General features: G+C 41.3%; 1 protein-coding gene across 1 annotated transcript; it reads left to right on the forward strand.

The window, feature by feature from the left end:
* Nucleotides 1-22,021: 22,021 nt before the first annotated feature.
* LOC126191552 (protein bicaudal D) lies at nucleotides 22,022-152,584 on the forward strand. Its single transcript, XM_049932461.1, has 13 exons — nucleotides 22,022-22,425; nucleotides 23,184-23,324; nucleotides 32,399-32,623; nucleotides 32,707-32,844; nucleotides 32,953-33,052; nucleotides 41,420-41,604; nucleotides 56,299-56,475; nucleotides 72,137-72,310; nucleotides 84,345-84,564; nucleotides 88,817-89,059; nucleotides 89,295-89,552; nucleotides 113,944-114,110; nucleotides 147,756-152,584. Exons 1-13 carry the CDS (start codon nucleotides 22,204-22,206, stop codon nucleotides 147,903-147,905), a joined length of 2,400 nt encoding a protein of 799 aa, XP_049788418.1. The 5' UTR covers nucleotides 22,022-22,203; the 3' UTR covers nucleotides 147,906-152,584.
* Nucleotides 152,585-288,358: the final 135,774 nt, after the last annotated feature.

The raw sequence follows: 288,358 nt of genomic DNA on the forward strand, positions 1-288,358 counted from the left end.
TGTGTGTGTGTGTGTGTGTGTGTGTGCGCGTGTGCGCGCTTGGGCATGTGTGTGTGTGTGTGTGTGTGTGTGTGTGTGTGTGTGTGTGTGTCTAGAATCTTCATCATGTCGGTATTTGGTACTAAAAGAGGTGTTGTTGAAAGAATCATCTGTTTCTTTGTGTGTGTAACATGACAATTTCAAACTATGGAAAATCTAGGATGAATGTAACAATACCAGAGAAGGAAAGTTGCTACTCACCATATAGTGGAGATGCTGAGTCACGATAGGCACAACAAAAAGTGTGGCAGTGGCAGTGGCAGTGGCAGTGTGGTTTCAGCTGTGTGTGTGCATGCGCGTGTGCCAGGCACGGATAGGCAATTACCATGTGTTGTTTCAGATGTGATGTGAATACGGATTCATTATTATTCCATCTTTCATCTGTCTCATTGTTTTACTCACTTATTAGTACGTGAGAGTCTTACTTATTCTCTAGGTACCTATATCTTCTTCTGGGCATTTTGATGATAAAACACTGTGTGGGAAGTTAAGGTCTGGGTACATCATCAACTAGCTCATAATTATCTTCTAGTCCTCGTCAAGTTGCTTCCTTCTGCGAAATCATGGAACTTTATTAATTTCAATACAGGACGTAACAATCCAATTAAGGCTTTATATGCACAGATTAATTACATTTGTTGATTACACTTTTGTGCGCAGATACAACTCAATATAGACAGGTCATTAAACACAGCAGCTGTGACTAGATGGGACATCCAATTTAGAGTGGACAGTAAAAACATAATAGAAAAGAAAGACGCTACGGATATGCACTGCACCAGCGCTATTTGTATGTGCAAAGTTGTGTAGGAGAGGAATACTCTTAGACTTCTGAGTGAATGTATTGCTTGTCAGTAAATAAAACAGCTCATGTATGTATTTCAGTAGTTGCTATTTGTAAACATAAAGATACTACCACTTCGTCGTGTTATGCGAGATCAGTTGGTTTCCGCTACTGCATCCTGTTGAATATTGAGAGGAATAAATATTATTTTACCAGATCAAACTCGATCATTCAGCAACTTTTAGAATAAATTATTCTACTGAAATGCCCCAAGTCCTCCAACCAAAAGCAATATACAAGGCCCCTGATTATTCAGGAATTTATCAACTAACATTTTCTGTTCTGCGAGGCAGTTGATTTTTCAAGTAGCCTGTTAGCTTCATGGGGGTAATCTGTCATTTTATATGAGTGGGGGTGATAGATTCAGCATCAGGCTAATTGATATACCCACAGAGCAACTGATGGGCAAGGGGTCGTGGTCATGGTATACACGGCTTCTATCAATGCCAACATCAATAATTCAGGTCTAAATGCTGATGTTGCAAGCACAAGATAAGGTGGAGAGAGTGTATGAGGGGTAACTCAGTAATTTAAAAGAGATCATAATGTAATGAAATAAAATGATCGTATGGCATTAATAGCTGGGAGACCTCACCTGAAGTAGTTCAGCCACTGACTTGCTAGGCTTTGCAGGTTAGCCACATTGGGCAACTTGCATGTCGATGAGGATGAAATGATGATGATGACAGCACAAAACCCAGTCCCCAAGTGGAGAAAATCCATGATCTGGCCAGTAATCGAACCTGGACATGCTGAATGACAGTGAGAGGCACTCACCACTCAGCTAAAGCCATAGGCACATGGAACAAGTTACGTAATGTTGAAGTGGCACTCTGCAAGTTTTGTGATGTCACTTCCTGCTATTTCTCATTGAGGAGCCATTTTGTTACATTAAACACAAAATAAGTTCTGTGATATTTCAGCACCTATCACGTAAAGTAGAACCAAAAGGAAACAAGAATGCTCCCTATGTCACAAGGAGAAAGCAAGACGCCATACTGTATTTATTGTGTTCAGTAGAGGTCCATATTTGGTGGGTTTTATATTGTACATTAAACCCAATGAATATGTGCTGTTGCTAAACACCAGCCCACAGAATTGAGAATGAATTGTTATTTGTATGATTTGTTGTAATAAAATGGTGGGAAACACCATATGGTATTTGAACAATTTTCGTATTTAGTTATTTTCACGTTATAACTTGCGTCTTATGATAGAAAACCAATTTAAGACAACAACCTGTTGAATACAGTTTCATGAAAAAGTGTCATTTTTACTAGTATTTGTTATAATTAAATATAAATAACATTTTGGTAATTGAAGCTTTTAGAACACTGTAATACGAAATCTGAGAATAATTGAGGAAGAACATTGGCATAGTGTAGTTTGTTGAAGTACCACAATAGAGAACTGAAGTGTACATTGGTAGCGAGTTTGTATCCCACTGTATCCTAAATTTTTTCCACCTTCATAGTTTCTCAAAGATTTTTGGAGTTTCCTACAAAAATTAATGGAATTAATTTCTCTAATAGTTGACATTATGTGAATGTAAGTGCTCTCTCTTTCAGGGGTGAGTTCATGTGAATTTTTTAAGGTGATGTCCTTCCTGAGTGATCATGTATCTTTCATTTTTGTCTTATCACACATTCCAGGATGGTGACGTTGTTATTTATGTATACCACAGACAGAACAACATGGCTAGCATACAGTCAAGAAAGGTAATGTGCATTTTAATAGAAATAATTTAGAAATTCTATGCAGTCCATTTTCGTAAACAAACTGCATGGTTTTCAAGGCAAATAAAGCCATAGTGCTGAAAGCACAAAATCATGTTAAGCAGCTCATGGTGTGTGCTGACGGTGCTGTGTGTTGTGATGTGGGATATTGTCTGTGTGCACATCATTGTTGGCTGTCTCATCCCATGTGCTCGATGGCTTAAGGAGGCAGACCATAATGTAATAATCATGAGGATTGGAGTGCTGTTGCAGGGGAAGAAACTGAAGATAGTTTTATGATGGACTGTGGGCTCAATAGTGGGATGAGAGTGGAGAAACTCAGTTGAGTTCTGCAGTAAACATCAGCTGGTAATAGTGAACATGCTTTCAAAAATTACAAGAGGAACAAAGAGGGTACTTGAGGAATGGTAATATAAGTTGGAAGTTACCTAAGGCTGTAGATACTGTGATAAAAAAATACCACAGTATGCAGTTCAGTTGAAGAGGACTAAATATTTCTAAAAAGGGTAATCATAGAACTTGGGCAGATAAGTATAGGTACAAGGAAGGTAACTGTAAAGAAAAGAAAAGAAAAGAAGGAAGTACAAAATTTCACAGGGAAGAACAGGAATCTAGCACTGGCAGTATGTCACTTAGGAATGAAATAAATAGGTTGTTTAGGGAAGCTAAGGTGAAACGCCTGAAGAAAAAATTTGAAGAAATCGAAAATGGTATGCTGTGAGAAGGGCAGATACAGAAAAATGAAAACAACCTTCACTGAAATTAAAAGCAAAGGTTTCAACAGCAAGAGTGCAGGAGAAATTCTGCTTTTAAATATAAGGAGAGAGTGAAGAAAAGAACACATTATCCACTTAAGACAGGGGGAGGAGTCACATTCATTCTACCAATGACCTTGTGTCTAAGAGGGGCGGAAGTGTGGAAAAACAAAGGAGAAATTTAAGTTAGTTTGGAAGATATAGGGGATCCGATTACAGTTACAGTTTGACAGATCTTTGATTGACTTGCATTCAAATAAGGCAGATATCATAGGTAACACTGTGTCAGAATTTCTAAAACCATTGGGGGAAAGGGCAACCAAACAACTATTCAAGTTGGTGTGTTGAATCAATGAGTCTATAGACACACCAACTGACTTCTGGAAAAATATCATCCATGCAATTCCGAAGATAGCAACGCCAGATAAGTGTATCAACCACGGCCCAATCATCTTAACAGCTCATACATCCAAGTTGCTGGCAAGTATAATACAGAGATGAATGGAAAAGAAAGTTAAATATCCCTTTGGCAATGAGCAGTTTGGTTGTATGAAAGGTAAAGGCACCAGAGAGGCTGTTCTGGCATGGCACTTTATAATAGAAGCAGGGCTTTAGAAAAATGAAGACACTTTCATGGAATTTGTCGACCTAGAAATAACATTTGTCAATGTAAAATAGTGCAAGATGTTCAAAAAGCTGAAAAAGATAGAAGTAAGCTAAAGGTAACGACAGGTAATATACATCAAAGAAATAAGAACTGAAATTAAAGAAAAGTTCAAGACTGGGATTAAAATTGAGGGTGAAGGGACATTATTGATAAGACTGGCTGATGACATCACTATCTCCAGTGAATGTGAAGAAGAATTACAATCTGTTGCAAGGAATGAAAAGTCTACTGAGCACAGAATATGGATTGAGAATAAACCCAAGAAAGGTTAAAGTAATGAGGCATAGCAAAAATGAGATTACTAATAAAATTAACATACAAACTGGAGATCATGAAGTAGACGGAGTGAAGAAATTCTGCTACCTTGGAAGCAGAATAACATATGATGAGCAAAAAAAAGAGGAAGATGTAAAAAGCAGACTAGCATTGGTAAAGAGGGCATTCCTGGACAAAAGAAGTCTGCTTGTATAAAACATCAACTTTAATTTAAGGAAGAAATTTCTGCGAATGTACGTCTGGACCTGCGTTATTGAGTGGGGTGTTGTAGGAAGCCCCTTGGTAGGTTAGGGGTGCACTATGCAAAGGAAGCAGCACATCTCATTCACACGTGATTGCTGTCTCTGTCTAGAATGCAACTGTGTTGTGTTGCAAGAGAAGCAGCAATTTTATTTATTTATTGCCAAATTATAGACCTGTTACCTGATGTTTAAAACAGGTCGTACATCTTACAGTTTTTGTTTTTAATCTTTTTACAGTTTTCTTTCCTTTTGTTTTATCTACAACATTTAAAAGAATGATACTTTTCAGAATAACAATAATTTAAGGTTGAAATATAAATAATTTTTTTTAAGAAGAATATGAAAAGAAGATAGGATAGATGAGAGATTTGTTAGTACCATCACCGAGTGTGACTGACGGTGAATACCTCGGAATGGTTTCTTCGAGCCGTTGACCGCCAGACACACACACACACACACACACACACACACACACACACACACACACAAAAATGGTTATCAGTAAAGAAATAATGTTGCTTATCCTATTTATTGCTAAGCCTATGTATTAACTACTTTAGGTGCCCATCCATGTACAGCATTTGGTGTTTTCTTGGCTAGATTGCCAGCAATTTGCTTATTTACTGTCACATCTCAGCTACCTTCTCCTGTTCCTCTTCATTGTCACTATTTTTGTTGTCACTGTGGGTATCGCTGTCCATCCTCTGGAGATTTCTGTTACGCTGCACATAGGCACGTCTGTAATGTAGTGTCCGCATATACTCTTCATGTGTTGTTTTTGAAATACTGTTTGTCAGAGTGTTTAATTGTGCCCATTGTTCTTTGTCTCTTATTGCTGTGTACATATATATGTCTGTATCTGTGTAATCTAAGTGTAGTGTATGTCTATTGTTCGTGTATTGCTTGCAGACAGTGTGTTCTGGGGAACCTTCTTCCCCACATGTGCATGTAGGTGTCTGCCTCAGACTCACGCGGTTTAATTGTGTGGGATAAGGTCCGTGTCCGGTTAAGAAATGTACCATACCGCAGCTGGGATCGATATGTCTCATTCTCAACCGCTCCCTTATGTCAGGGAGGAAGTCGTGCAGTCTACGTCCCTTATCACTTACATCCCACTCACCTTTCCATGTATCCAAACGCCAACTTTTAAGGTGATGTATCGTCTCTATGGGCATACCGGTTATTGTGTGTACCTTATCTAGTCTCCCCACCTTTAATCAGTACCTTGCAGCTCTGTATTTGATCGTGATATCTATGGGGCATATTCCGAGCACAACACACAGTGCATCCGCTGAGGTGGTACCGAAGGCTCCAGATAGCCTAAGTAGGACACTTCTCTGCCCTCGTCTGACGGATGCTTTGTTGGTGACCACGTTCAGTCTATGTGCCCATGTGCTAGCTGCAAAGCTGAGTACTGATTCGAAGAGCGCACAGTGGTATGTACGTATGACTGGTAGAGGTAGTCTGTACTGTTTTGAATTTAGCCTCACCAGTTTGTGGAGTATTTTTTTCTGCTTTGTCTGTTGTTAGCCTTATGTGTTCATGGAGATTCAATTTTTCATCTATGTGTACCCCAAGATAGCGCATAATGCGTGCTCGTTTGATGTTTGTGTCCCCAATTTTAACCGAAGGATTCCTTTGGAGTGATCCTTTCAGTAAAGTGTATGTTGTTTTTGTTTTTAGCTATCCTGAGTTTGTTGTTGTGACACCACTGAGTAATTGTTTGTAGTAATCCACTGGCTTTCTCTTCTAACTGGGCTCTGTTGTTTGCAGTGACTACAACTAATAGGTCATCTGCGTAGGCGACAATTCCGTCTGACCTGTCATCCCCATCCAGAAGCTGTAGGAGGGGTTCGATTGTTATGTCCCAGAAGATGGGACAGCCTTTGGTAATTCTTTTAATTACTTTCCGGCTGTCCATCTGCCATTCGACTACTCGGTCTTCACAGTAGTCTAGAAAACTGTTGTACAGTGATTGCGGTACCTCCAGGTGTCTTAGCCTATGAAACAGTGCAGGCCACCAAAGGTTATCAAATGCTCTGGCATCTATTGATCTGCCAGATCTGAAGCCAAACTGGTGTTGGCTCATACCCCTGAGAGCTCTGTGTGTTTGCAGGCGCTTACACAGTAGCTTCTCCTAAATCTTTGCTAGGGTGTTTATTAGGCATATTGGCCTATAAGTCTTTGGACCTGAAGGAGCCCTTTCCGCTGATTTCTTAATAATGACTACTTTGGAGGTTTTCCATACTGTAGGTACCCTGCCCAGCTGTAAGGCATCGTTCAGCAACGTTGTTAGGAACGGGGTGATCTGCGGTGCTAGTTTTTCCAGTGTTTCCGAGTGGATGCCATCTGGTCCAGGTGCTTTTTTGTTTTTGAGCTCTGAGATTGCTAGCGCAACCTCTTCTTGCGCAAAAGGACAGGTGACAGTTGCAGTGTTGTATGGTGTGTGTAGGTTTTCTCTTAGTGTTGCATGATATTGTGTGTCTGTATCGATAACGTCGTCAGGGAGCAGTTCATACAGCAGAAACTCTGCTGTATTCCTCCATCCCCTCGTCATCGTGCCGTCATCCTGCCTTAGTGTTCCCAGAACTAGTGGGGTTTTTATCTTCTCTGCCAGTATTTTGTATGGTTCCCCCCCATATATTCTGCTCTGTTTGTGTTGTTACAAATAGCTCCCATTGTTGTTTATGCATGTTGTATAGGGTCTGTCTATACAAGTCTTGTGCATGCCTATATGCAACAAGTCTTACTCGTCTGTCCCTATCTGCTATTGCCCTTTGATATAATTTTCGTTTGCGTCTTGTTTGAGTCTCATAAGTTCGTTGGTCCATGGTACTGGTGAGCAATTTGTGTTCTTTGCTGTCGGTATTGAAGTGTTTTGTGCATGTTGTATCATCTGTGTTAACTTGTGTGCTCTATAATCGATACTTCCATTGATGTTTTCTAGATCGTGTCGTTGGATAATTTCCGTTAATTTGTTCCAGTCTGCTTTGTGCAACACCAAGTGTCTGGTGTGTGATTTGGTCATTGTGTTCTGAGTGTGAGTTAGTGTGTATGTTATGACATTATGATCACTACTGGTTACGTTGTCATGTACAGTCCAGTTTGTTACGTATGCCATTGCTGCATTATTTGCTAACGTGAAGTCGATATTACTGCTCGTACCATCGAACCCTGCATATGTTGGTATAGGTCCTTCCGTATTCATTACATGTAATTGTGTTTCTTGTATTAGATTGGTGATTATGCGTCCTCTGTCATATGTTCTGTCTGAGTTCCAGAGGGTCGATCTGGAATTAATGTCAGCACTTATCACTAATTTTTTGCCTCTGGCATACATTACTAGGTCTCTGATGTAGTCTGCATACGGCTGTATTTGATGGGTGTATTGGGCGTACATGGATGCAATAACCCATGTGACATTCCCGTTAGTTATCTCTATGGTAACCAAGTGTTGATTGCATAACTGTGTTACCTTAATTATTTTATAAGTTCTATTTAGAATTACTATTGCAGCCTTACAGTCATTGCTACCTGTAATTGTGGTAGCATGTTTTGGTAGACATATCAGTTGCCCGTTTCTATTATAAGGTTCTTGTAAGCACATGATGTCTGCCTGCAGGTCTTCTGCTATTTTAGGGATTTCCACGCTGACTGTCGTACTGTTTTTTGTATTATATTGTAAGATATTCATTTTTTGTCTATGTGTTCTGGGTGTTTTACGTGTACAAAACATTTATCGCCAGTCTGAGAGTAATCAAAATATGTTCGTCCATGTGCTCTTACATGATCTACATATATTTTGTCCAAGTCAAAATATTATGACCTGCGCAGGCAGACCTGGAGCTTGAGATTGTCTGTCTGCTCAGTTACTGGAAAACAGAGAGAATCTCCCTTTGGATGACACAATCTAAGTAGCATCCGCTGCGCTGTCTGCAGTATCTCTTTTTTTCTCTAGCCTACTTAAAAGTAAGTTAAGTTCTAAATTATCATAATTAGGTGCAGCTAGCTTGCTGTTGGTGCTGGTTTTTGTTGCGGTCTCTGAGGTGGTACTAGATGGATTGTGGCTTGGTGTTGGCCGCTGACTGGGGGACATTTTAAGACCTCTTTGGGATGTCACACGATTACTTTTCATTTTGTCACACGCTTCTTCAATGCTGTTTGCCTTCACACGTTTTTCACTGATGATGGTGGTGCTTGCTGGTGTGGTGTTGGTGATGGTGGTGATTTGTGTGGGACTGACTGTATGTGTTATGTTGTCTTTGTTTGTGTTTGGAGAGGAGTTTGTTGCTAGACGCACGTTGACATCATTGCAAATGTCACTTGTCTCTCCCTCAGATTTGTCCTCATCTAATTGGTCTCCTTTTATAAGTCTGGGTCCGGTAGTTTTGAGTTTTGTATTGGTCTGTGGCCTGAGTGTTTCGATGTGTTTTGATTCAGGGACTGCGTGCCTGTATGTTCCTTGTTCCTTTTTCCCAGGGTGAAGAGTGCCTCCTGAGACAAATTTGACTGATTTGATGTACTGTTCACATTTACGTGTGTTGTAGGGTTTTCCATGTGATGATGATTCTGGTTTGTGTTCATCCTGTGTATGTGTGGTGTGATGTACTTCGGCTGGGAGAAATTATGAGGGAGTATGTCGGTTTTGTTTGTACATTTTCTTGTGCACAATATATGTAAGCTCATCTTCCAACTCATCTATCTTCTGCGTTAATGTTATTTGGAAGTTTATCCAGTGGTGTAATTGTCTTTTAATTTGCTTTGCCACCTCGTAGTGGATGGAGCCACAGATTGTCATGTCATCTATATATTCTATCGCATTAATGCAGCTATCCTGTAACGTCGTTGAGTGTGTTAGGGGTGGGATGTGTTCATTATCGACGTAATTCTCTGGCAGAAGATTCATTTGTCTTCTCCAACAAATTGCTCTTTGGTAGCTTCTCTTTAATGTTGACAGTGATTTGTATTTATGTTTTTTGAGTGATTGGCTTTGGGCATTCGCGTCCAGGAGCCGGTCATGCAACTGTTTATATGGCTGACAATCACCTCCTTTTGTTTTATTGCAGACGCGGCCTCTGTATTTGCAGGGGATACAGACGCAAATCGCGGACCTGCACTCGCTGCGCTTGTGTCCTTGGTTGCCACACTTGGCACAAGTGACGTCGGCTTTTCTGCAGGTTTTAGTCTCTTTCCTAGGTCGCAACACTTAAAACACTGGTTTACTACTGTATAGTCTTTCACAGAAAGTGATTCGAAGTCTATGTAGACTCTCTGTCTTCTTGTAAGGACTCTGTACAGGTGTGGGCTGACCTCCAGTATCTGGTGACTGAAACCCTTTCCCTTAGGTCCTGTTTTGAATCTTCTTTTAACCTTTCTGTCGAAGTCTTCTTTCATGGTGTCACCGCTTAGATTCTGCTCATAAAGGCTTTCTAGAAACTCTTCGTCGGTAAATGTATCTATCACGTGATATACTGCCACGAGTGGCTTGCGTTTTCACGGTCCTTCACAGATAATGGTGTGCAGGTCTTTAGTCTTTTCTATTAGTTTTCAACAATCCTCCTGTGTTTCCGTTTCTACTATACCTGCAGTCTGTGTGGTTCTGATTGATTTTATATGTAGATTCTCTTTCCTGGGATTTATATTCTTGGTGATGGTCTGTCGAACAGCTTTGGCGTCTTGATTTTCTGTCGATTTTATATAGAGGATTGTGGCCTGTTTTGTTTTAGCCTGTTCTATTCTTCGAGCCTCTTTGGTTTTGGGCTCTATAGTTAAGGCGGCAGCATATGTCAGTGTCTGTGCTTGAGTCTGTGCGTGTTGTGTGACTTTTTTTAGTTAGTTCTCTTATTTGTTGCTGCAAGTCTTGGTTCGCTACACTCAATTCCCTATTTTCGTTCTCTAATTTCTCAGCCTTCTCTTGCAAAGTTTGTATTTGTAAGTCTTTGACTGGATTTGAGGCTCTCTGTAGTTCTAGTCTTAGCCACCTATTTTCATCATTTAGGCAGGACAGTTTAGCTTCAAGGCTAGTTATTTTGAATGCCAAGGGAAACATTTTGTCTCTAATGACGGTTAACAGAGCAGATGAAACATGCTTAGCTTTTAACTCTGCTCCTATTTCACTCAATATTTTGTCTATGGCTGCTATCTTTTGACTGGGGGACATAGGCGCAAGTTCTTCCTCCATGTGTTACATACCGGGTGTGACGTTGATGGCTCGAGCTAGTGTCTTACCCCATGCTTTCCTTCTTCTTCCGTCGGCCTCTGGTGTGATGGTGTCGCTGCTTCGTCGACTGGAATCCAGGGCTGAAGGTAGGCAGGCGGTTGTTTACCAACAGCAGGGAGCACAGCTGGTGGCCGCTACTGCTGACGTCGACGGCGGGGCGCGGGGCAGCCGGTGGCCGCTGCCGGCGTCGGATTCCGCTGTGGCTGGCAAGGTGTTGCAGCATGCGGCGCGGAGTGCTGACACGCGAGAAGCAGCAATCCAGAGTAAGGCGGGAAAGGGCCAGAAATAGCAGGGTACTGACAGGGTGGGTTTAGGGGGGGGGGGGGGGGGGGGTCAGTGCCGTCTGGCTGGGTGGCCGAGCATGCACGGTCAGGATGGTGGCAGGACAGGACTGCCTGGTGCAGCATCAAAAGGTTATGAGGTGTGTGTGGGGGGGGGGGGGGGGGGTGGCAGAGAGGAAATAGGTAGCAGAAGAGGAGAGGAGCAGAGGGGGGAAAATACTGTACAGTGCATTGGCAGAGAGCAGCACAGAATGAGGGTGAGGGAATGTGAATTGGGAGGAGGTGATGCAACAGTGGTGGCAGAAACTGTCGGGTGGAGGAGATAGGGAGTATGAGGTAGTGGATTTGAAGTCTGAAGGGAGTAGTAGTCTTCATTAGCAGCAACACCATGGGCATGAGGGAAATTGGTGTATAAGGAAGATCTGTCAACAATGATGAGTAGGCATTCAGGAGATAAATGGGTGGGGATGGTGGAGAGTCATTGAGGGAAGTGGTTGGTATATTTGATGTGGGAGGCTAGATGTCATGCAGTTGGTTGAAAGTGTTATTATTATTTCTCGTTCGATCTGCCAGATACATTTTACAAAGAACAGATAAGATTAATATAAATCACAATAAATGTTTGGAACTTACAATGTGGAAACAAATTATATCAGTTATTACATTACAATTATTTCAGGGAAACTACATTATTACATTAAATGGAACAAAAATCACATAAATTGAAGACAATTAATTACACAGTAACATTAAGATTAAGGAGCCATTTCCTGGCATTGTCCGTTAACTTGTGGAGGGACATCAGAGAGCCGTCTCTGAAACCATGAATGTTACAAACCGGAAGATGGTCCATTGTTTGTACCTTGCCGGAGTCACAACACAAATCGTCTGTATAGCCCCATTTGGTTGTTTGCTGTCTGCATTGTCCAACTCTCATGCGAAACCTGTTTAGAGCCGACCAGTGTTTCCTGTTGAGATTGAAGCCTTCAACCCTTTTGGTTGGGTCATGGATTAGGTGATGGTTTTCCATGATGCCTCTTCTCAGACCCTGCAATGCATTCTTCCATTCAGCATCGAGACCCTCTGTGCCCAATGTTCTGCTCCAGACGATATGTTTCCTGGACTTGAGTCTCGTGGGTCCTCCCATGTCGGCATGTATGGGTAGCCTAGGGTTTGCTTCAATTTTTTCTACTATGTCCTGGGTTGCTTTCTCTCTACATATGGAAACAGGAGCAATGTTTGCCAGCACCGGAAGCCACTCAATGGGGGTTGGCCTGAGAGTGCCGGTGACGGTTCTCAGAGTGGTATTTAGTTGTACATCCACTTTTTTGGCATGCGGGCTTCTGCTCCAGACTGGGGTACAGTATTCTGCAGCACTATACACCAGTGCCCTTGCAGCAGTTCGTAGAGTGGCAGCATCACAACCCCAAGTGGTGCCTGCCAGTCTGTTGAGCAGGTTATTTCTCGTCTTTAGCTTTTGGGCAGTATCAGTTAGGTGTTGTCTGAAAGTCATGCTATGATCTAGCTTAATACCGAGATATTTTGGGAAATTCCTGTGGCTGACAGCTTTACCATTTATAACCAGGCGCAGTTCCCTTCTCACTTCCTTGTTGTTTAGATGCATTACTGTGCTTACTGTTTTTGTTACATTGATTTTTAGATGCCCTGTGTCATAGTATTTTTTCAGTGTAGCTAGATCTTCATTTAGTGTTGATTCCAGGTTTTCAAACAAGTTACTTTGTGCTGTAATAGCTAAATCATTTGCGTAGGCAAATTTACGTGAGTGCAGATCAGGCAAATCTGCTATATAGATGTTGAAGAGCCAGGGAGCTAATACTGATCCTTGCAGAAGACCATTTTTTGGGGTATGGCACTTGCTGGTTTCACCATTTAATTTGACCCTGGACTTGCTTTCGCTCAGCATGTTGTTCATGAGCTTCAACATTGTTTTGCATTTGACTATCGTTGCCAGTTTTAACATGAGACCATTTAGCCATACAGTGTCGTTTGCTGATGTCAGGTCAATTAGGACTATCCCTGTTTTCTTCTTTTCCTGAAAGCCTCGTTCAATGTGTGTGGTAAGTGCCAGCACCTGGTTGCAGCAGCTTCTTCTTTGGCTAAAACCTGCTTGCTCCACTGGTAGTTGTTCCTCCATTACTGGTTTAAGTCTTTGCAACAGTATTCTTTCAAACAGTTTGTAGGTTATGTACAGTAATGAGAGTGGCCTGAAGTTCCCTGCGTCAGTTCCACTCTTCCCTGGTTTAAGTATGGCAATGATTTTGGCTGTTTTCCATTCTCTGGGGATTTCACAGGTTCCCATTATTCTCATGAATAATTTGCATAGCCATTTCACCGCTTTTGGTCCAAGATTGTTCAAAAATTCAGGGAGGATGTTGTCTGGTCCAGCTGCCTTCCCTGCCTGTGTGTGTTGGAGTGCCATCTTCACCTCTTCTTCTTGGACTGCTGCCTTGAACATGTTGGCTTTTTCTTCACATTCCTGCAGTGCCACAGCCATCTGAGCTTTTATGTTTTTTCTTTGCTCAGGAGTCACTGTTATCTTGGTGTTATCCCTGAGTTTCTTGCTGATTTTGTTTGGGTGGATACTGGCCTCTGCTGACTTCCTGTGGTTGGCTCCTCCCAGCTTTCTCATGAGACTCCAGCTTTTACGGCTTTAATGTGTGAAGTCCATTTGTTCCATCAGCTTGTGCCATCTTAGTTTTCGTTCCTCGTCCAGTAGGTCGGTAAGAGCCTGGGAAGTGCCCTCATCTTCAGTCCTGTTAAATTCTTCCAGTAGGTTGCTGCATTCTTCAGGCCAGCATGGGATGTGGTATTTTCTGGCTCCTCAGGGGATATTTTTATGAGCTGCGTGGATGAGTAACTTACAGAAGCATGCATAGTTTGCAGCAGTAGGTGGTATTCTCATTATCGTTTTCTCCACACTTTCTCGATATGCTTCCCAATTGGATTTTCTCAGATTCCAACATGGGATGGGAGGGCTCATTACAATTTGTAGCTGTAGGCCTATTATTATTAAGACTGGGCAGTTTTGGCTTCTAGGGAGGCGGTTTAATACTGTCAGAGATGCTAGCATTGCTGCTCCTGTATTTATGCTGGACACGAGTAGTTTTGGTCTTCCATGCACTCGAGTGAAAGACCAAAACTACTCCCGACTTATGTTTTGTGTCCAGCACAAATACAGTGTTGGTCAGTGAGGGCTGAAATTCTATCAGTGGGGCACAATAAACCAGCCACAGTGGGGCATTGAGAATTGTTGGGTTTGTGGATTTTAGGGAGCATGTAGAAGGTGGGTATGCAGGGTGTCATAGGGGAGAGGAGGAAAACAAATTCAAGGGAGAGGTTCTGGGAAGGGCCTAAGGCTTTAAGCAGGAACTGGTGGTTATGTTGGACTTCTGGGATGGGATCACTCTGGTGGAGGTTATAAGTGGAGTAATCAGACAATTCATAGAGACCTTCTGTCAGGTAGTCACTGCAATTCATAATGACAGTGATGGAACCTTTGTCTGCAAGTGGGATGACCAGGTGAGGATCTGTTTTGGGTCTGTAAATGGCTGCCTTTTCATGTGCTGAAAGGTTGGTCTCTTAGGAAGGGATTCCAAGTTGGAATCAAGGATTCCCCAAAGATGACCAAGGGCTGGTTAGGTAGGAAAGGAGGAGGATCACAGTTGATTGTTGCTTTGAATGTGGAGAGGCAGGGTGCAGTGTTGTGATTAGGGTGACTCTGTCTCTGTCAACATACCCAATAGTCTTTTCCCCTCTCAGCGCTTCTCTTCATCTGGACTGGTGGTAAAAAAAGTGTTTCCATTTGGGGCATTGGGAGAAGGAAAGTAGGTCTTTGACAAATCCAACATGGTTAAATTTGGGTGTAGGGCTCAAAGTGAGTCTTTTTGATAGGACTGAAACTTCTGTGGGGCTGAGGATTTTGTTGAAAAGGTTAACAACAGTGTTCTGGGATTGTTTTGGCTCTCAATTTAGTTACGAGCAAAGTGGAGCCTCCTGTGGCACAACATGCAGTGGAACATAACATGCCTGAATTGAGTGGCTGTTTCACAATCAGGTCCTTCTGGATCTTCCCCTCCACCATAAGATTTTCTGAACTGCACTGATGGGAGCTGTCCTTACAACACTTTCTATTCCACTGAGTTTATCCCAGCCTCAACCAACAATAATCCAGTATCTCCACACCCTCCACCCAACAGTTTCCACTCCCTCTGTCCTATCACTTCCTCCCAAATCGCATCCCCTCACCCTCATTCTGCACCTCTCTCTGTCAACATACCCGATAGTCTTTTCCCCTCTCAGCGCTTCTCTTCATCTGCTACCCCCTCAGCGACGGCCTTCTGACACTGTGCCGGGCAGCCTTGTTCTGCCATCTGCTAGTGCCTGCTTGCTCCACTAGACGGTGTTATTCTCTCACACACCCACACTCTGCTGTCATTTCTCCTCCTGTGCCCCACATCTGATTCCTACTTTCATTCAAAACAACAATTACAGTCTTGCTTCAGCAGCTAGAGATAGTGGTCATGTGAGTCAGATATCCCTGCTTGTGTGAATCTGTGTGTGTTTTCATTTGTTAAGAAGGCTTTGACTGTTACCTTTGCAGTGAGTAGCATTCTACCTTCTCATAATTCTTGGTTTTTCAAAATAATTTGCTATTGTTTTATTTGTAATTTCTTTTAGAGGATTGATCTGAAGTGTCTTTCATATTGTTTCATTTCTTATTCCGTATCATCTTGTCTTACCCAAGATCCCTAGTACGAACATCATCTCTTTTTCTTGTATTCTACTCAGGTCTTTCTTTGTCTAGTTCATCAACTTTTTCATTTGCCATCCACTCTCTGATGTCCTCTGCATTAGTATCCTCCCAGCCTGGTACATTTTGGAACAGTGGATCATCATAATCATTTGTAATTTTGACTTTGGTTTCATGCATGGATTCAGAGTTAAAATAGTCTAAAAGAATGTTCCAAGGCCTTGCAAGTAATATGTTAGGAGTCTCTTCCCACACTTTGGTCAACCACTTTATATTTAGCATGTACATTCTCTTCAGAATGGTTACACAGTCTTAATTATTATTAATCACTGATATCAACAAACTGAGAAGACAGCAGCAGTCTTCTTCTTTAGCATTTCAAGGATACCCTGGTCCATTGGCTGACAAAGAGCAGTCACATTTGGTGGTAAAAATAATGCTCCGATATCTGAGTTTGCCACTGGCAGGGTGCGAAAGCCTGTTATTATCAAGAAGTAGCAAGGCTTTCCTTGGTAAATTGTTGTCTTTCAAATATTTCTCTACAGCTGGAAAAAATTCAGTTTGGAACTGGGTTTTAAAGATTTGAATTTATCTGTGCTTTCTTTTGATGAGTGTAATATAGGGGTAGTGATTCCTGATTTTTCAAGTTTTTTAAAGCTGTAGGTTTTTGTGTTCTCTCTATTAATCTACACCTGAACTTGTTGTTGCCAGTTGTATTACTGCAAGCCAATATGGTAACTGGTTCGTCACTTTACTTGTATCTGCTGCTTCTTCTTTTGAATATATTGTTTTTGCAGGTAGCTTCTTTTAATTTAAACCACTCTCATTGCAACTGTACAACTGTTTCCCAGGAATTCCCTCCTCAGCGGTTTACTTCAAAATGTAGTCTTTAAATAATGGGACAGCCTCTTTTTTTAGCAGATAAAGCTTCTCTGTTAATGGTAATCTGGCGAATACAAATTCATTTTTTTCCACCAATCCAGCCATCCATCACTGGCAGTAAATTCTGAATCTTGTCCTTCTATTTGCCATTGAAACTGCAATGCTTTTTCCTGCAGTATCAACCCAGTAAGGGGGGAAACCTTCTTCACTTGAATGTTCATGACACAAAAATGGTTAGCATTTTTGCCTAGCAAGCAAGAAGACCCGGGTTCGAGTCCTGGCCGCAGCACAAATTTTAATTCATTTCGTCTTTCGATCATTATCGTAGACAAAAATGAAGCTTCCTCAACTTCTTTATACTTACCTTTCAACATTGTCTTCCTTACTTTTATTCCATTTCCACTAGCTTTGGCAATTTCTGCTCAATTTTTCCTCCAGTCTCCTACAATACTTTTTCCCAAGCCTGATTCCAAAGCAATAGTTTTGATTGCTGCCCCAGAATCCAGTCACATTAAAGCATGTAGTTTCTGATCCATAGTCACTACAAGACTTTTTTATTTATCTCCCATTCTGGACTCCTTAATTACAGTACAAAGGACTGCACGAAACTACAGTTTAACAGTGCATGCACTTTGGGCATCTGATATGCAACTGAAGAAACAAAGAATGTAATGTTGCCAACAGAGCTGCTTTCTATGTGTGCTTGTTGTTTGTGAATGCTGGAAGAGGCCTACTAAGTATCATCTGTTGAAGAGTGGTGCCAGTAATTTATTCAGATACATATTAAAATTGTGACTGAAAATGTGCTAGAAGCACAAAAGATGCATAAAGCATTTTGTTTAGGCTGGCACCTGCTTGCCAAACCTCTGGAAAAGTGCAGTACACACAGTAAATTGAAACTAATATTATCATGGGGAAGTATTATTATTATATTTAATAAGTAGGTTGGACAATCAGGAGCCAGGTAGTCAAGAGTTTACCATATCATTAAGGATTGCAAAAAGATGGAAATACACTGTTCCATGAGAAATATACAGTGTGAGCACAAAGTCTTGCCCTGATCATAAAAATTTATAACAGAATAACCATTTGACACAATAAGTTACATTATTTGATGCAGTTACATAGGTTAGTGTTACTAGTTGTTGTGACCAATAGGTGGCGCTAGTGCTCCACAACACTGATGTGGTTTGTTAGATCACATTAGTTGCTGGCAAAATGGCGCCAAAGCAGGAGAAAGCGCAATGTGTGCTTTGGTTTCACGAATGAAATCACCCATCAGTGTTTAGTGTAAATTATGGGCTTCTCATGGATGCAGCCCTCCTGGCGTTAAATCAATAAAGCAATGGTATGCAAAGTTTAAAGAAACAGGCAGTGTTGAAGATTGTCCTCCAACTGGCAGGCCTCATGTGAGTAATGCAACTGTTGATCATGTTAGGCTATCATTTCAAAGGAGTCCGTCTAAATCAACTCATCAAGCATCACGTGAAATTCAAATACTGCAAGGGCTTAAGTTGCATACTTACAAAGTGCAAATCGTGCAGGCCTTGAAACTGAATGGTTTGCTGACACATACGGAATTTGCAACTGAGATTCTCAACAGGATTGATGGTTGCACTAACGATTACATAAATCGCATATGCTTTACCGATGAATCCGCCTTCCATGTCAGTGGAATGGTAAATAGGCATAATGTCCATATGTGGGGTTCAGAGTTTCCACATGCTACTGTACAGTTAGAGTGAGACAGCGAAAAAGTGAATGTTTGGTGCGGCCTCATGCATAACAAGGTTTTTGGACTGTTTTTCTTCGCAGAAAAATCCATTACAGCCAACATTTACTTAGACGTTTTGCAACAGTTCATTGCCCCACAGTTAGAAGAATATCAACCATGGATAATTTTCCAGCAAGTTGGAGCTCCCCCCCCCCCCCCCCCCCACACACACACACACACACACACACACACACACACACACACCACCACCCCTCACCGGGCTTTGATAGTGAGTGATTTCCTGGATGAAACATTTCCGGATTGGTGGATTGGAAGGAATGGTCCAACACCATGGCCACCCCACTCTCCAGACATTACGCCCCTTTTCTCTGAGGCTATATGAAGAACTGAATCTTTGTCACACCAGTTGCTGACGCTGATGAACTGAAGACTAGGATACAAGCTGCTGTGGGTACTGTGACAGTACACGTTACGAAACACCTGGCGGGATCTGGGATACCGTCTCGACATTCTCCGAGATACCAATGGAGCACACGTTGAGATTTACTAATGTAACTGGTCTTAAAAAAACTAGTAACACTAACCTATGTAATGGCATCAAATGTAAATTATTATGTCAAATTGTTATTCTGTAATAAACTGTTATAATAAGGGCAAGACTTTGTGCTCACCTTGTACATTATTCTCTGCAAAGTAGCATTGACAACAGATTGCTCAACAATTTATATGACAAACCCAATGAGTGAAGTAGAAATATTTGACAAGAAGTTGAAGAAATCAGTCAAGTTTGCACACCCCAGTGTGGTTTTAAAATACAATCAGTTCAGGGGAGGTGTAGATCATGTGGATTAAGAGATAGCCCTTTACAGAATCCAGACATGTTCCAAAAAATTTTACTGTACATTTTAAAAATATATTTGATCTGAAAGTAGCGAATGCTTGGTTTCTTGACAGAAACGATGCACTATCAAGCAAAATTCATAGGAAAAGCACACTTGCATCAGCTGATTTCAAGGCTATATGTACAGCTCTGCTGTCCCAGGGGAAAAGTGGGGCAAGAAAACAATGAAGACCGAGAAATTATTCTATTGAGAGCTTATATACAATAATCTTCACATAAAACTTCTCATTGGTATATTTAATAAATTGTTTGTACAAATACATAAATAAAAATATTGTGAGTTTCCTGGAAAGTATGTTGCCACATGCACAGTGTTGCCGTATCACAACAAATCTAAAATACTGAATAAATCAGAATTCTGAATTGCAGCTGTTACATAGTACCTCTAAGTATTTTTTCCATTGAAACTGGTCTCCATAAAAAAGTCATGAATAGAAGGCTAATCATGAGAGATACATAGTAATAAAATAGTGAGCAGTTTTCTATCCTCTCCAAAATTTCTTTCTTCATATTTCCTTTTTCTGGTTAAATTCAAACAATGGAAAATCCAGGATGGAATGTAACAATATTATGAAAAGGAAAGTTTGCTACTAACCATATAGCAGAGATACTGACTTAGCATCTTTGCTATATGGTGATTAGCAACTTTCCCTTTCATAATATTGTTACTTTTTCTGGTTAGCTTACTTCATGGATACTACTTCTTTTATAATTTTTCCATTACAGCTCACATTCTTCATTTTCCAAGCTGATTCTCATTCCCTCACTTTTCGTTAAGCTTATTTCCATACCTTCTCCTTCTTTTTCCCTCTGTCAGGTATTTAGTTGTTCTCCCAATTTCTGGTGATTGTCTTCGCATATCATCACATTTTTGGTATAAGCTATGGTTTTCATAACATTGCATTGACCCCTGATGAACTTCCTTTATGGTGTCATCCATTACTAACTGAAAAGCACACACTTTAGTCTCAAATCCCTCTATCTCTAAAGCATTCTTATTTTTATCACATAGTTCAGGCATTTGTTGTACATGTTTCTGATACTGAGTTACATTCCTTTTGATTGTTACAGTCTACTCAGGCTCTGTCATATCTCTGCCCGTCTAACAATGTCATAAGCCATTTTTTATTTCTGTAAATGCAATTATGATGCCTTTCCCAAATTCCCATTTCTTTTCTTCCACCTGTCTAGCTGTAAATATCTGATCTATGGAAAAATGCTTAAATTTAGGTGGGCATGTGGGATAACTAATGAAAAGTTACTGAATCGAATTAAGGTGAAAGGAAATGTATGGCACAACTTGACTAAAAGAATGGATTGTTTGATAGGAGATTAGATATCATGTAATTACCAGTACTGTAATGGAGGGAATTGTTGGCGGTTAAAAACTGCAGAGGGAGACCGGGCTAGACTACAGTAAACAGATACAAATGGTCGTAGGTTGCAGCAGTAGTGCAGATATAAAGCAGCACAGGGCAGAGTAGTGGGAGAGCTAGCTACAGCAAAGTTGTCTTTCGACTGAAGACCAACATAAAATCAGAACCTTCTTGCAAAAAGATAAGTTCTGGGGATGAGAATTCTGAGATGTTTAAGCTTATTCACAGAGAAACCATTTACAATTTACTAGTGTGCCTGATTCTTGATTTCATATATCTTATTTGGTGTTTCACAAAGTTGAAATGATAGAAGCTTTGGATCTTCACAGAAAAGCTGAACATTATATGGTATGTATGTTTATCCTGGTTGAGCGCATTACAAATGGTATAAACTAAACACAAAAAATATGATAAGAATTAGCATATTCTTTACTAGAACCAAGCTTACTGTAAACCTCACGAAGGTGTACCATAAAAGTGGGATTGTTTTCACTTCTTGCATAATGAATATTTGCTCTAAACGGCATAAGTGGGCTCAAAACTCAAAAAATGTGGTACAATCTCGGACAACCGCCTATCTTTTTTCCATTCTCCAGCCGTTAATACGGACTGATTAACACATACGAGGTTGATGTACCGTCCGACGTTCAGTGCATAGTCGATAATAGATGTACAAAAGTAATGTTGAGCTGGCCACTCTTCTGAAGCAAATGTTTCGGTTCATGTAATTAATCCATCCCATACCGTAACGTTAATGTAAATAATTTGGTGTAAATCACTTCTAAGTATTTGGTGACCTTGAATTCAGAACAGGGCCTACTTCTCTGCTTGACAGGAACATAACGCTACTACCGTCTGCTCTCGAGGTGTGGTTATAATATAGACGAATGTAGACACTAGACAGGACCTACTGCGGTAGCTGTTCCGTCCGATCAGAGTTTGTGTGACAGTGTGGATAATAAAAAAAATCCGACTTCATGACAGGCAGGTTTATGAGGTAGCTGAGAACTATAAATTTTCGGGAATACTTTGAAACTTGAATACTGTATGCAAGGCTGTACACAGCCTACACGTCTGTAAATTAGGAATTGATTTTCACTAGTCATTTCCGTCATCATTTCAGATCTTTAGTGTTGGAAATTTGGCATCGTTTCCCTTAATTGCCAAATTATTGGAATAATTATTTTTGCTACGAATTTACGGGTGAGAAATGCTTTCGGGATGGAATCATCAGCTTCTAGTTCTATTTATGATTATGAACCGCGTAGTGAAACAGATAATGACAGATGGCTACCGCCGTCGCAAGTGAAGGGGACGGTGGCTAAAGATTGAATCGTAGTACACAAAACCCGTTCCTTTTCTCCCTCGTGGCATTAATTGTTGATGAATATGAGAGCATGGTTAAGCAGAGGACACTGTAAATTAAAACGAAATTCTATTAGATAGTTTTGGTTATTGTTCCATAGGAAACTGCAAATATGGCATCATCAGAATCCAGTTCTCAAGAAGCGACTGTGGAAGAACTGAAAGAAGAAATTGCTCGACTTAGCCGTGAACTGGATCAGGCGAGTAGCGAGAACATACAGTCTGCACAGTATGGACTGGTTCTTTTGGAGGAAAAAAGTGCGCTTCAACAAAAGTGCGACGAACTTGAAACACTATATGAAAATGCAAAACATGAACTTGAAATCACTCAAGAGGTTGGTTACTCTGAATGAAATTTGAGATTTAATGTAGGACAGTAATACTAGAAATGCTTTGTACTCTGGAGGTTATTCCAAATGTGGTTTATTTGCAGCAGTTATATTGGAGATGCTCACTTTGTTTTACCAGTATCCATTAGTGTATCAATCTTTATATTGCCTAACAGCAGACACAGAAAGCTTCCAGTTATTAGTTTTACGTCAGTAATATTTTTTTAGACGTGTAAGCTGTTGGCTATGACATAAAAGTCAGGCTTGAAGACATTAGACCGTATTTTACTGAGTTTTGCTGAGAGTTACTGTATATCTCACAATTTTAATAACCACACTGATGATAGTCAAATGCTAAGAATAACTGCACTCACCATGAAATCTCTTCTATCAATCTTTGGTTACTGTCACATCAGCTTTTTTCCTTTGATCTTTCTAAAAGCATTCTGCTGTGAGTCATTATTTCAAATAACGGTAAACGATATAGCTAAAGGCTTATTGTATTTAGAATATATTCATGTGTTACATTATTTTCAACATGTTTCAGTGTAACTGGCTGCATTTTCATTTACACTAATATTTCTGGATTCATTATGTGTTTTAAGCAGACGATACTTTTATTGCATATCAAGATATGTGCCTAAGTATAAGTAATAATTAGTCAGTATCAACCAAGATACAACCCAATTTGGGGTTTAATATTCATTAAAGTATTCATAATATTAACCAATATTTATACTCCAGTATTCTTTTTGTTCTCCAAGGCACTTGCAAAATTTCAAACAACTCATAAAGTAACAACAAAAAGTGGCATAGAGCAGGAAGAATCACTTCTTTATGAATCAGCCGCCCGTGAAACGTCGCTAAATTCTCAAATACTGGATCTGGAAAATGAGACAAAGCAGGTATGTTACATTATAAACTATTGTTATTGAATTAGAAGCCAGATAATAGTAGTTTAAGATGACACACATGAAAATGACAGATTGCAATGATCTTGAAAATTCAGATCTCATCCTCAGTGTATGTGTAGGCAGAAAGCTGTCAGAGGTTACTTAAAAAAAATAATAATCATATATCTCCAAATAATCCAAACTAGTATAGCTTTTAAGTTTTATTTGGGTTGGTTTGGCACATGTTGACATTCCTTAGACCCTTGTGCCACATATGGTAGGATTGTGTTTATTTTAGAGTCCATAAGAGGAATTAAGTTACATATTCTTCAAGGATACCCATACAGATTAACTCCAAGTCTGTGTTACCACAGTTACATGTATGTCCTCTTCACTGAATTCCTCACTTCATACAAAACGGGGATACATTGAACTTTTTCCCCATCCAAACTGTATCGTGTGTTTTCATCAGGGAGAAAAAAGCGTCATGCTGATGAACATGGGGAAAAAGGGGCAGAGTCACACAGGCTCCAAGTTAACATAGACCCACCTGTTGTGAGAACAAATAAAAACACAGACAGAATGTGCTACTATATTATACAGGAAAAAAATATTACCATTATGAACTAACTGTTGTGCCTCCAGCACACACATTGGCATACACCAATAAATCTATGATATTTATTTATTTTTCATCATTTATAATTTCAATAATACCGGATATGTTGGAGTATACATGTACAAATAACAAAACAAGAAAGGACCACAATAAAGAAGCTGTATCCACTTAAAACTGCAGAACTTATAGTAAAATATTTTCAGATCTTTATTTAGCAGCAATACATGTATGCATGCATTGCAGCCAACCCACACCTTTACTAAGAATGAAATTGTAAATCAAAAATAGACAAATACAATAGACAATACAAATACAAACAAAAACAAGTGCCATTTTCTAAAGTACTCATGCTTTTATCTTTCGCATTTAGTGTTAAATTTCATCATTTGTGTGTGCCCCCCCCCCCCCACCCCCCCCACACACACACACAAATAGCAAAGACAAGGAATGTTTGTGTACCTGGTTCAAATAACGAAGTAATCAATAATTGTGTTTACAGTGTAGCTACTGTAGCAACAGCCATTCAGAGAATGAGTTTGATCACAATTTCTGTTCTAGTGATCATTGTCATATTGCTCATTGTCTACCTCAAGTGCTCATTATTACAGCCAGCTGCAGGCAGAACTTCTGGCCAATAACATAAGAGTTGTATTTTTGTTTCATAGTTTGCATTATTTCTCAGAATGTCTGGAACTAGTTGTGAAGAACAGGCATAAAGCCATCACCATCCCAGTGGCTGAGCCCAATTATGTGTGTTAACATATTCAGAACAGAAAGAATGGCTGTTAACTGCTGCAGCCATGTTGTGCATGTGGGTCATTGTGAAGCAACATAGCTCCCTTCCAGGTTTGAGTGTCAATCTTTTTTTTTTTTATTTGAAAAAGGTGTAGTTTTTAGAACATATTTTGAGACCACCAGTGATTCTCTGTGTGACATTAATGTCATTTAGTGTTCGTTTATACTGAACAACTATTGAGAAAGACTCATGACTTTTAAGAAGTTGTATTCTGAAAAGTTTTCCCCCATTCCCTTCTTTAGCCTCATTATTTGACTCCCTTCAGTAGCCTCATTATTTGAGTAGATCTTTTTTGTAATATTTCATAATTCCCTTATTGCCAGTTACTCAAGAACTTCCACATGGTTTATTGAGTAAATAACATTTACTTCTTAGAATTGTTTATTTCATATCTGAAGCATTTTTATTTTCAAGCCCTTGCATGCCCTGTCTTTTCAAGTGATTAGTTTACTTTATCATTTATCTTGGAACTTTCATATTGAGCTGGCAACAACTATTCTTGCATTAGTTGCAATAATAGATATCTTAAATTAAAATATGCAATGATGCAACTCAACTTTAAAATGAATTTATGACTAAAGGCAAAAAGGCTCAAATTCCTATTGATCTCTTGGGAATCTCCTGCCCAGCAAAGTTTCTATCATCTGAGGGGAGCAGGGGGACAGAGTTGTTGACTGATTTTTTAGTTAATCAGTCACAATAATGTCTGTTGTGACATAAGTATTAAATAGACATATGGGTGTAGAAGACTGAAAAATTGGCTGTTATAAAATCTATAGTAGACATATCACCTGGTTACTGTTGACTGAGGGTGGGTCACACATACAGTTCTGCATGACAGGCTGCACATGTATTGGTTTTAGTCAGCTGATTGAATTACATTTTGTGCACACAACACAAGCCTCCAAATTTCAAATTAATAAAATCTAATTCCCTAAAATAAACATAAATAAAGATTCTATCACTGTTTAGATGATGCACAGTGATTACCAGACAGAAAGGCTCTGCTAGTTGTCGGACACAACCACCTAAAAATGTTGTAGAAATCCTGTTCCATAAATCGCGCGTGACCTCCATTGCCAGTTGACATCCCAAGGCCAGTCTCAGAACCTCTCGCACAAATCCATATTTGTCCTCACTCCCACCACTCCATGCAGACCATATTTTTATATAATTTTAAAAATTGCAAATGTAATAACCCAAGGCTGGGATTCTTACTTGTTGCCCTAGTTGACCAACAACTGCAACCCATTGTCTGCTCCCTAACTTCTTACATCAAGGTCAATAACCATTTCTTCAGTGACCTCTCCATAGTTGCAACATGTGACCACACTTTCTTCTGCCTGCCGTTGTTAATACCCCCACCTTTCATCTCTCATGCTTATTGCCTTGTTACTTCAAACATTGCCTCTTCCACCATCCTGTAAACTCCAAACATATCATTTATTTCACACCAATGCTAGCTAAAGATATGCTAACTAATCTGCAACACATGTATGATCTTTTATGTGACACACTTGTGTGGAAATCTGGTACATCCCTTGTCTGACACAAGTTCGCTGATGATACCATCATGTTCTGGAGAAACTGTGTCCTCACTACCCTGCAACTTTAACAGCTTATTCCTATCCATATTATCTGGTCCTCTTCAGATCAATAACCCACCATCCAAGAATGAAGCTCCTCAGATAATACCCTCATTTTGAAATTTGCCATCTTTTTCAGACTCAAGAGCATCTCTAATACTGTCTTACCATTAGCAAATGACACATCTGATTTATGGAGAAATCCAAAGTATAGTATGCTGAACCCATTCCAAGATAACAGCCCCTCCCCCCTCATCCCCACCCTCACTTGACTGTGTGTTTCACAGACAGATATCCCATACTATACTCTTCCACATCCTAGTACTGCGAAAGACGCCCACTACTTTGGCATAGAGAAAAACACCAGCTGAACCACCTCCCATGCCAGGAGTTGGCCTTCCTTTACGTTGATCTTCAAAATTAGAGGTACCTTCTAGAAAATTATTCCAATGTCCTCTAGAGCATTATGCAACTCCCCACCCATCGTATAAGAGATTCTCAGTCTGTCTGTGCACTGGTATTTCTTCCAAACCCTTGCCACATAGGTTATATCAGTGTGAACAACCCAAGTGCAAGACCTATTCCATTATATCCCGTGACATGTCTGTCCTACTCCATTAGATTTAGGATCACATGTGAAAGCAGCATTATGACTCTGCACTATCTTTTTTGTGTACATGTCTTTCATCTACCCCTGTTTTCTCCATTTATCCTACTCCGAGAAAACATCATCTTACTTCTCGTTACTTCAGTCTGGCCCTCATAATTTAGTTTGTTTTATGTATGTAGCATACCATTATCCATGTATGTACCAGACTGGGCTCACTCTGATACTGTATTCTTATCCCCTTCTTCTTGTAATTCAGCCCTCTCCTAGTCTTTGCACCTCCATTCCCTGGAATCCTCTCTTCACTGCTTTTCTTCCTTGTGGATCTTCTCTGTTACACCAAAGCAACCAGCCGTAAACCAAGCTGGGTTGCAGCATCAGTACTATGTACGTATTTAAGTGTGTGTATGCCTGTGTGCTTTGAAGGAGGATTAAGTTCATAAACTGTGTTGTCATGCTTCAGATCTGGTTTATATGTGTGTGTACTGCCCAGTGCTTACAAATTTGGTGATTGGTTAAGCTTACTCATTACAGTTTTTATTACATTTATCATTTGCTAATTGATGCACCCAAACATGTTAAAACGTCCTCTTCCAGGACATTGTGGTTGCGCTGGCCTCAGGTCGAATATGCCTCGTGGATTAATGACAAGGGCCAGTGTGCCAGGCAGCCTGGTTATGGTCTTTAGGCAGTTTTCCCAAATCCATCTATGTAAATTCTGGGGTTCCCATGTCCCACCTCCTGTCTCAGAGACATGATGCACAAATACATTGAAAAACGATGTCACATTTGGCGATACTGTTACACTAGATGCAGACAGGGGTGCTTAATTCCACCCTGGGATTGGGGGCGGGGGGGGGGGGGGGCAGAGTGAGTTGCTATTGGCTTTATCTTTCATTGTGGCAACCCCGTCATGATAATAGCCTGTAATGGTATAGCTGGCCCTCCATGGAATAAGAGAACAATTGGTAGCAGTCGTGTCTCAGCTTTGGATGGATTAAGGGCACCAGAAACGAAGGAAGGATTTGCTGCTTGAATAGTTTCCTTTATTAATTCCATTGTCTTATCACATTCATGATTTGCTTTGTTTTCCAGTGTATCACACCTTATACCAAACATTTCAAGTGCTCATTTTCTACACTAATACAGCCTTCAGTTTACTACTACAGTGATTTCCACACACACACACACACACACACACACACACACACACACACACACACACACACCTTGAAAAGGATGGATTGCTACTCAGCACATAGTGGAGTTACTGAGTGGCAGACAGGCACAATGAGAGAGACTACTGGATATGATTAAGCTTTCAGACGAAGTCATCAGATGGAGACAACAAACTTGCACACATTTCACACACACATGTTCTCTGTCATCTCTAGGCACAAAGGTCTGGCTGTGTCTGAGGTGGGCAGTTACTCTATGCTAGGTAGGAGGGGTACAGAGAAAGTGTGGGGTGGGAAGTGGGAAGGGGTAACAAGGTAGGGGCTGGGGAAGAGGTTAGTGCTGCCTATGGGAGTGTGCAGGGCCATGGTGGGTACAGGCTAGTGAGCTGCTAGATGCAGCATCAGGAAACTATGCTGGGAGGGGGGTGGGGGGTGTTTCCAAATAAGAGACGGGGAGAGAACCATGCAGTTGTGAGTAGGGCTGGAGTGAGAGTAAGGAAAGTGGCAGGAGAACAAGGAGGAGGAGTTCCCCACCTTTACAATCCAGAAAAGTACGTGTATATGGGAAGAATGGTTGGGGGAATGCTGTGAAGCAGCTATTGACGTCAAGCACATGGTTATGGGCAGCATTGTCAGCAACTGAGTGGTTCAGCTGGCTCTTGACCTAAGTTTGGTAGTGACCATTCATGCAGACAGACAGCTTGTTAATTGTCATACCCACATAGAATGTGGCAGAGTGGTTGCAGCTGAGTCGATGGGTCACATGGGTGCTTTTACAGCTGGCTGTGCCATTGTTGGGGTAGGAGATGCCTGTGACATGACTGGAATATGTAGTAATGGAAGGATGTGTGGGACAGATATTATATCTGCATCTAGTGCAGGGATATTGGGCAAGGAGTTGAGAGCAGGAGTGGAATAGGGAGTGACAAGGAAATTGTGAAGGTTGTGTGCACATGATGAGATAATAATGTGGAAGGGGTGGGGAGATATTTCTCATTTCAGAGCCTGACGAGACATAGTTGAAACCCTGGTGGACATTGTGATTGTTGCTACAGCCCTGAGTCATACTGAGTCATGAAAGGTGTGCACCTTTCTGGCCAGATAGTGGGTATGTGGGGGATAGTAGGTGACTGACTGGGTAGACAAGGATAGGAAATCTGTTTCTGGATAAGATGTGTGTGTGTGTGTGTGTGTGTGTGTGTGTGTGTGTGTGTGTGTGTGTGTGTGAGAGAGAGAGAGAGAGAGAGAGAGAGAGAGAGAGAGAGATCTGAGTCAGTTCAAATTTATTCTGTTTATTGAGAATTGAGGAAGACCTTTAGCTTACTGTTGAGTCCATGTGGAAAACTCTGTTGTTTGTTGTCTTCCAGCCCCACAGTTTACCATATTTATACAGGGGTAGTTGGTAGTTAACAAAATCAGACACTTTTATTGCAGCACAGAAGGAATCTACTCAACTTCTTCAGTGCTGCAAGTACCTCACACACAACTGAATAAAGTGTATTTTCTGTCGATTCTGCTTTTCTGATGTTAAACTTCAGAGTGTAACTAAATGTGTGGACTGATATATGCTGTTATTGTTTTTATAAATTATGTTAAGAACACCAACAGTAAGGAATGTGATCTGTGATTGTCTCTTTAATGTCTCTGTACATAAAGCAGTTTTACCAATGATTATTTTAACATGTCAAGAAACTGACTGACTGTGAAAGTGCACTGATCTTCATAAGTGTACTTGATATTTCATCTTACCCATCCCTGAGTCTTTACTTTTCAGTAATTTAGTAACTGATCTGATTTCCTCCTTTTTAGTTCGTGTGTGTGTGTGTGTGTGTGTGTGTTATGTGAAATAACTGCCTTAGAACACCAGGCTGCTATAATTTAGGAACACCAGAGTGTGATCTGTTTATTTGTTGCTCACTTCGGTTAGCTTATGCATTAAGCCCTTGCATAACAGCTGGTGACAATCTTTGTGGGTTTGGGAAAGCGTATCCTCTATAAACTACATCTTTGTGAACTACGATAGTCATAAACTGAGTAAAAGTCTTCCATAATAAGTAGAAAGTATCAGGATAATTTTTGATTTTCAGAGGTACTGTGTGTTGAGCTGTTTACTTTGAATATTTTGCGTTTCTATAAATACACATGGAACTTTACTTGGTAGATTGTAGACTTCTTTTATTTTATGTCATAGTATTTTCAGAATTTGACTACAGAATGAATTGCATACAGAACAACAAACTACTGTGAAAGCATTGGGGCAATGTGAATGTGAGTGGGAGGAAAGTTTGGAGTTATGGGCAGGGCAGGTCTCGGAGTATGAAAACTGTAGTGAAAAGTAACAGAGCAACACACCTGAAGTTGGCTGAATGCCCAGAATAAATTTATTTGTGGACTGAAATGTATTGTGGTCTTCAGTCCAAAGACTGGTTTGATGCGGCACCCCATCCTGTTGTGTCCTGTGCAATCCTCTTCATCTCCAAGTAACTGCTGCAACCTACATCCCCCTGAATTTGCTTACTGTACTCATCCCTTCATCTCCCTGTACAATTTTTACCCCCACGCTTCCCTGCCGTAATGCATTGGTGATCCCTTGATGCCTGAGAATGTTTCCTACCAACCGATCTCTTCTTCTGGTCAAGTTGTGCCACAAATTCCTCTTCTCCCCAATTCTGTTCAGTACCTTCTCATTAGTTACACAATCTACCCATCTAATCTTCTGCATTCCTGTGTAGCACCACATTTCAAAAGCTTCTGTTCTGTTCTTGGCTAAACTGTTTATTATCTATGTTTCACTTTTATACATGGCTACACTTCATACAAATACTTTCAGAAAGGACTTCCTGACACTGAAATCCATACTCAATGTTAACTAATTTCTCTTCTTCAGAAACACTTTTCTTGCCATTGTCAGTCTACATTTTATATCCTTCCTACTTCGACTGTCATCTGTTATTTTCCTTACCAAATAGCAAACATTATCTACTACTTTAAGTGCTTCATTCTCTAATCTAATTTCCTCGCCATCGCCCGACTTAATTTGACAACATTCCTCTTTACAAGGCACTGTTCATTCTGTTCATCTGGTCTTCCAGGTCCTTTGCTGTCTCTGACAGAATTACTATGTCATCAACAAACTTCATAGTTTTTATTTCTTCTCCCTGGACTTTAATTCCTACTCCAAATTTTTCTTTTGTTTCCCTTACTTGCTCAGTATACAGATTGAATAACATCGGGTATAGGCTACAACTCTTTCTTGTTCCCTTCTGAACCACTACTCCCCTTTTGTGCCTCACTACTCTTATAACTGCCATCTGGTTTTTGTACAAATTGTAAATTGCCTTTAACTCCCTGTATTTTACCTGTGCTATCTGTAAAATTTGAAAGACATTGTTCCAGTCAACATTGTCAAAAGCTTTTTCTGAGTCTACAAATATTAAATTATTATTCTGATGTAGAGTTAATAGAGTCACAGAGGATTGGGAGAATTTAAGAGTCTGACAGGTAAAGTCAAGATGAGTGAGATGAAATTTTCATTGACAGGAAAAGTCATCTCTCAACTTCTGAAGAGTTGGTGTGTTAGGCGAAATGAAGCTTCATATCAGAGCAAACATACACAGCTTCTTTCTGTTGAATGTTGACAGCTTAATGTGTGTGTTACATTTGCATACTTTTTTTCGTTTTGCAGAGCTGTGTTATGGCAAAGTAGTAAGAGATTTACAAAGAATTAGCAAATATGCTGATACATTATTTTAATACATTAACCACGACTCTCCTGTTGACTTAATGATGAATGGTGCTGATGACACTTCAAACAATAGGCAGTCACAAACATGAGGTGCTGCCTAAAGTTCTGTTGCAGAATAATCCTACATCTTCTTTGACATTTTAATGCAACAGATTGTGATATATATCCCATAAAGTGAATTAATGGTTGAAATTGTCAGACATTTCTTTTGAGGATGAACAGATCTAATAGAACTACCACTCCCTTCCCCATTCCTCCCAATTTCCATTTACTTACTGTATACATTTGAGCTTTAATTAATCAATTTTTTTTTCACAAGAAAGAATAAATGTTGTTTTGTTACTTAAAGAAGTCAAAACAGTATCAGTAAAATGGCAGAAGATATAGCTTGCCTTTTGTATCTCAGAACTGAGCAGTGACCTACGTTTGTACCTGCTTTTATATATTCCTGTTGAGAAGACAAAGGAATATCAGAATTCAGAAATATAAAAAAGATACATGAATTGCAGAAGTCAGATGACAAACCATGTATCACCATTTGATCTTTGTTGTTAGCTCCGTCAAGAACTTGAGCGAGTCGTGAATGAAAGAGACAGAATAATGCAGGAAAATAGTAACCTGGATAAAAATAAAGAACTTGCAGACCTAGAAAGAAGGAAATTGAGAGCTGAAGTGAGGGAGCTGAAGTCGCGGGAAACCAGTTTGCTGACAGATTATTCAGAACTCGAGGAGGAAAACATTAGCTTGCAAAAGCAAGTTTCAATGCTCAAATCATCACAGGTATGAAAAAATCTAATCATTATTTAATCCATCTTTTGATATAAGAAAAACAGCATATACGTAATGAAAATTTTCTTATTTAGGTGGAATTTGAAGGTGCCAAACATGAACTCCGTAGACTGCAGGAAGACTTAGAATTGCTTCACCAGCAAGTTGATGAGTTAACAAAACTGAAAGAAATTGCTGAGAAGCAAATGGAAGAGGCTTTGCAGTCTCTACAGGTTTGTTTTCATGATCTACTGCCGTAGCAACTGTGATGTGTTTTAATGGGTAAAAAAATAGCTGTTATGTTTTGAGCCATATATCATTGCACAACTGTTCTGTTTTAGGCAGAACGTGAAGCGAAATATGCATTGAAGAAGGAATTGGACAAACACATCAATAATGAATCCATGTATAACCTGAGTAATTTAGCATTTAGCATTAGAGGTAAGTAACTGCAGAAAAAAAATATGTTTCTTTTATAATATTTTTAAATATTGTGAACTGACTTTGAAAACAGTATCACAAAATTTTCTTCAAAAGACACCGAATGATCTTTTAGTGGTGTAATTTTATGTAATAATTGTGTAAATTCTACTGTTTTTACTAACAGTCCTTTGCTTTAATTTTTGGATGCTGGCTCTCATAAATATTTTGTTGTTCTCCCTTCACCCCTTTTTATCGGACATTGTTCAAAGAAATTATTCAGATAGTGAAGGGAGATGAAAGTTTAATAGTCATGGGTGACTGGAATTAGAGTGTAGGAAAAGGGAGAGAAGGAAACATAGTAGGTGAATATGGATGGGGGGTAAGAAATGAAAGAGAAAGCCGTCTGATAGAATTTTGCACAAAGCATAACTTAATCATAGCTAACACTTGGTTCAAGAATCATAAAAGAAGGTTGTATACATGGAAGAATCCCGGAGATACTAAAATGTATCAGACAGATTATATAATGGTAAGACAGAGATTTAGGAAACAGGTTTTAAATTGTAAGACATTTCCAGGGGCAGATGTGGACTCTGACACAAACTATTGGTTATGAACTGTAGATTAAAATTGAAGAAACTGCAAAAAGGTGGGAATTTAAGGAGATGGAACCTGGATAAACTGAAAGAACCAGAGGTTGTACAGAGTTTCAGGGAGAGCATAAGGGAACAATTGACAGCAGTGGGGGAAAGAAGTACAGTAGAAGAAGAATGGGTACCTCGAAGGGATGAAGCAGTGAAGGCAGCAGAGGATCGAGTAGGTAAAAAGACGAGGGGTAGTAGAAATCCTTGGGTAACAGAAGAAATATTGGATTTAATTGATGAAAGGAGAAAATATAAAAATGCAGTAAATGAAGCAGGCAAAAAGGAATACAAACGTCTCAAAAATGAGATCGACAGGAAGTGAAAAAGGCTAAGCAGGGATGGGTAGAGGACAAATGTAAGGATGTGGAGGCTTATCTCACTAGGGGTGAGATAAGATACTGCCTACAGGAAAATTAGAGAGACCTTTGGAGACAAGAGAACCACTTGTATGAATATCAAGAGCTCAGATTTAAACCCAGTTCTAACCAAAGAAGGGAAAGCAGAAAGCTGGAAGGAGTATATAGAGGGTCTATACAAGGGCGTTGTTCTTGAGGACAATATTATGGAAATGGAAGAGGATGTAGATGAAGATGAAATGAGAGATGATATACTGCGTGAAGAGTTTGACAGAGCACTGAAAGACCTGAGCCGATACAAGGCCCCGGGAGTAGACAACATTCCATTAGGACTACTGACAGTCTTGGGAGAGCCAGTCCTAACAAAACTCTACCATCTGGTGAGCAAGATGTATGAGACAGGCGAAATACCCTCAGACTTCAAGAAGAATATAATAATTCCAATCCCAAAGAAAGCAGGTGTTGACAGACATGAAAATTACCGAACTAGTCACAGCTGCAAAAAACTAACACGAATTCTTTACAGACGAATGGAAAAACTGGTAGAAGCCGACATCGGGGAAGATCAGTTTGGATTCCGTGGAAATATTGGAACACATGAGGCAATACTGACATTACGACTTATCTTGGAAGAAAGATTAAGGAAAGGCAAACCTACATTTCTAGCATTTGTAGACTTAGAGAAAGCTTTTGACAATGTTGACTGGAACACTCTCTTTCAAATTCTAAAGGTGGCAGGGGTAAAATACAGGGAGCGAAAGCCTATTTACAGTTTGTACAGAAACCAGATGGCAGTTATAAGAGTCGAGGGGCATGAAAGGGAAGCAGTGGTTGGGAAGGGAGTGAGACAGGGTTGTAGCCTATCCCCGATGTTATTCAATCTGTACATTGAGCATGCAGTAAAGGAAACAAAAGAAAAATTTGGAGTAGGTATTAAAATCCATGGAGAAGAAATAAAAACTTTGATGTTTGCCAATGACATTGTAATTCTGTCAGACAGCTAAGGACTTGGAAGAGCAGTTGAACGGAATGGACAGTGTCTTGAAAGGAGGATATAAGATGAACATCAACAAAAGCAAAACGAGGATAATGGAATGTAGTCGAATTAAGTCGGGTGATGCTGAGGGAATTAGATTAGGAAATGAGACACTTGAAGCAGTAAAGGAGTTTTGCTATTTGGGGAGCAAAATAACTGATGATGGTCGAAGTAGAGAAGATATAAAATGTAGACTGGCAATGGCAAGGAAAGCGTTTCTGAAGAAGAGAAATTTGTTAACATCGAGTATAGATTTAAGTGTCAGGAAGTCGTTTCTGAAAGTATTTGTATGGAATGTAGCCATGTATGGAAGTGAAACATGGACGATAAATAGTTTGGACAAGAAGAGAATAGAAGCTTTTGAAATGTTGTGCTACAGAAGAATGCTGAAGATTAGATGGGTAGATCACATAACTAATGAGGAGGTATTGAATAGAATTGGGGAGAAGAGGAGTTTGTGGCACAACTTGATGAGAAGAAGAGACCGGTTGGTAGGACATGTTCTGAGGCATCAAGGGATCACAAATTTAGCATTGGAGGACAGAGTGGAGGGTAAAAATTGTAGGGGGAGACCAAGAGATGAATACTCTAAGCAGAGTCAGAAGGATGTAGGTTGCAGTAGGTACTGGGAGATGAAGAAACTTGCACGGGATAGGGTAGCATGGAGAGCTGCATCAAACCAGTCTCAGGACTGAAGACCACAACAACAACATGTTCAAATCTGTTAACAAATTTCCTTTTACTAATTATTTCAAAATGTCTCTACTATAGCTTATGTATTCACTTGAAAATTAAAATTACAGATTGTTAGAATGACTAGCTAGTTTCCATCTTCAGAAGACAAAATTCAAAATACTGCCAATGGAAACAATTAAAGTGAAAAGAAACTTTACACAGCTCTCAGAACTGTAAGTTCCTTCCTTGAGGATGAAAGAGTGTTAAAAGGGGAAAGGTTGAAAAACAGGATTGTCGTTCATTCTGACCCCAGTTTGAGGAGACACAGCTAAGGACGAAAGGGGATGCAAGGATGAGATAAGCTTTTTGTCTCTGCCTGTCCTCTCACTAAAGTTGGGATCATCCTGGCTTGACTTCTGCTTTCCCCCCTTTGAATATCTATTGAATGACCACTAAGGAGAATGCTTATCTAATATCTTTTACATGCACAGAAATTTTTAACATCGTCATGTAATTCTTCACGACAGCAAAGTTTTAATACCTGTCTATAGATGAGTGAAATTTATATTTTTAATGGTTTTGCAATTTGTTTTCTAATAAGTGATATCTACATGTTTACGCATGGTGTCAAATCATTAGAGCATGGATTTTTACGTAATTACATATTCTTTTCCTTTGCTCCTACACATGTGAAAAGTGTAAATGTTTATGAATTGTGTTACCAGTGTTGTTATATTATCATATAATCATTACCTTCTTTTGCTACTGCCTTTGTCCGGCATTGTGCACAGGGTCGGCAGGGTTAAGTATGGAATTGGCATGGTTAATTTGAAGGGGTAACCGGTTTCCCTTTCTGCCGCCACCTCATACCCCCCTGGGATGGAATGAGTGTACCCCAGCAATCTGCGTCTAGTGTAAATCATGAAATAGTGCAAATGTGTTTCAAATATCTGAGAGTCATGTAACTGAGGCGGGACCAGCCTGGTATTCACCTAGAGGGATGTGGAAAACTGCCTAAAAACCACATTCAGGCTGGCCGGCACACCGGCCCTTATCGTTAATCCGCCAGGCGGATTTGATCCAGGACTGGTGCGCCTACCTGAGTCTAGGAAGCAGCACATTAATACTCTTGGCTAACCTGGTGGGTCATGTTATCATTACCTATTTCACTATAATTTTATGTCTTTATATACTTTAACTTTATGCTACATACAATTACACATTGTTGCCTTTTTTTTCTCCTTCATAATATTTTCCCACACTCTCAGTAGCCCGCTATCTTAGAAAAGTATCTGAATTTGATGTACCTCTAAATTCAGACAGGGAGTAAATTATCTTTAAAAATCACATTCTAGTCCAGTAAAATGTGGTTAATTGCACTGTGAGTTGCATTATGAAGGGTATGAATGTGTTTAATTTTTTAAGATTTGGAATTTCATTTTCCAAAAGCAAAGCAGATACAATAACAACACTGTGTGTAGCAATGTAGTTACCATTATTGTGCAGAGTTAAAGGGCTTCATATGCTATTGAGACTGGCATTGAGGCTAACAAAAGACTTGTAGCCCAAAGTTTTCAGACCACTAGTGCCTTCTATAAACCATAACTAGGGAATGAATGCGCGAAGAAAAGTTTTCCAAATAGACCTTCTTAAAAGCTCATGACCTTTTGTGTTTATGATGCCTCCTGCAGAATCAAAATTATCATCTAAATTAAATTCTTAGTTTGCAGTGGCCAACACTTTCACTGCTGATGATTCCACATCAAACATGCAATAAGCAGTTCCAGTGCTCTATGTGGTCCCAACTTCACCAGCATATACAAAGACATGCACAAACAAAGAATAAAGAAGTGCAGTCATTTAAGAAGTAAATATTAGTGATGAAGACACAAAAGAATTCATAATCCATAAACGAATTTTTCCATGCTATGTCCTCTCCCGTGGTGCTGCAAACATCCCATGATGCAAAGTGCAAGTGCCTGGATATCACACATTCTTACAAAAGTGCTGTGGACAGTAGATTCCTGATGACTTGACATTAAGGAAAACATTAGATTTTTGTTATGAGGATGATCTGAAAAACATGTGATACCATATAAGTAATCATCACATACGGTTAGCTGTCGACAAAACGACAAACCAATGTGGATGTTTAATTGGGAATTTGTTGGCAAGCTGGATGATGAAGCAGCCACAAATCCACTTTTGATTTCCTACAAAGTTTTGGAATGCAAAGATCATTCAACAGCAGCTCGTTTTGCACTGTGGCAATGCTGAACGTAAGGGTATTAAATAAGAAAAAAATGTTATTATGTATTTGGATGCTTTAGCCTACATGCTGAAGGCAGCGTGTGCCCTACTCTTATTCCCTCCGCACAGTCCACTTCACCTCTCTGGCCCATGCACTTCAACATATTGCTGAATAAGTATGCAACAGACATCAAGAAGTAAATAAACTAATTTCATATACCAGGACAGTATGTTTCAAAGCTTCACATTTTGTATCACTCTATAGAGAACTGCTGCCAAACCCAATGTTCCCACCTGAACCAGTTTTAATGAGGTGAGGTGTATGGATTGAAGCTGTCATTTTCTGTAATGAGCATTTTCAACGGTTACATCTGTGATATATTAATTTCTGAGAGAATCTACAATTACAGAACAAGAGGAACTAAATGCTTTCACTGAACATGAAATCAAAAGTGCTAAGGCATGCATCCATACCAAATGTTGTTTACTTGGCAGCAACATTAAAGAATTACAATCTATCACATTGTCTTTGCAGAAATTGTTGAAAAGGTCAAAAGCTGTAGTCAGGGAGCTGTAAGAATGTTCCTGACACTTCATGCATGTGGAGCATATTGTGTGGAGGGAACCACTAATGCCAGTATAGGCTCTAAAATTTGTAAATGTTGCCCTGCTGATGGTGCCAAGTTGCCATCCCTACAACTCAAGGTCACATACCCATTGTTTGTCATGGAAAGTGAGTTACTGATTCAGTTTGTATTAGTGGTGCAGTGTAAAGTGTTACATTGTTAATATCAAATGTATGTGATATGGCGTCTCCTTCAAGTCGCAGGAAAATAGGCAGAGGTGCTGCCATAAAGAGTCCATCTTGTGAGCTCGTATATATTGTGCAATGCTATTTTCAAGAAGAAAGGGATAACAGCTGGCCACTTATATCATTATTGTATGTTGTCAAATGATTAGCTGCAGTTCTGGAAATTGGCACGACCTCTGTGATGAAAATAATTAGGGACAAGTGTGCTGAAGATCTACAGGAACCAACAGCTACTCTTTTTGACTCCAGAAAAACCTGAATGTGTGCTGCTAAAACAGTGGAACGGGCTGATTTTCAGCAGAATGCAATTTGGTGATATGTATATGACTATTACACAAGGAAAAATATCCCTCCCAGAAAAAGCTGCTTCTCTCGGTACGAGATAACCAATTTTATTATTATTATTATTATTATTATTATTATAGGAAAAACCAGTCTTTCAGTAGTACTAAAGGGGCAGGGTTTTGATGGAAAACATTTTCTGAAAGAAGAGTTATGTTCAAACAAGAGGATATTGTTACCTGGAGATTCTGTTTCTTGAAGGAGTATCTTAAGTGCGAAGCTCAAAAAATGGTTTGGTTGGACAAAACATTGGTAAATGCTGATTATTCAAGCTAACTGCATAGACTGACGACTCTGAATGAGGAAAATGAACCAATTGGAAAGAGACAGGCAGTTCATTCCTTTATGTGCTGGAACAGTTGTTTGGTTTCTTCCAAATGCTTTGCTGCTGTTTACATCAAAGATATCTGGGGACTACCATGAGGAAATGATGACAATGAAATTTAAAGAGTGGTTTGTAGGCTCTTAGTTTCCAAAAATAAAACATAACACTATAATATTCAGTAATGCACCATGTTGCTCTCCTTTGTTCAATGAACCCCTACATGCAGCAGTAGGAAGAGTGACACTGTGGACTAGATAGAGATGAACAGCATAGACTCATTTGATAGGGAAACAAAAAATGCAGAACTGCTGGAATCTGTGACGGAGCATGAATCATGTAATGTTCACAATGTTGATAAAGCTCTGCAGAAGAAAATGGTCATGGAGTGATGTGCTTTCTGCTATATCATTGCTATTTCAGTGCAACAGAAATCATGCGGGCTTAGGTGAAATCATATGTTGCAGACAGAAATAATAGTTTTAAATGAAAAGATGTCAAAATTTTGTGCGTGAGGTGGGAGTATTACTTCCAAAAAAAACAGAAAAAAATTGTCATGCATTGTCACAAATATTGTCACAGTCCCTTTGAAGACTGTGGAGTCTGACATCTTCCACAAGACACAGTAAAAATACTGAAACATCATAATCTTTCTACTTTAACAATGTAAGAAAATAACAGTCATGTGTGCATGAGGAATGCTAGCTTTTGTGTGTGTGTGTGTGTGTGTGTGTGTGTGTGTGTGTGGGTGGGTGTGTGGGTGTGTGGGTGTGCGTGCGTGCGTGCGTGCGTGCATGCGTGTGTGTGTGTGTTTTACTGACGAAGGCTAGGCTGAAAGCTTTATGCGATTGTGTTTTAATTGTGCGATTTGATGCGTCTTCTTTACGGTAAGTAGCAGTCTGTATTTTTGTACATTGTTGAGATTCCTACCTGGACTTTCTATTGTTTAATCTTTACTTTATTTTGACATATTTTTCCAAGACTTTTTAATTATAAAGTATGTGTGTTTCTGCCTTCAGGGTTAGTGGTGGTTTTTCATGCTTCAGTAGTGTGGCATTACAATGGCTCTTTAAATTTTCGGGTATGATATTCCTGGTCGGGCGACTGACACTGCATAATGACAAACAGCTGCATGTTGCATTGACAATATAGCTGCCTGCTGTCAGAGACACTCTTTTAGCAGCCCAACTGTAACTGAGTGACATTAGAAGTGATGTTGGGCACTGGCTAGTGAATAAGTTTGACACTATTTTGGCAAGAAATTCAGGCTACTTGACTTCTGCATACTACCTGTAATATGCTCAGTTGGGGAGAAGAAGACACTTTGGCAGATATCTCTCCAGGAATGTTTCATCTCCTAAAATTTGTTCCATTAACATCCTGTGACGTGAAGATATTTTCCTCCTATAAAAACATTCTTTCTGATCAGTGGCATTCTTTGACTTCTGAGACTTTGTAGAATTATGTGGTTGTTCATTGCATTTCAAAATGAGAGGTGTGTTTAGGATACCATAGTAACTTCAGTGATAATGGACATTTTAGTAAACAGACATGAACAAAATTAATTTATATTATTACTGGTAGTGCAATATAACTTTCAAAATAAAACATTAAGTAATGTAAAATGTGCTTTCTTAAAGTACTTTTCCTGTTTGTGTCACATTTAAGTCCATATTAAGAGTGCATATAGAAGCAATATAGTCATCTATGGTGTGATCTAGAAGTTGATTTCATTTGAAATAATTGTTTTATGTTAAATATTTTTGAAAATATTTTGGTGATGATATGTATTTTACCAGTTTTCATTGCATAAATATGTACATTTTTGCATGTTGATATTACATGAAAATCTGGGCCCTACATATCAAATGTATAAAGTATTGTAATGAAGATATTTTTTAAAAATATTTTTACCTCACGAGTGCTTTATCATTTGAAATGTGACACAGGTATTACCGATGACCACACTGTTGGCAGTGATGGGGAGGATGATCTTCCCGTACTGAGGCGCATTGAGGCTGATCTGAAGAGTGATTCTGTTGCGGATATTAGTTCTCCTGATGACAGACAAGTGGACCTCTTCAGTGAGATTCATCTCAATGAACTCAAAAAGCTTGAGAAGCAACTGGAACAAGTAATCAGTTTTTCTTATTGCAGTTGTAGTACACTTCAGTCATTTTAGCCTCATTTAATTGCTGAATCACCTTGAATTGTTCTGCTGTATCTTTCTTGATGAACTTCCTTCCTGTTCCTTGGATAGTCCAGTTTCCTCTAATTTGTTGTTGAAAAACCTCAAAAAAACCTAGTGTCTGAGTTGCATTTTATTTGTGTCTTTCTGCTGCTTATTAAATATGTGTTTTTGTTATAAAAAAGTGAACTTTCTTGTGACATGTTGGGTGTCCAATCAAATTGAGGATGTGGCTCCCAGAAGACATCTGTGTTAAGTGGATTGAATGATTTTATTGGCTTCTCATTTATTAAAGATATGTGATTTATTTAGTGGTCAGTATGGGATGGAATGTTCTTCTATGGTAGTAAAATGGGGATAAAATTGTCTCTTGCTTATGAAATTAAAAGGATGTATGAGAATACAGTTTATGTCTGTTGTACGTCCATTATTAACTGATTGAATCACACTGTGTGACATTTAATAGCATTTGTCACTGTATGTATGATTAATTTGAGAAAGAAAACTGGGTGATGGAGAACTTAAACAACAATTGGAGATGAACAGATTGGAATGAAATGAAATTTATGAATGTATTTTCAGATGGTGAAAGTGTTTAAGAACCACAATTAACTGAACAATGAATGTAGAAGATATTGGATGCAGTAAAGGTGATTAGATGCTTTAGGTTACACAATACAAAGGATAGTCACAAAGTTTTAATTATCACCATGTTGGAACCATAGTTTTGACCACAAAACTAGGTGATGGTGTTAGTTCTTCTATATATTCACTCTTCAAAGTGACATATTTTCCCAATGATGGATGACTTTGCAGAGACCTTCAACAAGAGAAGACTGTGTCACTGGGTATCGTATTGGGAAAAATGGAGGTGAGAGAAATTTGATAGCTGAAAGAAGCAGCAAATTTAGGATTCCATCATCATTGGTGTTCTGCCAAAAGGCAGGTTTTCACATGGTGGTTCTCCAGGCTGTTTGGTCTTCTGCCATCTTCTTCAGGTCTGCATAATTTCATCTTCCCTTTGTGTCACGTATAATCTTGTATCTCCTTCTTCCTCTCTGTTTTCTCCCACAAACCAGTCCTTCCAAAGCATCTGCTAGCAAGCACTTCCTTCTTTATGAATGTCACAACCAGTTCTTTTTCCTTTCTCTTATAACCTTCAGCAGACATCTTCTCTCACTAACCCTTTCCAATACTCTTTCATTATTCATTCTTTCCATCCAGCTCTCAGTAGCCCTTTCCAATATTCTTTCATTACTCACTCTTTCCATCCAACTTATTCTCTCCATTCTCCTCCACATCCACATCTCAAATGCTTCTAACCTTTTTTCATCCTCTCATCCCAGCATCCATGCTTCTGCCCCATACAGTGCTACACTCCAGACAAAACATTTTCCAAGCCTTTTCCTTAGACCTTTATCTAATTTGCCACACAACAGTCTTCCCTTTCTGTTGAATGCCTCCTTCGCTATGGCAATTAGAGTTTTCACCTTCTGGTGATATCTCAAGTCTTCAGTTATTGTGCTTCCAAGATATTTAAATGCACTTACTTGGCTAATGGTAGCTTGTCCTATTTTAATACTGGACAGTCTGTGTCTTGAACTGATGACCATACTCTTTGTTTTTGCTGTGTTTATTTGCATCCCATATTCCACACGAGCTTCATTCAGATCTTTCAGCATGTTACTCACTGTCCACTCACTTTTTGCCACTAATACCATGTCATCAGCAAATTTTATACATTCTATTCTCTTTCTACCAATACATATTCCTCTTTTCCCATCTAAGCCTTTCGCAATAGTCTCTTCAAGGTATGTGTTAAACAACAGTGGGGAAAGGCAACAACCTTGTCTAACACCTCACCCAATGCTGCTTCCTTCTGACATTTCATTTCTAATCCTTATCCTTACTTACCTGTATCTGTCAGAAGCCTTTTCTAAATTTATAAAAACAGCAAAGATTTCTCTACCTTTTCCATATATCTTTCCCCTATAGTTCCCTTATAGTTCTTAACAGGCAATAGCATCTCTTGTTCCTTTTTCTCTTCTAAATCTGAACTGCTCCTCTCAATCCCTCTATCCAGCTTGCCATATAGCCTTCTGTTCAGCACTCTCAGCAACACTTTAGCTGCATGAGAAATTAGACTGATGGTCCTAAGCTCTTCACATTTCTTAGTGTTTCTCTTTTTCTCTATTGGTATCATAACTGTTGCAAGAAAGCCCTCAGGCCATTCCCCTTTGCCATATATCTCATTACAGAGGTAGACTATTTCTTTTTTTGCCTTGTTTCCCAGACTCTTCAACAGTTCTGCTGGCAAATCATCAATTCCTCATGCCTTCCTATTCTTCATCTCCTCCAGTGCCTTTTGTACTTCTGCTTCCAAGATGGCGAATCCCTTTCCATCTTCCAGCACATATTGCTCCTCTTCAACTTTAATTTCGCTTTGTATTTCATTCAATATATTCTTGCCATTTGTTCAAAACCTCCTGTGGTTCTTCTGCTAGAGTACCATTTGCTCTTTCTATTTCCATGTTACTACTCTTTCTTTTACATTCAAAAACAGTCTCACTAAGCCAGTCTATACATCATTTCATACTTCCCCTCTTTCTCAATTTTCTCTATTTCATCAAATTTCTGTTTCATCCATTTTTCCTTGCTTCTTCAGTTTCTCTTCTTAATTCATTATTCAGTTTCCTGTACCTCTTTTTGCCTTCTTCAGTTTCTACATTTTTCCACTTTCTTTGCTCTTCCATCTTTTTCAACATGTTTCCTGTTATCCATTCTTTCCTGGTACTTTGGGATACTCTAATTCCTAGTACTTCTTTGGCAGAGTCCATAAGTCCTATCCTCATTTTTATCCATTTGTCATTAACAATTTCAGCAACACTACCTCTTTCCATTTTTTCCATAAATCTGTTTTCCAAATCTCATGCCTTTCCTACCTCTTTGAGTCTTTCTGTGTGTAGTCTTCCTTTTGCTTTCTCTCTCCAGACTTTTTTTCAACTTCACTTGTATTTCTCCCACTACTAGGTTGTGGTCTGAGTTTGTATCTGCTCCTGGATAAGCTTTGACAGTCTTCAAACAGTTCCTAAACCTTTTTTGCATCAGGATGTAGTCCAGCTTGTATCTTTCCCTATTCAAATTTGATATCAATGTGTAACATCTCCTTTTGTGAAATTCCTAAACCAAATTCCAGTATTATTTTTGAGCAGATACAGGACATTTTGAAAATAATGCACAAAAGTCCAGTGCAGAGGAGAAAAATACTGGAAGTAGTAGAATTACTGTCAGTATAGGCTTAATATTAATTTAGTTTCACACAGTCTGCCATACAGTTTAATAGCACTATTGCATTTAAAATTTGATTGTAAATGTAAATTCAGATGTCTCACATTCTGCATTGAAAATGATGGTACAGACTCGCTGGTCCTTAGTAGTGCTTGTTAGTGATATGTGTTTCCTCTAGAAGTATATTTTCATTAAGGATCAGATCCTAGAAGCCCATATAAGGTAGGCAAACAAATGTGGTTTTTATCATTGTCAAAGCTATTGCTGTTTCTAACTTGAATCTGCTTATGCATCTGTCCAAAACACTTTAATTACTGAAAACACTTTTTCAAAAGATGTATTAGAACCTATAGCAGCCAGTGAAAATTCAACCAAACTTCTAATATGTTTTTAGCACACCTGCTCATTGTGAAAATTGCCTGCAATTTTTCATTGATGTTAACATTCCATATTCCAGTCCAGCACTTTACCTTCTCAGTATATACTGTGTGGTTATTATTAAACTTTCCATATTTAATGTGTTATAATGCAGAAACTAATTACAGGACAAGTACCAAACTTGGTAGCATTAATGTCCAGAGTATGGGGTGCATGATTTCCATGCATCACAGCAGCACTGAGCAGTTTCAACTACGGCCACCAGGTGCTGTGATCATTCATCGTGATTCATTGGCTCACACACCTGAGCAGTTGCAGTGCACTTATTGGACAAAAGGAGCAGGGCATTATTGGTATTACCAAAACAACAGTAATGCTGCAGCTGCACTTCAAGAATATCGCAGGCGGAAAGGATTACAGAAGTGTCCTTTTTCTCCACCTGCCATGCAGATCATGATGAAGTAATTCAAATCAGCTGGGCGTCACTCCGGAAAGAGGCTGATGATCAGTTGCACCACAAGTGGTTCATGAAATCGCTATTGCTATGGCAGACAACGCTGTGTGCAATACTCGATCGTCAGACAGTGCTCGTGCTGTGTCATAACATGTGAACATCACTCGGTCCACTATGCGTGTTCTGAGCCATTCTCAAATGGTATCTGTATAAGATTCATATTGTATGGCAGTTTGCACCACAGTACACACAATGACATATTGACTTCGCTCTCCACTTTCTCACAAGGATTGAAGTTGACAAGGGCTGGCCCTGGACCCTTCTATTGACAGACAAAGCTCATTTTCCTCTGACAGATGAGGTGAACACACAGAATTGCCGAGCGTGGGCATCTTCACCTTCAGTCAGTGTGCATGAAGTTCCTCTGTATGGTGAATGTGTCTCCATAAGGTGCGGCTTCATGGCTACATTGATCATTGGCCCATTCTTTTTTGAACAGGTTGGCACTCAAGGACCAAAGACGGGCAGTGTGACTGGCCAGCATTACTGCAATATGCTTCGCCAGCATGTCATACCCACCCTACAGGAGAGAGACACATTGAACTTGACAGTTTTCATGCAAGATGGGGCCCTACCGCACATCGCTCACGAAGTTCACCTGCTTCTCTGAAAGAAATTTGGAAACAATTCCTTTATCAGCCGATCATTTCCAAATGCTTGGCGGACTCGATCACCTGATCTCACTTCCTGTGATTTCTGGTTGTGGGGCTACCTGAAGGACAGGGTTTGCTAGCCCCCCAGGGGATCCACAACTCCTTTGTGGCTACGTGCGTAGCGAGCACGGGACCCCGAGGTAATGTGGCCCTCCTTCCTTTCCGGGCTGCATACCTTCCCTTTCCGCATCCTTCCCCATCCCCCATCTTCGCCCCCCCCCCCCCCTCATCTCTGGCTCTTTCCTTCCCTTTCTCCCCCTCTGGGAGTATGGTTTGTGCCTACGTCCGGAGACGGACGCTCGAAACTGTTCCAACTTCCTTGCTTTCTATTCGTGCAAGTCTTCATCCTTCCTCTGTCCTTTTCTTTTCCTTTCCTCTTCTCTTTGCCCATTTCTCCGCTGCAGCGTTTGAGACCCCTCTCCTTTCCCTTTCTCTTTTTTCCTCCCTGTGCGTGTCTGAAGGTTGGTCAGGAGCAGCTCCTGCCACCAGCGATCGGCCGGTTGACCGGCCACCAGCAGTGCGCCTCGGCGACACAGAAGACGGCCGAGGGCGTCAATTTTAGCAGATGACACGCAATCGGCCGATCGCGTTCTAGAGTTCATTCGTGCCAGTGAAATGACGTCAGTCATTTGAAGTTTTTTTTTTTTTTTTTTTGGGACAACCTACCCCCTTCTGTAGTGAATTTTTAAGCCTTCCTTCTGTTTTTAGTTTCTCCAATTTTATGACTTTCGTTCCCATTGCTGCTGGTTTCAGTTTTCGGTTTTTTACTGCTTACTAAGTCACAGACCGGGCACTAATGACCATAGCAGTTTTGTACCAAAAAAAAAAAAAAAAAAAAAAAAAGGTTTTGCTAGGGGAATATTCACACACATGCTGATCTGAAGCGCAACATATCAAGAGAGGTAACGTGCATACCTACGGACATGCTTCAGTCTGCTACACACAATGCATTCCTGTGCTTTCAGACTTTTCTAGACGCTGATGGGTGCCATATTGAGCCCATTTTGTATCAGTAATGGTACTGGTATGTAATGGTATGATGTACCATAGCAGCACATTAACAGTGTTTCATTTGAATTTATTCTGCATTATTTATTTTCCCCATCCTTGACATTATGCTACCAAGTTTGGTCCCCATGTGGTAATTAATTTCCATGTTGTTCTTGTTGTTGTGTTCTTCAGTCCAGAGACTGGTTTGATGGAGCTATCCATGCTACTCTATCCTGTGCAAGCTTCTTCATCCCCCAGTACATACTGTGACCTACATCCTTCTGATCTGTTTAATGTATTCATCTCTTGGTCTCCCTCTATGATTTTTACCATCCAATACTAAATTGGTGATCCCTTGATGCCTCAGAATATGCCCTACCAACCGATTCATTCTTCTAGTCAAGTTGTGCCACAAATTTCTCTTCTCCCCAATTCTATTCAATACCTCCTCAGTAGTTATGTGATCTACCCACCTAATCTTCAGGATTCTTCTGTAGCACCACATTTCGAAAGCTTCTATTCTCTTCTTGTTCAAACTATTTATCGTCCTTGTTTCTCTTCCATAAATGGCTACACTCCATACAAATACTTTCAGAAACGACTTCCTGAGACTTAAATCTATACTCGATGTTAACAAATTTCTCTTCTTCAGAAATGCTTTCCTTGCCATTGCCAGTCTACATTTTATATCTTCTCTACTTCGACCATCATCAGTTATTTTGTTCCGCAAATAGCAAAACTCGCTTACTACTTTAAGTGTCTCATTTCCTAATCTAATTCCCGCAGCAGCACCCGATTTAATTTGACTACATTTCATTATCCTCGTTTTTCTTTTGTTGATGTTCATCTTATATCCTCCTTTCAAGACACTGTCCATTAGGTTCAGCTGGTCTTCAAAGTCATTTGCTGTCTCTGACAGAATTACAATGTCATTGGTGAACCTCAAAGTTTTTATTTCTTCTCCATGGATTTTAATTCTTACTCTGAATTTTTCTTTTGTTTCCTTTACTGCTTGCTCAATATACAGATTGAATAACATTGGGGAGAGGCTACAACCCTGTCTCAATCCCTTCCCAATCACTGTTCCCTTTCATGCCCTTGACTCTTATAACTGCCATCTGGTTCCTGTACAAATTGTAAATACCATTTTGTTCCCTGCATTTGACCCCTGCCACCTTCAGAATATGAAAGAGAGTATCCCAGTCATCGTTGTCAAAAGCTTTCTCTAAGTCTACAAATGCTAGAAATGTAGGTTTGCTTTTCCTTAATCTATTTTCTAAGATACGTCGTAGGGTCAGTATTGCCTCACATGTTCCAACATTTCTACGGAATCCAAACTGATCTTCCCCAAGGTCGGCTTTTACCACTTTTTCCATTCGTCTGTAAAGAATTTGTGTTAGTATTTTGCAGCTGTGACTTATTAAACTGATAGTTCGGTAATTTTCATGTCTGTCAACACCTGCTTTCTTTAGGATTGGAGTTATTATATTCTTCTTGAAGTCCAAGGGTATTTCGCCTGTCTCATACATCTTGCTTACCAGATGGTAGATTTTTGTTAGGCCTGGCTCTCCCAAGGCTGTCAGTAGTTTTAATGGAATGTTGTCTACTCGCGGGGCCTTGTATCGACTTAGGCCTTTCAGTGCTCTGTCAAACTCTTCACGCAGTACCATATCTCTCATTTCATCTTCACCTACATCCTCTTCCATTTCCATATTTTGTCGTCAAGAACTTCGCCCTTGTACAGTCCCTCTATATACTCCTCCCACCTTTCCTCTTTCCCTTCTTTGCTTACATCTGGGTTTCCAACTGAGCTCTTGATATTCCTCAAGTGGTTCTCTTTCCTCCAAAGGTCTCTTTAATTTTCCTGTAGGCAGTATCTATCTTAACCCTAGTGATATGCGGCTCTACATCCTTATTTGTCCTCTAGCCATCCCTGCTTAGCTATTTTGCACTTCCTGTCGACCTCATTTTTGAGACGATTGTATTCCTTTTTGCCTGCTTCATTTGCTGCATTTTTATATTTTTTCCTTTCATCAATTAAATTCAGTATCTTTTCTGTTACCCGAGGATTTCTGTTAGCCCTCATCTTTTTACCTACTTGATCCTCTGCTTCCTTCACTATTTCATCCCTCAAAGCTACCCATTCTTCTTCTACTGTATTTCTTTCTCCTTGTCAATCGTTTCGTAATGCTTTCCCTGAAACTCTGTACAACCTCTGGTTTTTTCAGTTCATCCAGGTCCCATCTCCTGAAATTCCCACCTCTTTGCAGTTTCTTCAGTTTTAATCTACAGTTCATAACCAATAGATTGTGGTCAGAGTCCACATCTGCCCCTGGAAATGTCTTATAATTTAAAACCTGGTTCCTGAATCTCTGTTTTACCATTTCTATCTGACACCTCCAGTATCTCCAGGCTTCTTTCATGTATACAACCTTCTTTCAAGATTCTAGTACCAAGTGTGAGCTATGATTAAGTTATGCTCTGTGCAGAGTTTTACCAGGCGGCTTGCTCTTTCATTCCTTACTCCCATTCCATATTCACCTACTATGTTTCCTTTTCCTACTATTGAGTTCCAGTCACCCATGCCTATTAAATTTTCGTCTCCCTTCACTATCTGAATTTTTTCTTTTATCTCGTCATACATTTCATCAATCTCTTCATCATCTGCAGAGCTAGTTGGCATATAAACTTTTTACTACTGTGGTAGGTGTGGGCTTCGTACCATGTTATTGTGTGTTAAATAGAGAAAATGTAATTATAACCACCAGGTACTTACACAAAAGTTCCCATCAAATAGTTTTCCCTCATTCTTTGTGATGTACAGGATATCAGATTTTATAAAACTATACAATTCTTTAACAACTGATGGGTTTATTTAGGGCAATTCATTCTATTGGCTGAAGAGGTTCGAGAAATGGTTCACACCATTCATGAATATATCCACTTTGGACAGCATTATACACAATATGAGCAAAGCATCATATTCATATTATCTTATGTTTTCTCTTTTCGTGCCATTTAAAATGAACATTGTTTTTATATTTCTTTTTCATTCCTCCATAATTGATATTTGTGTTGTCTTCCATAATTGCTACTACCTTTTTCTTAAGAGTGATCTTTTCCAAGAAATATCAAGTCAGGTGCTGTGCACTTTTCATCATCAAACTTTACCAGCTCTAATACTTACTCTGATGCCTCTATCTGTACGGTAGAACCTATCCACCAGAGGAAACAGCTTGAAGTCCATGCTGGTGGAAGAATCTATCATCACTGAAATAAACTTGCTTCTTTCAGTTCCTTCATTATTTGTTCCATAATAAAAAGCAGTTGTATTCTTGATAGTTGATTTGGTTTTTGTCTATGAGCATGAGAGCTTCTTGTTGAACAGTGATGTAATTATTGTCAATGATGAGGTTCATGGACTTGAAACTCTGATTGTGTGTTACTGTTTGGTATGCAAATGTGGCTTCTTGCACCGAAAGTCACTTTCCCTGTCTGAAACTAGCATCACTGGTAGGTAATTTCTAGGGAGCAGAAAAATTTGCATTTTGTGATAAATGCAAAATAGATGCGAATTCTGTCTCACAATGCAAAAATGCAAAATTAATTAGTAGATTATATTCCATAGGGGATTTTATTCACAGGAACTATTTTATCTGAGATAGTTTGAAATAGCTTTATTTTATGCTTATTAACATCAAAAACGTTACCAATTTTCAGTTGCTAGGGATGGCTAGAGGACAAATGTAAGGATGTAGAGGCTTATCTCACTAGGGGTAAGATAGATACTGCCTACAGGAAAATTAAAGAGACCTTTGGAGATAAGAGAACCACTTGTATGAACATCAAGAGCTCAGATGGAAACCCAGTTCTAAGCAAAGAAGGGAAAGCAGAAAGGTGGAAGGAGTATGTAGAGGGTCTATACAAGGGCGATGTGCTTGAGGACAATATTATGGAAATGGAAGAGGATGTAGATGAAGATGAAATGGGAGATACGATACTGCGTGAAGAGTTTGACAGAGCACTGAAAGACCTGAGTCGAAACAAGGCCCCCGGAGTAGACAACATTCCATTGGAACTACTGACGGCCTTGGGAGAGCCAGTCCTGACAAAACTCTACCATCTGGTGAGCAAGATGTATGAAACAGGCGAAATACCCTCAGACTTCAAGAAGAATATAATAATTCCAATCCCAAAGAAAGCAGGTGTTGACAGATGTGAAAATTACCGAACAATCAGTTTAATAAGCCACAGCTGCAAAATACTAACACGAATTCTTTACAGACGAATGGAAAAACTAGTAGAAGCCGACCTCGGGGAAGATCAGTTTGGATTCCGTAGAAATACTGGAACACGTGAGGCAATACTGACCTTACGACTTATCTTAGAAGAAAGATTAAGGAAAGGCAAACCTACGTTTCTAGCATTTGTAGACTTAGAGAAAGCTTTTGACAATGTTGACTGGAATACTCTCTTTCAAATTCTAAAGGTGGCAGGGGTAAAATACAGGGAGCGAAAGGCTATTTACAATTTGTACAGAAACCAGATGGCAGTTATAAGAGTCGAGGGACATGAAAGGGAAGCAGTGGTTGGGAAGGGAGTGAGACAGCGTTGTAGCCTCTCCCGGATGCTATTCAATCTGTATATTGAGCAAGCAGTAAAGGAAACAAAAGAAAAGTTCGGTGTAGGTATTGAAATCCATGGAGAAGAAATAAAAACTTTGAGGTTCGCCGATGACATTGTAATTCTGTCAGAGACAGCAAATGACTTGGAAGACCAGCTGAACCTAATGGACAGTGTCTTGAAAGGAGGATATAAGATGAACATCAACAAAAGCAAAACGAGGATAATGGAATGTTGTCGAATTAAGTCGGGTGATGCTGAGGGAATTAGATTAGGAAATGAGACACTTAAAGTAGTAAATGAGTTTTGCTATTTGGGGAGCAAAGTAACTGATGATGGTCGAAGTAGAGAGGATATAAAATGTAGACTGGCAATGGCAAGGAAAGCGTTTCTGAAGAAGAGAAATTTGTTAACATCGAGTATAGATTTAAGTGTCAGGAAGTCATATCTGAAAGTATTTGTATGGAGTGTAGCCATGTATGGAAGTGAAACATGGACGGTAAATAGTTTGGACAAGAAGAGAATAGAAGCTTTCGAAATGTGGTGCTACAGAAGAATGCTGAAGATTAGATGGGTAGATCACATAACTAATGAGGAAGTATTGAATAGGATTGGGGAGAAGAGAAGTTTGTGGCACAACTTGACCAGAAGAAGGGATCGGTTGGTAGGACATGTTCTGAGGCATCAAGGGATCACCAATTTAATATTGGAGGGCAGCATGGAGGGTAAAAATCGTAGGGGTAGACCAAGAAATGAATACACTAAGCAGATTCAGAAGGATGTAGGTTGCAGTAGGTACTGGGAGATGAAGAAGCTTGCACAGGATAGAGTAGCATGGAGAGCTGCATCAAACCAGTCTCAGGACTGAAGACCACAACAACAACAGCATTTTACATCATCTGGCGTAGTCCAGTTTGAGAAGCAATTGTACACAAGAACCTATTGAAAAAATAAAAAGTCCAAAAATGCCATGATGTATTGATGAGCTCAATTCTCTGGCGCCATGCCAATTATGGGTGACTGAATGATCTGTTAATAGTAAGATACAAGTTGTGTAATGCTGCGTAGTACTCAGCTGTGGGACCTAGCACCTAACATTTTATCACAAGATAAGTATGTTTTGTTTGGTAGCTCAAGTTCAATTTTCGGTATGATTCCGACACTTTTAACATGATAAGTTAGGTGGCAGATGTTTTGAACAGTTCTACATTGTTAACAATATTCTGCCAATCTCAATGCTTTGTATTGTGCGTTGTTCATTGTTTTCATTTCTGACTCTGAAATGAGTGAAGTGACTATTCCTGGCTCATCATTGATTTCAATTATGACCCTTGCAGCACCAGGAGAGATCGGTGATCCCTGTGACATTGTGCCACTTATGGTTTTGCAGAACACAGGTGTAGGCTAAGGCCCTGCGAGAAGGAGGTGGGGGCTTCTTTCCTTGCACCACTTGTCTCCCCAGTGGTGGTCAAAATTCTGTTCGTTTATGCTTGCTACCGGCAGCCACTATATAGGGTCCGCACAATGTGCTGTAGTTATTGGTAAACAAGATATGTCATGTTTCTTGACTGCCCCAAAATTCTTCCCCCAAAGTTCAAATTAGAGTTGCTTTCATCTCTACTTATGTGCTTCATGTCTTGTCAGTTCTGTCTGTAGCATTGTCAGATATGGGTCACAGAGCAGTGAATGCCCACAAAAGGTGGAAATTAATATTCTGCAGATTTTTTAATCATCAAATGGGCAGGAAAAGACAAATAATGCTGAGAACAACTTAAATCACAGATGGGTTCAATTCACCAGTGCGAAAATGCTGCTGATTTTGAACAGAACAATATTATATTTGTTGAATACTTAAAAACAGCCAAACAAAGAAAACAAAGACCATTTCGGAAAAAAAGATGTTGAAGTTTTTCTGAAGGCAAACATTCCAGTCAAAAAGCTCCAAATCAGCACTGTTTTTAACAGTCAGGGTCAAAGGACTAAGGCGTTCTTTGTCGTCACTCACATAGTGTGACAACCCTTTAAAATTGTGCATCTAATCATTGTCAAACAAAAAGGTACATGTGCATTTTGACAAAAATAAATGCAAATTTTACCAAAAATAGATGCTACATTTTTTGGACCCTAGTAATTACCAATTTTTGACCTAGAAGAGTTAACCTGAGACACAGCTGTACGTTTGTTGGACTTCATGTGAGTCACTATGTTGGTGCCACCTCCATGCCCAATGCTGAATTTTGCACTGCAGCATTCTTACCATATCCATTAATTTGCAGCACCTTACCATTTAGTTTGCACTTGCATTGTTTTCTGAAAGATTATATTATTATTATTGAATTTGATTATATATTGAATTTATTATATTGATTATATTGATAACCAATACCACTTACTTTTTTCATGCGAATGAAGCTTAAGGCCATCAATCTAAAACTTCAGGTGAACAAAGCATTGTCAGGATAGGTGATTATTTTTGAAAGAAGCACAAAGTGACACTACAAGACAAAAATTTGGGGCATTTCACTGTCTCCAAAAAGGGACATTTGGTTAAAAATCGACACTGACCCATATCAATTCAGATGAATGGGAACCTTGAGCATGTGTGAGTATCCTATGCAGAATGACCCAGGACTTGACAACCTCCCCTTTTTGTAATTTGTTGGAACCGCACTATGACCTCAGCATCACTTTGCTCAACTGTGGTCAGATTTTTCACCTTTTTTTGGTATTGGTGAATCCACATGCTACTGTTACCTCTTTCTCTTGGGTCATAGTGATGTATCCAGCCATTGTAAGTCATTTGGTTTGTTTTGACACAGCTGCAACATTTCCACTGCTGCCTTAGTTCAGCCTTCTTTTTGAATGAGTATGAGCAGTCTTGAAACTCAGCTTGCAGTGACCTTTGCCATGTTCAAAATGTCAAGCAGAATGTTGATTACTGATCTGTGACTGATTTTCACTTTTTTCACTGTTGTATCAATTGGAATATGCCATTCTTTGAGCAGTAGGCCTCCATTTTTCTCTCTGTTACTGATTCTTCACAGAGATATGGTCTGCCTCTTCCTTCTTTGCCCATGTCATTTAATACGGTATGTGGTCATCCAAGGGCCATCAGGCCTGGTGGTCCAATGAAAAAGTGCATGCCTGGAAACTGAGAGATCACTGAATCAAATTCTGGTTGAACCACGGAGATTTTTCAGCTTGCCTTTAACCTAACTTTCATCTGTTAGTGATGTGAAGATTCACCAAGAATGACATTTTGTTCTATCTACATTAAACTGAAGTTGATTACTGGACTAGATCTTGGAATTCTTACATTCACATCCCAGTACATCTACTTTGTAATGGATTTCACTCCTCATAATAAATGTCAGTTTCAGCTGAACTGTGGTGTATACAGTCCCAACAAGACTCAAAAACAATTTTTGTATAGACTTTTCCTTCTTGTCCAGAATTAAGGGTGGAGTTGGACTCTCATGGAAAAGTACTGACAAGGCTTCCGTTTAGTATAATGCAAGAAATTGGTAATCTCAAACAGTTCAAAAGAAAATTAAAAACTTACCCCCTTAGCTACTCTTTCTACAAAGTATCTAAGTATCTGAACTTGAGGATTGAAAAGTTCGGCTAGCTACATGGCAAGCAGCAATGTTTGCTGAAGAAAAAGTGGCATGACAAGTAGTGACAAACTGTAAACAGGACTCATTATTTATGGTTGTAGGTCAGTAAAGGTTTTCTTAAAAAAAAACACCAGTCTAATTAAGTAAATTTAAGCTAGTAATAGGAGATAAATAGCATTAATTTGGTATGCCTTGTGAGGTATCAGCATTCTTCAAAGGAACAGGTTTCTTTAAGGTCTTTATAATTACATTAAGTGGGCATATACAGGAATAGGATTAAGCCGTATATTGGTAGTTTATTGTTAACACAGTTTACAGATTTTTTAGTGTTGTGTTACAGTGCACCAAGATTGCTGCAGGTTCTATTTCTGGATGGGATCAATGGATTTCAAGATCGCTGTGTGTGTGTGTGTGTGTGTGTGTGTGTGTGTGTGGTAGAGAGAGGGAGAGGGAGAGGGAGAGGGAGAGAGAGAGAGAGAAAGGAGGGGGGGGGGTGTTTATCCATTTTGCTTTGAATGTAAATAGTTTTGTTCTTACTATACTTGTTCACTAATCGTAAGATATGTCCTGTTTCTAGGCAGAGACAGAGAAACAACAACTGACACAAAACCTAAAGGACTCACAAGCCCATGTTGAGAAGAGAGATGGAGAGCTCAAAGCCTTTGTAGCAAGACTTGTACAACTTGCAGCACATGTGGATTCATTGCAGCATCTAAGACAGAAGGCTGAAGATCAATTTGGCATCAATGTTCAGGTCAGGCTTCTAGTGAAACACATAACCTCTTTCTTTCAGCTAAAATTTAATTTTGTATTTTTATTCTGGAAATGAACACAATGTAGCAGGGAGTATATACCCTGTTAAAACCGGGAAATCCAGGAAAACCCTTTAATTTTTTATCTGGGAGACAACCGGGAAAAACCTAGAAATTTTTTATAATTTCAGGTATTTTTCATTGTTTTAGTTTTGACATATTTGTTGTTTTACTGGTAAGAAGTTACTTTAGCCCACTACTGCAGAATAATACTACAGTGATGAAACATAAACAAGAGAAAAATACCATACTCAATTGTCTGCTGACAGCAAAATGTGTGAAAGGGTTTAGGATGAAGCAGTTGCCAGTGGGCTCATGCACATGCACAGAGCTTAAGTTGCATATGAGCAGTGCTTTCTCCCACGTCTTGCTACTTGAAATGTGGCTGTTGGATTTATAAGCAGTAGCTGCAAGCAGCCAGATGGTACCCAGCTCAGGCTGCCAGATTCACGTATGCGCAAAGCAGAGTTGTAGTGGGAAGTAGTCTTCACGTGACCTGTTTTTATGTTTTGTGATTTTGCTGTTCTCTCTTCATTTACAGCTCTCACATCAAATGAAAACAAGGCAGATTTCGGTGGCTGCAAGCTATCAAATGAATTAAAGCATATTCACAAATTTACGAAAGACTAAAATATGTCATTAGTTTCAGTTTCCTGATTTTATTTCATTTCCATGTTATTGGCAGTAATTGCATTGCTTTGATAAATGAATTAAGCTTTTATTAATGTTATCCCCAAAGGTAGTCAATTTATTTGAAATGAAGTGTTTCGTTCCATACTGTCAGCTGGTTTCAACTGTTCGCAGTATTTCAAGTACACATTTTCATCTTCTGGCACATATGGCATTATGTCATAATAAAGAACTGAACATGAGATAATACAGTAATGGCCCTCCAAGAAAATTGGCTTTCTGAAAACCTCACTTAAAAGCTTTAGCAGAATTTTACGTATCTGCCTTCCATGAAGCACAATGTTTGTGGATCATGAGACATGTTTCAACACTTGTCTACTACCTCCTCTAGGCGTGATGTTATTTCTTGATTTGTGTTGTTTATATCTTAAATTTACATAACACCACTCTTCAAGTAATTATGGACTGGCAGCACACAATGTTTTACCATTGTAGCTCCTCAGAAGGCTTTGTATTTGCTCTTGGAGCAGAATATAAACTTACAATTATGTAGTTTCCTGGTTTCACAAGTAACTTGTTAATTTTTATACAGTTAAAAAAAATTATGAAAAGCTTGTTGTCCTTAGTTCACATGTATATGAACAACAGTATTTTTGCAAGAAATTTGTATTCCTTCGTACTAGCTTTTTGTGGTGAGCTGTGTGGGTGTGAACATGATTGGAAATGCTACTTAACAGTAGTGCACGGTATATATATATATATATATATATATATAGTTATAATAGAAGGAAACATTCCATGTAGGAAAAATATACCTAAAAACAAAGATGATGTGACTTACCAAATGAAAGTGCTGGCAGGTCGACAGACACACAAACGAACACAAACATACACACAAAATTCAAGCTTTCGCAACAAACTGTTGCCTCATCAGGAAAGAGGGAAGTGCTCCATCGCAGCGAGGCCCTGGACATGCGGAATATTTGTGTATAAGGAAGTGGCATCTTTCCTGATGAGGCAACAGTTTGTTGCGAAAGCTTTATATATATATATATATATATATAAAAAGAAAGATGATGAGACTTACCCAACAAAAGCGCTGGCAGGTCGATAGACACACAAATAAACACAAACATACACACAAAACTCTAGCTTTCGCAACCAACGGTTGCCTCGTCAGGAAAGAGGGAAGGAGAAGGAAAGACAAAAGGATTGGGTTTTAAGGGAGAGGGTAAGGAGTCATTCCAATCCCGGGAGCGGAAAGACTTACCTTAGGGGGAAAAAAGGACAGGTTTACACTCGCACACACACACATATCCATCTACACATACACAGACACAGGCAGACATTTGTAAAGGCAAAGAGTTTGGGCAGAGATGTCAGTCGGGACGGAAATACAGAGGCAAAGATGATGTTGAAAGACAGGTGAGGTATGAGCGGCGGCAGATTGAAATTAGCGGAGATTGAGGCCTGGCGGATAGCGAGAAGAGAGGATATGCTGAAGGGCAAGTTCCCATCTCCGGAGTTCTGACAGGTTGGTGTTAGTGGGAAGTATCCAGATAACCCGGACGGTGTAACACTGTGCCAAGATGTGCTGGCCGTGCACCAAGGCATGTTTAGCCACAGGGTGATCCTCATTACCAACGAACACTGTCTGCCTGTGTCCATTCATGCGAATGGACAGTTTGTTGCTAGTCATTCCCACATAGAACGCTTCACGGTGTAGGCAGGTCAGTTGGTAAATCACGTGGGTGCTTTCACACGTGGCTCTGCCTTTGATCGTGTACACCTTCCGGGTTACAGGACTGGAATAGGTGGTGGTGGGAGGGTGCATGGGACAGGTTTTACACCGGGGGCGGTTACAGGGGTAGGAGCCAGAGGGTAGGGAAGGTGGTTTGGGGATTTCATAGGGATGAACTAAGAGGTTACGAAGGTTAGATGGACGGCGGAAAGACACTCTTGGTGGAGTGGGGAGGATTTCATGAAGGATGGATCTCATTTCAGGGCAGGATTTGAGGAAGTCGTATCCCTGCTGGAGAGCCACATTCAGAATCTGATCCAGTCCCGGAAAGTATCCTGTCACAAGTGGGGCACTTTTGGGGTTCTTCTGTGGAAGGTTCCGGGTTCGAGGAGATGAGGTAGTGGCTCTGGTTATTTGCTTCTGTACCAGGTCGAGAGGGTAGTTGCGGGATGCGAAAGCTGTTTTCAGGTTGTTGGTGTAATGGTTCAAGGATTCCGGACTGGAGCAGATTCGTTTGCCACGAAGACCTAGGCTGTAGGGAAGGGACCGTTTGATGTGGAATGGGTGGCAGCTGTCATAATGGAGGTACTGTTGCTTGTTGGTGGGTTTGATGTGGACGGACGTGTGAAGCTGGCCATTGGACAGGTGGAGGTCAACATCAAGGAAAGTGGCATGGGATTTAGAGTAGGACCAGGTGAATCTGATGGAACCAAAGGAGCTGAGGTTGGAGAGGAAATTCTGGAGTTCTTCTTCACTGTGAGTCCAGATCATGAAAATGTCATCAATAAATCTGTACCAAACTTTGGGTTGGCAGGCCTGGGTAACCAAGAAGGCTTCCTCTAAGCGACCCATGAATAGGTTGGCGTACGAGGGGGCCATCCTGGTACCCATGGCTGTTCCCTTTAATTGTTGGTATGTCTGGCCTTCAAAAGTGAAGAAGTTGTGGGTCAGGATGAAGCTGGCTAAGGTAATGAGGAAAGAGGTTTTAGGTAGGGCGGCAGGTGATCGGCGTGAAAGGAAGTGCTCCATCGCAGCGAGGCCCTGGACATGCGGAATATTTGTGTATAAGGAAGTGGCATCAATGGTTACAAGGATGGTTTCCGGGGGTAACAGACTGGGTAGGGATTCCAGGCGTTCGAGAATGTGGTTGGTGTCTTTGATGAAGGATGGGAGATTGCATGTAATGGGTTGAAGGTGTTGGTCTACGTAGGCAGAGATGCGTTCTGTGGGGGCTTGGTAACCAGCTACAATGGGACGGCCGGGATGATTGGGTTTGTGAATTTTGGGAAGAAGGTAGAAGGTGGGGGTGCGGGGTGTTGGTGGGGTCAGGAGGTTGATGGAGTCAGGTGAAAGGTTTTGTAGGGGGCCTAAGGTTCTGAGGATTCCTTGAAGCTCCGCCTGGACATCAGGAATGGGATTACCATGGCAAACTTTGTAAGTAGTGTTGTCTGAAAGCTGACGCAGTCCCTCAGCCACATACTCCCGACGATCAAGTACCACAGTCGTGGAACCCTTGTCCGCCGGAAGAATGACGATGGATTGGTCAGCCTTCAGATCACGGGTAGCCTGGGCTTCAGCAGTGGTGATGTTAATCCTACTCCCAACATCACCACTGCTGAAGCCCAGGCTATCCGTGATCTGAAGGCTGACCAATCCATCGTCATTCTTCCGGCGGACAAGGGTTCCACGACTGTGGTACTTGATCGTCGGGAGTATGTGGCTGAGGGACTGCGTCAGCTTTCAGACAACACTACTTACAAAGTTTGCCATGGTAATCCCATTCCTGATGTCCAGGCGGAGCTTCAAGGAATCCTCAGAACCTTAGGCCCCCTACAAAACCTTTCACCTGACTCCATCAACCTCCTGACCCCACCAACACCCCGCACCCCCACCTTCTACCTTCTTCCCAAAATTCACAAACCCAATCATCCCGGCCGTCCCATTGTAGCTGGTTACCAAGCCCCCACAGAACGCATCTCTGCCTACGTAGATCAACACCTTCAACCCATTACATGCAATCTCCCATCCTTCATCAAAGACACCAACCACTTTCTCGAACGCCTGGAATCCCTACCCAGTCTGTTACCCCCGGAAACCATCCTTGTAACCATTGATGCCACTTCCTTATACACAAATATTCCGCATGTCCAGGGCCTCGCTGCGATTGAGCACTTCCTTTCACGCCGATCACCTGCCGCCCTACCTAAAACCTCTTTCCTCATTACCTTAGCCAGCTTCATCCTGACCCACAACTTCTTCACTTTTGAAGGCCAGACATACCAACAATTAAAGGGAACAGCCATGGGTACCAGGATGGCCCCCTCGTACGCCAACCTATTCATGGGTCGCTTAGAGGAAGCCTTCTTGGTTACCCAGGCCTGCCAACCCAAAGTTTGGTACAGATTTATTGATGACATTTTCATGATCTGGACTCACAGTGAAGAAGAACTCCAGAATTTCCTCTCCAACCTCAGCTCCTTTGGTTCCATCAGATTCACCTGGTCCTACTCTAAATCCCATGCCACTTTCCTTGATGTTGACCTCCACCTGTCCAATGGCCAGCTTCACACGTCCGTCCACATCAAACCCACCAACAAGCAACAGTACCTCCATTATGACAGCTGCCACCCATTCCACATCAAACGGTCCCTTCCCTACAGCCTAGGTCTTCGTGGCAAACGAATCTGCTCCAGTCCGGAATCCTTGAACCATTACACCAACAACCTGATAACAGCTTTTGCATCCCGTAACTACCCTCCCGACCTGGTACAGAAGCAAATAACCAGAGCCACTTCCTCATCTCCTCAAACCCGGAACCTTCCACAGAAGAACCCCAAAAGTGCCCCACTTGTGACAGGATACTTTCCGGGACTGGATCAGATTCTGAATGTGGCTCTCCAGCAGGGATACGACTTCCTCAAATCCTGCCCTGAAATGAGATCCATCCTTCATGAAATCCTCCCCACTCCACCAAGAGTGTCTTTCCGCCGTCCACCTAACCTTCGTAACCTCTTAGTTCATCCCTATGAAATCCCCAAACCACCTTCCCTACCCTCTGGCTCCTACCCCTGTAACCGCCCCCGGTGTAAAACCTGTCCCATGCACCCTCCCACCACCACCTATTCCAGTCCTGTAACCCGGAAGGTGTACACGATCAAAGGCAGAGCCACGTGTGAAAGCACCCACGTGATTTACCAACTGACCTGCCTACACTGTGAAGCGTTCTATGTGGGAATGACCAGCAACAAACTGTCCATTCGCATGAATGGACACAGGCAGACAGTGTTCGTTGGTAATGAGGATCACCCTGTGGCTAAACATGCCTTGGTGCACGGCCAGCCCATCTTGGCACAGTGTTACACCGTCCGGGTTATCTGGATACTTCCCACTAACACCAACCTGTCAGAACTCCGGAGATGGGAACTTGCCCTTCAGCATATCTTCTCTTCTCGCTATCCGCCAGGCCTCAATCTCCGCTAATTTCAATCTGCCGCCGCTCATACCTCACCTGTCTTTCAACATCATCTTTGCCTCATCTCTGCCCAAACTCTTTGCCTTTACAAATGTCTGCCTGTGTCTGTGTATGTGTGGATGGATATGTGTGTGTGTGTGCGAGTGTAAACCTGTCCTTTTTTCCCCCTAAGGTAAGCCTTTCCGCTCCCGGGATTGGAATGACTCCTTACCCTCTCCCTTAAAACCCAATCCTTTTGTCTTTCCTTCTCCTTCCCTCTTTCCTGACGAGGCAACCGTTGGTTGTGAAAGCTAGAGTTTTGTGTGTATGTTTGTGTTTATTTGTGCGTCTATCGACCTGCCAGCGCTTTTGTTGGGTAAGTCTCATCATCTTTCTTTTTAAATATATTTTTCCCACGTGGAATGTTTCCCTCTATTATATATATATATATATATATATATATATATATATATATTTAAAAACAAAGATGATGTGACTTACCAAATGAAAGTGCTGGCAGGTCGACAGACACACAAACAAACACAAACATACACACAAAATCCAAGCTTTCGCAACCAACGGTTGCCTCGTCAGGAAAGAGGGAAGGAGAAGGAAAGACAAAAGGATATGGATTTTAAGGGAGAGGGTAAGGAGTCATTCCAGTCCCGGGAGCGGAAAGACTTACCTTAGGGGGAAAAAAGGACGGGTATACACTCGCACACACACACATATCCATCCACACATATACAGACACAAGCAGATATATAAAAAAACAAAGACGATTTGACTTACCAAACGAAAGCGCTGGCACATTGATACAAACACAAACATACACACAAAATTCTAGCTTTCACAACCAACGGTTGCCTCGTCAGAAAAGAGGGAAGGAGAGGGAAAGACGAAATGATTTGGGTTTTAAGGGAGAGAGTAAGGAGTCATTCCAATCCCGGGAGTGGAAAGACTTACCTTAGGGGGAAAAAAGGACAGGTATACACTAGCGCGCACACACACACACACACACACACACACACACACACACACACACACACACACATATCCATCCACACATATACAGGCACAAGCAGACATATACAGAGGCAATCCCATTCCTGATGTCCAGGCGGAGCTTCAAGGAATCCTCAGAACCTTAGGCCCCCTACAAAACCTTTCACCTGACTCCATCAACTTCCTGACACCACCGACACCCCGCACCCCTACCTTATACCTTCTTCCAAAAATTCACAAACCCAATCATCCCGGCCGCCCCATTGTAGCTGGTTACCAAGCCCCCACAGAACGTATCTCTGCCTACGTAGATCAACACCTTCAACCCATTACATGCAGTCTCCCATCGTACATCAAAGACACCAACGACTTTCTCGAACGCCTGGAATCCTTACCCAATCTGTTACCCCCGGAAACCATCCTTGTAACCATTGATGCCACTTCCTTATACACAAATATTCCGCATGTCCAGGGCCTCGCTGCGATGGAGCACTTCCTTTCACGCCAATCACCTGCCACCCTACCTAAAACCTCTTTCCTCATTACCTTAGCCAGCTTCATCCTGACCCACAACTTCTTCACTTTTGAAGACCAGACATACCAGCAATTAAAGGGAACAGCCATGGGTACCAGGATGGCCCCCTCGTACGCAAACCTATTCATGGGTCGCTTAGAGGAAGCTGTCTTGGTTACCCAGGCCTGCCAACCCAAAGTTTGGTACAGACTTATTGATGACATATTCATGATATGGACTCACAGTGAAGAAGAACTCCAGAATTTCCTCTCCAACCTCAACTCCTTTGGTTCCATCAGATTCACCTGGTCCTACTCGAAATCCCATGCCACTGTCCTTGATGTTGACCTCCACCTGTCCAATGGCCAGCTTCAAACGTCCGTCCACATCAAACCCACCAAGAAGCAACAGTACCTCCATTATGACAACTGCCACCCATTCCACATCAAACAGTCCCTTCCCTACAGCGTAGGTCTTCGTGGCAAACGAATCTGCTCTAGTCCGGAATCCCTGAACCATTACACCAACAACCTGACAACAGCTTTCGCATCCCGCAACTACCCTCCCGACCTGGTACAGAAGCAAATAACCATAGCCACTTCCTCATCTACTCAAACCCGGAACCTTCCACAGAAGAACCCCAAAAGTGCCCCACTTGTGACAGGATACTTTCCGGGACTGGATCAGGCTCTGAATGTGGCTCTCCAGCAGGGATAAGACTTCCTCAAATCCTGCCCTGAAATGAGCTCCATCCTTCATGAAATCCTCCCCACTCCACCTAGAGTGTCTTTCCGCCGTCCACCTAACCTTCGTAGCCTCTCAGTACATCCCTATGAAATCCCCAAACCACCTTCCTTACCCTCTGGCTCCTACCCTTGTAACCGTGCCCGGTGTAAAACCTGTCCCATGCACCCTCCCACCACCACCTACTCCAGTCCTGTAACCCGGAAGGTGTACACGATCAAAGGCAGAGCCACATGTGAAAGCACCCACGTGATTTACCAACTGACCTGCCTACACTGTGAAGCCTTTTATGTGGGAATGACCAGCAACGAACTGTCCATTCGCATGTGGCTAAACATGCCTTAGTGCACGGCCAGCACATCTTGGCACAGTGTTACACGGTCCGGGTTATCTGGATACTTCCCACTAACACCAACCTGTCAGAACTCCGGAGATGGGAACTTGCCCTTCAGCATATCCTCTCTTCTCGCTATCTGCCAGGCCTCAATCTCCGCTAATTTCTAATTTCAATTTGCCGCCGCTCATACCTCACCTGTCTTTCAACATCATCTTTGCCTCTGTACTTCTGCCTCGACTGACATCTCTGTCCAAACTATCTGCCTTTACAAATGTCTGCTTGTGTCTGTGTATATGCGGATGGATGTGTGTGTGTGTGTGTGTGTGTGTGTGTGTGTGCGCGAGTGTATACCTGTCCTTTTTTCCCCCTAAGGTAAGTCTTTCCGCTCCCGGGATTGGAATGACTTCTTACCCTCTCCCTTAAAACCCACATCCTTTCGTCTTTCCCTCTCCTTCCCTCTTTCCTGACGAAGCAACCGTTTGTTGCGAAAGCTAGAATTTTGTGTGTATGTTGTGTTTGTTTGTGTGTCTATCGACCTGCCAGCGCTTTTGTTTGGTAAGTCTCATCATCTTTCTTTTTAGATATATTTTTTCCACGTGGAATGTTTCCCTCTATTATATTCATATATATATATATATAAAAGTCGCCACATATTGTTAAAGTTGCCACATCACAAATATTAGGATACTTTGATTTGTAGAGCCTAGTTTTGAAATGGGAATGTTGTGCCAAGGACTGTTTTCTAATTTTGTATTCATTATTGGGACAGGTTATAACAAAACGGTTGCCTTAAGTATAATAATTCTGTATGTTCCTTCCAAACAACATGGTGCACAGTGTTACGTGATGCCCAACTACACATGAAATTCTAAACAGTAATGCTACGAAGGGTGTATGAGCAGAACAAACACCAAGCATGGGCCTCCTATATCATCTTCGCTGTGCATGCCCAATAATGCCTTCCTTCTTGCACTCTGAGGCAACTGCTCAAACAACACTATTTCTAACAGGCTGTGAGAAAATATTGTGGATGGTGATTTGAGGAGTGTTACTTTCAAAGTAAATTTCCTTTTATGCAAGATGATTTATGGTATGTGTTAGAACGTGGGATGACTTTCTTAAATCACACAGCATTCAACTCTCATTCAAAACTTAACATTTTGAGGACCAGCCAATTAGGAAAATTTTGGGCCCAGAAGACAGGCATGTATGTTGTCTTTTAAAATTTTATGGGTACATATGCACAAAAAAAGGGACCAATATCATATACGAAAGCTCAGCTTTCCTCGTAGCTACATTATATGTTTATGCTCTGAATATCTACTGTCACTGACTGGCGTGCGACGCGAGCTGTGATGTGGTTGAGAAAAGCACTTCCCAATCTTGACCTCAGTGCTTCAGAAACTGATGTGCTGTATTTGGTGGAAATCATATTTGTACTTTCATAATAAGAAAATATGCAGTGTACATGTCTCTGTGTATGAAAGATCTTTCTAAAACACAATTTTTTGCTGCGTTTTGTTTCCTAAAGTGTTGGAAAGTTCTATGCTAGTTTATAAAACCTTTACCATTCAAAGGATTGATAAGTTTTACAGCTCCAAGAGAAAGTATATTATCTCTTGACACAGAAAAACTGTATTTTTACCTGGAAAAAGTGTATTTTTAACAGTGAAAAATACTGGAATTTATTTCTTGTCTGAGTATACACTCTGTAATTTCCACTTACAAAATTTCTCCTCACATATTACATGGCAGTTATGAGTTCTGTAAACAGAGTTTGCTTTATATTCATGTGAAAATGGGGTTTACATTTACCTTGTGATGTTTCTTGCAGTTAACAGATGCAACTTTCATTATAGTGTATGAGATAGTTCTTTAGTTTGTAACTGTTATTGTCTTTTATGCTTACAAGGGAACCTCCCCATCGCACCCCCCTCAGATTTAGTTATAAGTTGGCACAGTGGATAGGGAGAAAACAGTAAGAAGTTGTGTGGAACTATGAAAAAATAAGCAAAATATACAAACTGAGTAGTTCATGCGAAGATACGCAACATCAAGGATAATCTCAGCTCAGGAGCGCCGTGGTTAGCGTGAGCAACTGCGGAACGAGAGGTCCTTGGTTTTAGTCTCCCCTCCAGCGAAAAGTTTATATTTATTTTGGCAAAGTTATGATCTGTCCATTCGTTCATTGACGTCTCTGTTCACTGTAATAAGTTTAGTGTCTGTGTTTTGCGACCGCACCGCAAAACCGCACGATTAGTAGACGAAAGGACATGCCTCTACAATGGTAACCGAAAACATTTGATCGCAAGGTCATAGTCAACCGATTCCTCCACAGGAAAACACGTCTGATATATTCTATACGACACTGGTGACGGCATGTGCGTCACATGACAGGAATATGTTGTCGACCCACCTAACTTGTACACTTGGCGAATGGGTAAAAACATTCTTCTACGTTGCCCGATTTAGGTTTTCTTGTGGATGTGATAATTACTCCAAAAAAAGTGATGAAAACATAAGAGTTTGTCACATAAACTGCAACAAATGAATCCAACAGTTTCGCAGTCGCTCACTTTTCCCTGTGCTCTGTCAAAACATATGTTTCAAATTTTTCCGTGTGTAGACCGTCAAATCCTGCCTATGTACAAGCAAATCTGAACATGTCCTGGAATTCTGGAGAGCGGAGTTGATTATGTGTGAGTGCCTGAACGTTGATAATTGTCTGAAAATAAAAAATTAAACTTTTCGCTCGAAGGGAGACGTGAACCTAGGACCTCTCGTTCCGCAGCTGCTCACGCTAACCACGGGACCACGGCGCTCCTGAGTTCAATTTATCGTTGATCTTGCATATCTTGCACATCGACTACTCGGTTTGTATATTTTGCTTATTTTTTCATAGTTCCACACAACTTCTTCCTGTTTTCTCGATTGATCTGTGTTCAGTTTTTCAAGGCCTATCCACTGTGCCAACTTATAACTAAATCTGAGGGGGGTGCGATGGGGAGGTTCCCTTGTTAGTATGCGAGTCAATCCATTATCACTATCAGTCACATGACGCATGCACTATTTAAATGTTCATGTAACTTTCATGAATGGCATGATTTTGTTTGTTTCTGTAAGTTTGTCAGTACATGCTACATTCCTGAGTAACAGTTAGTCTGAGGCGGTTTTCATTATTGCACTGTCACTGTCTCAGTAGCTGAATTCCTTTAAATCCTTCAGACACATCTTGTGCCACAAAGAGGTTTACTTTGCTCTTGACCACAGTTTTGCAGTGGCTGTTCATCCTGATGGACAACTAGTTGGTTGTCATAACAATGTAAAAAGGTGTGCAATGAGATTACAGCTGAGCTAGTAGATGACATGGCTGCCTTCACAAGCAGCCCGGCCACAGCCTCTATCAGTGACACACACACACACACACACACACACACACACACACACACACACACACACACACCAATCCCTCATGCACACATGACTGCCAACTCCAGCATTCGGGCCAGAATGCAACTATCATTTGGGATGCAATCAGCAGTCTGGAGAGATGCTGGGAAGAGGAAGGGAGAGGGAGAGTAGTGTACTAGTGGCAAGAGGAATGAACACTGTCTGGTGGAGTGTGCAGCAACAAGACTGCTAAGAGGCACAGCATCAGGGGGTTGTGGGGCTCGGGGGTAGGGAAGAAAGGAGCAAGAAAGGATAGGAGTGGGGAAAGACAGGTGGATGCATTGGCAGAGGATTGCAAATAAGCAGGGTGGGAGATGAAAATGGGGAGGAGATAATACAACAAGGGGTGGAACCTGTTGGGTGGAGGGTGCAGGACAGTATGTTACCATCGGTTGAGGCCAGTATAATTATGGGACCAAGAATGTGTTGTGAGGATAATTCCCAGTTGCACAGTTCAGAAAAGCTTGTGGTGGAGGGAAGGATCCAGATGGCTCAGACAATATCCAGATGGCTCAGACATTTCCCAAAATGTTGAACATTGGACATTGCAGCCAAGTAATTTTGATTCATATTTTGTGGAGAAAAACTAAATGATGAATATTTACTGTAGCATTTGAGTTTCTTCATAAATTTCTGACCTTAGAACTGTCTGATTCTGTCTTAGAAAATGGAGTGTTGTACCTTCAATACATACATACATAAAGACCAACAATCTACTGCAAAAATAGCTTTTGTGAATGATTTAAAAGGCTGAAATCAACTTAAGTTGAAAGGCGATAGTTTGTATATTGCAACATAGTAACTTTACTTTTAGGCTGTCTCACAATGTACGTGTTTGGTGTATTATGGGACAAAGTAGCATGTCACCCAGTGTGTCTGTTAGGCAATAACAATTCATATGTTAATGGATTCAGCGAGGAATCCAAAACAGAGATTGTTTTAACTGTACCAGTGTTTTTTTAAAAAACACACCATATTTCTTTAGAGTGGTGGCTCACCATCAGCTGTAAAAATAGTAGCCACATCAGTTTGCTCTGCATCATCATAACACCAGAGGTCTAAATTTTAATTAACTGTAATAACCACACAACTTTATCTACTTTTATTTTCCACTCTTGTGCAGGAACCTTTCATTGCAACAAAAGAATACACAAAAGAATGGGCATGTTCTTATTCAGTAACAGTTTAATGCATTACATTGTTATCAGTATTGCTTGACTGATTTGATTGTTCATTCAGTCTACAGTGAAAAGCAGTGTCAATGTCATTAAGATGTAACTGTGGATGACATGACAAGTGACCATCTGTTGAAATCTTTGGAGCCAGCCTGTGATAAAAATATCAAGTATCTTAAAATGATGCACTGCATCTAACACTGTATCTGAAATTTTGGCCTCAGAACTAACCATAGCAAATGCTGCATTGTAGCTGTGAATGTTATTGAAATAATTATTTGATTTCTCTTGAATTCTTGGATCATTTGAAGTGTGTCCTTGATAAAGTGCATTGAAAAATAAATTTATTGTTAATGCCGGCAGATCTACTTTTCCCTTAAAACAAGACAGTTGCATTATCTTTATGAATATCCACATTCCTATTACTTTCTCTACACAAAAATGGTGTCTGCCTAGCTTGGCATTTTTCATTCCAACCTGTTAGCATTCTCCTTCTAGACATAGCCTAAAACAAATATTGTTCCTGTATAATAAGGGAATAAGTTGTAGTTGTTCAAAATGAAAAAATTAAAAATTAGGAACTTGCTTCATATTTTATGATAATGGCAGCAAATGACCACAAAGTTACTCTTACAGAAAAGTCAGCAAAGTAACAATACCAATTTAAAACATTGTTTACAGAATTCATTACTAAGATAGCACTTCAGTTTTTGATGATCACATACTGGAGATTTCAATGCATGATAGAGAAGGTACATCAGAGTTACGAATTTGAAAGCTTGTACTTCCTATCATCACTTGTAATGGCTACGTACACATGTGACTCTTTCTTTGTGCACATTTATGGCAAAGTACTTTTAAGTAATTAATATGAAAAATTGGTACTTCAAATTTTCATGTTCACGTATTACTATTATGATGATCTCAGTAGCATTGTTGCTGGTTCCCATAACACTTGTTACAAATTGTGTGAGAGGAGCTAGATTAGGAGACATGTGAGACATTCAAATATAACTCTAGAATAGGTGTACTTGAAAAAAAAAAATTAAATTAAAATTTGAACTTAACATTACCTATTTACGTTTGGAAATTAAGAAGTTTACTAGTGAATCGAGTTGTTTCATAAATAATTCAAAATTACCATAAGGAGCCTTGTATGTTATAACTTTTATTATTAATTTTCCATGAAAATCTGTTTCTGCAGCACAAACAAATACACTGATTAGCCAAAGTCGTATGATTACTACCCATTGTGACATTGAATGCCATGTGATGGAATTTAGGGCATTTGATGCGGCAACAAATGTGTGTAAGTGGAGCAGACATGGACAGGGAACACTCTAATGAAGATATGTGCCGCAAATGGGGAAATCCATTGAAATAAGTGGCTTTGAGAAGAACAGAGTATTATTACGCAGAGCCTGCGAATTAGTATCTCAAAAGAGGTGAAGCTGGTCGAATGTTCTTGTGCTACTGTCGTGAGCTTCTACAGAAAGAGGTGGAAGGACAGTGAAACTACCACAAGGCGCCATATGGTTTGACGTCCACGACTCTTCAGAGAATGTGGGGATCAGAGGTTTGTCTGCTCTGTAAAGTAGGATAGATGGTGACTGATGATGCCATCTCTGCTGAAAGAGCACAATGCTGGTGCATGCACAAGTGTTTCAGAGCACACCAGTCATCATACATTGTTGAACATGTAGCTCTGCAGCAGAACACACCTACATTTTAACTTGTTGACCCAATGACATTGTCAGTTAAGAATGCAGTGGATACGGGACCATCCGGATTGGACCATCGATCATTGGAAATGTGTCGCCTCTTTGAGTGAATCACATTCTTGCAGCATTAGGTTGATGGTCATCTCCACAAACTCCATCATGGAGGTGAACAGCAGTGTGAAATGCGCAGTGCACAACTTACGCAGGCTGGTGGGAGCAGTATTATGCTATGGGAGGCATTCTGCTGCACTTGCATGGGACCTGTGGTAGTAATCGAAGACACGCTGACTGCAGAGAACCACCTGCATTCCTTCGTGCTTGATGTGTTCCCTGACAGTGGTGCCATCTTTCAGCAGTATAAATGTCCATGTCTCAGAGCCAGAACCATGATATAGTGGTTTGAGGAGCAAGATAGTGAACCCATGTTGATGTCTTGATGACCAAATTTGCCTGATGTAAATAATATGGAACCCATCTGGGTTGTTATCAGGCGCCATCACTGCATACGCAAATCAGCGGCCCATTACTTAAGCGAAATACATTACCTGTGCATAGACATCTAATGCCACATACCTCCATGAACCTGCAGACAAACTGCCGGATCCCTGACACACAGAATCAATTATGTATTTCATTCCAAAGATGTACACACACACTATGAAGCAGGTGATCATAACGTTTTTCACATCAGTGTATTAGCATAATCCATTCTTCCTTACCCTATAAAATTGTATTTTTAATACTGTTTTAAGTTACAGTAGCTGGAGATTAATATTAAGTTCATCAACATTGGAAAAGTTTGTGCCTCATTGTAGTGTTGTATTGATGTTCTCAGGATTCAGCAATTGACAAGTTGGTACTGATTGTTAATCAGTATCAGCAGTGGTTTTTATTAGCTTCCCATGAAATTGAACAGTTGCGCAGTGATTTGCAAGAGCTGGAGAAGGGTCTAAATTGCAGTGATGCTACACTGCAACTTAGAACAGAAGTTACGAATCTCAAAAATAAGGTAATTGTTCTGTCATATTCTGTGACTATGGCTTCTTCATCTCTGCGTAACCTATGTCTATTTGTAATTGCTTACTGTATACAAGCTTTGGTCTCCTTCTAACTTCTTAGCTCCCTCCCACCCCTCTTCCCTCCAATACCAACGTATTGTACCTTGGTCGGCCGGCGTGGCTGTGTGGTTCTAGGCGCTTCAGTCTGGAACCGCGAGGCCGCTATGGTCGCAGGTTCGAATCCTGCCTCGTGCATGGATGTGTGTGATGTTCTTAGGTTAGTTAGGTTTAAGTAGTTCTAAGTTCTAGGGGACTGATGGCCTCAGATGTTAAGTCTCATAGTGCTCAGAGCCATTTTTATTGTACCTTGATAACTCAGGATTTGTTCTATCAACCTATTCCTTCTTTTAGTCAAGATACACCGTAAATTGTTTTCTCCCCATTTCAGTACCCCATTTCAGTTACCCAATCTACCAGTGTAAACTTCAGTAACTTTAAAAAGTCTCTTATTGTCTATATTGCTGGAGCACTCTTCTTGGTATTGTCAATCAGCAATTTGTATTCTCTCTGTTTTGAACATCATAGAATCTCATTTCCTAATTTAATTTCTTCAGTATCACCTCATTTAATTCAACTACATGTATTACTGTAAGGGACAAACAACAGCATGGCCACAATGAACCAAACTTTATTCTTCTTCCACATACAAGTGAACAACAATTCAGAATGTAGGCACAAACTTAAAAAAGATCTGGTTACTGAAACAAGCAGTTTCTGACCATGAGTATAAACAAATTATGAGAGCATATAAAGATGGGGACTCTGATAGATGGCACAAAGATGGCGTGCTGTATGTACAAGTCATGTGGCCCACAGTAGATAGCCTCTGGTGGCCGGCCCACGCAGATGCCATTGGCAGAATATTTGAAGAGTAACGTGCCAGCGACCTGGTCCTGGGATGCCTATCCAAGTATTACGTACAGGGTTATAGCATCTCTCTGCTCATGGAGGAAGGATGCTCAGCTGATATGGGCATTGGGACAGTTGTTGAAACACCCATGGCCTCTGTGGCGGATGCCGCAGGTGAGGACATCAGCGGCGGAAGGAGATTTCGGGCCAGAACCAGTGTACAGGGGTGGAAGGGGTGCGGCCGTGAGCATGCGTAGTAGCCGCTGCCCCGTGAAGTACCATAAGAGAGGACTGGTGACAAGGGTGCTGGTTGCATCTCAACGTCTGGTTCCTCTGCATGGTGGAACTGTGCCAGCAGTGGAGGTGCTGGCCACTCGGTTGGTGTAGAAGGGCTGGAAGGCACCAACCCAGCTGCCAGTGGAATTGCCAGTGGAATTGCCAGTGGCAGCGAATCATTGCAGGGAGGCACAGCAGCAGGTGCCGGAGTATGGGGGAGGGGGTGGCTGCTGGATCCTTGAGCAGAGGCAGGACGCAGTGCGGTGACATCCACAGGGAGGGCAGGTCTGCCCCCGTAGCAAGTGTGCCCCATGAGGCTGAGACAGACGATGAGGGAGGAGACGAAGACAGCAGTGGCTGATGCGCGGCCCTAAGTGTTGTGCAAAGATCCAAGTGGTCGTGATGGCATACCAGCAGCCCATTATTGGTGCACACCATACAGAGCTGACAGCGTCAGCAGCTGTAAACTGTGGCCAGAATCCACTGTGGTTGGCAGCTGAACATGTCAGGTCCAGACTGTGGAGCCAGGAGCGAACTGCGACGAGGGCCACAGCAACAGACAGTGGTGGGGCTGCATGAGCAGATGCAAGGGGGTGCTTGGCTGGTGACCGTGGCGCATTTTCGCCAGACTCCGATCTCCTACCAGCATAAACCCGTGGGAATGCGAGAAGCATGTCAGTACTTAGTCTGTGGAGAAGTCTGCAACATACTTCGTGATTTTTAATGTTGAATGTGTGGAAGAGATTTTCTGGCTTACCATTAGATTGAGGGTGAAACGGAGGAGCAATCACATGGTGAATTCATTGATGAGTGAAAAATTGGTGGAACGCTTGAGGCACAAACTGTGGACCATTATCCAGCACAAGCATATAAGGCAATTCTTCAATAGAAAAAATTTCAGAGAGGACTTGAATCATAGCCGTGGCTGGCAGCAACAGACAGTAGATAAAGTCTGAAAATTTAGAGAAAGCATTGACAACCAACAACCCAGAAGAAGTTAGGAAGGGTCTCACAGATGTTGGGGTGCAAACCATGGGGGAGAGCATCACATGCGGTGCTGTCTATTGGGTAGCACACTGGGGACAGTCTGTGACAAGATGCATAATATCAGTCTCAATGACTAATCAAGACATGCCAATGGGCCAATAACTTGACATGCAAGACTCCCCGCCCCCGACGTCCTTCATGTGAGAGCTGTAGCACATCCCACCGTGGGGCAGCAGGTTCACAACCCTGTGCGACAGCCTGTCCATAGCTGAGAAAACAGCACCATTGAATACTGAAAGGAAGTGACAGAGGGCAAAATAGTTACAACTGGTATCAGAAGCCCTGCATGGAGGCCTGTCCAGCCAAACTTGCTGAACGGGGTGAACAACTTGACACAAGACTGGATAGGCAGCTGCAATCCGGGAGCCCATACTAGGATTCCCATCTGTCATCAATTGTATCTTACTGTGAGACGTAAACAACAGCATGGTCACAATGAACCAAAGTTTATTATTCTTCCACATACAAGCGAATAACAGTTGTAAACATGGACACAAATGTAGAAACAATCCAGATACTGATACAAGTAGTTGCTGACAATAAATATGAACACAGCATGAGAGCAAGTGTCTCCATTAACTCTTACAGTTTTTGCAGACACTTGCTCCATGGTAACTTCAGAATTTCAAAGAGTGCACTCCAACCAACATTGTCATGGTGTCACTATTGCTTCACATGTTTTGTCATTTCTCTGGAACTGATCCGACCACCAAGTTTAGCTTATAGTAGTAGTACCGTTCTTCTGTAAATAATTTGTGTTAATATTGCAACCATGATCTATGAGACTGATAATTTGGTAATATGCACATCTGTCAGCATCAGCATCAGCCATCTTTGGTACTGTGGTCATAAAATTCTCCTTTAATTTTGAAGCTGTTTTACTTGTCTTATGTATCCTACATACCAGATGGAACAGTTGTTGTTGATTTTACCAAGGAGCTTAATAATTCTGAGGAAATGTCATTTACAGCTTGTGCCTTGTTTTCACATAGTACCTTCCGTGTCCTATCAAATTGTTCTTGCAGTGTTGTATACTGCATCCCATCTTTATTCAATTGTACTGCATTTTCCATTATATTATCTTCAAGTTTCTATTCTTACTATAGCCCTTTTATAAATTTCTTCCATGCTTCAGCCTTTCCGTCTTTGCTTAGTACTGGCTTGCCATTTGAACTCTTAACATTCATGCAGCTGTTTTTCGTTTTGAGTGAATCATTTTTCACACTACAGCTCACCCCCCCCCCCTCCCCCAGACACAACACACACACACACACACACACACACACACACACACACACACACACACACACACCCCTTCTACCTTTACCTTTATGGGTACTTTGTGCTGGCTAAATGCACTCCACCAGGACTACAGTTCTGCAGCTTGACTGCAAGTGAGAAATTGTGTCGGATGGAATTGGCAAGGAGACGGAGAAAAGGATGTGGGTGCAGGTTGAGTGAAGCTAGTGTTTTGGGCCTTGGTGGAGATGGGTGTGGAACAGGGAGCTAGCAGACATTGGGCCAAGAGGATGATTATGGGAGCAGAGGACACATTGCAAGGACGACTCCCATCTGTTTAGTTTAGTGAAGCTAGGGTTAAGAGATGTGCTCATATGACACATGTTAGGAAGCAGCCATTGAAGTTGAACGTGTTGTGCTCAGTAGTTTATTCTACCACTGAGAAGCCAGTTTCGTTCTTGGCCACAGTTTGGCAGTGACTGTGAATTCAGTTGGACAGCTGGTTTGAAGTCATGCCCACATAAAATGGTATTCAGAAATTGCAACAGAAATGATATTGACATTACTGCTAGCAAGTGATATTGCCTTTAGTGTGAAAGGATAAATGTATCATGGGACCAGGAGAAGATGAGCTTGTGGGTTCGTTTGATATGTCTTGCGGCTGGATCTTCCACAGGGGCATGACTCATGTATCAAGTGGTTGGGAGTGGGCATAACTTAAGGAGCCAGTATATTGTGTAGACTGTCTGGGCAATGGAACATCACTTTAGGAGGGAGCCGAGTGATTGTGTGTAGGATGGTCCTTATTTCAGGGTACAATGATGGATAATTGAGGGGTATGGTTAAGTTGAAGGGCTTCATAGGCAGGCATTACCTCCCAGACCAAGTCCTCACACAGCCCTAATCCTCCGACCACTCCCAACGGTTAACTGCAAAGGAACAGCCCACTCTCATATCAGTATCATCATGGCCTGGAACAAATGAACCACATTCTATAATAGGGCTTTGACTATTTATCATTGTGCTCAGAAATGAGAAACATCTTACCCAAAATACTTTTCACTCCTCATAAACAGGTATGATATCAAATGTTGGTATGGCACTGAGAACGAAGTTCCTTAAAGTGTAAATCTAGAGTCAAAATATGGATTGTCGGAAATCTGGAAAAGAAGACATTGGAAGCATTTGATATGTGGTGCTATTCAAGAATGTTAAAAATTAAATAGACAGATAACATACAAAATGAAAAAGTTCTAACAGGTTACTGAGTCGCAGGTAGGCACAACAAAAAGACTGTCAAAAAGTGAGCTTTCAGCCAACAAGGCCTTTGTCAAAAATAGACAGCACACAAACATGCGTGCACACATACACACACTAACGATCACGATCACAGTATCTGGTTGCTGAAGCCAGAAGTCTGAGTCTGGCTTCAGCAGCCAGAGACTATGATCAAGTGTGTGTGAGTTGCATTTGTGTTTATTTTTGACGAAGGCCTTATTTTCGATGAAGGCCTTGTTGGCCGAAAGCTCACTTTCTGACGGTCTTTTTGTTGTGCCTATCTGCGACTCAGCATTTCCGCTATTTGGTGAGTGACAACTATCCTTTTCTTAATTGTTACATTCCATCCTCGATTTTCCATTTGTTAAAGTTCTAACAAGGATAGAAGCCTATGGAAGACACTTACGAGAAGAAGGGATAAGTTTGTGGGATATTTTAAGGCATTGGTGCAATAACCAGGTATGTCTCAATTTTGTTCAAAAATGAGATTTTACTTAAAATTGCCCCATTGTAGGATGCAAGAATCAGACTTGTGCATGAAATCAATTTGGAATAACATGGGGAATGGACTTGATGGGGCAAGAACCAGACATATCCAGGATTTTCCTTGTCATTACACCAAACTGTGGTCACATTTTGGCATGTGAAAGGAGAACAATATAATGCAGGTAGTTCTGTAGTGACGTCTCTTGTATAGAATGTCATGCTTTTTTTAAAAAAAAAAAAATAATGCAGGTAGTTCTGTAGTGACGTCTCTTGTATAGAATGTCATGCTTTTTGTTTTGTTTTAAAAAACACTTTTACTTGTTTTATATTCTTTTATTGAATTTATGTAATATAGCAACTTACAAACAGTTTCCAGCTCTAACAGTTACGTCTACCTGTATGATGAGACTTGTGAGAGAAAGGGGCCCAGTGAAATGATAAATTGTCTGTACAATTTCATTAATACAATCATAGCATGGTGCAGTGTCTGTACACAAAGATGTTCAAAGGACCTTTCAAGACAATAATTCATGCATTTTCTGTCACAGCTTTGTACCTTGTGAATGCAGCACTGAATTAGTTTAAAAAGAAAGCAAAATTACCTCATTAACCTTCCACAGCTATGACTATTATTAGGATAAGCATTTATTATAGTTCTTAGATGCCTCATAACATTCAGTAACCTGTAAAGTGCTGCTAATGATTGTTGTTTCTTTAGTAATTTGTTTATTCATGTGGCATCACATTCATAAAACAAAGATGTTTAGCACAAGAGAGAAAACAAGTCCAGTTTTTAAAAATTCCATAAATATTATAATAAATCTTTGTTAAGTTATACAATAGCTACTACAGTGTGTTAGTGGCCCAAATAAAGGTTGGGAAAAGACACAGTCAATTAAAATTTTTTTCCAGTTTGTTGACAGTTTTTTGTGTTTTACTCGAATTTATGTAAACATGTATTATCAGGTTAGTTCACCAATGCTTTCATTTACTATGGTGTCGAGGAACATTTAACGTGGTGGTGCTGGTGGTGCTGGTGCTGGTGCTGGGGGTAGGAGAATCATAGAGGCAGACCAAGACCAGAATATGCAAAACAGATAATAAAGAATGTTGGGTGTTGTAATAATTATCTAGAGGTGCAATTAGTAACTTAAGGTAGAAAAAGATGGAGGATAGCATCAAACCAGCCAAAAGGATTATGACTTGAAAATCACCAATTTACAGAGCAGAGTCACACGATGATGAAGTAGTGTACTTACAGTTTGGAGGACCAAAGCGGAAATCTTTGTGGTCATATGGGTTTAGGTCTCCGTGCTTCATTACATTATTTACTGTGAATTCAGGATGGTTCTTTTGTAAAAGACATAGTTATTTCTTTCCTGTCCTTGTCCATTCCTGGCTTGTACTCACTTTCTAGTGACCTCATTTTTAATGGGACATTACGTCCTGATCTACTTCACTTCCTTTCTTCATATTACTGAGTTTACCGCATAAAATTATGCTCTGTGTATACTACAGTTAGCCACACCAGGTCATATGAATAACATTTATCTCATTATTGAGTCTTTCAGAATTTTATTTACCTTTCCACCCAGAAACTTGTGGCCAATAACACAGACCATAAGATGGAATTTTACTACAAAAATTTTAAAATTCTGATGTATCTAGCTATCAGATTCTCGCTTCATACACTACAATAAGGTTTTTTAATTATGAATTCTATTAAATATCACCTCAGAAGCCATCATTGCAGCCTCGGCTGATTGTTTAACAGTCGTTGCTTACTTCTTCAATAATGCATAATAGTGTATCTTTATGGGACTGTTGGTGGTAGAAACTGAATTTGCCCCTTTTCGGCAAGATTTAAGTCGTCAAGCTCCCTATCTAGTAATTCTATGAACTTTGTGGAGTAATGTATTGGAATTTGAGGTCTATATTATGCACTTATGTGCATCTCAGTGACTCAGTGATAACGTGCCAAACTACAGATCCAAAGCTCATGGGCTTGATCCATGGTCAGTCTTAAGACTTTTTTTCTGTTTGGAGTCCACAATTTAACTAGCTCAGGAAGTCAGTCCAAAGGCTAAAGGAAGGCACAGGCATATCACCTCCAGTGGGATCATGCTACATGAAGATAATGATACTCAAATTAACCTTCAGATTGAAGACAACTTCATTATGTTGTATCTTCATTCCATTTTAACAGATATATAAATGCTGACATTGTTGATATATCCCGAAATTGATCAGACCTGTACAGTGTGTTTACAAAAAGTCTGGTGGAGGTAGTATTGTTTAAAACTAGAAGAAAAACTCCCATAATGTCATGTCCAGAAATCAATGACTGTTGAGATATGGGCCAGTCTGTCCTCTCATTGCAATCAGAATAATTGCCAATTTTGAGGATATAGAAATTAGTAAGCTAACATACTTTGCATACTTTTACTCTCTGATGTCATACAGAATAATATTTTGGGGTAACTCAACACTTAGACAAAAAGTATTCACTGCTCAAAAGAAAGTGGTTAGAATAATGTGTGGGGTTCATAGTTGCACATCTTGTAGGCATTTTTATAAAAGATTGGGATTTCTTACAACAGCCTCACAGTACATTTACTCACTAATGAAATTTGTTCTCAACAACATGGACCAGTTTAAAAACAACAGTGACATTCACGATTAGAATACCAGAAAAAAGAAAGACTTACACTATCCTTTACTCAACCTATCTTTGGCACAGAAAGGGGTAAAATATGCTGCTACAAAAATTTTTGACAAGTTACCAGATGAAATAAAATGTCTGACAGACAGCAGTAATAGCTTCAAAAATAAATTGAAATCATATCTCCTTGACAACTCCTTCTGTTCCATAGATGAATTCTTGAGCAGGAATAAATAAATCTATAAATATCGTATATGCATGTTGTGCCATTTAAGGGAATGGAGTAAATAATAGAAAAATTAATCTTTAACACTGTATATTAAAAAATCTTGTTTCATATTCGCATTTTTTGTGCACTTGACACAGTCCACATCATAATGGCTACTGTACCATGTTATTGATCAACGGAACATCCAACTAACTAACTAACTCTGTATGTTACACAGATGTAGACACTATAAGCAGTGTCGGGTGTGGTTACAGTACAGCCTTCAGGCTTCTCCTCAGTGGATCATGCACATGGCTCCATTCAGATTGCACGGCATGTATTGGTCATGTGCTCTTGTAATATCTGCATATTCTTGATGGATTGGGCATACATAAGTGCCTTTAAATGGCCACATAGCCAGAAGTTCATTGTATTCAGGTTCAGTGAACTGGAAGGCCATGCTATCAGACCACCTTGACGAATCAGTCATCCATGAAACATTGCAGTGAGGAACTGTGCATGATCTGTAGATAACAGGAAGGTGTCCCATCATGCATAAATTTTGCTTATAGTCTTTCTACAAGGATAAAGTTCTCCAGTAGTGCTGGTAATTCCTCGCACAGTGGTCTGCAACAGTAACGTGGTCTTACCATCGATTGTTTCACGTTACTTGTCACAAGAAGAATGGCTTGTATCTCAATAATTATTGAATTCTGGACATGTGCTTGTAGGAACATTGGTCATGGGGAAACAGCATTTGAAATTAAAATAAAAGTTTTTAAAGATCAAATGCACATTGTTAAAATTTATTGATCAGTTGATGTTTCACTTTAGTGTCTACCAACACTACATAGTGGGCTGCTCCTTGCCACACTTCTCCAGCCATCATCATGGAGTGCATCTCTGAAGATCATCATACTATGATCAAAACCGGTCAACTGATTAATAAATATTAAAAACTTACTTTCCATCTTAGACTGCTTTTACTTACAAAACTTTTATTTATAAATATATGAATTTTTTTCTAGTTTTAACCAGTATTACCCCCTGTAGGAATATGGGACACTTCTTTCAAACAGCTGTGTATTTTATTGTACATTTTAAGTATTTTCTTTTGAAGTCTTGGTTACTAGGCATTAGAGAGGAGTTCCTAGATAACAGGATGCAGCATGTCATTCTCAATGGATAGAAGTCTTCCGAAGTAAGAGTGATTTCAGGTGTGCCGCAGAGGAGTGTCATAGGACCGTTGCTATTCACAATATACATAAATGACCTGGTGGATGACATCGGAAGTTCACTGAGGCTTTTTGCAGATGATGCTGTGGTGTATCGAGAGGTTGTAACAATGGAAAATTGTACTGAAATGCAGGAGGAGCTGCAGCGAATTGACGCATAGTGCAGGGAATGGCAATTGAATCTCAATGTAGACAAGTGTAATGTGCTGCGAATACACAGAAAGATAGATCCTTTATCATTTAGCTACAAAATAGCAGGTCAGCAACTGGAAGCAGTTAATACCATAAATTATCTGGGAGTATGCATTAGGAGTGATTTAAAATGGAATGATCATATAATGTTGATCGTCGGTAAAGCAGATGCCAGACTGAGATTCATTGGAAGAATCCTAAGGAAATGCAATCCGAAATCAAAGGAAGTAGGTTACAGTATGCTTGTTCGCCCGCTGCTTGAATACTGCTCAGCAGTGTGGGATCCATACCAGATAGGGTTGATAGAAGATATAGAGAAGATCCAATGGAGAGCAGCGCACTTCCTTACAGGATCATTTAGTAATCGCGAAAGCGTTACGGAGATGATAGATAAACTCCAGTGGAAGACTCTGCAGGAGAGACGCTCAATAGCTCGGTACGGGCTTTTGTCAAAGTTTCGAGAACATACCTTCACCGAAGAGTCAAGCAGTATATTGCTCCCTCCTACGTATATCTCGCGAAGAGACCATGAGGATAAAATCAGAGAGATTAGAGCCCACACAGAGGCATACCGACAATCCTTCTTTCCACGAACAATACGAGACTGGAATAGAAGGGAGAACCGATAGAGGTACTCAAGGTACCCTCCGCCACACACCGTCAGGTGGATTGCGGAGTATGGATGTAGATGTAGATGTAGATGTAGATGTAGAGAGACATTTTCTGTAGCTCTTCGTCTTATTTACTGACTGCCATCTTGAAGTTGTAGCTTAGGTGGACCAGTATTCCAGAAGTAGTTTTCTATTTGTTGCTGTAATAAAATTAGGAAAAGGGTCCAACTATACTATGATGAGTATTAAATATTTCTGTCTTGTCTTTGCCTATTATCTAATTAATATTACAGCTTTTTTATGATGAGTAGATGTAAAAGTCTTCCGAACTATGTTACTAGGTATTTTTACAGCAAATATCCAATTTAACTCCCTCCAGTCTTCTCTTTTTTCTTTCTAGTATGGGCCTTTTAGAAACTACAAGAGTTCTGGGTACTCTGTTTGGTTTGATGAAGTTTCTTTCTGTTCCTGTCCCTCCCCTGCCTACCCCCTGTTCAGAACACCAAGTATAGAAGTAATTTTGCCTGTTTAATTGATTGTAGGAAGGAGAATTTTGGTAGGTTGGATTCCTGAGTTCATGCTATTGCAGTATTTTCATATTCAGTCACTTTTTGAGCTCAATTTTTTGTTTCATAAGGATTATATTATTATTCTCTAAGCATGATTTGTTGCGAGTAATCTTCATTTTATGAAATTTCTTCTGTTTGTTTGAAATGCATGCAATATTTTTTACGACTTTACTGTTTAATGTGCTACATAAACCTTTGAAAAGTCATTTCAGGGCATCAGACGTTGAATTTTCTGAAATTCTCATTTTCTAAGTATGTCAGGATCCTTTAACTTCTTGTTGCATAAAAGATGTAATCAGTTTCGAAGTAGTGATTTGCATCTTGACTGTAGATGTTAGTAATATAATTTTCTCTTGTAACACAAGGCTACTAGCATTTTGTTGTGATGTTTGTGATCAGTTGCAAAGGCTGGGGGAGGACCAGGAATTCTGTCTTTTGAGGGAGCTTTAGAAGTGGAATGAATGTGATAGTCTGCTCTATAAAGAAAAGATCCCAGTAGTAGTAATTCCGGTAACAGAAATAATGTGATCATAGGTAGCAGTCAATGGACATGTAAATACCAACTGGGACCGTGGGACTGGAAACAGAAGAAGAAAAATAGACTGTGGAAATGACTGGAGGAGTAAGAGGCTTTGAGATGTTGATAAATGAACACAAATATGGACCTCTTTTCTCAGCAACAGCACCAAAACTTGGAATCAACTAAGGAAACTAGGTTTAGACCGAATGTGTTATAAGCTGCATGTGTTATAAGCTGCAGCTAGACATTGTTAGAGAATGAATCAGTTGTGGCGTGTCAAAACTATCATCCTGGCATTTGTGTGAAGTGACTCATGGAAAACCTAAATCTGAATAGCTGGATAGGGATTTGAACCTTATTCCTTTGTTTCTTTGCCTGAGGTAAAATATATTGTAATGTACACATAGGCAGAACAAACTGCTGGCCACATCCAGAAATTGTAGTACATGATTCTCTTATTCAAAATAATGTAAGATATTGTTTAATTTCTTTTTTTTAGTATTGTGAATGTGTTTTACTTCAATTTGGATAAAGGGAAATCATAATTGCTATAATGCAATGTCATTTAATTACTCTCTCTTTTGGTTACATTTGGAGCGGAGCCTTTTGTTAGAAAAAGAACAAGAGCATAGTTGCAACTTGAAACTTTTTAAAATTAATATTGTGGGTGCAGAATGATTTTAGTGTTAGTGTTGGGACAGTTATTATTCCACTAAAAATACCTATAATAACGAATTAAAACCTGTTTGCAATGTTTGTATTAGATGTGTTATTTAATTCATATTCACAGATTGCTTTTCACTTTTGTTCAAGTTGTTAGATGCTGAGCAGCGAACCCAGGAACTTCAGACTGATGTACGGCTTCTTGGAGAGTTGGCATCTGAAGCTGGTTCCTCATTAGACTCAGCCCAGAATGATCTCCAAGCAGTATCAGATGAGCTTGCACAACTTTATCATCATGTTTGCACTGTCAATGGAGAGACACCAAGCAGAGTGTTGCTGGACCATGAGAAGAAAGGGGGTGCTTCAGCCAGTAAGTAGAATTCACTCAAAAAGTTTCTTCTATCTTGCACATTGTTTCAAGACTTAAATTCAAATGACAAATACTAAACTTGTGTAAAAAGCTGAATTAGGGGTATTTAATTAAGAAATTGGAATATTTCATTTCACTCAACATGTACGCCAGGCATATGTACTTGATAGAATATGCAAGAGGTCAAAGGTCATATCAAGGGAGATGATTGGTTGAGAGTGGTGGTACGTGGATCCCTTTTCGTACTTACCATCGTATCTTGGATACCATCAAAGAGGAAGCGGGATGGGATCATGGTTGGTAGTCATAATTTATAATTAAGATAGTTTATTGACATTATGCCTTTTAAGGAATTTGACAATTACAAATCGTGGACGAGCCACTAGATAAAACTTTGCAAATACAGTTAGAAACCCAACGTACTCAGTACTCAAATAAACAGTCCCTTAAGAGAAAGTTACAAAAAACTTACTGTGCCAGTCATTTATAGAAACCTTAAGCATAGCAATTTATTAATTACTTCACATAGCTACTTCATCAAACTCCTCAAAACCAGTTATTGCATTAAGATGGCCACACTTAACATTCTTCATTAAAATACCCTTATAGACTTACTATTTCAGTCCATTAAAGAAGCACGTGTTAAAAGGTCAATTACAAACTTAACGTTGCCGGGCATTAATACTCATCACTTTCTTTTCCCTTATAAGAAAACAGAATTACTGACAAACTTCAGAAATTAAAACTACCATATAGGATTTCCCTCAAAATACATATAATGAAAACAGCTACCAATAAAGGGTGACTTAATGACACTTCAACGCTAGTGCCAAGCTAAGATTCAATTACATAACATGATAGAATCATTACATAACAAAAACTACAGCAGAAACACTGATCTTTAAAAATGAATGTTCACATGCTCAGACCTGTTAATAAAACACTACTAGAAAGAACTGCGTAAGGAACTCAGCAGATGCTATGCAATTTAAAGTTTAGCCAGTTGCCAGTCACTAATATTTGAGGAAACAGGTTCATATAAGAACAGGTTACATACAATTTTTTTTTTATATCTACCAGCTTAACCCACCCACCTTGGTGGAAGGAAGATAAATACTAAACTGTGGAAGGCGGTATGTGAACAACTCCCGGTAGTGGCCAGGTTCTTAAACACTGCCAGGCCTAGACCTCAGATGACATTTCACTCCCTGCCAAGGCACTGGCACAATCAAAGGTTTTTGCGCAAATCGCAAAGACATTCCAATAACTCTGAAACATAGAAACACTCGACAGAACCTTTGATTCGATATATGGGTAAATGTATAAAGGAACACATTACGCTACTGACAAATTTGCAACTTTGACCTTAAGCATTTTACACATGGACAACTGTATTAATAGAGTGCAAGCTTTGAAAACGCCAACATAAAATCATTTGATTACTGGAAACACAGAGCACTAGTAAAACTTCTGAGAAAACTTTTAAATAACGGCCACCATTTAACTAGGCCAACTGAACTCTTCCACACCCTCTTAAAGTTCGACTATGACTGTGAAAGTCTCACCATAATAATAAAATTTAAATGCCTCTGAGCACGTCAGTCAACAAAACACAATTAAGATCACTTACTTCATATCACGTACACAATACAAAGGGGTGGGTTCCACAGCTTCACCACTTCTCTTCAAATTTTGTTCCCAGTGAAGTCACAGAACTTGTATCTCCAAGCTGCCCATGTCACCAAAATGCCCGGCCAGTTTCATGCCACAACATATAATGGTCATCACGCTCGTCTGGATAGTCTGTTGTATCCTAGATTGCCCTGATGACCTTGTGAAAATTATGTTTGACATTCGTCTCCCAATGAATGTCACGAGATCTCGAGGGCTACCCGTCGAAAGCTAACAACCTTCGCCCACCAACCAGGAAGATAAGACACGCAAAAAGCAAAGATAGCTTAGCTCAACCACAATCGATCTCAATGGTACATGAACAAAATAACACTGGCGCCAGCTCGCCATGGCTCAAGTGAAATGATAAAATAATTTTGTAATGGACATTGTTTAATTCTGAGTATGCCAATGAGTGAATGGATATTCTGCAGTCATGCCCATGTAGAATGTTGAATAAGCTCATCTGGATAGTCTGTTGTATCCTAGATTGCCCTGATGACCTTGTGAAAATTATATTTGCATTCAGGAGGATAGCAGTTCATAACCCCCACCCCCCACCCAGCCATCAAGATGTAAGTTTTCTTAAACTGCCTAACATGCATTCCGGAATAGGTCCTTACTGAATCTAAGCTTGTACTCCATGCAATGAATTTGTTGTTGACAGAACATTAAAATCCATGCATCCTTCTGAAAATAAATTTTGCTGGCCATTTCAATGCACGAGAATAAACCCAAATGAAATGATGAGACTCCAAAACAAGAAAAAACCATGCCCCCTTAACATACTTTTGTCACTTCACCCTTTGTTTCATATTATATTACATAGCTTCCATTCTTTCTGAGATGTTCTTTTTATATTCAAGTGTTTTTGATTGAAAAGTGTAAAGCATGTAGGAACATCATTTTAAATACTTTATTTAAAATGATAAATGGTGATTCCATAACCCTTTATAAATTTCAGTTTTAAAATTGTCAAGTCTGATCCATATTGTTTATCGTGATAGAGAGGGAATAATTTCAATACATTATTAACTGAACAGGGACACAGTATATGTAGAAGTCATTTTTACTTCTAACATTGTCGTCATGACTTGCACAATTGACAATTCACTTTTACTATAAACCACAAACACTCTTAGGAAGTAAATGTGTTGGCAAATGAGTGTAATAATAGTGAAGTCCCTGAAGAATATTCTACAAGATGTTTGGTTGTAAACTTTACATAATATTCATACTGCATGCTCTGTAGAATAAATACTGTTTTCACTGTAGCTACATGGCTGCAGAAGTTATACTGTAGGGCAGTATTGAGTTAAAGTATGCTATCAGTCTCATCTGCAAATCAGTGCAATGAGAAAGATTTCTCAGTACAAAGCAGGCAGAACTGAGCTTCTTGGTTGACTTGCCCATATGTTTCAAGCCACCTAAGTTTAATAATCTGCTGTGTGCCTTGAAGCTTCACACATCTCGTCCTATGTGTGCCCTTCGATCTCTACTTACGGGACCTGCAAGGTATTTCTATTTGTTTGGAATTGCGTAATACAAGTTTTTGTAAAATCAGGAGTTAAGTGTTGGCTGTGAATCAGTTGTGAGCCTGTTCCATTATTCTCTGGAAAGTTTCTGGTATCAATTTGTTTGGGCCCTCTATTAATATTCTTGTGTCATGACAGTTTCTGAAGAGCCCTCCAATATCTTTGGAACATCAGTCATGTAAGTCAAGAATAAGAGTGGACCAAGTACCAAACCTTACAGTGTTACATATTTAATGCTTCCTCGCCCTGAAATTAGATCTGTTCCTGTGGTATCATTTGTCAATATGCATTATGTTTTCTATTGTTGAGATTTTTGTGATTGTGCCAAGGTCACCAAAAATGCCAACAAAGTAATTTTCCTTTTTAGTTCTACCTTAACTTGCGTTGTTAGGTTAAATATTGCTGTCTGCGTAGTGAACTGCTTGTGGAAGGCAAACTGAGCAGGTTATTTTCAGAAAAATGATTCAATATTCTTTTACCAACTACATTCTCACAACAACAACAACAGAAATAATTTTTAAAATTTATAATAATAATAATAATAATAATAATAATAATAATAATAATAATAATTTGAGAACGAAGGAAAAATGGGTCATAGATCTACAATTATCTTTAGTTTATAAGTGGGTATTAGTGTTGCTTATTTCAATATTTTAAGAAATACATCTTGACTTACTGACTGATTACAGAGGTAACTTAAGTGGAGTGCCATGAAGTCAGTACACGATTTCAGCACTCTCCTTTGTGAGCAGTGTTGTGTGCTCATGGATTATGTTTCATGCTAGATTTTCCTTTGATGTATATATGGATTTAGTTCTGTTTACTTCTGTGAGATCCTGAAACATATGTTGCCAGTGAGATTCGGGCATTCTTTCTGTACTGTCTTCAAATGTTGATCCTAAGTGCATCTCTTTGATCAGTATTCAATCATTAATTTGCAGTTTGTTTTTGAAATGGCCTTATAGCCTTTCTTGTAGTTGTGATGTAATATTTTGTAGGCTGGTTTATCTTAATCAGTATTAACTTTTTTTAACTTCTTATAGGTGGGGTTACAAATAGTGAAGGTGACGCAAGCAAAGAAGACTATGCTATGTCAAAGATAGAGGTTCTGCGTAGCCGTTTGAAAACTGATGTCCCTCTCAAAGACCTAGAGAGCTTAAATGAAGCAACAGGATTGGTAAAACATATTGCAACCATTTCAGATCAGATTAAGCATTTGCGTTCAGCAGTTGAAAATACTATAGAGCTTTCAAAAATGAAAGGAATGCATGGAGGCCTTTCAGAAGGTACGTAAATGTTCTGTGCAAGAGCCATTTTGTGTAATGTTCTTTGTTTTATTTTATAACAACATATGGTCACAATATTACTAAATTTTGGTGATGTGAAGTACTTTTTATTGTCAGGTTTCTCTTTTAGCTTTTGCTCCAACAGTTACAGCAAATATCATAGCAAATATTATATGATAAAAGCTTCCATTTCCAGGCCCTCATTTGTTAACATTACTCTAATCTGTTTCTTTAGCATCAACAAATGATTCAAAGGAAGCTGAGCTTGCAGACCTTCAGGAGCAGGTTATTAAACTGAAATCTCTACTCTCAACAAAACGTGAGCAGATAGCAACTCTGAGAAGTGTACTCAAATCTAACAAGAACACTGCAGAAGTTGCTCTCACAAATCTCAAGTCTAAATATGAAACAGAAAAGGCGATTGTTAGTGAAACAATGATGAAGTTAAGGAATGAACTGCGCTTACTGAAGGAAGATGCAGCTACTTTCTCAAGTGAGTGTAATCTATTTTTTATTTTTTTTATCTTATCAGTGGCAACTTTATATAATTCTTTAAAGGTGATGTTGCGAGACATTTGTAATGGTAGCAGAGAAGCTGATACGAAATTTTACAGAAGAAATATGGAAAAAGAATAAGTTTCATGTTTGTTAATTTTTTTATTTTTTTATTGTGGTAAAACTAGGTCCCTTACACCCACTCTTACATCTACCCAGGCAACCTGTTGTCCACGGGCAAATATTTCGGGAGTGATTTGCACTTACAGTGTTTCGCAAACACAGTCATTGAACAGCCCTTTCTAAAAGCATAGGCAACTTCATTGCATTGTGAAATATTAAAATTTTCAGCATTTGCAACACTGCCAGTGTTGTACTTCTGTGGATCTTTTTTTTGTGCAAAATTGTATTTTACACTTTGTGTTTCATAAGTGTATTACTATAATTTTATATCATCATGCATTACAAATATTAGGTACTGATTGAAATTGATATCAAGCATCAAATAATTTTACTGAGGTTGAGGTCATGGTTGATTCAACCATTCATTATATTTCATAAAGATCATAATGATCGTTAGGTAATTAGTTGACATGTCTGTAACCAAAGAGGAAGAAACTTGCAGACAACACAAATAGTGAATTATCATTAAAGTACTATGGATTTTATCCTTATTCATGTTTAATTCAAGATGATAAAATCAGTAGAAAAGCTAAAAATTGGAGAAAAGCTGCTGCTTAGTAACATTAGACCACTGCTTATTACATCCGGCTGCTGTCTTACTACACTACTGGCCATTAAAATTGCTACACCAAGAAGAAATGCAGATGATAAACGGGTATTCATTGGACAAATATATTATACTAGAACTGACATGTGATTACATTTTCACGCAATTTGGATGCGTAGATCCTGAGAAATCAGTACCCAGAACAACCACCTCTGGCCGTAAGAACAGCCTTGATACGCCTGGGCATTGAGTCAAACAGAGCTTGGATGGCATGTACAGGTACAGCTGCCCATACAGCTTCAACACGATACCACAGTTCATCAAGAGTAGTGACTGGCGTATTGTGACGAGCCAGTTGCTCGGCCACTATTGGCCAGACATTTTCCATTGGTGAGAGATCTGGAGAAAGTGCTGGCCAGGGCAGCAGTCGAACATTTTCTGCATCCAGAAAGGCCCATACAGGACCTGCAACTTGCGGTCGTGCATTATCCTGCTGAAATGTAGGGTTTCGCAGGGATTGAATGAAGGGTAGAGCCACGGGTCGTAACACATCTGAAATGTAACGTCCACTGTTCAAAGTGCCGTCAATGCGAACAAGAGGTGACCGAGACGTGTAACCAGTGGCACCCCATACAATCATGCTGGGTGATACGCCAGTGTGGCGATGACGAATAGACGCTTCCAATGTGCGTTCACCGCGATGTCGCCAAACACGGATGCGACCATCATGATGTTGTAAACAGAACCTGGATTCATCCGAAAAAATGACGTTTTGCCATTCGTGCACCCAGATTCGTCGTCAAGTACGCCATCGCAGGCGCTCCTGTCTGTGATGCAGCGTCAAGGGTAACCGCAGCCATGGTCTCTGAGCTGATAGTCCATGCTGCTGCAAACATCGTCGAACTGTTCATGCAGATGGTTGTTGTCTTGCAAACGGCCCCATCTGTTGACTCAGGGATCGAGACGTGGCTGTATGATATGTTACAGCCATGCGGATAAGATGCCTGTCATCTCGACTGCTAGTGATACGAGGCTGTTGGGATCCACCACGGCGTTCCGTATTACTCTCCTGAATCCACCGATTCCATATTCTGCTAACAGTCATTGGATCTCGACCAACGCGAGCAGCACTGTCGTGATACGATAAACTGCAATCGCGATAGGCTACAATCCAACCTTTATCAAAGTCGGAAACGTGATGGTACGCATTTCTCCTCCTTACATGAGGCATCACAAAAACGTTTCACTTGGCAGCGCCAGTCAACTGCTGTTTGTGTATGAGAAATCGGTTGGAAACTTTCCTCATGTCAGCACATTGTATGTGTCTCCACCGATGCCAATGTTGTGTGAATGCTCTGAAAAGCTAATCATTTACATATCACAGCATCTTCCTCCTGTCAGTTAAATTTCGCATCTGTAGCACGTCATCTTCGTGATGTAGCAATTTTAATGGCCAGTAGTGTATTTACATGACCACACTGGTATTTATCAAAGAATAACAGTTACATACATGCTGTAACTACTGGAGTGTATTTACAGTGAATACTGCTAATTGTTACGCAAGTAACAGTGCTCTTCTTTTCTTGAATCTAAATAATAAGATAATTGTTTGTATAGCTATTCACGTGTGTTTCTGCTTTTCTTTTTAAAGTATGAAGGTTTTTATGTATGTGTGTTATTTCTGTTGGGAGATTATTGGAAGATCTTGGCATCAGAATACAGAACCCCAATAAGAACTTTAGGAAAGCAGAAAAGTCTTTATGGATGTTATTTTTGTGTCGTACTGTGGTTAGATGAACAACATTTGACCTGGAACACATTTCTGTTATTAGCAAGAGCTGTCATTAACATATATGCTTACTTGAGAAGTGAGGATCTATGTAAGGTCTGTGTTAGATGTTGATAGTAAATTGCAACCATTATTGGAGATATGATAGGGGGGCGGAGACAGAGGTGGAGGTGGATGATGATGATGATGATGATGATGATGATGAGTTGGGGTGTTGGTAGGTGACTGTGCCAAACTCATCTTTAGACTTCCTGACATGTATTATGGTCTTCAGTGATGCACATCCATGCTGCTCCCGCAGAGTACTTTCTTGGACCATTTATCATCAGTTCATCCAGCTGCATGTCCCATCAGCCTCCATTTCATTTTCTTTATAGTCACAATTACAGGTTCCAATCCAATTCTGTACCATGACTTACATGACCTAGTAATTTCCAACATTCATATCTGTTCCTCACTGAGCAATCCTCAGTTTTTGAATTGTTTTCATATTAAAACTTCTCACTGCCATAAGTCAAAATTGGTAATGCACACTGACCATAAATTTTCATTCCAGCACAATGGGAGCTTTATTCTGGAAACCTTGTTTGGTTTACCAAAAGCATTCTTTCCAGTTTTACTCTTCGTTTTATTTCTTTTCTTGTTCCTGCAGTCACTGTCTTCAACCGCTAAAAATGAAAAATTCATCAGCTGTGTAACAGAAGGGAAAGGCAACCACTTACTTATAGAGGACTGGTGCGTGGTTTACTGAAACACTAGCTTCCAACTGCTTGCTTTTTTCCTAGTAGGAATACACACATGCTTAACCATACAGACGCCTAAACGTCCATGCTCACGGAAGCAGTGGGAGTCACTGTTACTGCTAGTGTGGAGATTAGGGTTCTGTGTCCGTGTGTGCATGCGCGTGGGTGTGGGCATGGGTGTGCGCATGTGCGCACTGCTACAAGAAAAGGTTAAAGGGCTCAAAAGCTACTGCTAACTGCTGTGTTGTCTGAACAAGACACAGCCGGGTGAAAAGAACCACAGGCGCAAAGATGTGAGCTGGTGCCAGTGCCATAGAGACTCACCACTTGCACAAGTTCCACAGCGCCATGTGCAGCAGTGAAGATGAAGGCATTGACTTTGCCTCGGTGAATTGCCAGCCAAATACAGTCTGCCTATGACCGGATGGCAATGGACAGCAATGGGACCATTGCTTTTCACGATATATATAAATGACCTAGTAGATAGTGTCGGAAGTTCCATGCGGCTTTTTGTGGATGATGCTGTAGTATACAGAGAAGTTGCAGCATTAGAAAATTGCAGTGAAATGAAATGCAGGAAGATCTGCAGCGGATAGGCACTTGGTGCAGGGAGTGGCAACTGACCCTTAACATAGACAAATGTAATGTATTGGGAATACATAGAAAGAAAGATCCTTTATTGTATGATTATACAGGGTGATTCAAAAAGAATACCACAACTTTAGGAATTTAAAACTCTGCAACGACAAAAGGCAGAGCTAAGTACTATCTGTCGGCGAATTAAGGGAGCTGTATAGTTTCATTTAGTTGTACATTTGTTCGCTTGAGGCACTGTTGACTAGGCATCAGCGTCAGTTGATGCTAAGATGGCGACCGCTCAACAGAAAGCTTTTTGTGTTATTGAGTACGGCAGAAGTGAATCGACGACAGTTGTTCAAAGCGCATTTCGAACGAAGTATGGTGTTAAACCTCCTGATAGGTGGTGTATTAAACGTTGGTATAAACAGTTTACAGAGAATGGGTGTTTGTGCAAAGGGAAAAGTTCTGGACGGCCGAGAACGAGTGATGAAAATGTAGCACGCATCCAGCAAGCATTTGTTCGCAGCCCAGGAAAATGGACTCTCAGAGCTAGCAGAGAGCTGCAAATTCCACAATCAACTGTATGGAGAGTGCTACGAAAAAGGTTAGTTATGAAACCTGAACGTCAACTACCCGAGGCGATGGATCGGCCGCCAGGCAGCCCATGACAGAGCACTTCATCACTGGCCTCCAAGAAGCCCTGATCTTACCCCCTGCGATTTTTTCTTATGGGGGTATGTTAAGGATATGGTGTTTCGGCCACCTCTCCCAGCCACCATTGATGATTTGAAACAAGAAATAACAGCAGCTGTCCAAACTGTTACGCCTGATATGCTACAGAGAGTGTGGAACGAGTTGGGAGTATCGGGTTGATATTGCTCGAGTGTCTGGAGGGGGCCATATTGAACATCTCTGAACTTGTTTTTGAGTGAAAAAAAAACCTTTTTAAATACTCTTTGTAATGATGTATAACAGAAGGTTATATTATGTTTCTTTCATTAAATACACATTTTTAAAGTTGTGGTATCCTTTTTGAATCACCCTGTATGATAGCAGAACAAACACTGGTAGTAGTTACTTCTGTAAAATATCTGGGAGTATGCGTACAGAATGATTTGAAGGGGAATGATCATATAAAATTAATTGTTGGTAAGGCAGGTGCCAGGTTGAGATTCATTGGGAGAGTCCATAGAAAATGTAGTCCATCAACAAAAGAGGTGGCTTACAAAACACTCGCTCGATCTATACTTGAGTATTGCTCATCAGTGTGGGATCTGTACCAGGTTGGTGTGACAGAGGAGATACAGAAGATCCAAAGAAGAGCGGCGCGTTTTGTCACAGGACTATTTGGTAAGCGTGATAGCGTTACGGAGATGTTCAGCAAACTCAAGTGGCAGACTCTGCAAGAGAGGTGCTCTGCATCGCGGTGTATCTTGCTGTCCAGGTTTCAAGAGGGTGCGTTCCTGGATGAGGTATCGAATATATTGCTTCCCCCTACTTATACCTCCCGAGGAGATCATGAATGTAAAATTAGAGAGATTCGAGTGCACACGAAGGCTTTCCGTCGTTCTTCCCGTGAACCATACGTGACTGGAACAGGAAAGGGAAGTAATGACAGTGGTACGTAAAGTGCCCTCTGCCACACACCGTTGGGTGGCTTGCGACTATGAATGTAGATGTAGATGTAGACAGAAGCCTACTCGGAAGATAGAAGAGCAGTTCTCACCCACTTGGCTATAGATCATCTTCCAGGGTTAACTTGGACAGGGAGCATCGTTTAGTGAACTCTTAGAAGTGAACAGACAGATCTTGTAAATTGCGTGTGAATTTTACCGTAGATTATTTGCACTTAGCCATGAAGGGCATTACATGCAGTGTTGCAGGCTTGATCATTCAAGTAGTTACAAAGACAAGCAAACCTTTCTAACTCATTTTTATGGCTTCGTTACTAATTTGTTGGAGTACCTTCATTCCCCTAGCCTGTTACCTGAACCTGGGGTATAGCTGTGTAATAGTGGCAGGCCGAAATTGTCTTGGCAGTATACTGCACCAGAATCCGTTTCATGAACCCACAAGCTCGGCCTACCGTAACTACAGTGGCAACTCGGCCTCCACAGCAGTAGCGATGAAGCCTTTACAAAATGAACTGTTTTCTGTGGGCCTGTACCAATCCTCTATAGTTAAGTGGTTGCCTTTCCTTTGTGTGTTTTCCCATCCATTTTCATCAGTTGGTTATATATGTAAACTCTGTAAGCCGCTGTGATATGTCGGAGGGAGGCTGCTTCATATTCTACCATGAGTTGTTGATTTTCACTACTTTCCTTCTGAAGTGTTGAGTGTGCATTATTTTAATCTTATTGTAGTTGATTTTCAGGCTCACTTTAAAACTTACTCTATTACGTTGTTTTGTTGCTGAATTTTATGTCCAGTAGAAGCAAAAAATACATTACTAGCAAGATGAAACTGTTTTTTAAGACTTAACATAATTAGAAAATGTAAGTATGTGATCTTATAATTTTCATATGATGACTATCATATCATGATCACCATATAATTACAGTGTTCACATTACCGGTTTTGCTGGTGTACTGCCATCTTCAGATGTGATTAATCCACTGAGGGCTCTGTCATGCTGTATACATTCAAGTTACACACGCTGAACAGCATGTAAGGCTATAAAATATGTCAGTGAATTATCGTATCATTGCGTCACATAACAAAAGAGACTGAAATAAAAATCTGACTAGAAGAAGAGATTGTTTGATAGAAGACATTCTGAGACATCAAAGGATCACGATGTAGTACTGGAGGGAAGTGTGGGGGGTAAAAATTATAGAGTGGGACCTCAAGATGGATAGGCTTGCACAGTTTAGAGTAGCTTGGAGAGCTGCATCAAACCAGTCTTCGGACTGAAGAATCCTACAACAACAGTGCTCACTACAGCAGCTGTCATATCTTACGATGATGAAACTTACAGAATTTTCATGTGTAAATTAAAATTTAAGGTGTATAAGAATGTGGTATACCAAATTACCAGGATTTAAGTGCTCTGTTAGAAACAGTTAAATGATATTAATGATAAATTATCAATAGAATCATAATGAAGAGCCACAGATAGGCACCACAAATAAATAAAGCTTTCAGCCATTAAGGCCTTTGACAACAATAGACTTACAACACACACACACACACACACACACACACACACACACAAAGTGTGTGTCTGTGTGCTTTTATGTGTGTATGCGTCTATTATTCGTGTGTACATCTATTATTGATGAAGGCCTTAATGGCCAAAAGCTTTATTTATTTGTGACAGTCTTTTTGTTGTGCCTATCTGTGACTCAGCATCTCCACTGTATGGTGAGCAGCAACTTTCCTTTTAATAATATTGTTACATTCAGTCCTGGTTTTTCCATTGTTTGAACCATAATGAAGATATTTTATAAATACAGTAAAAAAATAAGTATAGTAAGAGAAAGTAATCAATAAAAACCAGTTGCAAATATTACATCTATGATAAAAAGTGAGTTTTAATAATGAATGGTGGCTCTCCTCTCATCATAGATATAACATAGATGACGAGTCTTTATAGAGCACTTTCTCTTACTGTACTTATTTTATCAGTGACCTTTTTTGTGTACATGACTTTGTTTCTGTGAATCACTTACCGTTTTATATAAAGGCCACTCTTTTCAATACAGCACATGTATCTTGGTAATTTGGTATACAGTGTTCTTCCAGAATTTAATTTTTAATTTTGGCTTAGGCACTCTAAAGTTTTATGATCTTACGATATGACAGTTGCTGGCATATGCATATTTTTATATTACTTTTCCAAATATTGTTTCAATAGCCTTTAAAAAAATTATAGGATCTAATAACTTTCATTATTTTTGTCCTTGCTTGTGCTTTTAAGATACTACCTTCTAAACGTGCATGTAGCTTTGTTAACTAACCTGCTTCACCTATAGCATTAAACTTGCCATTTATTTCACATACTCCTTTTTCCATGAGCTACGTATAAATAGCACACAGCAATTTTTTAGTATCAGTCTCTTGCACTATGTGACAACATGATGTATAATGAAGTTGTATATTTTATACCACTTCATGATGTTCAGTGAACATAATTGGAATGTGTATAACATGATGAAACTGTTAGTGGATTAATCACATCTGAAGATGACAATAGAGTGCTGGAACTGATAATGTGAAGATACACTCTTGTAGTTATAAATAATAATTACGTAAATATGAAAGTGTTTTAGGTATGTTCCATTAATATGAATTCCATATTTGTTTTCCAAGTTTAAGGAACTGAAATCTACTTCTAGAGCTACTGATGTGGAATCTCATTGCCTGTATCCTCCTTAAATATCGAATTTATTTTGAAGAATTGTAATAGAAGCATTGACATATATATTCTTCAGTATACTAATTGGGTTGAATAATTGCCTTGTTTCTCAAGGGCTTTTAGTTCAGTTTTTTAAGCTGATTTTAATCTATTTTAGTCTGTGATTCCCAGCATAGTGATGGTTCATACATGCATTCTGATCTATTACTTTATTGTGACTTGCAGTTGGTCCATTGTGCTGTATCCAATTCTGAAGTCTGATTGACTAAAATCAATTGTTTTTCCTATGAGGTTGCTGTTAATTTGAGACATGCATAATTTGTTCAATGGGAATTCGTCTTGTGAACAGTTAGTTCCAATGAGTTCCAATTATGAGGAATCAACTCCCTCTGCAGATATTCCGTAAATAATTTTCAAGTTCCTTCACACCTCCTTTCTTGACATCCCAAATAGCTTCATGTAACATTACTTTTGGGATGTCATTGATTTCATTGTTAATAGTGTCTCTCTGTTGTTAGTTAATGTGACATCTAACATAGTTGATGAAATATTGTGCATAGTCACCACAATGTCTTTTCTCCCTACTCTTATTGTTCAAAATGGTTTGCCTCAGCTTACCCGTAGTAGAGGTCTACTGCCACGTCATCATAATGTGATAGTGTTGGTGTATAGGCTTGACTGATTTCCATAGAGTATCTTTTGTTTATTGTGTAGATGGTTGTTCTATTGCCTATTCTGTTTCTCTTATTCTTTTAATGTGATTCTGCTTAGATATCTTTTATTTTGTTGCTGGGAATGGGCTGTGGATGAGTCATTGAGTTTTTAATTAAGAATTATCTTGATTTGGAGTAATTTGGGGACAGTTCTAATATTAATCTCAGGTTGTTGTTGTGGTCTTGAGTCCAGAGACTGGTTTGATGCAGTTCAACATGCTACTCTGTCCTCTGCAAGCTTCTTCATCTCCAGGTGACTACTGCATAGTGTATTCATCTCGTGGTCTCCCTCTATGATTTTCACACTCCATACGTTCCTCCAGTACAAAATTGGTGATCCCTTGATGCCTCAGAAAGTTACCTACAATCTGATCCCTTCTTTTAGTCAAGTTGTGGCACAAATTCCTCTTCTCCCTAATTCTATTCGGTACCTCCTCATTAGTTACATGATCTACCCATCAGATATTCAGCATTCTTCTGTAGCACCACATTTGAAAAGCTTCTGTTCTCTTCCTGTCTAAACTATTTATCATCCATGTTTCACTACCATACGTGGCTACACATGCCTTCAGGAAAGACTTCCTGACACTTAAGTCTATACTTGATGTTAACGAATTTCTCTTCTTCAGAAACACTTTACTTGCCATCATCAGCCTACGTTTTATATCCTCACTACTTCAACCATCATCAGCTGTTTTGCTCCTCAAATAGCAAAACTCATCTACTGCCTTAAGTGTGTCATTTCCTAATCTAATTTCCTCAGCATCACCTGATTTTAATTCGACTACATTCCATTAGCCTTATTTTGCTTTTGTTGATGTTCATCTTATATCCTCCTTTCAGGACACTGTCCATTCCATTCAACTGCTCTTCCAGATCCTTTGCTGTCTCTGACAGAATTACAATGTCATTGGCAAACTTCAAAGTTTTTATTTCTTCTCCATGAATTTTAACTCCTACTTCCTTTACTGCTTGCTCAATGTACAGATAGAATAACATTGGGAATAGGCTACAGCCCTGTTGCACTACCTGCCCAACCACTGCTTCCCTTTCATGTCCCTCGACTCTTATTACTGCCATCTGCTTTCTGTACAATTGTAAATAGCCTTCCACTCCCTGTGTTTGACCCCTGCGACCTTCAGAATTTGAAAGAGAGTATTCCACTCAGCACTGTCAATAGCTTTCCCTAAGTCTACAAATGCTAGAAATATAGATTTCTGTGGAATCCAAACTGATCTTCCCCAAGGTCGGTTTTTCCATTTGCCTGGAAAGAATTCGTGTTAATGTTTTGCAGCCGTGACTTATTAAACTGATAGTTCAGTAATTTTTACACCTCTTGACATTTGCTTCATTTGGCATTGGAATTATTATATTCTTCTTGAAGGCTGAGGGTAATTCACCTGTCCCATACATCTTGCTCAGCAGATGGTAGAGTTTTGTCAGGTCTGGCTCTCCCAAGACTATCAGTAGTTCTAGTGGGATGTTGTCTACTCCCAGGGCCTTCTTTCGACGTAGGTCTTTCAGTGCTCTGTCAAACTCTTCACGCAGTACCATATCTCTCATTTCATCTTCACCTGCATCCTCTTCCATTTCCATAATTTGTCCTCGAGAACATTGCCCTTGTACAGACCCTCTATATACTCCTTCCACCTTTCTGCTTTCCCTTCTTTGCTTAGAACTGTGTTTCCATCTGAGCTCTTGATATTCCTGCAAGTGGTTCTCTTTCCTCCAAAGGTCTCTAATTTTCCTGTAGGCGGTATCTATCTTAACCCTAGTGAGATAAGCCTCTACATCCTTACATTTGTCCTCTAGCCATCCCTGCTTAGCTCTTTTGCACTTCCTGTCGATCTCATATTTGAGATGTGTGTATTTCTTTTTGCCTGCTTCCTTTAGTGCATTTTTATATTTTCTCCTTTCATCAATTTTATTCAATCTCTCTTCTGTTACCCAAGGATTTCTACCAGCCCTCATGTTTTTAACTACTTGATCCTCTGCTGCCTTTACTATTTCATCCCTCAAAGCTACCCAATCTTCTTCTACTGCATTTCTTTCCCCCATTCTTGTCAATCGTTCCCTAGTGCTCTCTCTCAAACTCTCTACAACCTCTGGTTCTTTCAGTTTATTCAGATCCCATCTCCTCAAATTCCCACCTTTTTGCAGTTTCTTCAGTTTTAATCTACAGTTCATAACCAATAGATTGTGGTCAGAGTCCACGTCTGCCCCTGGAAATGTCATACAATTTAATACCTGGTTCCTAAATCTCTGTCTTACCATTATATAATCTATCTGAAACCTTCCAGAGTCTCCAGGCCTCTTCCATGTGTACGACCTTCTATCATGATTTTTTAAACCAAGTGTTAGCTATGATTAAGTTATGCTCTGTGCAAGTTTCTACGAGTCGGCTTCCTCTTTCATTCCTTAACCCCATTCCACATTCACATGCAACTTTTCCTTCTCTTCCTTTTCCTACTTTCAAATTCCAGTTCCCCATGACTATTAAATTTTCTTCCCCCTTCACTACGTGAATAATTTCTTTTACCTCATCATACATTTCTTCAATCTCTTCGTCGTCTGCAGAGCTAGTTGGCATATAAACTTGTACTACTGTGGTAGGTGTGGAATTTGTGTCTATCTTTGCTACAGTAATGTGTTCACTATGCTGTTCATGGTAGGTTACCCACGCTCCTTTTTTTTAATTCATTATTAAAGCTACCCCTCCATTACCCCTATTTGATTTTGTATTTATAACCCTTTATTTACCTGACCAGAAGTCTTGTTCCTCCTGCCATCGAACTTCACGAATTCCTGCTATATCTAGCTTTAACCTGTCCATTTCCATTTTTAAATTTTCTAACCTGCTTGCCCATTTAAGAGATCTGACATTCCACGTTCTGATCCGTAGAATGCCAGTTTTCTTTCTCCTAATGACGACGTGCTCCCGAGTAGTCCCTGCCCGGAGATATCCGAATGGGGGACTGTTTTACCTATGGAATATGTTACCCAAGAGGACGCCATCAATATTTAACCATACAGTCAAGCTGCTTACCCTTGGGATAAATTATGACTGGAGTTTCCCCTTGCTGTCAACCGTTCGCAGTACCAGCACAGCAAGGCCGTTTTGGGTAATGTTACAAGGCCAGATCAGTCAATGATCCGGACTGTTGCCCCTGCAACTACAGAAAAGACTGCTGCCTCTCTTCACGAACCACACATTTGCCTGGCATCTCAACAGATACCCCTTCATTGATTATTCTTATAATCAGATAAAATCATCTTGTAAGTAGTGAAGGGCAGGCATGGTAATTACTACGATAAATAATCACTTACATTCCTGTCACTCACTATGAATAATTTTATTCTTGCAATGTACATACAATGCCTTTAGCATAAAATGTATACTACAGAGTACTGATCTGGCAAAGGTACAGCTGTTCTTGCTGCAGTAGGGCAGCGATATTATTGGGGGGGGGGGGGGGGGGGGATAGAGCCAGTGGTACTAAGTCCCCACAATCTTAAGTCCTGGTCAGAACTGCTGGTGTTGCCAACTGTTTTGCCTCATTTTTTAAATTTGACCTTCATTGCCTAAAGAAATGCAGCAGGTAGCTGTTGGATGGGCCTCGACATTACTGCAGTCACAAGTGTCACAGTTCCAGCCTCTATATCTGTACCACATCCCCTGTAATCATTCCTGGTGATGGTTTCACCCGGCTCATCATGGAGATGGTAGTTCATTAGTAGCTTGCCTCTAGTTCGTGCTGGGAGAGAGGTTGCAGTCTTGCTCTGACTGCAGGCTGAGCAGATGTTGCAGCTGCTTCAGGCGCTTCAGTGAGCACATTATAATAGCAATAAGATTCTGTAAGAAGGCTCACTCTGTATGTAGGTGATACTTATGTGCTAGAGCCAAAGAAGTGTGAAATACATAACAGTGTGTTGACACATAATAGAAAGATATGAGTTTATGTGGAATGTAAAGTCCAAAGTAAATTGTGTAACATAGGTTAGCTAACTGTTAGTGGCAGAGTATGTTCACTCAAGGAACTGAATTTACTGTTAGAAAAATTACATGGAATTAGTGTTGTGGAGTACCACCTTTCTCATAATGTCCTTGCTATCATGTTGCAGTTTTGATATCCATATCTTATACAGTACCATCAGCATATTTTACATGGAGGCATGCAAAGCCATGGTGTTACGAAACATTGTATTTCTGTTTCTAGAGACTGGCTTCTTGTAAATCAAGATCTACATATACATCTACATCCATACTCTCCCAGCAGAGGGTACCTTTTACTGCTGCTAGTCATTCCCTTTCCTGTTCCACTAGCAGATGGCATAATGGAAACATGACTGTCTATATGCTTCCATATGAACCATGATTTCTTTTATCATGTCTTCGTGGTCTTTGTGCGAGATACAAATTGGTGGCAGGTGGATCATTATGCAGTCTGCCATAAATGCTGGTTCTCTAAACATACTCATTTGTGCTTTATGAAAATACTGCCTTGTTGCCTCTAGGCAACTTCATGGAGCATTTCCATAATAATTCCATGTAGATTGGATCTGCTGATGACAAAGCTAGCAGCATATTTTTGAATTGCTGTGATATCTTCTTTAATCTAACCTGGTGGGAATCCCACACACTTGAGCAGTTCTCTAGAATTGTTCACACAAGGTTCTGTACACAATCTCCTTTATAGATGGGGTACACTTCCCTAAAAATCTTCCAATAAACCAAATTTGACCATTTGCCTTCCCTACAGTCGACTGTGTGTGTTTATATTCCATTTCATGTTGCTTTGCACCGTTAAGCCCTAGTACTTAATTGACAGGACTGTGTCAAACAGCACATTATTAATACTGAATTCAAACATTAAGGAATTATTTTTTGTACTCGTCTACATTAACTTAACATTTTTCCAAATAAAATTGCTTTCCAAGTCATTCTCTATACTTCTATTGCCAACTCAACAACAACCCTTTCCCACACAGTGCAGCATCATCTGTAACAGTCATAGATTGCTGTTTGTCTTATCCATGAGAACATTTGTATTTATAAAGAATAAGAGCAGTCCTGTCACACTTCCCTTGAGCACTCTTAACAGTACCTTCATATTCAATGAACACTTGCCGGGACAACATACTGAGTTATATCAATTAAAAAGTCTTAGAGTCATTCACATAACTGAGAACCTATTCAGTATGCTCAGACCTTGATTAAGAGTCTGCTGCATGACACAGTGTCAGATGCTTTCTGGAAAGCTAAAAATGTGTAATATGCCTGTTCACAGAATATCATGCCAGAAAAGGGCAAGTTTGAGTTTCGCTCCAGCGATATTTTCTAAATCCATGCAGTGGTCAAACGGTGGTATGTCTGTACACTGTTCCTGTATGAATGATTTTTTAAATGTGAAGTTTATAACTTCAAATAGTGAAATCCAGGATGGAATAATGACAATATTATGAAAAGGATGCATTGATAATCACCATATAGAGCAGATGTTGATTCACAGACAGGCACAACTAAAATACTCCTAAACGTGAGCTTTTGGTCAAAAGGCCTTCTTCTAAAGTGGAGACATTTACCAAGCACAACTTACACACACATGACCACTGTCTCTGGCCACCGAGTCTGGTGTCGGTGGCCAGAGACAGTGGTCATGTGTGTGCGAGTTGTGCCTTTGTGAATGTGTCTGTGTTATCTACCTTAGAAGAAAGCCTTTTTGCTGAAAGCTCACGTTTGAGCAGTCTTTTTGTTGTGCCTGTCTGCAGTTCAGAGTCTCTTCTGTATGTTGAGTAGCAATCCATCCATTTGCTGTCTTTAATTGCCATGTTCGATTTGCGAGTGAATAGAAGTCTTTTGCTCTAGCTGTACTTAATTGCGAACATGTATATTGACATCAAACACAAGATGCTGTTGATATCATTGTAAACAGCGGCACTACTCCCAACCAAACATCAGGCTCACATGCCTATAATAACAACTACTGAAATGACTACTATTCTATTTCCAAATGCATATGTATTGCATGCCACACAAATTGTCAATTTTGAGAGATTGTTGTACATTATTCCTAGCTTGTTACAGCCCTGCTCTGAGGCAAAGACCAATTGGTCCACAATGCAATATTCTCTTCAGTGTAGGCACTACTGTTGCAGTTATAGTGCACTGTCAGAGAGTGGTGGATCATTCTTCAGACAGGTGAGGTGTGCTGAATTGGAACTATAACAGTGATGGTAACAGGAACTGGAACTTCGACGAGATCTCACAGGAACTCTCACAGGAACACACTCTCAAACACATTCTAGAGAACATTCTGCTAATAGAGCCACAGAGCATGACTTACATTGTGGTGTCCAGTGATTTAACAAAACTCAACACTGTTTGTCGCATGTGATGTGTGATAAGGAACATAATTCTACTCTGTTTGTGTTATCTATACGAGGCCCTTAATATTTGCTGGCAGTTTTGCTTCAGCTGGTGATTCAGACATCCTGTCTACCTTGTGTTGTTTGAGGGAAGTCTAGCTTGCAGGAGTTGCGACTCAGGGTCATAGCATCCACTTCCCTATTCTCTGGTGGTAAACAATGTGGCATTGTCAGTTACAATGGCTGTTGTTGTACTGCAGATATCTGCTTGGGTACTTTAACTGTTTATGGTGCAGCTGTGCTTCTCATCCTTATAACATACGGGAAACTATTGCACATATCCTTTAGAATGAGGCAGTTTTCTCCTACTGGTGGTTCAGTGTAGTCCAAGTGATTCTACTCTCAAATTCCAACATTTTGGCCCATGGAAAATGTGATCCCAGTGGGGCAGTTCAATATTTCCTGCAGAGCATACATTTGTGCAACATAGTTTCTGTGGCTTTCACTAGACCTTGCAAGCAGACATGTTGTCTTGCCATTTTCTTTGTGGTGAAAAATTCCCCAAGGGCATCTGTGCAAGAGTTTTGACACTTCTGGATGAAGTAATCCCGAAATGACTACTCACAGCTTCCCTTCCACTAGGTGTAGGATGATGATTTCTTTTAAATAGAGATAATGCATGTCGAAGGTTCAAGAAGTGCACCAATTCAGGGTGCATTATTCACTTCTTAGGTGAGGGCCATTGAGTTTCCATGAAATACTTAATTTTTGAGAGAGCTTCATCTTTTTTGCCTGCTTGCTATGGCTTTCGGGTGTATTGGAAGCCCTGTTGGATAGAGCTTTGACCTGAAAACCAACTTCCTGTGAAATGCCCGTCACTGCCAGTCGGCGAACATGGGAGTGTCAGCTACAATTTGCATGAAAATGCTGTGAAACGATGCGGCCATCTGGATGCACATTTAATAACTTTACTTACATCTTGACCACATGTTTATTTTTTATCAGCCTTATGCATTTTGACTTTGTCACTTTCAAAGGCACTGCTATGTCAGTCATATAAAAACATTAGATACATTGCATAATGTCAATATTTTTGGTCATAAGGCAAGTGCTCGAGAATGTTGACATGATACAATGTATCCAATGTTTCTTATAAGTGTCATAGCACTGCCTTTGAAAATGATGGAAAGTCGAAATGCGTAAGAGTGATGAAAAATAAAAGTGGTCTAGACATAATCTATTAAAAGTACATGAGATTATGTTGACGTTGCTGTGGTTTGAAGAAACATGATATTTTATTTCATAATTGTATGCTGACAGTAACAGCAACCACCTTTGCTATCTTTGCTCCAGGATTGAATATTATCACTAACGGCATGTTGTCAGTTTGTAGAAAAAACTTGTGCCCTTACAAGTAATTATATAATTTCTTAATAGCAAATATGAGGACTTCAACTGAGAGTAAACCCATTGTGTTGAGTTCAAAGTCTTGAAGTTGAAAGCAATGATGCTTCCCTCTCTGTATGATAACACTGTCCCAATTTCTTTACAGGTTTTCTGCTGCAGCTATTAATTGATTTCGTGATGAAGTATTTCAAATCCAATGAAGCACCTTTCTGCTTATAAAAGCCACCTGACAGTCCTTCATCCAATTCCATGTTTCACTTTTACAGAACAATTTATGTAGCAGCTCAGCTGTTGTGGCTCTTGCTAGAATGAATTTTTGTTAATATCAATTTGAGAAGTTTGATTGCATCTCTTTCACATTTGTGGCTACTGGAAGCTTTGCAATGGCATGCACATGTTTGGTGGTAGTACAAATACCTTCTCCTGATAGTATGTGACAGATACTTCACCCTTTCCTGAAGGAAGGGTCATTTTCCCTTATTAACACCAAGTCCCTTGTTTATTAGTGTTTCAATCACCATCTCCAAGTTTTCTAAATGTTCTTCAGTAAGAACTCCCTGAGACTCCTGTATCTTCTATTAAATTTGTTGGTTATGGAATCCTCATGATTAAATGCTATAGGTATCTTTGATATTATGCTGGGGCAGAATTTATACTGAGGAATAATCTCTTACATTTTTAGAGGCCAAATGGTGTGTCACCACTTGTGGCCAAATGGTGTGTTAATGACCGTCACTGACTAGCTTTCTTTGTCGAGTGGCAATTAGAGGTATGTGTCAATCAAACCCATCTTTGAATAGTACATGCCTGTACCTAATTTTTCCATTATATCTTGAGCTCTCAGGATTGGGTTCATATCAGTTACAGAATATGCATTTTAATTTATCACACAGCCATAGTTTCCCATTTGGTTTTTCCATCATGTCTTCATAAAGGGTCCAGTTCCATTTCCTTCTAACCTATCTAATTCTTGTTTGACCTTCTCACACATTGTGTAAGGAATGGGTCTAGCCATGAAAAACTTGGGTACTGATGTAGGCTTGAAGGTGATACGCATCTGCTAATCTTCTGTGCTTCCTGGGTTTTCACAGAACTGTATTCATTCTTTCTACAGTGTGTTACACACTCCTCTTTCTCATCTATTACCTTTATTTGATTTGCTGATTTCTAGTATGTAAACCCGAGTTTCTCAAAGAGCTTGAGTTACGTGATGGTTGGCAGCCTTTGGAGACGAAGTCATGAATAGTGTTGCTTGTATTTTTACTCTGAGCATTTATTGTACAGTGTCATTTCATTTTAATCAGTTGATCACTATAACTTGTCAGCATACCCTTGAATTTGCTCAGCTGAGGTGCTACAGTAAATTTATGAGTTGCACAACTAATTTATAGGTTTGGAAGAACCCGTATCTACTTGGAATTGTACACCATTTATTCCAGCATCTACGAGTACTGCTTTAGTGCCACTCAAACCTATTTTGTATATCCTGTTACTGAGTCTTTCATCAGCACTTTCAGCATCTTACTTAACAGTATTATATTTAATGTTCCTATTTTTTGTACCCATACTTTGTTTTGCCTATTATGATATTTATTTCTAATTAATTTTGTATTGCTTCATTTATAGGGATGTTTTTGTATGTCTGCCTAATTGTCTCACCTTAAATATTCTGGGGCCTTGAAATTCCATTTTGAAAATTTCATTTTTCCCGTTATTTTGAGTCCTTGTTATAATACGGAAACTAATTACTGTACGAGGACCAAACTTGGTAGCATTAATGTCAAAGACTTGAGGAAGAGAAACAATGCAGAATCAATTTAATTGAAACACTTTTAATGTGCTGCTATTGTACATCATACCATTACATACCAGCACCATTATTGCTACAAAAGGGACTCAATATGGCACCCATCAGTGTCTAGAAGAGTCTGAAAGTGCAGGATTGCATTCTTCACAGCAGACCAAAGCATGTTTGTAGGTGTGCAGGCATACCTCTCTTGATACGCTGCACTTCAGTTCAGCATACGTGTGAATGTTCCCCTGGAAAATCATGTCCTTCAGGTAGCCCCACAACCAGAAATCACAGGGAGTGAGATCAGGTGATCAAACATTTCCAAATTTCTTTTGGAGAAGCAGGTGAACTTTGTGAGTGATATGCGGTGGGGCCCTGTCTCGCATAAAAACTGTTGAGTTCAATGCATCTTTCTCCTGTAGGGCAGGTGTACATGCTGGCGAAGCACATTGCAGTAACACTGGCCAGTCACACTGCATGTCTTTGGTCCTTGAGTGCCAACCTGTTAAAAAAAGAATGGGCCAATGATGAATGTAACCGTGAAGCCACACCATACAGTGACATGTACACTGTACAGAGGAACTTCATGCACAGTGACTGGAGTTGAAGATCTCCACACTCTGCAATTCTGTGTGTTCACCTCACCCATCAGAGAAAATTGAGCTTTGTCTGTCCATAGGACGGTCCAGGGCCAGCCCTCATCAACTTCAATCCTTGTGAGAAAGTAAAAAGCGAAGTCAACATGTCGTTGTGCGTTCTATGGTGCAAGCTACTGTATGATATGAGTTTTGTAATGATACCATTTGAGAATGATTTGAAGCACCATCCGTACACTGGACCAAGGGTTGTTCAACTGCCGTGACACAGCACGTGCACTGCCTGACCATTAGGAATTACACACATAGCAACAGCGATATTATTGACCTCATGTGGTGCAACCGATCTTTGGCCTCTTCCTGGAGCAACTCCCTGTTATCCAGTTGATTTGAACTACCTCATCATGCTCCACACAGTGGGCAGTGAAAGAGGACCCTTCTATAATCCTTTCAGCTGGCAATATTTTCGAAGTGCAGCTGCAGCATTACTGTTATTTTGGTTGTAGAGCTTCACCAATAATGCCCTGCTCCTTTTGTTCATGCTCATGTTGACATGTCAACAAGTGCGCTGCAACTGGTCAGGTGTGTGAGACTATGAATCAAGATGACTGATCATGGCACCTGGTGACCATAGTTGGAACTGTACAGTGGCACTGTGGTGCATGAAAATTGTGCACCCCATAGTCTGGACAGTAATGCTACCAAGTTTGGTACTAGTACGGTAATTAGTTTCCATGCTGTAATGAGTTAAAAAGGGGAAAGTTTAATTATAACCACTCGGTATTTGTTTTATCTGCCCAAAAACCTTGAACAGTGCTTAAACGCTCTTCTAACATTGGGTTATTTAACCTGATTAACTCATTTCTCAAACTAGCATCTGGAGCATGTACTGTTAGCATCTCTCTTACTGCCACATGCCCATATAAAAGCTTACATACAGAATTTTCACGTTTAATTTAGTCTCTGGTTGGACCCTGGAACATAGCAACCCTTTCCTTAAGATTCTGACTGGGTTTCTTGTACGCTTTGTAAACTCTATGGCATGCTGCCGCTACGAGTATTTTATTTTTGAAATATTTTTCCTTACTCTCTGTGCAGCCTACTATGCTTGGGTCCTTGTCCAGAAACAACTGTTGAATTACAAGGTGTACAACTTTGCTTCTGCTGTTTGCCTATAGGTAGCAACAACAGTAAGTAGCGGTCAAAAGAAACAGATCGCAGATATCAGGCAGTTAGCTTGGACCTCGGTTAACATAACCTCATTCAAACATTAGTCAATTTGTGTCCGCACCATAAAGTTGTTCTTGATTGAAAATGTCAGTTTACAAAACTAATTCTCATCATTTGTGGGAGGTGTTACTGTTTTGTTTCAATATGAAGAAAACAGCAACTGAGTCTCATTAATTGCTCTCAGGTACATGTGGTAAGGACACTATTAGTGAAAGAATGTGTCATGAGTGTTGTCAATGCTTCAAGAACGGTGATTTTAACGTATAGACCGGCATAATGGTGGAAGAGAGAATGTTTTCGAAGATGCAGAATTGGAGACACTGCTGAGTGAAGACTCACGTCAAACTCGATAAGAATTGGCACAATTAGTGAGAGTGATATAGCAAGCCATTTCAAAACGTCTCAAGGCTATGGGCATGATTCAGAAAGAAGGAACTTAGCTCCCATGTGAGCTGAAACCAAGAGACGTTGAACGGCGTGTGTGTGTTTGTGAACAGTGGCTTCAGAGGCAAAAATGGAAGTGATTTCTGCAATGCATTGTGACCAGGGAAGAAAAATGGGTTCATTATGATAGCCCTAAATGCAAAAAATCATGGGGATATCCTGGCCATGCTTCCACATCGACAGCCAAACTGAATATTCACGGCTCCAGGATCTTGCTCTGCATTTGGTGGGACCAGCTCGACGCCATGTTCTATGAGGTGTTAAAAACCAAGTGAAGCAATCACAAGTGCTTGTTATCGAATGCAATTAATGCGCTTGAGCAGAGCATTAAAAGACAAACAGCCGCAATACAGCAAGAGGCACGATAAAGTGATTTTGTAGCATGACTACGCTTGACCCCACATTGCAAAAGAGGTCAAAACGTACTTCGAAGTATTAAAATGGCAAGTCCTACCCCACCCACCGTATTCTCCAGATATTGCTCGCTCTGACTATAACCTTTTTAGATCAATGGCGCATGGCCTGGCTGACCAACACTTACGATCTCATAAAGAAGTCACAAATTGGATCGCTTCAAAAGACTAACAATTTTTTCGACGTGGGGTTTCTTACACTGCCCAAAAGTTGGGGAAAATAGTAGCAAGCGATGGAAAATACTTTGAATGATACATGTGTAACCAATTTGTTTCATTAAAGCCTCAAATGTTGGCTAAAAAACTGCAGAAGCAAAGTTGTACACCTTGTACATTATAAATTTCATTTCTAGTGCTAGATAGGAAAAGGTATTTTGAATGGCCTTGCATGTTGTCCTCTGCTTTGTAAAATGTTGTTCCATTCAGGGAATGTAATTTGTCCATTTTTCCTTCTTCTGGCAAAACAGGTGGGTCGCCAGAGGGGCTCTGATTTCTGTCCATGCTTTTCTTCACCTAGCTTGACGAGCATTCTTTCCTACCTGGTGCTAATAGTCTACAGCAGTGGCAGTGTTTGCATCATAATGTCAATTTCTTGTTCCGTCTGAAATATACTAAGCACAGATTATTTCTATTTTACTTTTCTCCCTAGAAAAAATAGGTTAAACAGTGCACTTTTCTAAAAGGTTAAGCATAAAATTTTGGAAATTAAACATAACATGTTGAAATGTTGAGCTGTGATAAATTGTCTTGATACTATGACATCCTAATCATCTTGAGTCATTGATGCTTTTCAGAAACTGACCGAACTGCTTTAAGTCTGTTGTGTAGTCCTTACGGCCTCATTGCCAATACTTAAGATAGTGCACTTGCCTGTATGTTTTCATAGCAAAAATGTAACTTTTGTAGTTACCCTTCATTGTCAACATGTATGTTGACAACACCACAAGGTGCCGCTGATGATGTAAACAGGGGTGCTACTCCCAAATAAACATAAGGCACAGATACCTGTAATCACAGCTACTGAAATGACTGCAGTTATATTTCTAAAACACACATCTGTTAAATGACACACAAACATTCAACTTCAAGAGATCATTATACAATATTCCTAGTCTGTGACAGTCCTGCTCTGAGGTGACATCAAAATTGGTGCACAATACAGCCTTGTGTACAGTGTAGGCACTACTGTGCTGACGTTGTGCATAGTTGAAGAGCTACAGAACCTTCTTTGAACAGGTCAGCTGTGTTAAATTGAAATGGTTGTGGTGATGGCAACTGGAACTTTTAAACCAATGGGGCCTCGGCAGAATGCTTGCAGGAATGCACTCTCTAGCACACTCTGACTTATAACATGTTGTGCTGTGATACTAAGATCTGCACTACGTGTTCCCATATGATGCGTGATATGAAACACAGCTCTGCTCTGCTAGTGATCTCTGTAGCAGGCCCCGATAATTTGCTGACAGACTTCCTTTGCCAGGCGAGTTGCCCATCCTTTGTAGCTTGCGTTATTTGAAGAAAGTCTACTGTGAAGAAGTTGCAACTCATGGTCAAAACACCTTTGACCATGTAGTGGTTTTATGTAGGACCAGAATTGTCTAGGATACTCAACAAGATTTTTTGCTACCTTAATGATAGTGGAAGTAGTTGTACATTTCATGCACTGATCTTCTTATAAATGCACAAATTTCTACTAGCCTCTGCGTGTTGACATTTCTGTACTCTTTTTGAACCAAGAGACCAACAGTCTCTATTTTCTCAGCATTTTCTGAATAGCGTTATTAAACCATCTTGGGTCTTTTCTGTCCTTAATCCATTTACTCAGTGCATACTTATCTAGAATACAATTAACAATAAGTTTAAACTTCACTCATAACTACTCAATAACTATCATACTGGAACTAAGTGATGGATTTCTTAAGTTTAGTAACCGTTGTTACTATGATGACATTTCGGTCACTAATCCCCATCTCTGTACTGAACTGTTAATAAGATCAGGCCTGTTTGTAATTATGAGGTGTAAAATGTTACCATTGTGTGTAGGTTGCCGAAGTAAAGGCTCAAGCCAGTTTTTGGAGAAAGCATTCAGAACTGCTTTTCAAGATAAGTCTGTCTGTACCACAGTCAACAAATACATGTGCATCCCAGTCGAGACTCCGTAGGTTTAATCATGTCAAACATATGTTGCATGATCGGGGTACTTCAGCACTGCTGAGCAGAGACATTCTTTGAATGGTTGTACCTCTATGAGAGCAGAATCAGTTGGCCAGTAGAAACATCTGATGATGAATATGAGTTCACGTAGACTGATTACTTATGCCCAGATAACTTCACAGTCTGACTCAATTTCAGCCTCAATAGACATAGATATCATCATTTCTCAGGTTTTGATAAATCATTCAATGTTGTTAGATTTTTACTGTGACAAGGATCTGTGCCCTGGACTGGATCAGCGCTATGTTTTAAACTTTTGTGCTGTCAACAGAATCTGAATCCCAAAGTGAATAAAATTGAGAATCAGTGTTCAGTTTTTAATGGTGGTTTGGGTTTGAAGAATTATTTAGTTTTACCTAAAAAAAACCTAAGGAATTCTGTTTATGAAACACAAATTTTCTGAAATTGAATAAATCCAAATAATGTAGCAAAATTTTTAAGGTGCGAACACTGAAGTATAACATCTAAATTTATCAATGGAGTGTAGATTATCTGCAATTGAAATGTATGTAGATGAAGTACCAACTCTAAGAAAATTATCGTACTATCATCATTTGCTATAGTATCAGCAGTTCACTGAATATAGTGATCATCTTGTGCATTGGCTTAGTATCGTACTTCATATAATTGGCTGTGTTATGTAGGGAATAAATCAAAATCATCAGTGACTACAGTATTACAGAATAGTTTGGGAAATATGAGAGCAAATATTACTAGTTAAATTTACTTACAGCTATATGTTATTTTAATAGAACAGTCGTAGAAATAGTAGAAATTCAAATACTTTCTGAAATGTCACACAACCTTGTTTTTCATAGATGCTGCTCATTTGTCTTTCCTTCTGGGACGGTCACTATTACCTTCAGTAACATCACACTGTGTGTCTCATAACATATAACTATTGTGCTGTATTATCACCAAAATATTTGTCACAAAAAGAAACTCAATCTGCGTTCATCATTTCACGCTGTTTTACTACTTTCAAAAACTGAAATTTATATACCTCTGTTTTCTAGGTTTACGTGCAATGTTTGCTGCTCGCTGCGAAGAGTATGTAACCCAAGTGGATGACTTACATTCTCAGTTAGCGGCTGCAGAGGAAGAAAAGAAAACTCTAAATCAGCTTTTACGGTTAGCTGTGCAGCAGAAACTTGCACTCACGCAACGCCTTGAGGAACTAGAGGTTTGTTTTAAGTTGAATTGGTATGCCTTGTATTTAGTGCAGTATTGTTGTGTGGTTGCTTTAAGGTTTTGTTTGTTGATATTATTTTCTGTATTTTGTAATTAACTACAGTGAGTCATTTTTAACCATCCCCACCCTTTTCTCCTTCTTCATCTTTTTTTTCTTCCTCATCTTTTTCGCCTTCCTCGCCTTTCTTTTGTTTCCTCTGTTTTATCAGAATCTTTATTCCTAAAGGTTTAGACATTTCTAGGTTATCTTTTCTAACTTAGTTTTATTTTGCTGTCAATTATGATGGAAAGCTCTGGACAGAATGTGAATAAAGGAAATTATAAGTTACCAGTTCAGTTGGCGAACACACAAACAAAACTGAAAACACTGCTAAGCTTTTCTACAATGCTAGAGTCAAGCTAAAGCGCCATGGCAATGTAGTCAAATGGTGCTATGTAACTGCACTGTGTGTGTGTGTGTGTGTGTGTGTGTGTGTGTGTGTGTGTGTGTGTGTGTGTGTGTGTGCATGCGCGCGCGTGCAATGGTGGCTGCTGTGTAAGAACACAAGCGTGAACACCCTAACTTTTGACACGATGCGAATTTATTGGTTATTTTTCTTTGAATACTGTTAAATGTAACATAGATGCTGCTATCTGAAAGATGAGGCACTTAAATCCGCTGTGCTACTGCTCCTCTAGACTCCATGAAACTTGGCAACAGATTTGTGAGCACACCTCCAGTTGCACGCGTTTTAAGGAACTTTTGTGCATGCGCAACTCTATCCTCCCTGGCTCAACATAGATCCTGCTAAATGAGAGCACACTCCTCAGATATGCTAATTCACTCACTATATAATGTAGTAAAATTAGATCGAACACCAATATATGTTAAAGTTGTACTGACAGTAAGCCTATTTTGTGAGTTTCTGAGTGTGTTACAGTATGTTAAGTTATGAATTTTATCATACAGTAATCCATTTGATTCCCGGGAAGATGCGGTTTGGCTCCCTGTTGAACACAGCTTCTTCTGCTGCCTAATTTGCAGCCCTTTGTGCTTGTTATCACCTTGGTGATGTTATGGTGTCTATTACCCCCATCAGTCTCTGAATGTGGTCCAGGAAGTGATTTTTCATGGGGACTCCATCCTGCAAATCTGGAGCAATGCGGCATTAATTTTGTTCGACATTTGCAGAATAATCATAAAGACAACCACACTGATAACAGTGCCTTTTTTCTGGCTTTCGAGGGGTATCTTCCGAGAGAAGGTGAAGGTTATTACCAATGTTAAATAAAGCTGTACGTCCCATCACCCATGAGGTGCTTTTGTTGCTTGTGTCTTGTGCATATGTCTTCTCACAGGACAGCAGACCCTCTGTGTGGTGATTGTGGCCACCTACTTCATGAGGGCAGCCCCTGTGTTCTGTCACCTGTGATGTCTGCCACTCTCCACACTTGCCAGATTTCCCAGTTTATAAGAAAGAGAAGAAGATACAAGAGTACAAGCAGTAAACTGCTTGAGAGGATGGGTAGCTTCCAATTATGTTGGGTACTCAAATCTCTGGGCCTTTTGTCACCATATCAGTGTGACTTCCAGGAAGGATGATCTACAACTGACCATTTACTCAGATTGGAAACAACAGTCTGACAGCCTTTTCTAACCGCCAGCATCTTGTCACAGTCTTCTTTGATCTTCATAAGGCATATGACACAGCTTGGCACTGTCACATTTTAGTTACCCTCTATCGCTGGGACTTCCGCGGTCCTCTTCCGATTTTTATCTGCAAGTTTTTATCCCATTGGCTCTTCCAGGTTTGAGGTGACACTTCACTCAGAACACCTTTGGATCCATCAGAACAATATCCCCCAGTGTTGTGTGTCACACTCTTCCTCATTGCCATCAATCATCTTGTAAACTCTGTTGGGCTTCTGGTTACCCCGGCAGTGTATGTTGACAATTTTTGCATCTGTTGCAGCTCCCACACTGAACGATAGCCCCAAGCTATAGGATAGCATATCCTATGGGCCTCTGCATTGGCCCTCTCTCATGGCTTCCAGTTTTCTCCCTCCAAGAAGCGGGTTACGCATTTTTGCCATCGACCCACATACACCCCAATCCAGAACTTTATTTAGGTGACCAGCACCTAGATGATCTATTACAATCCCGTTTCTTGGGCCTTGTTTTTGAAAAAAGCCAACCTGCCCAAAAATGGAATGATATCTGTTGTGCTAGTGCTCTCAGTAATAAACTCCTCAGGAAAGAAGTCCGCTGTCTTACGCCGTCTATGCATAGGTCATGCTAGACTCACCCATTGTCTTCTCTTGTGTGATGAGCCACCCCCAAAATGTGTCTGTGGGGCAAGACTGGCTGTGTGCCATGTATTGGTGGATTGTTCCCTTCTTCTAGATTCCTTGTCTTTAATGTTAGCAGATGATTCACAGCTGGTTGCACTGTCTGTCAGTTTCCCACATGAAAGTTTTCTAAATTTTCAGTTATAAACTTTTGCTGTACTCGTGGAGTTGGGGCAGAGTTGTTGTGGTTGGGACCCCTCTCTGTGTTTTCTAGGTGTGGGACCCATGACCACTCTCCTGGGCAACAACTGATCTTTGATCCCTCTGTTTTCCCAACTTTTAGATTTGGCCTACCTTTCTGTGCCTTCTGCTGTGTGTGTTGTTTGCTTCCTCACTTAATAGTTGGACCCCTCTGACTGGATCCACCCACTTTTAGTGAACTCTGTAACTTACCGAAGTAACTTTTTGATTGAGGGACTGATGTTCTCGCCATTTGGTCCCATAGCTCTCCTCGATCAACTGATCAATCAGTAAGTCAAAACTGCTTCCAATCACATCAGAATGAATAAGTACAGGTACTGGTCCTGTATGGTTTTCAGTGGGTCTTATACCGTTCTTCCTGCAAAATAGTGGCAAGTTCAGGTAACAATGATGGAGGTGGACAGCGATCACACACCCACCTCTCCAAAATGGACCACAAAGCCTCAATAATAGTGACTGTGGTGGCCAGGGGAGAAGCGACGGTCCATCGGCGTGCTCACCAAACCAGTCCTGGATGATGCGACCTGTGTGAACAGGCGCTCTGATGTCTTGGAACAAAGCGTCACCATTGGGGAACAAATGTCGTACTGTAGTATGGATCCAGTCAGCAAAAATGGTCTTATAATTCTTGGCAGTAATGCAATCTTGCAAAATACTCATGAGGCTCGTTGATTACCACCATATGACTGCCCAAATAATCACCAAACTCCTGCAGTGTTTCACTCTGGGCAGCAAGCAGTCTGCATCATATGCCTGTGATGGCATACATCAGATGTAAACTTGGCCAGAAGTTGGGAACAGTATGAAACAAGACTCATCCAACTGAATGACTCTCTTCCATTGCTCTATAGTCCAGGTTTTATGTTTTCTTTGTCTAGGCATTTGCATCGCTGACATGTGGCTTTGGAATTCCAGCCCACTATGCAATTTTCATCTTATGAAGCTCCATTTGTACTATTTTGGTGCTGACAGGGTTTGTGAGTGCGATATTCAGTTCTGCAGGGATTTTTGCAACTGCCGTCCTCTTATTTTTCATCACAATCCTCTTCAATGACTATCTATCATGATCACTCAACACACACTTCTATGCACATTGTGACTTCGCGGATGATGTTTTTCTGCTTTCCCTGCATGCATTATGGACTTGCGCCATATGGTGGTGGGGTTTAGATTTCCGCTAAATAGGTCAGGTGTCCACTACACACAGGAGGTGGCTACATGGGTAGCAGGGGCTGTGTGGTGTGGACTGGGCAGTTTTTTAGGTTAGACAGTCTTGGGAAAGATCAAAAAGGGCTCCAGTCTCAAAGGGTACAGGGCAAAGAAACGACGAGAATCAACCAAGCACCAGTCAGTATTGTAGTTATAAATTGTCGTAGCTGTGTTGGAAAAGTACCAGAGTTTCAAGTGCTGATAGAAAGCACTGAAGCTGAAATCGTTACAGGAACAGAAAGCTGGCTAAAGCTGGAGATAAATTCTGCCGAAATTTTTACAGAGGCGCAAACTGTGTTCAGAAAGGATAGATTAAATAAAGTAGGTGGTGCTGTGTTTGTGTCTGTTGGTAGTAGTTTATCGCGTAGTGAAGTTGAAATAGATAGTTCCTGCGAATTACTATGGGTGGCGGTTATACTCAACAGCTGTACCAAAATAATAATTGGCTCCTTCTACCGACCCCCCAACTCAGATGTTATAATAGCTGAACAGTTCAAAGAAAACTTGAATCTTATTACAAATAAGTACCCCACTCATACAGATATAATTGGTGGAGACTTCAGTCTACCCTTGATTTGTTGGCTAAAATACATGTTCAAAGCCGGTGGTAGTCAGAAAACATCCTCTGAAATTGTACTAAATGCATTCTCTGAGAATTACTTTGAACAAGTAGTTCATAAGTCCACATGAAATGTAAATGGTTGCGAAAACACACTTGACCTCTTAGCCACAAATAATCCTGATCTAATAGAGAACGTCATGACGGATACAGGGATTAGTGAACACAAGGTCATTGTAACGAGGCTCAAAACCATATCAACCAAAACCACTAAAAATAAATGTAAAATATATCTATTTAAAACAGCAGATAAAAATTCGCTAGATGCCTTCTTAAAAAAGTGTAATCATTCCTTCCAAGCTAATTATGTACGTGCAGACCAGATATGGCTCAAATTCAAAGATACAGCAATAGATAGATTCATACTGCATAAGTTAATAAGAGACAGGACTGATCCACCATGGTACACAAAACACGTCAGAACACTGTTGCAGAAGCAACGAAAAAAGCATGTCAAATTCAGAAGAATGCAGAATCCCCAAGACTGGCTAAGTTTCACGGAAGCTCAAAATTTAGTGTGGATGTCAATGCAAGATGCTTTTAATAGTTTCCACAGTGAAACATTGTCTCAAAATATGGTAGAAAACCCAAAGAGATTCTGGTCATATGTAAAGTACAGGTGTTGTGAAACAACTCAAATCACTTAAGAAAGGAAGTCTTCCGATCCAGATGGTATACCAATCAGGTTCCTTTCAGAGTTTTCAGACACAATAGTACCTTTCTTAGCAATCATATACAGCCTCTCACTTGACGAAAGGTCTGTTATTAAAGACTGGAAAGTAGCACAGGTCACATCAATATTTGAGAAAGGAAATAGGAGTAACCCACTGACCTCAATTTGCAGTAGAATTTTGGAGCATATACTGCACTCTAACATTTTGAATCACCTTGAAGAAAATGACTTACTGATATATAATCAACACGGATTCAGAAAATATCATTCTTGTGCAACACAGCTGCCTCTTTATTCCCATGAAGTAATGAGTGCTGTCGACAAGAGATCTCGGATCAATTCTATATTCCTAGATTTCCAGAAGGCTTTTGATGCCGTTCCTCACAAGCGACTATTAATCAAATTACATGTGTATAGAGTATCATCTCAGTTGTGTGACTGGATTCATGATTTCCTCTCAGAGAGGTCACAGTTTGTAGTGATGGATGGTAAATCATCGAGTAGAACAGAAGTGATATCTGGCGTTCCACAAAGTAGTGTCATAGACTCTCTGCTGTTCCTGATTTACATGATCTGAGCAGCCCCCTTAGATTGTTTGCAGATGACACTGTAATTTACCGTTTAGTAAAATCACCAGACGATCAATTCCAATTACAAAATGATCTAGAGAGAATTTCTGTATGGTGCAAAAAGTGGCAATTGGCACTAAACAAAGAAAAGTGCGAGTTCATCCCCATGGGTACTAAACGAAATCCGATAAATTTTGGGTATACGATAAATCACACAAATCTAAGGGCTGTCAATTCGACTAAATACCTAGGAATTACAATAATGAGCAACTTAAATTGGAAAGACCACAAAGATAATATTGTGAGGAAGGCAAAACAAAGACTGTGCTTTGTTGGCAGAACACTTACAACATGCGACAAACCCACTAAAGAGACAGCCTACATTGCACTTGCCCGTCCTCTGCTGGAATAGTGCTGCGCAGTGTGGGATCCTTACGAGGTAGGATTGACAGAAGACATCAAAAAAGTGGAAAGAAGGGCAGCTCGTTTCACATTATTGCGCAATAGGGGCGAGTTGAGGTGGCGGTCACTGAAACAAAGGTGGTTTTCTTTGCAGCAATATCTATTTATGAAATTTCAATCACCCACTTTCTCATCTGAATGCGAAAATATTTTGTTGACACCCATCTACATGGGGAGAAATGATCATCATAATAAAATAAGAGAAATCAGAGCTCGAATAGAAAGATTTAGGTGTTCCTTTTTCCCATGCACCATTCGAGAGTGGAATAGTAGAGTAGTAGTATGAAAATGGTTCGATGAACCCTCTGCCAGGCACTTAAGTATGAATTGCAGAGTAACCATGTAGATGTAGATGTAGGTATAGATATACTTCTTTCCCTATACCCACTATATGGAAGTATTTTCTGAAGTTCCTATGACCAATCATTAATCCTACCACGAGTTTAATCTTCCTTCTTTTCAAGCCCAGGATTGTAGAAGTTCTCTTAAAACATTGTTTTGACATCATTAGCTGGTTATGTCATTGCTTTTTGGTTCTTATTCCAGTATTCTGCATACTGCTTCCTGACTCAGGTACATATTTTTGATTTTACCATCACTTTATCGATATCAGTTTATGTGTCCTTAAATAATATCCTGATTAAGTCTTCCAGTGCTTTCTAATTTAATTTTTTTTTTTTCAAGATGCATTGAAGCAGCTAGATGCTATTGCCTAGTCACCTGGCATTTCCCCTACCATTCCCATGTCTACCACAATCATTAGATTAGTGAGAGATTCCAGATATCATAAAAGTTTCGTAGTTTTAGACTGTATGCTATTGCTGCTGCCCCTAGTGTAACCCAAAAATGTAATGGGGACGTGTTTAGCATGGTCTCCATCCCAACAATGGACATGTTGCTAATTCTGCCTGTTGTGGCTAAGCAGGCCAGTCTCCGCTACTTCCCAAACTACTTAGCAGCCACTGTTTGTTCTACTTTATTCCACCATACTCTAGTCCTATAAATTATCACAGTTTTATTACAGAGGTTTATATCCAATACATGTTCCTGGAACTTAGACACAGAGCTGTACTGAAATGTTTAATTTGTTTATTTTGAGTCTACTCTATCTCGTTGTGTAATATACTCTGTGGTCACTTGTTTCATAAAATTAATTGCTATCTGAACTGGCTAATAAAAGCCACATAACTGTGCTTCTGGTCTTCTTGTTCACAGTATCTTCAATGCTAGAGGCTGAAAGAAAGCTGGTATCCTTGATTTTGTGTATTGAGCGACAATATTTCTTCTTTCAACACCAATTTATTCAAACTTACTTATGCATTGAGATAATTATCATCAGATACGTATATTAAAGTTGAATCACAGATCTTTGGATACAAGTATCTTGTACAATGAGAATACTTTCTGGTGATCAAAATGACGTTACATCACTATTGTTATTGAGAGTGCCGTTCTTTTGTAACTGCAACACACCTCCAGGCCCTGAGGTCTAGGAACAAGCAGCCCCAGCAGTTGGACATGCTAAACTCGTTGTTCTGTCTTGCAGATATGCTGCAACACAGTATCTCGCATAAAAAAAAAACTTAACTACTAATAAAATCATTCATTAAATCTCACAATCATCTTTCATGGGTTAGAAGGACTGAGAATGTAACCCATCATTTTCCCTAAATGCCACCCTCTCCCTTCCCCCCTTACTCACTCTGATGCTACCTTCTTGCATTTTTGTTATACACAGGTGTAGCAAATTTTATGATTTTGTGCTATATTTAGGATTAATAACAATAAAGCATGACTGAACAGCTGAACATATAAGTGAACTGTATTGATACAAAATATTACCCATAACAAATTAAATCTATCATTGTAGTAAATAAATTACAAGTTATATAAACTGTGTACAATAACTGAAAGTAAAATGAAATCTATGCCTTATAGATGTTCGTGGCAACTATGGTACATTTGTTTTAGTGTGACATTTAATAAAGAACAGATTATTTGTTCCTCATAAATTATTAATAGTGCATAAATTACTAACTAGAAATAAAAGAAAAAAGGGCTCCAACTAAGAGTTGAAAAAAAATGTCTCTTTCCAGATACTTTGTTAATATTATAATTTTACTTTCCATTTCCTTGATTTGAGCAAAGCAAACTGATTGACTATGCCACTGAAGACCAATTGAGAAGCTGTGTTGTATTCTAAAGACAAAATAGCAAAATTTGACATCTAGGTATGGCCATAGTTGACTTTCATTCGTTGAAACTGTGTTCACAAGATGCCACAGTCACTGACATTGTCATAAATATAATAAAAGCTGCATCCAGAAAGCCGTGTCAGTGCTTCTCATCAGCTGTTCCAACAGGAACTTGACAGCAGCACTATGGAATCTAAAGTATCCAGACACCCCCACAAACATGTTTTTCATATTAGGTGCACTGTGGTGCCACCTACTGCCAGGTACTCCATATCAGTGACCTCAGTAGTCATTAGATATCATGAGGGAGCAGAAGGGGTGCTAAGCGGAACTCACAAACTTCTAATGTGGTCAGGTGATTAGTTGTCACTCATGTCATACATCTGTACGTGAGATTTCCACACTCCTAAACATCCCTAGGTCCAATGTTTCCAGTGTGATAGTGAAGTGGAAACATGAAGGGACATGTACAGCACAAAAGAGTATAGGGCGACCTCGTCTGTTAACTGACAGAGACCGCCAACAGTTGAAGAGGGTAGTAATGTGTAATAGACAGACATCTATCCAGACCATCACACAGTAATTCCAAACTGCATCAGGATCCACTGCAAGTACTATGACAGTTAGGCAGGAGGTGAGAAAACTTGGATTTCATGGTCGAGCGGCTGCTCATAAGCCACACATCATGCCCGTAAATGCCAAATGACGCTCCACTTGGTGTAAGGAGCGTAAACACTATTGAACAGTGGAAAAACATTGTGTGGAGTGACAAATCATGATACACAATGTGGAAATCCGATGGCAAGGTGTGGGTATGGCGAATGCCCGGTGAACATCATCTGCTAGCGTGTGTAGTGCCAACAGCAAAATTCGGAGGTGGTGGTGTAATGATGCAGTCGTGTTTTTCATGTAGGGGGCTTTCACCTCTCTTTGTTTTGCGTCTCACTGTCACAGCACAGCCCTACATTGATATTTTAAGCACTTTCTTGCTTCCCACTGTTGAAGAGCAATTCAGGGATGGCGACTGCATCTTTCAACATGATCGAGCGCTTGTTCAGAATGCACGGCCTGTAGCTGAGTGGTTATGTGACAGTAACATCCCTGTAATGGACTGGCCTGCACAGAGTCCTGACCTGAATCCTATAGAACACCTTTGGGATGTTTTGGAATACCAACTTCATGCCAGGCCTCATCAACGGACATCAATACCTCTCCTCAGTGCAGCACTCTATGAAGAATGGGTTTCCATTCCCCAAGAAGCCTTCCAGCACCTGACTGAATGTATGCTTGCGAGAGTAGAAGCTGTCGTCCACACTAAGGATGGGTCGACACAATACTGTATTCCAGCGTTACCGATGGAGTGCACCACAATCTTGTAAGGCATTTTCAGCCAGATATCTGGATACTTTTGATCACATAGTGTATTTCATCGACTAGCTCTGGTCCTGGGTTCGATTCCTGACTGGGTTGGAGATTTTCTCTGCTCAGGGACTGGTTGTTAGTGCTGTCCTCATCATGTCATCATCATCGTCTCATCCATGACAGTTGCCAGATTGGGTTGTGAAAAAATTGGACTGTTTAAAAATTGGGACTTGGTATGGGCGCTGATGACCATGCAGTTGAGCGCCCCACAAACCAAACCATCATCATCATCATCATCATCATCATCGTCATCGTTATTATTGACTAGCTCTGCCGTACCAATATCTCTGCTATATTTAGCCTCAAAACCCACTGCACATTATCAAGGTAAGATACTGAGCTGTCACTTCAAGCATATCTTGATTGGAAATAAAAGTGAAATTAAACCACAACAAGTGGTTTAAAATCCATGAGCTTTTGGCAGAGTGCTTTTCGCCCACTGTCAAGTGGTGATTGCCTTTTTTGTTTACATCTACGATCCTTATATAGCCACACTGCCATCTGTGAATCACTGCTGCCTGCTCCAATGCCCTATATATTAATGTTCCCGTTGCGCTACCACTGCACCTGCTTCAACCTTCCAATGGCCAGGTCCCATGCTGTGCTTAACTGTAGACCATTGTCTTTATTGAGGGTGTTGTCAAAAATTTTTATGTCGGTTGCTTGTTTAATTATGCTCTTGCAGAAAGTGCTAGTCAGTGTGATAATTGAGGTCTCTTCAAATACAATAAAATGCCTGTTTTCTAGAGCATGCTCTGGTATTGAAGGCAAAAGCATCCGTCGTGTTCTACTCAGCGCTGTTCAGTAATATGCACAGTTTGTCTGATATGAAACTATCCACGCTCACATGGTATTTTATATACTTTTTGTGTTCTGAGGCACACATCATCTTTCACAGGCCTCATGAGTTGTTGAATTTTTGTTGGAGCCATGAGGACAGAACCGATTTTATGCCTCATTTGGAGATGGCTAACGTTTGCTGTTACTGAGCCACAGAATGCCGAAAATGCAAGCTTCAAGTACTCTTCAGCTTCCTTCTGCTTCCTTGTTTTTGGAAAGATGGCTTGTGAAATCTGGCATTTGTTACAGCCGTTTTACGTACTTACTTACTTACTTACTTACTTACTTACTTTCTATCAGTGGTTCAGTTACTTCAGCAGGTTTTCAGTGTCTGAGATGGCTTGCGCTCAATGCACCAAGGTCCTCGGAACTGAATGTCTCTGCAATGAATGCTGATAACTGTTAGTGTGTAGATATCGGTCCATGTGGATGGGTTTCTGGTAAACAATGTGGTTGAGACGCCCATTTGCTTAAGGTGGACGCAGGCATCAAGGAATGGAAAGGCAAGGCACCATTAGTCTCTACTTCCATTGTGAACTTGGCAATGTTAGGGATATTGTAGATGTGGTTCAAGAATTCTCCCAGCTTTTCATGTCCATGAGACCAGACACTGAACGTGTCATCGACAAAATGATAAAAGCAACTGGGCGTTGCAGGAGCCACATCCAGGGCAATGTCCTCAGAGTGCTCCATAAATAGGTTGATTATAACTGGAGCTTTTGGGCTCCCCAATTCTACGCCATCCATTTGATTAAAATAATTTCCATCATACAGAAAAATGCGATTTTGGCAGAGTGTGGTTAAACAAATCCTCAACAGAGCCACATAATAACTGGGAGAGCATATATCTGCAATCGAGGTTGTGAACACACATGAATAATGACACCAGACCAAAGCTGACCATGATGCATCCTCCTCCAATACACAGGCATTTAATTTGACTGACACAAAGATTTGGTTGATACTGGATTATGTATCAAAACTTTTCGTGGGATGCAACATCTAGAATAATGAGGAAGATGTTGGAGCTTCTCAAGTGTTCTTAACTGGAAGAGAATGTTATTAAAAATCTCTCTTGGACATGTCAACCACCTGCATTCTGTGGCCTTCCAATGGTTCACGAGAAGAACAAAGCTCTATGTCTTATTGTGAGCAACATTGAATTGCTGACTTAACAGACTCACAAAATATCTGGCCAGCCTCCTTGATCTGCACATTGATCATTGTGTGCATCATGTCAAGAATATGACTGACTTCATCAGCTGAATTAATTCCTGCATCTTCGAGAAGGAGATATTATGGTCAGCTTTGATGTGACGCTATTTATTCAAGCACATACCCAACTATGATTCCATAGATCTGCTTTCCCACTTTTTTGATGACACTTTTGTGGATTTATTGAAGCACACTCGGACATCATCATATTTTTTGTATGATAGAGAATATTTTAATCATACAGATGGCATTGTGATGGGGAGCCCATTAGCTCCAGTTATAGTCAACCCATTTATGGAGCACTTTGAGGACATTACCTTGGACACAAACTCCTCCAAAGCCTAGTTGATTTATCATTATGTCAATGGCACATTCGTTGTCTGGTCTCATGGTCATGAATAGCTGGGAGAATTCTTGGACCACATCAACAATACCCAAAACATCAAGTTCATGATGGAGGTAGAGACTGGTGGTGCGTTGCTTTTCTTAGTGTCCTCATCTGGCATAAAGCAAATGGATGTTTCAGCTACAGTTTCTTCTGGAAACCCACCCACTAATATCGGCACACTAACAGTTACCACCATTTGTCACAGAAACAGTCTGTTCTGAGGACCTTGGTGCATCGAGCGGAAGCCATCTTATGTGCTGAAGACCTGCTGGAGGAACTGGGCCACTTACAGAAAGTATTTAAGGAAAGCAGCTACATCAACCACCAGATGTCGCCAGCCATCTTTCCAAAAACACAGAAGCAGAAGGACCCCAAGGAGTGTTCCATAGATTTCGTGTTTGTTTTGAATACAGTCAGACAGAGTCCCTTTAGTCAGCCATAGTGCCAGTAGAGTCAGTGTCGTCATAATTGCCGTCTGCTTCACGTCTGCTGTGCAGCGAGCTACCTTAATTTAAGTATTAACTGTATTTTTCTTACTTGTCACTTCTTCTTCCGTGTGTTTTTGCTTTTAGGAAGCTTTAATTGTCGAGTGCTATTAATAGTTCCATAGATTTTGGGTTTGTTTTGAATACAGTCAGAGAGAGTCCCTTTAGTCAACCATAGTGCCAGTAGTGCTAGTGTTTGTTTTCATTACAGTCCAGAGACAGGTAGTGCTATTTTCATTGTTTTCTACAAGAAGTGGCTAGCAACCACAGTTTAGTGAATAAACAGCCGCCTTTAGTGAATTAACAGTCTAGTTAAAGGTTGATTAACTCTCTTCAGTAAATTGATTCCTTAGGATGGATAGGATGTGTGACTGTGTGTACGGACGCAGGAGGAGCTGGCCACTGTTCGCGAACAGCTGAGCGTGTTGATGGCCGCGGTCAGCCGTGTTCAGGCTGCTGCCTCGGAGTGTAGCGGCAGTGGGGAGTCTGGTGCGTCGCAAGGTACACCCCAGGTGTTACATGCTTCACCCACCGTCCCTGCTGTCGAGACATCTTCGCAGGTACTGAGCGCGGTTGGGCCACCCTCTCCCCAAGGGGAGTGGCGGGTTCAGCGGCGTTCGCGGCGCACGAGGCGGAGGGTCAATGTGGAGGCTGGCCGTGTGGCATCGCCCGCTCTGCCTGTGAGTGGACATGTGGCTGCTCCTTCAGCAAGGTCCGAGCAGGCACACGGGGGGAGGGGTTTATTAGTTATTGGGAGCTCCAACGTTAGGCGGGTGATGGAGCCCCTTAGGGAAATAGCGGGAAGGTCGGGGAAGAAGGCCAGTGTTCACTCTGTCTGCTTGCAGGGGGGTCTCATCCGAGATGTGGAGGAGGCCCTACCGGCGGCGATAGAGAGCACTGGGTGCACCCGACTGCAAATTGTTGCTCATGTCGGCACCAATGACTCCTGCCATCTGGGTTCAGAGGTCATCCTCAGTTCGTACAGGCGGTTGGCGGAATTGGTGAAGGCGGAAAGCCTCGCTCGCGGGGTGAAATCAGAGCTAACTATTTGTAGTATCGTTCCCAGAACCGATCGCGGTCCTCTGGTTTGGAGCCGAGTGGAAGGCTTAAACCAGAGGCTCAGACAATTCTGCGGAGATCTGGGGTGCAAATTTCTCAACCTCCGCTATTGGGTGGAGAAATGTAGGGTCCCCCTGAATAGGGCAGGCATGCACTACACGCGGGAAGCGGCTACAAGGGTAGCGGAGTACATGTGGAGTGCACATGGGGGTTTTTTAGGTTAGAGAATCCCCTCCCTAGGCCCGACAAGACGCCTCCTGAGACGCGGCAAGGTAGGAGTAGGCAAAATGCAACAGGGAATAACAGTATTAATGTGCTAATTGTAAACTGCAGGAGCGTCTACAGAAAGGTCCCAGAACTGCTCTCATTAATAAACGGTCACAACGCCCATGTAGTACTAGGGCCAGAAAGTTGGCTGAAACCAGACGTAAACAGTAATGAAATCCTAAACTCAGATTGGAATGTATACCGCAGAGACAGGCTGGATAATGAAGGGGGAGGCGTGTTTATAGCGATAAGAAGTGCAATAGTATCGAAGGAAATTGACGGAGATCCGAAATGTGAAATGATTTGGATGAAGGTCGTGGTTAAAGCAGGCTCAGACATGGTAATTGGATGTCTCTATAGGCCCCCTGGCTCAGCAGCTGTTGTGGCTGAGCACCTGAAGGATAATTTGGAAAATATTTAGAGTAGATTTCCCCACCATGTTATAGTTCTGGGTAGAGATTTTAATTTGCCGGATATAGACTGGGAGACTCAGACGTTCATAACGGGTGGCAGGGACAAAGAATCCAGTGAAATTTTTTTAAGTGCTTTATCTGAAAACTACCTTGAGCAGTTAAACAGAGAACTGACTTGTGGCGATAACATATTAGACCTTCTGGTGACAAACAGACCCGAACTATTTGAAAAAGTTAACGCAGAACAGGGAATCAGCGATCATAAAGCGGTTACGGCATCGATGATTTCAGCCGTAAATAGGAATATTAAAAAGGGTAGGAAGATTTTTCTGTTTAGAAAAAGTGACAAAAAGCAGATTTCAGAGTACCTGTTGGCTCAACACAAAAGTTTTGTCTCAAGTACAGATAGTGTTGAGGATCAGTGGATAAAGTTCAAAACCGTCGTACATAATGCGTTAGATGAGTATGTGCCATGCAAGATCGTAAGAGATGGAAAAGAGCCACCGTGGTACAACAACCGAGTTAGAAAACTGCTGCGGAAGCAAAGGGAACTTCACAGCAAACATAAACATAGCCAAAGCCTTGCAGACAAACAAAAATTACGCGAAGCGAAATGTAGAGTGAGGAGGGCTATGCGAGAGGCGTTCAATGAATTCGAAAGTAAAGTTCTATGTACTGACTTGGCAGAAAATCCTAAGAAATTTTGGTCATATGTCAAAGCGGTAGGTGCATCAAAACAAAATGTCCAGACACTCTGTGACCAAAATGGTACTGACAGACTAAAGGCCGAAATACTAAATGTCTTTTTCCAAAGTTGTTTCACAGAGGAAGATTGCACTGTAGTTCCTTCTCTAGATTGTCGCACAGATGACAAAATGGTAGATATCGAAATAGACAACAGAGGGATAGAGAAAAAATTAAAATTCCTCAAAAGAGGAAAGGCCTCTGGACCTGATAGGATACCAGTTCAATTTTACACAGAGTATGCGAAGGAACTTGCCCCCCTTCTTGCAGCGGTGTACCGTAGGTCTCTAGAAGAGCGTAGCGTTCCAAAGGATTGGAAAAGGGCACAGATCATCCCCGTTTTCAAGAAGGGATGTCGAACAGATGTGCAGAACTATAGACCTATATCTCTAACGTCGATCAGTTGTAGAATTTTGGAACACGTATTGTGTTCGAGTATAATGACTTTTCTGGAGACTAGAAATCTACTCTGTAGGAATCAGCATGGGTTTCGAAAAAGACGGTCATGTGAAACCCAGCTCGCGCTATTCGTCCACGAGACTCAGAGGGCCATAGACACGGGTTCACAGGTAGATGCCGTGTTTCTTGACTTCCGCAAGGCGTTCGATACAGTTCCCCGCAGTCGTTTAATGAACAAAGTAAGAGCATATGGACTATCAGACCAATTGTGTGATTGGATTTAGGAGTTCCTAGATAACAGGACGCAGCATGTCATTCTCAATGGAGAGAAGTCCTCCGAAGTAAGAGTGATTTCAGGTGTGCCGCAGGGGAGTGTCATAGGACCGTTGCTATTCGCAATATACATAAATGACCTGGTGGATGACATCGGAAGTTCACTGAGGCTTTTTGCAGATGATGCTGTGGTGTATCGAGAGGTTGTAACAATGGAAAATTGTACTGAAATGCAGGAGGATCTGCAGCGAATTGACGCATGGTGCAGGGAATGGCAATTGAATCTCAATGTAGACAAGTGTAATGTGCTGCGAATACACAGAAAGATAGATCCTTTATCATTTAGCTACAATATAGCAGGTCAGCAACTGGAAGCAGTTAATACCATAAATTATCTGGGAGTATGCATTAGGAGTGATTTAAAATGGAATGATCATATAATGTTGATCGTCAGTTAAGCAGATGCCAGACTGAGATTCATTGGAAGAATCCTAAGGAAATGCAATCCGAAAACAAAAGAAGTAGGTTACAGTACGCTTGTTCGCCCACTGCTTGAATACTGCTCAGCAGTGTGGGATCCGTACCAGATAGGGTTGATAGAAGATATAGAGAAGATCCAACGGAGAGCAGCGCGCTTCTTTACAGGATCATTTAGTAATCGCGAAAGCGTTACGGAGATGATAGATAAACTCCAGTGGAAGACTCTGCAGGAGAGACGCTCAATAGCTCGGTACGGGCTTTTGTCAAAGTTTCGAGAACGTACCTTCACCGAAGAGTGAAGCAGTATATTGCTCCCTCCTACGTATATCTCGCGAAGAGACCATGAGGATAAAATCAGAGAGATTAGAGCCCACACAGAGGCATATCGACAATCCTTCTTTCCATGAACAATACGAGACTGGAATAGAAGGGAGAACCGATAGAGGTACTCAAGGTACCCTCCGCCACACACCGTCAGGTGGCTTGCGGAGTATGGATGTAGATGTAGATGTAGATGTAGATGTAGAGGACTCGAAGAAGCTTGTGTTCTTGGCATTTTGTGGTTCAGTAACAGGAAAGTTTAGCCAACTCCTAAAGAGAGATAAAATCTGTTTTGTCTTCAGGGCTCTAAAAAAAATTGACAACTCATGAGGCATGTGAAAGATGATGTAGGCCTCAGAAGGCCAGGAGTGTATAAAATATCATGTGGATGTGGACAGTTTCGTGCTTACTCCTGAACAGCAGTACATGAGAGATGCTTTTGCTTTCAGTACCCTTAGAAACCAGTGATATTGTATTGCATTTGCAGTGACATCAGTTATTACACAGACTAGTAGTTTATGGGATAGCATAATTAAAGAAGCGACTAAGATAAAAGTTCGTGATGACTTCCTCAATAAAGATGGCGACCTACAGTTAAACATGGCATGGGATCCAACCATCGGAGAGCTGAAGCAGGTGCAGTGGGCGCACAAGGAAACATTACCTTATGTGGTATTGGAGCAGGAGCAAGCAACAGTGATGCCACAGAAGGCAGCACCACTATATAAGGACAGTAGCAGCAGAGGGGGCAGGGGGGGGGGGGGCAAAAAATCGATACGTCAATACTGGTCACCATTCGACATCGGCTGAGGACAAGGTCAAAAACTCGTGGATTTTAAACCTTGACACAGCTGGAAGCTCATGAGAATTTTATAATATGTGAAATCTGCTTTTCATTTCAGTTATTTGTGTATCAAGTGCTTTGAAGCGATCCGGCTGTAACATCATCACTGCTATCATTTGACAAAAATCAGCAAAAAGTGGAAGCTTTCAGTCAAATAATATGTTTGCTTCAGCAGATGCTCACTGACCTTTGAGATCCTACAATTTTCTAGCTAAGTTGTGGCAAGAATTCCATTGTTGAACATGTTCGAGCTGTGTAAGCAGCAGCAGTTGTCACATAAACTACATTATCGATAGTCATCTATTTGATCAGTAATTTTTTTGTGATGCTTCTCGGACAAAATGAGACTGTGAGAACAGTTTGCGTTTCCACTTGCAGAGAAATGCTTCCTTCTCATGGGTAGAAAGACAGGAACACAAGGTGTAGAAGAATGCTCATTGTACTCCCAGTTAGTTCTTAAACCATCTTTCTTTTTTGTTTTCTTTCTGGTCAGTTTCTGTGTCCCCTCTGTGCTTGCACCCTTGGCAGTGGCCAATCTCACCACACCCTTGGTACAGCCCCGCATATAACTCAGTTTTTACCACAGGTCTTTCTACTGCACATAAGGATACCTTTTGCCTTGGAACTTATATTCTTTATATGAGGGGCCCATGGTAGTTTTGCATCCAGGGTTATCCCTAGCTACTTCAGTGGTGGAATTTTGTTGAAAAGCTTAAGATTCCAGTTTGTGTCCTAGATACACTTCCTCATTAACAACAGTTTTCATGGGACAAAATTTTAGGTCCTCTTTCCTGTGCCAGTTTTGTAATGATTTCAGAGCACATTGTTGCTATGTTTTTCATGTAAACAGTGAAAAATGTTTAATATGAAAAACTGGTTGGCACAAAATAATACTCCAGTTGAAACGAAGTCGTGTCATTTCATACTTTTCTCTTTTACTGTGATACACATAATTCTTTGAAACACAGAGACTTTGATTCATGTATGAACAAATATCTACTTTCTGCAGTCATGTCATCACCCAGTTATGGTTTTTTTTTTTTTTTTTTTTTTTTTTGCCACTATACCAAACAATGTAAATGGTGGTTGTTATTGTTGCTGTGTTGCCTCTTGTTGTTAGGTGTTTCAGAAGTTGCATATTGTGTGTCGAAATCAGTGAATTTTGAGTCACAATTCTTTCATGTTTTTGTTTTAAGTACATGTACAATAAATTCATTTTTTACAAGTGATGGCAGAGAAACCGAGATGAGAATAAACTGCTGTTTCTCTTAAAATGTAAATGGAGCTGCTTAAGGCAGTTGATGGAAAAATAGTGATCAGATTATGGCATTGTTTGAGTGTAGTGTGTTCGAATCGGAGGGAATGGGTAAACACAAAGATGTAGAGGCTGCTTTACTTGTTTTGTTCAGAAATGCACTAGTATGTCTCAGAATGCTCAGGATCTTTATTGCTTGGAAGTTGCAAATGAAACTGCAAAACAAATGGATACAAAGTTTTCTGAAAATCCAGATTAGTTGGAACTTTGTAGGAAAAGAAACAGTACAGTATTATGAAATATTTGCTGTAAAGACAACAAAATATTAACAATTGTGACTACTGGTTGGTTCCAGTGTGAGATGTGATTTATTCGTCTCATAACATACGATTTTCAGATCACTTAATTTGATGTATAGAAGACATGTAAAGACTTAAAATAAGGAAAAAAATTAAGAGAAATACAAAAATTTACTTAATTTTATATGCATTTGTGAAATAATGCTGCTGAGATACATACTACGGTTTCCAGTATACAAAAAAATAAAATGTATAATTATCTTGCTAAAACTGATAAACTGTCTTCATTGAATTCTTCACTAGAATAATAACAGTTTTCCACCAGAAGAGTAAAGAGTAATACTTTCTGTGAACCAAGCTCAGTGTCAAATGTATTAATGCCTTGAAAGTATCTTTAGGTTTGCTGCCGAATCCTAAAATCAACTAGATTCAGTATTTCGGTGATCCAACTGTTTGCCATCTTCAGGAGAATTCTGTTTCTGCTGCCGAGTCCCACTGAGAACTGATCAGTTCTCAGCAGGACTTAGCAGCAGAAACAGCATTCTCCTGAAGATGGCAAACAGTTGGATCGCCGAAATATTTATTTTAAGATCCGGCAGTAAACCCAAAGAGACTTCAAAGACGTATAATGTCCAGAAAGCCTACGAAGTCATATTATATTACTGCATGTCACTTCATTGTAATTTTCTAGCACTATATATTCTTGTGTTTGGACATAGAGTGTGTTGAGAGTTTAGAATTCTGTCTGCTGTGAGTGCTGTAGTTGCGGTCAAAATGGAAAGAGTGATGTGTATACTGATTTTTATATAAGAACAACACTACATTCTTTGTGTGAAGGAAAGGAATAGATAGTATTTTAATTCTTTAATAGCATCGACAGTATATCCAATTTTTGGCAACACATGTTTGTAATGATTTTCTTTTGTAATGCTAGGAGTCTTGTGAAATTTGCTGAATTTCCCCAGAAGATTTGATGAATAAATGCCTCAAAGTGGGAATGATAGAACTCTACATGGTTTTCTTCTTGTGAATCCTGATTATTGAAAGTTACCTTTATTTCATTCCAAGCTAATCATTTAGCATAATTTTTATTGTAGTAACATTTAGTTTCAATCCATTTTGATGGAACCAAGATTCAAGTCCTTTTTTAAAGTATTTTTGACACACTTTCAGGAATCACATTTTTAGTTAGAACTGATGTGTCATCAGCAAATAAACTAGAATGGACATCAATAGCATTGGTATGTTATTTAGACAGAAAAGGAACAAATAGGGATCCACTTTCAACCCTTGTGGAACTCCTGGGAAAATTGTTTTCCATTGTGGGGTGTAACTGTTTGAAACTGAAGTTACAATTATTCTTTATTTCCTATGTGTTATGTAAGTCTTGAACCATTGTAAAGCAGTGCCCCTAATTCCACATATCTGTAATTTGTAGAGAATTAAGAAGTAGTTCAATGCTTTAATTAGATCATAGAATATTCCTTTAACTTTTTTTATCCTTATCTAAAGTGAAGTATATTTTTTAATAAACTCATTGATAGCATTTGTATCCATATTGAAATGCAATTTTGTGGTTAAAAAATAATTCCTCATATCCTCTGTTGAAACCTTTTTGAAAAAAGGTTTTATCTCGGCATAGTGCAGTACATTCGGAAAACAACCTGTCTCAAAAGACTGATTTATGATAACCGACTCTGGTTGTGAAGTGGTATTATACACACTCTTGATTACAGATGTGGGTATTTGAACCCATCCAGATGAGGCTAAGTTTTAAAAAAATGATATTTCATTTTCCACATTCTGTTGGGTGATTTTTTTCCAGTAGTTTAAAAGATATGTTCTGGATGTTTTCCAAGCTTAAGAAATTTGCCTGATCTTAATAGGCTGCCATTTTTATATTGGTCTCATTAATTTTAAGAAGAATTCATTGACACAATTTGACATCTGAGGTGGGTTTACTGCAGTATCATTTTCAAATCTAATTCTCAAAATCTCTTGACTTTTGACTTCATCTTCTAATCTTGACTGAACAGGTCACACTACTTTTGTCTTATTTCTGTGTTTGAGGATGAATACACTATTTGCAATTTTTTTTGTACCTGCACTTCAACTTTGTTGAATACAGCTTCATAGTATTTTATAGTAATAGTATAACAAAATCAGCATTTCTAACAACAGAAAAACCAGGATGGAATAACGACAGTATTGTGAAAATGATAGATTGCAACTCAGGGTCTCCTCCATGCGGTGAACAGCAGACAGGTGCAACAGAAAGAGTGCTGTACATCTGAGCTTTCGGTGAAGAGCCGCCTTCTTCCAAAATATAAAACACAAGTGCGCGCACGCACACACACACACACACACACACACACACACACACACACACACACACACACACACACACACACACGACTACTGTCTCTGGGCATTGAGGCCGGACAGCAAGCAACCTCACCTGATAGGAGAAGCAGTCTTGGTGGTGGGAGTAGGAACAAGTCTGGGTTGGGGAGGGGGAGGGATAGCAGGGTTGAGTCTGATTGTTAGGATTTTTGGCAAAAAAGTGTTCCCACTGTGGGAAAATGTAGAAGGAGAGAAGATCTTTGACAAGTCGAACATGATTAACTTTGGGAGTGGGGTGAAAGTTAATGCCTTCGGAAAGGATGAGACCACCTCCTTCTGCACTAACATTCCTAATACCCATGGCCTTGTCACTATTGAACACTAACTTTCCCAGTGCCTGACTGATTGCAAACCAACAATCTCCTTCCTAGTCACCATGGCCACCATCACCCACAATTACTTCATCTTTGAAGGAATTACCTACATACAAATCCATGGTACGGAATAGGCACCCACATAGCACCATCCTATGTCATCCTGTTCATAGTCTATCAAGAGGAATCTTTCCCAAACTCCCAGAATCTCAAACCCCTCATCTGGTTCAGATGGATTCATATTTTTGTGATGTGGGCCAACACCCTACCTGCATTCCTCCAGAATCTGAATATCCTCTCCCCCATTTGTTTCATCTGGCCCTCCTCAACCCAACAAGCTACCTTCCTCTATGTTGACCTCTACCTCAAAGATGGCTGCCTCAGTACATCCATCTATGTCAAATCTACCAACTGCCAGCAGTACCTCCACTTTAACAGCTGCCTTTCATTCCATATTAAGAAGTTTTTTTGTACAGCCAAGCCATCTGTTGCTGCCACATCTGTAGTGATGAGCAGACCCACTCCAAGTATACCAAGAGTCTCACTGAGACCTTCACAGACCTAAATTAGCCCTCCCAACCTTATACAGAAACAGATCTCCAATGCCTTGTCACTCCAGTCACCTACCAAGTCCCACATTCCCACTGTCCACTCTCAAATGAACACTCTCCACATGATTCAGTATCACCCAGGACTGGAGAAACTGAAACCCATTCCCTGCCAGGGTTTGGAATACATCCTGTCGTACTCTGAAGGGAGGAATATCCTACCCACTCTTCAGACAGTGGCATTTTGCTGCTCACTGAATGTACAGGATATCCCTATTCTAGCCCTTCTCCCAGCATCTTGCCTCACGGTTCATGTACTCGTAATAGACCTAGATGCAAGACCAGTCCCATACATTCTCCCACCATCAATTACTCCAGTCCAGTCACAAGCATCACCTATCCCATCAGAGGCAGTACTATCTGTGAAAGTAGTCATGTGATGTACAAACTAAGCTGCAGCTGCTGTGCTGCATTCTATTTGAGGGTGTGGCAACCAACAAGCTGTCTATACATGTGAATGGCCACTGACAATCTGTGGCCCAGAGACAGCTGGAGAACCCGTTGCTGAACATGCAGCCGAACATGATGAGCCTCACTTCTGTGACAGGTTCACAATGTTTGCCCTCTGGATCCTTCCTACCTAAGGCAGCTTTTCTGGTTTGCACAGTTAGGAACTCTCACTGCCATATATCCTATGTTTGTGTAATCCCCCCTGGTCTCAACCTTCTTTCATTCTTTTCCTTCATCCACCTATCCCCTTCCATGCTCCCACTCCAGCACTACACAGTCTTTTATTCCAAAAATTTCTTTTGCCCTCCTTTCCACTCCCCTTTCACCCTCCACTCTTTCTCAGACCACCTGACTGCACCTAGTAGCAGCCCTATCCTACCCCACCATGTCCCTGACGTCCTCTAACATACAAAGATTACAGCATCCCCCACTTCTACCCTATTATCCCTCCCCTCCCCTGCCCTGCCCCAGCCTCCTCCTTAACTGCACCACCCAGATTGCTTCTCCCATCAGGTGCAGTTGTTTGCAGTCCAACATCAGTGGCCAGAGACAGTTGTCATGTGTGTGAGTTGTTTGTGTATGTTTCTACTTTAGAATAAGACCTCTTGGTCAAAAGCTCACATGTATAGCAGTCTGTTTGTTGTGCCTGTCTGTGACTCAACATCTCCTGTGTTTGGTGAGTAGCAATCTAACCTTTTCATAACATTGTCAAGATCAGAATTTCCGTTTGATTTTAACTCATTGTGCAGTTCTCCCTTTCTGCCACTACACATTTTTATTCCTTGTATAATCTGGTTTAGTTTACTTGTTACTTTCTTTTGCAAAGATCTAGAAGGAAAATATTTATTATTAAATATATTTTTTTTTTAATTTAAGAATTTGTCGTAGTGTATGGCACTTTAACTGTAACTATCTACAGAACAGCTTACAATACTTAGTTTACTGCAGAATAAATCCATATTATTTTTACTGAAATTCATTTTTATGTACATTTCTGGAGGGTTTAATTGATCTTCTTTTGGGAATACAGTTAACATAGCTGCATGTTCCAAAGTACCTAGACCTAAGTAGTGCTTATTTTCATTTTCAAACTGGTAGTTCATAATAATATTATCAATGCAGGTCACTGACCTGCTGTATTCTCTAATACCTTCAGAAAAGTTTAAAATGTTGTCAGATTTCTGTTTTTTGAGTCACTGCTTTCAATTAACACATTTAAGTTGAAGTTTGCTGTAATCACAACTTTTTTCATAGCTAAGAACACTTTTGTTACAGCACAACCAGTAATTCTATAAATTACTGTAATCGCTGTATTCAGAACACTTAACTCTATAGAGCACTTCTCAAACACACTCTCGTCATTTAAATAATTGAAATTTTCTCCTGCTTTACAAATTACTGGAGAGTCAACAAGAATGCAGGAGCTTCCACAAGATTTCTTACTCCTACAAAAGCTGCTAGCTAGCTCAAAATTATTAATACTGTTTAAACTCACATACATACTGTTAATTAGTCCACACTGCCTTTAGTACTTAAAAATCTAAGACAAAAGATTTCTCCGGCACCAATGAAATTGCTTATTTTACTCATGAAACTATGGTTTAAGTGACAACCATGTTCAGAAGAGAACTTCTCTAAGGAAAGAATTGCACTACTGATAGCATGTAATTTGGAGGGATCAGGCAGTTATCATTATTTGTTGTTGGAATAATTTAAAAACCACGATGGTTCAAAAATGTAATAAAATACCATTTGCAGAGACAGTGCATAAAATAGCATGAATGGTGGCTGCTATGTTCACTATATGGATTTTCAGCTAGGATAAACATGTTGTTGTTGTGGTCTTCAGTCCTGAGACTGGTTTGATGCAGCTCTCCATGCTACTCTATCCTGTGCAAGCTTCTCATCTCCCAGTACCTACTGCAACCTACATCTTTCTGAAACTGCTTAGTGTATTCATCTCTTGGTCTCCCCCTACGATTTTTACCCTCCACGCTGCCCTCCAATACTAAATTGGTGATCCCTTGATGCCTCAGAACATGTCCTACCAACCGATCCCTTCTTCTGGTCAAGTTGCGCCACAAACTTCTCTTCTCCCCAATCCTATTCAATACTTCCTCATTAGTTATGTGATCTACCCATCTAATCTTCAGCATTCTTCTGTAGCACCACATTTCGAAAGCTTCTATTCTCTTCTTGTCCAAACTATTTACCGTCCATGTTTCGCTTCCATACATGGCTACACTCCATACAAATACTTTCAGAAATGACTTCCTGACACTTAAATCTGTATTCGATGTTAACAAATTTCTCTTCTTCAGAAACGCTTTCCTTGCCATTGCCAGTCTACATTTTATATCCTCTCTACTTCGACCATCATCAGTTATTTGGCTCCCCAAATAGCAAAACTCCTTTACTACTTTAAGTGTCTCATTTCCTAATCTAATACCCTCAACATCACCTGACTTAATTCGACTACCGTATTTACTCGAATCTAAGCCGCACTCGAATCTAAGCCGCACCTGAAAAATGAGACTCGAAATAAAGGAAAAAAAAAAAAATCCCGAATCTAAGCCGCACCTGAAATTTGAGACTCGAAATTCAAGGGGAGAGAAAAGTTTTAGGCCGCACCTCCAAATCGAAACGAAGTTGGTCCATTGTAATATGAGACACAATTTAGGTCGAATGAATGACGATACAGCTACAGTAGTTTGGTTCGCGTCGTAAGCTTAGCAGTTAAGCTTTACCACGTAGCCATTGCTATGCGTCAGGCGCTCCGTCCGTATTTATACGGGTACCCTTCCTTTTTCACGTGCTTCGTCTGTTTTGAATCGATTCAAGAGACTGATATTTGTTGTTACTTAGACTGCTGCTTTCTTTGATAATGATCAACAAGAATCAAATAATAGACTGCGTATGATAGAACATGTTCTGAACGAGAGTTAGGCGAAAATTTTTCTCCGTTTGAAAATCTTTGCGTCCGCTTCTTTATTACATCAAATTCTGCACAGAAATTAGAGTCATCTTAGATTTAAAAATCTAGTCACTTGCCGTGCTTCATTTCTGACTGTAAGAATAATACAAATTAAACATGACACGATACGTATATTCTTCCGCGTTTGCTGTTGTCTCACTCTAGTTTCGTAGTTTATTAGGCAGACAGGATTTAAATGAGATAGCAGCAAACACGAAAGAATACATGGCAAAATGTTTATATTCGTATTATTCTTATGATGAAGAGAATACTGTATGTGATTCATATTTCATCAGGTTCCTATTAGCAACCATCTCTTCTCACAGATAGGAAAAAATTCAGAACGTAGAGTTGGCCATATTGACAAACATACCAAACAGTCTTGCCAGTCAGATTTTCGTAGTACACTGAAATTGTGCTACATTCGAAGATGAACAATACGGAATTTGTATTTACTTCTTTGGATAATGTATGAAAATGCAGTGGTCGAAACTCGCGGCGGAGAAAAAAAGCTCGTCTTCAACTTTTTTTTTTTTAATTTATTTACTGACGCAGAGGTTTTGGCGCCAGTATTTGTAGCACTACATATATTCGACGGCAGAAGTTAGTTGTGGCGGCACGTACCAACATTTTTCATAACTTCCGCTTGCTTTGCACTCGATTCTAAGCCGCAGGCGGTTCTTTGGATTACGAAAACTGGAAAAAAAGTGCGGCTTAGATTCGAGTAAATACGGTACAATCCATTATCCTCGTTTTGCTTTTGTTGATGTTCATCTTATATCCTCCCTTCAAGACACTGTCCATTCTGTTCAACTGCTCTTCCAAGTCCTTAGCTGTCTGACAGAATTACAATGCATCGGCGAACCTCAAAGTTTTTATTTCTTCTCCATGGATTTTAATACCTACTCCGAATTTTTCTTTTGTTTCCTTTACTGCTTGCTCAATATACAGATTGAATAACATCGGGGAGAGGCTACAACCCTGTCTTACTCCCTTCCCAACCACTGCTTCCCTTTCATGTCCCTCGACTCTTATAACTGCCATCTGGTTTCTGTACAAATTGTAGATGGCCTTTCGCTCCCTGTATTTTACCACTGCCACCTTTAGAATTTGAAAGAGAGTATTCCATTCAACATTGTCAAAAGCTTTCTCTAAGTCTACAAATGCTAGAAACGTAGGTTTGCCTTTCCTTAATCTTTCTTCTAAGATAAGTCGTAAGGTCAGTATTGCCTAACGTGTTCCAATATTTCTACAGAATCCAAACTGATCTTCCCCGAGGTCAGCTTCTACTAGTTTTTCCATTCGTCTGTAAAGAATTCGTGTTAGTATTTTGCAGCTGTGGCTTATTAAACTGATTGTTCGGTAATTCTCACATCTGTCCACAGCTGCTTTCTTTGGGATTGGAATTATTATATTCTTCTTTAAGTCTGAGGGTATTTCGCCTGTTTCATACATCTTGCTCACCAGATGGTAGAGTTTTGTCAGGACTGGCTCTCCCAAGGCCATCAGTAGTTCCAATGGAATGTTATCTACTCCGGGGGCCTTGTTTCGACTCAGGTCTTTGAGTGCTCTGTCAAACTCTTCACGCAGTATCATATCTCCCATTTCATCTTCATCTACATCCTCTTCCATTTCCATAATATTGTCCTCAAGTGCACTGCCCTTGTATAGACCCTCTATATACTCCTTCCACCTTTCTGCTTTCCCTTCTTTGCTTAGAACTGGGTTTCCATCTGAGCTCTTGATGTTCATACAAGTGGTTCTCTTATCTCCAAAGGTCTCATTAATTTTCCTGTAGGCAGTATCTATCTTACCTCTAGTGAGATAAGCCTCTACATCCTTACATTTGTCCTCTAGCCATCCCTGCTTAGCCATTTTGCACTTCCTGTCGATCTCATTTTTGAGACGTTTGTATTTCTTTTTGTTTGCTTCATTTACTGCATTTTTATATTTTCTCCTTTCATCAATTAAATTCAATATTTCTTCTGTAACCCAAGGATTTCTACTAGCCCTCATCTTTTTACCTACTTGATCCTCTGCTGCCTTCACTACTTCATCCCTCAAAGCTACCCATTCTTCTTCTACTGTATTTCTTTCCCCCATTCCTGTCAATTGTTCCCTTATGCTCTCCCTGAAACTCTCTACAACCTCTGGTTCTTTCAGTTTATCCAGGTCCCATCTCCTTAAATTCCCACCTTTTTGCAGTTTCTTCAGTTTTAATCTACAGGTCATAACCAATAGATTGTGGTCAGAGTCCACATCTGCCCCTGGAAATGTCTTACAATTTAAAACCTGGTTCCTAAATCTCTGTCTTACCATTATATAATCTATCTGATACCTTTTAGTATCTCCAGGGTTCTTCCATGTATACAACCTTCTATCATGATTCTTAAACCAACTGTTAGCTATGATTAAGTTGTGCTCTGTGCAAAATTCTACCAGGCGGCTTCCTCTTTCATTTCTTAGCCCCAATCCATATTCACCTACTACGTTTCCTTCTCTCCCTTTTCCCACACTCGAATTCCAGTCACCTATGACTATTAAATTTTCGTCTCCCTTCACTATCTGAATAATTTCTTTTATTTCATCATACATTTCTTCAATTTCTTCGTCATCTGCAGAGCTAGTTGGCATATAAACTTGTACTACTGTAGTAGGTGTGGGCTTCGTATCTATCTTGGCCACAATAATGCGTTCACTATGCTGTTTGTAGTAGCTTACCCGCATTCCTATTTTCCTATTCATTATTAAAGCTACTCCTGCATTACCCCTATTTGAGTTTGTGTTTATAACCCTGTAGTCACCTGACCAGAAGTCTTGTTCCTCCTGCCACCGAACTTCACTAATTCCCACTATATCTAACTTTAACCTATCCATTTCCCTTTTCAAATTTTCTAACCTACCTGCCCGATTAAGGGATCTGACATTCCACGCTCCGATCCGTAGAACGCCAGTTTTCTTTCTCCTGATAACGACATCCTCTTGAGTAGTCCCCGCCCGGAGATCCGAATGGGGGACTATTTTACCTCCGGAATATTTTACTCAAGAGGATGCCATCATCATTTAATCATACAGTAAAGCTGCATGCCCTCGGGAAAAATTACGGCCGTAGTTTCCCCTTGCTTTCAGCCTTTCGCAGTGCCAGCACAGCAAGGCCGTTTTGGTTAGTGTTACAAGGCCAGATCAGTCAATCATCCAGACTGTTGCCCTTGCAACTACTGAAAAGGCTGCTGCCCCTCTTCAGGAACCACACGTTTGTCTGGCCTCTCAACAGATACCCCTCCGTTGTGGTTGTACCTATGGTACGGCTATCTGTATCACTGAGGCACGCAAGCCTCCCCACCAACGGCAAGGTCCATGGTTCGTGGGGGGGAGGATAAACATAAGAAGTGCAAAATCACAATTATTGTTAATATTCATTTGGAACACCTAAATTCTAAATTAAAAGCTATGAAGTTTATATTCATCCTCTAAATACAAGTATTCTACAATGATGTGATCACGTCATTACACACAAACTTGAATTTTCACTATTTGAAGCAACTGATCTTGAAGATATTTATTCAGAAACAAATCAAAAGATTATTTCTCTATCAGTTTATTATATGGATTACATATTTTGCCCTTTGCATATAATTTGGTGACCCCACAGATGACTGAAAATTGATTTCACCCTGCAAGATTTGCTGAAGTACCAGATTCATTGGCATCTCAAAAATCAGCAGATATTGAAACAGAGCAGTTTCTGCCTTATTAGACTGCCCTACAGTGTCACTTTATGCAGTTGGTGGTGGTGGTGGTGGTGGTGGTGGCGGTGGCGGCGGCGGCGGCGGCGGCGGCAGGAGTGGTGATGGTAGCTGTGGTGACTGTATAATCCTTTTTATGAGATCATTCAAAGCTCCAAAGTTCTCATCAACGTAGACGACAAATTTGACAGTGACATGAGCATTGCAGTTTCTGTCCACATTGTATCAGAATGCGGAACATTATGAAAAATGTGTGCAGCTATTTAGATGCTCATTCAACTGAATAAAACAGTGGATGGTACTGAACAGTTCTGTCGAAAATGTGATGCTGACAATGACACTGCAAAAACGGTAAAACATTTGTTTCTCTGAAAAGCATTAATATACTGCATTTAACATTGCTGTGTATACTGTGTACCTAAGAGAGCAAATTTTAGCAGGAAATTGAATTAATATACCATAATGGAAGTAATTGTGTAAGTACTGTATTGCTTTAAGTATTTTGGTTTTTATGTAAACAAACATGGCTTGAGGGAAATGTGTAATATGGCAGCAGTGCAGTTCTCTACCTTAATGCTGTGTGTTTGGTATTCAAGAGCACAGCTCTGATATAAAATTAGTTTTTGACAATAAACGCGGTTCTGCCATTGATTAAGAAATTTAATTGGGGTAACCAATGCCCTTGGATAAAATATTCTTGGTTCATTTGCAATGCCATATTTGGATAAATCATCAATATTTTGATATGTAAATATAGGGTGACCATAAAAAAGTCTCCCAGTTATAAATTTTAATAGTTTTGTCAGCTATAAGTATTGTAGTGGGTTGGTTCAAGGGCACTATTCAAGAGTAATTCAAACCGTTTTAGATAAGCGCATTCACAAGTACTGCTTTTTTTTCTCCTCATGCAGCAGTAGGTACACTAAATGGTGACTCCTGAGTACAAGGAGCTTTTTGGTCTGCAGTTTGCTTAGAGTGATTCTGTAATTATAGTTCATTGTACATTTCATTAAATTTATTTGTGATCCCCTTCGTGGCAACAACATCCGCTGTTGGTGTAATCAGTATGAAATGACTGGATGTGTGTGTAGACTGCCGCTGTGGCCGAGTGGTTCTAGGCACTGCAGTCCAGAACCACGCAGCTGGGCTGCTACGGTTGCAGGTTCGAATCCTGCCTCGGGCATGGATGTGTGTGATGTCCTTAGGTTAATTAGGTTTATGTAGTTCTAAGTCTGGGGGACTGATGGCCTCAGATGTTAAGTCCCATAGTGCTTTGAGCCATTTTAACCATTTTTGATGTGTGTGTAAAGGAAAAAGCATGAGGAGACCAATAGTGTTTGAAGAGGAAGTTTAACCTGTCAGAGCAGCTTGCCTTTGTAATCCTAAGAAAGTCTGTTCAGAAAGCAAGTCAAGAACTTCAGTTGCCAAAGTTGACAGCAAGGAAGGTTTTAAGAACATGTTTACACATGTATCCATACCAGTTACAGTTGGTACATGCTTTAAAACCAGACAGCTGTGGTGTATGTCATAACTTTGCAAGTGAATTGTTGTAGGAGGGAGATGACTTCCTTGATCATTGGTGTTCAGTGATGAGGCAACTTTTCATTTAAATGGGAAGGTAAATTACCCATAATGTTCGAACCTCCTCATGAACTTGTACATTATTGAAGAGACTGCCCAAAATTAAACATTTTTTTAAGTTCGCTTATAGATGAGGCTTATCTGGGGTGTTGCAAGAGTGGCTCTTTCCCCAGTTAGAATGTGAACCTCAGAACTTTATTTGTCAACAAGATGGAGCCCCTCCCCAATGTCATCTTTTTATATGGATGTTGTTCAATGTTGAAGTTCCTGACCACTTAGTTTCTCATAATGGTCAATACGACACTGGCTTCCCCCTTAACCTGACCTCACGCCATGCAATGTTTTACCTCACACCATGCAATTTTTTACCCCACACCATGCAATTTTTTCCTTTGTGGCTTTTGGGAAGATTTGGATTTTAGGTTGGATGTGTGCTGTATAACTAAAGGTGCATGTTTGTAAGAAAACCTAAGTTAGTTTTCTGCAATTTGATGTCTGATCCATTGTAAGTAATCTAAATTAAACTGTTATATTATACCATCAAAAGTGGAACATTCCTTTATGGACACCCTGTACATCAACTTTTATCAAGTGGAAGTAAATAACTATTGAAAAGTACGATGCTGTATCCAAATTTTATTTATGTTTTCTGTAGTTTTTTCTGAATGAGGTATGAAAGTTTTTATGACTATGTAGTTCACTGATTTCCAAACCAAAGACACTTTAGATAACAACAGCACAAATACACTTTTTCTGTTTAGCATTTTATTTTTCAACACTGCTGCTTTCAGAAACTAGAACAAGTTGTAATGGAATAATTTCATTGTTTCATTTGGGAGTAAATATTGAATGTGACTTTGTTTCTTTCTAAACTTCTTTAACAAGAAATTACTTCAGTATGGATATGTTGTAAAAATACAAAAGCATAAGCTCCAATGATGACAACATAGCACTGTCGAAACTAGTCATCCAATAAAATGCTTTTTTAATGATCTTGACTTGTGAAGATTTCATCAGTTACCACTCATTGTAGATCACCTCTGAAGCTGACCATTTCAGGAATATATAAAAATCATCAATATATGTCACTGTTCATTATTGCCTGCAAAAGAAGAAATTGCATTAATACATAGTATTGCCCATGCTACTCAGAGAAACTCCTTACTAGTTTGATTCTAGTTTTAGGATTTACTGCTACCTTTATTTGCTCTTTGTGTGCTTAAAATACTGTCTTCAACATAGCGTGTAAAAGTGAACTTGCACCACTCCCTCCTCCCTCAATACATATTCCATTTGCAGATGGTAGAGGGAAAGAATGGCTGGTGATAAACATTTCTACATATCTGAATTTCCCTTAATTTTATCATAGTGAGCATCATAAATGAATGTGTGCAGTGGGAAAGAATGTATTTGCTGATATGTCTTGGAACATCCACATGTGAAAAGAAAGAATAAACATAATGTGAAATACATCATCATTCTAGGAGCTAATTCCAGTGAATTTTTTAAAAGTATTCTGTGATTCTCTTTGCTGCTTACTAGACAAAATATGTGAAACCGCATGGATTTTCTTTCAACATGTCCTCTTGTGTTCTTTAAGCCCATGATAAGTGTATCTGAGTGATTTGCAGTAATTCATAATAAATGGTAGAAGAGTTTCCCATTTTATTTCGTTCATGGAGGATTCAAATTTCATTTGGGTTTTTATAGTGAATCTGTCTGGCTACTGTTTCCCCACTAGAATATTTGTGATGTCATCCTTGTTAAATTGCTCTAGGTATGTACTCCTGTATATTTTATAGTTTCTATCAAATTCAGTAGTTGTTTTTCAAGTTGTACAGGCAAACTACACCAGATCTTTTAACATATTTACACATATTGCATCACATTCACATGTCAGTTTTTGCACCAACCATTAAGTATTTACTTGGTTTCTTGCAATTTACAATAATTTCTAATTAGGTGACCTCCCACTATACAGTTATATAATCTGAAAACAGTCTGTGAGAACAATTGCTGACATTGTTATGGCCACTCATTCATGTAAATCATCTATAGTAAGGGGCATGTCATATTTTCTTGTGGTACACCTGATGCTACTTTTACCCCAATGATGTTTTTGCATTGAGACTCATTCAGCAAGTTGTGTATTTTGGAAGTTTTCAGTCCTATTGCAGTTGCTTGCATGGACTGCTATTGATCCCCCTCTCCCTCCCCTGCTGGGACTGTGTCAAAGTCTTTCCAGAAGTAAGAAAACTAGCCCGTTAACCTCTGTTTTGGTTTCAGTAACACATTTTGAAAAAACACAACTGTAGATGTATTCTCAACTTGTAAGACGTGTGAATTGGTTGTTACCAGAGTCATTACTTCTTACAGCAGTACTCCACATACTAACAAAATTTTTGATACACAATACTATTGAGGTGGTAATGACTGAAATGAAACTCGGAAGTACATTTTCTCAAAAAATTTAGACTGTGGTCCGGGAAAGCAACATACTTAGTCAATAAGAGAAATTAATAAATTTTTGTGTTTTATTTCCTCTAAACATTGATGTGTTGTTCTGACGCTACAATAAGGTATAACATATTTATGTTTCAGGTTGACCGTGAGATGCGAAATGCTCGAAGACACCTTCATACACATACAACTCCAGGCATAGGTGGTGGGGGCCGAGGTGGCAGCAAACCTAGGTTTCCTCAGCCAGGGAGCAGATCACACTCAAGTAGTGGAGGTCGAGACCATTTCTAGCCCCGCCTCCGACATGGCTTTGGCGGTCGTCTACGCCTTTTTACCTGTGTCCTTGCACTTGCTGGGAGCTCTTCCATGTGGTGAACTCTACACACATTTCAGTCCAGATTACAAACATCGCTATGGATGTGGCTTTTACGTTGGCTGTGGCAGTGTCCTCATATTTCCTGTATAGTGTGAACTGGGCATGTCATAAGCTAACATTGCAGTTTTAGAGTGGTACGTGTTATCAGCAAGAATTCTTGTGGTACTAAATATTAGTTAGCTGATAAGTATTTAACAGTTGTTTTCGTAATTAGTTGACAGCCAACATGTACGCTTCTTACCATCTTCTGAATCCAGGCGTAATGGTTTTCCATTATAAATAGGAAGAATTAAACTCATCAGTGAAATTTCTGTGTGGAGTACAACATTTGATGAGGCATCAGTGCAATCTAATTTCATGACCATGAGTCTGCAAAACCTAGGTAGTTGGTGTAACTGACATCAAGTTCATATTGAGAATACCAATTTGCGTTGAATTACCCTGGGCAGTTTTAAAATGCCCATATATGCAAACCACCATTTGGATCTTGCAGATATGATTTTGGGTAGTACATAGTTCAAAGAAACATGACTATAAGAATTTTCCTCTTAATTTCCTGTTTTTATGGATGAAGTTATTTATGTATTTACTTGCTGGTTGTCTTAATCATGGCTTCCGCTAAGCAGCTCAACTTATTGCACAAACCACTTGGACACCAAATGTTTCCTTAAAGCATAATATTGAACTGCAGCAACTGGAAGATAATGTGATTTTATATGAGGCAAATTCTTTCTAGCTGTTGCAGTGAATCTTTACCTGTCTATCTCATATCCCCCCCTCCCCAAACCTGACTTTGGCACATGTTCTAGTGGCTTTGCATTTTGTCTGTTCATCCATTGTTTGATTCATCCATATTATTTATTTCTTTGAAAATATGTTATGGACTCTCTTTTCAATGGTGGTTTCTAAACATGCCAAAATAAACGTACCCTTCCATTCAATTGCTGTAAATATTGAAGCTGTTGTATACATAAATTTGTTGATCATGAAATCCTTGTATAGAATCTGTTAGTGTATTGTACATGAGCATTCCTTGTAAATACTCATACTGTGTGCTGTCTTACCTTTTTATTTGTTTTATTGCGTCAGTACTTGTGGTAACAATGTAAAATGTGCTAGTTCCCCGGAACCGTAAAAATAGTAAGATATATTGCAGAATTTTTTTCTGCATGTTCTAGAAATGGAAGAACATAGCAAAATAGGGAAGAATGTCTGAAAAGCTAGTATATCCTCATTTTAATTGTACATTGCCTATAAAGAAAACCCATGGTTCGAAAATAGATCACTGTGTTCCTGTGACTATTATTTTTCAATATTTTTTTCTTATGTGTCTCATTCATTCCTTTCTTGATGGTAGTAATATGATGTTACTTACTGATGACTATATTTTGTGCAGCCATTAATAACAGTCTTGTTGCTCTTTACACGGGAGAAAATCAATAACAGATTATTATAAAACATTGGAGGATTTGTATTACTGCAGTTATAAACTAAAACAACGGGCAAACGTGGATGACGTATGGTTACTACAGTTATGACTAAATTTATCAGTTTTGTTGTTCTTTTTCAAGACTTTTCATTTATCTTGTTAAAAACCATTTTGTGAGTTTTATCCAGTCAGCTATCCTAAAACAAATAGGAATTTAAAAAGATCGTGGAAGTGTAATACTGTCTCTAATGATACCAATATCAATGGCATGTTAAATTCTAGAACTAATAGTGTTATTAAGCCTCCAGATTTTATGCTGATTTTGTTTGTTTCCATGTCATACATTAAATATGCACAAGACCAAACAAGAGACTATAAATAACGACACAGTGCTGATCCATTTTTAACTGATTTTTTTCCTTCATCCAAATATTGCCTTTTTTGGGACTACTCATTTGCAAGGTTCTGTCTGTTGCCATATTCCATTTGTATTTTAAATTATGGTGAAACTATAGTGCCAGGGGCAAATGCTTTGACTTTTTAGGGATATCATTAACACCCTCACCCCTTCAGCCCTCCCTGCTCACAATGGATTTGTAATGTAGCCTTTAATTATTTGTGGGGGACTGAATGTAACATGTTCTGTATAAGAAATAATATTTGTTTCCATAATGACTGATTAGTATAGAAATTCAGTATCAGCTATTTAATATATATGTAACAAGTTGAAACAAATGGTTAAAATTTGGATGCCATACATAGAGGCAACAGAAATATGATGCTGGTATGATCTATATTAATATTTTTTCCTGCAAATTGAACAGATTTTAATATGATGCTTGTATGTTTACTGTCTTAATCCAGATAAAAGTTTGTCGCTACTTAGGAAGCAGTGCCAGAATTATAAAGAAAAGCTATCATAAAAATGCTTTTTAAAACAAAATATACTTAGGCAGAAAATGTTAATTTGTTGCCATGGAAATAGTGCAGATACTTAATCATACAATATAAAGTATGAGATGGCTAATGCAGTCATTGCTATCTAATGCCATTAAAAGAAGGGGGTGGGGGCAAAATATTGGTCAGTGAAACTGACTGCTTTTACTTACTATGTTGCAGTATTTTTTGTCAAATTATACTTTAGAAAATGTAACAATGTCCAATGTTTACTGTAAGATGAGCTGATATGTTTGAGCATTTTAATGTAGTTTCATTGTAGTGGGATGTGGTAGAGTGTTTCTGTATACTTCTCACTTGCATAATAGTTTAGCAAAACTTGGTTCTTTGGAACCTTGAGGGTGTATTTTTGTCATTTTTATTATCATTATTAGACATTATGTGGTTAATTTGTAAGTTTTATCATAACATTTGTGATTAAATTAATGAATTGACTTAAAGCTGATTAAAAACTAGTCCTGAATCGTACTTGAAGCAGCTGTTTTGCTCGGATATTGTATAGTGTTTATCAAGAAATTTGTACCAATTACTGTTGTGAAGAAATTGTATTTTATGATGTCAGTTATTTTGACTCTGGGGCTCCCATTTTAATATACTTGAATGGTTGTGTTTTATGTATTTTATGCATATGGTGCACATATGTGTATCCAATTGCTGTTGTACAATGAATAAAAGGACAAGGATAGTGCAGAGGCAGCCAAATTTGACAATTGTTGTGAAGGTCTTTCGAGTTTTGACCTTTATCTACCCATCTGTTCTGTTCCGATAGTCCATCTTTCAAAGAGCCAGTCAATATGTGCTGTATATGTCCGAGCCATGCGGAACAGTACAGTCCGTCCCCTTATAGGATAGACACTCTACAAAAAATTGTCCATCTCTCTCTCTCTCTCTCTCTCTCTCTCTCTCTCTCTCTCTCTCTCTCTCTCTCTCTCTTTGTGTGTGTGTGTGTGTGTGTGAACCTGTTAGTGCAGTGTGCACATATGGAAGGGTGTTGGTGCATGTGGGGCTATGAGAGACAATGTTAGTACTTTTGGTGCAGCATTTAGTTGCAGAACGTTTCTGTAATCATTTTGATGACTTGGTAGCTATTGAACAATGATTAAATATTTTAAGATTCCGATGTTTGTATTTGTCTTTTGTATTATAATTTTCTGTGTAAATTATCCATATCGTACACTTCGTTATTAATTTATAAATAACTTAAAATTTTTTGCTGTACTCTGAGGCGAAAAGCTAATGTATACAAGGAGAGATGGTATTGGTTATTGTGTAGTTTCCCATATTACAAACCCGTATGTGATTTGATTCAGTCAATGTACCTTAGAATCTAATAATTGTAACTTAAATCGAATTTTTACTGTTTAAGTGCAGGATTTAAAGAGCATTTCATATCTTGCTAAGTGCAGTGCTTAAAGACTGATTCATAATTGTGTGCAGTAACCCTGTATTAATTACTACACAGTTTTTAGCTGATTTTGGAAATGATTCTTCAGAATAGTGTTACAGGAATTGTTAAACCATTCCAAAAATGTTGTTTTCTTTGGAGTTTATTTAACAGATAGCTTACACAAAATTAATGGTGGCAGCAAATTGTATCTTATTATTTATTGTTATTGACTGTGGTATGAGTGCATTTTATTTGTAATGTTTTTAATACTGTGTACTTGGTACAAAAGAAATGTTTTGTTATTTTATTGTTGATGTTTTAACCATAAATATATATATATTAATAATCATTTTCTTCTTTTTGGAAGCAAATTTCTCAAAAATGTGAGTATATGCATATATAGTATACGTGTAGCTCAGAGGGAGAATGTATATGGTATTTTTCTTCTGAAAGCCAACTGAAAGATAAAAGAATTGTTCAAACTCAGTGAAAAACTTCCATTATATTTTCTTGTTGGGAGGAGGTGGACATGGGCATTGGACTTGTATTTTTCTCTACACACCAATTGGTTATCTCATTTTTGTGACATGCAGTGTAATAAAGATGCCCAATAGAAGATCTACAGAATTCATTAGACTTTTGACAGTTCTGATGTCTTCTCTTTTTGTTAAACTGCTGTGCAGTTTATTAATTTTTATATAATGTCTCTAGAGCAGATCACACAGTCCATTGATCTGTTGTAAAAAATGACCAATATCAGGTTAAACCTGCCAGTTTATTGAAATTGTATTATGAAATCAAAAATAGAGATAAACTTTTCATTAAACAAAAAGTTTTTGTGTTCATTTTTACCTGCACTTCTTCATTACACCTGAATTGCAATAAAATGTTTATAGGAAGCAGTATGTTTCTACTAGATACTTTGATGCTTCCATACTCTCTTCCCATAATTATATGGTGCTCATAAAAATGAAACATTGTTGTGATTCAAGAGACATTTGTCATCTTGCAGAATTTTATTGTTGTGTACTACATAATTTTTTCTCGTAAATCCAAGTCACTGGCTATAATACTCAACAATGTGGCATCTTTGGAGAGCACTAATGTTAGTTTTGTGAAATTTATGTCATTGACATCTTTCCACAAATAACCAGACCCACAGATATCTGTAAATGAGAATGTACTATAAAACATTTTTCTACCTGTTATGTCCTCCTTTTCATTATCACATTACAGTTCATATATGCATTGAGTTTTTCCTCTCAGATTTCCTGAATAGATGCTAAGAAGTAGGTTTATGGCAATAAATTTATTTATTTCTTTTAGATACTCGTTGCTGGAGCAGTGTGTGGCTTCTGAGAGAAGTACATTTTTTTCTCCAGCTTCTGTTTTGTCCAGAATGAAATTTCAGAAGGATTAGTTGCAGATTTGGCAGCATTTTTTCTCACAAATTATTTGCTTTTTATATCATTCCAGGTTCAGTCAAGTAATAAAATTTTTACAGACCATGGAATACAATGTTTTAGTATTCGATAATACATTGAGAGGCATCATATCTTTAAACATTCTGCAAAGAAAGAGGAGCACCAAAAGTTCTCCCATTTCTTGAAACTTTTCTGGCACAAAGATACAATTGACCACCTTACTATAAACAGAAAACTTTCCTAGACATATGGAAGTTCTGAATTTACATTTCAGTGGCTTGGCAGAAAGAATCACATGTGTGCTAATATCATCTTACTGAATTGTAAAATGCAGGGTGTACATAAATCCTCTTTACAAATTCAAAATGCAGAGGCAAACAAAAGACAGATTAATGAAAATTATTACAAAATAACACACACAACCTTTTTGCTCAGATTAATACAGTTCTATATAGGCATGATTAGGGAACATGGTTTATTTCCCTTCGGTTATGAAATGATTTAGCAACTGGATACTAATTAGAATAAAAACCTGTCATACATAACTTCGCAGATAAATTATTCCAGCATACATTGGTTTAGACCAAGAGAGAGAGAGTAGGCCAAAACTCATTTCCACAACTTAATATAGAACAACCTGCCTGGCACAGTAAATGGAGGATAACAGTAATTTGTGACTTAGTTGCAACACAGACATACCTTCGGATGCTGTGTACCTACCTGAATTCTAGCCACACTTACTCCACCTGTTAACCTACCTGCCCTTGCTTGTGATGCCATTATTGTTACGCTGTGTTTCCATATGTGAAACCTGATGGAACTTTGCTTGAATACAACATTACGCAAGGGGTCAGTACATCACGAAAGAAAGAAAAGACTAATCTGGCAAAATCAAACAGGTTATTGAGGCTTTATGTCCTCCAATTAAGTTGGTGTACACATGCTACAACATTTATGCAAAGTTCATGATAGCTCTCATCAGAATTAAAGGAGGTTGCACAGCTGAAACTGGTTACAATTGCCGGCCGCAGTGGTCTAGCAGTTCTAGGTGCTCAGTCCGGAACCGCGCGACTGCTACGGTCGCAGGTTCGAATCCTGCCTCGGGCATGGATGTGTGTGATGTCCTTAGGTTAGTTAGGTTTAAGTAGTTCTACATTCTAGGGGACTGATGACCACAGATGTTAAGTCCCATAGTGCTCAGAGCCATTTGAACCTGGTTACAATTGACAAGACAATTCTGCCCTAACAAATTCCTCTTCTGGAACACACTGAAATGATTCTCCCTTCATTCTTACCCTCACAAAATGTCGTTTCTGGATGGACTATTTTTCTTTCCCTAATTGCTCCTGCCTTGGAATCTACTACTAGCTTTTCTTATTACCAAGGGGTGTCTGCCCTTGTAAATTTCATCTGACTTTTAGTTTTCAGTATACAAATTTTTATGACGGCATCCAGAAAACTCTCAGATGATGCACTATAAACCCCGTCATGATGACTTGGTATACTTGGGCACTTTGTTGCGCCATCTCACATCGATGGAGGCCAACGGCCTCTGTGCGCTACCACGGATTATGATTTCAGTACTTAATTAAAACTGAAATATCTCGCGATCCATAACTCTTCATCACTGTGCAGTTTTTACCTAAGTGTTTGGTACAAACACTTAAAATAAATGACCACATCCATACACCTTTTGTTTCCAACCTCTTTCTTTTGGTACTCAGTTCTTATGATTCAGGAAACAAGTACATCAGCAATGTATGTGATCAGTGAATGAACCTATCACTGCCATGTCTCAATTAGCTGTTCAAAGGGCATAAAGAGAGGTCAGTGACGTCCTGTATTTCTGTTTGAAGCATAATATTTTTAACATTGCCCCCATAGAAAGAAGTTGAGGGAAATGATATCTGCTGATTGAGGTGGCTAGGGAATTGAGCCACCTTTCCAAACCAACCGGTATGCAAATGTTTCAGTTTGGAACCCTTGAATATGTGGTCCCCAGTGTGGTGGTGCACCATTTTGCTGGAAAACGGTGGTTGGTTGAAAGTCATGTAGTTAGGGTGTACAACATTTGTAGTTATTGTATAAAACATTCTCAGACTTCCTGCTACATCAGTCAGAGTAAAACCTTAAGCTTTTGATGTACCTCCAACACCTTTGTCGGGAGCAACTGACAGTCAAAACTGCTGCTGTGGTGGGCTTATATATCAGCGTCTGATTGGTCAGTAATTACATAATGCTGCCACGGGTGGTATTAGTGTCTGTGCTGGTGGCACCACCACACCTGTAATAACATAAACATTGCAACGAATATCTCTGCCTCTTCTTTGCATTGAGAGCTCTCTTCCATACCCTCTAAGATCATATCTGCTGTCACAGTTGAAGTTCCTGTCACAATATCTGCTGTCACGGTTGAAGTTCCTGTCATAATTCTTACTCCTACAGCCACTTTAATTATAGAATCTCAGTATGTAGGAGCCTGACACAAAATATTTGTTTTGTCGAGTAGTATTTTGCATTTTTTGTGTGGTTGCACTCAGCAACTGCAGATTTCTCCAGTTCTTGATTTTTAATATGCCACTAATATTCTGCACAATGACTGAAAATGGTGCAGAACTAGCTGATGTAATTGCTACTGAACTCGCAAGGAATGTTATAAATGCCAGTGATCCTGAGACAGAGACTATCCTCAGTAGGTCTTAGCATCTCCTTTTTCTGCTTAAAGAGGTCAGAAAATATGTCTTACATCTTGTCTTCCCAGGACTCTTCCTATTTTTCTGGATGTAGAGCTGCAGAAAGGAAGGAACATATTCAGTAGCTCATCATGTGAATGCTCAGCATTTTCAAGTTTCCTTTATTGGAGAACACTGATCCATAGCTGATCTTTCGGAACATGTACTTCAGATGTTTAATTTCAGAATCTAAGTGGTTCTAGTCAAAAAGGGGTTTTGCTATGTGTACCATTTAAAAGCTGCTCTCTCCTGGACTGGATGATGAAAACTCTGGGCACTAAGATATAAATCATTGTGCATCAGATTGTGGTATGCTGAGTGGCTGAGGCATCCATCAGACTTTCATTGTACCGACACATCTAAAAATAGCACCTTCCTTCTTTCTCGGTCTGGACAGTGAACTGGATGTTTGAGTGCATACTGTTCATATTTTTAAGGATATGCTCAAGAGCTTTTACACTCTGTGGCCAGACTATAACCGTGTTGTGAGCATAATGGTAAAGTGAAGATGGATGAAGGGGAGCCAAATTTAATGTATGTTCCTCAAAATGTTCCATAAAAAAGTTGGCAACTGCTGGAGGCAGTAGAGAACCTGAAGCTATTCCATCCATCATTTCATAAAATTTATCGCCATTCAGTAAATAGGTGGTCATCATAACATGTCAGAACAACTTCATCGTTTCAGGAGGATAATGCTCTGCCAACAGTTTCAGTGTGTTCTGCACAGGAACTTTTGTACATAGTGAGTCCGCCACATCCACACTGAGTAAAACATTGTTTGGGCCATCTCTAATCTGTTAATTTTCTCAATGAACATCTGAGCGTTTTTGATGTGACATTCACAGCAGCCATCTATCGTAGTCATCAACTTACTTAAATATATGGCCAGTCTGTAGGTAGGAGAACCAATAGTGCTAACAACTTGCTACAGTGGAATACCTTCCTTGTGGATTTTATGTAATCCATACAGCACGGGAGGTCTAGAAGCTCTTGCTCTAAGATTTTTGAAGGCATCTTCTGGTAGTCCATAATTCTTCAGAGCTCCACCATTTTTCTGCTGTGTGACCGAGTTGAGTTCCATTTTAGGCATTTATACATGCTGTCTTCCCATAACAATGTCTTTTTGCTGTGATATTCAGCAGTATTAAGAATAACCATGGCATTTCCCTTGTCAGTCAGTTGCTCCTGAAGACGATAATAGAGGAAATCATCAAAAACTTGAGATTTTACTCTGAAATGACATGACAAGAAGTCCAAGAATGTTCTATACAACAGTGCCATCACAAAAGACTTCATTCTCATTTGCAGTTATTGAAGTCCGACCAAAGATCTTTGTTACACATATCATTACACTTTACATTCATCTTCTTTTTCCCCTGAACTTCACTAGTCAACATGGGAGTTTTCTAATAACCAGATTTTCTCATTTGTGTTTAGTTTCCCTGAAAGTTCAGAGGTTACCTCATCTCTGAGACACATTCAGTTGAGGATTGTTTCATTTGCAAATACTTGTTACAGCATTTAACTACAGACACTTTTTCTTTGTGGTTTATGATTTGGCTCCAGTGTCTGCAATAACTCCTCTTTATAAGAGTTCAGTCACAAAGTTTGATGTAGACCTTGTGCACTGTTGAATGTGGTAGCTTTTTAAGTGCCTCTCAACAGTAGAGGTAGACTTTCTGGGAGAACAATTGAAGGCTTGTATAATGCAATTGATGTTTTCCTCAGACACTACTACTACTACTACTACTACTACTACTACTTGCTTTATTGAATGTTGCCTCCATAAATTTCTTATGACACACACAATGTGACGGAGATCTCTCACATTGAGTTCTGAAGTTTCACTGAGTTGACTGCTCCAATTTTGTTTCAGTAAACCATAATATTTCTGTGCATTCTTTCATTCATTCACACATCCTGTTCTGTAACTCCCATCACAAAGGAGAAACTTCAGAGACATTACCATATCAAATTATACATTAATAGAAACAAACACTGCTGGATAATTCTGTAAATAACTAACAGCAAATTAGGACTACCACTAATCTAATCAAATATGTATTTGTGGTAATTACTTTGCGAAAGTATGTTAGGTGCTCTCAATCGGCACTACCTGTGATGAAATCAACATTGAAAACTCTATATGCAATCATTTCCCCAATTTCTGCCAACAAGGAGAGGTCCCCAGTAGTGGGATGGACTATTTGAAACCGTCTATACGACAAAGTAGGTAAAGGATGCAGGTATTGCACCCTGCAGCCATCACCTGTTTTTTTATGTCTAGTTCTGTAAGACCAAATTGAGGAGCAACATAAAAAGTACTAATAAGTGAAATAAAATGTTTGTAAATCCTAAAAGATGACAAGCTATAGGTTTATATAAACCAATCACAATATAACACAGGAATCAGCTTAATTTTTCAAGGAGCTCTTCAACAGAATAGGAGTGCTCCTTGAGGAAACACTTAAGTTTACATATGAAAGCACATGGATTACTGCTAAGATTTTTGTATCCTTGTGGTGGCTTATTGAAAATGGATGCAACATAATACTGTACGCCTTTCTCCACAAGAGTCAAGGAGGTGCTATCCAAATGCAAATAGGATTTCTGCCTAGTATTAACTGAGTGAAAGCTGCTAATTCTTGGGAATAAGCTCATATTGTTAACAAGAAATGGCATTAAATAATTTTATCGCAGAAGAAGCTGGGTAGCCTGTGGTGTAGTGGTTATGATACTAAACTGTTGCATGGAGGGTCGTGAGTTCAACAGTTACCTGAACTGAACAATTTTAATTTCTATATTTGGTTTGAGTACTTTCTAGAAGTATCCACAAATGTCAAGAATCATTGTATTGGAATGTTCTGTAGCTGAATATATACTGTATGTGTTATGGCCACAGGCAGTTCGCTCCACACTCTTGTATGTGCAAGAGCTGAATAAACCTTCATTAAATGAAGTTAGTGTTCGTCATTCATCTAATTACACCTTCTTCTATGTGACATTATTCTGGTGGAGACGCTGGGTATTGGAACTGGTGATAGCATTATCGACAACACAGTGGCTCCCATCAGGCCAAGACAGAGCTGCCGTTTATGTGGTGAGAAACCGGAGATCAAGCCATATTCAACAGGTCACAATCTATCAGAGACAGAAGAAGAAGAAGAAGAGGCCATTGCGATGACAGCAGCTGTGTGCCACCACATGAGAGATCCTTCTGGGTTCTCTGGTGATGATGGCCAAGATCCAAACAAGTGGCTGAAGGTATATGAGTGTATGGCCAAATTTAACAAATGGGATGACACCGTGAGTTTGGCTAACATATTTTTCTACTTGGAGGGCACTGCCAAGTAATGGTATGAGAACAACGAGGAGAAGTTCACAAGCTGGGAAGTATTCCAGGCGGAAGTGCACAAGTATTTCGTCGACACACGACGACAGAAGTGCAAGGCTGAAGATAAACTAAAGTGCAGGGCACAGCGTCCAGGAGAAACTATAGTATCCTACATTCAAGATGTCTTGGAGCTGTGTAAAATAATGGATCCTAGAATGAAGGAGGAAGATAAGGTTGCACATCTCATGAAGGGTGTTGCTGAGGACATGTATCAAGCCCTATTACTGAAGGAGGTTTTGACAGCAAACGACTTCATAAAATGGTGCCAGTATATCGAGACAATGCATCGAAAAAGAATTACATGCAAGAAGTTTAAACAGCTTCCAAATGTCATATCGATGTCTGTGATGGAGGAAGAAACTGATTTCACAAGTATTCTTCGTCAGATAGTGAGAGAGGAAGTTCAGAAGGCACTTGGATTGCACGGCAAGCAAAAAACTGAGACGCTTCGAAAGGTGATAAGTGAGGAAGTGGAACAGACATTGAACCCACTCTCTCATCCTTCATTTCCATTTAAAATGATGAAAAAGTTGAGACCCAAGCAGAGTTGCATTCCTACAATGCTACATGAGGAACCTGTTTGGGCACCAAGGAAGACTGACATCTGGAGGACCTAGCATAACCAACCAGTATGTTCCCACTGAAGACGAGCAGGACATGTAGTGCGCTACATTGAAAAAAGCAGTGGATATCTGATGACACCTGCGCCAGAAGACAGCAGACCAATCTTAGCCGACGCCAACTCCGGGACGACGAAGATGAACAAGAAGATGAGGGTACAGGACGACGCAGGTCACCATCACTTCAAGCTAGCCGCTGAAGAGGACACTCCCCAACACACTGATCGAGGTCTACATCGCCGTTTAGATGCTCCAACCGATCACCTAGCCGCCGCAACCTGGAAAACTAAAGGGTGCGACATTCCTTGGAGGTGAGCCCGCCGAAGAGAAAAATCCTCCATCATTATAGGAAACTACATCAATATCCTCATGGATGGCCAAGCAGCCCAAGCTCTTGTGGACTCTGGAGCATCATATTCAGTCATTTTGGAGAAATACGGTTGCTAGTTGCAGAAAACGATGTTCGTCAACAGCAAAACATCTCTGCTAAAGGTGGCTAATGGGAAATACGTAAAACCTACAGGAAGATGTATCGTTCATGTGGGTATAAGTGGTCATACACAGCCCTTAGAGTTCATCATCTTACAAGAGTGTAGTCATGATGCCATTCTTGGATGGGACATTTTTAAAGCTTCTCAGGCAATTATAGATTGGTCGCTTGAAGATATGCTAGCTGAGATGAGATACTGTGGACAGGAAGATACGCATCCGAGTGTGTGGAGACTGTGTAAGCTGGATGAAGTGATCATTCCTGCAGTCAGCGCTAGAAAGGTAAACTGTCACTTGGCATGCCATGCATCAACCCATGGATCTTGTAAGAGAACTATACCACTGAAGATTAACTTGGTCATCCCATCCTCTGTCGTCTCGTTTAAGAACAGATTCGGTGAATTGTGGATAGTTAACTGTCGCCAAGAACCGGAGATCCTTCCAAGATGCATGTGTGTAGCAAACACTGAGCCGTTAACTGAGGAAGAGCTGAGTGTCATAGAAACCTCCCATGCCAAGTCTGTGGGCGAACTAGTGCTACCACTATGAGACAAGATCTTCTAGCTTGACTATCATCAGATCTCACTAAGGTACAACAGAAGAAGCTACTTGCCATTCTTCAAGAGTTCTCTGAATGCTTCAGTCCACAGGTGAAGAGCAAATTAGACAAATCTATGATGAAGCACTGGATTAGCACTGGAGACCACCAACCAATAAACCAGAGAGCATACCATTGTCAGTAACAGAATGTCGAATAATTCGCGACAAGATAGAGGAAATAATGAAGAATGATGTCATTCAGCCTTCGCAGAGCCCATGGTCATCACCACTGGTCCTCATCAGGAAGAAGGGTGGCAGTTGGCACTTTTGTGTTGATTACAGGAAGCTTAATAAGATAACTAAAAAGGAATTGACGACATACTAGATTGTCTGATGGGGGCTAAGTTTTTCTCAACCATGGACATGTACTCGGGATACTGGCAAATCGAAGTAGATGAGCCTGATCATGAGAACATTGCATTCATCACTCCTGAGGGCACGTATGAGTTTAAGGTAATGCTGTTTGGTTTGTGTAATGCACTTATCTTAGAAGAAAGATTAAGGAAAGGCAAACCTATGTTTCTAGCATTTGTAGACTTAGAGAAAGCTTTTGACAATGTTGACTGGAATACTCTCTTTCAAATTCTAAAGGTGGCTGGGGTAAAATACAGGGAGCGGAAGGCTATTTAGTATTTGTACAGAAATCAGATGGCAGTTATAAGAGTCGAGGGACATGAAAGGGAAGCAGTGGTTGGGAAGGGAGTGAGACAGGGGTGTAGCCTCTCCCCAATTTTACTCAATATGTATATTGAGCAAGCAGTAAAGGAAACAAAGGAAAAATTTCGGGGTAGGTATTAAAATCCATGGAGAAGAAATAAAAACTTTGAGGTTTGCCGATGACATTGTAATTCTGTCAGAGACAGCAAACGACTTGGAAGAGCAGTTGAATAGAATGGACAGTGTCTTGAAAGGAGGATATAAGATGAACATCAACAATAGCAAAACGAGGATAATGGAATGTAGGTGAATTAAATCGAGTGATGATGAGGGAATTAGATTAGGAAATGAGACACTTAAAGTAGTAAATGAGTTTTGCTATTTGGGGAGCAAAATAACTGATGATGGTCGAAGTATAGAGGATATAAAATGTAGACTGGCAATGGCAAGGAATGCGTTTCTGAAGAAGAGAAATTTGTTAACTTCGAGTATAGATTTAAGTGTCAGGAAGTCGTTTCTGAAAGTGTTTGTGTGGAGTGTAGCCACGTATGGAAGTGAAACATGGACGATAACTAGTTTGGACAAGAAGAGAATAGAATCTTTCGAAATGTGGTGTTACACAAGAATGCTGAAGATTAGATGGGTAGATCATATAGCTAATGAGGAGGTATTGAATAGGATTGGGGAGAAGAGAAGTTTGTGGCACACCTTGACTAGAAGAAGGGATCGGTTGGTAGGACATGTTGTGAGGCATCAAGGGATCACCAATTTAGTATTGGAGGGCAGCATGGAGGGTGAAAATTGTAGAGGGAGACCAAGAGATAAATACACTAAGCAGATTCAAAAGGATGTAGGTTTCAGTAGGTACTGAGAGATGAAGAAGCTTGTGCAGGATAGAGTAGCATGGAGAGCTGCATCAAACCAGTCTCAGGACTGAAGACCACAACAAAAACAACAACTACAACAACAATGCACCAGCAACTTTTGAACGGATGATGTATAATATTCTAAGGCACCTGAAGTGGACGACGTGTTTTTGTTATTTAGATGACATTATAGTGTTCTCAGAGACATTTGATGAACATATAAAAAGACTGATGGCCATTCTTAAGTGTCTCCAACAAGGCGGACTGAAATTTAATCCAAGAAAGTGTCTCTTTGGAGCAAAAGAAATCAAAATATTTTAACACCTTGTGTCAAATGAAGGTGTGCGGCCAGACCCAGAAAAGGTGAGATCTATAACGGAATTTCTTATTGCTAAAAGTATTAGAGACATGAGAAGCTTCCTTGGATTATGTTCTTATTACCGTCATTTATCTCTTTGGAGCAAAAGAAATCAAAATATTTTGACACCTTGTGTCAAACTAAGGTGTGCAGCCATACCCAGAAAAGGTGAGATCTATAACGGAATTTCCTATTCCTAAAAGTATTGAGATGTGAGAAGCTTCCTCGGATTATGTTCTTATTACTGTCTCTTTATCAAAGACTTTTGTATCAAAGCCATGCCACTCCAAGAGATGTTAAAAGCTGATGCTAAATTTATCTGGGGTGGTGCTCAACAAGATTCTTTCAATGTGCTGTGAAAAGCTCTAACAACTGACCATGTACTTGATCTGTATGATGAGAGAGCACCTACAGAACAACACACAGATGTAGCGGGTATGGGATCAGTGCTGTTCTGGTGCAAATTTTGGATGGAAAAGAGAAGGTTATAGCCTATGCTTCTAGGACACTTACAAAATCTGAGAGAAACTACTCAATTACAGAAAGAAAATGTCTTGCTGTGATCTGGGACATGTGCAAATCTCAACAGTATCTCTATGGAAGGCCATTCACAGTTGTTACAGACCATCATTTATTTTGTTGGTTGACAGGTGTTAAGGATCCAACAGGATGACTCGCTAGGTGGACACTACATCTTCAAGAGTATGACAATACCATAGTGCACAAAAGTGGAAGAAAATGCCAAGATGCCAACTGTTTCTCAAGAAATCCTGTGCAAGACCATCAAAACTTTGATGAAGATAGTTACTGTCTCGCTCCACTCCAGGATCTCTCTGCTGAGCAGAAGAAGGACGCCAGGATATCTCAAATTATGCTTGCCTTAAATTGGTCGGAGGATGTGTAAGGACAATTTAAGGTAGTTAATGGATTACTTTGCAAGAAAAACTTTGATCCATTTGGAAAGAGGGGGCTACCAGTTATTTCTAAACACATGCACTTAGATGTTCTACAGAAATTCCATGACACACCTGAGGTTGGACATTTAGGATTTATTAAGACATACAATAGAATCCACAAGAGATTTTTCTGGCCAGGTTTATTTAGGAGTGTCCATCACTATGTGTCGCACTGTCGTGAGTGCCAAGGAGAAACGCAGTTCCTCAGAAATCACCTGGCTGTGACTCATACCAGTTCCACCAGCTGAAACGCCTTTCTAGCATGTTGGGATTGACCTCCTTGGACGATTTCCAACGTCTGCTAGTGGCAATAGATGGATTATGGTTTGCACTGATTATTTGACACGCTATGCCATTACAAACGCCATGAAAACAGCTGAAATTCATCATGGAAGACATTGTATTAAAACACGGTGCCCCGAGGTCGTTCCTTACAGATCAAGAGAAAGTTTTTAATCGAATCTTGTGACAGAGATAAACCATCAGTGCAACATTACTCATCACATGACGACTGCCTACCATCTGCAAACTAACGGGGTTACTGAATGTCTTAGTAAGACCTTAACAGACGTGGTATCAGTGTTTGTCAATGTTCAGCAGAGCAACTGGGATGAGGTGCTACATTTCATGATGTTTGCCTACAACACCGCCAAACAAGACACCACAGGATTTACACCATATTTCCTGGTGCGTGGGCGTGAGGCGACTACGACAATGGACACTGTGTTTCTGTTACATCCTGATGTCATGGACGACAACTACATCGTCCAGGTGTTACCAGAGCTGAGGAAGCTCAGCAGTTAGCTAGACTCCGCACACTGCAGGCTCAAGAAAACGATTGCCAAAGGTATGACACAAGCCATCGCCCTGTTGCCTACCAGCCTGGTGACCTCGTCTGGATCTTCACTCCTGTTAGGAAGGTTGATCTCTCTGAGAAGCTCCTCAGGCACTACTTTGGACCTTATAAGGTTGTACGACAGTTGTCTGATGTTACTTATGAAGTTAAAGATTTTGAGCCCGACAAAAGACGATGAAAGATCAGAGATACGGTCCACATCTTTCAAATGAAGCCCCATAAGGATCCTGCAACCCAGGATAAATTTGAAGCTCCAGTGACAGGCAACAAGCAGAAAGGTGATGAAGAGCGTAGTGGCAGAACAAGTTGTAAGAAGTTCACCGCCAGGACGAGAATCAGTCATCAGGAGTTGGAGTATGCAGGACCGATGACTCGTTCCCAGAGTAGGAGTACTTAACACCGAGATGCTGTTCTCTTAAGGAGGGAGCAGTGTCGCAGAAGAAGCTGACAAGGGAACCTCCCCATCGCACCCCCCTCAAATTTAGTTATAAGTTGGCACAGTGGATAGGCCTAGAAAAACTGAACACAGATCAATCAAGAAAACAGAAAGAAGTTGTGTGGAACTATGAAAAAAATAAGCAAAATATACAAATTGAGTAGGCCATGCGCACATAAACAATACTGCTGTGTGTGCCTGTGCAGCTTCACAAAATCATAGAATCTTTTCACAAAGTATTTCACTTGCCGAAAACCAGACACATCTAACGATTGCGCAAGAGGTGTACAACCTGGAGGAATGGTAATCACATCTACTCCCACACTAAAATTGCACAGTGCCTGGTCCTTCTGTCCTGTATAGCTGTCAAGGAGATAATAATTGCCTGAAAATAAAAAATTAAACTTTTCACTCGAGGGATGACTTGAACCAAGGACCTCTCGTTCCGCAGCTGCTCACGCTAACCACGGGACCACGGTGCTCCTGAGTTCACACTATCCTTGATGTTGCCTATCTTGCACACAGACTACTCAGTTTGTATATTTTGCTTACTTTTTTCATAGTTCCACACAACTTCTTCCTGTTTTCTCGATTGATCTGCGTTCAATTTTTCAAGGCCTATCCACTGTGCCAACTTATAACTAAATCTGAGGGGGGGTGCGATGGGGAGGTTCCCTTGTGAGTAGCACCGTGGTGTAGTGGTTACGATACTAAACTGTTGCATGGAGGGTCATGAGTTCAAAACTCACCTGGACTGCACAATTTTAATTTCTGTATTCGGTTCGAGTACATTCTAGAAGTAGCCACAAATGTCAAGAATCAGTGTATTGGAATGGTCTGTAGCTCTATATATATACTGTATGTGTTCTGGTCGGAGGCAGTTCTCTCTGCGCTCTTGTATGTGCAAGTACTGAATAAACCTTCGTTAAGTGAAGTTAGTGTTCATCATTCATCTGATTACACCTTCTTCTACATGACAATATATATATTGCGAGGCCAGTTTCAGAATAGCTGGACTAATAAACAGGGGTTCACAAACTTTCACCATTTATTGCCCGAACTGCCCGTTTCTGAGCCAAAAATACTCTTTGAGAATGGGAAGAGTCACCCCAAAATATAATACCATACATCATAAGCGAATGAAAATAAACAAATTAAACTACTTTCTGTGTTGAATTATCACTTACTTCAGATAGTGTTCTAATAGGAAAAATGGAAGCATTAAGTCTTTGAAAAAGATCCTGAACATGGTCTTACCGCAACAGTTTACTATATATCTGAACACCTCAAAATTTGTGCTGTTCACTCTCACTAATCATATGCCCATTCTGTGTAATTGAAATGTCAATTTTGTTGAATTATGTGTTAGAAACTTAAAAACTGAGTCTTACTGTGATGAAACATTAGCTTATTTTCTACTGACCATAAACTTAAGTCTTGAATTGCTCTGTTTGAAACAATGCCAACGTTGTACACATCCTTTACTCCCAAGCCAGTATCATCAGCAAACAGAACTATTTTAGAATCACCTGACTAGAAGGCATGTCATTTATAAAAGTAAGGAAAAGGAATGGCCCCAGCTCTGATGCCTGAACCCATTACTCTCAACCCATCTTTACCATTCATGGAGTCAGAAGGATGGTGTGTCCATATATTTACATGTTAGCCATTGTGTCAGTTGGTATCCTTCCCCAGCAATTTGGAATTTGCACCTTTGCACCACCTTGTGTAGCTCTTCTGTATTCCATGGAGTATCTCACATCTTGTGTGTGTGCATTGTGTTGTGTTGCATCTACCGGTGTCTGCAGTGGCCGCAAAGAGTGCTATGAACTTGGGTCGGCTCTCAGTTCCTAACTGCCTGTGTTTACAAGCACAGCATTGGGTAGTGGCACTATGACAGCATTTTGGGATTCAATAGCTCAGCTGTAGTCTGTTGATAAGATTGTGGCAGTGTGGTTTCAGTTGCCTGAGACTGCAGTCGTGTGTGTGAGTTGCATTTGTTTGTGTGTGTGTGTGTGTGTGTGTGTGTGTGTGTGTGTGTGTGTGTGTGTGCCTATTGTTGACAAAGGCCAATGGCCAAAAGCTTTAACTGTTAGTGTCTTTTTGTTGTGCCTATCTGCGACTCAGTATCTCCACTCTGTGATGAGTAGCAACTTTCCTTCTCATAATATTCTCCATTTTTTGTCTATATATCTATGTGTGTGTGTGGAAGGTGGTGGGAGGGGGGGCGGGGGGCGGGGGTAATATGACATGATACTTATAGTCTGCTGTGATGTGTGTTTCAGAATTACTAAATAACTTGAGATTGCTGCCTTTGCGAGGTGTGTCCGGTGGCAGGCTCACAGCATCGCAACTATCGATGCCTGCATCATCTTGTCTACAGCCATCAGGCTATTGTACCCAGCCTATTGGTAGCAGCAAGGACCGGCAATGTCTGTGTCGCTTTGTCCAGAGCTATCTGGTTATTGCCCCCTGCCTACTGGTAGTGGGGTGCTACTATTGATGTCTGCATCACATTGCCCATTGCTGCCTGACAATTGCCCCCAGCCTAGGAGTAGCAGCATCATACTGTCAATGTATTTCGACTTTGGTCAAGCAGTTGCAGCTTCACAGCCTATTTTGTTCACCAACACCAGCTAAATCATGCATTCACATTAGACTACTCTTTCACTGCTGGTGCTTTCTGGATAGGATCTTGCAATCTCACATTGATAACACCAATACTGGATTTTGAAATCCAGCTACCTTCCTTTGTGCATGTCAAGCAGTGCTGATCAGGGAGATCCCTGGACTCATCAAAACTCAGTGGTATCTCGCCACTTGGTGCAATGCAGTTCTCTACTGTGAGCGGTCACACCTCCTAAAGAAGGCAGTAATGATGCTGACATGCTGTTTCCGTATATGAAATGAAGAGTGTCTGGTACAGCACTCATCCATGTGCTACACCTTGATGTGTTCTTGCACAATTGTGATCTTCCTCCGCTAAAAAGGCACCCATTAACATCCAGAATACCAAGAAAGGTGATAAATATTACTTTGAATGGTTACTTCTTTTTCGAGATAGAAATTACTCAAAAAATGCAACAGCTACAAGTACATACAAGACATCCAAGGTCTGGAAATGCCCACTGGGGATAACAAGTTCTTAAAGTTTAAGAACACCAATCACCTGAAACGATGTCTCTTTGTTGTATAAGCTAACTTTGAGAGCTTACTAATACGTGTGGCTCTTTGTGAAGGTGATCCCACATTACTCAAAAAATGCAACAGCTACAAGTACACACAAGACATCCAAGGTCTGCAGGCATCATAACTCTGAAGGCATTGCAATCACAGACCAACCAAACTTTGAAAGGCAGAACCCTAATTATTCGGCTCATGTTTATGGTCTGCGTGTCATCATCATCATCATCATTTAAGACTGATTATGCCTTTCAGCGTTCAGTCTGGAGCATAGCCCCCTTATACAGTTCCTCCATGATCCCCTATTCAGTGCTAACATTGGTGCCTCTTCTGATGTTAAACCTATTACTTCAAAATCATTCTTAACCGAATCCAGGTACCTTCTCCTCGGTCTGCCCCGACTCCTCTTACCCTCTACTGCTGAATCCATGAGTCTCTTGCGTAACCTTGCTTCTCCCATGCGTGTAACATGACCCCACCATCTAAGCCTGTTCGCCCTGACTGCTACATCTATAGAGTTCATTCCCAGTTTTTCTTTGATTTCCTCATTGTGGACACCCTCCTGCCATTGTTACCATCTACTAGTACCTGCAATCATCCTAGCTACTTTCATATACGTAACCTCAACCTTGTTGATAAGGTAACCTGAATCCACCCAGCTTTCGCTCCCATACAACAAAGTTGGTCGAAAGATTGAACGGTGCACAGATAACTTAGTCTTGGTACTGACTTCCTTCTTGCAGAAGAGAGTAGATCGTAGCTGAGCGCTCACTGCATTGGCTTTGCTACACCTCGCTTCCAGTTCTTTCACTATGTTGCCATCCTGTGAGAATATGCATCCTAAGTACTTGAAACCGTCCACCTGTTCTAACTTTGTTCCTCCTATTTGGCACTCAATCTGTTTATATTTCTTTCACACTGACATTACTTTCGTTTTGGAGATGCTAATCTTCATACCATAGTCCTTACATTTCTGATATAGCTCTGAAATATTACTTTGCAAACTTTCAATCGAATCTGCCATCACAACTAAGTCATCCGCATATGCGAGACTGCTTATTTTGTGTTCACATATCTTAATCTCACCCAGCTAGTCTATTGTTTTCAACATATGATCCATAAATAATATGAACAACAGTGGAGACAGGTTGCAGCTTTGTCTTACCCCTGAAACTACTCTGAACCATGAACTCAATTTACCGTCAACTCTAACTGCTGCCTGACTATCCATGTAAAGACCTTTAATTGCTTGCAAAAGTTTGCCTCCAATTCCATAATCTTGTAGAACAGACAATAACTTCCTCCTAGGAATCCGGTCATATGCCTTTTCTAGATCTATATAGCATAGATACAATTCCCTGTTCCACTCACAACACTTCTCCATTATTTGCCGTAAGCTAAAGATCTGGTCCTGACAACCTCTAAGAGGCCTAAACCCACACTGAGTTTCATCCAAATAGTCCTCAACTAATACTCGCACTTTCCTTTCAAAAATACCTGAGAAGATTTTATCCACAACGCTGATTAAAGAGATACCTCCGTAGTTGTTACAATCTTTTCTGTTTCCATGTTTAAAGATTGGTGTGATTACTGCTTTTGTCCAGTCTGATGGAACCTGTCCCAACTCCCAGGCCATTTCAATTATCCTGTGTAGCCATTTAAAACCTGACATTCCACTGTATTTGATGAGTTCCGACTTAATTTCATCCACCCCAGCCGCTTTATTGCACTGCAATCTATTGACCAGTTTTTCCACTTCCTCAAATGTGATCCTATTTCCATCATCATTCCTATCCCATTCTACCTTGAAATCTGAAACATTACTGATCGCATTTTCACCTACATTGAGCAACTCTTCAAAATATTCCCTCCATCTGCCCAAGGCATCCACAGGATTCACCAGCAGTTTTCCTGACCTGTCCAAAATACTTGTCATTTCCTTCTTACCTCCCTTTCGAAGACTGCTAATTACACTCCAGAATGGTTTTCCAGCAGCTTGACCCATAGTCTCCAACCTGTTTCCAAAGTCTTCCCACGATTTCTTCTTGGATGCTGCAATTATCTGTTTGGCTTTGTTTCTTTCTTCAACATAACTTTCTCTGTCTACCTGGATTCTGGTATGTAGCCATTTTTGATACGCCTTCTTTTTCCTTTTACAGGCTGCCTTGACTGTATCATTCCACCAAGCTGTTTGCTTCATCCTACTTTTACACACTACTGTTCCAAGACATTCTTTAGCCACTTCTAGTACTGTGTCCCTGTACCTTGTCCATTCCTTTTCCAATGACTATAATTGACTACATTCAACTAACTGGTACCTTTCTGAGATCGCTGTTATGTACTTGTGCCTGATTTCCTTATCCTGAAGTTTCTCCACTCTTATCCTCCTACATATGGACCTGACCTCCTGCACTTTTGGCCTCACAATCCCAATTTCACTGCACTTTAAATAATGATCAGTGTCATCAAAGAATTCCCTGAATACACGTGTGTCCCTCACAGCCTTCCTGAATTCCTGATCTGTTATTATATAGTCAATGACAGATCTGATTCCCCTGCCTTCCCAAGTATACCGGTGAATGTTCTTATGTTTAAAAAAGGAGTTTGTGATTACTAAGCCCATACTGGCACAGAAATCCAAGAGTTGTTTCACCCATAACCTTTTCATACCCTTCTGTTCGATTTCCAATCCTGGCGTTAAAATCACCCATGAGCAGAACACTGTCCTTGTCCTTTACTCTAACAACTACATCACTGAGTGCCTCATAAAAACTATCCATCTTATCTTGATCTGTCCCTTCACAATGCGAATATACTGACACAATCCTAATTTTCTTGCTAGACACTGTCAAATCTATCCACATCAGTCGTTCGTTTACATACCTTATTGCAATTACGCTGGGTTCCATTTCTTTCCTGATGTAAAGCCCTACACCCCATTGTGCTATTCCTGCTTTGACTCCTGACAGGTAGACCTTGTATTCTCCCACGTCCTCTTCTTTCTCACCCCTTACCCGAATGTCACTAACAGCTAAAACATCCAGCCCCATCTTACTTGCAGCCTCTGCCAGCTCTACCTTCTTCCCAGAGTAGTCCCCATTGATATTAATAGCTCCCCATCTCATTACCATTTGTTTGCCAAGTCGTATCTTAGGAGTCCCTGGTTTGTCAGTTAGAGGTGGGACTCCGTCACCTCCAAAGGTCCGAGGCATTTTGCTCTGATTGTTGCCAGCATCATATATAAAGTACCAGGGAAGCAGGTTGCTAGCCTTACTTGCCCCGAGTCCCATTGGGTTTTACCCCTAACGGCTGAGGGACTAACCGGTGGATTTGGTAGTCTTTTCCAAAACAGCCAGTCAGCACCCTAAACACATAGATTTATTGCTAATCTGTAAAGGAGGGAAGAATCACTCGATCTGGGTCAAGAACATGTCCTGTCTTCTTTCTGCTAAAATAGTAAAAATGAGCATAAATAGCACTTTTATCACAGATGTCTCAATTCATTTACTATGAGTGAGTATTTAGAAAGACCTCTGATTGATGATCGAGCCTGGAAATAGTACACGTGGAAATGCCCACTGGGGACAGCAAGTTCTTAAAGTTTAAGAACACCCATCACCTGGAACGATGTCTCTTTGTTGTATATGCTAACTTTGAGAGCTTACTAATATGTGTGGCACTTTGTGAAGGTGATCCCAATGCCTCTCACACAACTTTCACAGAATGATGCATACTATATTTGGCAGCATATCAAATTTTATGCTCATATGATTCCAGAGACAACAAATTTAATTCATGTGTCGGGGATAATCCTGCAAGAGGGCTGCTCTCTGAGCTTGAGAAACTTGCACAGCATCTTAATGGGCTATATAGGAAAAACATTCCAATGACCAACTCACAGAGAATGATCACTTATACAAGCAGACAGTTAAATATCATATTTGTGGCCTGCATTTGGACAGAAAATCAGAAACTTCTCATAGAGACCACTCTCATCTAACAGGGAAGCTCTGAATTGCACTTCACAATGCACGCAACTTGAAGTACAAACTGCCATGACACATAGTGTCTTCTTCTATAATCTGAGTGTGTATAAGGCTCACTTTCTTGCTGAGAACTTAGGGGATTTCGAATTGGAAAATGATAAGGTCAGTATCATACCTGACAAAGTGGAAAATACATTTCATTTTCCATGTGAATCACACCAAGAATATTGCTCCATTTCCTGGATTTGCTATGATTTATGCAGGTATCCTTCCAGAAATTTGCTGAGATGACGCATCAGAAGGATATACATATCATTCAAGCTGCGTTTTCTGATTATGCAAAGTTTCAGCTTTTAATGAAGAAGGGAGTTTTCCCATATGAATACCTGGATTAGATGGAGAGACTCTGGAAAAAAAAAAAAAAAAAAAAAAAAAAATCACCTAATATAATCACATTCTTGGACATGGTGAATGTTGACAGGAATCTCTGATTTAGAAGGATACGCTGAATTGTACATGGAGACAGATGTACACTTGCTCACAGATATTTTTGAGAAATTCTGGAGTGTATGCATGGGCACATACACTCTAGATCCTGCCTTCTCTTACTCTGAGCTAGGGCTTTCATGGGGGACAATGTTGAAAAAGACACATATCAATATTGAACTGTTGACTGATGTTGATATGTTTCTTTTTCTCGAACACAGGATTCCTTGTGACTTGCCACTGCATCCATAGGAAAGCTAAGGCAAATAATCCTCAATTGAGAATGGAGAAATACAGGTCATCGGAGGAGCTAAGGTACATCCTTTACTTGGATGTGAACAACCTCTACAGATAAGCAATGCAAAAAAACTCTGCCATTTGGAGGTAAAAAACTCTGCCATTTGGAGGTTTCCAATGGCTGTCCATAGATGAAATCACTGGACTGAAGGATAAGATCAACGATGTGGCAGTTAATGCTGGTAGAGAATATGTACTGGAGGCAGACCTGGAATATCCCCCTGAAATGCATTACGAGCACAGTGACTTGCTGCTGTGTCCAAAGTGTGTAGTCCCACAAAATGGTTCTGTCCCCAAGCTGATGACAAGGTTGGGGAATAAGTAGAGATACATTCTACACCACAGAAAACTCCAGCAGTGTCTCAGCTTGGGAATGTGACTTCTTAAATAACCCCAGCATCTCGTTCAACTAGTGTACCTGGTTGGAGTACATTGATTTAGACACTGAAAAAAAGGCTCTTGCAATGTGGTTTCTGAAAAAGATTTTTATAAATTATTGAATAATTCACTTTACAGCAAAACCATGGAGAATATTGGAAACTGTCATAAAATTCATTTAGTTTACTGTTGGGGTTATGTTACCTGGCCAAATTGCAAGTGGGCCACAATCTTCAACGAAGGACTAATTGCTGTGGAGATGGCTAAGGTTTCTGTGGAATTTATGAAGCCTGTCAGTACTGATGCGTGTTCTGGACCTCTCCAACTCCACACATACCTATTCCAACACAGGTATGCAAACCTAACTTCACTGATGTCAAGTTACTTTATATGGATACTGATAGTTTCACCCACTTGGTGAAAGGGTGTGACTAATGTAAAGTCTTAAGTACAATCCCAAGGAATTCGATAGGTCTGGATATGTGGCCAATAATAAAAACAGTATAGCACCTCAGAACAAGGTAATCTCTGTTTTGTAAATGAAATTTAATGTTTTTGATACTAAACTGTGTGTTAATTTGCTACATCTGTGTTATTACTATAATAATTATTATTATTTGGTTCTCTCCCATTATGCAAGTTATTGTAGGGTGGCAGCAAATAAGAACAGTTTTATTTAACTTTTTTTTTAATTTACACATGAACATTTAGTTTTACAATACTACCCAAATAATTGTTTTTTTTTATATGCCTTGAATTCGACCTGAATTGTATTCAAGCCTCTAAGAGCAGTTACATACATGGGCACTTGTTCAGTAAATTCAGCCTTGACTGATTTTTTAGTTATGGACTCAATACACTTTGGTACAGGGGGAATATAGGCACTGAAGCATTGCTCCACTTTATCTATATTTACACCATTGTTACACAAATAGTCAACTAATTCATAGTTTGCTCCTCTTGCTATGCACGCTAGTGGCTCAGTCTGTCAGCAGCAATCAATAAAGGATTGTACAGATCACGTAAATTTAGCACACTATGATGTTAAACATATATTCTCACACGCTCAGATTTTAACTCGAGAACTGGCTCCTTGTACACATCAATAACTGATGCTACACCCTTTGACATGCTAACTTTAATAGGGATACATGGTGGATTGTACTCACTCGTCACCTTTCTCTATATGAACTCCACCATACTGCACACTGCAAATTAATGCTATGAATACTGCATCCTAGCACCATGTTGATCTCTCTCAATCTCAATCATCACATCAGATCCACTATGAGGTGCTAGACCTACATTCACACATTTAGAGCCAATCACAGTTAAACTGCATGTATCGATGAACATCAGCATTCTGAGAGACTCACTTCAGGCTGCTGCTGTGTCTGCATTACAACACAGTCAGATGACACCAGATTCATGAGGTTGGGAAGACATCCTGTGGGTTGTGGCTACTGTGGTGCTGCAGGAAATGGCTGTGCGCCCTCATCCAGCATTGAATCATAGCTTGCAATGATAATAGCAAAAACCTATAATGACACATACAAAATTAATAATAATAATATATCTAAAAACAAAGATGCTGTAAGTTACCAAACGAAAGCATCGGTATGTTGATAGAGACAATAAAAAACACACAAACACACACACAAATTTCAAGTATTCGCAACCCAAGTTTGCTTCATCAGGAAAGAGGGAAGGAGAGGGAAAGACAAAAGGATGTGGGTTTTAAGGGAGAGGGAAAGGAGTCATCCCAGTCCCGGGAGCGGAAAGACTTACCTTAGGGGGGAAAAAAAGGACAGGTATACACTCGCACACACACACATAGCCATTCGCACATATACAGACACAGGCAGACATATGTAAATGCAAAGAGGTTGGGCAGAGATGGGGATGAACCAAGAGGATACGAAGGTTAGGTGGACGGCGGCCCCATGAAATCCCCAAACCACCTTCCCTACCCTCTGGCTCCTACCCTTGTAACCGCCCCCATTGTAAGACCTGTCCCGTGCACCCTCCCTCCACCACCTACTCCAGTCCTGTAACCCGGATGGTGTACACGATAAAAAGGCAGATCCACGTGTGAAAGCACCCACGTGATTTACCAACTGACATGCCTGCACTGTAAAGCATTCTATGTGGGAATGACCAGCAACAAACTGTCCATTCACATGATCGGACACAGGCAGACAGTGTTCGTTGGTAATGAGGATCACCCTGTGGCTAAACATGCCTTGGTGCATGGCTAGCACATCTTGGCACAGTGTCACACCGTCCGGGTTATCTGGATACTTCGCACTGACCCCGACCTATCAGAACTCCGGAGATGGGAACTTGCCCTTCAATATATTCTCTCTTCCCATTACCCACCAGGCCTCAACCTCTGCTAATTTCAAGTTGCCGCCGCTCTTACCTCACCTGTCATTCAACAACATCTTTGCCTCTGTACTTCCACCTCGACTGACATCTCTGCCCAATCTCTTTGCATTTACATATGTCTGCCTGTGTCTGTATATGTGCAGATGGATATGTGTGTGTGTGTGTGTGTGTGTGTGTGTGTGTGTGTGCGAGTGTATACCTGTCCTTTTTTCCCCCTAAGGTAAGTCTTTCCACTCCCAGGATTGGGATGACTCCTTACCCTCTCCCTTAAAACCCACATCCTTTCATCTTTCCCTCTTTCGTGATGAAGCAACCTTGGGTTGCGAAAGCTTGAAATTTGTTTGTGTGTTTCTTATTGTCTCTATCAATGCACCAACGCTTTCGTTTGGTAAGCTACAGCATCTTTGTTTTTAGATATATTTTTCCCACATGGAATGCTTCCCTCTATTATATTAATAATAATAATAATAATTAGAGATGGATTGACAAAAAATATTTACCAATAGTTTCCTTCTTTTTCATCCCAACTGAGCACTACTGCTGGCAGAGCTTCATGTTGAACAGCATATGAAACAGCACACACACAATCATATTATTATACAACCACTTAGATTGGCTGAACTTATGTACCATTGGCTGTTGCAGTGGGGCATTTGAGATCAGCGGTGCTTCTGCTGACAACACGCATTCTGTTGGCTACGCGTTAGATTGGGGATGTATAGGGGGGTGAGCCCTCCCATCTCCCTTTGCTGATATCATGATTCCTGGAATGGCCTTGGGAATGACAATGACAATGTGAGCAGAATATGACACACACAGTTGCCTGAGTATGATGGTATTGAGGGCATTCTGTGGTAGTTGAAACTTCGGCTGCAATATTTTCACAATGGTCATCTGTCACCAGCAGTGGCCCACTACTCGTATCACGCATGTGGACGCCATGTTCAAAAGTCTAAATTAATAATAATTCATAAAAATTGATGCATAAATATTCTCAATGTATATTTGGCAGCACTGTTACATTAATTAACTTCATTTTAAAATTGAGCCAAATATTAACCTTATCATTAAATGCATTTATGTAGATGCTTAGATGAAAAAAACTTGTAGTGTTGATTTTTGTGGATATTTTCACATCCAGTAATGAATAGGATGTAATGTTCCTGTATTATTAAAAAATGTTGCAGTGCAGTAGTAAGTAACATAGGCTAAATAAATCAGTAGATCTACTTGAGTAATATACAGAATTAAAACTTACCGAGAACAAAACCATGTATACAAAGAGTCAAAGAAGCAAAGATTACGGACAGGCTACGACTGAATGACCATTAGTCATCTGGAAGGTTGTCCAGGACAAATCAGTAGTAAGAACCATCTTCCTTCATTTTAGTAGCGGGGAATGTGAAGGGTCACCTATAGCGCCCTTCCTGATATATACTGTTCTTATACCACTGAGCATAATAGTGTTTTTTAATATTGTATGGACTTTGTTACCAACTTATTATTACTCTAAAGTTTTATTTTGTATTTTTGCATTGTTATATAATAGTATTTAGTGTTTACTGCAAATGCATACATTGCCTGGAGATGTCTAGTATACTAAGAATTTCAGTGATGTATTAAATGTTCAGTTGGTGCAGTGGCACCATTTATGTAATAAAGAAGCCTCTCCTCATCACTGCTGTCTTTCTTAATCTACAAGCCCGCTTTGGTTATTGTCATCTAGCACTTCACAAGCGTCCACACAATGCCTTTTTTGTGTTCAACTTTACACACTTGCGTAAATTTACAATAGTGCAACTATAGACGTGCATTTGTCTGTACATGATTTCCTTGATATGGAGGCAATGGGTAAAGTTCATATCATTTCATTTTATTATCTTCCTGTAAATCATTTACATGATATAGGAATTGTCACAAGTGTAAATGACATGCAAAATACATGTAATACAAACATAATAACAGAATATCACTTAAAAAGCTATTTTCAATGCATTTCTGAGAGTACACCATTTTTATGAACATGTACATAAATGTTAAGCCAATAATTTTGCACACATTCAAAGTACTCATCTATATCATAAAAACTTTTGCTTAAAAGGTAATTTCTGAACTTGTTCTTAAATTTTACTTCATCTGTTATTTCCTTTATGTACACTGGCAGAGCACTATAAAGTTTTATTCGAAAATAACTTATATGCTTTTGAGTTTGTGTTATCCTTACTCTTTCCACATGTAAATTTTTACAATTAGTACTACTACTACTACTACTACGACGTGATCAGGCCCAGTGGACCGCACGCATCTACAAGTTTCCTCCTCCCCTGTATTCTGTCCATTGCTGCTATCCGCCATTCGTCCACATCTATTGACATTTGTTTTAAATCTTCATGGAGTCCATCCCTCCAACGCTTCTTGGGTCTCCCTGGCGGTCTCTTTCCTGTAGGTGTGAAATCCAGGAGCTTCTGAGGCCATCTGTGATCCTCCATCCGGGCCACATGGCCGGCCCACTGCATTCGTTTGGCTTTGACAGCTCCTGCTATGTTGGGCTGCTGGTATAGTTCCTCAAGCTCTTGGTTATATCTGATCCTCCATTCCCCTGTATCTGTATCCAGAACCGGACCGAAGATCTTCCGAAGCACTTTTCTCTCAAAGACAAGGAGCTTATGGAAGTCCTGTTTCCGGATACTCCATGTCTCACAGCCATATAGAACAACAGGCTGGATCAGGGTTTTGTACAATCGAATCTTGAACTGTCTGGAGAGAGATTTGGACCGAAGCAGTTGTGCTAGGCTGTGGTAAGATCGGTTTCCTGCTTGTATTCTGGCATTGATCTCTGCTTCACATGACGAGTTCTCAGTGAAAAGTGCCCCTAGGTATTTGAATTCTTGCACTCTGTTGTAGGAATGGTCCCCAACCTGCAGTGATTGTAGATGATCAGCAGTCTGACAATGACCACGTGTCATAACGAGGTACTCTGTCTTAGCTTCGTTTATGTTTAGCCCAAATTTGCTGGCAGCCTCCTTTAGTGCTTTGGTCATTTGCTCCAACTCCTCTTCCAACCTAGAGAGTAAACATGTCGTCTGCATAGGCTAAGTATGCCAGTCTCTTTCCTTCAATTTCAATCCCTTCGTTCTCTTGGAAGGTCTCGCGTACGATCTTCTCGAGGGCAAAGTTGAACAGGATAGGGGACAACCCATCTCCTTGCCTGAGTCCTGTCACAATTTCAAATTCCTCAGTTACGCGATTTCCCATCTTCACCTTTGCATGTGTTTCGTTCAGACAGATCTTCATCAGACTGATGAGTTTCTCTGCTATGCCAAACTCCCTTAAACAGTTGAGCAGGCTCTTGCGACGTATGCAGTCATAGGCCTTCTGAAAATATGCAAATCTTTACCATATTCACCCAGTTTCTCAGTGAGCTGCCGGAGACTGAAGATGTGATCTACTGTTGACCGTCCTGGCCGGAAACCTCCCTGGTACTCCCCAATCACCGATTCTGCCACTGTCTGAATTCTATGTATGAGGCAATTGGACAGGATCTTATAGCAGACGTTAAGCAGGGCGATTCCTCGATAGTTGTCACATTTCAGTTTGTCGCCCTTCTTATGTATTGGACAAATCAGAGCTGTTTTCCATTCTCCTGGTAGTTCTTCTTTGGTCCATATTGCCTGTATCAGTCGGTATATTTTTTCTGCAAGTTTCTCTCCTCCTGCCAGGATCATTTCAGCCTGTATTCCATCTTGACCTGGACTCTTATTCTGTTTAAGGTGTCTTATTCTGGTTTTTATCTCATCCAGGGTAGGTGGGGGATAGTCTGCATCAGCTGTAATTGGGAAATGTCTCTGAGGGTGAAGTACCTCTGCAAAGATCACCAGGCCAAGCAGAAATTTGTCAAAGATTCCCGTGATAAGATCCTGACGAACGATAGGGACATAGCTGAGAGATGGGAATTTTTACAATTGCAAAGTATTATAATTGTAGCAGTCCTCCTTAGTACGTAAATTATTCAGGTGGGCTCTTGTACATAGAATGCTTATATAGTGATGGTATTGTGAGTATTTGTAATTGTTTGAAGAGGGACTTACAGTGAGTTCTTGGAGAAGTTCTTGAGTATTTTTCTTCACTCATAGATTCAACTACAGACAAGTTTTTAACTTTTACTCCATGTTTTACATAAATGCAAACACCACCATGTCGTTTCCTTCCTGCAATAATGACTGACTAAATAATATGGAGAAATACTTATGGGAACAGGATGTGAATAGAGGTATACTGAACAAACTGTCCCACAAATATCTGCACATAAGTGTATATATTTACAATAATTGGACACATATACATGGCATGAAATACAAATGCAGGTTGAATGAATTAACATGGCGGCTCAGATGAGCAATCTAAAGTCAAAGATTATGTTGTTCATGGTCGATATGACCTATCGATGCCACACATCCCCCCCCCCCTCTACCCCCTCCTCCTGCAGTACGGAGTACAACAGGTGAGTCATGAGTCATGGGGGAAACAGTGTGGGCACTGATGCTGTTGGTGGTCATATGAGATGGTACATGCACAACAGGGACCTCCACCTCGTCTGGGGCAGGGTGCGGAGGCGGAGTGATGGAAGGCAGGTCCACCTCGAAGTCGCTGAGCCAGCGAGGGTGGACGATGCAGCGGCCAGCCCGTGAGCAGGTGGGTGGAACAGTGGATGGCGGGGTGTAGGTGTGGTAAGCCCAGATGTTAACCTAGCCATCTGGCAAGATGAAGGTGTGAATTGTCATCGGGTCACACTCATGAGGGAGGGTGAGGATATGCTCAACATTTAAGTTTAACTGGTCGTTGGTTGGTGAGGTCGCAGTGTCTGTGAGTAGAATGTGAAGAGTTATGGTTGAAATATCATCCACTTGGTGTGGGGGTACGTTCCAGAGCAGGGTAACTATAGGAGAGGGTGTCTCCGTAGTCAGTGAGGTAGCAGCAAACCCTGCTCACGGGGTGTAGGTTGACGTATCTGAGAAATCCGCGAACGGCGACAGGGGGGGCGTCGGGTAAAAAAACCGGTGTGGTGGCCCGAGGAGAAATGTTGTCAGACTCCACAGCAGGAGGGAGACTGGCAGGAGAGTCATTAGGAGAATCTGACTGAGCCAGTAGAGGGGTGTCGGGGTCCACAAATGCTGGTTTGAGTTGGTGTAGCAAAACAATTTGCAGACAGTCTTTGACGATGATGTCGAAAGTTGCATTGCCCTGTCGGAGGACTTTAAAGGGGCCGAGATAAGATGGTTGCAGAGGTTGTCGGACTGAATCGTCTCTCAGCATCACGTGGGAGCAAGTGTTGAGAGCAGTAGGCATGGAAGTGTCCGGCAGGGAGTGGCTGAGAGGTGGGTGCAGGCGTGCATGTTTGAAGCGAGTGCACATGCGACTTATGAAAATCCAGGGAGGAGGAGGGGGATCTTTGGGTAGCTGAGGCTGAATGAGTTCCCCTGGTAGGATTAGGTTCTGAGATAGTTCCCTGTAAGTCAGGTTTGGAAATGGAGCAGAGGCCGAGGAGCAACTGTAATGCACCGACTTGCGGTACCCAACATCGAAATTACAACAATGGATCGTACTGTACCAACGTCACTATGCCATTAATGTATGGCTTCCTGCCGTGCAAAATACCTGGGCGAACCAGTCGACCACTATAGCTTTAATTAGGTACAGTTTTTAATTTCACAGTCGATGTTATGACTGTGGATTGCTATCTGATTTTTGAAGATTCCAGTCATAGTGGAGCGCCTGGCGACTACTCGAATCCTAGCTCGTACTGTAATCGCACTCTCAAGGAACAAATTGAAGACAGATCAACGTTTGTATAATTACTACTGCGGCAACCTCAACCACTGACCGTGCAGCCGGCTTGAATATCGAATAATGAAAGACAGCATTCTTACTTTACACAATGTCGTGATCAAACGATGACACATTACACTACGAATAGACACATCCAAACATTTTAATGACAATGATCACCAATATCAAGCTGCGCCAAATGCTCATTTCATTTCCATTGCCAGTATCAAGCAGTAATTACCAGATAGGCCAATTTAGATAACAATTCTCATTATCTAAGCTACTGGTCAAATCAAAGCAACAAATCTCTTTAAATACAGTACCGGTACCTATTTATATTATGTCGAGATAAGTGTCACATCTAACTTGCAATTGTTCTTTCACACAACGAAATTCTCACAACGCAGTACATTATCTCTGGAAAAGGCTTAAGCCCGGTCCACACGCAACGATCTGTCTGCGCAGACATCGGCGCAGATGTCTGTACATGCAAAAGATCGCTGCAATTGTGATGTGTTCACACCACACAAACCCCAATCTACTACTCGCCTGCCATCTGTCGGTGTAGAAAAGGAATAGCAGTGGCAAGCGACTACGCTCCCCGTAAAACGTCAAAAATTTAATTCAGTTATTTTGAAATATAGAAATGGAGGAAGTTCTGTTGTGGTCTGTGTTCGCAGCTTGTGATGCAAAAAACATTCAGACCAACCGCAGGAAACAGAAAGCGGTCAAAATGGTGTAGACAGTGGCTGCTAAAGCGAAAGCAGTTTTCTCACGTAAATTTACTGCGAGAGTTGCAGGGCGAACCTAACGACTGGCGAAATTATTTGCTGATGGATTCGAAACTTATAATTATCTCTTAAAGTTTTTAACCCCTCATATTATGAGAAAAAATACTTGTATGAGAAGGGCAATTTCTCCTCATGAACGGCTGGGGGTAACATTAAGATTCCTAGCAACAGGAAGGGGCTACAAGGATTTGGAATTTTCAACTGCAATATCGAAACAAGCGTTGAGTGAAATAATACCCAACACATGTGAAGCTATTTACGCTGTCCTGAAGGATGAGTTCATGAAAGCAAGTCAAGTAAATTAAGTCTGTCAAGTTACAGATAATATTTTTGGTGTTGTAGGCGTGTTTAAAACACAGTAGGCCCATATTATTAGAGATTATATACCTACATGGCCAATGAGCTATGGTTTACTTTGTTTCTGAGTAGGCATTTTCAGTTCGCTACTGTGTAGAAGCAACCTGTTACAAACTTTTGTTACAGGATACAAAACTCCTACACCAGATTTTCTAGATTTCTGAACTTTGGATAACTCTTTTCGGTAAACAGTTGACAACGAATTTTTTTTTTTATTACTGTTACTCTGTTTGCCGAGGCGTCAACTGTCCGCAATTTTTCAATTAGAGCATTGTATGCTGCTGTCTTTTGTCTCGGTCACTATATTCTTTACTGTTAATCTTCCACAAACATGGGTCGTTTCTATATATTTCAATGAATTCACTTACAAACTGACGAGTATCAGCTATTTTAATTCCCTGTGCGCACAAATACAAACACTAGACTGAGCAAACAGCTGTTTCGCGCCAGATTTGCGGCGATCTCCTGTCCACACGCTCCAACTTGGCTGCACAGATGTGGTTTGAACCCACAGGTTTGAGAGGTTTTGCTCAAACCTCCAACTCCAACTTCCAGGTTTACACACACATCAAGTTGGTGCAAATGTTCTGTTCACACGCAACGATCTGTCTGCGCAGATGTGATGTGCACAGACATTTGCGCAGACAGATCGTTGCGTGTGGACGGGCCTTTACTTACAAAATTCCTATTCCATATATTGCTGTGTTATGACCAGATTGTATTAAGACGCTTTTACCGATATCTATATGGATTAAAATAGTTTATGCTACGACTAAATCTCTTTCCGATTAGCCCAGTGTTGCTATGTAAATAACACAATGTCACGTACTCCACTGATTTACCAATCTTTGTTGTAGGTATAAACTTTGACTGTTCCGTAATAAATTACGACAACTTCAGTTCTACTTGCATTTACTGAGGACACTCTTTCCATATATGGAATCGTTTTAACTGTTTAGAATATCTACCTTCTATATATTTACCGTGACTCCACTCAATCTATGAACTTTTGATCAGGTAACCTTACAAATACCAGCATACACTTGTGTCCTGCAAAGCGGTATTAAGATCTCTGAATTTCACCCTTTGCTTTTCTCGTAAAATATATATCCACACACCAAATACTAATTAAGTAAACGTAAGGTTTTTGTTAACCCAAGAAAAGTTGAATTTATTGTCTCTAGGTATTTCAATACTCTTTCATTCATGTAAGTGTGCGAGGGCCATCAAATACTACACCTCCACAACACGGAAATTCAGAAATTAAAAAAATTAAACAAAAACCCTAAGTGCCACTCCCACTTTAACTCTAACCTTAAGTGACAATTTAAAACAAATTCTTAACCTCTTCAGACACGACCCGCTAAGTTCCCTACTTGAATTTGGCCACTCGTCACTTTGGCTAATCAAGTTTTTCTTTAGCTGCGTGCTGCTTGTAAAATGGTTCCTTTATTTTCTCGTCGCTTATCCACTCAACTAGTGGTGCACTCTATCACAATATAGTGAAACAGTTCATATTTATTTGAGCCAATTCTCGGTCCCCTGTAAGGTACAACAACTACAAACATGTGTTCTCGGCTTTCCCTTCACAACACACACACACACACACACACCAACCACTTCAACAAAACGGCTAGCAACCCAATTACCTCTGGGCGAGCTGCGACCACTAATCATACAAAGCGGACAGGATATCGGTACCAACGATTCCCAAAAACTCAACAATTACAAATCTAATTCTCTCTCTAACCAGGCTCACACTGAATTTACCACAGCAAACTTTACGACTGAAACTGTCGACAAGACGACAACTAATTGATAGCTCGTGCACCTAAATTCGCCAAAATCAGTGTATCACCAGCGACTATTCAGTAAATGCCACAGCATCTCTCTATATTCCATTGCTCAGTGTTGGGAGGAAACAACCATCACAGACACGTATATGAGCAGGGGCCTAGCAGACTAAATAGTCACACTGCCTCCACGAACTGTACTCAGATTAAAATACTGGTGCTATCAATCAAAACTCCTTTCCGTCTCCCAAGCCTTAACCGCCAGCTGCAGTGCCTCACTACATCACGCAGTGGGTCGCTGTATTATCAGACAGACGCACACCGGTGAGATGTCAGCATGGGAACTAACTAATTCTTTATTTCATACCATAGGAACGATTTAAAACGAACCAACATGCAGCGCCACGCCAACTTTTGACAATTAATTAATTATTCGATGCTGCTGTCGGCTCTATATGACAGCGGCTGGCCGCTGCGCGTTGCTCAGGCAGCATCTCTGGACCCAGCAATGGCGAGTTGTTGCATCGCTGTAGTCGCGCGCGTTCACTACCTGTTTTTTCGTCGACGCTGTCGGATCATCTACATTTTTTTTCTTAATACGTCGTACACATACATATTTACAGTAACCACCAGGTGTCATTATTAAATTATGAGGTATGATGCTCAGCACTAGTAAGGGCGAATGTAACCCATGTGTTTTGACACAGCACACACCCATGGAAGTGCGTTGGACCAGAGGCAGTCGTGGCAACTGAGGGCCGTTTTCAGAGTGCGGTGCCACCGTTCTACTAACCCATTGCGTTGTGGGTGGTAGGCTGTGGTATGAATTTTCTTTATGTCACAGATGTTACTTAAAATGGTGAACAGGTAAGACTTGAACTGCCGAACCTGGTCAGTGGTGATGGTGGTTGGACAACCGAACCTAGCAATCCATGATTAGATGAAACACTTGGTCATGGTCTCGGCTGCGATGTTAGGTAATGGAAGAGTCTCTACCCAGTGGGACATGAGACTGATTGTGGATAGAATATATCTGTGGCCCTCCGACGGTAGAAAAGAACCGATAAGATCGATATGTACATGACTAAATCTTCCTGGGGGGGATGTCGAACTTGCCCAGTGGTGGGGTCGTGTGGCGGCCTGTTTGACAGGGAACACAGCTGCATGCCCAGATCTGACAGTCCCATTTTATATTTTTCCAAACAAATCACTCGGAGATGAGCCATGTAGTGGCGTGGACACCAGGGTGAGCGAGGTTATGCAGCTCGTTGGAGGCCTGCTGGCACAGGGAGGGGGGGGGGGACAATGGGTGTAAGGTACCAGTAGAAGAGTCGCACCACACCTTGTCCACAATGCCGAGGAATTTCGCTTCCATAAACACAAGGGATGTTTGAGGGTCTGTGAGGAGAGCTTGAGATTCCTCGTCAGAGGCTTGTAGCGTGGCCAGGTTGGATAAATCAATGATGTGCAAAACGATGGGGCGGAAGTGTTTGACGGCCTCATAGACTGCAAGTAGTTCTCTATCGAAAGCGGAGTATTTCTTCTGGGCTGTTGGTAGTTTTTTAGAGAAGAAATGAAGAGGGGAACGGTGTCTGCCTTGTGTTGCTGTAGTACCGCTCCCACTGCAATGTCACTGGCATCCACAGGGATGAACGACTCGGCCGAGGGGTTGGGGTGTGCGAGCGTCATGGCGTGAGCTAAAGAAGTTTTCAGTACATTGAAGGTTTCCAACATAGGTGCTGAGCAGTGAATGGGTTTGAGTCCAGAACGCTGTTTACCTGACAGTGAGTCTGTCAGCGGGGCCTGCATGGCGACGGAAGAGGGCAGGTGACAACGGTAGTAATCTACGGTGCCCGGGAAATGTCACAGTACTTTTTAAGTAGCTGGGGGTGGCAGTGATGTGATGGCCTGCACACGAGATTTGGGAGGTTGTATTCCGTCGGTGGCGACATTTTATCCCAAAAAAGTGATGGAAGGCTGACGCAGTTGAAATTTGTCTTTGTTGACCTCGACACCGTTGGAGTTCAACTGGAGGATCATGGATAAATGATTTTCATGTTCCTCAGATGACTTACTAAAAATGAGTATGTCGTCTAGATATGCGAAGCAAAACTCGAACTGTCGTAAGATGGAGTCAGTGAAACGATGCCACGTTTGCACCGCGTTTTTCAGGCCGAATGGCATGAAGCTGTATTGGAACAAACCAAGCGGCATGATAACAGCTGTTTTAGGGAAGTCTTCCAGCACTACAGGAATTTGGTGGTAGGCACGTTTATAGTCAGCAACACTTAATATTGTAGCGCCCAAGAACTTAAGAGTGAAATCATTTACATTAGGCACGGTGTAATTGTCCATGACGGTACGAGCGTTTAAACGTCTGTAATCACCGAACATTCGGAAAGAACTGTCATGTTTGAGTACGAGGTGAATTGGTGAGGACCAGTTGCTGTCTGATGGTTGGAGGATACCTGCCTCCAAAAGTTCGTTAATTTGCTGCCGGGCTGAGTGCAACTTAATAGGGTTGAGGCGTCTAACCTTGTGCCTAATAGGAGGGCCGGCAGTGGTAAATATCTTGTGTGTCGTTCCGTCAGTGACGGAAGGAACCAAGAACTGCACACCAGACTGACCATTGTCCTGACGCGAAGTTTTTGGACGAGTAGGGTGCGACCAGACACAGCCGTTAGTGCAAGTGGGAAAGGGCAGCCTGAAAGTCACATGCTTAGTACGTGAGCACGGCGTGCACTTGTTTGGAGATGGCGGCACTGCGCGCAGCACAGAGCGGGTTGCAACTCACGGCGACTGTCTGCTGTCAATCTTTCACTATTCACTTGATAACTGGCGCAGGCGAGAGCGGCGTTGGCATGGCGCGTGGAACAGCGATGGCCGCCGAGTCACGTGGCTGGTGCACAAGAGAGGGGGAATGTTTATCAACATGCGAGGTGGCTGCCTGCGCGGTGTTTGAAACACGTGGCACTGAAGGTGGCGAGCGCGTCGGGGTGTTGAATCTACCGGACGCGAATCATCACACGCAATTAATGTTTTTGGACTAACCTGATGAGTGTCCGAGCTGGTATTGGCCGGAGAAGCTCGATTAGGTGGCGGAACTGTGGACTGCAGTTTCAGCAGCGAGGTACGAGCTGCGACGAGCTCGTTGTGTGTGCTATGCGTTGTTTCAGCTCTTTGTTTTCCTGGTGGAGTTGTGCCGCCGAGTCGTATTCTGACAGTTAATTAGTGACACAGGTCACAATGTCGCCCGCGAGGGCGGAGCACTCTCGTACTAAATCACATGTTGTGAAAGAAACAGAGCGTGGAACACAAGTGAGGGGGCACAGTATCTGAGTGTCAGTGGGATGGTGTAGCACTGAGCCCTGAACTATGTTCGGAGAGAGTTTGTAATGGGACAAAAAATTCATACCGAGAATTGGTTCATCGATGTTGGCAATGTAGAAAGTCCACGGAAAACAGAGAATGAGATAGGTGTGCCGTAACTTTGACAGAGGCTGAGGTTTGTAATGTTGATGCGTTGACAGCTTGTAGAAGTGACTTCGTTGGTGAAAAGACAGAGGGAGCCATCAATGTAGGTTTAATAGAGACATCAGCATCAGTGTTGACTATGAAAACGAGCCATGATGAAATGTCAGTCACGTACAAAGGACCGCTCAACTGGGTGGACGAGTGGACGGAGTGCAATGTATGAGGAGGCCTGTGAGGTTCCTCGCAGGACTCGGCGTATTTTAGGTTCTGCGGTCAGCGTTTGGGTGCTGGCAAGGTAACCGGCACTTCTAAGCATGATCACCGAAAACCTTGTGATACCAGCAGTGCGGATGAGCCGGATGTGGTGGTGGTGGTGACTGCGGCAGTGGAGGAGGCTTGTCCTCGTCGATTTGTTCCGGCATATATACAGGCACATATGGTGCATGGACGATCCTGGAGTGCTCGGCTTCAGTCCGGAACCGCGGGACTGCTACGGTCGCAGGTTCGAATCCTGCCTCGGGCATGGATGTGTGTGATGTCCTTAGTTAAGTTAGATTTAAGTAGTTCTAAGTTCTAGGGGACTGATGACCTCAGATGTTAAGTCCCATAGTGCTCAGAGCCATTTTAACCATTTGGAGTGCTCGGACGGTAGAGAGAGCCAGTGGATGCTGCCAGGCAATGTAGAAGGTGTGGAGTTGGAGTGAGTCCTGCCTCTGCCAGCTGCCGGCCGGTAAGTGGGAGCAGTTGTGTCAACTAGCGATGAGTGGTGAGCTGACTGGCATTGTCGTAGCAATGAATATAGTTGGTCTGCCGTGCGGAGATGAGAGCTGATTGACTCGAAGGAGTGCGGTAGCAGGTGGATCTGTAGGTCAGTAGGCAGCTTGGCAGACCAAACTGCCCACAGTGTGACGTCCGGCATGGTATGTTCATTCACAAGTAACCGGAGGCAGTGCCGGAGTTGTGATGGGGTTTGGTCCCCCAGGTGTTCCTCGGACAAGATCTTGATTGTTAATTCTTGTGGTGAGCAGGCAAAGCATTCTATGATCGTATTCTTCACAAACTCTTATTTTGGTGGAGGTGGTGGTGAGAGGAGTAGATCGCAAATTAAGTCCGAATGATCATGGAGGTGCATGATGAGGCACAGGAATTAAGAGTTGTCGTCGGACACGTGATTCAACTCGAACAGATGCTCGACAAGTGCAATCCATGACACTGGGTTGTCCTCATATAAAGGTGGCAGTTTCGGCAGACAACCTGGGGGTAGGGACGAAGTCGGCTGCGGTGTGTCTTGGAAAACCGGCTGGTCCGTGGCAGGAGAGGCTATACATCAGGCCAGCGCGGTATGCGCGGGTGTGTTTCTGGCAAAAACGTCCATAGCATCGGCGGGTTGCATTGTCCTTGATATGTCGCGAAAACACGACGTGGCTCACACGGTCGGTACTGTGGGAACTAGTGGTTGTGCGGCAGACGTTGGAGTCCCATAAACTGGGCTGTAGGCTACGGGCACTGATTTGAATTGACCCACCCTGGAAATAACGCGGTTGGCTGTGGCAGCAGACACAGGCGGTGCTGTGGGAGAGGTGAGTGGCTGATCGACCAGAACCGGGTCCCCTGCGAGAGCGGGTGAGGGGGGGGGGAGCAGGAGGGGGGGGGGGGGGTTGGTAACTCGTATGACCAAAGTTTAAGTTCTTCGCGCATGTTGAAAACACGCCCCGTGAGGTCGGACTATAACTGACCAGTGGTACTTGTGGGAAGTCACAACGGTGTGGTAAAACTCCATTGGAAAGTGAAACACCAAATGATGCACTCAAACCAGCGTGGTCAAAAACTTGAATAACCAGTCTGGGGGTTGAGCATGGAGAATTGTACACACTAAAATGTTCTTGATTAGTTTGCCAATGAGGCAAAACCAGAACAGGTCACTGTTGATCGTGGCCGGGTGCGTTTTGCGATAATGGCGGCGCTGCACATGACATGATAGTAACTGTTGTTGCGGCCTGTTGAGAGTCAAAGTACGTGTGTGAATGTAGATCGCTTTGAGAATTACACGATCGATTGGTAGGTACACAGTTCTGAATATTATTCACTTCACACTTCACATGTTGTCGAGCACGTTCGGGCGACGCGAAAACCGAGTCGTTTGTCTGTGTAAGCGGCGTAGCACTCGACCGTTGTAGAGCGACAAAATTGAGGTTAACGTGGTTGGAGATCGCGAATCACTGTGGATTAATGGAGAACCGGTCGTTGGCGAAGGAATGAAGAGGTCCGACGAGCGTTGTTGGGTTTCCAAATCTTCTAACACAGATTTGGGTTAGGCGGCCCTGTCGGCGGGCACCTAACCTGTTGATGCTACAACACCCAGTGCAGAAGTCGCGGAAGACGTGCAAACTTTGAGGTCACGAGTATGGGAACGGGATGCGTATAGAGGTATACTGAACAAACTGTCTCACAAATATCTGCACGTAAGTATATATATTTACAGTAACTGGACACATATACACGACACGAGATACAAATGCAGACTGAATGAATTAACATGACGGCTTGGATGAGCGATCTAAAGTCAAAAATTATGTTGTTCATGGTCGATATGACCTATCAACGCCACATACTAATGTTTACTAGCTCATAACTCTTGCACCAATGTTCTTGAACACAAATACAGTCTATACTGTCTTCACTGGCTGCAATCTCAAGTTCTAATATTTTATTTTGAATACACTGAATATTGACGCTCATTATTTTTAAATTATTAAAAATAGATAGGTACCAAAAATCTTTGAGAATTATACATTTCCTGCTCCTTGTATTTCTTACCCCTCAATATGCTGCCATTCTTGATGTTACATCTGATGTTGTAGCTAATGTTTCCATGGATTATGGAATTGTTTCTGGATCTGATGTTTCAATGGATGCTGGGGATGTTGCCAGTTTTGATGTTGAATATGTTATTGCAGCTAATGTTTTGGTTTATGCTGGAACTTCTACTGAAGCTGTAGTTTCATTGAAAGCTTGAACTGTAGATGCCCCTGGAGTTCAAACGATGCTTGTGCTGCAGTTGAAGCTGATAATTGCTGCACTGATGATGCTGATTTGGCTACAGCTGTGGCTGATGTCTGTATGGCAGTTTGTAGCACTGGTCTTGGTTCTGTTCTTCTGATTGCTGGACTAGTCGTCTTTGGTGGGAATCTTTGCGCTTTTTCGCATGCGACAGGTAGCTGAGGCCCGTGTGTATTTGACTGTGTAATGTACTGAGGTTATGCCGTGAAGCGAATTATGTGCAATAATGTCTGTTGGCTCCAAAGGTGGCATGTTTAAGTTTACAGACAATTACAGACAAAGGAGAAAGTCGTATGGAGTGCCTCTTATGAAGATTATCTGAATAAAAACTTGAGATCTGTTGCCCTGAGCATCAAGTATTATATAAAAGGTCACCAATCATATATTTGTAAAGTGCAGAAGTAGAAAAACAGTGGAAAATAAGCCAAAAAGTTATGAAAAGTGTGGGCCTATATGAAAACTGTGACGAATATTTATGCTATGGATCCTTAAAAACAAAACAACTGGGGAGCCTGACATTTGAACAAAATACGTGGTGGAGTATGTTTAGCTCCTCAAGAAACCCTTAAAACTTGAAATGAAGTACACTGATGATGTAAAAAATACAAAATGGCAAAATACAACCTCCATTCTAGCTGATAGTTTATGAAATTCTCTAATTTGTTGAGTACGAGGATGTTAATCTACATATCATCTTTCATCATTAAACATTGTCATCATTTCGTATTTCTTGTACCTCTGTTATTTGGATAGTTCTTTACCTGCAGCTGCTTTCGTGTTTTCTTTTTCTGTCACCTTTTCATCACAATAAACGCAACAGAAGTTCCCAGGCAAAGAAGGGAATTCATAGCAGACTGCTTGCACAATGAGATGTTCTGGACACGAGAATGCCCATGTGTACATGCATTCTTTCCACAAATTTTTGTGCATGCCCTCTTATTCCCGTGTGCCTACGATCGTGCACGACGAAAGAGGCATTGTGTAGACGTACCTTTAAGATTCCCTCCCCCCCACCCCCACCCCCTTGCCTCCTCTGTAATCCATTCTTCCCTTCCCCACAGCTCATAATTGAACCTTGTATGTTTCATGCACAGTTGGGTATATTTTTTAATTTTTGTACTGAGCTTCATATTTATGTTTTTGTTCCTACTTCTGCACTACTTTCAATTTTATCATGACGTTGCTCATATATTCCTGCGGGCCCAATTAACGTCATTGTGCCAACAGCGTCGTCACCTGGTGGCAATTTCTGGTAGTTATATGTTCTCATGACGACTCTCCAGAAGCTGAGTACTGGTGGTGAAAATGGACTCATGTGACCTCATTTTCTGTAGGAAGGCTATTCTAATTAGTATGATTATTTTTTGTAGTACCTACCGTATCTTTACCGTCGAAGACTTTGGTGAATTATGCTTTCGTTTATGACTTCGTATTTTTATTTTGGCATACATTCTGAAGACGGGCTACTCCTGAAACTCCTCAATACAATGAAAATTTTTTGAACACGTGACCAGTTCATTTCTAAAGACCTATTCAGCACGGACAGAAGTCATCTCAAGTTTCTGTCCTTGGCAAACATAACGGTCCTTCTCATACGCCAAATCCAACTGAAGCTGCTACAACTTATATAGCCAGAATAAACTTCAAAATACGATCTCATGCGCATTTTGAATGTGCTTCTCTAATCCATTAAAGACAACACACAATCATTTCGCAGTGTGGTTCTACTAGGGTTACCACTTTTTGATATAAGAAATAAGTAACATTTACCTAAAATATGTGATTTTTTACAAAAATAAGGGACATTTCATGAATCCTTGGAAATCGAACGTCAGTACCAATTTCAATTACCTTGTAATTAGTTTCATTAACAGAATGAGATAATTATTGAAATTAGCAAAAGAAACTTACTTCTCTTCACAGTACATGCATTAGGTGTGATAAAACACACTGGAAGAAACAATCATAGAACTACCTTATATTCTCCATCTGTACTTCACATTTGTCCTAGGTGACTTTAAAATTACGCTGTCTAACTTCATCACGCAATGGAACTTTCTGCAAGACACATTCATGTTTACAGTAATTAGCAGTTCACTTTTAATGGGATCTACTGAACAGCTCCTTCTGCCGTTTGACCACTTCTCAGACATTAAGGAGAAAATGCGTCCAACAAATGCATTTGACCCACGAACGCATATTACAAAAGACACAAGTTTTTTTCTAATTCTGTTAATTTCTGTTGTCCTTTATCACTAGTAAACACTAACAACCTCTTGCTTGAGGCTTCTTCTGTGCTCTCCAAATTACTGGCATGAATGTTCCCAATAAGACAAAACTCTTGTTACAATTCTTCCATATCAATTATTTCACTTAATTGGAGTGATTTCAGAGAAGCTTGCAGGGATGAGAAATCAATGCTTCTGTTGAAACCAAGAAACTATAGTCTCGCTGCAACGTTCTTCTCCGAGATGTCGTGCGACTTTTGAAGGTAGTTTAAGGCTTCTTGACAGAACTGCATAATACTTCTCTCCAGTTTGCTTCTTTTTGAAGAAGACTGAGCGTCCATGGCATTCTTAACTGCAGTTCTGAAGAGCTTATCTTCTTTCTTTTGTTGTGGGTTTCTCTTCAGTAAGTAAATTTTGTCATAAGCTTCAACCATAGAAGAAGTGTCTCTTTCTAAGATCTTGAAGCACTGAACAAAAATCTTAGCTACATTGCTGAAGAGTAGTAAATGGATGTCTAGAACATCCTTAAGTTCATCTTCTGGATGAAAAACTTCCTCAGAATTTAGGAACAGCCCTCTCCCAAAGATGTGAAGTACCTTTTGATGCCAGGCCAGTTGTGATTAATCTTTTAACTGCACGTTCCAAAGAAAGCCGAGTTGTAACGTGTCTCAGTATCTCCAGTCATTCAACATCTACAAACTCAAAATATTTCTTCTGGTCTTTGCAACGCTTTTCAGACGTGGGCATTGTCTGTGTCTGTATCAAGGCAATCAATTACGTGGCTCATTGTATTACGGACAAAATGAGCTGAGTAATTTGACTCCAAAATTTTGCAGTGTGCATCATGGAGCAGTTTAAAAACTCAATTGTGCTTACCGTAATTGACATTAGCGTTGTCTGCAGTACAGGCAGTAACTTTGTCTAAATGCAAGCTATTTTCATCAACTACTTTAATGATACACTCATGAATTGAACTTGCGGTTTCACTGGCACTTTAATAAAGGTCCAGTAACTTGGTCTGTACACCACTTGTAGCTCTGAAGTCTCATACACATGGGGGAAATATTTTACGATTAACTTTATTGCTGGCATCTGTAGCAAACTGAAAAGAAACAGTTTTAGAAACAAATTCGGTCACAACATCTTTTAGAGATTTTGGAGCATATATTTGTTGCACCAAACTTTCTCCTTTCGTTCTTCCACGTTGTTAGAAACCCTGGAATACCCAAAAATATGAGATATCAGTTTATTTAAAGAGTCGACGCTGGCGTAACTGTGGTTTTGTTTTACGACGTGAAACTCAATACTGAGTTCTGCTGCAGGCAATTCTTGGCGCCTTGTGGCATTGTGCGACAACAGGTTTCACCCACGTATATGGCGATTCCCAGCTACTTTGATATGACGTTCTCGTTTAACTTCCTTCGTAGTAGTTGTAATGACTGTATTTTATCAGAATATGATATCTCAACACTGATGTCTTCGGTGAGCTTTGATAATTTCTCAATTTTCGTGTATTTAATCTCAAACAATGAAGAGTTACGTTGGAAATTGGAAGGGGAGACCAACTGAAGTATGCCGCGGAAGATGAGGTGAATCCCAGCATGCCCAGCTTTATGAGCAAATGGCGAGACATCACGAGATTTCTTTCTTTTTATGCGCCAAAGACAAAAGAAAGAAAAATATAATGGAGATGCTTTAAACTGCAACGATGTTAGAGTCAAATACGGATTTTAAAGTATTTAATGACAAATAAATCAAACGCTCGTTTTTACAGGACAACAGCTCTTCAGTTCACAATACAAAATAAAAGGACCCAAAAGTTTCACCTCAGACATGGGATGTCCAGCACAGCACGGGACAGGAGGCAACCCTAACTTGTACATGCCAGCCACTTGGCGTCACTGCAATAGCGAAGATGCAGAGAAACAGTGGGAGTTTCGTGACTTATTGTCATTAGTAAACAACAATACATTTCCAACCAAATTAGTAACACTGATGCCGTGTGTTGACCGGTTCGAGCTTCAGTATTCTTAGCAACGAACTAGTCTTCACACTGGCTAATAAGATTGACCTGCCAAGGCCTTAACGTTACGAGAATGTTCCACCAATGCTAACTGGATTGATATCACCGTCGCCTCTTCTGAAGACATACTTTATCTTACCAGGTTCTTGTTTAATAGGACTAGCGAGCATTAGTTGCTCTGGGTCTCAAGCAATACTGTATTTTTCACAGCTCAACGTTTAGTTGTTGTCGTCCATTGCTAAGACAACTAGGCAACGACTGATACATGAATTAAGATTATACGAAGCTTTTCATCCTTTTTTCTTTCTCCAATACAATAAAATATATTTTTTAATAATAATCGAAGCCTGCTGTCCCAGCGACGAAGTCTTTCAGCTTGGCACGGCCGTCGGCCTTACGCGTATAGTGACGAGCTTTCAACGGCACCATACCCCGTTGCAACAAGTTCTCCGCCGTTGCTCCAGCGTCCTCGAAAACGTGTAACAGTAGGAAGCAACAATGCATAGTACACACTATTTCTAATCTAAAACTATGCTTTCATCGATTTAATTCGAATATTACATACTTCGTATATCCAGAGTTCTTACCACAAACCATGCATCGAACTGCGTCACTGAAGGCAGGTAGTGTTAGCCAACTATATTCCCTCAGGAATACCAGCACATCTCACATTTGCTCGACACTGGGCGTTTTAGGCTTTTTGATTCCTTTGTAAATGAGCTTTCTTGTCACTTACGTTTTCTATTATTCCGAGCACTTTTACGAATGAGACGACATCTTTCCTTATTTTGTAATTTTCAGCTGAAAGCCGATTTTCACTTACACTGCGGCGAATACTTTCATTGTGTCTCTTTGGGTCCTACGCAAGCTCTTCTCAATAACACGCGATTCAACGTGTGCCTACGGAATATCAGACCAGCTGTGTGACTGGATTGAAGAGTTTTTAGCAAACAGAACACAGCATGTTGTTATCAATGGAGAGACGTCTACAGATGTTAAAGTAACCTCTGGCGTGCCACAGGGGAGTGTTATGGGACCATTGCTTTTCACAATATATATAAATGACATAGTAGATAGTGTCGGAAGTTCCATGCGGCTTTTCGCGGATGATGCTGTAGTATACAGAGAAGTTGCAGCATTAGAAAATTGTAGCGAAATGCAGGAAGATCTGCATCGGATAGGCACTTGGTGCAGGGAGTGGCAACTGACCATTAACATAGACAAATGTAATGTATTGCGAATACATAGAAAGAAGGATCCTTTATTGTATGATTATATGATAGCGGAACAAACACTGGTAGCAGTTACTTCTGTAAAATATCTGGGAGTATGCGTGCGGAACGAATTGAAGTGGAATGATCATATAAAATTAATTGTTGGTAAGTCGGGTACCAGGTTGAGATTCATTGGGAGAGTCCTTAGAAAATGTAGTCCATCAACAAAGGAGGTGGCTTACAAAACACTCGTTCGACCTATACTTGAGTATTGCTCATCAGCTTGGGATCCCTACCAGATCGGGTTGACGGAGGAGATAGAGAAGATCCAAAGAAGAGCGGCGCGTTTGGTCACAGGGTTATTTGGTAACCGTGATAGCGTTACGGAGATGTTTAACAAACTCAAGTGGCAGAATCTGCAAGAGAGGCGCTCTGCATCGCGGTGCAGCTTGCTCGTCAGGTTTCGAGAGGGTGCGTTTTTGGATGAGGTATCGAATATATTGCTTCCCCCTACTTATACCTCCCGAGGAGATCACGAATGTAAAATTAGAGAGATTAGAGCGCGCACGGAGGCTTTCAGACAGTCGTTCTTCCCGCGAACCATACGCGACTGGAACAGGAAAGGGAGGTAATGACAGTGGCACGTAAAGTGCCCTCCGCCACACACCGTTGGGTGACTTGCGGAGTATAAATGTAGATGTAGATGTAGACGTAGCAAACGCGTTTCCAGGCCACAGTAATTTATAATAAAGCTATTCGTAAAAATGACGCGCATGCACCTACACGGGTAAGATGGCGTCACAGGCCAAACAAAAACTGCGCTGCAGGCAAGGACTCAATCATTGTGTACGCGTTATTAGTTTTGTAGTTATTTGCGATTAAAATCTGGCCGTATTTTGTCACAGAAGAAAGTTGAACAGACGAGCGAACAGACCTTTTCACGGCAAAACAAGCAGTATGTTGCGACTCGGTGGTCGCTCTGAGCTGTCAGCTCCAAAGCGGCGAGTTCGCCCAGCAGCCAGCCGATCGTGTCGTGCCCTGCGTCAGGCTAGGGATGGGCAAAAGCGACCAGTTAAAACCAATACCGGTATTTTATATCTGAATAACCGATATTTTTCGGTATTTGTTTGGTCTCGGTTACAACATGTGTTTTTTATTTTTAACTAATAACCAAGTAAAAAAAGGAAATATCAGCCATAGCAGTAGTGCTACAATTTTTCATTTTAAAACAAATTTTCTTTTAAACAAGAGTAATTTTTATTCGTAAATTTACATTGGTTTGAAATACTGCGTTATTACAGAAAGTAGGAAAAGCGATCAGTGCTATTTTAATAACAATGCCAACAGACACGAGCAACAGATACTGGTATAAGAATTGGTGCAGTGTTGCTGAGACAACAATGTCCCAGTTGCCGGGCGTCAGTGTTGCCAATTTAGCGACTTTGTCGCTAGAAATAGCGACTTTTGCCTTCGTCTTAGCGACAAAAAAAAAGTTTTTAGCGACAAAAATTATTTAGCGACTTATCTGGCGACTTTTGGAGTACTGACGACTTTTGAAGTACAAATCAAAACTATTTTGGGCCAGTATTTTCATTAACAAAACTAAGATTTTAACTATGAATGGGTACTACACTGACTTTGCTCTAGATTTACTAAGTTAAATTAAGTTCTTAGCAGATCATGTAGCATTGTTCAGTATTTAGTAAACCTGAATGTGGGAATTGCCTACAGAGTAAGAGAACCTTGACTATAGAACAATTCATTATTTATTACCCACTGGCCTGTTATCGTCGATAGCGTATCGACCTATAATTCTTCAGCTTTTGAACTCCCTTTATTTTTCGAATTGACAAAAAACATACGTAATATTAAGTATAATAAAATACATTTCTGTCCAGCAACCTCTAATTTTTCGAAATGTTAACTCGCAGTTAAATTATTACCACATGCACAGTGGTAACGCAAGAACAATTCGGTGGAGGTATCTCAGACATTATTACGTTTTAAACAATGAACAATAGCAGTGATATCGAGTTACCGAGTGAGTATATTGTTTCATGACCTCTAGTACGCCTGAGTTTTAATGTATTTTCAGTGAATATAAATTGGTGAAACTTATGTTGTGGTACCTTACATAATGGATTTACCACAGAAGAAGAAGCAGTACGCTCAAAAATATCGGGATGCGTGGGAAGCAGAACCTGAATTCAATGGCTGGCTGAAACCAGTCGTTGGAGACTTATCCAAGGCAAGATGTCAAGTATGTGCAACAGAGTTTTATGCTGAATTGTGTGACATTAAAAAGCATTCGAAAACTATTAAGCATAAACAAAAATATGATTTAAAAAAAACACAAACCACTTTACCTGTGATAATTGTTCCGAAAACTACAGTTAGAATAGCAAGCAGAGCGGAAGGCGCCCTTTCTTTATTTATTGCTGAACGTTGTTCTATTTTAACTGTAGATCATTTAGGAATACTGTGCAAGAAGGTGTTTTCCGGTTATGAGGGCGCAAAAACATGCAATTACGTCGTACAAAGTCCACTAACATTATAATTGAAATTTTGGCTCCATATTTTATACAATCATTGGTTGAAGATATAGGTAACCAAAAATACAGTGTACTAATAGATGAATCCGCAGATTTATCAATATCTAAAATGCTAGGTATCGTCATACGGTACTATAGTCTAAACAACCAAACCATTAGATCGGCATTTCTCAAACTCGCTTAGTAGAAACTGCAGATGCAAGAAATCTTGCTGCTGTTCTTGTGAATTCTTTGAAAGATCTCAAACTTCCAATCGCTAATATGGTAGGAATTGGCACAGATAATGCTTCTGCAATGGTTGGCATAAACAATGGGCTTTCCCAACAAATCAAGACAGAATATGGTTTGAAGCATTTGGTATTGATCCGTTGCATTTGTCACTCTCTTCAGCTTGCAGTTTCGCACTCCTCAGTGAATACCATACCTAGAAACATAGAGTTTCTTCTATAATAAACCTAAAATTGGTTCTCCATTTCACCGAAAAGACAAGAGGAGTATAAAAAGATTTATGAGACAGTAAATTGTGGAAAACAGCCACTAAAAATTTTGAAGGTCTGTGCAACACGTTGGCTTTCAATTGAACCAGCAATACAAAGAATTTTGGAGCAGTGGGAAGAACTAAAGCTAAATTTTTCACTTTCAATGGTTCAAGACAATTGTTACACTGCCGATCTTTTGTACAAGATGTATTGTGACGACTCAAATCATCTTTACATGTTTTACCTTAAACATGCTTTAAAAGACGTACAAATAGCAATAAAAGCTTTTGGAGGAGAAGACAATGACCCCCACTAAATTACTAGATACACTTGTATTTCTCATGCAGTCACTCGGACAAAACATAGTTTTTCCAACTGTTGATTTGTTGACAACACCAGTTCCAAGCGAATGTATGTACGCAAATCCGAACCTTGGCTTTATGTTTGAACAGAAATTGTCTGAGTCAAGTTTGTCTGAAGAAAATAAAGTTTATTTGAAGAACAGCTGCATTCAGTTTAGTCTGAAACTCATAAAAGAAATTCAAGAAAGACTGCCAAGTAACGTTACGATCCTGAAAAAAGTGTCAATGCTGAATGTTGAAGAAACACTAAAAGTGAATAAAAATAATGTTGTAGCGGATGTAGCCAAAGAATTGGGTTTTAGTGGCGATTTCATAGATGGTATGCTGCAAAACTGGCATAATATCAACTTCATTAGGTGGAACAACACTACTAACACTGTTAGATTTTGGAGTGAGGTTTTGGAGTATAAAAATGCCGCAGGGGAGAATCATTTTTCTTGGATTTCACAGCTAGCAATGACTGTTCTATGCCTACCGCCTACAAATGCAGAAGTGGAAAGAATATTCAGTTCTATGAATATTATAAAAACTAAACAACGTAACAGATTATCGTTAAAGACAATTAATGCTTTGATCATATTGAGAGACCAGCTGAAGAAACAAAATAAAGATTGTGCATCTTTTGACATACCGTCAGACGTATTGGAGCTTATTGGAACGAACAAAAGTTACTCTTTTGCGACAAAACCAGTCGAACTGCAACATCACATTTTGAGCGACGTTCAACCCTCTACATCAACCACAGTTCTGTCAGAGCATGAAACAGAAGAGTTATTCGATCTTCTGAGTGACGACGATGAATAGCTCACATACCGGAATGTATATATTTTGTAACCTAATTTGAGTTCTTGCTTTCTATTGTTACAAATATAGTTGTATTTTTCTAGTATATTTGACTACTGTGATTGAAACAACAATTTGTTTGTTGCGTCAATTATGATAACATGTTTAATTAAACGTTCTCGTATTTTATGTGTATGTTGTTGCAAGCTATGCGTCATTTAATTAAGACAATATAGCAATTACATATGAGACAATTTTTATTAATATTTTATTACCCCTCCCCCCCCCCCCCCGCCCCCACTGGCTTATTGCACCATTCACAGCACGAAATTTTCAGCACACCCCTAGTAAAATCAGTTTTAGTGACTTTTGATATTGAATCTAGCGACTCGGATTATTTGGAGTAGGCAACACTGCACTGTATGAGACTTGGCCTGAGCCGCTCTGTACAGTAATTTCCCTCTGTCGTCACTGGACATCCACTGTATTGCAGAATGGCACCAACCCTAATCTGGAAATATTTTTAAGAAGTGATATTGCAATGAAGTACAATGCTTCATTTACTTTAACAGATTAAAGATTTGTCTGCCATTTCCATGAAATAATAATCCATCCTGGATTTTCCATTGTCTGAAATAATAAAAGAAGGAAGTTTTGGTAACAGTAATAAATTAAAACCTTAACAAATTTTTTTTTAATGAACACACTGCTATTTGACTGTACTGTTGTTTATTTGATTACGACCAGGTCTCGGCCTTTCATGTCATTTTCAAGTGATTGAGTTTATGTCATTAACATATATTGCAGGACATCAAGCTTAAAATTGGCCATAAGCTTTATGTCCTGCAATATATGTTAATGACATAAACTCTTGAAAATGGCATAAAAGGCCGAAATCTGTGTCACAATTAAATAAACAACAATACAGTGAAATGTCGGTGTGTTTATTTAAAAATAATGTATGACTGTTGTTCAGCAACATCAAAACGTATTTAACAACAAATCATTCATAGTATACAATAAAAATAGAAAGTAGCTGATATGCTGTCTGTGTCTTTATACGAGGGTGGTTTAAAAAGTTCTCGGAATCACCATGAGATGTCAGCAATAGCGCAACGAGTTGTTCACGTGATATTCATTGGACTGTTGCCTTTAAACGTGTGCCACGTCAGTGCTCTTGGAAGAGAGCTGTGGCGGTGACGTGGTTCTGTTGTTCCCGCATAGTGATTTGCGAAGATGGAAAAAATGGAGTTTCGAGCAGTGATTAAGTGCTTCGTAAAGAAACGTATGAAAGCAAAGGATATTCATGCCGATTTCCATAATACACTGGGGGACTCTTCTCCTTCATATTCAACTGTTGCAAAGTGGACAAATTACTTTAAATTTGGTCGGGGGAGCTTAGATGATGATCCGCGCAGTGGTCGGCCAAGATGTGTCACTGCTCCGTAAATTACTCCAAAAGTGCACAAAATGTTCATGGAGGATCGCCGAATGAAAGTGTGTGAAATTGCTCACACTTGCCAGATGTCATCTGAAAGGACATATCACATTTTAATTGAAGAATTAGAAATGAAAAAAATATCTGCAAGATGAGTGCCGCGACTCAAGATGGTAGATCAAAAATGCACGAGAATGGACATATCGGAACAATGTTTGGCCCATTTTAGGACAAACGAATGTTTTTTTTGCGCCGGTTTGTGACCACGTATGAAGCTTGGGTGCATTACTATACCCCAGACACAAAACGACAGTCAAAGCAGTGGAAACATGCTGATTCCCCACCACCAAAGAAAGCAAAGACAATTCCTTCGGCGGGAAAGGTCACGGCATCAGTGTTCTGGGATGCGAAGGGGATCCTGTTTGTAGATTATCTCCCCACTGGGCAAACAATTACTGGAGAATACTATGCTAACCTCCAGGACAAATTGCAACAAAAGATAAGCGAAAGAAGGCCAGGTTAAGCAAGGAAGAAAGTCATCTTCCATCAAGACAATGCGCGCCTGATACATATGCCGTCGCCATGGCAAAATTACACGAATTAAGGTATGAATTGTTGCCACACCCGCCTTATAAACCTGATAAGGCTCTGTCAGACTTACATCTATTCCAAAAACTGATAATTTTTCTTGGTGGACGAAGATTCACTTCAAACGAAGAATTGAGAGCCGGAGTTGACAACTATTTTGCAGGCCTGGAGGAAACTCATTTTCGAGATGGGATCAAGGCCCCGGAACATCTTTGGACCAAGTGCATTAATCTACAAGTAGACTACATTGAAAAATTAAAAAAAAGTTTCAGTGATGTACGTACTTTTTTTCTATTCTGTTCCGAGCACTTTTCAAACCACCCTCATAATACTCCTTTTTCTGCTTGCAGACATCGAAAACGGACTAAATAACACGAAAAACAGTGTTTTTCGATTTCAGTGTTAAACCTTTAGCACTGCCTATTCGTAATAGTGGCATGATCTCCGATTACAACACAATTTTTGAGCAGTTTTTCAAAGACTTGGAATCAGTGGGAGAATAATAGTGATTTTTTTGTTTAGTATTCAACCACTTATCACTAACCTAGAGAACCAGCGAATGCTGGATGGACTAAGTTTTTCTTTCGTTTGCCTATTTAATTTAATACTTTGATTCTAAGTATCATGAATCTGAGAGACATCATTTCTAAGCTTATTACAGGAAATAATAGGAATAAGAAACAGAAAATCTGTTATTTCAGAAACCGGTTATTTCGGGCGGTTTTCACAATTACACTACTGGGCATTAAAATTGCTACACTACGAAGATGACGTGCTACAGACGCCACATTTAACCGACAGGAGGAAGATACTGTGATATGCAAATGATTAGCTTTTCAGAGCATTCACACAAGGTTGGCGCCGGTGGCGACACCTACAACGTGCTGACATGAGGAAAGTTTCGAACCGATTTCTCATACACAAACAGCAGTTGACCGGCGTTGTCTGGTGAAACGTTGTTGTGATCCTTCGTGTAAGGAGGAGAAATGCGTACCATCACGTTTTCGACTCTGATAAAGGTTGGGTTGGAGCCCATCGCGATTGCGGTTTATCGTATCACGACATTGGTGCTCGAGTTGGTCGAGATCCAATGACTGTTAGCAGAATATGGAATCGTTGGGTTCAAGAGGGTAATAGGGAACGCCGTGCTGCATCCCAACGGCTTCGTATCACTAGCAGTCGAGATGACAGGCATCTTATCCACATGGCTGTAGCGGATCGTGAAGCCACGTCTCGATCCCTGAATCAACAGATGGGGACGTTTGCAAGACAACAACCAGCTGCACGAACAGTTCGCCAACATTTGCAGCAGCATGGACTATCAGCTCGGAGACCATGGGTGCAGTTACCCTTGACGCTGCATCACAGACAGGAGCGCCTGCGATGGTGTATTCAACGACGAACCTTGGTGCACGAATGGCAAAAAGTCATTTTTTCGGATGAATCCAGGTTCTGTTTACAGCATCATGATGGTCGCGTCCGTGTTTGGCGACGTCACGGTGAACGCACATTGGAAGCGTGTATTCGTTATCGCCATACTGGCGTATCACCCGGCGTGATGGTATGGGGTGCCATTTGTTACACGTCTCGGTCACCTTTTGTTCGCATTGACGGCACTTTGAATAGTGGACGTTACATTTCAGATGTGTTACGATCCGTGGCTCTACCCTCAGTTCGATCGTTCCGAAACCCTAGATTTCAGCAGGACAATGCACGATCGCATGTTGCAGGTCCTGTACGGGTCTTTCTGGATACAGAAAATGTTCGACTGCTGCCCTGGCCAGCACATTCTTGAGATCTCTCACCAATTGAGCACGTCTGGTCAATGTTGGCCGAGCAACTGGCTCGTCACAATATGCCAGTCACTACTCGTGATGAACTGTGGTGTCGTGTTGAAGCTGCATGGGCAGCTGTACCTGTACACGCCATCCAAGCTCTGTTTGACTCAATGCCCAGGCGTATGAAGGCCGTTATTATGGCCAGAGGTGGTTGTTCTGGGTACTGATTTCTCAGGATTTATCCAAGCAAAATTGCGTGAAAATGTAATCACATGTCAGTTCTAGTACAATATATTTGTCCAATGAATACCTGTTTATCATCTGCATTTCTTCTTGGTGTAGCAATTTTAATGGCCAGTAGTGTAGATTAATCTGCCGTGGACAAAACCGATATCACGGAAAACGGGCTGTTTCAGCGATGGCCGCTATCCCTAGTTCCGGCTTCGATGGCGACACTTGCCCGAGTCCCGGCCGTGCGCTCGGAACGCGTGACGTCAGCGCCGGCTATCGGCAGCGCTGGCCCGCCAGGGCGGCATTTACGCCGCGGTCGCCGCAGAAATAGCCGCGCTGCCGGAGCCCGCTGCCGCCCCGCTAGCTGGCCTGCGTCACAGCTCGCCGCGGGACACGTGTGCCCGCCGGCTAGCTCTATATACAGGCGCTGAGCTCACGTGGAAAAGTCTGACACTCTTAACCTCGACTTTTGCAATAACACACTCTTTTGGGACGTCAACATGGAACCCCTTCTGGATGAGTTAAAGAGCAGTAACGATGTGTTAGAGGTCGTAGCCTACGCAGACGACCTCATCCTGTTGGTTGGCGGCCGTAGCCGCGAGTACTTAGAACCTAAGGTTGAAAGAGCTATATCTATTTTGACAGCACGGTGCCACAAAGCCAAAATGACAACTTGTAACCTCCCCCTCACTTATCGACCTTAATGATAGTGAAAAATTAAACCGCGTGTACGTAATGGAAATTTGGGAAAAGCAATTGTGGTGTCACCGCCAGACACCACATTTGCTAGGTGGTAGCCTTTAAATCGGCCGCGGTCCGTTAGTATACGACGGACCCGCGTGTCGCCACTGTCAGTGATTGCAGACCGAGCGCCGCCACACGGCAGGTCTAGAGACACTTCCTAGCACTCGCCCCAGTTGTACAGCCGACTTTGCTAGCGATGGTTCATTGACAAATTACGCTCTCATTTGCCGAGACGATAGTTAGCATAGCCTTCAGCTACGTCATTTGCTACGACCTAGCAAGGCGCCATTATCATTTGCTATTTATCTTGTGATGCGTGTACCTTCAGACCGATGTTCACCAATTATGGATTAAAGTTAAGTATTCTAACAGCTACGACCTTTTTTGCTAAAGTCTAACTTCCTTAAATGTTCCAGACCTCACGCCAGCCTGCGTGAGCTTAAACGTGTGCCTTTCGGCTACCAATCATAGTGGCTTGGCTGTCTTGCCAAGTCACAACAGCAATCGTCACCGAAGTTAATCTGTAGGTAAAGAGGGAGGAAAGGGTTACATCTAAATGAAAGGAAAAATGCAAATGAAACTGGTGGATATTAATTTTGAAAAGGGGTAAAGTTAATAAAGAAAGTAAATGTGCGGCCGTTACGTTAACACTTAACTAGCGATAATTAGATATTTGAGATTTGGGGAAAATTACGGTCGCCAGTCCTATGGACAATTACTATAGTAACTGAAAAAGAAAGATAAATGCACATATAATTAGCACTAAAAGCGTGGCAACTGAAGGTTGACACGTGCTGTGTGAAAACTGAATGTTGTCAGAAGTAATAAATTTCGCTACACTCTGACTTAATTTAGCAAAAGAATTAATAAAACCGGAAAATTGAAAGTTATAGTGACTGAAATTAATAGTGAACTTTGTTTCCAAAGCACTACGAAATTCAATAAAATAAGGTTAGTCCTGGGCTACCTCAACAATCATTTTAAAAGCTACTTGAATCTACGCGCCGGCCGGTGTGGCCGTGCGGTTAAAGGCGCTTCAGTCTGGAACCGCGTGACTGCTACGGTTGCAGGTTCGAATCCTGCCTCGGGCATGGATGTGTGTGATGTCCTTAGGTTAGTTAGGTTTAATTAGTTCTAAGTTCTAGGCGACTGATGACCTCAGAAGTTGAGTCGCATAGTGCTCAGAGCCATTTGAACCATTTTTTTGAATCTACGCAATTTAGAAATAAGAGATTTAACTTTGAACCTGAATTAAATGATTCTGAACAATTAACAATAGTAAAATTTAGTACGTACCAAGCTGAGCTGCAGTCACAGGTAAGCTAAAATGTGGTAACAAAACTCGCACTCTTGATTTCTGCTCGTGTAATCTAAATATTGTAGTCAGCTATGAATACTTTAACTGAACTTTGAAATTAAACCAGTGAAATGGAATGATATTACTTTAATGCTGGCGTATGAATTTCAACGACACTCGGGTTCATTCCAGAAAAGGAAGGGACCCTGCTTGGTAATGCAATTGGGACAATGAGCAACAAAGGTTCATGCTAAGTTGCTGTATTTTTTGATGCAACAGTTTGGAAAGCTGAGGTCTGCCATACAGTTCTAAAACTTTACGTGCTTTTAGTCTTCTTTATTGGTTGATTGTAGGTTTGAAGTCGTCGGTCGAGGAGGTGGCGACAATCACTCATTGTCGGCTGTAGCTGTTGCAGAAGCTGGATGTTGGCGCACCTTCTTCTTGACACGGTCTCCGGCCGAAACGGGCTCTTGATGTGTGCCAGCTAACGCTTCCCGTCCGCGACAACATGTCAGAAACTAACATAGCAAGTCGAGCGCAATTACATGCTGCCAACCCCGAAAGCGCGGCAACTCGCGAGAGCGTCACACAACACACCTGCTCCACTGCCCTACTCCCGCCAGACTCTCTCTGCCCGCGCTCCATGTGGCTGAGTTCGCACTACCAGAGATCCTAAACACTTTGGTTCTCCACACGACCCATCGATGTAATCGTTCGATAGCATAGTTTTCCCTAGTCCAGACCCAGCGTAAAAATACAAATAATATTTACGAAACAAACCAATTATACATCGACATAAATGCATAAATATATATATACACAAATAGTAAAACAATTACAATATATAAAGACACAGGAATGTCATATCTTCAGGTAACAAAATGAGGAAAAAAAAATTATAGTACAATAGGTGGAAATAGGAGGATATGCATTTCCGGCGTTACAACTGCGCCAAGCAAGTCCACATACTTGCCACTAAAACAACTTATTAGGAATCCAACTGTTAGAATTAACGGCTGACCAGTTCTTCGGCACCGTAAGGCCCAATATCTAGGTGTAGTCGTCGACGAGAGGTGGAACTATGCATCACATGTTGATACCGTAACACAAAGACCATTTGAAACACTAAACAATCTAATTGAAATTGGCCACAAACGCTTCGATCTCCAACCCGACCTAATTAAATTATACCATAACAGCGCCTTAACCTCAATCGTGGCATACGGGTCAGGGGTCTGGGCACACAGGCTCACGAGGGTTATGCCTGCCATGGCCGTAAGAAGGGACAGCAAAACATCCTCCTGCGCTCGGTAGGGGCATACAGAAAAACTCCTGGGGAGGGGGGGGGGGGACACTGCTTGTACTAATGGTGCTCTGTACCCTTGATATAAAAATCAGAGAATAGGCCGCCTGGTACTGGGTGAAGAAGGAAAGGAGGGAAAAGATAGTGGAAATAATGGGGGTATACGTTGGGGATAAGCCTGGAATAAAAAGAAGGGGGGCAGAATTGTGGCAAGAGCAGTGGCATAACGATGAAACGGGGCGAAGAACGTATGCGTTTCTGCCACACATTGAGGAGCGATTACAGCTTACATACTTTAAACCAACCAGAGGACTGCTGCACTTCCTTACTGGACATGGACCCTACCCGACGTACCTGTGTCGGTTCGGCAAGCGGGCTACACCAACATGTGACTGTGATGCCGTGCAAGGCACTCCAGACCATGTGGTGTATGAGTGCCACTCTTCAACGATGTTGCACAAGAACTTAGGCAACAACTTCCTAACCATGACACGCAGCACCTGCTCAGGCATGAGAACACCTTTTACATCCTGAACAAACTCTCAGATGCAATATCCAGTAAAGTTCTTAAAGAATTTTTAAGGAACAATCGATAATATTTAATACCCGAATTAGGACCCGTGCACCTATCCTGTTCCGCCGGGCCGTGGACTTGGTCAGCCGCTTCACGGCTGGGATCCACCATGTCTCGGATTAGAGGCGGGGGTGGGGGGGGGTGGGGGTTGAGTACACTTTTCACCGACCGTGTGACACGCACTGACAGTGACAGTACAGGTAAGAAATAGGTTAGCTGTAGGATAAGATAGGAAAATCCCTTAGGATAGCACTGCAGCGATTAACGTCTCTGGCCAGCCCAGTGCTAGGGGCACGCCCACTGGGGTTAGCTCGGTGGGCATGGCTTACATCAACATAGGTTCGTTAAACGCTGGCACGCCTGTAATGCTGCAGGTAGTGTAGATTAGTTAGGTATAGATAAAGTTGTATATACATCATACAATAACAACTGTAGAGAACAACTCACAATCAACTAGCAACCAAGATACACATCCAACAGAGTAATAGTAGAATAGAAATGCCTTTAGTGGTGAAATAATAGCACGAGTAGAATCAACATACTTGTAGTGTTAGCAATTAAGACGCAGTAATTGTAATATGATTGTAATATTAGGATCCACTAATGTAGTAAGATAGTGAGTTGATATGTGTCTTTGTAATTAACTTTGAATAAAGAATTTTTTTCTTTTTAAAATAAAATAAAGAATAAGACACACTCCATATGCTCTAGATAAGGCACCTTCTATATCGATGGAAAAGGAACGCAGCGATAATGCGGGTAGTAAGTGTCGCGTTGCACAGATGATGAAGATGCTTGCTTTGTGGGGCGCTCAACTGCGCGGTCAATCTGTGCACCGTCCATTCCAGCCACTTTCATGAATGATGGTGGAATGATGAGGAAAACACAAACACCCAGTCCTCGGGCAGAGAAAATCCCGACCCCGGCCGGAAATCGAACCCGGGACCACGCGATCCAGAGGTAGCAACGCTAGCCATTAGACCACTTGTTTTTATAAAAAACATTTATTAAAGAAACAATGTTACACATTCCAAATACATACTAAGTACATATACAAACCATGTACACATGTTGTACATGAAATGATTTAAACAAAACCAGTTTGATCATTGCAATTATGCTGATGTTAAAGAAATGCAACAGAAGATTGTGTTACTGACTAAATTACCAGAAAGAATGCAGTTAAACATCAAGAATTTTTTTTAAAAGACTTTCAAACTTCAGGCATAAAGAAATAAACCCTGCACTTTGAATTACATGTGCCCAATCTTTACAGAAGCATAAATAGCTCTTTATGAAGGACATCAGCAAGTTGGTGGGATAATTTTTAATATATTAATGTACACAAGGAAATCGTCTCTGTGAGAGACAGGTTAAGAGTAGAAACTGATCTTTAACCTTCTCAGCTTAGTCAAACTAGCTAAGAGAATTTCACACATATGTATGGAAGTCACCAAACACAGAAAATGGAAGATTTATGCCCATCACACATAAAAACAATTTAATGATCTTATTAGACAATTTCTAAAATACTTGAGAATGGCGGTAAGAGATGTGATAAAGTTGACTAGCCTTCCAACTACACTTTCTGGACATTAATTGAATGTTAAGTATCTGAAGTGATCAGTTACTTTAACTGCAAAACTGAGTTACACATCACAGTGCAAAAGTGAACAGGGCAATGTGTCAGCCATTGAAGATTAAATTACATCAGAGAGAATCTTAAGGTTTTAACCAATCGATAAGGACATTTCCATAAAAACTGTCTATTTCCAGATTTCTAATATAAACCAATAATGCAGCTTTAGTGTTTTGTGTTTTGACACTATTAGACAGACAATCTGACTGTCACATTTCAAAAACTACTCTCTGAAGTAGAAAAAGCACACACCAAAAATATACAGTAAATTTTTAAATAATATACTTAAGGTAACTACAATACATCACTGTCAACACAGTCTTCTTTTTTATATTAACAAATGCCCATTCTTTCAAATATAATTTTTAACATATTACCGAACTTTTCTTGCGATTCGAATACCTTCTAATTTTGTGAAATTCACACAGCATGTGTACCTTGAACTCTATAGTACTGTCGGATCCTAATTTGTTACGAACGTAATTAACAAATTTCCCAGCAACCAGTACACAGCGTTATTTTTTGCCTCTGGGAAATAGCGTGCTTCAGGCCTGTGTATCAATGACAGCGATATATGCTCAGGGGATGTCCTTGTAATCAGAGCTATTTGCTCCCGGATCCACTTCCAACTATCCATGTGACCACTGCAAGTATATCAATGAATTATTGCGTTAACTAGACGGCATTGTTGACATAAATTTGTTTCACGGAGCCCGATTGCGTACAGTCTTTCATTGGTGCTAACTATGTTGTTAACTGTCTTGTACCATGACGTTTTTATATTAGACGTGAGCACATTAGAACTAATGTTTTTCCAAATCTCAGTCCACTCAATGTTTGGAAAGTGTCGTTGTATTTTGTTCCTTCCTTCGCTTTTCTTTCGTTCCTGCACTATGGCTCTTGGTGTTACGTGTCGTGACTGCCTAAGTTCGACACTTACATAACTAAACCCAACATAGAAAATCCTCACATCTGTAAACGACTGTTGATATTATGCACGTCAATCGGGGTTATCAGGCTTCGAGATTTAATGATCTCGAAAAGTTGGCTGGTTATGCTTTCTCTCGAGTCTCTTATTAAATTAACTTGCCTTTTGATAAAAAGTGTACAGGCTTTATTCGTTATATCAGTTAATCCTAGTCCACCATTTTTATAATCTAAAGTGGCCACTTTAGCAGCCACTCTGAACACTTCACCTCTCCACAAAAAGTTGGTGATTTTGGACATTATTCCCCTCGCTATCATTCTCAGTACTGGAAACAGTTGGGCAGTACAATAAGTTTTAGCAAGGATGCATGAGTTGATACTTTGTTCTTTGAACTTGGTTCATACATCGAGTTAAATTTTCTGTAATGCATCCTTGCACTTCATCCGCTGCAACTTTCCAATTTAAAGCCGTCATTTTCATGGGGCATGCTGTCAGAGTGATCCCAAGTATTTTATGTTATCGGACTAATTTTGCCCATTCGACGTTGAAATTATCAAAAACTCTGAGATTTAACGTCTTACTTTTTTTTCGTTTGCATTGACTCCAGATGCTCTACAGTACGAATCAGTCATTGTTGCTAGCGTGGTTACCTCGTCATTATTCCTTAAAATGACCCCTATATCGTCATCATAGGCTCTTATAACTGTGTTATGTCCTGATAATGTTAAGCCTTTTAATCTAGCATGGACATGTCGGAGGAAAGGTTCCAGCGAAATGGCGAAGAGCGATATGGACAGAGGACTTCCTTGAGGAACCTCTCGTTGTATTTGCATCGGCCTGGATTGTTGACAATTCAGCGCTATTTTAGCATTTATTCCAGTTGCTAAGTTCTTAATCAGCTGCATGACCCTGTCACTGAAACCTATTTTCTTCAATGTCTGTAGAAGATATTCATGATTTACTACATCGAACGCTTTATAAAAATCTAATAAAATAAAGCACACTTTATGTTTGTTACATAAGTTATTGCAGTGATATCCCTGAATTCTGCTAGATTTTGAAAAATGGCTCTGCCTTGCGATCAGTTCTGATGTTGACTAATAATTTTATCTGTAAGGTATGAAATTCTCTTGTTTGTGTCCTCAGAGTCTTTCGCGACGGCATACATGAATAAAACGTTCTCTTGCTTACTATTCTGTCTATTAATTTTTAACCGGAAATTGGACGAAAATTATTTAAATCTTTATTTCCATTATTTTTTGGCACCAGTACAAGTTTACCCTCCTTAAACTCAGCCGGAATCATTTTACCCAGAATAACCTCATTTACAATGACCGTAATTTTTGCACCTACTATTGGCCAATAACGGATGTAAAACTCTGCTGGCAGACCATCCGGTCCTGGCGAATTTTTTGGTGCTGAGGCGCACGGAGACTCATACACGTCGTCTTCACTGACAACCTCGAGAAAATATTCGTTATCATCTTCTGTCAGCTGTGGGGCTAGGATGTCAAGGAATTCTTCCAAGGAAGCATCACTAAATTGATGTACAGAATATAGCTCGCAATAATAGCGATAAATCTAGTCCATGATACCCTGCTGGGTTCGCCGGCTGGGGTGGCCGAGCGGTTCTAGGCGCTACAGTCTGGAACCGCGAGACCGCTACGGTCGCAGGTTCGAATCCTGCCTCGGGCATGGATGTGTGTGATGTCCTTAGGTTTAAGTAGTTCTAAGTTCTATGGGACTGATGACCTCAGAAGTTAAGTCCCATAGTGCTCAGAACCATTTGAACCATTTGAACCTGCTGGGTTCTGAGAACAGTACCGTGTTTTGTTCGAATTTCATCAATAAAAGTCCTTCTCCCGTTTTTCGTATGCTTCACTAAATGATACAGGAAAGTAGCTTCATCTTCTGACACCGAATTTGCTTTCGATTTTATTTTCAACCCTTCCATTTGACTTCTCTTGATATTAAGTAACTTGGCTTCGAATTTTTTGATGTCTACTATCTGAAGTGAGGAACCTGCTGAGACTTGATCATCTCAAAACAGAATATTAATATTTTCTAGTGCATTTCATTTCTCTTGCGCTCTGGGCACTGTACTGAATAAGAACCTTCTTCAACTTTGGCTTCGCCATTTTAACCCACCAGTCGATAGCAGTGGCATATCGACTACGAGCACGCAGGCATATTGCCCATATTTCCTTAATCAGGTCTTCTAATTATTTGTTAATTTATTTAGCCATCCGTGGACATTTTAAAATGTATAAATGGCTCTGAGCACTATGGGACTTAACATCTATGGTCATCAGTCCCCTAGAACTACTTAAACCAAACTAACCTAAGGACATCACACAACACCCAGTCATCACGAGGCAGAGAAAATCCCTGACCCCCACCGGGAATCGAACCCGGGAACCCGGGCGTGGGAAGCGAGAACGCTACCGCACGACCACGAGCTGCGGACTTCAAATGTATAGATGTTGTCAGTTGCGTACATTCATACATTTATACAGTTTGTTGTTACATGTAGTTAAACATTGTGACATATAAGTTATTTACAATCATTTTTGCTGCTTATCAAAATATTGTGAAACAAAAGCTATTTACAATTACTTTGTACTAAGGAATTCACTTATGGTATAAAAGCAGTGTTCCTGCAAAAAACAGTTTAAGATTTGTCCTAAAGCGGTACATGTTGTCTGCTTCTTTTATTTTCTGCGGCAGTTTATTATACAGTTTTACACCTTCATACAAGAAGCTATTTTGAGTCTTATGTTTATTCTTCCTGTCTAGGTGAAGACAGTGACTTGTTCTTGTACTATAGTTATGAAAACTGCTATTTGTGCTATAATTTTCTACATTTATCTTGATTTACACTATGGTTTGGAATATAAATTCACAAGGAACAGTTATAATTTCTAACATTTCGAAAAGTTCTCTGCAGTGGGCCCGCTTACTGCTTTTTGTTATAATTCTTACTGCTCTCTTTTGCATTTTAAATACTGTTTCTAAATTCTAAGCACTGTTTGCCCAGAAAATAATACCATAACTGATTACTGAACGAACATAACTAAAGTATACAGTTCTCAAACATTCACTACTGCATGCAGATACAAGGACTCTAAGTGCATAACATGCTGTGGATATCTTTTTCGAGAGTTTCATAACATGTTCACTCAACTTCATTTGGTTGTCAATGTGCAACCCTAAGAATTTTGTTGTGGGTATATCATCTATGGAGATGTTATCTGGTTTTAAATTTAAGGGACTCTGTTTTCTGTTCATTCTAAAGCATATTGTATTTGTTTTCTTTACGTTGAGAGTTACTTTGTCTTCCTGAGACCATTTGTGATCATCCCTCAGCACTTCAGTAGAATTTTCCAACTTTTGTGCTGGTGTCTTACTGGTGATTACTATGTTGCTGTCATCCGCAAACAATGTCTTCTCTTCATGGCTGATATGTTGCGGGAAATCATTTATATACACCAGAAATAATACAGGGCCTACTACACTTCCTTGAGGGACATCAATATTGATATATTGTGGATCAGATATATGTTTCTCAATGTACTTTCATCCACTGGAGACATGTGTGATCTCTACTGACTGTACTCTGTTTTCTAGATATGAACGAAACCATTTGAGAACCACTCCCCTTACTCCTAGTGCCTCTAATTTATGCGACAGCTTCTGGTGGTCAACTGTATCAAGTGCCTTAGACAGGTCTAGGAAAAGGCCAGTTACATAGCTGTTCTCATCTAGTGCTTATAAAACTGTTTTTGTAACTTGTGCTATTGCAGATTCTGTACCTCTACCAGGCCTGAAACCATACTGGTCATTGCTGCAGAGGAGGTTGAGTTTACTTAGATAGCTCAAAAAAAGCCTGTGTTTCATTAATGTCTCTATCACTTTGGAAAAGCATGACAATAGGGCTATTGGTCTGTACTTCTCAACGTTTTCTATGTCTCCTTTTTGTGAACTGGTAAAATTTTGGCATGCTTCAGATAATCAGGGAAGCAACCAGTTTTGAAGCATTCATTTATGATTTCTGTTAGTGGAGCTTTGATACCGTTTATGCATTTTTCAGCACACACATTGGGATTTCACCTAAATCTGCCGAGTTTTTGTTCTTTAATTGCCTTACAACATTACATACTTCCTCCTCAGTAGTTGGAAGCAATACCATTGAGTTTGCTATATGCTTCTGTGTTGGTTGATTAGCACCTTTTGGAAAAATTTTCTGTAAGTTCGTTGCAATGCTGCTAAAGTAGGCATTCACATAATTTGCTAATTCTTTTGGGTTACTTTCTAAGTTTTCCTTGTTCCTGATTTGTGTGTTTGTACCTCTCTGCTTCACAGTTCCTGTTTCTTGTTTCACTACAGCCCATGTAGCTTTACTTTTATTATTGGCTAAATTTATGAACCTATCGTTGGCTGATTTTTTTGCAGTGTTGAGTACCTTCCTGCAGATCCTTTTGTAGTTTTTGTAGTATTGCAAAAAAAACTGGATCACTATTGTCCTTTTTAATGGAGTTTAGGTATTTACAAGTTTGAACACTTTTTCTAATTCCTTTAGTAATCCATTTATTGTTGGTGGGTGTTCCAATGGGAATTAATGCTTTGGGGAATGTTTCTTCAAATTTTAATTAAAACTCAGACATAAAATTGGAGAACTTGCTATTCACTTTAGTTTCTATATACACTCCTTCCCAACGTTCATATGCTAACTTTAAGGAAAACTTTTGCAAGGCTGATGGAGAGTAGACTCTTTTATATACATGTAGTTTTGATTCTTTATTGACACAAGCTTTTGCTTTTATGATCTGACATAGATGGTCAAACAGTCCCAGATTTTTGACAAGTACATCACTGTTTTCTCTGCCTACATCTGTAGCTACATGGTCAATGGTAGATGATGAATGTGTGGTTATTCTTGTTACAAAGTTGACTAGTGATGATAGACTCAAACTATGTAGGATATTCATAAATGTGTTACTGGTGTCATCAGTTTTATTTGTATTTATGTTAAAGTCCCCACACAAAAGGATATTATGTTTCAGAGTCAACGCTAGTTCTAGGCTTTGTATAAGTTTTGAAGAGAATATCTCTAAATTACCACTGGGAGAACGATATACACATAATATAGTTAGTTTCTTGGGCATATTTATAGCAACTATCTCTATTGCTGACGCTTCAAAATCTTTGTCTACACTTAGCATGATAATACCATTTCTGACTTTAAATTCAATGCCGTTCTTAACATAAATACATGATCCTCCACCTTTCATTGTGTTTCTGCAATAAGAACATGCTTGGACATTTGAGGGTAAATTTATATATAAGATTTCACTTTCTTTATACCAGTGCTCTGTAATACAGATAACAGTGCTGTCTAAGATTTGTAACTCGACTTCTAGCTGTTGCACTTTGTTTTTTACACACTGAATATTTTGGTGGAGTACTGTTAGACATTTAATGTTACTTATCTTGGTGGCTTCTTTTTCGTCATATCTGCAATTAAAAAATCCTTCAGATGGGAAGGAGGTGTCCTTTTCCGTCTACTTGCTGCCTCATGGATGGTTGTTTCTATGTCTGCTGCTGCTTCTGCTATTTCTGGGATTTCTGCTGTCTGTGATGCTGCTGTCGATGGTGATGCTGTTGTCGGCAGTGATGTTCCGATTATTGTTTGTACTGCTGCTCCTGCTATTGCTGGGATTACTGTTCTTACTGCTTTTGTGATGAACGTGTGGGTGCTATTCTGTCATTCTGCACAACGGATTAATCTGAGATGTACCCTTTACCCTGTGGCTCCTGCAAGATGCAGTTTCCACCCCCACACTACTACAGAAGTCAGACAGGCGCTCCTAACGTTCTAAAGAGAAATGCCTGAAAAACTTTCAGCAATAAATATCTTCTGCAGTTATCCGCTGTAAGAAAATGACACAAAAATTCACAAAATTTCTTACGTAACTAGTGGGATACTTGGGTACTAGAGTAGTGCTATTTAGTGTAAGAAAAACATGAAACTAACGAAAATTATTATTTATTTTGCAAAAATTCTGAGAAATCACAATGGCACTTTTAGTTATGAACTGAACAAATTATTTCCGGGTTCTTTTCGGAATGTGAAGTTACCTCTTAAGGATAGGTTTCGCTAATGAAATTTCTATACGAAGTTTAAGATTGACTTGGCAGAATGGCTGAGAGCCGCGCCTACTCAACTTGAATAATTATCCGTTAGAATGTTGCTAGGTATGGTCGGGGCTGTCGCATGTAAAATACAGTGAAGTGTATTGTTGTGGAGGAAGTATGGGGCTCGCAAGAGCTGTAGCGCACAATACCGTAAGCTGTGATGACTGCTGTCTGCGCCGCTCGCTGCTGACAAATAAGATAACTCTCGTTCTATCTGGATTGACCTTTGCCAATCAAACTCTCCCTACGCCTTGATGAAGTCAAGGACTCCTGTTCGCCCCTAGTCTAACTAATGGCGTGGTACACCGGTCAGATAACCAGTCCACTGCGATGCCACTCAAAAATTCGCTCGCAGGCGTGTAGCTATAACTCTGTCCATTCACACCGCACAATAAGTGTGGTGGGCAACACAGTGAACAAGGACTCACTATAGACTTACACTCCGATTCGCTCTCGACAGAGTTGCTCTCATTATGTGTTCTCGACAATGGAACGGCCCCTCTCCACACCAGACGTGAAGGGGTATATCTTTCAGTCTCTTCCATTACTCCTTCAGCCCAAGGCGTCAGGAATATCGTCTGCCAATCAGCATTGCTCTTCTAAAACGGGAGAAAGACGTTTCGTTTAAGGCGACCAATCTGGAAATCTGTAGCATCGGCGTTTGGCGTTTGCTGTTTCCCTGTGAAAACCTCTGAAACTGCGTGCTATGTTTGTAAAGAATGCGTAGGCTGGGCGCCCCCACACAATGTAGCGGAATTTGCTTTTGAGCCGAACACGGGGTCGTTTCCCCTTTCACTGGGGTAAACGCTGTCCGCTCCACGGGCGGTCGCTGTCTGACGTAGATAGGCTGAATCGTCGTCTGAAGGGACCGGCCTCTCAGCGTGCGGTTTGCCTCTCCCGACCTAAAAGCTCTTGTGACCATCGTGTCTTGAATGTGTGTGTGTACGCCAGCCTCGAGTATCTCAACCCCGGTGCGCACTTGTTATTTGCGTATTGTTTACATGAATTCATACAACATTCACTTTATCTTATCGAGTATGGGTTCGAATGAAGCGTCTTGATGTGCGGAATATGATTGTGAGGGCGGAATATGTAAGCAATGAAGGTCAGGAGACCACGACGTCTTACACTGTCTGTGATGCTGCTGTTGATGGTGATGCTGTTGTTGGCATTTTTGCGTCGATTATTGTTTGTACTGCTGCATTTTGTGTAACTGCTATTGGTTGTGTTTATTCTGCTGCTTTTTTTGTTGCTGGTATCATCTGTCATGAGATGGCTTCTCCATTTTGAGTTGATACAATAATAGGCATGATGTTGTTTTTTGTGTACATCATCTCAGCCATCTCATTTATTCTAGAACCTATGAACTTCTTCCCATGAGTATTTCAATGCATACCACGCCTGGTGAAGTGTTTCCTTTCCAAGAATTTCACATCTAGGAAGTTTGTGATTCTGTATGCTTTGCATATTTTGCGAAATTGCCTGTTGGCCTTAATAATTTCCTGGTTGACACATGACGTTTCTATTAGGTCATATCTGTGTGGTATTCCAGTCACTATTACACTTTCATTTTTCACTGTATCTAGGGTTTTCCAGACGTCACGGACGGCACTTTTTAGTTCACTGCAATAAACATCGTTTGCACCACCAATTATAACTAAAACCCGATTTTATTGTGTAGTGTTATCACGCTGTATGTTCCTTATAACTTCGTTCATAGGGGCCCCAGGTTTTACATAGCTAGTAGCTCTAAGATTGTGTTCGTTTTGCAAGATTTTTGTTAGATAGCGACCATGACTGTCTGAGTATTTCCTAAGATATATATTTCTGCCATTACTGCCTTTTGGGGCAATGCTATTTCTTTATTTTCGTATATCAGCAGTGTGTGTTAGATGGCAATCAGTATGATTAAAGTCTTCCTTGTTTGCTTTTACACCGTCTAGAATGGCGAAATTGTTCTGTAGGTTCTTTAGGCTTAGGCCTGCTGTAAGCACTTTCTGATTCACAGTTTTTGTTTTCAAGAGGATTCCTCAATACCTGCTTTAGATTTTCCAGAACTTCTACGTATTTTCTAGCTGCATTTATATCACAATAAAGCTCATGTAACACATTTAGTTCAATTCCGGCAGTGCAAATTTCCTTCACTACTTGGAGACCGTGACACAGTTGACCACAATCGCACGACATTTTATCAGAGTTTAATGTCAGAAACAACTTGAGTGGTACCATTTATGCGTCACTGAGCATGCTCTAATACCTTTTTCCGCTATAATATCACAGGAACGACACTTTACTGATGATAATAACTCAAAATTTACGGAGCAATTTACCACAGTTTGTATATACGCCGCCATCTTGCTTGTCTTTTTATGATTTACTAACAAGGAAGAGTTCAAAGTCCACTGATTCATGAATCGGCGAACTGGTTGTCTATTTGATTTATAGAAGCTAAGACACTTGAATGGTCTGAAAAGTACGTAGGAATGGTTTCTACTTTTGTCACGAAAGTTTCAAGATTTTTAGGAATATATAATCTATCAATCCTGCTACGTGATGTTGCCGTGACATAAGTGAACTCAACAATGGAGGGATATTTGATTTCCCATATATCCTTTAATTCTAAACCAGTAAATAGTTGTTTTAGTTCACTTGAGAAATTAAAATTAGGTAACTGATCTTTTCGATTTAAAACACAATTATAATCACCTCCAATTAATAACTGTCTTGGGAGTTCACCTTAACAAGTATATCAGGTCATCTTTGAAGAAACGTGCCCTGTCAGCTCGGTGAGAACTTCCTGAAGGGGCATACGAGTTGATGATAATCACATCATAGATATTTAATCCTATTCCCCTTCCGCATTCCAGTCGTTCCACCTCGCTTACTGCAATCCCTCCCCTCACCAAAATAGCTGTTCCAACACTTGTTTCGGGAGACATATTTATGTAACTGACAAAACCGGGAATTACTAAATCCGAAATTAGAACTTCTTGTCATAGGGCAATATCAGTCGCGGATTAGTACCAAAATTCCTTAAGGGCCGATAATTTCAAACCGGACATCATTTTATTTAAGTTTATAGTGGTGAAAGAATAAGATTGCGCCATTGCGCTGTCACTATGTAGTTGTTTTGACGAACTAATTTAGTTTCCTGTGGTTCAGGGTTCAGTTAAGCTATAACTGTTTTCTCGTAAGGCTGAACATGGAATAGCACTTTAATCAGTTTATTAGTTACTGTCCCGTTTTTTTTATACTTCTGACGTTTTCTCTTGTACAGCAGGCAGACTGATTTCCTGGTAAACTTTCTGATTTTTCCTCCAGTGATTCGTCTTGTACCGTTTCGGACCGAACATTCTTTGGACTTTGGTCGCCCTTACCGGATTTTCCTTCCCTTGGTTACGAGCTACATTCTCATTCGGTTGCATCGGTATTTTACTTCGCGGTTTATCTGGAGCAGCAGCAGACGCTTTCGCAATTTCTGTTGCCGGCGCCTGCCCTGAGGTGTTGACCGTGATTTCAGTTTGGCCACTACTTCCTCGTTCTTTATTATCACTTACTTCTTGATCGAGGGAAACAAATGGAGACTGCAGTTTTGCAACCTCTCCCTGAATTTGTTTATTAACAGATAGCTGCTGATCTTTGCAATCGGCTATTGCACCTGTTGTTTCTTCATTTTCTGGCACCGTATGTGCACTATATTTCTGTTCATCTGTTTCCATTTGCATTTTGTCTTCCGGTTCCCATGCCTCCTCATCGCACTGTTTTTGCTTGCAAAGTGAGGGAGCTGGACAGGACAGCTCGTCCTCTGAACAACTATCAGTTGTCTTCAGAGGTCGTTTTTTCGGTTGCTCTGAAATCGCGCGACCGCTACGGTCGCAGGTTCAAATCCTGCCTCGGGCATGGATGTATGTGATGTCCTTAGGTTAGTTAGGTTTAAGTAGTTCTGCGTTCTAGGGGACTGGACTGATGACCTCAGAAGTTAAGTCCCATAGTGCTCAGAGCCATTTGAACCATTTTCGGTTGCATTTCAGTTTCTCGAGTAGTGGTAACAGGGTTTCCCTTTGTTGTTAAGGGGGAAAATTGACTGTTATCGTGAAGGGAGGCGAGCTTCGGACGCGTTACACAGAGATACCGATACAAAGTGCACATGTCGCGACGAAACGTACATCTACACCTCCATCAACATTCCACAGGCCACATTACTGGGTGTGGCGGAGGGTACTTTGTGCACCACTCTCACTTACCCGCTTTTCTGTTCCAGTCGCGAATAGTGTGCAGGAGCAACGAGTATTGACACTGGATTCCGTTAGGTAGTTTATGCACCACGACGACACAATAAGTGCTGCAAACGAGGGAAACTCCAGCATTGATCGTATATATTTCAAACATTTTTTGTTTGTTTTTGTTTTTACTGCATACAGATTTCAGTCACAGAGTGATCATCTTCAGTGCAAGACTAAGTCCTGTGAACTCACACAGTCAAGCACAAAATACAACTTCCAACGCATGTGTTTATCGTGAAGAACATACCAGCTAGCAGCTGAAATTTGAGACTAAATCTTAGCTGCATTTGCAATTGTATTTTGTGCGTGATTGTATGAGTCCACAGGACTTAGTCTTGCACTGAAGATGATCACTCTGTAATTGAAATCGATATGTAATGATAATAATAACAACAATAATAATAACAATATAAAAAACGCTTTCAAATTTATGTGAACAACGCTGGAGTTTCACTTGTTTACAACGAGTGTCGGTATGATTTCTCGTGAGCTCCAATCTCTCTAATTTTACATTCATCGTCCTTTCGCGGGATATGCGTAGAAGAAAGCATTATATCGGTTGACACTTCTGGGAACGTGTAATCTCGGAATTTTAATAGTAAAGCGTATACTGTGATGCACAACGACTCTCTTGTAGCGTCTGCCACTGGACATAGATGAGCATCTCTGTAATTCTTTCACACTTACTAAACTGTGGTGAAACGTGCTGTTCTTCTTTGAATCTTGTCTGTTTTCACTATCAATCCTATCTGGTCACTGTCCCAGACAGACGAGCAATATTCAAGGAGTGGTCGAGCGAGGGTTTTTGTCAACTACGTCCTGCGTGGGTGGACTACGCTTCCCGAGGATTCTTTTAGTGAATTTCACCTGCCATCTGCCTTTCCTGGGATTCATTTTAGGTGGGCATTCCACTTTAAACCGCTCCGTAAGCGTAGTATTCAGCAGTTGTGTAATCTCAGAACAGCGGGAATTTCCGTTTATTTATGCACAATATGTTACATTTATTTACGGGGAGGGTGAACGGTCAATCACGAGCCCAGGCGTTGATACCCTGCAGATCTTCCCGTATTTCGCTACAATTTCCTAGCTTTGCGACTCCTCTGTACACAACAGCATCATCTTTTAACCATGTCAAGGAGCTTTAGACGTTATCTCATAATAGGTCGATTATATACGGTGTGATACACGAAGATATCCAAATATTTTAATATATTGTTCTACAAGTAAAACTAAAGAAAAAGTTTCACGTAAACATAGGTCTGAAAATGTTTAGTTACGGAGTTACGGCTAATAAAAGAGTTTGCCTGAAATTTAGCAACTTCGCGAATATGAAGCCATCACAAAACTGTACGAAGTTAAAGTAAAGCACAATATCCATTTATTTTGTTGTTATTGACCTGGTGAATCTACTAAAACATGCCGCAGACGTGTATCTGCAGTAGTTTTCCAGAAGATCCATAGAAGCAAAGAAGTAATTTCGTAAAATTTTTAATTTATTAACTAGTTGGCCCAATTTGTTTTTTTAATTTCCAGACAACTGCCGCGTATTGCCGTACCTCAAGGACGCACTGCTTACAAATCCTGACAAATATTTCGTGTAATTATCATTTGGGGCAAAAAACACAAACAACCCTCTTATAGAATAGATTTTGTTGCTCGTTTCAGTTCAACGGGGTTATTCTTGGTTTCGTCTATTGCATTCATAATGCGAGCAAGTTTATTAGATTCACCAGATCAATAACAACAAAATAAATGGAAATCGTGCTTAACTTCAACCTCATACAGTTTTACATTGGCTCCATATTAGTGAAGTTGCTATATTTCAACCAAAATCTTTGATTAGCCGTAACGAAACATTTGCAGACCTATGTTAATATTAACTTTTTTATTTAGTTTTACTTGTAGAATAACATATTAAAATATTTCCATATGTTAATGAATCACCCTGTGTATTGTGAGAAGACTGTGGCGTCATTCTGGTAGTGACAGAACATCCGTGTGGTGTGTGACCACGGAACAACGGATTAGGCTGTTCATTGTGGCTCGAGGTAACCTGTCCCACTGGAGAGCAAGTGGTCTGCGAATGCTATCAATAGTCCATGGCGGTTGTGTTACTACTTAGCTCTTCGGTCTAGATTGTCCCATGGATATCCAGTCAGATTTAAGTTTGGAGCATTCGTTGTCGGTACATGATGTCCACATCATGGCAGATGGCATTTACTGTGAAAGCCGTCTGCTGTAAACACCTTTCACGCCCTGTATTCATGCGCGAGTTGTTAAGTAGTTGTGGGACTCAAAGAAGCTATAGTCGATAGTTCTGTCTGCTAGAGTAGCTTCATATTCAGCTGGGAGCAGCAAAGCATGTCTCTGCCCAGTACTTTGAATGCTGAGTCCTTCTAGTCAAGCATATTGCTTGGCGCGCTTACTTGAGTTCAGTAGGGTTGTTCTGCCTTTCGTAAATGTGTGATTCTGTAACCACACATGGCATTTCTATACATTTTCACGAGGTTTTGCATCCACTTTTTGAATAATACTGTACTATCAACTGAACCCTCAGGAATTCTTTTTCTTGCGGAGTTATTTTTCAGTCGTCTGATCTTTAGTTCTCATCTGTAAATCTGCTCACGTAAGCCTTCGTTCATGAAAGTGGCACTTTCACATGCAGTATATTTTAAATGTTCCCCGAACTGCCTTCAACAGAAGCAATATTTCTTGAACTGGCTTCAGCCGGAACATTTCTTGATTTTATATGCAATTTTTATTTACATGCGGTAAGTGTGGCTCAAGTGCGTCTTCGAGACACCTGTTGCAGCGGCGAAGGCTTCGAGACTTCGCTTTCAAAAGAACCAGTTTCCGTTGGTCAGGTGTTAGAAACTACAGTGTGCCCAAAAAGCTGCGGCGCACGTCTCGCTCCTATAACGTATGATGAAAACGGATAAGCTGCTCTAGGCCGAGTGAAGATGTTGGTTGTAATTTATCTCGATTTAGCTTACGTTAAAAGCCCCTTTTTATTCCGTTGCGCTTTGAAAGTTGGTTCACTTCAACATATTTCACTGAAACTGGTTAGATGGCGCAACTGTTATTTTTTTTTTTTTTTTTGGGCGAAATTTCGTACAAAGGGAATGTTTCCAGGGCATTAATAGGCACTTATGCAGTTTAGCAGGTACGGAAATAATTTTTCATTTTTTTTCAAAATTTGATCGATTATAGTCAAATTTGATACGCTGATTACAAATACGATATTTATTTTCGCCCCAGTCAATTATTTACATCAAAAAAATTGTTTTAAATTTTTTTATTTTTCAATATTTTGTCGATATAGTGAATTCTGATGCGCTGATTTCGAATATAACATCCATTTTCATTTTCCCTTGACCGTCGGCGATATCTTCTGCCCGATAAGCGCGGCGCTGCCGATGACGCAACACTGCGTAATACACTAACTAATCAGTATTTTCAAATCATAGGCGGCCGCTGCCGCGGCCGCATTCCAAAAAAAAAACTCCCAACCTAACCTCAAGTGGGCTACGCTACAGATCACTTTATTTATGAAAATACAAAGTACAATCACCAACAAACTTTACATATTCACCCACAAAGCTCTCCAAGCCAGATACATTTGGAATGAAAAATTTTTTCCGTACCTGCTAAACTGCATAAATTGATCTGTAGCGTAGCCCACTTGAGGTTAGGTTGGGAGTTTTTTTTTTGGAATGCGGCCGCGGCAGCGGCCGCCTATGATTTGAAAATACTGATTAGTTAGTGTATTACGCAGGCAGAAGATATCGCCGACGGTCAAGGGAAAATGAAAATGGATGTTATATTCGAAATCAGCGCATCAGAATTCACTATATCGACAAAATATTGAAAAATAAAAAAATTTAAAAAAAATTTAAAACAATTTTTTTGATGTAAATAATTGACTGGGGCGAAAATAAATATCGTATTCGTAATCAGCGTATCAAATTTGACTATAATCGATCAAATTTTGAAAAAAATTGATACATTTTTTCCGTACCTGCTAAACTGCATAAGTGCCCATTAATACCGGAGTCATTACATGCTATTTACCAACCAGTTAAAGTTTTAATGTATTAACCACTTTCAATTATCCACTAGCACGTGCGTTATCGGGCATTATCGTCCGTCAGATGGAACCCAGGCGCATAAGCATCACGAGAAAGGTGCATTTATCGTTGCAGGATGTCAGCCGTATAGAACTCACTCCTTCGAAACATGCACAACTGCATTCATGCTTCTCATCATAATGTCGCGTGAGTAACGTATCATTTTGTGGCTCCGCCTGTATACTTGTCCTGTTCGCTATTTTGGACGAGGGGGCCAGTGAATAGTAGATGGGACAAGGTGGTTTTGTTCACTCTGCAGATCAGCAGACCATTATATGGATTTTTTCCCCAGACCGCTGACCGTAGAAGGTTGATTTCGAGGCCGAGTGATTTGCCTATTATAACATGTGTTTCCCCTAACGTGGTGGAAATAAACTTATGAAGGTCCTGGTAGGAGACAGCATGTTGTTGAGAAGTTCTGTTTGAGGGAGCAGGAGATGTCCAGCTGAAGTGCTTTCATTTTGCTCAAGAGGCTGATTAACTAAAACCCTCAGAATGTTAAAACACTTTTTTGAAACGGTTTGGAGCTAGTGAAATGGGAATTGTTCAGATACCCATGTGGAGTGTGGAGGTTATGTATGACCTGGGCTGGGGACAGTGTTTCCGTCGTATATTTATGAACTGAGAGGTACGTGATCCTTGCTGAACAGTCGAGACATTTCCGCCAGCACAAAAACGAATCAGAAAGTGCGCTCTCAAGTGCTGTCGTGGATTTTTGGTTGAGTCATTTCCGTGTTTGCTAGAGAATTGCCGCCATCTTGCGAGTGTGCAAGCGTCCGTGGACAGAGACCTCATATCCAGCCGTGGAGCGAAGCAGCTTGCTGGAAGCTGCTGTTCAGTGAACGAAGCCAATAAATTTTATCTGTTTTCCTGGTGAAGATCTGAGTTAGGTGTTTTTGTGTGACCTTTTCCCTGTTGACTCTGAACTGTATTCCTATTTTGTTATTGGGGAATGGGAATGGCTCTGAGCACTATGGGACTCAACTTCTGAGGTCATCAGTCCCCTAGAACTTAGAACTACTTAAACCTAACTAACCTAAGGACATCACACACATCCATGCCCGAGGCAGGATTCGAACCTGCTACCGTAGCGGTCTCGCGGTTCCAGGCTGTAGCGCCTAGAACCGCACAGCCACTCCGGCCGGCGTTATTGTGGAGATTAGGGGGGAAGCTACCAGGTGCCAGTTTCGAGGCGGTGAAGGAACTTTCATGGGTACATAGTCCAGTTCAATGGACGGGAATGTTCTTGAGTGTAATTAGGTGCCTAGAGGGCTTGTAACTATTGGCTTTGGAGTGGTGAGAAGTTTAGCAAACCACGATGCATCCATGAACAGGACATCATTGTACGAGGGATTAGTCGTCGTGGACCAGTCGTAACATTCGCCTAACCTCGTGGTACCTTCGCGTAGGGAGAATCAATCTGACAGGCCACCGAGGATACAGAGTAACCTAACTGGCCAGCCACCGTACAGGGCACCCTCTCAGACCACAGAGCATACAGAGGCATCTCCCACGCCCAGAGTGTACAGAGCAACCTGACTGGCTACTGAGCATACACAGCAAACTCTCGAAACTGTTGTTACACAACTTGGGAGTAGATATTTGACGAGGGACTGCTAAACTAGCGGAGAAGCTGTACTGGTAGGACTTCTTTGGAAACAAAAATCACGACATCTAATTTGAAAATGGATTGTAATACGTGGTGAACCTTGTCGGGTTCGTTCTTGAATGTTTCCTCCCTTTTTCCGATAGCTGTGTAGGAATCACTGAATACACTAGAGCTTCCTAAGTATCACTTCCATAGTGGGCGCAAAGGCAATATTGGACTATTGAAAGGATGTCATATGCCGCTTGTGGCTGCCAAAGGTTTTACTTTGTTAGTGCTGTTTTCGCACTTACGCCGTCATCATGCTAGCCTCGCCTCAATTTTCTGTATCTAGACTGCGCTAACCCATTGTATGTTGTGATGTCTGACACATCATCTGTTGAACTGCACAACGGAAATGAATTCTTTGCCGTAAAAGCTACAAGTATCGTATGAAAACAGTTCGAGACATATTATCTAACTCAGCACAGACAGTTGGTAATTTCCTCCCCCCCCCTCCCCGACACATTTTCATGGATTCTTCTCCCCACATCTCGGACGTCCACTGCTTAATAGGCGTAAAACATAAGGCTACACCTAGAGAGAAAGACACAGCACATTTTACACGACATGAAACTTAACGGTTCAACTGTTGCAATGTCAGAGAGAGTAACACACTTAACAGTTCACACATTTTCAGTTATAGCTGCTATGTTAGAGAGACTTAGCTGTTCGTACATTTTCTGCTGCTGTTTGACTTACCAATTCATTATTAGAAGAGACAAAACGCGCGTGTGGAATGTGATACACTAGAGTGTATAAGGGTGAATTATACAAGGTGTCTGTTGGAGGGAGCTATCCTCTTCGAGTGCCAATCTTGCGTGCTATCTGGGTGGTATAGTACAGTGAGACAGTGCCTGGCTTGTTGCCCAGGGGGAATAGTGTGGCACAGTACCTGAACGCGATAGCGAGATTATACGGCATGTGCTCGCAATGACGGCACGAACGACATGGTACCTAACGTTTTCTTGGCATGGTTGACTGATCGTATGTTTTCGGATTCCTGTGCAAACGATTCCACTTTGCTCTTAATATTTCTACAGCTGACTTAGTCACCTTCTTACAGTGCCCCGACCAGGTGTGTTCGTCTCTATGCTACAACAAGTCCATAACGATAGCACCTCCATCTATACAGTTATGTCTTCCGCTAAAGATTCATAGGGCTACAGACGTTTCCTTTTTCTCCAAACTTCCTCATTTGCGTTCTTAGAGTAGCTCTGTTACACGTTTATAATGCTGCATTGACCAGTTATGATCCTACAGATAATATCATGTCTGCTTGATAATGACACCAAACCAGTGGATGAATACTCTAAAACTGATTTCGTTGGCTTACCTTACAGATGCTCCGTGCTTCCATCTCTTTCTTTATTGTTATTTCATCCCCGTCGCTCCGTATGGGCAGAGGGTGGGGTGTCAGCAGTACAATGTTCCTCTCTTCAGTCAAGAATAAAAAATATTTTTAAAAGTGTAACAATGGTCAGAGAAAAGCGCTTTAGGACTGTTTACTTTTTTAAATTAAAAGTCAAAGACGGAGAGCTAAAAAACGAAACTATATAGTTTTAAAAACACATCGCGGAATGGTGAAGTTTTTCAAAGATAAATCACTGAAGCACTGCACTTTCACTTAAAATCTGAAGGATATGCACTGGGAGAGAAGTATTTTTGGCGTAGAGAATATAATCCTTAGGGCTAAGGGGTGTGGGTAGAAAAGATAGGGGTCTGTTAGGTAGGAAGACTATGGACATGATGGTAGGTCTAGTGGTGGATACTGGGAAGGCAGAAGGTGGGAAAGACAGAGGGTGAAGAGGAGCTTGGTGTGTGGGTGGGGGAGTGATAACAAGAGAAAAGGGATGGATCGAGAGAGAAAGGGGGAGAAGAGCCCTAATGTGATGGAGATATGTGGGGAAAAGTTAAAGTTGGTAGGAGGGATAAATATCCGAGAGGATTTGATTTTCTGGTAGAGGGAATTGGCTGACGTTGCTTTGCGAGAGGATATGGAGAGTATGAAGGTGTAGGGGTACTGGGACGTGTTTGTAAAGGCGTGGAAGAATACTAGAGTTGGTGATCAAAGGGTAGACAATGGGGTTATTGGAATCTAGTGTGCAGATAGTATAGGGGATACAGAGGTGTTTTATGTGGGTGAGAAGAGATGGGAATTTAATGAGATGGTAGAGAATCTATGTGGGGGAAGATAAACTAATACGGGAAACGAGACAAAGTGCATGGAGTTCGAGGATTTGGAGGGACTTATAAAAATTTGGTGGGGCAAATTTGCATAGCAAAGGATGGGTTAGATCAGGTTTTTGTGGGTGCAGGGGTGTACTCCCCAATTCAGCCTGTCACTAATTTTAGTCTATTGGACTTTCTGTTGGATGGTTAGTAGATGAGGTTTCCAAATTAGTTGCTGGTAAAGGATTAGTCCAAGATATTTTGATGTGTTAATTAACTGACTAGAAAGGTTGTAAATGGTAAGGTAAAAAAAAAATGGAAACGGATTGTGCATGTGGTTTGTCTTGTAATTATTCCCTGGGTTTTTCAGGGGTTGATCTTGAGGAGCCATTGGTTACAACAGGAAGTAAACCAAGTGAGTTGGATTTGGAAGTTTCGTTGGGCTTTCTGGCATGCACCATACAGGGTGAGGAAAGCATGTCATCAGCGTACTGGAAGAGATGGACTGGTGAAGCAATGTGGAGGAGAAAAAGGAGAGAAAAGAGGACAGAGCCTTGGGGCAGTCCTGCAGTGAACTGAAGGTATGGGGATTGGTAATGTTTATGTTGACGAAGGATGGGTGATTAAATAGGAAGGACGCAAAAAGGCAGGCGTATTTAATTGGAATTGCATTTCTGGAGTTTGAAAAGGAGACCAGGGTGCAGTACATGGTTATAGGCTTTCTCTAGGTCGACAGAGACAAAAAAATAAAAAAGTAACGGATTTGCAGGAATTGATCTGGTGGCATAGGTGATGGGTGAGGTGCAGGAGCTGGTCACCATAGGAGAAATTGGGACAGAAACCACTCTGGTTAACAGGAAGGGGATGATGTTGGTTCATGTATCAGTGGATGTATCTGGAGATTCTAAGACCTTACTAAACATTGACGTAAGGCAGATGGAGCGGCAGGAGAAGATTAATAGGAAATTTGTGCAGTTTGAGGAAAAGAAGGATTTTGGAACATCTCCATAGATGAGTACAGTAACCTGTGGAAAGAATGGCGTTATAAAGGGTTGCATAGGTGACTAGAAAAGAGAGGCGGCATTCTTTGAGGTATCAATAGATAATGCAGTCATTACTAGGGGAAGTGTTGCGTTTTTTGTGGATTACTTGTTTTACGTCATGTGATGTGATTAGTCTATTTAATTCCGTTTGTGGTATGTTGTACGAGTTCTAGAGCTGGGAGCTGGGGTGGGACAACAATTTTAGTGCATTCATGGCTTCAATGTCTACCTTAACTGAGGGAAACAGGTGACGCACACTCCTTGGTGAAATGGGTCACAGGACAACTACCATATGGTGTTGTGTTGTCAGCCTCAACAGAGCTACGGAGCTATCACTGCTCAGTCATCAAGGTAAGCTGCTGAAGGGTAAGTCGCCTAATGAAATAAAACTTGCACCCAGCTGCCACTCGAGATGATGATTGGAGCTATGTTGGCCATCTTGTAGGCCTCATGCCTATTGTGTTCAAGACATCATCCAAAAGGAGGCGCTGGGGGACCTACATCTAGAGATGGTGACAGTTTTTCTTGCTACAATGCTGCGCACAAAAAGGTTACTGACCACTACTACTCTTGTAAGATATCATTCTTCCTGGTCATTGGTATCTGTACCGTTTTTGATGGTTGCGAATCAGCTTGCTACTTTGTATAACACGTTTCGTTCTCAGCTTTGAGTCATATTAGCTGCATTTACGTTCACGTGTTTCGACGCATCTGTCTCCCTCCAAGGTGATCTGGTGTAGTTTGCCTGTACAACTGAAAAACAACTACTGAATTTGATGGAAACTATAAAATATACAGGAGTACATACCTAGAGCAATTTAACAAGGATGAAATGCTAAAAACGCTGGGACTGGCACCAGAGATGCTACAGTCCCCGCTAACTCTTCCAAGTACCGGAAATCATTCAACTGATGCACTCGCAGTCACTTCATCTGTCACTACCCACTCTCTGATAACAACCACCCTTACCTGACAACTTGAGCATCCTATCTTTCTGACATCTTTTCCATTCCTGATGACTCTCATTTTGACTATTCCCTGTTCACTAACAACTGTGCATCCACACCCACCACTGTCCCACCCCTGGCTCCCCGCTTCCAGTACTTGGACAACGTACCTCAATCAGAAATTAACACCCTGATCAGAGCACATGACATAAAACAAGTACTTCACAGAAAATTCTAAACATCCCCTGGTCATGACCACGTTACCTATCAACACCTTAAAGAATGCCCTATCTTCTTTCTGGTCACCCTTGCAATCCTTTATATCCCTTATCCTCTACACATGTTACTACCCTGTACTGTGGAAACCCTCCAGAATCCTGCTTTTCCTCAAACTGCTCAAATCCCGCGTTGATGCCTCCTGCTTTGGTCCCACGTGTCTCACCTTGGTGTTTAACAAGGTCTTCAAATCCATCCTCTCCCATAGTATCCATTAACACAGCCTCCTTTCCATTACCCAGTGTCGCTTTTGTCCCACCTTCTCCTCTGTTGACCGTCCACCTCCTTAGCTGAATGGTAATGTGCGTCCTTACGATTCAGTGGGCCAAGGTTAAATTCCCAGCCAGGTTGGAGATTTTCTCCGCCCATAGACAGGGTGTTGTGCTGTCCTGATCTTCAACGACGCGCAAGTCGCCCAACGTGGCGTCCTTGAAATAAGATTGTACCCAGCGCCCGAACTTTCCCAGATGGGTTCAAAATGGTTCAAATGGCTCTGAGCACTATGGGACTCAACTGCTGTGGTCATCAGTCCCCTAGAACTTAGAACTACTTAAACCTAACTAACCTAAGGACATCACATACACCCATGCCCGAGGCAGGATTCGAACCTGCGACCGTAGCAACAGCGCGGCTCCGGACTGGAGCGCCTAGAACCGCACGGCCACCGTGGCCGGCCCCCACATGGGCCTCCCAGCCAACAATACCACACGATCATTTCATTTTTTCTCCTGCACATCACCCATTCCTGTTCCACTATCTCAGCACCTATAAAGCCGCTGTTTTGTCTCCGTCGACCTAGAGGAGTTTACAACCATGTTTGGCATTCCAGTCTCCTTTCCAAAATCCACACTTACTCACTTCCTAATAACTATATCAACTTTATTGCATCCTTCCTCTCTAATAATCCGTCCTTTGTCACCATTAACAACACCAATATACACACCTTCCAGCCCAATGTAGAAGTGCCCCAAGACTCTGTCCTCTCTCCTCTCCTTTATCTCTTCTACACTGCTGATATAACCAATCACCTCCACCAGTCCATCTCCTTCAGTATAATGATGACACACTTTTCTCTTTCTCTATCCTAAACTCCAGAAATTCCGACAATCCCTCCAAATCCACCTCAGTCAGTTTACCTCCTGCTGTAACCAATGACTGCTCATGATTAAACCCACCAAAACCCAGGCAATAATTGTCAGATGCACTACCCACACCTTCCATCTCCTTGACTTCCACCTTACCATTTATGACCATCCTATCCAGGAAACTAATACACTAAAATATCTTGGATTAGTTATCAACTGGCAACGAACATGGAAACCTCACCTACAGGAATTTCTCAATGGACTGAAAGAACTAAAACTACTAACAGCGCGAATTTTGGGATTGCACCCCTCTACTGTCCTCTACACCTATAAAACATTGATCTGATCCATCCTTTACTGTACAAATGTTGCCTGGATCTCTGCTCCATCTAAGTTCTATAAGTCCCTTCTGATCCTGGAATGCCACACGCTCACTCTCGTTTTCCACAACTGTTTACCTTCCCCCACAAGGATTCTTTGCTAACTCATCAAATTATCGCCTCGTTAACGTTGAACACGTCCAATAGACCCCAGTAATCCTATAGTTTTCTATGCACTTTCTAATCCTCGTATGCTGCAGCCCTGTATCAACATATCGCACCAATCCTAGACCTACCCCTTCTAGAGCATGAACTCTGTCCCGACATTTAGCCATCCTACCAGCTCTAAATCCATCCCGCCCATTCTTCGTCATCAGGGCTCACTTTTCCCTCCCCACCCCATATTTCTCTACTCCCTTTTTTCCCTGTTAGCTTTTCTTCCCCTAACACCACTCCCCCACAATTTTTAGTCTCACCAATATCTCCTCTGCTCCACTCCTCTTCTGTATCAGCAATGACTCATACACCATCGACACTATACACTGATACTCCATTCTTAAACCACCATATTCCTACCCTCCTTTCCGATGGATCTTTTTCTCTTCAACACTGGACTCCCATCCCAGGGCAGGTCCTTCCAGTTTTAGTGCCAGGGAAGGGCTTCTTTCAAATATCAGTGTTTGGCATCATATTTTAAACGTACTGTTATTGTGTTTCGTTTTAGCTTTTATTATTTTTGACTAAAATAGTAGGAAGTAATATCTCTTACATATATGAAAACATCCATTTTATTTTCACCTTTGGCCGCCTGGAGTGGCCGAGCGGCTCTAGGCGCTTCAGTCCGGAACCGCGTGACTGCTATGGTCGCAGGTTCGAATCCTCCCTCGGGCATGGATATGTGTGATGTCCTTAGGTTAGTTAGGTTTAAGTAGTTGTAAGTTCTAGGGGACCGATGACCTCAGATGTTAAGTCCCATAGTGCTCAGAGCAATTTGAAACATATTTTTTTTTATTTTCACCTTTACAAGATTTTAAATTCATTGTAAATATCTCAACTTTCTGTTTTTTGTTTTTTCTTCTCGTTTAGTTTTTATTGTCAATTGGCTGAAGAGCAGCGTTGACTGTACTGCTGACAGCACACCCTTGTCCCCTGCGGGGAGATGAAATAACAATAGAAAAAAGGTCGCATCTGTGGCTGCCGGCTGTGAAGGAGGCTGGATTTTTAAATAGCTGTTATCCCTCCTGCACATTAATTTTTGGTGGTAAATTTTATATTCATAATACCTAAACATTCGGTGGCATAAGTTTTCCTAGAGGACAAGCGCCCTTGAATTTTTGAATCACCTGCCAGGACAATTTAAGTAACACTGTACTGTAGGAGGTAAGTGTGCCATTGGCCATTTTAAACTTAGAAAAATTTTGAATACTTGTTATTTTTCAATATGGGCTAAAGAAAATTTTTCTTCTTGTATTTTGAAATTTCCACATCATTTTGACTTACGACTGTGAGCTGAGACATCAGAAATGTGGTGAAGGTGGTTTCAGCAAAACCACAAACAACATACTTGTGGTGAAATCGAAAATACTATCTTGGATTTTGAATTTCCCACAATTTTTAACTTGTGGCAAGTGGGGTCTAAACTTAGTGACCATTTTTCGCAGCTGATGTGGAGATAGTGCCGTGCGCTGGGGGTAGCACCAAGAAGGAAGACAACTGCACTAGTCCCACCATCTTGGATTTTGAATTTTCGCTACTTTTAGCTTGGGACAGGTGTGCTTTTGGATTCCAGACTTGGGACCGGCACATGTGGTCCATGGCTGTGTCGTCGGGAAATGATACTGAATACTGCTGTATAAGCTGCGAGTGTAATAAATTTTATAGATAATTCTCCAAGCCGAAGGGTTGTTTAAAACCCAACATTGAAAGATCACAGCTGGAGTTTAGCTCGTCTTTTTAAAGTCAGAAAGGGGAAGTTGTGACACTGTGTCCACCGTTACTGGTGGCAGATAAGTTCGCCGTTCGGTGTAAATTTGTCGACGGGATAAGCCCAACTAGAATTTTTGGCACCGTGAGACGCACTATTGGGGGGGCATTGAGGTTCCGTGAAAATGCAAGAGGTTGATAAGCCACTCCAGCTGCAATTGCTGATGACGTACCGGCGACAACGAGACATGCAAGACATCATAAGCTAAGTTCTCAACTATTTTTGCAATCGCTATTGTAAAACGTCGGAGCTGAATGACTTATAGAATGAATCAGTAGTTTTTTTTTTTTTTTGTGTCGTCCGCTTCCTGACTGGTTTCATAGAGACTGCCACGAATTCTTCTCCTCTGTCAACCTTTTTATCTTAGAGTAGCACTTGCAACCTACGTCCTTAATTATTTGATGGATGTATTCCAATCTATGTCGTTCTCTACAGTGTTTGCTCTCTGCAGATTCCTCTAGTACCGTGCAAGCTATTCCCTGATGTCTTAACAGATGCACCATTTTGCTGATTCTACGGAGAACCTTTTGATTTCTTACCTTATCAGTCCACCTAATTTTCAACATCTATCTCAAATGCTTCGATTTTCTTCTGTTCCGCTTTTCCCACAGTCTAGATTTCGCTACCATACAATGCTGTGCTCCAAACATACATTTGCAGGAATTTCTTCCCCAAATTACGGCCCGTGTTTGATACTAGTAGACTTCTCTTGGCCAGGATTGCCCTTTTTTAGCAGTACTAGTCTGCTTCGTATGTCCTCCCTGGTCCGTCGATCATGGGTTATTTGGCTGCCTATGTAGCAGAATTCCTTAACTTTATCTACTTCGTGATCACCAATCCTGACGTAAAGTTTCTCGCTGTTCTAATTTCTGCTTCTTCTCATTACTTTCGTCTTTCTTCAATTTACTCTCAATCCATATTTTGTACTCACTAGACTGTTCATTCCATTCAGTAGGTCCTGAAAGTCTTCTTAACTTTCACTGAAGGTAGCAATGTCATCAGCGAATCTCATCGTTAATATGCTCCCAATTTAATTTTAATTCGAATCTTTTATTTCCGCCATTGCTTCTTCGATGTTAGATTGGATAGTTGGGGCGGAAGGCTACACCGTGTCTTACACCGTTTTAATCCGAGCACTTCATTTTTGTCTTCCACTCTTATTGTTACCTCATGGTTCTTGTGCGTATTGTATATCACCCGTCTTTCCCCATAGCTTACCCCAATTTTTCTCAGATTTTCGAACATCTTGCACCATTTGACATTGTCGAACGCTTTTTCCAGGTCGACAGATCCTACGAACGTGTCTTGATTTTTATTTAGACTTACTTCCATTACCAACCACAACGTCAGAATTGCGTCTCTGGTGACTTTCCCTTTTCTAAAGCGAAACGGACTGTCATCTAGCACATTGTCAATTTTCTTTTCCATTCAAGTGGATATTATCCTTGCCAGCGACTTGGATGCATGATTATACGATAATTCTCGCACTTATCGGCTCTTGCGATCTTCGGAATTGTGTGGATGATACTTTTCCGAAAGTCAAATGGGATATCGCCAGACTCATACATTCTACACAACAACGTGAATAGTCGTTCCGTTGCCACCTCCGTCTACGATTTTAGAAATTCTGATGGTGTATTATCTGTTCCTATGACCTTATTCAATACTAAGTCTTCCAAAGCTCTTTTAAATGTCTTCTAATTTCTGTTTCTTCTCCTATTACATCATCAGACAAGTGTTTCCCCTCATAGAGGCGTTCAGTATACTCTTTCTGTCGATCCGCTGTCTCCTCTGCATTTAACAGTGGAATCCCCATTGCAACCTTAATTTTACCACCCTCGCTTTGAATTTTACCGAAGGTTGTTTTGACTTTTTTATATGATGAGCCAGTCCTTCCGAAAATCATTTCTTTTTCGACTTCTTCACATTTCTCCTGTTAACCTTTCTTGTTCTCCTTCCCCTACCATCACATTCGGATCCTCCATTACTATTAGAGTTTCATCGTCCTTCACATACTGAATCACCCATTCAGTATCCTCATATACTTATTCTAACTCTTCATCTTCGGCCTGCGGCGTCCGCGTGTATACGTGAACTATAGTTGTCGGTGTCGGTTTGCTGTCGATTCTGATGAGAACAGCCCTATCACATAACAGTTCACAATCACTCACTTTCTGCTCTAGCTTCCCATTCATAACGAATCATACTCCCCTTATACCATTTTCTACTGCTATTGATATTACACTGTACTCATCTGACCAGAAATCCTTGTTTTCTGTCCATTTCACTTCACTGACCCACACTATATCGAAATTGAGCATTATCATTTCCCTTTTCAGATTTTATAGTTTCCCTACCACGTCCAAACTTCTGAAGTTCCACGTTCTGACCCGTAGAATTTCCTACTTTCGTTGGTTATTCAGTCTTTTTCTCATGTTCACCTATCCCTTGGCAGTCTCCTCCCGAAGATCCAAATGGGGGACTAGGCCGGAATCTTTTGGCAATGGAGAGATCATCACGACACTTTTCAATTACAGGCCACATGTCCTGTGGATACAAATTATGTGGCTTTAATGGAGAAATTCCCATTGCCTTCTGCATTCTCATGCCGTTGATTGTTGCTGATTTTTCCGCCTTTTGAGGGCAGTTTCCCACTCCAAGGACAAGAGAGTGCCCTGAACCTCTGTCCGCTACTCCGCTCCCTTTTATGAGGCCATTGGCACAGTGAGGGTGACTTCTTATGCCGGAAGTTTGCGGCCGCCATTGCTGACGAATTTTACTCGGAATTTAAGCGGTGGCGGGGTTCGACCCCCGGACCGAGGACATTTTAATTACTAATCAAACACGCTATCCCAGGACGACGGGTGCAGAAGGTTAATGTTGGCATGAGCAGATTAAATTTAAAGTGAACAGAATCGAAATTTCCAGTCCAGAGATGTAATCTACACCTGTACAGCGTGATGATGAAACTGCTGCAGAATTCCTACTGTAGCTCAAGATGAATGGAACAAATTGTACTCGAGGTGATTATTCATTACCTAGTGCTACTGACGACTGGCAAAGCGACCATATCACTGGAGAAGAAATTGCCTTTAGATGTCAAGCCTGATGGACAAAGTATTTTGATATTATCTTTAATTGAGATGCTTAGTGATTTGAAGTCCGAACTGTAAAAGATCAGTGAAAAGATGAGGTTAGTAAAGTATATTTCGATGTTGAAGAGGTAAATTCCAGGGTAAAACTGAGTCTGAGAAGGTAATGTTGTTGTTGTGGTCTCCAGTCCTGAGACTGGTTTGATGCAGCTCTCCATGCTAATCAATCCTGTGCAAGCTCCTTCATCTCCCAGTACCTACTGCAACCTACATCCTTCTGAATCTGCTTAGTGTATTCATCTCTTGGTCTCCCTCTACGATTTTTACCCTCCACACTGCCCTCCAGTACTAAATTGGTGATCCCTTGATGCCTCAGGACATGTCCTACCAACCGAGCCCTTCTTCTAGTCAAGTTGTGCCACAAACTTCTCTTCACCCCAATTCTATTCAATACCTCCTCATTAGTTACGTGATCTACCCACCTAATCTTCAACATTCTTCTGTAGCACCACATTTCGAAAGCTACTATTCTCTTCTTGTCCAAACTATTTATTGTCCATGTTTCACTTCCATACATGGCTACACTCCATACAAATACTATCAGAAACGACTTCCTGACACTTAAATCTATACTCGATGTTAACAAATTTCTCTTCTTCAGAAACGCTTTCCTCGCCATTGCCAGTCTACATTTTATATCCTCTCCACTTCGACCATCATCAGTTATTTTGCTCCCCAAATAGCAAATCTCCTTAAATGCCAAGCAAAACACTGAAATTAAGCTCGTACAGACTAATTTTTCTATTTAAATCGGAAGTGAACAAAACACTGAAACAAGTTTGCTCAGTACCGTGGATAAATGGATGAGTACATTAATTCCATTATCTCAGATGTAGCCTTGAAACTCAGTTAAGTGCGCAAAAGGCTTGGAATACGCACAAAACAAACTGAGATACAAGACATGAAAAGAAACTTCCTGACAGATTAAAACTGTGTGCCGCACCGAGACTCGAACTCGGGATCTTTGCCTTTTGCGGGCAAGTGCTCTACCATCTGAGCTACCCAAGCGTGACTGACGACCCCTCCTCACAGCTTCAATTCCGCCAAACGCCATTACACATGTCGGTAGTGACAGCAATATACCAATGGCAAGTGCCACCAGTTGTAACATGTGCAGTATCTGTCTTCTCATGATCTTTGTATACACTAGGGGGTAAAGAGCCAAATATTTGTGCCAAGTAAGAATAGGAAGATATTATTCAAGACAGCGGATCCAAGATGGCTGTGATAGATATGGCAATGTCGCAATGACATCATGGTGGGAAGTTCAAATTTTGGCGGGAAGATAGGTCATTTGGGCTACCTCCACTAATCTAACCCCCTCTCCTCCCCTCCCCTCCTCCAGAAAATGCTGGGAATTCAATTTCCATCAGGACAATGCAACACACCACGCCTACCTCCACTAACCTAAGAAAATGGTGGGAAAGTAAGTCACTTGGCCTACCTCCACTAACCTAAGTCACCCAACCGTAACCTCTTCGTAGGAACTGGCGTGAAAAACTCAGTCTGTGCTGAATAGGATGGACAGAAGTCTTTATTTAAACAATTTGAGGCAGTACCTCCATTCAGTGTGTTCACCATTAGGTCCGAAGTCCAACTGACCTAGTACACAGTACTGTCACCAGAGGGCGCCATCATTCCTCCTGTTACATAATCCAAGACGGTGGTCTGGAGGGGAAAATGGCGGGAAAAGGACTCAGCCTATGCTAGTCTGCTGGAGAGAGAAAGGAGTGTTCTTTATTTATTTTGGAACAATTTATTTAGGGTTGGATTTCTAATAGTTCATTTATTACACTAATACAAAACACTGGTTCTGACGTGCTTGGGGGGTCACAATACTCAGTTTACAGACCTGCAAACTACTTGTAAATCAGCGAAATAATGCAGTACACTGATGTGCAGACATGCTCACTAATTATAAACTGTATAAATAATGCATACAGTTTATTTAGGGGCAGATTTCATGTAGGTTATTTATTACACTGGTACATAACACTCACCCTCACGTGCTTGAGGTCCCAGAAAATAGTCTACAGACCTGCAAACTACTCGTAAATCAACCGAAATAATGCAGTCTACTGATGTGCAGAGACGCAAACAACTCTTAAATTGTCAAAATAATGCACGTAAAAGGCTCTCCAAACACTCTTGCCTATCGTCAACTGTCAAAATCATGCACTGCACAGCCTACACACCTGTTCACCAAATAATGCAACAGACACGAAAAAATCTCGTAAATTGTCAAAAAGTAATGCCTGTGTAACGCTATTCAAACACGCTCACAACGCTTAAACACCAGAAAATAATGTAGTTCACAAACACTCAGTGCATGTAAAGTATTAAGTTTGCATGTGGAATATGTGGGATGGAGGTGACTGGCTACAATCGAGTACAGTGCTATACTATGTCCCCCCCTCCCCCCGATGATCAGTGCATTTGCGCTAGGTATTGGCAGCTGTATTACATTTAGAAGCAATTTTAGAATACAGGACGAGAGGTCATGTTATGATCGCATGGGTAGAACTGACATAAAAAAATCAGTAGAATTGTGGAAAATACATATAAATTGAGGGAATATACACCGAAATGCAGAGAAATTGAGGAATTAGTTGCATGTCTTCTGCAGAAAAATTTGTACATGGGAACAAGAATGCGACAGCAAGAGGAATCCGAGAAAGCGTCGACATGGAAGTGAAGGGAACCAGGGAAACAGTCGCGTTTTTCCGTCGAGGCAGCATTCTAGCGTATGTCTATTGAGGTAACAGTGATGTACACGTGAACAGACTACTGTATTTGACGCTTTTCAGGAAGACAGAGAACCATCTGTCTCTTAACTTACTTGCATCGGCGTTAAAGAATGACATAGGGTGGATGGAGTGGTCGGTTGAGATGGAGTTGTAATGAGGTATGATTTAGTGGTAGACTGATGATGCATTCTAGAGAGAGAGAAGGAGAAGTTGCTGCAGGTCATTTGGCATTTTTATCCTGATGTTCTGTCAGGACGCATCAGTTGTGTGACTTAGCCTGCATTCGAGTCGTATACATTCGCATGTTCTGTGTGTGTCTTAGAGCAGTGTCTACTTGCGATCGGAAACAGTAAACCTCTCGGTCGTCAGAGAAATTCCATCTCATGTGTGATGAAACGTGACACATTCCTCTGAACAAATGAAGATTTATTCAATGTACTGCATTCACCTGTCGCATCTTTGGTGTAAAATCGATACTTCAGTTTCATAACTAAGTTAGCGATATGTGTTTGTGAGACACTGCAATTCTCATGTAGACATCTGCTTGACAGATGTGCTGTTTACAGAGTTAGTGGCGGCATGACTTGTAATTTCACATGTCGCACGCTGCTGCTATGCGTTTATCTGGTTCCTTGTAAGAGGAATTCTCCGTTACTAATGATCATTTTATTTAGAACTGATGTGGACGTAGTATAATTTCTGAACTGTGATTGGATGAGAACAGTGGATGATGAAAAGCTATATTATGCATGTATCACACAGGGCCACTGTTTTAAGGAGGTAGTTTTTTCGTTTTACAATTTGTTACCATAGTTTATCGTAGAGAAACCTGCAAGACGGATGTCTGTCATCCGCTGAAAGTATATTTCTTACATTAGAATATTAACAGCATCGTGTTCCACACGACTGATAGGTCGGAAACTCAAGCGATCTAACATCATACCCTGTTTTAAGTGCACAACTGTGTAGCCTTAGGAGTGTGTGTGTTTATGTTCTCTTTTACCAATACCCTCCTGGTACTGATCCCAGACACTGGAACAATACTTTATAATTGGTTGCGTAGTTGATTTACGTAAAATGCTTTGAACTCCATCCGTCTGGAGCTCCAGCATGCATAAAAATCACCCGTTTCTTTTTCTTCTTAGCTGTCTGCTATTGCATCACAATACTTTCAAATCTGTTAGTACACATCGATAAGGATCGCTAACCTCCTCGACATGGGCGCATATAGAGAAATCTTGTGCACTTCGATGGGCGAGGACATGGCAAGCTCCATTCATTCACGAGATGTGGAATGTAGTGGTCTACTTCTGGTCGGCTGCAGATTATATCGGTAATGGTGCTGCAGGGCGGGTTGGTCAAAGACAGTGCGAGGGGGTCTTTCAGTCTCTAATTTTATCCTAAGACTGTGAGAATGCTTTGTGACTACCATCTGCATAGAGATAGATTGTAAATTATGCTCGAGGTGCCAGAAATATGTAATCGCTGTCTGGTACACTTTAATAATGTATATGTTTGAGAGTTAACATTGAACGGACATACTACACAGTCATCTGTCTACATTCGCAATGTTACTTGCGAAGTATAGAAGGGGTGGTTTAGCTATGATACTGAAATTGGGAAGCATGCTGTCGCATCATTGATCAGTGTTGAAATTACTTAAAATTGCTAAAATTGTTTGCACTATCAACTGTGAAGCTTATTATTACAGTACATAGACAGTGTCTTTTCCATCCCATCCATCCACTAGTACGCTGTTGGTTACCACATAATGATTGACTGACATGTCTTGTTTGAGTTCGAGAAAGAGTTTTGGTGGATGGGGCAACACCTTCTGGGGATGGCTAGCACCGAAACAGTGATCGCCTAGATGACTGCAATATGAGGAATCAGTCGAAATGGAACGCAGAGCCTTCAGCTATTTGGTCACTGTGACAGATGAGCTTAAATGTAGAGGTCTTCAATCACCTTTGGACAGCAGTTTGGAAAGTCTCCACAACGCCGCTAAACTCTTCCAGTTTCCTTATGCTGTAAATGTCTTTTATTTAAAATCATCCAGTGTGTGTGGTGTGTTATGGTAGCAGCAGTAACAATATGACTTATACCGTGCGATGTCTAGTTTTCTGTGAGAAGCAGTGGAACAGAATGTGTTAACGTCAGTTTGGAACCTGACACAGACCTCGAAGTCGTGGCAGAAAAAACAAAATCTATGGCAGTGTACAAAGCGTGTTACAGCAGAAAAAAACAATTTTTCAAACAACGACACAGGGTCACAGGGAGGGTATCTTCGACTTATAGTATAGCTTGTGGGATACAGTCATCCTCCTATGGTACACGCGATGCAACTTTACACTGGTCCATGCAGTGGATCAATAGCTGTATATTTAATAGGATCGTCACACGTTCTCGATGGCGGCACACAGACGGTATTTGTTTTCGATATATGGGAGGAGAGTTCTCTATTGGATGAAGTTAGAGCAGCTTTTATAGTACATAACTTTTCTCTGTTGTATGGTACAAAATAAAGAAGATAGCATGTTGGGGTGATAGACATGAAGGGGCCCTGAGGGACGTGGATCTCCTTTGGATAGCAGTTCTTGTAAGTAGTTTGGAGATACACTACAATGCAGTAGCTAAATCCTTGTCCTTTCCCCTGTTCCCATACTGTCTTTTATACTACCTCATGTTGTCATGTTGCAGGAGTAGGCTTAGTTTGGCGCTGACCTTACAGATCGTACACTGTTGGTGGAGCTACGACAACATGTTCCCATTTTCACCGAATGGTCAAAACACGGTCCTGTTGCATTAACTCAGATCACTCTGTTTCTACATGGGTTGCAGAAGGTGGTAGATACTGCTCTCTCTGACTTCTGCTCAGTTCCTACTTAAATTCGAACGATCACATGCATAAAGCTGCAAAAATACCAGCAGTTGCAAGATGCATAGGGTCTACCTGAAACCACGTTGGAATTTTACTATAGCAGATAGGTTCGAGAAAGGTGACTTGTTTCGAGATATGAGAGTACCAGAGATATGATTCACTAATGGCTGTAATCCTTGAAGACTTCTCCATACGATCCAACGCAAGTATGTAATTGAATGGAGAGACTTGATTCCAAATCCCTGACAGCATAACACTAGAGATCTGAAAAGCTAGTGTATATTTCTTACGACTTCAATCTACTGTTTGTGATCCTTCTCAATCAACCATCGGCTATAACCCAGTCAATATATCACCGAACCTCTGACATGGCATAGAGACAGAGTGCGTTCACATACTGGAGTTCTAGTGGTGCCGGCGTGAGGGAGTTGCAAATACTGGTTTCATACCACGTTCCTTAGCCGAACCACTCTCTAAATTCGGTAATTTTATTACGAGGTTGCACCGTCGGCGACGTGTAACCGCACTGTTGGTCTGATACTATACACTCCAGTGATCACTGTCTATATTCAGTGTCATGGTATTTGTCTGGAACAAAAACCACTTCATTCGGAGGTAATGCTGTAAGTTGATTTATAAAGCCAGTATAGCTTTTAACATGAATACTTGTGTGCACCTGTAGAACCAATACCGATTGTTATAGTAATTTTTTTTAACATATGGCAGTTTGTAAGATGATTATGTATCTTTTTCTAAGACACTGTGGTGGCACTCGCAAGCAAAACTTACGAGTGCATGTCCACCCATCGCTGATTTTCTCTCAGTATTATTTAGTATTGCCAGCAATCAGTTATTGGCAGAGTATTATACTTAGTAGCAGGGGGTGCGTGATAGGTTTGCCTTGACCATCAGGCTTATAAAAGTGTGTGTATGTGTTCTGACATGTGCAAAAGAAAGGACGGCGTCCAGTCGTAAGGAAGGTGTGGATTTGACTTGGAATACTGTGATAGCGAGGGGGAGAGTATGTCAAGTAATAAGAATGGTACAGATATTTCTATTTCCAGAACCACAGCCGTTAGCATGGTGTATTTCCAATACTTCGCTCATTGTCGAATGTCATCCAATTGAGAGCGCGATCGTAATATTTAATTGTAAGTACAGTGATTATATATATATATATATATATATATATATATATATATATATATATATATATGTGTGTGTGTGTGTGTGTGTGTGTGTGTGTGTGTGTGGCCGTCGTCCTAGAATGATGGATGATTCCGCCTATGTGTGATTGGTGTGCAGCGCCAGTAACCTGTGGAGGGAATGATTCATGTTTCCTGCTAATGGTAGGAGCTGTCTGAATGTAGAGGTCTGTTGGGATGCAGGAATGTAGCTGACTTAACCATGGTGTCCTCTAGGCGGTTGAATACCGAATTAATACTTAGCATGAGTTGGGCAGCTTTCATGATCGCGTGTAAATTTGAGAAGATTAAATATGGACGTGTGTTTATGTTGGACCATTATTCTTTCCCATGTAAATTGTCTGGTTGACTGCTTCTGCACATTTCACACCTTGTTAAGGGAACAGCGATTGTGGTGTGTGCATCTAGCAGGTGAAAGACAGGATGAAGACATGTTTGCTGGTTCTCTAGACATGAGGAACACCTTAGTTGACTTTGTAAATTTTAAGGAAGATTTGGAATCTGTTACATCACTGACATCGGTATTTGCAAGTGGAAATATCAGTTTCCTCTATTTTTTTCGAGTTTTCATGTAAAGGTCTTTGCAAACGGGATAATTTTCTAGTTACTTAGTGGTTTACAGCATGCTCCACTTCACTGAAGTTTCAAGTTTCTAGAGAAATAATTTCCAGTCTATATCTTCGGAATTACGCTGTACGAGCAATACTGCTATGCAAGTGATGTTCCTATCTGCTCGATATCGAGGACTATCGCGAAAATGGTATGATATTCTGGCAAACCATGAAAAATTACATAAGTTATTGTAATCCCGGAGTCTGGAGATGGGAGTAGAAAAGCAAGTAAGTAAACAGGCTGGGACCAGAAACAGTAACACATTTGTGCCGAGGGGAGCCGACTCCGAATTTGTTGAACAGTTCTGAGAGTTATTTCAGTCCACTGAGGGCGCTCTGGTCATGTGGCAGAGGTGGATGACTACCCAACCTCGTGGGATATATGTAGTGCAGCGAGGAGTATACCTACGGTGCAGTGCTTATGCTGTCTGTCTTCGAGTGGTATGTACAAGTGTCTGGTGGTCAATAGCTATACAAATGATGTAAAAGGGGCGATTTTGTATGGTGTAGAATAAAAGTTGTCTGTTTACTACATCGATATGGTACATGGTGATATATAGCTGGGTTGGAGATCGGTTTCACACTCTGATATTCAATCTCCCGCCCTCATTGGCAGAGTAGTGTAATGGAGTAAGAGTCTTTCCATATTTGACGATCTGTAGGCCACTTTGCAGGGTTTTATTGTCGGTGCAATATGGTGATCTGTGCAAAATAGTTTTTTTGCCACTGAAAGTCTCGTGTGCCGAAAGGAAAAAAAAAGGCAGACAGTGCTTCCACATTGGCGGCATCAGTAATTCGGTGGGTAAGTTCAATAAGAACCAATCATAATGCTCCTTTCATTCATAAGACATCCTTTGTGTCGGGACATAGAAGCCTGTACATAGCATTCAGAACGTTTGCGTTTAGGAGATGTTTGTTGAAAGTAGGACTTGATGATTTCCAGCAAGAGTAACATATGATGGACAGGGTGCTCCGTTAGGACCATCAGGAGGAATGCATTTTGCGTTATTCTGCGCTATTTTCGTAAACAGGTTCTGGTTCAAATGGCTCTGAGCACTATGGGACTTAACATCTGAGGTCATCAGTCCCCTAGAACTTAGGACTACTTAAACCTAACTAACCTAAGGACATCATACACATCCATGCCCAAGGCAAGATTCGAACCTGCGAGCATAGCAGTCACGCGGTTCCAGACTGAAGTGCCTAGAACCGCTCGGTCATCTCGGCCGGCGTAAACAGGTTCTGTTATGGCAAGAATTTCCATGCAGACAAGCTGAGACATCACGAAAGCTCCTACAAAAGAGACCGTTAACTATTTCTGGGACACTACACAATTTCCGAGAGGTCGACTTGGCTCTTATTTTACATAGCCATGTGACATCAGTAGAACATTCAGAACCTTTCAGATGCCCTTGTGATGGTTTATAGCTATGTGAGCATTTTGCAGTGATGTGTCAGCCACACGTGGCTGGTAAACGAGGGTACAGCTAGATGCAGCTCGCATCTCCCATTAGGATCATTAGGAACAATGCAGCCTGTGCTATTCTGGGAAGCAATGGGATGGATTTCTGGAGCGTCTGCAGGGTGAGTCTCTCGGAAATTACGTCTTTGGTGGACCGCAGGTAGAGAGAGGGATCGCGCCAGCAATGGTGAACACGTGCATGTGGTCGAGAGGGTGCTTGTCACTTGTTTACATAGACATGTGACATCAGTATATCACTCGATGAACTCTAACTGTATATCCGAAAATAGATGTGACTTTCACCTGCTGTCAGCAGTGGTGTGATAGCAATGCCTCATGCTCCGGTGCTGGCTTGCATCCGGCTGGCCCTGCAAAGCGCGGGCACGCATTGGAACAGTTCGCTGACATGTTGATTTTTTTATGTGCGGTTAGTGTTTGTGCACTACATTAATTTCTGGTGTTTAAGCATTGTGAGTGTGTTTGAATAGCGTTACACATGCATTATTTTTTGACATTTTATGAGTTTTTTTGTGTCTGTTGCATTATTTGGTGAACAGGTGTGCAGGCTGTGCAGTGAATGATTACGACAGTTAACGATAAGCAAGAGTGTTTAGAGAGCCTTTTACATGCATCATTTTGACAATGTAGGAGTTGTTTGCGTCTCTGCACATCAATATACTGCATTATTCCGGTGATTTACGAGTAGTTTGCAGGTCTGTAGACTATTTACTGTGAGCTCAAGCATGCGAGGGTGAGTTGTTATGTACCAATGTTGCCACTTCTAACAAACATCGAACAACGCGCTCCAGTACGCGGCCGCCAAATACATCGCTGGCCGCACTACTCCGGGCGGCTCGCGGCTACCATCGCTGGCCGCCTTCGCGCGCGCGCGTTTGTCAGCACACAGCAATTGGCTACGCCAGGAAACATTGCGATTGGTTTTCCCTGGAAAACAGCGACCCTAGCCGACGGCTCCATTAACCAGCAAGCCTTATATAAACCTGGCCGCCGCCGCAAATGACAGTTCTCATCGGGAAGTGCAGTACGCCGTGTTCCAGCTGCTTGTGGATGACTCGCCGCACCACTCGAGGTTACCTGGCTGCTCGGCGGAAAATCTTGCGACTTCACTTGGAGAGACTGAACTTCACTGGACTTGGGAATAATTACGGAACGTGCACCCCACCATGCACATTCGGACATTGGTATAACCAAACTTTAATTCTGCATTACTTCTGAGTGTGAGCCTGGGTAGACGCTTGGCTAACATAATTGTTAAAAAGTGATTTGTGATTTAATAAAGCAGACTGAAGAGGTTATTGTGTTATTCCTGGTTATAACACAATAAAATGGCGACGAGCACGCATCAGGAGACATTGGAAGATCTCCTCAAGAAACTTCTCCAGCAGCAGGGCGAGAACCACAGGCTGCTACTCAACACCCTGCAGCCACTTATACAAGGGTTCATGCAGACGCAGGCCACGCAGCATGTACCGCCGTTTCCGTCTTTTGAAGAAACGTTAGAGGACTGGGAAGCCTACGAATCCCGATTGCTGGAACATTTCCATGCTTTCAAGGTAACTGAAGTTGGCCTCATGAAATCTTTGTTTTTGTCTTGGTCTAAACCTGAGATTTATCGGCTCTTGTGCAAACTGGCCCCCTTATCAAAACCTTCGGAGCTAACTTTTGCCGAGATTTGCTCGTCGCTCACTAAATATTACCAGCGCCATACCCATGTTATTTCATCTCGAGTCGCCTTTTACTAATGCAAGAAACAGCCGAATCAGACGTATAGAGAGTGGGCAGCGGAATTGCAAGGCTTGGGGCGACGATGTCACTTTGTTACCTCTAAAAATAAGGTCTCCTACGCCGAAGAAATGATCCGGGACATGATAATCAGGGGTACGCCAGACAGGGAGTTCCAACATGAGGCCCTTCAGCTCGTCGACCCCTCATTGGATAAAGTCTTGGACTTGGCACAAAGCTTCTAGGTGACTCGTGCAGCAGGCAAGAAACTAGAATCATGGGACGACATCGCAGCAGTCAATGTCAACACATCAGAGCCGGCGGCTAAGGCCCGCCCGAGTGATGATTCCGTAATAGCGATAGTGCGGGCAGGCCGCCGGTCCACTCAGCAGACCCGTCCGCCACCTCGCTCCAACCGCTCAAACCGGTCGTGAGTGCCAAAACGTTTGCCATCATGTCCTGATTGTTTTAAAAAACATCAACGAGATGACTGTCCTGATCGATGGGCCTTTTGCTACAAATGTTCTTCCGAGGGCCATTTAGCTTCTGTGTGTCGAAAGTCCCGCCGGCCGCAGCAACCTTCGGATCTTCCGATGGATGTTAATCTGATCGCCGCTATTGATCATCAGGAGACCACGAATAGGCTTTTTATTGAAGTCCTGATGTGCGAAAAAACCGATTCAATTACAGGTCGACACTGGCGCAGCCGTGAGCATTCTACATTACGCCACATATTTGAGACTTGGCGCTCCTCCCTTGCACGACACGCAGCGACGCCTCATGGCGTATGGTAAACATTCCATTCCAGTCCGCGGTCAAGTCGACTTGCCGATGACATACCGGAATGTCACCCGCCAGGTCACCTTCTTAGTCGTTAACAGGGATTCCTCTGAGAATTTATTTGGGCTGGACGCATTTCGGAAATTTGGTTTTTCAATCGACGATTCTGTGAATTTGGTGTCGGAAGAGGTTCCGTACTCGGATCTGGACAGGCTTTGCCAGGATTATGCAGACCTGTTCACCCCCGGCCTCGGTTCCGCAAAGAATTTTGAGGCACACTTCACACTGAAACGGAATGTGCGGCCTCGGTATTTTCGTGCCCATGCCGTTCCTTCAGCTCTCAGAGATCAAGTGGAGAAGGAGTTGGACCGCCTCACGGCAAGTGGCGTTCTTGAGCCTATTCCTTCTAGTCAGTGGGCTACTCCCCTCGTCGTTGTTCGGAAGCCGTCAGGGCGGCGCCGTCTCTGCGGCGACTTTAAAGTAACAGTTAACGCCCAATCAGAGATCGAGACATATCCTCTTCCAAAGCCGGAGGAGTTGCTGTCCAAATTGAAGGGTGGAAAATTCTTCTCGAAAATAGACCTCGCTGAAGCATATCTACAACTCCCACTTGATGCCGCATCTCAGCAGTTCCTGACCCTCAACACGCCGCACGGGTTATATCGTCTGAAACGCCTTATGTTTGGGATAGCCAGTGCCCCTCCTATTTTCCAGCGGTTTTTGGAACAATTAGTCCTTAAAGTGGATGGATGCATTAACTATTTGGACGACATCGTGGTGACGGGTCGTACGGCGGAGGAACACCTTCACAACCTGCAATCTTTATTCCATGTCTTACGGGAGGCTGGCCTAAAATGTAGGAAAGAAAAATGTTGTTTTTTCCAACCTGAAATTGAGTACCTGGGCCACGTCATCTCATGTTCGGGTGTTCGTCCGTTAGAGAAACATATAGAAGCCATCATCAAGCTGCCACGACCTACAACGCTGACACAAGTTCGTTTCTTTCTGGGGAAGATTTCATATTGCCGAAAATTCTTACCCGCGGCTGCGACGGCAACTGCCCCCTTGTCTCAATTATGCAAAAAAGGGGTTCCTTTCGAGTGGACGCCGGCATGCGACCGCGCCTTACACAGGTTGAAATCCCAATTACTGCAGGCCCCGTGCCTCGCACGTTTTGACCCTACTAAGCAAATCGTCATTGCAACGGATGCCTCGGATACAGGCATCGGGGTGGCCCTGGCTCACAGGGAGGCAGATGCGTCGGAGCACCCTGTGGTCTATGCATCGAAAACATTAACCATTACGGATCATAAGCCCCTCATATCGTTATTCAATCCTGCAGCAAAGATCCCTGACCGGACTGCTCACCGTCTTCAGCGCTGGGCTTTGTTTTTGGCACGATACCAGTATGAAATCCACTTTCGCAACACAACCGAGCATGCCAACGCTGATGCCCTCTCCCGCCTTCCATGGGGACCTGATTTGGATTTCGACAAAAAGGAAATTCTGTGTTTTCACGTAGACGAAGAAGCACAGGCCGCAGTAGAGGCGTTTCCCATTACCAGCTCTCGGGTAGCGGACGCAACCAGTAACGACGAGGTGCTCCGACAAGTCTGTCGTCACGTGCGTAATGGATGGCCCGAACGACCGCCTCCCACGGCTTCTGCGGCGTTTCGTCAGTTCTTTACTGTCCGCCATCAGCTTCAGTTGGTTGACGGGGTCCTTCTACTTCTTTCGGACGACGGACATCCACAGGTCGTCATTCCGCAGTCTTTACGTCAGCACGTTCTGCACCTGTTACACCAAGGTCATTGAGGGATATCCCGGACGAAGCTTTTGGCTCGCCGGTTCACATACTGGCCCGCTATGACTCAGGAGATTGAACGCCTCACGCAGACGTGTCCCTCCTGCCAACGCCAGCAGGCAGCTCCACGACACTCCTTTGCCTCTTGGCCACCATGTGCTCGCCCTTGGGAACGGGTGCATGTTGATTTTGCTGGGCCGGTGTTTAATGCTATGTTTTTTATTGTCGTCGACGCATATTCCAGGTTTCCATATATTGTCCGCTGCAACTCCGTTTCCACCTCCACCACTATTGCAGCCTTAGAAAAAATATTTGCCATTGAAGGTCTGCCGGAGCTTCTCGTCTCGGATAACGGTCCGCAGTTCCGCAGTGAGGATGTTTGGGTTTTCTGTGCCTGGCATGGGATTCGCCACATTCCGACGCCCCCCTTCCATCCTCAATCTAATGGCGAGGCAGAGAGGAAGGTCCGCACCTTCAAAATACCTCCAGGATCACTCCCCCGATGCATCTCTTACTTTTTTCTTGAGCATTTACAGGTCCACGCCCATCGGAGATAAAAGCCCGGCGGAACTTCTTCACGGACGGCAGCCCCGGACCCTCTTGAATCTGCTTCTGCCGACGCCTCGGTTGGCTCCGTCACTGTCTGCTTCCGCCCAGGTACTCTGGTGTGGGCGAAGGGCTTCGGCCAACAACCAGCCTGGATTCCGGCCACCAACATCCAGGGCAGGGGCAGGAAAGTCTTCCGGGTTCAACTTCCTGACCGGGAGGTTCTTCGACATGCCAATCGGCTTCGCCCTCGCCTGCCTTCCCAATCGCTTTTCTCCTCCCCCCTTCGGCATATTCTCCTCCCGTCCCCTGCTTCCCCTGATTCCCCACGCCAACCAGAGGAGGACACGCCAGGGTGGTCCTCGCAGTTGGCCCCCGGTCGGCTCACGGACGACGCCTCCTAGCCAGAGTTTCTTTCCCCGTACGTGGACCAGACCCAGCCACAGCCAGCCGGGGACTCCAAGGTCTCCCCGATCGCCACCCTCAGGTCACTCCGGATGCCGATGAAGACATGCCACTGGTTCCTCCTGCACTGCCTCCTCTGCTGCCGCGGTCCGCACGCTACAACCTTCGCCACCGGCTGGGCCGTTTTCGCCTGTATGCTCCTGTGCCCAGTCTCACCGCCGACGCCGAGGTTTCGGAGGAGGAGGACGCCATGCATGTGGCGTTCATTCGCAGCCAATGTTTCCACGGGGGAAGGGGTGTGGTATACACCACTTCTAACAAACACTGAACAACGCGCTCCAGTACGCGGCCGCCAAATACATCGCTGGCCGCATTTCTCTGGGCGGCCCACTGCTTCCATCGCTGGCTGTTTTCACACGCACGCTCCCTTACGTGGCCGAGAAATACATCGCTGGCCGCACTTCTCCGGGCGGCTCGCGGCTACCATCGCTGGCCGCATTCGCGCGCGCGCATTTGTCAGCACACAGCAATTGGCTATGCCAGGAAACATTGCGATTGGTTTTCCCTGGAAAACAGCGACCCCAGCCGACGGCTCCATTAACTAGCAAGCCTTATATAAACCTGGCCGCCGCCGCAAACGACAGTTCTCATCGGGAAGTGCAGTAAGCTGTGTTCCAGCTGCTTGTGGATGACTTGCTGCCCCACCCGAGGTTACCTGGCTGCTCGGCGGAAAATCTTGCAACTTCACTTGGAGAGACTGAACTTCACTGGACTTGGGAATAATTACGGAACATGCACCCCACCATGAACATTCGGACACTGGTATAACCAAACTTTAGTTCTGCATTACTTCTGAGTGTGAGCCTGGGTAGATGCTTGGTTAACATAATTGTTAAAAAGTGATTTATGATTTAATAAACCAGACTGAAGAGGTTATTGTGTTATTCCTGGTTATAACAAATGTAATAAATGAACTATATGAAATCCGTCCCTAAATAAATTGTTCCTAAATAAATAAAGTACACTCCTTTCTTTCTCCAGTAGACCAGTGTAGGCTGAGTGCTTTTCCTGCCATTTTTCCCCTCCAGACCGCCATTTTGGATTATGTAATGGGAGGGATGATGGCACACTCTGGTGGCAGTACCATGTACTAGGTCAGTTGGGATCTGGACCTAATGGTGAACTTACTGGATGGAGGTACTGCATCAAATTGTTTAAATGAAGACTGTTTAAATAAAGACTTATGTCCATCCTGTCCAGCACACGCTGAGTCCTTTTCCCACCAATTCCTAGGAAGAGGTGACGGTTGGGTGACCTAGGTCAGTAGAGGTAGCGCAAGTACCTATTTTCCCACCTTTTTCTTAGGTTACTGGAGGTAGCCATGGTGTGTTGCATTGTCCTGGTGGAATTTGAACTTCCCACCATTTTCCAGGGGAGGGGGGCCAGGGGAGGGGGGAGGGGTGGCAGTTAGGTTAGTTGAGGTAGTCCAATTAACCTGTCTTCCCGCCAACGTTTGAAATTCCTGCCATGATGTCATTGTGACATTGCCCTATCTATTGCCACCATCTTGGATCCACCATCTTGAATAAATTTGGCAATAATGGAGTGTGGGGTAGAACATACTCTGTTCCACTACTACCATATTCTCGAAAATTGCCAGATATTCGGAAATAAACAGCCAAACATTTATTTCGTCCTTTGTTTTCTAATGAGAGGGCAATGTAAATGACATTGAATATTGCAGAACCTACTTGTATTACATACATAAGAAAGCCTCAGAATTTATTAAAAACGCTAAGACGAAAAGCTAATTAGCATACAGTGTGACATGAACCTACTTCCTTCGATTATGTAATCCACTAATTGCCTGTTACACTACGCCGAATTCGTGCGATTTTTGTCTATTTCTCAGTTATCATGGTATCTCTTGAATGCTTATGTCATTGATGCCTCCTTAAGAGACATTTATTGATAAGGGTGAAATGTTGTAATAAATCTTCATTGAACCACTGCCTTGAAACGGCATATTGCAAGTTATAATACAAAACAGCAAAATACGGCAAAATGAATATAGCATCTGCCACTCTGAGGCAAAGATAGTATCAGTACAGTGTAACAAGCGCTTTCCCTACACGTAACTGGTATAATGCTACTGTTAATGTATACTGCTTTCCATACTACACAATGCCATTACCGTCCAATACAACGCATTTCATTACATCTGCAATTTCTCAATATCGTTTCTCTTTAACTTCCTCTCATTACAATACTTCTTCCTGCATATTAAAGGCTTAACACCCCTTCAATATGCTTCTCCCTTCCCTGATACATGAACTGTTCCTCCCTTCAGATACTGCCATCATCTCATTCCATCTTTCCACTATCAACTGTCTTCCTCTTCATTTACAGAACACAAATAATAACTATGACCTAATGGGCACAGCATTTCATTCATAGACCACAAAATTTACAATGATAATGCACAAAATTTGACAAAGGGAATGGATTATAAATAAAGTTCCATGCATCTGAATATATGCATTTATGTTTTATATCTGTATCAACAAAATCAGTAAACTAGAAAATTTACTAAGGTTTCATTGCAGACATAGACAATTAACATAACTGATGCTAACGTAAATTAATACACAGCAATGCCTAGGACGAAAAACTCTGCCACACCAACAACAAAAAATTGCTAATGGGAACAAGATGGTTACATGTACTAAAAAAGTGTTGTGTAAAGTGGTAAACAAATTCGTTTTCTGAAGAAATTAAAAAAAAAACTAATTTGTTGGACCAAGTTCATTGATAACAATGGAGATTATTTCGATAAAAAGCTTTTTTGCGTATAAAATCTATTTGCTATATTTACAATGATTTTTATAAATCCATCTCCTAGTCTTTTTTGAGTGTAAAGTAGGATCTACAATCAATTATTTTACTTTCTTTGTCACTGGCTTAACTGCTAAGCATCAAGATATTTGCTACATCAATGAAAAATAATTAATGTTTATCGCTAATGACACAGCGCTATAGAAGAGTAGAACGTGATAAATTAGAAATCGTCACGTAAGACGTCAGCATTGTGTAAGTAACATCACACTATTAATTTGTATCTAACTTACATCTTGAGCTTTCTACAAATCTGTCCGCTTCATGCGTACGTGCCTAATACCAGTCGGTAGCACAGGAAAAAGATTTGATACCTGTCTCCGAAAATATCTGTGCGAAACATTTAATGTCAACTTCTTTCGACTCATAGTATGTTCGTAGTTGTTTGGTAATGATGCATGGAGAAGCGTGCAGCAGTGACTTGGACACAGTCACACAGGCGAGGTCTTATGGCTGTTGACAAAGGAAGGAAGAATTGTGACAGACGAAGTCGACGTGGCTTGGGCAAAGCCGTATCTCTGTACAGGCTCATGGAGCTGCCCCTACCGCTGGGTTTTATGCAACCTGCAACACCTTTTAAAACCAAGTGCAAGATTTCCATATTTTCTCGCTGCTATGTGAAAACTGAAAAAAAAAATGAGCAAGACCCTTTCATATGCAGTTTAGTGTAGTTCAATTTTGTTCTGGGATACGTTTTCGTTAGAGGCCATGGTTTTCGAGTTATTCAAGAAAAATGCGTTTGAAGGTCACTTCCCGAATAATTCGAAAACTGCGGCCTCTAGCGAAGTAAAAAAAATTAACTGCATTAAATTTCCTGTAAGTATATCATGTTAGTTTGTGTGTAGCGAGCGAGAGAATATGAAAATCTTGCATGTGGTGTTTGAAGGCGTTGGGGATTGTATAAAACTCGTAGCTAGGGGCCGCTGAATCATCCCGCATATTTACAATATCTTACTTGTTTTACATCTGCATCTGCAGCGAATTTCTGCATACCAGTGTGAAATGCATGGCAGAGGATACCTCCCAATGTACCAATAATTAGGGCTTATTCCCAAATCGTTAACGTACAGAACGTGGAAAGAAACCTGTTACGTTTCTGCAGTCCTTCTCTGTATAGGTTAAATATCCTCTGTTGGTCCTATTTGGTATCTCCTTCCAAGATAACACGCTGCGTTCTGCCTGCCAAAAAATCCTGAGTCCAGTCACATATTTCGCTTGATACCCTGTACTATAATATTTTTGATAATAAGAATAGGCATGGTATTGAGTCAAATGATTTTCAGAAATCGAGAAATAGTGACTGCCTTGATCCATGTTTAGGCTCTAAAATACTACAACAAAAGGATGTCAAGAATATTGGACGGTAATTTTGTGAACCATTGTTGCTACCTTTCCTATAGACGTATGTGATTTACGCCTTCTTCCGAATATTAAGCACAGATTTTTGTTCGAGGAATCCACGTTACATTATAGTTAAAAGAGCGGCGAGCTCACCCGCAGATTCAGCAAAAAAAAAAAAAAAAAATAATGGCGATACCATTGTGTCCCAGAGCTATATTCTCTTTTAGCGATTTCGTCTGTGTTTCAAAACGATTGACACATATTTCCGTATCGTGCGTCCTTGCACTGGTGCGACCACTAAACTGAGGCAATGCCCCCAAGATTTTCATTTGAAAAGGTACATTTGAAAACGGAAGTCTGCTTTTTCTTTGGTATCCTCAATGTCAGTCCCTGTCTCATCCGTGAACATCTAAACATTAACTTTGGTACCACTAACAGCCTCTACATTTGACACAATTTCTTCAGGTTTTGTGAGAGATGCTTCGGTATTATACTGCTTCGGTAGTCACTGAAGGCTTCATGCATCGTCCTCTAGACAGCCAAATGCATTTCATTCTGCGTCTCCATATCCATAGCCGCATGTTTTATTTTATACCTATTATGCAGTAGTCTCTGTTTCTTTATAAGTTACTTTGAAGTGTCTGTAAACCATGGAGGGTGCCTCCTATCACGAACTGTTCTACTAGGTAAGTGTCTCTGAAGTGCATGGTCAACCATTCTTGTAAAATCGAGCCACAGTATCTGTCCAGGGCTACATACATCCTGTTCCTCATTACGATACGACACTACTGCCTCTGTGTCTAGTTTGCTGTAAATATAACGCCTACTACTTGTTTTACTAGTTATTCTTGCTTTGTTAATCGCTGTTGCTGCAACTGTCTCATGCTTACTTATACCAATTTCTACGTGGACAACCTCATGAAGTTCAGTTCCATGTATTGCTATTAGATCCAATATACAGGGTGTTTGTAAAAGAACTCCCTAGTTTTAAGTATAAATTTAACGCAGAAATTAATGAAAAATTACCTCAATGACTACATATTATGAAAGAAAATTCATTCAAGTTTTGTTCAATGTTAGTAGACTTCAACGTGGGATCCATCTGTTGCGCTGCACACGTTGAGACGATATTCCACTTCTCGCCACGTATTCACCAACATTTCAGGTGTAACTGTCCCAACCGCCGCGACGATTCTTTCCCGTAAATGATTGATGTCTCTGATCTTTTCACTGTACACACCATTTTTTATGTGGCCCCAAAAGAGAAAGTCCAGTGGGGTTACGTCTGAGTTTCTTGGTAGCCAAGGTATTGGGCCAACCCTGCCTATCCATCTTCTTGGAAAGCGAGTGTCAAGAGCCGCACGCTCTTGTTACTGTAATGAGCGAAATACAAAATTTAATTGCATTAAATTTCCGACAAGTATATCCTGTTCGTTTTTCTGTAGTACCAGTAGTTAGCGTGTAGCGAGCGCGAGAATATGAAAATCCCGTATATTTACAATATCTTACTTGTTTTACTTCTGAACCTGCAGCCCCTTTTCCTCCTCAATATCGTCCATTTGGGGAAAGACGTACCCTGTCAACGTCACTGTAAACGTCCCTGTTTATTATTGTTTTTTATCCAAAAATGAAAGGACCAATCACACGATCTTCCATCAAACCACACAAAATATTCATTTTGGGAGAGACACGTTGATGCTGAATAACTTTATGTGGATGCTCTGCCCTCAAAATTCTGCAGTTATGACGATTAACTGTTCCACTGACATGAAGTGTAGCCTCAAAAGAAAAGAGAATCTTTTTTAAAAAATTGATGTCCTAATCATTTCTGTGTAGAAAGTCAACAGCAAACTCATACCTTTCGATTTTATCAGTAGGTTTTATTTCATGTAAGAGTTGGAATTTGTAGGCGTGAAACTTGAGTCTTTTACCCACAACATCATACACAGTATCTTTAGGCACTTCTTATTGTAGACTACGTCTGACCAATGACTTCTTCGGGCTCCGAACACACGGAACACAGATCAATTCAACAACATCTTCAGAAGTTCTCGGTGTACCTGGTGATTTTGCTTTCAAAACACTACCAGTTTCCTTGAAAGACTTTAGCCAATGACGGATAGCTTTTGCTGTAGGTGGTTCACCACCATACTGACGTTTAAAATTACGTTGCACTGTTACAACTGACACAGTTTTCACAAGCCAAATAACACATTGCGCTTTCTGTTGCTGAGTTGCTCTGCACTGCACGCACGCCTGGACTGAACTGAGGAAGCATAGGAAAAAAGGCAGCATTGGTGCCGTCTCAAGGTCAAGCAGTCCTGCCAATTGCAGGGGAACCAAACTTGGAGAGTTGATGAATCAAACACCACAAACTGGAATAGTGTATCAAATGGTTCAAATGGCTCTGAGCACTATGGGATTAACTGCTGTGGTCATCAGTCCCCTAGAACTTAGAACTACTTAAACGTAACTAACCTAAGGACATCACACACATCCAGGCCCGAGGCAGGATTCGAACCTGCAACCGTAGCGGTCATGCGGCTCCAGACTGTAGCGCCTAGAACCACATGGCCACTCCGGCCGGCTAATATTGTATCTCTCTTTGTACAGATTCTAGTACACATTAAAACTAGGGAGTTCTTTTTCAGACACACTGTATTTACATCACGAGTGTGTTTCCGAACAATATGTTCTAAATAGTTATCAGAGAATGTGTTTAGCAATGTTTTGCAGGATGTTTTCTCACGCCCACCACTTACAGAACTGTACTTTTCTCATTTTATTGTTGGATAACTAAAGTGTTCTTCCATGATGACAGCTAGATTGTGAGACTTACATGCTGGTGACCTTAGGTTTTTTCGAATGTTTTTGGTTACTTCTCGAGGGGAGTCTGATGGTCGACAGAAGATCCGTTTGTACGTTTATGCTCAGCCTTGATGCTGAGCCTTGCCCAGAAAATGGAACATGCAGTTCCAGCTCCTGTTCCACTGGAGTTCAGTTATTGCCTACTGGAACAAATTCAACATTTCCATTTACCATTAGGCCATGTATTCGATATACACATACATTTTCTTTAAATATCTCACACCGCTATCGATTTCGGGTTTTAACCAGATTTCTGTACGTAGGACAATTTGCGCCCCACAGCTTTGTACCAGGGATTTAAACTCTGGAACTTTGTCGCGAATGCTTCGGCAGTTAATCACTAGGTTTTTAAAACTCCCGTCTGTAGGTGGCATTTCTTTGGATCTTATAATGACACAGCCGTTCTCTGTAACTATCATAATCTGGACTGGATGGAGAATCACCCATAATTTGTGTGAAACCCACACGCAGTCAGCTGGGTAACTGTCTCTGATGTGGAGCGCACACCTTAAGGGGACCACACAATTCTCACCCCCTGGCCCAAGTCTACGAAGACACAGCCCGGCCTGTCACAGAATCTCCGAAGTTTCTGGCTCAATACTTCCACTGTATTCAAATTCAGGTGGCTGCGATCATGTATGGGAACAATGCTGTAAATTGTGAGCTTCGCTGAAACTCTGTGACAAAGGTTGGTCTTCTCCACCTTGTCTGTCAGTCCCTGGAGTGATCCAAACATTACCTCGGAGTCCAGACAACAGGCATCGTTTGTTTCGACATGCGTCACAGTCTGCAACTGCTTGAACCCTGTTCTCCCAGTGGCTACCGAAATAGCCTCTTTATCACGTTGAATGAGGCTCCCGAGAATACACATTGAGAGCACCTGGTAATTCTTCCCATCCATTGCTGCCACTTCCCTGCCTAGGGAGTAACATTATTCACCATACGTTTAAACTACCGACGGTTAATAGATTCTACGATTCGTGTTTGCCTCTTCTTGACACAGGTTGTTCAACAGGTGATGTGAGTCCTAGCGGCTACGTTTTGGTTTTAGTTTAAGACAGCACCTCGAACTTGGTGGTTAGGGGGATCAGTATAGAACCCTGAGTTCTCCCTGGTCCTTGTCTTCCCTGTACAGGGCGCCTACCACTACGTCTGACACACCGCTCACAGTGAAGTGGATGAATAGTTACAGATCTCGTACTTCCTGCACACTGGACTCGCATTCGGGAGGACGACGGTTCGATCCCGCGTCCGGTCATCCTGATTTAGGTTTTCCGTGATTTCCCTAAATCGCTCCAGGCAAATGCCGGCATGATTCCTTTGAAAGGGCTCGGCCGGCTTCCTTCCCCGTCCTTCCCTAAACCAATGAGACCGATGACCTCGCTGTCTGGTCTCCTTCCCCAAACAACCCAACCCAACTTCCTGCAAAGGAGAGAGGATACTTCTTGAACTGCCTTTGGGGTTCTGATACACGACTCTCGGGAAATCTCCCAACTCGTCCATTTACGGATGTCAACTAACTCATCCCGTGTTCGGGCACAGCGCTGACAGTGGGGCTACACTGTGGTCAGAGCAATGTTTTACAAAAAAGTAAACAAATAACTTGAAAATATGCCTGCTGGTTTTCTTTTAATTTCTGTAGCTGTTAAGTTAAACGTATTACTACTTCGTTTTAGTAACTGGAGCAATTGTTGCACAAAACGAGATTTCTATTTCGGTAACAGACATACGTGGCACATTAAGTTAATAATTTCCTGAAACTTTTTTTGAGATTATAGAAAGCTAACGTACTCTAAAACACCGTGACAGTATACAATACCTTTGAAAGGGAAACTAAATGTAGTTATAATAAGTGCTACAGCAACTAAATCAGGAACTCCGATTTACTACGAAATAGATTATGCATAGCAGTCATAACAGTCTTAACTTCCGAAAATTCTTGATTGTACGTTTCTTCACCTTGAACGATTCTCTGAACGAGGTTACCACTGTTAAAATTGTGTAAAGTACAGATGTTGATTACAACTTATGCTACAGCGACAAAATACTATTTTCACGGCACACGACGTGCGGAGATACGCAATATACTCGTACTACGACAACGCACAAGTTTCAACACGAAAAGACGTTAAATTATAGTTTAAATTTTTGGCCGTGATTTTTCGGCTCGTGAACTTTCCGACCGTGGATTTTACTACCCGTGACACCAACGAGGTGTTTCTGACCACGAATATTTTAGCAGTCAGAAATGAAAAGCACTGGTGCTTTTCATTTATTATAAATTTAATACTTTTACCCTAAGTTTGACAGGGTTGTGACTTATTCGAGTCTTTTCACTGTATTGCGATTTGTATTATTTGTAAGACTTTTTAATAGAATGGATAAAATATATGTATATAATAATTAAATTTCAATATTTCCACATAAAATACATGGAACAAATAGACAAATCAAAAACGTTTTTGGCCGGCTGTTGTGACCGAGCGGTTCTAGGCGCTTCAGTCTGGAACCGCGCAACCGCTACGGTTGCAGGTTCGAATCCTGCCTCGGGCATGGATGTGTGTGATGTCGTTAGGTTAGTTAGGTTTAAGTAGTTCTAAGTTTAAGGGGACTGATGACCTCAGATGTTAAGTCCCTTAGTGCTCTGAGCCATTTGAACCAACTCCCGACGTCCATGGCGAGGTCTGCCTTTGTAACCACGACACCATGCAGCGCGGTACAGATGCGCCCAGGAACATGCCGAATGGACCGCTCAGGAGTGGCATCACGTTTTCTTCACCGATGAGTGTCGCATATGCCTTCAACCAGACAATCGTCGGAGACGTGTTTGGAGACAATATGGTCAGGCTGAACGCCTTAGACACACCGTGCAGCGAGTGCAGAAAGGTGGAGGATCCCTGCTGTTTTGGGGTGGCATTATGTGGGGCTGACGTACGCCACTGATGGTCGTGGAATGCGCCGAAATGGCTGTACGATACGTGAATGCGGTCCTCCGACCGATAGTGCAACCAAATCGGCAGCTTATTGGCGAGGCATTCGCCTTCATGGACGACAATTCGCGGCCCCATCGTGCACATCATGTGAAAGACTTCCTTCAGGATAACGACATCGCTCGACTAGAGTGGCCAGCATGTTCTCCAGACATGAACCTATCGGACATGCCTGGGATAGATTGAAAAGGGCTGTTTATCGGCGATGTCACCCACCAGCCACTCTGAGGGATTTACGCCGAATCGCCATTGAGGAGTGGGACAATCTGGACGAACAGTACCTTGATGAACTTGTGGGTAGTATGCCACGACGAATACAGGCATGCATCAATGCAAGAGGACGTACTACTGGGTATTAGAGGTACTGGTGTGTACAGCAATCTGGACTACCACCTCTGAAGGTGTCGCTGTAAGGTGGTACAACATGCAATGTATGGTTTTCATGAGCAATGTAAAGGGTGGAAATGATGTTTATGTTGATCTCTATTCCAATTTTCTGTACAGGTTCCAAAACTCTGGGAACCGAGGTGATGCAAAACTCTTTTTGATGAGTGTATATGATTAGTATTAGACCATGAGTGGGGAATGACGATCAAAGCTGCTTTTTTGTTTCTTTGCTAAAGCACAGAACTTGTGTGCCTTTTAATTCTTCCACAGGCAGTAGTATATATTTATCTGTCGTCTGATGCAAAATTTTGAATTTTCAGATGGATACATTCCATCTGAGTGATCAGTTTCCTTAAGTGATCGGTGTTTCCCCATTTTCCTCTACAGCTTAAATTGCTGCGAGTGAGACAAGAAGCAATGATGTTGCACCTCGGTGTTGCCGCATCAAAGGAAGCCGCAACAGTGCGGACGCTCTGGTAGGAGATGCTACTGGTTGGTCACAAGAGCCACAGTACGTGTGCCACCCATAAAAGGGTCGGGAACGCCACAGTCGTAAAGTCCACGCTGCCAAGTTTCAAAGTGAATTTATCTGACGCACCTGATTTTACTTGGACACAAAGGAAGTCGGTTCCTGCACATAAAAAAGAATGGATTGCTGAAAGTATGTTTTAGGTTATTATGGCAGGCCAGATAACTTTTATTTTACGCTTCACTACACTTCAAAATGACACAGATGTATGACACTATTTTTCAATAGTCACCAAATTTCTATAAACAACTGTCAGAACGTTCTACCTATCATTGTTCCTGGAAGATATGAATCCGTTCCTTGGTCACAAGCTGTCTGAACATCCTCGTAGTTGGAAGTTCTCTTTCCCCCACATGTTGCTTCAGCTTACCGAACAGCTCCAAACCGGATGGTGCGAGATGTGAACCTTCTGATCGGCCCCTCTCACGTCCTTGCGGCCTTAGTCAAACTGTTGGCATGAACATTATGGCGGTCAAAGGCTATATATTTCTAATATTTATGTAATTAAATATACGTAGGTACTATAAAAGAGGAAACATTTTAATCAAATATCTCAAAGTACACGACTAATTTAGTTCAAATTTTTACGCATTACTTTTAAAGGCTTGGACGCATATAGGCTACATGATATATGTAGTGGTGAAATGTTGTTAGCAGGCACCAAAGTTGTATTTATGGCTTATTGGCTTATGATTAGAATATTACTAGAGAATTTCCGTTTGAAATAACAATAAACAAAACTCATGGTCAGAGAGAGGGTCTGAGAGGAGAGGAGAGGAGGGGTAGGAGGAAGAGATGGAGAGAGAGGGAGGAGGAGAAGGAGATGGGCATATATAGGTGGTGATGGACAGAGAGAGGGAGGAACAGAGGGGACAGGATGAGATGGAGAGTGAGAGGTGGGGAAAAGATAGACAGAGAAGGGGAGGAGGTGATGGACAGAGAAGTGAGAGGGAGCAGGAGATAGACAAAGAGAGGGCAAAAGGAGGAAATGGGCAAAGAGAGCGGAAAGAAGAGATGGACAGAGACCGGGAGAGAAGGAGATTAGGACGTATATCCAGTTCACATACCTATTAAAACTGTGCGCATTCCCTTTTCTATCTTTTATATTTAACCAGACTAATCAACAGCAATGCGTGGCTGGGAACAGCTAGTAATAAATTTATCTGTGGTTGTGTTTGAAAACTGCTGATGAGGAAGTTACAGCCTTGAGCTAGTAACCAATTTAACGTCCGATGTAACTTCTGACAACCGCGGAGGAGACTCGCTTATGTAGAACATAGTTAGGGAGAAGTAATAGCCCTTCAGAGCACCAAGAACGGTAATGACTGCTCAGCATACAGGACGTTGTCTTTGTAAGCACGGTGCCTGCTAGATGGCTCCAATATGTTTACCTTCCTCTCCGCGAGTCCAAAGCTGGCGGACATGAAAGCGCGTGCCGCTAGCGGAATGTAGGCAAGCGGACTCGGTTCTCACGCTCCGGTGTCACGGGATAATTGCCTCTGCACAGTTCTCACTGACGGCTGCAGCCATCACACTCCCGAATTCTCCAGCGCGACTACCTATCTGCTTACAGTGACCCTACAGTAGCGATCAATTAAAGCTTTCTGTTGTGTAAAGTTACTACCAGATTAAAGCCGTGTGCCAGATCGGACCTCGAAACCGGAACCTTCACCTTTCGCTGGAAAATGCTCTTACTGTCTGAACTGCCCCGTCTCATAAGCGCTGTGCAGAGCGAATTCCGCAAGTTAATTTGAAACATATTTCCCGGAAGATATTTACTTAGGTCAGCGTTTCTGTGTTCCAATTGTTGGCTGAGCGTGTCAGGTTTACGTCGAATCCCAGAGACTACGCAATTTTTTAGTCTGCGAAATAAAGCACGACCTCAACGTGCATTGCTGTGAATTCTGAACTTGTGCGAGTACAGATTAATCGAAATACACAGTACAATTCACTCAATTACGAGGATAAAAATTTCGTATTAAAAATTCCAACCTACTTTAGCAGAGCTGAAAAATTGACACCGTAACAGACATAAGGTAGAAATATGACATTTGCGTGGGACACTGACATATGGTAGTGTATGTAGTGATTCAAAAATCCGTGTCGTGAACAATGAAAACACGAGCTGTGAATATTGTATTAGACTGCCGCGCGGGATTAGCCAAGCGCTCTAAGGCGCTGCAGTCATGGACTGTGCGGCTGGTCCCGGCGGAGGTTCGACTCCTCTCTCGGGCATGGGTGTGTTTGTTTGTCCTTAGGATAATTTAGGTTAAGTAGTGTCTAAGCTTGGGGATTGATAACCTTAGCAGGTAAGTCCCACAAGATTTGACACACATTTGAACATTTTGTATTAGACTAGCTGAAAGTTTGGACTCTTGTTTTGAATATTGTATCGGCCAAGTAAACAACTACAGACTCGTTAGGACGGCAACGAAGGGCACAGTTACTGCAGTTAACTGAATTTTAAAATGGTCGTATTCTGGGATTGCTGAAACCCGAGTAGTCCTGCCGAAGCGTTGTTATGGAGCAAAAATGCTATTTTCTTAGTACTTTTCTACCACTCAGCTTTGTTTACTTTTTTTTAACGCATTTGCAGTCGATTCTGAAGCAACTACTGCTTCACCCTGACACACTTTAGCACCGTTACCGACGTGTATACCTCAGCAAGTACGCTGAGGTGACAAAAGTCATGGGATACCTTCTAGCATCGCGTCGGACCTCCTTTTTCCCGGTGTAGTGCAGGAAGTCGACGTTGCGTGGACTCAATAAGTTGTTGGATGTACCCTGCAGATATACTGAGCCATGCCGCCTCTATAACCGTCCATAATTGCGAATGTTGCCGGTGCAGGTTTTTGTGCACGAACTGACTTGCCAATTATGCCCCATAAATGCTCGATGGAATTCTTGTCCAGCGATCTGGATGGCCAAATCATTCATTCTAAATGTCCATAATGTTCTTCAAACTAATCTCGAACAACTGTGGCCCGGTGACATGGCGCATTGTACCACGTAATAATTCCATGATTGCTTGGGAACATAAAGTTCACGTATGACTGCAAATTGTCTCCAAGTAGCTGAACATCATCATTTCCTGTCAGTGAGCGGTTCAGTGGGTCCAGAGGACTCCGTCCATTCCACGTAAACACAGCCCACACCATAATGGCGCACACCCAGCTTGGACAGTGCCTTGTTGACAACTTGGGTCCATGATTTCGTGGGGTCTGCGCCACACTCGAACGCTACCATCAGCTCTTATCAATTGAAATGGGGACCCATTTGACCAGGCCACTGATATCCAGTCGTCTAGGGTCCCACCGATATGATTACGATCCCAAGAGAGGCGCTGCAGGCGATGTGCTGTTAGAAAAGGCATTCGCGTCGGTTGTCTACTGATGTAGCCCATTAACGTTAAATTTGGCTGCTCTGCCCTAATGGATACCTTCGTCGACCGTCCCACATTGATTTCTGCTGTTATTTCACGCAGTGTTATTTGCCAGTTAGCAATGACAACTATAGGCAAACTCCGCTGGTCTCGGGCGCGAAGTGGAGGCTGTCGGCCATTGCGTTGTCCGAGATGGGAAGTAATGCCTCAAATTCGGTATTCTCGGCACACTCGTGACAGTGTGGATCTCGGAAAACTGAATTCCCCAACGATTTCCGAAACTGAATGTCCCATGCGTCTAGCTCCAGCTACCATTTCGCGTTCAAAGTCTGTTAATTTACGTCGTGACGCCATAATCAGGTCGGGAACCTTTTCATCTACATATGCATCTACATCCATACTCCGCAAACCACGCAAACCACCTGACGGTGTGTGGCGGAGGGTACCTTGAGTACCTCTATCGGTTCTCCCTTCTATTCCAGTCTCGTATTGTCCGTGGAAAGAAATATTATCGGTATACCTCGGTGTGGACTCTAATCTCTCTGATTTTATCCTCATGGTCTATTTGCGAGATCTACCTAGGAGAGAGTAATATACTGCCTGGCTCCTAGGTGAAGGTATGTTCTCGAAACTTTAACAAAAGTCCGTACCGAGCTACTGAGCGTCTCTCCTGCAGAGTCTTCCACTGGAGTTTATCTATCATTTCCGTAACGCTTTCGCGATTACTAAACGATCCTGTAACGAAGCGCGCTGCTCTCCGTTGGGTCTTCTCTATATCTTCTATCAACCCTATCTGGTACGGACCCCACACTGCTGAGTAGTATTCAAGCAGTGGGCGAACAAGCGTACTGTAACCTACTTCCTTTGTTTTCGGACTGCATTTCCTTAGGATTCTTCCAATGACTCTCAGCCTGCCATCTGCTTTACCGACGATCAACTTTATATGATCATTCCATTTTAAATCACTCCTAGTGCGTACTCCCAGATAATTTATGGAATTAACTGCTTCCAGTTGCTGACCTGCTATATTGTAGCTAAATGATATGGGATCTTTCTTTCTATGTATTCGCAGCACATTACACTTGTCTACATTGAGATTCAATTGCCATTCCCTGCACCATGCGTCAATTCGCTGCAGATCCTCCTGCATTTCAGTACAATTTTCCATTGTTACAACCTCTCGATATACCACAGCATCATCCGCAAAAAGCCTCAGTAAACTTCCGATGTCATCCACAAGGTCATTTATGTATATTGTGAACAGCAACGGTCCTACGACACTCCCCTGCGGCACACCTGAAATCACTCTTACTTCGGAAGACTTCTCTCCATTGAGAATGACATGCTGCGTTCTGTATTATATATTCTGGATTCCGTAATCTGCTGCAACATTAGTAGTAGAACAGCCATTGTGCGTGTATTTTCGTAGTAGTGCCACCTGCAGTTGTGAGTTTCTCATATTTTTCAACATCCTTGTACCTGATGAACGCAGAATTCTGAATTAAATCCACTTGAATACCTAGTATGTCACACTCTACAACTCCGAGTTCTTCAAAGATTCACTCGTGAATTTCAGATGGTGAGAGCCTTTCAAAAATACACTGTACGGTATTTATCTGTCGAACGATTTCATCTTATTCGAAGTTTTCCTTCAAAAGTTTTAAAGACTATAAAAGTGCACATGAATCGCCTCAGTACAAATGACAAGTCCGGCAATGCACTGCCCTCATATATCTTGTGTGTCCGCTCCCGGTAGCTGAGTGGTCAGCGCGACAGACTGTCAATCCTAAGGGCCCGGGTACGATTCCCGGCTGGGTCGGAGATTTTCTCCGCTCAGGGACTGTGTGTTGTGTTGTCTTAATCATCATCATTTCATCCCCATAGACACGCAAATCGCCTAAATGGCGTCAAATCGAAAGACTTGCACCCGGCGAACTGTCTACCCGACGGGAGGCCCTAGTCACACGACATTTATATCTTGTGTATGCGGTACTACCGTCATCTGTATACCTGCATATAGCTATCCCATGACTTTGGTCACGTCAGTGCATATCTCTGGTTAGCAACGGCAACAAGTTCCAGCTTTTGTATAGTTCTGGAAAAATATGGATAATTTAATAATAGTTCAGTTCTAAATAGCCTGGTGGAGAGTCAACATATCCCTGCGCAGCGCTACGACAAGAGGATATGGCAGCGTTACCGGCGGCAGCGCAGCTTTCGCACTTTTATCGTCTTTAAAGCTTTTGAAGAAAAACTTCGAGTAAGATGAAATCGATCGACAGAGTAAGTACCGTACAGTGTTTTTTGAAAGGCTCTCACCATCTGGAATTCATGAGTGAATCTTTGAAGAACTCGGAATTGTAGAGTATGACATACTAGGTATTCAGCTGGATTTAATTCAGAATTCTGCGTTCATCAGGTACAAGGATGCTGAAAATTATGAGAAACTCGCAGCTACGAAAATATACGCACAATGACTGTTCCACTAGTAATGTTGCAGCAGATTACGGAATCGAGAATATAAAATTTTACAGAGTATGTTTTGAATACGCAAATGAGGTGATAGCGCGATACCTTAAACAGTGTGGTACAGTTTTGAAAACTGAAAATGATAAGTGCTCTGGCGCTTTTCGATACCAAACCGACAGTGGTGTACGAAACGTTCGATTGGAATTTAAAAAACACATTCTATCTTGTTCATCATCTGCGATAAACTGAGCGCTGATTACGTGCAGTGGGCAACCGCAGACATTCCCCATTTGTCTTCTACTGACCGCCTGCGTACTAACTATGCTAAAAGAGTACCGGTGCAGCTCCCTACGGAGAAAAGTTAGCGGTAATTTAATGGACACAAGTGACATGATTCCATATTTTTAGATTTCCAGAAGGTTTTTGACAGCATTCCTCGCAAGTGACTTCTAATTAAATTGCATGTCTATGGAGTATCGTCACAGTTGTATGACTGGATTCGTGATTTCTTGTCAAAAATGTTACAGTTCGTAATAACTGACGGAAATCATCGAGTAAACCAGAAGTAATATCTGGTGTTCCCCAAGCAAGTTTTATAGGTTCTCTGTTTTTCCTGATCCACATAAACCATGTATGAGATAGTCTGAGCCACCATCTTAGACTGTTTGCAGATGATGCCGTCATGTAAAATCATCAGATGATCAAAACGAATTGCAAAATGACTTAGGCAAGGTATCTGTATGGTGCAAAAATTTGGCAATTGACTCTAAATCATGAAAAGTGTGAAGTCGTCCACAGGGGCACTAAAAAAATCTGCTAAATTTCGCTTACATCACAAATCACACAAACCCAAAGTCTATAAACTCAACTAAATACTTATGAAAAGGGGAGTTGCTACTCACCATATAGTGAAGATACTGAATCGTAGATAGGCACAACAAACAGACTGTCACAACATAAGCTTTCGGACCAACAAAGCCTTTGTCGAAAATAGACGACAGACACACACACACACACACACACACACACACACGAAAACGCAACTCACACACACCTGACTGCAGTATCTGGCAACTGAAGCCACACTGCGATCAACAGCAGCAGTGCATGATGGGACTGGCAACTGGGTGGGGATAAGGAGGAGGCAGGGGCGAGAAGGAGGAGGGATAGCAAGGTAGGGGTGGGGGACAGTGAAGTGCTGCTGGGAAACTCGCAAAGACGAGGTGGGGAGAGGGTAGCGTAGGTAGGTGGAGTTGGGAGATTAGGCAGGGCAGGGGAGAGTTAACAGGGGGGGGGGGGGTGTAGTGGAAAAGGACAGAAGTAAAAAAGCTGGGTGCTTTGGTGGAATGAGGGTTGTGTAGTGCTGGAATGGGAACAGGGAAGGGGCTGTATGGGTGACAAAAATGACTAACGAAGGCTGAGACCAGGAGGGTCACAGAAACCTAGGATATATTGCAAGGAGAGTTCCCACCTGCACAATTCAGAGAAGCTAATGTTGGTGGGAAGGATCCACATGGCACAGGTTGTGAGGCAGTGGTTGAAATGAAGGCTGTCCTGTTGGCAGTGTGCTCAGCAACAGGGTGGTCCAGTTGTTTCTTGGTCACAATATGTCAGTGGCCATTCAGGTGGACAGACAGCTTTTTGGTAGTCATGCCCACACAAAATGTAGCAAATTGGTTGCATCTTAGCTTGTAGATTACTTGAGTGATTTCACATGTAGCCCTGCCTTTTACAGGATAGGTGAAGTTTGTAACCAGACTGGAGTAGGTGGTGGTAGAAGGATGTATGGGACAGGTCTTGCATCTAGGTCTGTTATAGGGATATGAGTCATGAGGTAAGGGGCTCGGAGCAGTGGTTCTGTAGGGATGGATGAGTATATTGTGTAGATGTGGTGGACAGTGCAATATGACTGTGAGAGGGTGGGAAGGGTAGTGGCCAGGACATTTCTCATTTCATGGGATGATGAGAGGTAGTAGAAACCTTTACCATCAGTAAAGTGACTGGTGATTCAATCATCGCATCCCAAAACCCAGACACACACCAGCATTTTCCACAAGTCGATGCACCTACAGCAAAGGACCTAAGCTCTCGCAGAAACGTAAAGGGACCGCACTGAGGAGGAAGGACTCGACGATCAATGAGACAAAATCACCTACCAAAATGTAAGTTGCACTGATAACTTACACGCAGCTACCAGCAAATGGGCCTTTCATCTTATTTGTTGAAATTAGAGACAGAAATGTAGGTACGCTCCACCCTATGGCGCTAGGCAAACTTATTAGACGGGAATGTCAGTCACTGTTTAGCCGGCCGAGGTGGACGAGCGGTTCTAGGTGCTACAGTCTAGAACCGCGCGACCGCTGCGGTTGCAGGTTCGAATTCTGCCTCGGGCATGGATGTGTGTGATGTCGTTAGGTTATTTAGGTTTAAGTAGTTCTAAGTTCTAGGGGACTGATGACCTCAGAAGTTAAGTCCCATAGTGCTCAGAGCCATTTGAACCATTTTTGAGCCATTGTTAAAGCGCATAATCACAATTACGTCGGTAGGGAAAACCCCTGTGCAAATTGAGACAGTGTTAAGATTAAATGCAAATGCCTTGGTTCGACATTCTTTCTTAGACAAAACACATTTTGGAGATCTATATTCTGAAGTTCTTCACCACTACACTAGGCGTCATCAATAATGCTGAAACGTCCCTTACGGGTGACGAATTGCTAACGGAAATAACGAGCTGCTGCGATGTTATTGCCATCAAGTGATTTAGCAAGATTGTGAACCTGAACGAGAAAAAGGTAATAAAGCCGTCACCAGTTTGTGTTGCGCTGTGTTGTGTTGCAACGGCTCCCACAGTGTTTTTATATTCATGGTGTTCGCTGTCCAGTACACGTGAATGTACCCTCAGCTTCTTCTTCTTCTTTTTTTTTAAGTTTTAGTCAGTCTTCTCAATGGTTTTATGCGGCTCGCCACAAATTCCTCTCCTGTGCCAAACCCTTAATCTCAGAGTAGCATGCAATTGCAACCTACGTCCTCAATTGTTTTCTGGATAGATTCCAATCTCTGTCTTCCCCTACAGTTCTTACCTTCTACAGCTCCCTCTAGTACCATGGAAGTTAGTTACTCCTTGATGTCTTAACAGGCGTCCTATTGCATTGTCCCTTCTTATTGTCAGTACTTTCTATATGTTCCTTTCCTCGTCGATTCTGTGGAGAACTTTGTCATTCCTCATCTTATGAGTCCACTTAATTTTCAATGTTCTTCTGTAGCACCACATCTCAAAGGCTGCGATTCTCCTCTGTTGTGTTTTCCCACAGCCCACGTCGCACTACCACACAATGCTGTGTTCCAAATGTACATTCTCAGAAGTTCCTTCCACCCAGGGACTGGCGATCGCCTTCAACATCAACGGGAGTGGTGGCGATGCATCAGTAGATCATCGATGCACGTCTTCTCGCAAGTGTGTATGAATAAGCATTGAGGAGTTCGGACCTGTAAAATGGAAGAAGGGACGTACATCAGCTGGCATAGACGATCCAGCTGCCAGGGGACTACAGAAAGCAATCTGGAGAATGTTCGAGAAATATTGTTGATATCTATCCTACTTAACAACTGTTAAATGTCGATCGTTAAGGTATTGCCAGAAATCGAGGGCTGATTTGTCACCGCCAACAAACGGTGGACAGTGTGCCCGCTAATCCATGTCACGGAGTGGATATTCACCCAAGGGAAACAGTCCATGTCTCGGAAGAGATGCTGTCAGGAGTCGTGTGTGTGATGAACACCAACATCTGGCGAACCAAACGTCAAACAATGATCTCCTCGTCGCAGACAAGTCAATGGCCACCGTCGTCTTGCACGCTACAGGTGGTAGGTAATGGCGATGCTGCCAGATGTATCCGGTGGGGACGCGAGTGGCATACCTGCTTCCTATTAACCGTCACGCACCAGATGGACTGAACATCTGACGCAAGAGTAGGGGCGTGTACTGCCCGTCACATGGCATTCTACTAGACAAGGTGAAGGGGAGGTGGTGTTTTTTTTTTCAATCACATCCGGCGGAAGCCGTGATTGCATCCAGGCTGGGATGTCTGTCAGTGGCACTGGGGAAAAGTGCGAGTTCAGGGTAAGGACCCTCATTAATAGGCTGGTGAGGCAAGTCGAGGTACGTCGCCACATCTTGACATACTTGCTTACAAAGAGGGCTATTGCTCGACATTGGACATGGCAAAGACTGAGGCCTCCTTTGCCCTCCGGGAGGGTGAAGGCTCGTAGCTGACTTTAAATAACATGCCTTTACTCACAAAGGAATCCAGCGACGCCCCCATGCATCTGGCCATTGACGGCGGGATGGGGCAAGTCTGGACTACCAGGTCTGTTGCAGCACGTCCAGGGTTCGGAGTCGATGGTCAATGAATTCCGCCCGGATCCGGCGTAAAAAGTGCTTACTGTTAGGGGCCCAGACATCTTATCACGTTGTAGACCCACAGGAGACTGACACATTCAATGGGCAGCCCACATCCTACAGGCAACGCGCGTGAATTGCAAATGTTAATGATGCTACCTGAAGCAGCACCGTAGGACTCCACCCACTCCAGTGCAGCTTGAACATCGTTGCTGTTGCGCAGGAGGAAGATCAGGTCGCCGGCATAGGCCGTACGACAAAAAATATCCTATTGAGTCGTTGGCGGAGGTGGCAAAGTAATGGTTCCATTGGTAGAGCGTACAGGATCGCGGAAAGATGACATCCTTTCTGTCCCAATTTTTGTACCAGGATGGGTGGCGTAAGGCGATCATGGTACAGGATACTTGATATCGCGTCGCGGAGCAAACGCATTATTACCTCCACGAAGCTGTCTGGGAATCCCATAGTCCCCATCACCGCTGCCAGGTTGGAGTGATCAACCTTACCGAAGGCCTGGCTCACCCCCATCATATGCCATGTCCGTCATTACCTCAAATAAATTCAATTTTGTGCAGCCCACGCGTCCGGTGGAATGATGGTGGTACGCGAAAAGTAGACTGTAGTGATTGTGGAGAGCACATCCGATCTTACACTGCATAGTGACATAGCAACCGTCGGCCAAAGTTAGAGCGTGGATAGCGCTCGTCGCCGACGCCGGTGTTCAGCGATGATGTGATTCGTCGACGGCCCTTCGTGGTCCATTCTATCCATGGTGTGCACACGAACAATCGTCCCTTCGAGGTGCCGTCTCGTGAGTACCGTAATCCGCTCTTTCCTATGCTTCATTGCTTTGGTGACTGGCACGCGAGTGCAGCATTGTGGAACAATCACGCAGGGTGCGGTAATTAAAAATATAGTTAGTGCCGCCTCCTGGCGGTGTCCTCCCAGACACAACCAGTCAGCATTTTCCTAAGAGCTGGTTTGGCGCATAGCAGCCACCGACAGAGTGCGGTCGGGTAAGCCCCTCGGCGAAGGGCGCAGGATGTCCACGTTGCCTCCACGAGCTGTCGGCATTCAGACGAATGTAGGAGTGACACGTTTAATTTCCAGGCACCTCGCCCATGTCGTACCATCAGACGTCGCCAAGGTGTCATTGCATACATACGCCGCATGGTTGGAAAAGCTAATGGGCCATATTTCAGCGGCCCCTGTGCCCCGAACAACGGAGCGCGAGAGATATACGCGGTCTGTGCAACTGGCGGTGTGGCTGGTATAGTGCGTGAAACCCTCTCTATTGCCATGTACATACTCCCACGTGTCCGTGAGTCGAAGGTTGGTGATGATGGTGCAGCACACTGCACATGGAGCGTAGTGAGTCCGTTAGTCCTTCAGCGCCTGGGTGGTGTTAAAATTCCCAACAAAAATTAAGGCGCCCGGGCGTCCTATAAAGAGGGGCGGGACCGCACCCGCGAAGAAAGTGGACCGTTCACGGCGAAGGCCCGATCCGGAGGGCGCGTAATAGATGTTTACGATTCTGACATCGTGGAGAGTGAGCGCCATGCCTCTCGCCTCAGGGAGAAAAGCGGCGTCTTCGGTAAGTAAGCCATCACGGAGAAGGACTGCTGTGTCAATGCCAGTGGCAAACGCGTGGGAGAGGTGAACAGTATATCAGGAAGGGCTGACGAAATCTGCGTTTTAGACCACCTTGAAGAGGGCTGTGTCTACATCCCCCGTGTTCAGCCTATCTTGTAACATCTTTAGTTTATGGCGCTCATGAATGTTATTTACATCGACGCCAGCTGGGAAACTGACGTCCGCTCCAGCGGCGGTCATCTGGGACGGACCAGCTGCAGCATACGCCCCATTGTCGGTCACCATGGCGTTGGTGTGTCTCACACCTCCATCAGGACTCTCCATTCCGCAGCATCAGGCGGTAACACGGTGTCATCCTCTGCCTCACCCACACAGAGGCTCATCAGTACAGATATGGGTCATACGCTATGCACGAAGGTGGAATCGGCACCTTAGGGGGGGACGCCACCCGGGAGACACGCCGAAGGAATTGGGGCCGCCGCGTCACTACGATGTTAAGCGGTCGTGGGGTGAGGTGGTAAGACGTCACCGTCCAACATCTGAGTGTACAACGCCAGGCGCCATTCCCATCTCTGTATCGCAGCCATCGGTTCTGGCATGCCACTGGCTCATCCCGACAACGCTTCTGGTTGCAGTGATTTGGTAAGTGCCATATCAGCCTCTGCGATGGCAGTCATTATCCATGACAGGTTACGTGGGTCTTGCAGAAGATCGTCAGTTTGATGCTGTGATGACGTCATTGAGCGGTGCCTGTCCAAGCCAGCATCGGAGACGGTTTTGGCGACACGTCATTTGTGACTGCAGCCAGCGCAGTATAGGGCTGCCTATCGAACATGATGATGGCCCTGTAGCCTTCTACAATCAGGTATGACGGCACATGCTCCACCGATACAATTTTCTGCCGGCGGTCACCATTGAGAATAGGGCAGGTGTCAAAGGAATTTCCATTTTTCGGACTAGTGACTGAATACATTGCCATACGGCTTGAAAGCCGAGAAGTCTGGAGGGACCTCGGATGCGAGCTCAAAGACCCCGATCGTATGCAGGTCGAAAACTGCGTGGTCAATCACAACAGTATCTATGTGTCTGTTGAGGTGCATAAACTTGAGGTCGCACAAGTAGCGGCTCACAATTTCGGTACACAGTTCTTTGGTGACATAAAACGTTTCTAATGATGAAAAAATAACTACCACTTACATCCTATAGATCCAGGTGAAGATCATCCCGTATGAAGTTCTCAATTTCAAAAGGTCGCGGTCGTGCATATTCTGATTGCAAAGCGATCTCGATCGTTGCTCATCAGTAAGTCTGTGCCATGTGTCACTCGTAAAATGGATGCAACACACGAAACCGCGACGAGAAATGACAAGGAAATAGCGCGCGTTCACTACGAAAGGCAGCACGTAAGCAAACGTCTTTCCATGACTGTAATGCGGCAGACATCCAGTGCATTCACCGCTGATACCACCTCCCCCTCCTCTAATACAGCGTACCCAACTACACCATCCTTTATATGGGTTATAAAGGACCCCACCAAAGGGCGGTCCGCCGGGAGCAATTGTAAAACCAGAACTCTGCCTTCTAGTTGCTCCAATGGGTCTCAATCCCTACTCAACACAATATCACAGACTAAAACAACAGAGTGATTTTGGGAGCTGCCTCGGTAATAACATTTTATGTATACTTAAGGCTGTGGTGAGTGATGTATCATAGCAGCAAGCTACTAATGGGTCTACCCATTAAGAAAAACAGATTCGATCCGGATGTCAATCCAAAATACGTTGACCTCACTCCTTGCGCACCAAAATGGCCTACAAAATCATCCAATGGAAAGCACTGTCGCTCAAGGCAAACAAAGACAACGCTCGACATTTTCTGCTCAAAACTAAGATGGACATTTGTGCCATCACTGAAACATGGCTAAAACCGGACGAATCGTTCACTCTCCTGGGCTACTCTGTCATTTGAGAAGATAGAAGAGATGGCTATAGCTGTGCAGCGTCATTGGAAAAACAAGGTATTTATCTTTTCGTTGTCAATACTGGCGCTCAGCATGATACATTGAAAATCGTGGGTATCCGCTTGTAGATCAAGGAGCACCATCTGAATTTGGTCTCAACACACAAATCACCTAACGACAGACTTGCTAAACAACAGTTAACAACAATAATTAACTGCATCGGGAAGCCCTTTCTGCTACTAGGTGACTTTAACACCCACCAGACACTGTGGGCCTGCAGAAATGCTAATGCAATGGGAAAAATACTAGTAGCTGTACTGGATTCGGAAATGCTTATAGTAATAAATGATGGCTCACCAAAACGAAGAGTCCGACCAAATGAAGTCCCGACGACAGTACAATTGAGCACAGCATTCCCTGAACAGTATACTGGAACGACATAGAAAGTGACACCGGATACTTTAGGTTCGCATCACTTGGCAATTCAAATCATAATAAACATGCAACCTATGGAGACTGGTAAACAAGCAATCAACTGGAAATGGAACACAAACAAAGCCAACTGGAACGTAAACGAAACACTACTGGAAGGAAAACTGGAATCGATAATCGATACTGAGGACCCCTAAAGAGACCATGGTGTCTTGGTATCGTTTATCAGCAAAACAGCGGAATTCTCAATCCCTCAAAAAGGACATAAACGGACTATTCACAGACTATCATTCTGTTGGTGTGATTAGAAATGTGACACTGTCCTCAATGAACGAATGGAAGCATTAAGGAAATACAAATCTCTCTCTAACTATACAAACTTTATTGCTCTTAAGAAATCACAAGCTACAACCATCAACAACGCTCGTCCGCACATCGCCAGTGTCACAACCAATCTCATCAACAAAGTTGGATGAGATACTGTCATACGTCCGTCCTACAGCTCAGACATAGCCTCAAGTGACATCCATCTCTTCTCTGAACTGAAGAAACACCTGGATGAGACGCATTTCACAACCGCAGAGGAGCTTAAAGAAGAGGTTTTCAGCTGCCATCGTGGCGTCGTGGGAAATTCTACGATACAACCATACAGAAGATGATACACCACACGTAAAAATCCATTCGTCTCAGGGCTATTATGTCTAAAAGTCTAAGCCGTCCACACATGTATTATTCAATGCCAATCATCATCATCATCATCATCATTTAAGACTGATTATGCCTTTCAGCTTTCAGTCTGGAGCATAGTCCCCCTTATAAAATTCCTCCATGATCCCCTATTCAGTGCTAACATTGGTGCCTCTTCTGATGTTAAGCCTATTACTTCAAAATCATTCTTAACCGAATCCAGGTACCTTCTCCTTGGTCAGCCCCGACTCCTCCTACTCTCTACTGCTGTACCCATGAGTCTCTTGGGTAACCTTGCTTCTCCCATGCGTGCAACATGACCCCATCATCTAAGCCTGTTCGCCCTGACTGCTACATCTATAGAGTTCATTTCCAGTTTTTCTTTGATTTCCTCATTGTGGACACCATCCTGCCATTGTTCCCATCTACTAGTATCTGCAATCATCCTAGCTGCTTTCATATCCGTAACCTCAACCTTGTTGATAAGGTAACCTGAATCCATCCAGCTTTCGCTCCCATACAACAAAGTTGGTCGAAAGATTGAACGGTGCACAGATAACTTAGTCTTGGTACTGCCTTCTTTCTTGCAGAAGAGAGTAGATCGTAGCTGAGCGCTCACTGCATTAGCTTTACTACACCTCGCTTCCAGTTCTTTGACTATGTTGTCATCCTGTGAGAATATGCATCCTAAGTACTTGAAACCGTCCACCTGTTCTAACTTTGTTCCCCCTATTTGGCACTCAATCCGTTTATATCTCTTTCCCACTGACATTACTTTCGTTTTGGAGATACTAATCTTCATACCATAGTCCTTACATTTCTGATCCAGCTCTGAAATATTACTTTGCAAACTTTCAATCGAATCTGCCATCACAACTAAGTCATCGGTATATGCAAGACTGCTTATTTAGTGTTCACATATCTTAATCTCACCCAGCCAGTCTACTGTTTTCAACATATGATCCATAAATAATATGAACAACAGTGGAGACAGGTTACAGCCTTGTCTTACCCCTGAAACTACTCTGAACCATGAACTCAATTTACCGTCAACTCTAACTGCTGCCTGACTATCCATGTAAAGACCTTTAATTGGTTGCAAAAGTTTGCCTCATATTCCATAATCTCGTAGAAAAGACAATAACTTCCTCCTAGGAACCCGGTCATATGCCTTTTCTAGATCTATAAAGCATAGATACAATTCCCTGTTCCACTCATAACACTTCTCCATTATTTGCCGTAAGCTAAAGATCTGGTCCTGACAACCTCTAAGAGGCCTAAACCCACACTGATTTTCATCCAATTGGTCCTCAACTAATTCTCGCACTTTCCTTTCAACAATACCTGAGAAGATTATACCCACAACGCTGATTAAAGAGATACCTCCATGTTTAAAGATTGTTGTGATTACTGCTTTTGTCCAGTCTGATGGAACCTGTCCCGACTCCCAGGCCATTTCAGTTACCCTGTGTAGCCATTTAAGACCTGACATTCCACTGTATTTGATGAGTTCCGACTTAATTTCATCCACCCCAGCTGCTTTATTGCACTGCAATCTATTGACCATTTTCTCCGCTTCCTCAAATGTGATCATATTTCCGTCATCATTCCTATCCCATTGTACCTCGAAATCTGAAACATTACTGATCGTATTTTCCCCTACATTGAGCAACTCTTCAAAATATTCCCTCCATCTGCCCATGGAATCCACAGGATTCACCAGCAGTTTTCCTGACCTGTCCAAAATACTTGTCATTTCCTTCTTACCTCCCTTTCGAAGACTGCTAATTACACTCCAGAATGGTTTTCCAGCAGCTTGGCCCAAAGTCTCCAACCTGTTTCCAAAGTCTTCCCAAGATTTCTTCTTGGATGCTGCAATTATCTGTTTGGCTTTGTTTCTTTCTTCAACATAACTTTCTCTGTCTACCTGAGTTCTAGTAGGTAGCCATTTTTGATACGCCTTCTTTTACTTTTACAGGCTGCCTTGACTGTGTCATTTCACCAAGCTCTTTGCTTCATCCTACTTTTACACACTACTGTTCCAAGACATTCTTTAGCCACTTCTAGTACTGTGTCCCTGTACCTTGTCTATTCCTTTACCAATGACTATAATAGACTACATTCAACTAACTGGTACCTTTCTGAGATCACTGTTATGTACTTGTGCCTGATTTCCTTATCCTGAAATTCCTCCACTCTTATCCTCCTACATTGGACCTGACTTCCTGCACTTTCGGCCTCACAATCCCAATTTCACTGCAGATTAAACAATGATCAGTGTCATCAAAGAATCCCCTGAATACACGTGTGTCCCTCACAGCCTTCCTGAATTCCTGAGCTGTTATTATATAGTCAATGACAGATCTGGTTCCCCTGCCTTCCCAAGTATACCGGTGAATGTTCTTATGTTTAAAAAAGGATTTGTGATTACTAAGCCCATACTGGCACAGAAATCCAAGAGTTGCATCCCGTTCCTGTTGGCCTCCATATCCTCTCCAAATTTACCCATAACCTTTTCATACCCTTCTGTTTGATTTCCAATCCTGGCATTAAAATCACCTATGAGCAGAACACTGTCCTTGTCCTTTACTCTAACAACTACATCACTGAGTGCCTCATAAAAACTATCCATCTTATCTTGATCTGTCCCTTCACAATGCGAATATACTGACACAGTCCTAATTTTCTTGCTAGACACTGTCAAATCTATCCACATCAGTTGTTCATTTACATACCTTATTGCAACTACGCTGAGTTCCATTTCTTTCCTGATGTAAAGCCCTACACCCCATTGTGCTATTCCTGTTTTGACTCCTGACAGGTAGACCTTGTATTCTCCCACTTCCTCTTCTTTCTCCCCCTTACCCGAATGTCACTAACAGCTAAAACGTCCAGCCCCATCTTACTTGCAGCCTCTGCCAGCTCTACCTTCTTCCCAGGGTAGCCCCCATTGATATTAATAGCTTCCCATCTCATTACTATTTGTTTGCCAAGTCGTATCTTAGGAGTCCCTGGTTTGTCAGTTAGAGGCGGGACTCCGTCACCTCCAAAGGTCCGAGGCATTTTGCTCTGATTGTTGCCAGCATCATATATAAAGTACCAGGGAAGCAGGTTGCTAGCCTTACTTGCCCCAAGTCCCATTGAGTTTTACCCCTAACGGTTGAGGGACTAACCGGTGGATGTGGTAGTCTTTGCCGTATGAGCACAAAGGCGACCACGACTCAGAATATGTCCGAGATGCCCAGCCTTATTCCAAAGTAACTGGTATTCCGACTGTCGGGACCACTTACTTGGCCACTCAGACGTTGCCCGTGGTTCATGAACTAGGACCTGACTACAGGAACCCACACCATGAACCACCAATAAACATGTTTTTTGTTGTGGAAAATAATTGTTAACCTTATTCTATAGACAATCCTTATAATGTTGTTGTTGTTGTTGTGGTCTTCAGTTCAGAGAGTGATTTGAGGCACCCCTCCACGCTACTCTATCCTGCGCAAGCTTCTTCATCTCCAAGTAACTACTGCAACAGACATCCTTCTGAATCTGCTTTGTGTATTCATCTGTTGGTCTCCCTCTACGATTTTCACCCTCCACACTACCCTTCAATACTAAACTGGTGGTCCCTTGATGTCTCAGAACATGTCCTACCAACCGATCCCTTTTTTTAGTCAATTTGTGCACCAAACTCCTCTTCTCCCCGATTCTATTCAGTACTTCCTCATTAGTTACGTGATATACCCATATAATCTTCAGCATTCTTCTGTAACATCACATTTCAATAGCTTCTATTCTCTTCTTGTATAAACTAGTTATCGTTCATGTTTCACTTCCGTACATAGCTACACTCCATACAAATACTTTCAGAAACGACTTTCTGGCACTGAAATCCATACTCGATGTTAACAAATTTCTCTTCTTCAGAAACGGTTGCCTTGCCATTGCCATTCTACATTTCATATCCGCTCTACTTCGACCATCATAAGATATTTTGCTCCCCAAATAACAAAACTCATTTACTACTTTAAGCGTCTCATTTCCTAATCTAATTCCCTCAGCATCACCCGATTTAATTCGACTACATCCTATTATCCTCGTTTTGCTTTTGTTGATGTTCATCTTATATCCTCCTTTCAAGACATTGTCCATTCCGTTCAACTGCTCTTTCAGGTCCTTTGCTGTCTCTGACACAATTACAATATCATCGCCAAACTTCTTCTTCATGTATTTTAATTCCTGTTCCAAATTTTTCTTTCGTTTCCTTTACTGCTTGCTCAGTATACAGATTGAATAACATCGGGGATAGGCTACACCCCTGTCTCACCATTTCGCAACCACTGCTTCCCTTTCATGCCCCGCGACTCTTATAACTGCCATCTGGTTTCTGTACAAATTGTAAATAGCCTTTCGTTCCCCGTATTCGAGCCCTTCCACCTTCAGAATTCAAAAAGAGTATTCCAGTCAACATTGTCAAAAGCTTTCTCTAAGTCTACACGTGCTAAACAGTAGGTTTGAATTTCCTTAACCTAAGATAAGCCGTAGGGTCAGTATTGCCACACGTGTTCCAATATTTCTACGGAATCCAAACTGATCCTCCCCGAGGTCGGCATATACCAGTTTTTCCATTCGTCTGTAAAGAATTCGCGTTAGTATTTTGCAGCTGTGACTTATTAAATAGTTCGGTAATTTTCACATCTGTCAACACCTGCTTTCTTTGGGATTTGAATGATTATATTCTTCTTGAAGTCTGAGGGTATTTCACCTGTCTCATACATCTTGCTCACCAGATGGTAGATTTTTGTCATGGCTGGCTCTTCCAAGGCTATCAGTAGTTCTAGTGGAATGTTGTCTACCCCTGGAGCCTTGTTTCGACTTAGGTCTTTCAGTGCTCTGTCAAATTCTTCACGCAGTATCATATTTCCCATTTCATCTTCCTCTACGTCCTCTTCCATTCCCATAATATCGCCCTCAAGTACATTTCCATTTTATAGACCCTCTATGTATTCCTTACACCTTTCTGCTTTCCCCTCTTTGCTTAGGACTGGTTTTCCACCTGAGCTCTTGATATTCATACAGATGGTCCTCTTTTCTCCAAAGGTCTCTTTAATTTTCCTGTAAGCAGTATCTATCTTACCCCTACTGATATATGCCTCTACATCCTTGCGTTTGTCCTCTAATCATCCTTGTTTAGCCACTTTGCACTTCCTGTCGATCTCATTTTTGAGACGTTTGTATTCCTTTTTGCCTACTTCATTTATTGTAATTTTATATTTTCTCCTTTCATTAGTCAAGTTCAATATCTCTTCTGTTACCCAAGGATTTCTACTAGCCCTCGCCTTTTTACCTACTTGACCTTCTACTACCTTTACTATTTCATCCCTCAAAGCTACCCATTCTTCTTCTACTGTATTTCTTTCCCCCGTTCTTGTCAATCGTTCCCTAATGCTCTCTCTCAAACTCTCTACAACCTCTGGTTCTTTCAGTTTATCCGCATGCCATCTCCTTAAATTCTCACCTTTTGCAGTTTTTTCAGCTTTGATCTACATTTCATAACCAATAGATTGTGGTCAGAGTCCATATCTGCCCCTGGAAATGTCTTACAATTTAAAACCTGGTTCCTAAATATCTGTATTACCATTATATAATCTATCTGAAACCTTCCAGTGTCTCCCGGCCTCTTCCACATATACGAATGATTCTCAAACCAAGTGTTAGCTATGATTAAGTTATGCTCTGTGCAAAATTCTACCAGACGGCTTCCTCTTTCATTTCTCTCCCCCAATCCATATTCACCCACTATGTTTCCTTCTCTCCCTTTTCCTACTCTCGAATTCCAGTCACCCATGACTATTAAATTTTCGTCTCCCTTCACTACCTGAATAATTTGTTTTATCTCATCATACATTTCATCAATTTCTTCATCATCTGCAGAGCTAGTTGGCATATAAACTTGTACTACTGTAGTAGGCATGGGCTTCGTGTCTATCTCGGCCACAATAATGCGTTCACTATGCTGTTGGTAGTAGCTTACCCGCACTCCTAATTTTTTATTCATTATTAAACCTACTCCTGCATTGCCCCTATTTGATTTTGTATTTATAATCCTGTATTTATCTGACCAGAAGTCTTGTTCTTCATGCCACCGAACCTCACTGATTCTCACTATATCTAACTTTAACCTATCCATTTCCCTTTTTAAATTTTCTTACCTACCTACCCGGTTAAGAGATCTGACATTCCACGTTCTGATCCGTAGAACGACAGTTTTTTTTCTCCTGATAACGACGTCCTCCTGAGTAGTCCCCGCCCGTAGATCTGAATGGGGAACTATTTTACCTCCGGAATATTTTACTCAAAAGAACGCCATCAACATTTAACCATACAGTATAGCTGCATGCCCTCCGGAAAAATTACGGCTGTAGTTTCCCCTTGCTTTCAGCCGTTCGCAGTACCAGCACAGCAAGGCCGTTTTGGTTAGTGTTACAAGGCCAGATCAGTCAATCATCCAGACTGTTGCCCTTGCAACTACTGAAAAGGCTGCTGCCCCTCTTCAGGACCACATGTTTGTCTGGCCTCTCAACAGATACCCCTCCGTTATGGTTGCACCTATGGTACGGCTATCTGTATCGCTGAGGTACGCAAGCCTCCCCACCAGCGGCAAAGTCCATGTTTCATGGAGGGAGGTCCCTTGTTGTACAGAACGCAAAAAGAAACGGTCTGACAAACAAGTAACTTACACACACCTCCAGCATCCGACGAACTTTTAGAGTCGTTCTTGTTTATGATAGCCTCACCTGACATAATAGGTAATCTAATGAAGAGAACAACAGTGTAATTACACAAACCTTTTCGCTGGAAGGACTCCAGATTGCGTTGTCCTAAGCAAAGGGAACCTGCTGCTGCTCAAAATTTTCTATAGCTTATGAACTCAAAAGATGAAAATCAATGCTCTACGATCCTGTCTTAGCGTCCCAATCTACAAATCGGGAAAAACATGTGATAAACCCGTATCGTATCAGATTAGGTGTGTACTACCGGGTTGGGCGAAGATGATAGTAAAGGTTATTAAGCGGTGCTTAGAATGATGGTGACGAAGACAACAAAATATCATCGCAAAAACAACTTAGATTTCGCAAGGAAAAGGGACAACTGAAATCCTTCTACGTTTAGTTACTGATATATAGCTAAATGTTTCTCGGAATAATTAATAATTCATAGAATAGACTAAAGCATGCGACAACGTCATCTAATCAATCTGAGGAAGAAAAAACTGGAGAAACCACTCGTTAGTAGCACTGTAAGCTTCCTGAGTCACATGAAGACAATAATTTTGCAACCCAGAACTACAATGGGGCCCAGAGTAACTAGCAGACGCCTCCTGCCAGGATCAGTCTTGGCTCCCTTATTAATCATTATCCTCACTGCAGACCTTCATGACCTCTTTCCCAATGACACCCGTATATTACAATATGCTGACGACGTACCCATCTCTTCCGAAGACAATACTCTCTAGTCATCTCACGCTCTCATGCGTTTGTATTAGTGGTGTACAGGAAGTGGACAGGTTACTCTAATGATCTTTACCCGCCACAGGATTCCACATCCCCATATAACGCAACTGAGACAAAATAATTTTCCAGTTGTGACGATAAACTAAAGTGGGCTCATCACATCCGACGTATCATTGGTTCAAATGGCTCTAATCACTATGGGACGTAACAGCTGAGGTCATCAGTCTCCTAAACTTAGAACTACTTAAACCTAACTAACCTAAGGACATCACACACATCCATGCCCGGGGCAGGATTCGAACCTGCCACCGTAGCAGCCGCGTGGTTCGGGACTGAAGTGCCTAGAACCGTTCGGCCACGGTGGTCGGCAGACATATCATTACTAGACGTGAAAAAGAATGCAATGACATCAGTACTACGACTGGAGTATGGTGGGCCTCTGATCGGCGGATAACGATGACTTCATACCTCTCCGTACTAAGAACACTGATTACGGACACACATGTTACTGGTGAGCGTCAAACAGCACGCTCTAAAGAAATTTGTGAAGTGTCAGGAAGGAGTTAAAGTCGAACGTTTCCCCTTCCGTCGACCTCGGGGTTTCTGAACGCTGGATGCGGCTGTTAGCATTCAGCACTCGGTGTTCGTGACGGCACACTCCTATTACATGTGAGTGATCGGTGTTGGCCACTGCCTATCGTCATGTCACGTACAGACGGGATGCAGTACTCGGTGGAGCCGCCGCCACTCACCGCGCGTAACGCTTGAGACAGATTTTCATTCGCAGATTACCAACTTCTTCTGTTGCTATTTGTTCCTGCAGCTTGCTAACCCTGTTAATGTGTTCCTGCGCTTCCTTAAACTTCAACAGTTGCAGCATTTCTGCTGTCCTGTTGGATCCTACCTCTACGTTTTTTTATTGTCTTCTCGATAGTGCGTTCTATTTCGCGCGGAATGGAATGAACTGCCGCTTGCAGCCCTCCAGTTCTTTATACCGCGTTGGCAGTTCTATCTTCTTGCTCACCCTGACCCTCTCGGAAACTGTCCGCCTTAATTGCTAGACTTCCTTAATGTGTTCCGACACTTTCGAAATTGTTTGCCCGTGGATCTCTAGTGCATCTGAGACTTCCTCATTAATTTCCGTCTCTTTCGACTGGAAAACCTTGTTAGTTTTCTGGTGTTCCTCAATTTTCTTATTCTTCTCGCTATGAGCCATGAGTTGCTGGAGCTTGGTCACTATGTCAACGCATCCACGTGCTGCCCCTTCAGCTTGTGAAATCGTCACTGCTGGCTGATTCCAATGCATTTCCGTGCCCTGCTTGTTTTCTACGATATCGCCTATCTCGTTACTATCATCACTCATTGTGCCTTCCTGATCCTGATTTGTACCGCATAGGGTAACTTCCACGTTACTACTATCCTCCCTTTGAAAGTGGTCTCCCCCCCCCCCCTATTATCATACCTAGAGTATCTCTTGCTTCCGCATGAAACAGTACTGCCACCGTTTCCATATTGCCTAATTGTCTCGTCTGGCCTCTGGTCCTTTCTCACCAGAACATCCGATGCACCTGCTCATCCCTATATGGCCTGCAGTGCGCAGAAACACTCATACCCTTGATTACTGACGCTGCAGAAAAGATACAACAAAAAAATTGTAGTTAGTACCCACAAGCTGCTAGAAAGAAATTGCACAATTATGAAAAGCACTGCACTATTAGCAAACAGAAAATATAACCTCCCCCCCCCCCCAATTTAAATATATTCATTAAAGATGCGTGAGTTGCTCATAACTCAAAGAACCATTCGATTCATACGGTTGTTTATCTGACACGTTACAGCAAATGGCAAGTGTCATCAGATTAGCACTCTACCACATCCCCAAAATTTTAAGAACTGGCAAATTTATGGCAGGAATCGGGTGTGCTGCAAAAACCGCCTCTTGCTTATGATGAGCTCCGTGGGTATCCAGATTAGACTAATGCTGAAACTACGGCCTCAGATCGTTTAGATTACCTCCATGAAGCTAAGAGGCTACTTGAAAAATCAACAGCTGCGAACATCAGAAAAAGTTATCTGATCAGTTCCTGAACTCGTCAGGGGCCTCGTCTATTGATCGTGGTTGCAGGTGCCAGACATTCTGGTTGAAAAATTTACTTTAATGGTTGCTGAAT

Source organism: Schistocerca cancellata, chromosome 6 (genome assembly GCF_023864275.1).
Source record: "Schistocerca cancellata isolate TAMUIC-IGC-003103 chromosome 6, iqSchCanc2.1, whole genome shotgun sequence".
Lineage (NCBI taxonomy): Eukaryota > Metazoa > Arthropoda > Insecta > Orthoptera > Acrididae > Schistocerca > Schistocerca cancellata.

What these genes read in the sequence shown, in the direction of transcription:
- LOC126191552 (XM_049932461.1), top strand. Translation starts at nt 22,204, where the DNA reads ATGGCATCATCAGAATCCAGTTCTCAAGAAGCGACTGTGGAAGAACTG. An exon ending in AGATGCAGCTACTTTCTCAA is followed by an intron (nt 89,553 to 113,943) that starts GTGAGTGTAATC and finishes TCTGTTTTCTAG; the next exon opens with GTTTACGTGCAATGTTTGCT. An exon ending in AACGCCTTGAGGAACTAGAG is followed by an intron (nt 114,111 to 147,755) that starts GTTTGTTTTAAG and finishes TTTATGTTTCAG; the next exon opens with GTTGACCGTGAGATGCGAAA.